The sequence below is a fragment of the Myotis nattereri genome (assembly GCF_964212035.1).
Source record: "Myotis nattereri genome assembly, chromosome: 13".
Lineage (NCBI taxonomy): Eukaryota > Metazoa > Chordata > Mammalia > Chiroptera > Vespertilionidae > Myotis > Myotis nattereri.
The window spans coordinates 49,895,829-50,184,186 of NC_138088.1; the positions used below are offsets into that span (position 1 = coordinate 49,895,829).

The 288,358-nt window shown below is 42.5% G+C and overlaps 4 protein-coding genes across 8 annotated transcripts; 3 read left to right on the forward strand and 1 right to left on the reverse strand.

The window, feature by feature from the left end:
* Window positions 1–801: 801 nt before the first annotated feature.
* PDCD4 (programmed cell death 4) lies at window positions 802–28,744 on the forward strand. Its single transcript, XM_081104643.1, has 12 exons — window positions 802–948; window positions 4,864–4,970; window positions 10,859–11,161; window positions 13,084–13,178; window positions 16,412–16,525; window positions 17,503–17,724; window positions 19,648–19,745; window positions 20,828–20,942; window positions 24,181–24,288; window positions 24,773–24,883; window positions 25,654–25,793; window positions 28,015–28,744. The coding sequence occupies exons 2-12, from the start codon at window positions 4,928–4,930 to the stop codon at window positions 28,073–28,075; spliced, it is 1,410 nt and encodes a 469-aa protein (XP_080960769.1). The 5' UTR covers window positions 802–948; window positions 4,864–4,927; the 3' UTR covers window positions 28,076–28,744.
* Window positions 28,736–44,262, reverse strand: BBIP1 (BBSome interacting protein 1). 4 transcript variants are annotated; one of them, XM_081104645.1, is made up of 5 exons: window positions 44,154–44,213; window positions 43,112–43,205; window positions 33,562–33,614; window positions 31,675–31,746; window positions 28,736–30,281 (listed from the first exon to the last, which is right to left on the reverse strand). In XM_081104645.1, exons 4-5 carry the CDS (start codon window positions 31,718–31,720, stop codon window positions 30,115–30,117), a joined length of 213 nt encoding a protein of 70 aa, XP_080960771.1. In that variant the 5' UTR covers window positions 31,721–31,746; window positions 33,562–33,614; window positions 43,112–43,205; window positions 44,154–44,213; the 3' UTR covers window positions 28,736–30,114. The 4 variants fall into 4 exon arrangements, with proteins under 4 accessions (XP_080960771.1, XP_080960772.1, XP_080960773.1 ...); XM_081104646.1 differs by lacking the exon at window positions 43,112–43,205 and having other exon boundaries at window positions 44,154–44,262; XM_081104647.1 differs by lacking the exon at window positions 33,562–33,614.
* Window positions 44,263–44,624: 362 nt separating this feature from the next.
* On the forward strand, window positions 44,625–103,908 carry SHOC2 (SHOC2 leucine rich repeat scaffold protein). 2 transcript variants are annotated; one of them, XM_081104649.1, is made up of 10 exons: window positions 44,625–44,745; window positions 68,774–68,820; window positions 72,666–73,605; window positions 79,561–79,698; window positions 88,423–88,553; window positions 93,309–93,497; window positions 97,685–97,807; window positions 99,256–99,393; window positions 99,728–99,845; window positions 101,819–103,908. In XM_081104649.1, exons 3-10 carry the CDS (start codon window positions 72,903–72,905, stop codon window positions 102,025–102,027), a joined length of 1,749 nt encoding a protein of 582 aa, XP_080960775.1. In that variant the 5' UTR covers window positions 44,625–44,745; window positions 68,774–68,820; window positions 72,666–72,902; the 3' UTR covers window positions 102,028–103,908. The 2 variants fall into 2 exon arrangements, with proteins under 2 accessions (XP_080960775.1, XP_080960774.1); XM_081104648.1 differs by lacking the exon at window positions 68,774–68,820.
* Window positions 103,909–118,341: 14,433 nt separating this feature from the next.
* ADRA2A (adrenoceptor alpha 2A) lies at window positions 118,342–119,796 on the forward strand (the record flags this gene model as incomplete). The annotated part of the gene is made up of 1 exon (XM_081105091.1): window positions 118,342–119,796. The coding sequence occupies exon 1, from the start codon at window positions 118,411–118,413 to the stop codon at window positions 119,794–119,796; it is 1,386 nt and encodes a 461-aa protein (XP_080961217.1). The 5' UTR covers window positions 118,342–118,410.
* Window positions 119,797–288,358: the final 168,562 nt, after the last annotated feature.

The window sequence follows — 288,358 nt, forward strand, 5'->3', positions numbered from 1 at the left end:
TGACAGTGGCCTGACTACTCATGAATAGCAAAGGGACTTCAAGGAGTTTCAATTTATTTTTATTCATTCTAGCCTAAGGGTATGTTTTACTGATTTTAGAGAGAGGGGAAGGGAGGGAGGGAGAGAGAGACAGAGAAACATAGATGTAGGAGAGACACCTAATTGGTGGCCTCCCATAGGTGCTCCCACCAGGGATGGAACCCGAAACCCGGGTATGTGACCAGGAATCCCATGGGCAACCTCCCGAGCCTGGGACAGTGCTCCCCATGGGCCACACTGGCAGGGCTCAAAGAGTGTTTGAGTCTGTTTCCTCATTAATGGGAGTGATTTACATCTCAAAGGTTGAGAGCATTCACTGAGAAAACTCCTTAGCAAAGGGGTTTGCACACCTAGGAGTCCAGGGGGCAGCTGGAGAAGGACCTGGAAAGATTAAGCGTATCCCCTGAGGCATGTCGGGAAATGAGGCCAGGGACCCTCAGGAAGCCCAAAGCCTTTGCTTTAGCCGAATTTGCTGTGAGGGGAATGGTGAGCGGGTCAAGGCAGCCTTAGCCTAGTCCCCACTCCAAGGCACTGCTCTGTCACCCCAGCTGCCACCTAGCTGCACCCCCCCTCTCCCTTCCCCGCAACCCCTCCTCCAGCAAGTTCTGGAAGGCAGACGCGCATGCGCCCTGCTGCGCCCCTGCCCAGCTTTCCACGTTTCACTTCCCTCCCTTTTCCTCTGCAGCTCCTGCTCCACCGCTACGATTGGCCAGACGACCTCCTCGCCTCGTCCAATGAACGCCGGCCTCTCGCCCCCGTGTTACTGGGTAGAACAAAACAAAAACAGAGCAAGAGCGGCCAGAGACGCTCCGAGGCAGCGGCAGAGGTTGAGGAGCGGGGAGCGGGTCAGCGGAGCGGGGACAGGTCAGCGGACCAGGAACTGGGCGAGCAGCGCCAGCGGCCCGACGGGTCAGTACCGGCGCGGCTCGCACGCTCGGGGGGACTGCGCCCTCTCCACAGCCCCGTCTCCCCTCGGCTGCAGCCGCACGTTGGGAGGGGGAGGGGGCGTGGAGGCGGCCGGGTCAGGTCTGGTCTGGTCCGGGTCGGCGGGGCTGGGGTGTCCGGCCGCCTCCTCCGAGCCCCGCCGGCCCCGCGGCGCCCGCCCCAACGCCCCGGGTAGCGGAGAGCCCACCCGGCCCCCTCCTCTGGGCTCGGGCCGGAGCGCGGCGGCGCGGGCCCGCCCCTCCCGGACCCCGGCTCCGCTGGGCCAGGCGCGCGGGGCGCTCGCCGCGGAGGGGCTCCTTCCCGCCCCCGCGAAGGCCGAGGTTTTATTTCCATGTGGGGGGTGGGCGTTGGGGGGCGCGTTTCTGGCCTGACGAGTCCTGAGGGAGGCTTGCGTCCTCCTCGCCCCCTGGCCGCCATGGGAGCCCTCGGAGGAGGCACCCCTCCTCGGCCCGGCCTCTCCAGGCCCGGCCCTGCGCCCCTTGCCCCGGTTCGGGTCGGGACTGGCGGCCGCGGGGGTCCGGGCCTGCGCCGCGGCGGGGTAGCGGGCCCGACGGCTGCCGTGGGGGCCGCGCTCTCGCCGGGGCGCGGGGAGGCGGACACGTGCCCGCCGCCGGCCCCGCGCGGACCGGGCTGCGCCTCTCCTGAGGCAAAGGGTTGTTTTGTTTTCTTTTTGGGGTGTGGGTTGTGTTTTTAGTTTAAATGAAATCTGCCGGAGAAGACAAAGACGGGAAGGGAGCCCCCTTTCTGTGACAAGCGCGCTGCGCTCGTTGCCTGGGCCCGCTTGGCGCTCCGCGGCCCCGCGAGCGGGTGGCTTTTGCGGGAGCTTCGGAACCGTTTGCTGCGGTCCATGTCGCCCGTCCCCAGCGTCCCGGTGAGACCGGGCCGCGTAGCCAGCAACCGAACGGCATCTCCGGAGAAAACCATTAAAAATGCAGCTTCCCGTGGAGAAGACAGTCACGCCCGTGTCTACTTATGTTTTACTGTTGAGTTTTAGAATGGTGGCATTCTTGCTATTGTAAGGCTTTTTTAAAAAAGGGGGGTGGGGACCGCTGCCCGAGGTGTTGTAAATGTCATGATTGGTATTTATGCCCTGACCTTTCCTTCACTATAGGTTTGTTCAATTCCCCAGCATCTCAGCAGGCGTCTTCGTATGGTACTTCCATTGGACTTTCTGTTGTAATAATAAGAGAAGTAGTTGCCAGGAGTGCAAAAAAAGAAGTGACAGCTTGGATAGTTCCTGTGTGCCCACTTTTGCATCATTGTGGCTAAATACGTTTAGCTGATTCTTTTAAGCTGCTAATGAGCTGTAATTGTAGCCCTGGAATGAATACAAATACGTACATTTCTAGCTAACATATGGACTGAACTTCAAAAATGGTCAGAGTGGATTATCAGGTATATAGAGGATCAGGAAGTAGGTATTTTTGTGGGTGGGTGGAGTCAGAAACGGAGGCTCTGTTTTTTAAGGAATGTTTGGCAGTTGAAGACTTCTGAGTGTGTATTTCTGTGAAACATTGTAGAAGTGAAAACGACGTTTAATTTCAGCCTTAATTTTGTCTAACATGTATAGTTTTGTTGTTGAAGCTTAAATTTGTAGTTTAGTATGAGGGCTGCGGGTTTAAATTTATTGATTTACATTTTCTTAATTTGGGGGCAAAAATGTTAAGTAAAGTGTGTGTGTGTGTGGGGGGGGGAACCCCACTGCTTTGAAGAAAGTAAAAACAGGGAACATATCTTTACCCTCCAAATGTCTGTGTTGCTATCAAGTATGACAGAGTTCTTGATTGCATTATCATTGCCTGAAGAAATAGGGCTATGTTTTTATGATTACTTACTAAAAACAAACTTGGTACCATATAGATGATATTCATTACCTGATAATATTCTTTGCCCAACTGAATGTGTTCTGTATAATAGTTTAAAATAAATATTTTTTAATGTTTGGAGAGCAGTATTTAAAAATTTGACATAACAGTAGGAGTCTATGTTTTAATAACTTTTCTCCTTTAACCCTAAAAAATAATCTTCCTGTAGTATAACTAAGATTTGGTATTGAATGTGTGCAAACAGTGCTGGATTCAGAAGATGGAGGTTCTAACCCTGGTTCTTTCACTGTGCAGCCTTCTCTTTCTGTGGACAGATCACCTGCCTTCTTAGAATCTGTTTAATTGTGTGTAAAGTGGAGTACCTATCTCAAGATTTCTGAGAGGTACATGAAATAATGCATGTAAAATATTTTTGAATTATAAAGGGCTTTGTAAACACCAGTTATAATGGTTTCATTTCCTTTGTTGGCTATGTTCTGTAGCAAGTACTTTCTTAGATTATACTTGCATCAAATATGAAAAAGACTTTAATGTAACTCGTGTAAAAATCTCATATACACATCATATGACATTTTCACTTGACTGTGACATAATTTATACACAGAAATGAAACAGATATGCCTTTTCAGCCATGAAGGATACTAAATGTTGAAATTTGCAAACTGTTTTGTTCTCATATCTTTATGTATCTCTTGTATATATTTTTAAGGTTATTTTTTTCTCCTAAATCCAGACTTTGTGGGAATTATGATATTAAAAGGTATTTATATAAAAACATGTTTTTTCAAAATATAACTGGAATGATGTCATCATTTTGTTAATTTCTGAAGCAACATGATAGCATCTTAGTAGACCAAGGATTATGTCATATTAAGAATTTATGATTGTAAGAAAAGACATTTAATTTTATTTTATAAAATAATACCCTTTTCTGGAGAAAAGGGTTACAAAATTGGAAGATGTTAAAATAGCATATATTGAAAAATTTAAAAATCAGTTTCACCTTTAAGTTCTAGGAGGCATCCATATATAATTATTCTAAAATGACATCTATTATTGGTTAAGTTATATGAGAAAAATACGCTTTTCTGTAGTTCATTAGTCATTTTCATTAATTTGTGCATTTTATGGCTTAAAGGAAGAGCACACTGCTGGTGAAATTATTGTAAATGATGGAAGGACTTATATGTAAACTATAAATACTTAAGTACTGTAAACCACTATTTGAATGATATTTACAGAGAGATAGATTCTGAAATCATATTTGGTTACACCTGGCAATAGTTTTCATGACAGTGTATCTTGATAGTCTTTCATATAACATTGAATTTATATCACTAAGTTAAATTGCCTAAATAAAAGATAACTGATTTCATTAAAACCTTCCAGCACTAGTAATTTTTAAGCCATTTTGAAATTAAGGTCTAATATAATGAGATGCTAATGTCATTGTACTCATTCCTTTTTAAAATAGGTAAGATTCTTTTTTCTAAAGTGTGTTTTACAGATTATAAAAATAATATCATTCTCCCAATCTCAAAGTTGTATAACAGTAATTATAGATACCTAGATGATGAAATGGCAGATATATCTGCCTTTAGATATGTTGTAGACTGAGAAATTACACAGACATGTGATATTATTGATTGACCAAAATGCTGTTGTTTGCATTTTGTAGTAGTGCTCATAATTCATTGGTAGCATACTACCCAGTATTCATTTATTTCAGATTAACTATGAGATCTGTTCCTAAAATATTAGAAGTGTGTGTGTGTGTGTACTCCTTTAACTTGAAGTAAACATGGATAGCAATATCTTTTAATGCCAAGTAATTTGGCACACCCAGAAATATGGAATTTTTTTTTTTGGACACAGATATAATGTGTCAAGAAGATCGAAACCAATTATTATTTAGGGTAAACTATATTTAAAAGTAAACAAATCACATGGAATATGTGGTTATTGTTATTTTTTTACAGTGTTAATTAAATTGAATTTACCTTGATTATATCAGTTTGGAAGATATTGAAACATTTTTTTTTTCTTTTTAAAGAAATAGATCCCAAAGGAAGACTTCCATTTGGTAATTTAATCAGTGCAAGTGAAATTAAGGAATAATGGATGTAGAAAATGAGCAGATACTGAATGTAAATTCTACAGGTAAGTATTCATATTTTGAACCTTGATTGTATTATGAGCAAGTTTCAGACCATACCAAATTTTATGAATACATAATATTAAAACCGTCTTTACTTTAAAAACCATCTTATTCATGCTATAAGAAAATTGGTCATGTTATTTTTTAAATCGAGTTTGTGATTCTTATTTTCATAGAAATTCATCACGTCCTTATTTTTCTGCCTATCTTTCCCATTCCATACTCTTATTCTATGCTATCCTCCTATATAATAAAACCCTAATATGCAAATCGATTGAACCGTGGAATGACCAGTCCCTATGACATGCACTGACCACCAAGGGGCAGATGCTCAACGCAGGAACTGCTTCCTGGTGGTCAGTTGTGCTCCCACAGGGGGAGCAACGCTCAGCCAGAAGCCGGGCTTACAGTTGGTGAGCACAGCAGTGGTGGCGGGAGCCTCAAGAGGGTGCAGGTTGGGCACCGGACCTCTAGTTTATACTAATAAAAGGGTAATATGCTAATTAGACTGGGAGACCTTCCAGGAGACCTGGACAAAGCCATGGTGGCAGGGCTGAGGTAGAGGCGGTAGAGGCCAAGAGGGGAGGGCATTTGTGGGTGATCAGGCTCGTGGGGGGAGGGGCCATTGGGGGTAAGCAGACCAGCTGGGGGACCAGTTGGGGGCAAGCAGGCCATCAGTGGGGGTCAGTTGGAGGTGATCAAGACAGCGGGGCTGGGGGGCAGTTTGGAGTGAGCAGGCCAGCCAGCAGAGGGGCAGTTAGGGGCGAGCAGGCCAGTGGGCAGGGAAGGTGGAAGGCAAGTAGGCTAGCAAAGGGGGTAGTTGAAGGTGAGCAGGCTGGCAGGGGAGGCAGTTGGGGGTGAGCACACTGGCATGGGGGGCAGTTGGGGGTGATCAGGCTGGTGGGGCATTTGGAGGCAAGCAGTCCGGCGATGGGGGTCAGTTGGGGGCGAGCAGGCCAGCAGGTAGAGTGGTTAGGGGCAATCAGGCAGGCAGGTAGGCAGGTGAGTGGTTACGAGCCAGCAGTCCCGGATTGCGAGAGGCATGTCCGACTGTCGGTTTAGGCCCGATCCCTGTAAACTGGCAGTAGGACATCCTTCGAGGGGTCCCAGATTGGAGAGGGTGCAGGCCGGGCTGAGGAATACCCCCTCCCCCGTGCATGAATTTCATGCACCAGGCCACTAGTTTATAATAAACCTTATTATCCAGAATGGAGAATAGTGCTCATTAATATTTTGCTCATTAATATTTTTCACATGAGCTAGTGATTTCTATAACATAAACTATTATTGGTATCTTGGATATCTTTCCTAACTAATAATTTATATTTTATAAATTACCTAAGGGTATTCTCTTTATTTTCCATCATACTTCAATAGCACATTATTATAAAGATGGGCTTTTTTTGAAATTGATGTCCAAATTACTTCAGACAACTTCAAATGTATTTCTAGCTTTCATTTTTAAATTTTTTTGGTGAGCCTATATTTTTTATTATTTTTTAAATTTACCTTTATTGTTGGAAGTATTACAGTTGTCCCCTTTGTTTGTTTGTGTTTTTTCCCATCGATCTCTGCCCCTCCTAGGCCTTCACCACTCTATAGTCTATGCCAGGGGTGGGCAAACTTTTTGACTCGAGGGCCACAATGGGTTCTTAAACTGGACTGGAGGGCCGGAACAAAAGCATGGATGGAGTGTTTGTGTGAACTAATATAAATTCAAAGTAAACATCATTACATAAAAGGGTACAGTCTTTTTTGTTTTTAGTTTTATTCATTTCAAACGGGCCGTAGTTTGCCCACAGCTGGTCTATGCTATGGGCTATGCATATATGCATATAATTTCCTCAGTTAATCACTCCCACCCCCACTCCTGCCTTTCCTCTGAAATTACTTAGTCTGTTCCATTGTATTTCTAGCCTTTAGAATAATCTTTGTAGAAAGTTGAGATTTTGAAATATTCCATATAGTGAGAGCTTTTTGTTAATATATTTTAGATAATTGTTTGCTTTATAACTTTAATAATTAAAATGATCATTTTTTGTAATTTAAATATATTTCACTTTTTAATGATACAGCTTCATTTTTTAATGACTTTAATTCACTGTTGTGTACAGGTATATAATTTTCTTTGATCTGACCACTTTGAAGTTGAAACTTCTTTGACATTTTGTACTTATTAATCTGATTTTAAGTGTGTTTGAAAATTATAATTGAAAAAAATTATTACAGTAATTAATAATTATTTTGGTGCTGCTATACACAATAGTTATATGGGTACTGTACTGTTTTTTTATGGTTATAAATGGGTATCATGTACTTCATTGAGGTGGGGATGGTAATAATACAGTATAAGAATATATTTCACATGTAGGTAATTGTTTTAAAATAATTTTACACATATTTAAAATGTATTGGTAACATTGGTTAATAACATAATTTTCAGGTATGTAAGATTACATAGTTCTATATCTGTGTACTTTATTGTGTGCTCTCCACCCAAAGTCTAGTCTTCTTCTGTTTATTTATTTGACCTCCTTTACCTTCTGGTAGCTACCATTCTGTTGTCTGTATCTGACTTTTATTTGCTACTTTTTGTTTTATATTCCACATATGAGCAAATTCATACTTTTTTGTCCTTTTCAGTTTGACTTATTTTACTTAGCATAATACTTTCAAGATCCATTTGTGTTATCATAAATGGCAATATTTCATTTTTTATGGCTGAGTAGTATTCCACTGTGTGTGTGGAATTACATCTGGTAATTATTTTTTTTCAGAACTGCCCAGTGTGATAACCACTCACAGTTATGAATAGACAAAGCACAGTTTATTCTTGTATTATTATTTATTAATTATTGCATTATTTATTTTTATTACAAATATAAACCTACTTTTGCCCACCCTTGTATATGAAAATATATTAAAATAGGTGAAAAGAAAAACTCAAGTGTGGGGAAGTATGTACTCCAACGGACAGTTTAAAGCATTTAATTATACTTCTAAGTCCTTTATTTTCTGAGCGAGTTTGGTGGTTCACCTTAATTCTATATAATAAAAGCCTAACATGCAAATCGACCAAACGGCAGAACTACCGGTCCCTATGATGCACACTGACCACCAGGGGGCAGATGCTCAACGCAGGAGCTGCCCCCAGCCTGCAAGCCCCAGGCCAGCCAAGACGGGTGCCAGCGGGGCCCCCCTAGCCCGAGCACCCTGCCGGTTCCCCCACAGATCGGCCCTGATTGCCGACCAGGCCTAGGCACCTTACCCATGCATGAATTTTGTGCATCGGGCCTCTAGTTGTAGAATAAAATCAGTATGTTACAGGTAGATGTTTAATGTTTTCTTCAACCACCAACTCCTACTTGAAACTCCATCTAATTTGAGTTCTGGTCCTTCTCTTTCTTCTTAATCTTTTTTTTTCTTTATTTACATTCCTTCTATGTTCATCCTGTCTCTTTGTTTGTCACTACTCTGCTGTACTCTAGCTTTGTATTTCCTATAATTACAATCATCTGAGATTCACATGTGGGTTTTATTCTGACCACAATCTGTTTTAGATATGTAACTTTTCTATGAAACATTTTCCATCTGTAAAATGAAGACAAACATCTTGATTATAGTTTTGTGAAGATTATAAACCATGTATGTGAAGTGCGTAGGGTAGAATCTGGTATTTAATAGGTAACAATAGTGATGGTAACGACAGAAGTTATAGTATTACTATTATGACTATTAGTTTATCTATAATGATGGTTATAGCCAACCTGGCTTCCTTTCCTAAAAATCTTTGCAAGGTATCATTTTACTTTTCTTGAATCTATTTTGTTTAAAAGCACGTTATTTTTTGGTTAAAGGTACTACTTTCTTATTTACCCCAAAGTTACTAACCTTTCCCTTTCCAGTTAGTTTGTGACTAAATTACCGCAACATTTTCTTAGCTGGTCTCCCACTTTATACTTTCTCTTTTTTCTAATACATTCTGTATTATTCTGCTAAATGAATCCTCCATTAGTAGGTCAGTAATGGTCACATATAGGTATATCATAATCCCCTCTATGGTACCAAATCTGAGCTCTAACTATATGAATGTGGAGAGGTCAGCAATTATTCTGGTGATGTAAGCAGGGACAAGATCAGAAATTACAAATTAATGAATTTACATTTTGACCCCATGAGAATACCTTCAAATGGTTTTCAGCAGGGGCATGTTTTAGAAAATGGTCTCCATGCAGTTTGGAGAATGGTTTGAGGACTGAAGGCATGGAGAATGTTTATGAGACTGATGAAGTAATTTGACATGATATTTGTTTCTAAATTTTTTGTTTTGTCAAGAATTATAAAGATTTTAACACATCTATGCTTTTTAAAGGTTGATTTAAAAAAATTCAGTTTCAACATATTAAAACATGTCAAAGCCCAGGCACACAGACTTGACACATCCTAATTACATTTGGAAATATTTAAAACCATCTGAGGACTTATACTCTGACTTGAGTTAGCCTAAGTGACAAAAACAACAACAACAAACCTTTGGCCTATGGGTAACTAATTTAGTAGTTTTCGGACTTACAAAGTTTTCAGAGCAAAGCTGACTGTGTCATTTGATCTGCACAGACATTTGGGTTGATAGTATGAAGGATACTCTACTAGGTGCTGAGGATACCAAGAAGTACAATTCCTCTTTTGAAGCTTATGACTTATTTGGAAAAGCAGGACTGCTATGTAAAAAAAGTGATTTTGGTGATGTGGTTAATGAATGATAAGAGTATTAGTATTATTGTTGGTAGAAGTGTGAGGAAAGTTTTTACAAAGGAAGTAATACTTGACCTATATCCTCAAGGATCTTGGTAACTAAAAGTGCAGTGAGGATGACATTCTAAACAGAAGACCACTGGGAACTCCAGATATGTTGCTATCTTTCAGGGGGTAATGTACAAATCTTATTAGTATATAGGCTGGAAGATTTTCAGAGGATGGCTAAGTAATATGGGTCAAGTTTGGAGAGATGAATTAGGACTTTATTTTTTTTTTAAAAAAATATATTTTATTGATTTTTTACAGAGAGGAAGGGAAAGGGATAGAGAGTTAGAAACATCGATGAGAGAGAACCATCGACCAGCTGCCTCCTGCACATCCCCCACTGGGGATATGCCCGCAACCCAGGTACATGCCCTTGACCGGAATCGAACCCGGGACCCCTCAGTCCGCAGGCCGACGCTCTATCCACTGAGCCAAACCGGTCTCGGCGAGATGAATTAGGACTTTAAATGATGGCTTTGAAAGCAAGCTTTATCTTTGAAAGCAATGAACAGTTCAACTCAATAATCATATGTGATCACATATTTGCCAGATTAGTAATATTTTCTAAGTATCTAATAAATCAAGAGATGTTTGGCAAGTTATTTAAATAATTTTAGCCTTAGTTTCCTTAACTGTATAAATGATGTAGTAAATAGATCTCACACTGTGGGTAAATGACAGTGTCAACACAGTGCCTGATAAATAATATTAGGCATTCTGTACATATTAGTTTATCTTTCTTCCAAGATCCTTAGTGTTATATCTTCAACTGCTTAGCTCTCTTATCTCACCAAAGTCTTAAGGTTTTATATTTGGTGTTTATATTAAGATAGATGGTATAACATGAGATAGCATGCTTTTAGTAAACTTTGTTCATTTTATATTCAATGCCTTAGTTTACTTTTGATAATGTGAAAAGTAATCCTAGTTAGTTGTCATTTAGATTGAACCATAAGAAATTGCCGATATGTGACCATGAGTGACCTACAAAGGTGGTAATTTCATGTGATTCAACCTAAGTTATTACTATAATTAGTATAACAGTAGATGGTTAAAATACTTACCTTTCTTCATTTTCCTCTTTAAGATCCTGATAACTTAAGTGACTCTCTGTTTTCTGGCGATGAAGAAAATGCTGGGACTGAGGACATAAAGAATGAGATAAATGGAAATTGGATTTCAGCATCCTCCATTAATGAAGCTAAAATTAATGCCAAGGCAAAAAGGCGCCTACGGAAAAACTCATCCCGGGACTCTGGCAGAGGCGATTCAGTTAGTGATAATGGAAGCGAAGCCATTAGAAGTGGAGTAACTGTACCAACCAGTCCAAAGGGAAGATTGCTAGATAGGCGATCCAGATCTGGGAAAGGACGGGGACTACCAAAGAAAGGTTGGTATATACCACATCCAAAGACATAAGTGGAAAAAAATATTGCCCGGTTTTTATACTACAATTTTCTTGTTTTATGAAATGAGAGATATTTAAACAATGATAACATAAGATTTGGGATTGTATATATATTTTTACATAGTACTAAACTGAGGGTCATACCACTTTTTAAGTTGAGGCATTTCAATTTTTCATGTTTGAGTAGATTTAGTTTTTTTGAGCAGAACTTTTATTATTTCCAGGAAGTTACACACTGACGTTTTTCACAGTTACAAATTATGCATGTTCTCTCTAACTTTGCTTGAAAGAAACAAGGTCAGGAATTCATCATACCTATTGTCTAAGGCAGGGGTGGGAAACCCTTTTTCTGCCAAGGGCCATTTGGATATTTACAAAATTATCAACTTAAAAATTAGCCTGCTATATTTGGTCAAACATTTAATTAGCTTACCCCTAATGCCTTGGCAGGGCCAGACCAAATTATACAGCATGAGGGCCGGACATTCCCCACCCCTGGTCTAATGAATCAAATTGTGGTCATTGTGAAGAATACATGATACATGTAAATTTGATTGGTAATATTATTCTCAGAATTTTAATTAGATTGCATAGATCTAGTTCCACGTTCTCTTTAGCTCTATCTTGGATAGTGGAGTAGAATTATCTGTTTCTCTGCTGTGTCTCTAGTGCTTGGAGTAGTGACTAGCTACATAGATACTGTACTTAAATATTTGTTGATGGGGGGGGGTCTGTCATCTTTTGTCTGTGGTAGGATTTTGATACAGTTTGGTGAGTTTACTAACTTCTGAATGGTGGCAACTTCAACTTATAGCCTATGGTTCTTGCAAAATGTTTTTGTCATATGTCCAAAATAGTTATTTTGTTGAATGGCTCTATAGCCATTGGTTGGATCAAAAATAGAAACTAATTCTCAGATTCTGTTTTGCTCTGGTGACAAGGATTATACTCTGGATATAAAATAAAAACCTCTAAAATATTGGTGATACTGTAAACTTCTTTAAAATTATTCAATATATTGAGCCTTATAAAAACATTCAGTTAATGTAGAAAAGCGACTTTGAAAGTTTCATTTGTTAAATTTCTACTGATCTGCTTGTGTATAGAAGTAGAGAGAAATAATGATCAGTGCTCTTAATGCTTAAAAAGCAATTATTTGTAACATTGCTAGTTGCAAAGTATAGTTTAATATGTACTTTTATATCTAAAGAGTATTTGACTTTAAAACATGATAGTGGTCATGGTGTTTCTTTGGTAATTAATTTCTTCCTTATTGAGTTTTCTATGCCACATTGTACTGGCTCAACTTATTTTCTTTTTGTGTTGATCTCAAGAAATGCCAAATAAAATTTAGAGCTAAATTGAAATATCACTTTCTTTGAGGTCCCCAATATAGTTTTTTTTTGTGTGTGTGTGTGTGATCTTTTTGTTTGGCTTTTATTTTAAAGCAGCTGCCTTTTTAGTTTTAACTTTATAAACTATTTCAACTTGATGTTCCTAAGTAGATTATAAAGTATCTAATCTTTACTGAAAAAGCAGTGATCAGAATAAAAAGAGGTTTAAAGTATAAGTCTCAACTGGAAAAAATAAAGTAAAATACAATTTTTTCAGCTGTTACTTTAAAATATGTTTTATTGATTTTTTTTTTTTAAGATAGAGGAAGGGAGTAGGGAGAGAGAGAGATAGAAACATCAATCAGTTGCCTCCTGCATTCCCCATACTGAGGATTGATTCCCAACCCCTGTATATGCCTTGACTGGGAATTGAACTAGCGACCTCTTGGTGCATGGGTCACTGCTCAGCCACTGAGCACACTGGCCGGGCAGCTGTTATTTTTAATTAACTTCTGAACATGAAGAGTTTTTTCAAATTTCTCTTTGCTTTTTCAATTCAAAACTTTCCAGGTGGTGCAGGAGGCAAAGGTGTTTGGGGTACACCTGGGCAGGTATATGATGTGGAGGAAGTGGATGTGAAAGATCCTAACTATGATGATGACCAGGTATCTGTGTTTTTGCTTTTTTAACATATGTTTTAATACTTACACACTTTTTTGATCTCATGTTCGTTGTGTACTCATATGTTTGTCAAGTCATGTTCTATGTCTGTGTTTATCATCTACTAGAGGCCCAGTGCACAAAAACTTGTGCACTCGGGGAGGGCGGGTCCCTCAGCCCAGCCTGTGCCCTCTCGCAGTCTGGGACCCCTCAGGGGATGACCACCTGCTGGCTTAGGCCCGCTCCCCAGGAGATTGGGCCTAAGATGGCAATCAGACATCCCTCTGGCAGCCCGGCAGCCATCGGGGGATGTCCACTTGCCAGCGGGGAGCAGGCCTAAACTGCAGTTGGACATTCTTAGCGCTGCTGAGGAGGCGGGAGAGGCTCCCACCACCACCGCTGTACTGGCAGCCATCAGCCTGGCTTGTGGCTGAGCAGAGCGCCTCCCATGTGAGAGCGCCCTGACCACCAGAGGGCAGCTCCTGCATTGAGTGTCTGCCCCCTGGTGGTCATGTGTGCCATAGTGACCAGTCATTCCCAGTCCTTCTGCTGTTAGGGTCAGTTTGCATATTACCCTTTTACTATATAGGATAGAGGCCTGGTGCATGGGTGGGGGCCTGCTGGTTTGCCCTGAAGGGTGTCCCGGATCAGGGTGGGGGTCCCACTTGGGTGCCTGGCCAGCCTGAATGAGTTGATGATGGCTGTTTGCAGCTGGTCACACCCCCTTCAGGGTGGGGGTCCCCACTGGGGTGCCTGGCCAGTCTGGGTGAGGGGCTGAGGGCCGTTTTCAGGCTGGTGGGTGACTGAAGCTTCTAGCCTCTCCTTTTTTTCTTTTCTTTTTTTATTCTGGGATTTATTTACCTTCTATGGCTGTCACTGGAACTGAGAGCTGGCTTTAGCTCTGAGACCTCAGCTGCTGAAAGCAGGTATCTGGGGTGTTTGGCTTCTATAATTAAAACACTGTTTCAGCTCCAGCTCTGAGGGCTGAAAGCAGGTTTCTGGGGATTGTTTAGCTTCTATAATTGCAACATAGTTGCTTAGAGTGCAAGCTCAGAGGCCGGCAGCAGCAGGCGAGGAACCTTGGCTTCCTTCTTCACTGGAGCAAGCAAGCCTCCTGTTTGCTTCAGCTGTCTGGCTGCCGGCCGCCATCTTGGTTGGCAGTTAATTTGCATATCTCGCTGATTAGCCAATGGGAAGGGTAGCGAAGTTATGGTTAATTACCATGTTTGTCTATTAGATAGGATAACTGTCAAGTCATATGTATATGATTATATATACTAATGTGTGTATGTAATTTATGACTGACTATATATGTATATAGGCACACACATTAATATATGCATGTAAGTCATTTATTTACTCAGTACCTTCAGATTGTTAGGTTAATTTTAGATTAGAAAAAAACAAGATAACGGATAGTAATCTATATATATCAAAGCCTAAGGGACCGGTACAACCAGTTGACCGAACGACTGGTCAACTGATCGCTATGGTACACTGACCACGAGGGGGCAGACGCTCAATGCAGGAGCTGCCCCCTGGTGGTCAGTGCTCTCCCATAGCCAACCTCCCACAGCCGGCCAACCTCCTGCAGTCCCTCCCCCTGCTGGCCAGCCCTGATAGGCCCCAGTCGCTGGCTAGGCCGAGGGACCCCACTCTTGCCTGAATTCGTGCACCGGGCTTCTAGTGTATACATAATTTTTTTTCTTTTTTTTTTTTTAAAAAAAATATATTTTATTGATTTTTTACAGAGAGGAAGGGAGAGAGATAGAGAGTTAGAAACATCGATGAGAGAGAAACATCGATCAGCTGCCTCCTGCACATCTCCTACTGGGGATGTGCCCGCAACCCAGGTACATGCCCTTGACCGGAATCGAACCTGGGACCTTTCAGTCCACAAGCCGACGCTCTATCCACTGAGCCAAACCGGTTCCGGCCTTAATTTTCTTTTGGTTACTGAAGTGAATCAAAAATAGATCTTCACAAATTTACTTAAGATTATCGAATTGTTTTTCAGTAAGTTCTTTTGAGTTAATTTAGTTTCTATAGTAATGAGAATTGAGAAGAATATATAATTTTTAAATATTAGTAAAGACATAAATATTAAACGGCTTTTATATATTGCTGTTTAAGTTGTTGAGTTTGGTAACTTTGAAACATGGATCTTTTTTCTAGAGGTAGTGCTGAGAATATAAAATTTTCATAGATTTTCTAATGAGTTTACATATATTATCCTTTTACTGGAAAATTTCTAACTTATCCCATAGTAGAATAGTATAATGAACCTACTTGTACTCATCTCCTAGCTTTACCAACTTTAATAATTAATAACTCATGGCCAATCTTTTTTCATCATGTACCTCCATTTACTCTTCCTGTTGTGTCTGTTCCTCTTCCCCACCCCCCTACAGCTCTGGATGAAGATAAGTTGTATAAGATAAAATGTGATAAAAATTTTAGACAGGAATTTATCAGGGTATATGGTAGTTTGTTTTTGTTGTGTATTGTTTACTAGTATATGTATGTACTTAACTATTTTAACTAACAGTTGGATGCAGAAATATTTCTAAGAGAACATGAAAAAATATATTTTAAAACCAGTAGGACTCAAATACTATAGAAACTTTGCTAAATATTCTAGGTTTGATATATAATCTTTCAAATTTATGTTGTTAGGTGGAAGCCAGTCACAAGTTACATATAAACATTTCAGGGATTTTTGCATAGCAGAAGGGGGTTACTTCTTTGTGAAATTTCAGTTTAATAGTGCTTTTCCCTTAGAAAATTTTTTGTCACTACAACATAGATTTTTGTTATTAGGAGCATTATTGTGATATACTAATCATGAAGGCTTTGGTTCCTGCTTCGTTTTTTTAAAAAGTGAAGTTATAATGAAAATGCTAGATAAGATAGGAAGTCATCTTAAAAATTTTTGGTCACCAAAGGATTGGTTTTGTGAGATATAAAGAATTAACAGAAGATAATGGTGGGGGGAGAGGTTGGAAGCACGTCATATTTGCTGTGGTTAGTGGTTCTAATCTGTGTCTTGGTTATTATATTTAGATTTTTGTAAAAGAACAGATTAAATTCTTATATAAGTGATCAAAGCATATAGCATGTCTTCTTTCCCAGAATTGGGATTACTAACCAGTTGAAATATAAAATTATCAAACAATTTCAATTTATCTGAATATTTTGTTCTTTAATTTATAACTCTTTCTCCCCTTTCCCTTCCCAGGAGAACTGTGTTTATGAAACTGTAGTTTTGCCTTTGGATGAAACAGCATTTGAGAAGACTTTAACACCAATCATACAGGAATATTTTGAGCATGGAGATACTAATGAAGTTGCGGTAGGCTTAAAGTTGCAATTGCAATTTATTTCATTTAGGAGAGAAAACACTATTAAAAGCAAAACATAACTAGAATGATCTTGGATCACTGAATAAGTGTAAGAATATTCTTTTGTATAAATGAATTTTTAACTAAGAAATGGAGTAAAATTTCATGAATTTAGATTAATTCTTACCTATTTTGGATCTGATGAGGGCTATGTGCCATTTCCTTCCCTGAAAAATGACACAACACGATATTTTTATAATTTTTATAATTACAAAGTATTTTTTAAATAGATAGTTTATAAAGTATAATTTTAACTTTATTCCAACATTTAAAACAATAATCCCACTTAAAAACAATCTTTTAAGATCTCATTTTAAACTTTATATGAAAGTATAAAGTAAATTTTTGTGCACAGAGAAAGCTTTGAAGAAGATCAGAGTGTAAACAGTTTATTATGATAATGTGAAATGAATTTCTCCATAAATGCTTATAAAGCAATATTCTTACAAGTAATGTTAATGTATTATAAGGGAGAGGATTAGTTAACTCCTAACGCCAACTTTTGTAATATTATGTGGATTAATAAACTATTTTAGATTTAATTCACATTTTTTAATTGATTTTTAGAGAGAGAGAGAAAGGGAGAGAGAGAAAACAGCAATTTGTTGTTCCACTTATGCACTCATTTGTTGGTCCTGGTATGTGCCCTGACCCAGAATAGAACCTGAAGCCCTGGTGTTATCAGAATGAAGCTCTAACCTACTGAACTACCTGGCCTGGCCTGTAATTCACATTCTTGAGTTCATTGATGTTCAACAGTTAAAGCTTGACAAAGTGGGTCAATATGTAATTTATATGCAGAGTAAGATATATTTATTCTATCCCTCAAAATTTGACTGCCTCTCTGATTATTTCCACATGGGAAGAGGTAAGGATATATAAAATCTTGTTGTTTTTTTTTCAAAATTAAAATACTTTTTTTAAATAGGAAATGCTAAGAGATTTAAATCTTGGTGAAATGAAAAGTGGAGTACCAGTGTTGGCAGTATCCTTGGCATTGGAGGGAAAGGCTAGTCATAGAGAAATGACATCTAAGCTTCTTTCTGACCTTTGTGGAACAGTAATGAGCACAAATGATGTAGAAAAATCATTTGATAAATTGTTGAAAGATCTACCTGAATTAGCATTGGATACTCCTAGAGCACCACAGGTTTGTATTATTTTTCTTGCTTATTCTCTTCCTCCACTACCCTTCCAGGTATAGAAATAATGCACATTGCTAGGAAATTGTATTAGACGAAAAAGGAAAATATTGCCCATATTTCCTATCACACAAAAATAGCCCTTTAACATTTTAGTGTATTTTCTCTGAGCTATTCCCCTGCTCCCATTTTCATCATACTATAATTTTATATCTTACTTTCCACGTAGTGCTCTGTATAGTTTTTAGGTCATACTTTTTTTTTCTTATCTGTAAATTTTTTATTATACGTAGTTAAGATGTTTTATGAGCTGAGATTTTTAAAAGATGTAGATTATTATTGAGTATCGAATTTGCTTAACTGATGCTTCTTATAAAATAATCATAAGGAAGACTGTTCCCTTTTGTAGCATTGTGGGTAATAGTTAGAAAATTCATGGTTTATGCTTCTGTTTAGGTTTCTTTTCTCAAAGCCTTATACTTTTTAAAATATATTTTTATTGATTTCAGAGAAGAAGGGAGAGGGGAGATAGAAAAATCAATAGTGAGAGAGAATCATTGATTGGTTGCCTCCTGCACGCCCCCTACTGGGGATCAAGCCTGCAACCCATGCATGTGCCCTTGACTGGAATCGAACCCGGGACTCTTCAGTCTGCAGGCCGACGCTCTATCCAGCTAGGGCTCAAAGTCTTATACTTACATTAGACTTAATACATGCTGACATTATAACATGACTTTCTGGTTTGAAATAAAAAGTGTGTGAAATTTTTTTCTGGTTCCTTGACCAAAGTCTTAAATCAAGGTAGGAGCACTTAAACATTAATTTGGGAATAGAGTATAGGTAGGTTAATTCCTAAATGCTGTGATTCAAACATGAACATTTTAAAATATCAGTACTCAGCCCTGGCTGGTTTGGCTCAATGGATAGAGCATAGGCTTGTGGACTGAAGGGTCCCGGGTTCAATTCCAGTCAAGGGCACATGCCTGGGTTGTGGGCTCAGTCCCCGTTAGGGGGCGTACAGGAGGCAGCCGGTCAATGATTCTCTCTCATCATTGATGTTTCTCTATCTCTCCCGTTCTCTTCCTCGGAAATCAATAAAAATATATTTAAAAAAATAAATAAAATATCGGTACTCATAAAGTTCATATTCATTATAAAATTAAAGAAAAAAGCCAAAATGAAGAAAAATAGTCACTGTTTACATTTTCATGCTAAATGTTCCATTTTACTTTCTGTGGGTATAAGTGTATGTATTTTGTATATTCTTATATTTTTTGTTTTAATAAAAAATGGAATCATAATGAATATGCTATTTGTAAACTTGATTGCCTTTACAGCATAAAATGTAAATATATTTCCCTGTGGCCACATAGTGTACCATCTTATATATGTACTATGTAAACATACCTTAATTTTTTGGACACTAAAGTTTCCAATTTTTATAAGAAATAATGCTGTAAACATACTTTCAGACAAATATTTTTACACAACTTTTCACCATAAAACAAATTCCTTTCTGAGACAGGTTTTTGAGAAAACCTAGTCCCATTTATTTTTCCCACAAGAAAGGTTTCTGTTGATTTTAAGTCATTGACTTAACAAGTATTTTTAATCACATACTCTGTTTCAGGCATTGTGCAAGGTAAGGTGTTGGGGAGTTAGGAGTGAGCAAAACAGATGTGCTCTTCCCTCCCCCCGCCCCCCATGTCATTTAACTTGAAGGTTAAGTTGTGGGAGTGGTTGCCAAGCATAACTAGTTAGGTGCTGAATGAAAGTGGTGTTTTGTTTTTTTTTTGAACATTCTAAAAAATACCTACAATTTAGGATTGTTGGTATTGACTGTGTAGTTCAACCAGTCTTCATTTATGTATTTAGAAATTGTAAAGGTTTATTTTAGATTTTTTAATATAGCTTTTTCCCCCTTATTATAGTTGGTGGGCCAATTTATTGCAAGAGCTGTTGGAGATGGAATTTTATGTAATACCTATATTGATAGTTACAGAGGAACTGTAGATTGTGTACAGGCTAGGTAAGTAAATTAATTTTCCTACTTAGAATTTCAAATGAGTTTAAAATTCCACAGGGTTCTATTGAAATGACAGATGAATTAATCAGACATTGTAGACATCTATTTGTCATTTGTTTATATTCTCTACTGTTAAAACAAAATTGAGAGATGGTTGGTCTAATATAGTAGGAAGAGAACATTACTCTAATGCAGAAGTTCTGGGTTTTATTTATTAAAAAATATTATTTCAGAGAGGGAGGAAGAGGGAGAGAGGGATAGAAACATCTATGATAAGAGAGAATCATTGATCAGCTGCCTCATGCATGCCCCCTTTTGGGAATTGAGTCTGAAACCTGGGCATGTGCCCTGACCAGGAATCAAACCATGACCTCCTGGTTCAATGCTCAACCACTGAACCACACAAGCTAGGCAGAAGTTCTGGGTTTTAAACCATTAGCTATCTTCATGTCAAGCTACTCTTCTCTAGACCTCAGTTTCCTTATTTATAAAATGTAAGGATTGAACTTAGAGTTTTCTTTAAGGTCCCTTTAGGTTTAAACATTCTGTAATTATTTAATACTAGAGGCCCGATGCACGAAATTTATGCGAGGGGCTTGGCCCTAGCAGCAGCCCCAGCTGCCTTGTGGCCCTGCCCCCCACCTACTGGTCCTTCTGGAAGGTCATTCTGTCCAGACTAATTAGCATATTAGCTCTTTATTATATAGAATTCTAATATGATGGACAATATTAACAAGGGAGGCCTATTTCAATTTTTTTTTATATTTTTATCTGTCATAGAAATCGTAAGAAATAATGTTTTCCACTCTCGTTCTTTGGTATAATTAATTATAAGCTAAATGTGATATTTGGGAGGTAGGCTATATGACTTTTAAAAACTATGTGGAAACTTAGATTTGGATTTAGCCATCCATGTCTTAGGTTTTCTTAGGTGTAGATGTTAATTTTTGAGGACTATTTCAGGTCATAGTGGAATGGTCGCTCTGGTGGGAAGGAAGGCTTGAATTCTATTTTTCCCCCCAATGTTATCCATGATTTGGTCCAGCTGAAGCATGTCCAAATGTCAAAATTAATTTTTTTTGTAGAGCTGCTCTGGACAAGGCTACTGTGCTCCTGAGTATGTCTAAAGGTGGAAAGCGCAAAGATAGTGTGTGGGGCTCTGGCGGTGGACAGAAGCCTGTTAATCACCTTGTAAAAGAGGTAACTATATTGGTTTATTATCTTTAACTTAATTTATATGTATTCTTCTAGGAAAATAAACTATGTCCTCTAGCTGATACTTTTGTGGACAAAAATTAACTTCAGTCTTATAGCTGCAAATGGAAAATTGAATAATCTTTGTATATCTGGTTTCATATGATTTTGCTATAAGTTGTCCAATAATTACATAATTGTTACTAAATTTGTATGGTTTCCTTGACTTAAAAATTAGACTGTGTTAAGTTAAAAGGGCTTTTATGATTAAGAAAGCTGTGTATGAACCTTAAAAGAATGGATGAAATCTTTTTCTTATGTCAGTATTTAAATTTCTTCAAATACTATTGCAATTTTGTAGTTATCCAAAAAATATCTTTTTTTATGTGAGCATTTTTAAACTGGATAGTCTCAGATTATAAATTATGAATTATGAACACTAGATTAGATTAGAGTGGTAAATTTTTGTAAGGAGATTCACTACCTTTGTTCATGCTTTAAAATATGTAATTAATTTCACTACATTAAAATGCCAGATTTGGTCTCTGGATAATCTTTCCTTGGCTGTATGTTTCTATGTCAAGAAACTAACAAACAAAAAATTAATCTTATTTGCAGATTTTTAAGAAAATTAGAAGATTGGAAGTTTCATGTGCTTCTAAATTTAGATTATAATCTTTATATGTGACTATAGTTTTGAAAATAAATTTCTTAGAGACATGTTTACTTATTTGAGTGTTAAGGACCTTAACCCTTTGCGATCCAATTTTATTTTTGGAATTCAAACAGTCTGGTCCAAATTAATTGATAGGATTGAATGTTGAACCGGTTTGCGGTGTCGACCTCAGCCTCGACGTTGGACCTGCTCCTAGCACCTGGTCTGTCGAGTTAGCCTCCACGTTGGACCGAAAAGGGTTAAAATGTAATTAGAGCTTTGACCAGTTTGCTTTTATGTGTGTTAAGATAGATGGGTTGGTGTTTGTAATCTTGTAATATCATAATTGCAATATCTTTTTTAAAATTAAAAAGTTACTAGAGCAATTGAGGTATAAAAAGTCAAGATACTAAGGCAGTTTGGCAAGAAAATGAAATAAAAGGCACCTAGATTGTAAAGGAAGTAAATTCTCTAGTCCCAGCTGACATGAATCTGTATAAGGAAAACCAAATGAATCGACAAAAATACAAAAGCAAAGAGCCAAACTATTAATAAATGAATTCAGCAAGGTTGCAGTATGTAAGATAAATATAAAAAGTTCAGTTTTCTGCACACTGTGATCTAAAATGAAATTAAGAAAACAACAATTATATTTTCAATAGCATAAAAAAGATGAAAATAGGAATAAACATCAAAAGAAGTGTCTTATACAGTGAAAACTGGATAACATTGTTGAAATGAAAGAAGACCAAAGTAAATAGAAAGCCATCCCATGTTTATGTATTAGAAGACTTAATATTGATAAGATGGTAATACAGATGGTCCCCAATTTGGGATGGTTTGATTTGATGATTTTTTGACTTTGTGATGATGGGAAAGCTATATGCATTCAGTAGAAACTATACTTTGAATTTTGATCTTTTCCTGGGCTAGCAATATGCAGTATGATTCTTTCTTGTGATGCTGGGTAGTGGAAGCGACATGATTTTGCCTAATTTAGGCTAATGTGAGTTGTTCTGAGCATGTTTAAGATAGGCTAGGCTAAACTATGATGTTTGGTAGGTTATGTGTATTAAATGCATTTTCGACATGGTATTTTCAACTTATGTCTTTACTGGAACATAATCCCATCATAAGTTGAGAACTATCTGTACTCCCCCACAAATTAATATTTTGAGAAACTCCCAAACTATTTCATGTTATGTAAATTATCTCAACAAAAAATGGTGAAAATAAAAATTAAAATAAAACTACGCAGTATTTCAGTTTGACATTATTTGGATGTTCACTTACTTTTACATGGAAAGATGAGTTGGACAAAGAGGACTTTTTGAAATGTATACATGTATTCATAATTGATAATTCTCAAAAATTTATGGAACCTGATGGAAAAGATCTAAACCTTCAGTTACATAACAGTTTAAAAACTAAGTAATATTTAAATAATAAATTTATTAATTATAGAGTGAAAATGTTATTCAAATGACATATATAAATATTTATTTTCTAAAGCATAATAGGGATTATCAGGATGTATTCTGTTAATCAAATTGTATTTTACCTTTTATGAAATATGTTGTGAAATATGAAGTAGAGACACTGAAATTACTTTATTCAGTTCACCAGCATCAAGCATCTTCTAGGTGCATAGGTGACTTTAGCATGTATTGTATAGGAGAAAACATTCTTAATTGACATTCTCTTGTTCAAAAACTTTTCCCCATTTTCTCTAGGGCCATAGATGTTACTGTATAAATTTGAATAAGACAAGACTTGCCTCTTTCGCTATATATTATTGGAAGCTGAATTACTGATGAACGTTTTATTTTTTTTTTAAAGATATATTTTATTGATTTTTTTACAGAGAGGAAGGGAAAGGGATAGAGAGTTAGAAACATCGATTAGAGAGAAACATTGACCAGCTGCCTCCTGCACACCCCCTACTGGGGATGTGACCGCAACCAAGGTACATGCCCTTGACCAGAATCGAACCTGGGACCTTTCAGTCCGCAGGCTGACACTCTGTTCACTGAGCCAAACCGGTTAGGGCATGATGAACGTTTTAGATAATGGTTTTCAAATCCTCAGTTGTAGAGAAAAGTATATGGAAATCTTTACCCTGTCTAATAAAGCCTTGATATTTCATTTTTTGGCTCCCAGTACAATATTAAGGTCATCTTGATGAAAGGGAGAATTTGTACCACTTCAAAAGTTCATTTTGAGACTTTCAGTTAGTGCCCTCTAGTGGTATTTAAGATCCCTTGTTTTACAGGGAGTATTAAAGAATTATGGTCACAACTCAGGCCATGTACATCTTAAGTCTATTCATAACTCTCAGTGATTATTAAGACACACGGAATCACTTCATTTTCTTCATAATTATGAACCATTTAAAATTGGAGATTTACTTTTTAAGCATGAAAAAAATTTAATGATTGTGACATGTCAAGTCTATATGTTCTTAGCTATTTGTAACCTGCTATTTCATCATGTAATATATTGAGATGAGGGTAAGTAAATCCTTTAGACAAAGCACAATTATTTAAAAAATCAGAAATTCTAACACATCTCAATTTTTGAATTTAATAGATTGATATGCTGCTGAAAGAGTACTTACTCTCTGGAGACATATCTGAAGCTGAACATTGCCTTAAGGAACTGGAAGTACCTCATTTTCACCATGAGCTTGTATATGAAGTAAGATTATTTTGATATCCCAAAGAGAATTATTGTGTTCCTTTTTAAAAAATTGATTGTAGAGAAGGAAGGGAAAGAGAAACATCAGTGTGAGAGAGATACACCGATCGGTTGCTTCCTGTACATGCCCTGACCGAGGATCAAATCCGCAACCTCGGTATGTGCCCTGACCAATAATTGAACCTAAGACCTTCTGGTGCACATGGGACAACGCTCCAACCAACTGAAACACACCAACTAGGGCTTTTGTGTTCCCTTTTTTGTACTACAGTGACATAATACTTCTTTAATAATATACATCTTGTTTTTTTGAAAATCAATGAAAAACATCCTCAGGTGAGGATTAAAAAACAAGTTACTATTAATGGAGAAAATTGTTTTTAAACTTTTATAAGAATTATAGTTACAGATTAAAGGAATCTGATACAGTTTCTTACGTGAATTAATGACCAAAAATACATTCATGCATTCATTCAATTTTAAGGCCATTGTAATGGTTTTGGAGTCAACTGGAGAAAGTACATTTAAGATGATTTTGGATTTGTTAAAATCCCTTTGGAAATCTTCTACGATTACTCTAGACCAAATGAAAAGAGTAAGTATAACATTATTTTGAACAATTTTTAAGCTTACACCTTAAATACATGATTGAATAAAGATAATGAATTGTTAATGAAATTTTCCTTTAGATATGTTTAGCAGTAGTATGTCTATAGCTTTTCGTTTGTTTGTTTTTAAATAGCAGTGCTTATGTTTGAATCTCTTGCAGCCATTTTTTGGAAAGTAACACTTCAATAGATTTTTTTAACCTGCATTTTAAAAGATGATTGTGTGTTCTTCCTTAAGAGTTCTATTTCTAAGATATAATTTCTATTTTATATTTAAGGAGAAACAAACATTTAGCAATACTTTAAAGTAATTTATTCCTATTTAAAATTGTATGCATTTGCTGTTAAAGTGTTGGTGAGGTTCTTACTTGCCTTTTATTTTTTTAAAAATGTAAATGTACAGGGGTGGGCAAAAGTAGGTTTACAGTTATGTGGGAACAGTTTATTGTTGTACTATTTATTAATTATTGTATTATTTGTACTACAACTGGAAACCTACTTTTGCCCATGCCTGTATATAGAGAAGTATATGGGAAAGAAATGTGTCCTATATCTGAGTCTGCCTCAAGATCATTTGAGAGAACAGATTTAAATAAAACATCCTATAACAAATGTACCTGTTTCAAGGTTCAGACCTGACTTTAGTCTTATTATATAAACATTTGACCTTAAATATAGCTTGATGACAGTGAAGAATTGTATGGCATTATGTATTTTATATGGGTTAACAATTCTGTATACAATTTCATTGTTTTAGGGTTATGAGAGAATTTATAATGAAATTCCAGACATTAATCTGGATGTCCCATATTCATACTCCGTGCTTGAGAGATTTGTAGAAGAATGTTTTCAGGCTGGAATAATTTCCAAACAACTCAGAGATCTTTGTCCTTCAAGGTATTTTTACTACTTTTTTCAACTTAAAATACTGAGGTACTTAGAAGGCTAAGCTAATTTTCTATCATTCCAGTTCTGTCAGAAAAATAATACTAATACTTCCCTGGAGTCACTCAAGAGTGAAAGTCATCTATTTTGTGTTTGTGGAGAAACAAGGGTGAAGCTTATTTTGCCCCCTTTTGAGTTTAATCTCATAAAACCACTGGAAGTCAAAATTTGTGGAGTTCTTTTCTAAGAAGTTTAAATACTATTTCAGTATCGACGTTATCATCAATGAGAAAATTGAATCTTAGGGTGGTGTAATATGCCTTTTCTAAGGTCACAAATGGTAGAGGCCAAGGATCAATCCAGACTTTTTCTGGCTTCAAAGATGTTAGGATCATTCCTGTACTCTTAAGTTGCTTTCTTTTGCTCCTTCATAGAATGGAGAATAGGGGCTAAATGGATCTTACTTTATATTTGTGCTACGAGGATCTAACTCTTTAGTAATAGCTAATCTTTGTGAGTCTATTTTACATACATTTTAAGTTTTTATAATTTTCATCAAAAATTTTCAAAGTTTGTGTATTTTTTAAAAAATATACTTTATTGATTTTTTACAGAGAGGAAGGGAGAGAGGTAGAGGGTTAAAAACATCAATGAGAGAGAAACATCGATCAGCTGCCTCCTGCACATCTCCTATTGGGGATGTGCCTGCAACCAAAGTACATGCCCAGGAATCGAACCTGGGACCCTTCAGTCCGCAGGCAGACGCTCTTATCCACTGAGCCAAACCAGTTAGGGCTTTTTTTTAAAAAAAAATATTTAAAAGTTTGTGTATTTTTATTTAAGTATGTGAGTGTTAAATCTCAGAGAAATACTTCTTGGCAGTGTCCCTTGTAGAAAATGGAAGCCATTAAGAGAGAAGGAAAAGATAACAGTGGAAGATATAATTTAATGGCTTTGATAAAAATATTTGAAAATGTAGATCTCTACTTGGTGATGGCATTCTTTATGTATTGATGTGCCAAGTGGTATACATCTGTTAAACTGTCAACTTTGGCAAGACTTCTCGCAACTTACTGTTTTGTTCCCCACCTTGGTCTCCTAATATTACAGTGTATGTCTTTATGTTCACAAAAATATAGCTTGTTTACAGTTAGACTTAGTGTGAAAAAGGGTCAACACCCTGGCACTGGCTTTTTAAAAGTTTCAGCCTCTGTTCAAAGGTCTAACCGGTTAACTTCTGTTATGGCCTTACTATCAAGTGTCATTTGAAGAGATACCTAAACTTTTGACTATTTATCCTCTGTCCTTTTGCTTAGTTTGTGAACTGCACATTTGTGTGTGGTCTCAAGTGCCTGTGCATGTTGGTCTAGGGCAGCCGTGGGCAAACTACGGCCCGCGGGCCGGATCCGGCCTGTTTGAAATGAATAAAACTATTGAAAAAAAAGACCGTACCCTTTTATGTAATGATGTTTACTTTGAATTTATATTAGTTCACACAAACACTCCATCCATGCTTTTGTTCCGGCCCTCCGGTCCAGTTTAAGAACCCATTGTGGCCCTCGAGTCAAAAAGTTTGCCCACCCCTGGTCTAGGGTCAGAGAATAAGGGCTAATTCTGCCCAAGCTCTGTTTTCCGGTTACTGCTTTAGGCTGGTGGTCAACTATTTCTCCTGGGCTGTTGCTACTACATGTAGCTAGAATGTGGTTACAGTACAGAGCAAGGTCACTTGAAATAACATGAATCCCCAAAAGGGGTATGGACTGGAATTAATTTGATTCTGATTTATTTTTCCATATTCAGGTTATGGCTTTTCTACATCTGAAAAAATTTTTTTAAAAGATATTTTAAACATGGATATCTTGATAGGTTGTATAGCTCTAGTTTGCGTAATTCCAGATTATATTGTTGTTTCCTATTTGGCTGTTTAGCTTTCAAATAATATTAATAACAGAAATAAATATTAAATTTCTAACAAACGTTTGTCCTATATTTTAACATTTTTTAACGTGACACCCTTTGAACGATGAACTTATTTTAATAATTAAGCTTTTATTCAATAGGATATTGAATTCTAGGAAAAATAGAGCAGGAAAAGCGTTTTATAAAAGCTTTAGAGCCATACTGACTTTTTAAAAAAATAAAACCTTTCAAAACTTAATGAATAACCTAAGTTGTTTAAATTGACTGTAGTCAGAATTTGTATGTTTTCATGTTTATGTTCTTTGCATTACAGGGGCAGAAAACGTTTTGTAAGTGAAGGAGATGGAGGTCGTCTTAAACCAGAGAGCTACTGAATATAAGGACTCTTGCAGTCTTAGATGTTATAAAAATATATATGTCTCTGAATTGTAAGAGTTGTTAGCACAGTTTTTTTGTTTGTTTTTAAACACTTGTTTTGGGTACAAGGCATTTCTGAAATTTTATAGACTTAAATTTAAGGGGAATTTTTAAAGGAAGTGTTTCCTTTTTTTTTTTTTTTTTTTTTTTTTGATGGTGTAAAGGAGGGACAGAAAAGTAACCACTTCTTAAGTGGAGTGTTCTCATAAGCTACCTTTTGTAAGTGCCATGTTTATGACCTAATCATTCCAAGTTTTGCATTGATGTCAGATTGCTATTCCTTTCTTTCAAGGACAGTGTTTTTGTAGTAAAATCACTGGTTTATACAAAGCTTTATTTAGGGGGTAAAGTTAAGCTGCTAAAACCCCATTTTGGCTGCTGCTGTTGAAATACTGTGCTTTGGGAGTAAAAAAAAAGTTATTTCTTTGTCTTAAAGAATTTTAAGAAAATGAGTTAGTCAGGAGACTTATTCATCTTTCCAGGGAACATATTGATTGGTCTTAAAGACTAGACAGTTAAGTAAATGGTGGCTGGAACATTTATTTTTCTACAAAACTGGAAAAATGAACCCGGTTCTAGAAGAATGTATGACAAAATAAAACATGTGAAACAGTGTTGATTCTTTATTGGGAGTACATTTATTTTAGGTTTTTAAAAATACTTTTATTCATATAGCAAATAAAATCATATAAGAGAGTACATTTGAACCTAGTGAATCTAAACTTTCTTACAAACTTTTATATCAAACATACACTAGTAATAATTTCTTTTACTATTATACTTGGGAAATGCATGCACACTTTAAAAAAGTTTTTTTCTATAGCCTAATGAAATTTCTAAAATATGTTACCTTTCATCATTCTCTTTTTTTGTTGTTGTTAACCCTCACCCAAGGATATTCTTTCCATTTATTTTTTTTTATTTTTTTTTGAGAGAGTGGAAGGGATGAAGGGAAGGGAAAAGGAAGGGATTAGCAAAAGAGAAGAGAAGAGAAACATCAATTGGTTGCCTCCTGAACACATCCCGACCTAGTAGGGTCCGGGGATTGAATTTGCAACCCAGGTACATGCCCTTGACTGGGAATTGAACCTGAGACCCTTCGGAGCCAAACCAGCGAGGGCCTTTTTTCATCATTAGTAAGTTCTATTACCAAATAATGTCTGAAAATACTATTCTTCAAGAGACATTTCTAACTTCTGTTGCAGAGCCTTAATTATGCAGGAAGGCCTTAAGGTCTGCTAATTTAAATTGTCTATTATTGATTGCAGCCAACCAACCAAGGATTATATTCAGAATTTACAAAGGTATTTTTGGGAATATATTTATTATAGGTTTCAGTACTCTCTTTTAGGACTAACACTACAGATTGAATTTCATGTTTATCTCATGGGCTCTTTTAAATCCATGTTGTTTTCCATTTCTAGGGTTTTGATACCTGGATGATAAAGGTAGCCAGTAATTCATCAAGTCCTTGAAATCAGTATAATTAAAAGCTCATGTGAGGGTTTCTTAAGTTTATTTTAAGAAATAGAGTTTTGTCATGACTAGTAGGATCTAAGGCAAAATAGCCTTAAACATGATATGTCACACCAAGTTCATAAAAAGTTTTAAAAATTAGGTAATGTAAAAGTCCATCATGAACACTTAATGCAAGATTCGAATGTATCTCTAAATTCAGTTTTTAATAAACATTAAAAATTCTCTGAATATAAAAGTTGTATTTAGTCTCTTATGCCTAAGAATGTTATCAGCTGTGCAATAGTAATGGTGAATACTAACTTAATTGGTAGTTCTAAAAACTTGGGTTAAAAAAACACAAGATTTGGGTTAGTTTGGTTAATGGCTTATATTCATTACAAACCATGCAAGTTTCATTAGTCTTGGGTATTTTATATTACGTATATGAATATCAGTTTTATTAACACATACTACTTTCAGCACACAGGTGGATTATTTTCTAGCTACTGTTAATAGTAAGGTAGAAGTGCTAAGTTATTCAGCGAGTCATTTGCTGTTGGTCCTTTTTTGCCATTTCTTGTTGGCGAATTGTTTCTTGTGCTGCTTGCTGCATTTTCTCCAGTTTTTCCATAGTTAGAGATTTTAAGGGTAAAAGTTTGGGTTTACACAGCACCATTGTGGTTATATCTTCCACAGACAACTGCCCTAAGTTTAAAAAGAAATAAGAATTTGATTGAGATAATCCAGTAGTTTGGCAGTTTAGATTTGCAGTTAGAATGAAGGTCTAAAAACTTAAGCCATTATTAATGAAAATCTCTTGTTCTCATAGTCTACCCCTGTAACATTTCTAAATTTTATAAACATAAAAGCATTTAATGCTAGGGAGTTCATGAGGAAGACAAGTTTAAAACTTTATAGCTAAGATTCTAAGTCATATAAAGACACAAAAGATTTGGAAGAAATGCATAGTACCTAAAAATACTTACATAGTGAAGTATGGCATTAACACAAATATTTCAGATTCCTGAGTGTTTCACTGAAAACTTCAGCATTTCTTACTATTGTTTGATTTAGGTTTTTTTTGTTTGTTTGGGTTTTTTTTTTTTTACCCAGATTCAGACCTTATTTAATACTAGAGGCCCGGTACACAAATTCATGCACGAAGGTGGGGGGAGGGACCACAGGAGGTTGGCCGCTGGCCCTGAGGAGGGAGCCGGCCCTTGGCCCCCCTGGAAAAGGGGCCATATCTGCCACCACCCACCCCTGGTTCCCTGTCCCAGCCGGGGCCTGGAGAGATGACAGTCGCCGGGCCAGGTGCGGAAGGAATGGACACTGGCCGCCGCCGCCACTGTCGGTGCCCCGCCTCCCCCCTTCCTCCTCCCCTCGCCTCCACACCGCCACCACGGCAGGCGGCAGGCGGGCAGCCCCTGGGGAAGGGAGAGGACAGGAGCAAGACAAACCCTTGTGTCAAGGGCTGACTTTCAATAGCTCACAGCAAGGGAGCTGCTCTGCTACCTATGAAACCCCGACCCAGAGCAGGTCTCTATGAATGGTTTAGCACCAGGGGCCGATGGGGGCCGGCCAGACGGGGAGGGGCCGCAGGAAGGTGGCTGTGGGAGTGCACTGACCACTAGGGGCCAGCTCCTGCATTGAGCGTCTGCCCCCTGGTGTTCAGTGTGTGTCATAGCAACTGGTTGACCAGGTGTTCCGGTCATTTGGTAGTAATGGTCGCTTAGGCTTTTTATATATATATATATATATATATATATATATATATATATATAGAGAGAGAGAGAGAGAGAGAGAGAGAGAGAGAGAGAGAGAGAGAGAGATTATGGTGTATTACAGTGTGCTTTTTCATTAAGAATTTTGGTTGTAACCTGCAATCTTGAATATAACAGGCTTTCTAGGTTTAAGAAACAGTGCTTCATTTGTCATCCTTTTACTGGGAAAAATAAAGCGGTTGATGGATAGTAAATGTGGGACACAGAACACAGTAGTTTCAGATTCTTAGCTATTGAGCCCACTATGAGACACTGCCTATTACTTTTTATGTTCCTAGTATATCCTATCACTTAAGTAATTGTGATTTAAATACCTTGTTTTGGAAGAACTTCCCGGAACATGGGCTTCACCTCTGCCATATCTGAATTGCTGGATATAGTTTTTCCTTCAAGAAGAAATCAATTATTAGTATTATTCAAGAATGAATTCCCAATGTATCGCATGAGACATTTCCATTGTAATTTAAGAAGGAAAATCAAATCCTTATAATAAACTACCTATCCTCATATAATTTCCCCCTTAATTTCTTGGGGATTTTGTAAATGAAACAAGGTTGAGCTAGTTCATATAAGCATCTAGATCTTGTCAACTTTCACTGGTTAATAGTGTTAATTGGAAGACTGTGTATTCTAAATTTACCCCCCCCCCCCAAGTGAAAAATTGGCAGAAAAACTGGCACTTGTTTAGACAAAGATAATTATCTAGTAGATGTCAGCTGAGGAAAAGGGCATTTGTGTGCGGCCACCTTGGTTTACTGATAATATCTTCCCTGAATGATGGGTGACGTAAATAACATGACCATTTGGAAGGAGGTAAGAGGTAATTAAGGGAAAGGATGAGGTAGGAGGTAAACATTTCCTAACATTCTCACTTCTCTCAATAGCTGGTTTCTACTTTAATCCTTTTACTATAATGGCAAAAGACATCCTAAGGATCAGTTACTGGCTGCACACTTTCAAGTTGTAAGAAAGTAGCAAACAGGTGAAATTGGCTCTTGAAGAACAAAAATGAGGTATGCTTTCAGTTTGCTATTTTCCTCAATATAGAAATGCTAAATGCTAAATACCAATGAATACCCTTATATGAGTATTTTGTGAATATCCTAGCATATACGCCATCTCTGGCTGATGACTTTTGTTCCCACTGTTACATCCCAGATTATAGCTTCGCTATACATTCAAGGTATTCTGGACGTAATTTGTAGCCTGATCCCTTTCCAAACAGGTGATTCTCCAGATAGTCTCACCCTTTTTGTAATATTTCATCATACCGATGCTGATGCAACCTTACCATGTGTCTTTCACAACATCACCACCACAGATTTATTATTTATAAAGTGGTGATGCTGGCTTGGTGCCTGCCTTAACCGCCCACTGCAAATGAGTTGTAATCAAATGAAGCTGCTTAGTTATTCCCACTCCACATTCCTGATAAAAGCTTCCTACTCTTCATTCACCAAGCCTCTTCCCCTCATTCACATTCCTATTCCAGAACATCTAAGCAGCAATCTTAGCACTATGCTGCTCTTTCTGGGAGTGAAGATGAAATGGGGGATGGACTAGAGAATAAAGCAAGCAACTCATCACTAACTGGAATCTGCGATAACTGCCTATGCAATTTCCTTAGAATGCATAGTTTTTCCTGCCACATTCTTTCCTTCTTGCACTTTGGCCTGCCAGTGGTAGGTACCTAGTAATCATCCCTACCCCCTCCTCCCCGCCCCCGCGGGTTATGTTGAAGGCTAGTAACACTACAGATACTTGATTACCCTGAATATAACTGAAACAACATAGCATCTCCATTACAGATATCAATGAAAATATTCACTACGCCCTTATTTGGGCCTAATCTGACATTGCTACTGAAAAGGAGATTATACCCTATAGATGTTGATAAATGTGAAGGAAATATGTAACAGCTAAACATTTTTGTCACCAACTTTTTATCAAAATGCTAAACTGGTGGGTGAACAATACTAAACTCTTAGCTGTTTTATAGATTAGCAATGCCAGCCACCCGAAATTCAGTCATTCCTTTGCTTTCTTCGGTATATACCTCTTTCACATCCACATTCTGTCCGGAGGAAAACAGTGACACTTGCTCTACCAAACCTTAGTTCTCAGTTTGACTAAGCTGCCATTGCTACGGAAAGGGTGTGGGCCAAAGGCCAGGTGTGGGGAAGATCAGTGCCATCACTTGCCTGGGTGGAATGCTCTACTAGGGTTGGTTCTTGTTCCTCGGTCCCCTTAGGCACTGGCAGGAGAGAAACAGGAAGGGAAGGGCTAAAATAAGCATGGTGGTGGCTGGATGGCCACATCGGCAAAGCTACACTGTCTTCATAATCAACTGCCCAGGGAGTCAGAGTAGGAAGGAGCATTAATTTCCTCCAGATGGCCTGCTACTAGCCAAACCTGGGTGTTCTGTTAGGTGTAATATGGCCTAAGAAGCTGTGACTGCTCTAAGGGTACTTTCTCATTGGGAAAATGTGTGTAACAGATAGATGGGCCAAAGAAGAAACATGCTAGCTATGGCTGAAATTCATGTTTATCATAAAACTGCCACGTCATTCAATTCAATAATTACCTGTCTACCATGTGCCAGGCACTAGTAATTAGTGCACAAAAGAGACAAAAAACAAAAACTTTGCCCTTTTGAAGTTTGCAGACTAGAATAAGAGGAGAGAAATAATACAATGCTAGGAGATAGTACATGATATAGAAAAAATAAAGGGATTTAGGAATGCTGGGGGTCATGCATTGCAGTTTAAACAGGAAAATCACTACAGCCTCATTAAGGTAAAAATCATTCTCATTTTGGTGTGTATGTTATGTCTTTTAAAATTACAAAAAAAGTCAAAAGCCTGATAGTATCTGCAGTTAGAGAAGAGAAATGGGCCCGCTCTGTTGTTCGGTGGGTTTGTTGGTAGATTTCTTTTAGGATATTTTATAATAGCTATCAATATTTTGTAGATTTACAAAAACTAAATATGTACATTTTCTTTTACCCAAACATTCTACTAAAAGTAATGAGCCCTAAAGAAACATAGCAGGGGTGGGTGAAGATGTAAGAATAACAATGTTCATTAAAGCACTGCATTGATAAGATAAAATGTTCAGCAATGGATAAATGGGTAAATGTTCACCAATATGTCAAAGGTTACATTATGGAATAGCCATACAATGGAATCATATGGAACACCATGCCAGACTAGAGCACTAAAGCATGCTTTTGAAGCTCGAGACTATTTATCAGTGGCCTTCAAGTTTTATGCTTCCATAACCCCCACAGATTTTGAAAAACTAGGTAGATAAACTCTTTTACATATTTCTAAATTGACATAAATTTGTTATGTTTACTTCTAAAGGATATAATTTCCAGCATACTTAAAAATAACTTTTATATCAGTCTTTGAAAAATATACCCAGTATAATCTAAATATTATAGTAGTTTGATAGCTACCATTATCCATTAACTAAAAAAGAATTTATTTTTTAGTTATTTTACATTGTTTTCTCCCTAGACCTCTTATTTCCATTCCACTTAATTTTATTTTAATATATTTTCATCCTTGAACACATTTTAATTATCATCCTATCATACTTCTACCAAAAATATTTATAAATGTAAATGAAAAACTTAAAAAATATTCTGGATTGAATTGTTAAAATTAGTGAAAAATTGATCAAAACAAATTGCACATTAACAAAATGATTACTGAACATAAAAAATAAAGTTAATGGCTATATATCTGGTATTAAGCTTTGGATGTAAACACTGGAATTGAAAAGGATGCTGTTTTCTATGATGATGATTATTCTTTCAGAGTAGAAAATAAATGTAATATAAGAAGGAGAATTTGGGATCATGTGTGCCTATGCAAACAGATTTTTCTTTCAACAAAGGTACTAAATGTAATGTGCCAGCCACAATTAAATGAGGGAGATACAGTGGATAAGAACCAATTCCTCTCCTTGAGGAATTTGGGGGAGGTGAGATGGAGGAGAAACCCAAGTAAATAAATAGGTACAATTGAACATAGTTTAAATTTAATAAAAGCATATCTGCTGTGCCTTAAGAAACCAAAACCATGAGTGACTTGGCTCAGGATGCGTGACAGTGGCTGGTCTCTTAAGAATCACTACACGACATTGGGACTAGTCCCAGAAGGATGAATGGGGGTTCACTATGAAGAGAGCTGGTTATGAGGCAAGGGGAAGGTGTTCTAGACAAAGTGAAAAATATGTTCAAAGAAAGAAGCATTAAAAAAAAAAAAAAAAAGCCCAGTTCTGGTTGGGTGGCTCAATTTGTTGGAGCATCGTCTCACATACCAAAAGGTTTAAGTCCCAGCTAGGGCACATACCTAAGTTGCAGGTTTGATCCCCAGTCGAAGTGTATGCAGGAGGCAACCGATCAATGTTTTTCTCTGTCTCCCTCTCCTCCTTCCCTTCTCTCTGAAAAATCAATGAAAACATTCTAGGGTGAGGATTAAAAAGCCCCCCACAAAACTCAAGTGTATGTACTGTGGTGGGACTGGCAAAGTGGAGGCCAGTTCATGCTCAGCCTTGACCGAGCCAAGAGCTTGAAGTTCAGATTTAAATGTCCATCACCAATCCCCATGTCCCCCTACACCTTTTGGGTGATAAGGAAATGATCAAGGATGACTGAGATTTCAAGCTAACATGTTTGAGTGGATGGTTGCAGGTATTAATGTAAGTTGGGAACACAGGAGAAAAAGGTCAGGAGGGAAAGGTAAAGACCATGAATGAGGTTCAGCCCCACTGAGTGTGGAAGTCCAATAGGAAAGTAAAAAGAACTGGAGGCCCAGAGAGTCAGTGCTACAGGAGTTTAAGCTACACACATGGATATACACCGAGTGGCCAGATTATTGTGACCACCCCATCAGTACTTCGTTGGGCCACCTTTTGCCTTCAATACTGCGGCTATTCTTCTTGGCACTGACTCCACAAGATGTTGAAAGGTTATGCGAGGAATCTGACACCGTGCCTGATGAATAGCACTGTCCAGTTCTGTGAGATTTGATGGTTGTGGAACCAGCTGCCTGATGGCTCTTTTAACTTCATCCCACAAATGCTCAATTGGATTGCGATCTGGTGATTGTGGGGGCCACATAAGCAAGGTAAAGTCTCCCTCATGTTCTTGAAACCACGCCTGCACAATATGAGCACCATGGCATGGCGCATTGTCTTGTCGGAAGAAGCCATCTCCACTGGGATACGCCATCAACATGATAGAATGAACTTAATCAGCAATGATACTTAGGTATGTTGTGCTATTCAGATGTTTATAATGATCTGGCCCTCTAGCAACTTCAGCGCAAAATTATAGCTAATTTGCCTACAAAAGTCAGGTTGTTATAATAATTTGGCCACTCAGTGTAATCTCACCTAAGAAGGATGTGGAAAGATGGCAGATGGTGGTAGGATTGGTGGTATAGAGTATATAGAGATCAGAGTATAGTGTAGTGTCTAAGAGAAGGACCTGGAGACAGATGAGTCATTTAAACTAATTTTCTAGGCCTTAGTTTCATTGGTAAAATAAAGCTTATAATAGCGTTGACTTAGTTTATTAAATAAGAGAATTAATGGTAAAGCCATTAGACCAGTCCTTAGCACATGTAAAAGCTCAATAAATTTCAGTGACTCTTACTGTTATACCATTACAGTATTGTCCTTAAATTAGATACTTAGGAATAATAGCCTATAGACATGTATTAGCGTTATAGAGGCTTATTAATAAAACAGAATGAACCTGGCTAATGTGGCTCAATAGTTGAGCATCGACCTATAAACCAGGAGGTCACAGTTCCATTCCAGATCAGGGCACATGCCCGGGTTGCAGGCTTGATTCCTGGTGGGGGGTGTGCAGGAGGCAGCTGATCAACGATTCTCTCATTGATGTTTCTATCCTTCCCTCTCCCTTCCTTTCTGAAATCAATTAAAAATATATATATTTATTTAAAAAACAAAAACAATGAAGAAAAACCTACAGGCAAGCAGGAACACTTTATAATTGTCCACTCATTCCTTCACACACTTTTTATCTTAAAAGTTATCTTAAAGGAAGAATACTTTCAATGCCTACAAATCTACTTTAGCTTCTTTCCTACAGTTTATCATAGTGGCTCTTAATTTTTAGTTTGCTTAAGAATAACAGAAGTGTTTTAGTACAAAATCATGTATTTTAACTACATAGATATTCAAAGGGATTTCTATAGTAATTTTGAAAAAATCTTTTACCCTAAGAGATAACTTTTGAATTGAATTACTCATTTACTCACCCTCCATTGCATCCCCTCATACCTAATTAAATTTAACAGACTCAAACCAGGTCTGTCTTGTCCAACATCAATAGCTGGTGAGTAGAGAAATAGAATTTGAACTCAAGCCTGACTCCAAAGCCTGGTCTCTTCAGTTTCCTCTCGGAATGGCCTGAAGATCCCCACATGGATTTAATGTGGTGCCCCATTGCAAGAACACCAACATTTAAGATAATAAGAGGAGAGTAGACTATAGAGTGTAGAAGCCAATGAAGGTTAAAGTAATATGATCTTCAATTTCTGCTGAAATGGGCAGTTTTGAAGCTACTAATTATCTTTGCAAAGGAGGATGAAAATAAAATGAATAGAACAAAACTCTCAAGATACAAATGTAAGTGCAGCATACTGACTAAAGCACTGCATTTTTTTCTCTTTAGTTTGAGAATTGTGTCAAAATCAGATTACTGTATGGCTCTAAAGGAGGATTCAGCATTCCAGTTGTTCTGTTTGATACTACCCTGAAAGAAATTTAGCAGGAAAAAATACTGCTTTTTATTTGTGGTCTTTGTTTATAGCATTAGCATTATTTTTAAAAGATGCCACTGGAACTTTAAAATCGCAACCTTAATTAGAAATATGCAACGCTTTAAAAGTTACAAGTTTTGTATTTTTTCTCACAGATACATGAACATATGATAAGCCCAAGATCATGGGTTAAAGAGCTAGACAAGACTATTAGCTTTAAATTGTAATCTAGTTTCATCTAGGCATCTGGAAAATGTAGGCTATAGTCATATGGGGGCAGACAAAGAGAATAGATTACTAAAATCCAAAGTCAATTCCTGGTAACGCAAAGCATCATATACTATGGATCAGAAATATAAAAATTAAAACATACTGTGGGTGCCAAAGCCAAGTCTTGGTTTCTAAAAATGCTCAGTACAGTATTTAGATATTTTTAAAACTGTCCTCCTAAGTCACACTAGTCTCCTCAATCCATTTTTAACCTTTGCGAGGTGCCCCAAGGAGCCATTCTGTAGGTCAATGTAGTTATCTTCCATATGTGCCTACCACTCCAACCAGCCATTAGCTCTTCATCATAATTCTTCTTATCCATCCATTAATTTATCTAAAACTTACCAGCTTATCCTAATTGTACAGGACCCAATTTTAAATGTTTGAATTTAAATGCTTCAGAGTATCTAGGATTCCAAGTATTTTAAATAAGCTTCGACAGTAAAATCCAATTTATCATTTAAAACAAGTTTGTACTGGAGTTTGTCTTCTTTGTTTCCTTTGTTTTCTAAGTATCATGTTTATACCTTAAATAGTGTACAGGACTGTATTCTGGATGCTCTAGTGCTGTGTGACCTTGAATACATTGTGTAACCAATTGGAGGTCTGATTTTCTCATAAAAAACATGTTTAGTATATGTCCTGGGTTTCAAAGTTTAAGTGGAAAGTGGATATAAAAGTGCTTAGAAATATTGTTTGACCCTTATTATCCCAGGTCTGATTTTCATATTGCTATAATAAAGGATTTGCTCGATTTTCAGTTAAGTACCTTTCTACACTAAACATTCTTTGAGTCCTCATTAGCACCATGGTAACTATAAGACAATCTGAAGGTGTTTTCCATTTAAAATCAGTTTTACTTATTTATTTTTCAAGAGCATGTGCTGGCAAATGTGTTCTTAAATATATATATTAATATAGTTTATATTTTATTACTTTGGACTAATACATTCTCACATTACAAAGGCAATTTAGTACAAGAATCTTTTTTTGATATTTGAATATTAAATATATTTTTAAAAATATAATAAAGCAAACCTATTTCATAATATAGTGCAAGGAAGAAAAAATATGGACAAGTTTTTAAGTTGGCGGCACAAGTGAAAACCTTCAAAACTATCATTAAGGGAATAGAAGCTTGGTGTACATAAGTACCTATCTTGAATTTCTGATGAAGGTGACAAGTCACCTGTTGCCTAACTAGATAAGTAAATGCACCTGAAATATGGCAAAAAGAAAACATTGCTTAAGCATTCTGAGACTCTCAACCAAAGTACCAATCATGTTTTCATGTAAGAGACACAGAAGTAATAAACTTGGTTCTATCTAGTTAAATGTTTTGCTGGCTTGCTAAATGCTTAAAAATTATTTGAACCAATGTTTAAAAAGCAGGATATGTTACCTAAAGAGGTGGGGAACCTTTTTTCTGCCAAGGGCCATTTGTATATTCATAACATCATTCACTTAACATATATTTATGTTGCTATGAAAAAAGCTCCTAGATTTAATGAATTTGGAGTCCTGCCTGTGTGCCTTCACAGGGCCAGACCAAATGATTTCACAGGCCTTATTTGGCCACACTCCTGCTTTAAGTAAATTCAGTCTGGCTAGTTCAGGTTGTGGATGGGGGTAGCAGGACTGGTAGGAAAAACAGCAAAAATGTTTATCTTTTGTCTTATTCAAGACTTGTGGTTGACTTAATAGATGGATTTTCAAAAGCAGATTTATGAATGTGAGCTAACATGAGAAAAAGGTACAAGAGGGAGCCCCAAAAGAAAGTGTTTTTCAGCAGACACAATGTAGTAATGCTCACAGAATGGCTGCCCACATGCTAGCTGGGTGCCTAATTTGGTTTGATAATGCTCATCTGGAGATGCCAAATAACTTCATATGTCATGTAGTTGGAAGCCATATTCTGTTCTGTTCTGCTATCTGGCATCTGCTGGTAGAAAAATGTTGCAACATGTTTCAATTTAGCTAATGACTCCAGACTCATGGGAATGAAATGTGTGGTGTCTAGCTTCTGGAATGTGCCTAGGCCTAAGAACAGGAACTGTTCTTCTTGGGTGAACCTGGATGATGGCATTGGTTCTGGTATACTCCAGTAGCAGACATTATTAAGTTATGACACAACACCCTACTTATGCAAAATGTCTTTTTCTAATAATTTTTGCCATTTTAAAATTCAGGACTAGAAAGTGGTCCTAAAAATGTTATTAACCTTTTAAAAAGGTATTTGAAGAATTTCTTACATTCTCAGCATCTGAGATATACAGCTATTTCAACAGTATACAAGGAAGGAGAAAAATTTGATAATTTCTTCAGTATTTGATCCTCACCTGCATCAAAATCCCCTGGACCATTATTAAAAGTAGATTTTTCTGGAGGCTTCCCCAGACTCTCTGAATCAGAATCTCTGCTTATTTTATTAAGAGCCCCATATTAAACTTGGAGAACCACTGTCTTAGATTCATTATTACTCAATAAATTCATGCCCATGTGCCCAAATTGGACTGCTTTAGAAGTTATTAATAACTACCACACACTGACTACATACCATGTGCTATACACTAAGTAAAACACTTTATATATAGTTGAGTCATTCTGTTCAACAATCCTAAGGGGTATTATAGCTCTATTTAATAGGTGATAAACTGTCCAAAGTCACCAGCTAGTGAATGGCCCTGTTCCGGAAACCCAGATCTGATTCTAAAATCTGTGGTCTTAATTGGTATATTCTTTTGCCTTACTTGAATATGAAGTCAACTTAAAATTATTTCAGTCCCACATGAGCAAAATTCCTTCTCCACAAAAGAAGTGACTGATGGAGTACATTACTAAACTTTCAATTTCTGCTCTCCCAGAGCATTTCCTTCTGCTCCCTTAAGTGCATTTTCTTCCTTTCACTTATCTTTAATGATCAAAAAATAAGTCTAGGATATGAGAACTACTGAGCTTGGCAGTTTTGGGAGTTTTTCTCATGATCATCAAGCAAATTCTGGAAGTACGTCTCTATCCATTGGGCAGAAAATTTTCCTAATGTACCATTAAGTATAATCTTGATTTTGCAAATTTTCATAGGCTTCGATGAATGTTACCAAAAAGCTATCACAGAACACCAAGACCAATTAGGACTTGCAAGAGAATTTCAGGGGGAAAAATAACATTGCCTAAATTGAAATGTGGTCAGATGGCCAGCAGTTGCCTCAATATCTGCTTTGGTAACATCAAGATTCATTTGTATATGAACTGCAGGGCCCACACATCTTTCATCAACAGTCCTTGGAGAGCCATGAGTTGAAACTCAAAAACTATGCTGACATCAGTACACTTTGCTGCGGATTACATTGCGTCAGCTCCAAGTGTAGGAAAAATAGCAACATTTAATAAAGGCAGGCAGTCAATCTTGCCAGCCCAGGGCACTAATGCATACTCCACACATACAGGAGCATTAAATACTAAACTGTAAGACACCACAGAAAGATGCATGTGCTGAGAAGTGGAATGAATTCAACTCATGGCAGGGGTAGATGTAGCTGCATTTGGGAAGGCGTAATCATGATTGGAAAAGTATGAATACTGTAAAGTATGCTCGAAAAAAAATGTTTAGTAGAATCTAATCAAGTCTGTAGACCAACTTCTGATTTACAAGAGACAAAGACCCTGGCCTGAACTCTTCAAAATGCCAGTGTAACAAGGAAAAAAAAAAAAGGAACTATTCTACATTAAGGCTAAAGAGTTACAATATCCCAGTACAACATAGGAACCTTGACTGAATCCTGATTCTTTCTTTGCCAGGGGAGTGAAGGAAAAGACATTCTTAGGTCAAATGAGAAAATTTACATGATGGATTTTAAATAGTACAGAATTATTAATTTCCTTCGTTGTGATAATGATATGTTTTGCAGAACTTTATAAATCTTGGGAAATACATGCTGGAAATTTTAGGGCATCTACTTAATATTAGGTGTCTGCAACCTATTCCCAAATGGTTCAATGACAATGAAAATGTGTGTGAGAAGGGATGAAATAAATATGGAAAAATGTTAACAACGTTGGACCTAAGTGAAGGGTATATGACTGTTTATTGTATTTTTTCAACGTTTTAAATTTTTGAATATTTTAATAAAAAACTTGGGGAGTAGCTCATGTTGGCAAGTCTTCAGAGGGCAAACCTAAGGAAGGTTGACTAGTAGGGACTATGCTGAACTTCTGATAAACTGAAGTTCTAAAAAACTTTGCTGGCAATATCTTGGGCATCCAGGAGACATCTCAAAATTCAACCTTTCAGTAAATACTTACCAAAATACCATGTGCAGGATAAAATGACAGGAAGATGAACCTGATACAAACCATTCTATTTAGGCATGAACATAGTAGTGAAACTAAGAACATAAGCAGCTCTTATATATAAAATAGAGGTTGTCATATAAGAGGTACTAAGAGTGCTAAGTAAGCTCAGAGAAAATTACTTCCTGCTGGGGAGAATCTGGAAACACAGCTCCAAGGATAACCAGGACATGAACACAGAATCACAAAATGTAGGCGCTTCAGTGATTAACCTAGGAAGAATTGAGTAGTTCATTTTGGCTGGGATATGAGTACTAAGGAAGTAGAAATTAAGAAGGTAGGTTTGCACCCTTGTTGACTGGCTGGGTAAAGCCGATTTTCAATTTACCTGAAAGTTCTCCTGGTCTTTTTCCTTTGCAGCTTTAGGCAAACCGGTATCACCAAAATGACTGACAATTTTTTATTCGAGCCTAGTGAAGGAACTACATGAGATAGTGAGTGACAACTCTTGTAAAGCGTCACATATACTAATACTGTGTGTGTATATATATATATATTTTTCACAAGCATTAAATTCTTTAATAAACCGCAGACATGCAGAATTCGGACGTAAAACCTTCATCCAGAACTGCAATCAGTGCTTACAGATCCTCAAGAGAGGAGAAAAAAAGAAAAGGGAGAAAATTCAAAATATGAAGGAGGCGGGGAAATAAGACTTAGAAGTGTTGCTGCCATGGTGGGGGGACCGTCCTTTTCCTTTTTAGCTAGGAATGGAAAATGATTTCGTCAAGCTCCCTAATTCTCCGTCCTCCAAAGGTCAGGGGGTGAAAGTACTTAACAGGAACTTGCGGAGGCGTGGCCGGGAGCTGGGAGCGGGAGTGAAGGGCTCCGCCTGAGGCCCGCGCCCTGGCCCCTCGGGAGAGGGCTGGCTGCAGCAGGGCGAGGGGGCCGGTGGAGCGGCCTCGCCCCACAGAGAGGCGGAGGGAGGGCGGGCCGCCGCCTGGCCAGCCCGGAAAGAAAAGCTGCTTCCAGCGGAAGCAACTCAAGGCCCGGCTCGCCTCCGCGGCGCTCCGTCTCCCAGGGACCGTCGGGCCCAGGCCTGCATCACAGGGGGAGGCCCAGGAACACCCACATCACTTCACGACTCCAGTCGGAATGGGCACTCTCGGGGCCCCGGGGGCGCACGCGGTTCCCACTCCTCCGCCTTGACCCCATTCAGAAGTGCCAAACGCAACTTCCGGGCAGGACAGGGATTTTCGGAGCCCTGAACTCTTGTCCACATAGGTAAGTGACCAGACGTCCCAGCAAACTAAGGGCCAGGACACCTGCTCCCGCCTCGCCCCCATCCCAGGCAGCTAGTGCGGAATGTTAATGAACTTGCCTAACATGGGATGTCTGGTCACCTTTGGTCCCATTATGGGTCTACTTACAGATGCTTCTCTTCCCAGACCGCTTAGCTGTTGCCAGGGCAACGGAGGGATAGGACGAAGGGAAAACTACGTCACACAGGAGACGGGAGGCCCGTAAACTCCCGTTGCCATGATCAGTTATGGCTGCCTGGGCTTCAACGGTACCTTCCTATTGGGTGTTGTCTCTACCCCGCTGGAGGCTTACTTTGTGACCCGGCGAGCTCGCGGCGCCCAGCGGGCGGGAGAGGGCGTGGAGGAGCAGAGGAGAGGGAAAGGGCGGGGCGAGGAAAGCTGAAGCCGAAGGCTGCTTCTGATTGGGTAGCGTCGCTGGCGCTAGCGCCTCGTTCTGATTGGGCAGCGTCGGTTTCCCTTGCCCCGCCTGACTTTCTTCCCCAGCCCGTGAGCGGCCGGCGCCGGAGGGGTGGGGCGGGGTGGTAGGAGCGAAAGTGTGGCGGGGCGGGCGGGGCGGGGCGAGTGGGGGAGGGGCGGGGCGGGGCGAGTGGGGGAGGGGCGGGCGGGGGGCGGCGGTTGGGCAGCGTCTCTTCTAAGGAGGAGGAGGAGGAGGAAGGAGGGCGAGCGAGCGAGGAGGATGGCGGAGTCGGGGCTCCTGACGGTAACCTGGGGCCGCTGAGGCGGGAGGGTGTCTGTAGGTCGGGTTTTCCTGCCTCCCTTCCTTCCCGTCGGGCGGTCGGGCTGTTGGTAGGGGGAGGCCCCGCGCGTCCTGACTGGCGCGAGCCGGCGGGGCCGGGGCGAGGCCCCAGGGGCCGGGGCCCTGGGAGGCGCCGCCGCCGCCGCGGCTTTCCTGGGTGCTGTCGCCGGGAGGGCTGGGCCCTTGGACCGGGCTCTCCGTGCAGGGACTGCGGCCGGGCGCCTAGAGCGAGCCGGCCGGCTCTGACAGCGACCGGGGCCAGGCCTGCGGTGGTGGCGGGCGGCCGGAACAGCGCCCGGCGAGGGCGAGGGCGAGCCGGCGCGAGGGCGCGGGCCGGGGGCGCCGGGAGAGCGGTCCTGCTCCCCTCGGCTCCCGGAGCCGCCGGGTCGGGCTGTAGGGAGACCGTGGGCGTCCGGGAGGGCGTGTAACGCTCGGCGGGGTCCCTGGCGCGGCGGTAGAGACTCGGGGCGGGGGGTCTTTCCTTGCCGCCTCCCCAGAGCCCACCGCGCGCTCCTCGCCCCCTCCCTCCCCTCGTGGGGGAGCGGTGAGGAGGTTTGGGTGTGTTGCCAGGTGAAGCGAGTTGTAGGCATTCAAGGCTGCTCCGTCGGACATGCCTGATGGAAGCCACCTCTTTCGCGGTAGCTTTTAGAGACAGAGGAAAAGTACTCCCCCCCAACTCAGCACTAGAGGTTTCGGGACAGAACGAACCCCCCAGCCCCTCAGCATCCATTGTTTTGTATCATCCTCCTCCCCCGCCCCACGTTTAGGTAAGAAGAAGAATGACTCCAAACCATTAATTGCCCCCCCCCCCCCCCCCCCGCCGTCAGCAGCGAGTTTGTGTTATTGTGTTCGTGTGGATTTACAAACAGGTGGAATTGAATACGGATTCGGGGGCTGGAAAGATTTTTAAGCTTTCAGCCCCTTACAGTTGCCGATTTGATTTTGTTGTCTGTTGCTTTGTATCGTAATGGGGGTGATGAGAATAAAAGAGGAAGCAATGTTTTGCAACCTACCCAAAGCAATGTTTTCTAAGCCTCTGGGGATGCTGAAGCAAAAGTGGGTTGCAGATGTGGACTGTATAGTATTTGCCTTCACCCTAACTAGCAGCAGTCTATAAGCTTATTTATATTTGTGCAATTTTGTACATTTCTTAAATGTCAGCAGTTTCTAGTATCTACCCAGAGGGATTGTTGTATCTAAAACTTATTTTTGTTATGTTTTTCAGAGTCCCAGGGTACACTTGTGTAACCAAGTATTTTTGTATCTAAATGAAGCATCAATACTGAAACATTATCTTTATTTTAAAGACTAAAGATTAGTTTATTAATGTACTAATCTCTAGACTTCCACGCCATAATCCTTCTGTTACGTTGTATTTGAAGAAATTTAGCTATTGGGTACAATTTGTAACATTCACAAAGCTTACATTTATAGTTTGAATTTATCTTGTTAAGGTTTTTCTATGTGACAGGTGACAAGAATTTTGAGGAATGAAGTATGTAAATGACCATTCCTACTAATGGAACTTAGATTGAATATAAGCCTTTTAAATACTTGTTTGGACATAAGGTACACCATACTGTACTTTTAATTCATTATGATTATACATTTGAAAAATAGACCACAGACAAATAAAGGCTTTGTCTAAGGTTTGTAACTTTAAAATGGCTTAAAAGTAATATAAAGCTCTAACGTAAAACTATAATAATCATTTTTTCAAATTTTATTGAGAAATAATTGATGTACATCACTGTATAGGTTTAAAGCATATAGCATGGTTTGGTTTATATATATATTGTGAGATGATTACCATAACAGGTTTGGGTAACATCCATCTTCTCATATAGATATAACAAAAAGAAAAGAAAAAAAAAAGAAAACAAGGAAATATTTCTCCTTGTGATGAGAACTCTTAGGGTTTGCTCTCAGCTTTCCTGTGTATCATACAGCGAGCGGTGTTAGCTATCGTCATCATGTTGTACATTACATCCCTAGTACTTACTTATTGTGTAACTGGAGGTTTGTACCTTTTAACTACCTTCCTCCTGTTCCCCTCCCCCATCCTCCTCCTCTGGTAACCACAAGTCTGATCTCTTTTTTTATGTTTTTGTTGTTGTTAGTATGTTTTGTGTGTTTTTTTAGATACCATATCTAAGTGAGATCATCCAGTATTTGTCTTTCTCTGACTTGTTTGCCTTCAAGGTCAATTTATGTCCCAAATGGTAGGAATTCCTCGTAAACTATATTCTTGAAATGCCAGTTTTGAGATATGGACCTTGCCTGTATCTAAGGTTCCTGCTTTCCCCCCCAAGATATTTGTTCAGTGTTTGAAGAAACAACTACATTTATGTCAGGTTGGCATTTGTTTTCTGATCTCATTGTTAATATAGTTTTCAAGTGTTTATAATTTTCTCTTATTTTTTTTATAAATTGTTTTCATTAAAGAGTGCTATTAAGAGCTACATTAATAGCTTGTAGCTGGATAATTTTTTAGTTTTTAAACTACCATATTCAGAAATTTTATCAAAGCTGTGTTTTGATAATTGTAGCAAGAGTTATATTAATATTTTGTGAACTACAACCCAGTCAGAAATTTGAAACATTTCACTTTTCAAAAGAAACAGCAAAATTATAAACTCTTTTGACTTGCTGGAATTAATGCTTTTTAAACACTACTATTTCTTCAGTGTCTTGGAACAGGGCTTGTTCCACGTTCAGAGAGCCATAAACTGGAATTCTCTGTAAAGTATTCCCAAAGATGGTTTCTGAATAGCTGCTAGTATATTATTTTGCCTTGGCTTACCTGTGTGGATTATGGGGGAAGGGTGGATAAAATTGGAATTCTTTGTTATTTGGGCAGTTAATTATGGTCATATTGGTTTTGAAGATATGCTAAATTATCAATATCTGTAATGTAATTTAATATTTCTGTAAGACTTGTTCTTTAAACAATTTAAATTTTTAGATTTTTTTTCTAGTAAGAAGATATTTAAAATATATAAAAATAATCTGTTGTGTTTTTGACTAGGAAATATACTCTAACCTGTATTTGCAGATATGAGCATTGATATATTTTGGAAGTTGAAGATTAAATAAAAGAATATATCTTTATAATTCAATTTACTATATCATTCGTGTCTGAAAAAGCATAAAATCAATACTTATAACAACAAAACAAAGCCAAGTCCAACACATACGCCCCTCCAAAACAATAAAAACCAAACAAGTTGACCCACAAGTCCTTTAGTGAGTCTGAGGTGTTTATAGCTTGGTTTTGATGAAAGTATTCTTGAAGTAGTTTATATTATAAAATATCAATTAGGAGAGGAAATTTAGATATAAAATAAGCACTTGGACATTTCCTAGTAAGACTAGTAGGAAATTGGTAAATATTTTGTGAGTAGATGAATTAGATAGAAATTGGCTATAATACTTAAAATACATTAGGTATTTTTATGTGGTACTTGAGAAGTGAGTATTACAGGCATGAAATTGATATTTTTTGTTTATTGTTAGGCTTACGTTTTATGCATTATTTTATGCATGGGCATTTTATAATTTAAGGCTAAATCTTTCATATATATGTATATGTATATTCTGTTATCCCTGTCTCTGAATTTTACTTGTTACACTGCATCAAATTTATGCCCTATAGATCTTTCTGGAAATATTTTCTCTCTGAATATAGTGGTCAAAATTTTGTATTTTTCTACCTCTCTGTCTACACTTTTAAAATCTGAAAAAATGTGTAAGTTACAATCTTTGGTGTGCTTGAACTTAATATGTTATAGAGTGTTCTGCAATATAATTGTCATTAGTGTAGGTTGGGAAGAAGATGCATAAGTCTGAGAAACTGATTTATGTTCTAAAATATGTAGTTGAATTATTTTAGGGTAAACTAATGTTTACTATATCTTTGTTGGGTATTTTCCCCTGGTTTGCAACTTTTTACCAAATCAAAATTTCTTCCATGTGAAAAGCATATTCTAATGACAAAGGGCTCCTCAACTTTTCAGATGTTGGCAACATATATGCTTTTTGAGAAAATAAGTTCCCATTATCAAGATTTAAAAGAACTAATTAGATTTCACACTATATATCTCATTGCAGTTTCTCTATAAAGATCAGCACTGGTTGCAAAAAGTAGAGAATGCTGTTAAGAGGCAAAGGTTCTTTTGTCAGAAAGAATGAACATATTGCTTGAAGCTAAAACATTATAAGAGACCTTTAAAAGGTATAATTGGTCCCTACATGAAATGAACCTGAAAATGTTTTATGAAGTATTTGGCATGTCTGTCTTCTATTATTTATAGCACTGTGAATACTCACAATTTAAGCACTTTATTTGTCCTCAAATACTATTTATAAATTCTACAGTTTTAATTTAGTAATTTTACAGTTGAAGAAGATAGTTCTTTTTTCTTTTAGTTTTTCTACTGTCTTGGAGGTAAAGTGGAAATGGGTTGTTCTGACCCTGATAATGTCTTAGAATTTAGAGTGAATTTCATCAAATTTGAGCTTTCTCAGTTTTGTGTAATACAGTACTCCTTCCTGCTTTTAAGACTTTCACAGTTTTGCAAATAGTCTTTATGTTAACTTTCAAATTTTGTTCTATAAATATTTCTTACTAACTACAGTTTCATATTCACTAATGTCATAGAGCGTCTACTGAGTGCCATGTATGGTTCACATTTTGAGGATGCAGAAATAAATATACTATGTTTTCTATGCTCAGCAAGTTCAGTTTGTTGCATAAGTTGGACAAATCAGTAGTAATTGGTTGTTTTAGAGTGACAGGTGCTTTGATAGCAGTATACACTGAAGATTTTAGATGAATTAAGGCTCACACTACATGCATAACCAGCATTGCTTACTGGAGGATTGGGCCTGAGCTAAGTCTTGAGGAATAAGTAGGATAAATAGAGGTTAAAAAAAAGCATAGAAGTTAGAGACATTAATGTCCATTTGGAGAATTGCAGGTGAATAGCAATTTGGATTTCATGTGTGACTTAATATTTTAGGTGATACAGTAGGCTTTCATGAAAGCTCACATTTTTAGAGACTGTTATTTCTTGTGTGCCTAATTTAATTTGGGCCTTGAACTGTAAATCTGCATTAATGTGGGGGAACTGCTCAAAATTATTACTTAAAACTTAATAAAGTGTATATTTTATTAATATTTTAATTAAGTACAAAAGAGAAGATATTAGCCTGATATGAAATAATTCCCAGGCTTAGAACTCCAGTTAGGTTTCAAAATCGAAATTAAGTATCTTTTTCTCAGTATTTATGCATCATGTTAAGAGTAACAATTATGAATTTTTTTAAAGCTCATAGTAGGTTTTTACTATACATTTAAAATTTGCTATTCTGAGAATTAAAAACAACTTCTTTGCAAACTGATTTAAAAACTAGTGGCCTGGTGCACGGATTTGTGCACATTGAAAGGAAATTAATTAGAAGAAAGCTTCGTTTACATTGCTGCAAAAAAAATAGTATATATAACAGTATTATAAAATTAAGATACAAAACATTTTAATATCGCTATTCGCCCTTTCTCTATAATAGAAGTAAGAGATGAAAGAAAACTAGTAAAATGTATATGAAAATAATATATAAATTGATTAATAAATAAACAATAACAACATGATATAAAAACAAAGACATGATATAAAAATAACAAAAACATAAAAACATTGATAAAAACAATGATAAATTGATTAATAAATAAACAACAGCAACATGATATAACAACAAAGTGCCAATAGTTGGTCTTCAGATACATTCTGGCATCGCATGTGATTGGCGCCAGTGAGAGCTTTATATGTATCATGCATGTGTGAGTCAATGTTTATTTTGAAATTGCCAGCGTGTGTCATATGTACTGGCTGGTCAGTCGATTGGACAGTTGGATGGACATTCGGTCGGTCACTTAGCCTTTTATATATATACTAGAGGCCCGGTGCACAAAAATTTGTGCACTCGGTGGGGAGGAGGGTCCCTCAGCCCGGCCTATGCCCTCTCACAGTCTGGGACCCCTCAGGGGATGACCACCTGCTGTCTTAGGCCTGCTCCTCGGGGAATTGGGCCTAAGCTGGCAATCAGACATCCCTCTGGCAGCCCGGCAGCCATCGGGGGATGTTCACTTGCCAGCGGGAGCAGACCTAAGCTGCAGTCGGACATTCTTAGCGCTGCTGAGGAGGCAGGAGAGGCTCCCACCACCACCGCTGTACTGGCAGCCATCAGCCTGGCTTGTGGCTGAGCAGAGCGCCTCCCATGTGAGAGCGCCCTGACCACCAGAGGGCAGCTCCTGCATTGAGCGTCTGCCCATTGGTGGTCAGTGTGTGTCATAGTGACCAGTCATTCCCAGTCCTTCTGCTGTTAGGGTCAGTTTGCATATTACCCTTTTACTATATAGGATAGAGGCCTGGTGCATGGGTGGGGGCCGGCTGGTTTGCCCTGAAGGGTGTCCTGGATCAGGGTGGGGGTCCTGCTTGGGTGCCTGGCCAGCCTGGATGAGGGGATGATGGCTGTTTGCAGCTGGTCACACTCCCTTCAGGGTGGGGGTCCCCACTGGGGTGCCTGGCCAGTCTGGGTGAGGGCCTGAGGGCCGTTTTCAGGCTGGCGGGTGACTGAAGCTCCCAACTTCTCCTTTTTTTTCTTATTTTTTATTCTGGGATTTATTTACCTTCTATGGCTGTCATTGGAACTGAGAGCCAGCTTTAGCTTTGAGGCTCAGCTCCATCTCTGAGACCTCAGCTGCTGAAAGCAGGTATCTGGGTTTGTTTGGCTTCTATAATTGAAACACTGTTGCAGCTCCAGCTCTGAGGCCGGCTGGCTGAAAGCAGGTTTCTGGGGTTTGTTTAGCTTCTATAATTGCAACATTGTTTCTTAGAGTGCAGCTCAGAGGCCGGCAGCCGCAGGCAGGGAACCTTGGCTTCCTCCATCACTGGAGCAAGCAAGCCTCCTGTTCACTTCAGCTGCCTGGCTGCCGGCTGCCATCTTGGTTGGCAATTAATTTGCATATTGCCCTGATTAGCCAATGGGAAGTGTGTCAGAGGTACGGTTAATTACCATGTTTGTCTATTATTAGATAGGATAGATGCCACTTTTTCAGCTAAGTAGATCAGACCGTATGATTAGTACTTATATCTTGGTAGGAGTCTTTTCATGGTCTTACATGATTTAGAAGTTTTCTGAATTTGAATATTAAGTAACATTTCATATAGTATGATTTAATACTTTTTCAAGGGCACAGTGAGGCCTTCTTTGCCATCCCAAACTCCATTTCCCACAAAGTGCAATAGTGCCATAGTTCCCATTTTAAAACATTCTCATATTGCTTTTCTTTTGGTTTTGATACTTCCATTTTCATTACAGAAATTTGAGAAATTACTTTTTAAAATTCTCACATTTTACAGTTACATGTTATAACATCTCATTTATCTCAAGGTTATGTAATAGGAAACTAAAACTTTCTGATATCTCCTTGAATAAAACCAAATGTAATGTTCACCTGGTGAACCTAATCACCCTTCAGCTTTCAGTTTTTCATCCTTGGGGAGGCCTTCTTTGATTCCCTAGTTAGATTTTTCTGTTAAAGGTCCCTTAGCATCTGCACTGTTTTTATTCCACTCATCATTTTTGTATGATGTGTTTAATGTCTGTCTTTTTGCTATTCTGTGAGCTTCGTAATGAGCAGAGCCCCCCAAACAAACAGGCCACTAAAAAGGATAAAGAAGTGTCATTGCTCTTAAACACATTTCCTGCTTTTACAATCCCTCAGTACTCAATTCAGGGCTTTTTTGCTTTCTCATAATATGCAATTTTTAAAAGTTTGGTAACCAAATGTAAAAAGACCTGGGGTACTCCTAGAAACCATAAGAGAGTTGAAAATAAGAACAGAGGGAAAACAGTTAAAAGCAAATACAAAACTTTAAAAATAATTATCAGTTAAAGGCACCTTCGTGTTGTGATAAACACACTTAGAATCTTTCAAGACACCATTTGTTTTATATGTAGCTATGTTTTGTATTTCAGAAAGGTTTCTATCTAAAATGATACAATTAAAAAAAATTTAATCCTCACAGGAGGAGGTGGTTTTTTAAAAATTGATTTGAGAGAGAGAGAAAACAACAACATTGATGTGAAAGAGAAACATCTGCCTCCCCAGGGATTGAACCTACAACTCGGGCATGTTCTGGGAGCAAAACCCAAGGTGCTCCAACCAACTGAGCCTTACTGGCTAGGGGCCAGGGGCCAGGGCTACAACTAAAATTTTTTAATGTGTTACACTTTTGTTATTGGGAAGATATGTTTAATGAGGTGAAATACAGTAGGCCCCATAAGTATTTGAGTAAAATTAAGTAGAAGCAAATAATTATCTGATGATACAGAATCAATACAGTATCATATTATGACCTTAAATTTGCAGAAGTAGCTTTTATACCAAACATGTGCTCTTTATTTATTTAGCTGTGATATGTGTAAAATTGAGTAACAACATGTGTGTTTTTTTCCCATCAGTTTTGAATGAAAACATACCTGTTGCAATGATATGACAAAATGATATATTTCTGCAACCTCTATTCTGTTAAAGAAAGTAAGCTTAATCTCTTGGCATTTCCTAGTAACCTAGACTGGAAAAATTAGATTGGGGGTCATAATTACTTTTTTGCTAGAAGTATATGCAGTGTAACAGATTGGGTGACCTGAAATAGATTATATTTAGTTTTGCTTCATGTATCTTCTAGGATAAAATTTCACTTTAGTTCTGGTTCAGATAAATTGCATTTTATCTTAATATTGTAATCTATTGAGTTCTATAAGGGTAAGTACGTAGAAGAGCTAATTTCTTATTTTGTTGCTAAAATAAATATTGGTTTACCATGTGTTAATTACAGTTTAAACATAGAAATAGAACACTTATATACTAGGTAGCTTAAAATAGTAAGGTTTTATTATTTAATCTTAAAGACATTTATTTCCGTACTTTGGAAGTAGTGATTTGGAATTCTTAATACTAGAAATATGTCCTAGTTTTAGAACACCCACTAAGCAACTGTGGGAACTCAGCATGCTAAATGGCTTGTAGTGCTGCAGTATTTTTTAATTTTCCCCACCTCCGTTTATATAATAGCTTCTTGTAGTACACACTGAAGATGAATGTTTGGGCCAAGAACAAAGTTTATTGAAGCCCCCAAATATGTGAGACTGTGTCAGGCTTTGTGTTGGGCTCTGAGGACCTAAAGATGATCTTATGTAATAAAAGGCTAATATGCAAATCGAACAGCAGAACTACCGGTCGCTATGACGTGCACTGACCACCAGGGGGCAGACACTCAACACAGGAGCTGCCCCCTGGTGGTCAGTGCACTCCCACAGGAGGAGCGCCACTCAGCCAGAAGCCCTGAGCCTGGCTCATGGCTGGCAAGCCCAGTGGCAGTGATGGGAGCCTCTCCCGCCTCCACCGCAGCGCTAAGGATGTCCGACTGCCGGCTTAAGAGCGAGACATCCCCCAAGGGCTTCCAGACTGCGAGAGGGCGCAGACCAGGCTGAGGACCCCCCCCACCCCCCCCACGAATTTTGTGCGCCGGGCCTCTAATCAAATATAATGATGGCCAGTGAGTGAATGGTGTATATTAGGTGATAATATCTTAGGCTACAAATAAGGCATAAGAAGCATTGTTTTGGGGCTTGAGAGAAATGACTTTAAAAATGGAATCACTATTTTTGAAACAAATTTTTAAATGCTATTAAAATTTAAAAAATAACTGATATCAACATTTCCATGATGATTGTGTACATGACTTAAAATTTTCAATGGAAATTATTTTAAACTTCTCTTCCAGAATGTTGAGCAACATTATGCCAGTCTATGAGAACCAGCTACTGAAACTGTTTGAAAACTAAATATAAAGTGTGAACTCTACTGCCCGGTTGGAGTGGCTTAGTTGGTTGAGCATCATCCCCTGCACCAAAAGGTTGCATGTTCAATTCCTGGTCAGGGCACATGTCTGGGTTGTGGGTTTGTTTCCTGGACAGGGGCAACCAATCCATGTTTCTCTTTCTCTCCCTCCTCCTACCCTTCCTCTCTTTCTAAGTTTGTCCTCAGGTGAGGATTAAAATAAAATAATGAAGTCTGTTAATTTATATACATTGTTCAGGAAACTATGTTTAAAGGCATTTGATAAAATAAACTTCTGTTAGGTTATTTTGTTAATGAAAAAAAGGGACTGAGTTGATCCACACTAATTGTAATACCTACAAATGAATATTACAGTTAAATGTTTCAGTTTAAGGATTTTCATGATATGAAAAAGGAAGGACTTAAGCTTTAAAAGTCAGCTATGTAATTCTTGTAAAGTTAGCTCTGAGAGCAATGCCTTAATTCAAGACTAATTATTCACATACAAAAACATAAAAAATCTTATGGCCTTTTCTCAACTGGAACTCAATTATACCTGATAGTTTCATATATATGGGTGTACTAGTATATATGTAATAATCGATATAATAACAAGGGTCCTGTGGTAAGATCTTGGAAGATCTTTTGTTTCATCGAAGAAAGTTGAAATTAAATATACTTGAAGTTTTGCTATATTACTCAAATTCTTTGAAAATTGATAATCCACAATAGTAGGTTCATGTCCTAAAAATAAAAACAACTTGTTAATTAGCCCATCTCTTTCCTGACTATACTATCCAGTTTTTATAAACTAACAATTTGATAATATTTGAATTGCTTCTGAGAGGAATTAAAATTAAGTATTGACAAGTAATGTTTTTTCTTTCTGGCATGTTTTAAGTATTTAATATATTACTTGCTACCTACAAATTAGGATCTATATTTTTGTGATGTAAGAATTTTTTTTTTTACATCAAAGCTTCTATGAACTGTGAAAATCATATTTTGAGATATAGTAATAAGATAGTAATAAGTTGGGAACTGATTGGATTTAATGTGTTAAATTACAAAATAATAAAATGTCCTTTTATGGATATTCAAAAATATAAGCAAGGCCTGCCTTTCTTTATTTTGAGTAGTTTTTGAAGGGAGAAATTCTTTATTGATCTTAGTTAAATTGGGCCTGGCTATTCAATGTATTTCTTTTGATCTTATATGAGAAAGATTTTTTGCTATGGGATATTTAAAAAACTAATACAGAGATAAATGAGAGATATTTTTAAAGCCCCAAATGTATTCTGTAAATCCTGTTTAACAACTGTCAAGGATAAGTAGATAAATAAAATAATTACTTGAGCATATGGTCTTCATCTAAATAGTTTCAAGACGTGAAAAAGGCTATTTGTTTTACAGTAATGGGAACTTATTAAATACTGATTCTTAAATGTAAAATACCTACCTTGAGACCACACACTCTTCTAATCTTGTTACATACAGTACATTTATTTTTGTTTATGTTTTTCTGACAGTTTCTGATAAATAGTTTATAGAGTAAGTAATGGAAAGGATTTATAATCAGATAAGACCTAGTAAAGGAATGTGAGGTTTATACTAACAAAAATGAAACAGTTAAATGTAATCAACTTAATTTTTAGCATAAAATCATTTTTTTAATTGAAAATACTTTATTGAGTATTACAGTCATCTTAGTGTTAATAACCTAAGATAGCAATTACATTTTATCTCTTTTGCTTTACACTGATAATTAAGTAACCAACTTATTGGTTTATTGCTAGTTTTCCCCTGATAAATGAAGAGTAAAGTATATTTTGGGAATACTTAGGGTCGTGTTTGACATGTTTTGAATTCCTTGGCAAGAAAAGCAATTTAAGCAATATTCAGAGGTAAATCTTTTGGGGGAGTGTTTGTGTGGCTTAAGTTTTTCAGACAATGTTTGGTCAAGGATATTTGATGTTTACTGTTATATCTTAAGTTATATTGAGACATTTAAATCCCCCCTACAAAACCTCTGCCTTTTATTTTGATAACTTTGTTGGAGAATCTTGCAATTTATATACAGGTGAGTTGAAGTGTTGTACAAGAGAGCTGTAATCCCATTATGGCTTATGTTGTGGGTTGGGTAAACAAGAATTTTCCTTTCTTTCCTCAAAACTTGTTTGCCCAGAATCAAAATTATGTAAGTTTTATTTTTTTCTCATAAGAAGGAACACAGATTTCCTGAAAAGCTCTCATGTATTTGCTCTTGTATAAAATAAGTTAACCATGTCTTCTCCATGTCCATCCAAACTATTTCATCTTGCCTCCTCAGCAAAGGGAAAAATAAGGTGAATGAATTTGAAGGTGCTGTGAGTTGTTCACAGACAGCTAGTTCTTTAGCCTTCATGAAAACCACTCTTACCTCAGGTTCACTCATGCTGCCTAAGAATGTGGTTTTTATTTTTTTAATTTTTCTATGATCAATAGTGTTCCCTTAAGCACGTTAATTTGGGGTGCTTTCTTAATCTTAGGTCTTCCAGTTTTGAGGATTCCTTTTTTAACTCCTGATCAACAAAAATATATAGCTTGATGTGATTTGGAGGGTAGACAGTTTATTTTGATCCTTTAAGCTACTTAATAGAAAAAGGAGTGTTTCAGATCTTATAAAAAAGGAAAGTACAAGTGAAATCTTGCCATTTTTAGGTATTCATATCAAAATCAGAGTGATTTCTAGTTAATTTTAAGTGGATTATAGGGAAACTATGCATGGGGCAACTTTGTGTGTGTGGTGTGTGTGTGTCTTTTTTTTTTTTCTTGGTTAATCCTCAAGGATGGGTTTCCATTGATTTTTTTAGAGGGAGTGGAAGGGAGGGGAAGAGATAGAGAAACAACCAATTGATTGCCTCCTGCACGTGTGTCCTGACCAGGCCCGGGGGTTGAACCCTTGACCTGAATTAAACCTGGGACCCTTCAGTCTGAGGCCAATGCTCTATCCACTGAGCCAAACCAGCTAGGATGAGAAAACATTTTTATCTGTTTATTGTTAAGTTATCTTCATTCAGCAAGTGTTTATTGAGTACTTACTGTATGTTTAATAAAAAGTTCATGATATCTTTTAATTTGTAGAGCACTTTATAGAGTATAAATTGTTTCTTTATGTAAGGAGGGCAGATTGTAGGGCAGATAAAGCCAAGTTAACATATATTTATAATTCTTTTAATAAATACAACTGCTATTATGTGTTAGGCATTATTTCTAAGTACTAGGATACAACTGAGAAAAAGAAGGTTCCCTATTTTCCATTACTTTAAATGAAGGAGTCAGACAACTAACCCAGTAAGTATAATCCACTGTGATGCACGTTCTGATAAGGGGTAGTTTTAAGTGGAGGATGGGATATTCAGAAATGTTTCTGAGTAATCAAGAAAGGCTTTCCAGACTTCTGAGCTGAGTTCTGAAGAACACAAGAATTCGATCAGTGAAGAATTGTAAACCAATGTTTCTGGCAGAAGAGAATAGCTTGTGTAAAGTCCGGGGGGCAGAGATAGCAGGACCTGCTGTGACTAGAGTGCAAAGTGGGAAATATCAGAGTTGTGGCAGGAGAAGCAAGCAGGGGCCAGATCTTGAAAGACTCGGTAATTACTGCTAAGAAATTTGGATTTTATCCTGAGGGCTGTGTTTATGGAGGCCACCCACTCTTCTCTCAAGTGTTTTAAATTGTATAGTAACCCGATTAGATGTGAGTATTTGAATGATCACTCTAATTACAGTGTAGTGATTAGGTTAGGAACAGGATGGGGGAGTGGTTGTGGTAAGACCAGTTACAAAGCTATTGGAAGAAATTTGGTATTGCCTAGAGCAGGGTAGTGGCAGTGAGAATGAAGAGAAGTTGAAGTCAGGAGAAATTCTGGGAAAAGAATGGATAGGATTTGGTGATGATTAGGATGTCAGAACTGAAGGAGAGAGGTAGGAGTCAGGATGACTCCAGGAATCTTGACCTCCCCTCCAAACCTTTTTAGTTGCTTTCTCCTTAGCTATTGTCTTTTTTAATTAATTGATTGACCGATTTAAAACAATTTAGAGGAAGGTGGGTAGAGAAAGAAAGAAAAACATTGACTTCTTGTTCACTTTTTATGCATTCATTTGTTGATTCTTGTATGTGCCCTGACGGGGGATCTGGACAGTGCTTTAACCAACTGAGCTATCTGAACAGGGCCTACCTGTTATTTTTTTAAGAAGCCTTTACTGTTTCCCCCAATGTCCAAGACTGTTTTAGGGACTTCTCTTTGTGCTGCAGCAATCCTTACCACACTGTTCTTTGCCTTATCCACTTGTTTGTAAGCTTACAGACAAGAACTGTGACTTATTATTGCATACTTAGCATCTTGAACAGTGCATGACACTTACTAGTATGTATGAAATAAATTGTTGACTGAATGAAAATACAGTTTTTATACTTATATAAATTTAAATATTTATAATTGGAGAAAAACTGTTTTTCTGAACTGCCAGTATCCAAAAATTGGTTTATAACTTCAGTGGATCAGATCCCTCCATGAACTTTTAAATAATATCTCTTGTACTATAATTCAAATCTGAAGTGCTGGATATTATTTAGTTCTTCGTGGGCTATCATGGACTAATTTAAATGGGCTTTGATACTATGTTGACCTCTTGTATTATACATTCAGATTTTCTTTATAAATGAAATTTAATTACCTTTATCCTTTCTCAGTTTAAAAGTCAGTATAACCAAACTAGCACTTTTAGGATTTTTTCTGTTTCAAAATGAAAATAGCTTTTTTAATCCTTGACTATGAAAAGAGTGAATGCTTATTATATACATTTAAAAAGTTGATACAGAGCCCTAACCGGTTTGGCTCAGTGGATAGAGCGTCGGCCTTCGGACTGAAAGGTCCCAGGTTCGATTCCGGTCAAGGGCATGTACCTTGGTTGTGGGCACATCCCCAGTAGGAGGTATGCAGGAGGCAGCTGATCGATGTTTCTTTCTCATCGATGTTTCTAACTCTCTATCCCTCTCCCTTCCTCTCTGTAAAAAATCAATAAAATATATTTTAAAAAAAAGTGATACAGAGATAAAGGAAAGCAAAAACCATCCTAATACATAACCATCATTTGATGGAAATTTTTCTACACTTTTAAGATTTTTTATGTCCATATTAATAGTTTCATTAATAGGAAAAGGTATTACTATCCTTCATACGAAGAATACTGATAACTAGTATATAGCATATAGATTGGGAAGTCATATATATTCTTCACAAAGTACACTATTATATTAAAAGCACTGGTAATTTCTGCTGTAAAAACACAGTTTAATTATGTTTGAAATACATCTTATCCTAAACCTATTTGACCATGGGACTAAATGTTGTAGAAATAGATTTTGGGAAATTTGGAGAATGTATTACTGAACATTTTCAGGTTAGCATGTTGTTAGGTATTCTAAAACATGTGTTTGCATGACAGGATTATCTGTAGCCATGGGAACCTAATAAGGTTTTTAATATGGGTAAATTAGAGGCCCGATGCATGAAATTAGTGAATGGGGAGGGTCCCTAGGCCTGGCCAGCGATCAGGGACAATCTGTGGGGCAACCAGCAGGGCAATCAGGGCCCGCCCCCCTCACCCCCCCCCCCGCCCCCTCCCCAGGCATCTGCCTTGGCTGGCCTGGGGCCTGCAGGCTGGGGGCAGCACCTGCGTTGAGCACCTGCCCCCTGGTGGTCAGTGTGCGTCATAGCGACTGGTTGTTTTGCTGTTAGGTCGATTTGCATATTAGGCTTTTATTAGATAGGCTAGGATTGCCAGTGCCCATCATATGTACTGGCTGGTTGGGCGCGTGCAATTGTTACCAGTGAGAGCTTTATATGTATTGTGCATGCACGAGTCATACCGTGCGCATCATACATACTGGACGGTTAGATAGTTAGTCGGCCACTTAGCCTTTTATATACATAGAGAGAGGCCCAGTGCACAGATGAATGCATCGGTGGGGTCCCTCGGCATGGCCTGCGGGGATCAGGCTGAAACTGGCTCCCCGACATCCCACGAGGGGGTCCCAGATTGCGAGAGGGCGGTTCTTGGCTGACACAGCTTGGAATCGGGCTCCCTCCTCTCTGGTTCTGGGTGCATCACCCAAGAACAGCAGCTTCAAAGTCACTGCAGTTCGGCAGCTCCTACATTGAGCGTCTGCCCCCTGGTGGTCAGTGAGTGTCATAGCTACCAGAAGGTTGGCCAGTTGCTTAGGCTTTTTAGCCTTTTATATATATACTTGAGGCCTGGTGCACAAAAATTTGTGCACTCGGGTGGGAGGAGAGGTCCCTCAGCCCGGCCTGTGCCCTCTCGCAGTCTGGGACCCCTCGGGAGATAACGACCTGCTGGCTTAGGCCTGCTCCCGGGTGGCAGAGGGCAGGCCCAATCCCTAGGTTCAGCCCCTGGTCAGGCTCAGAGCAGGGCCGATTGGGGAGTTGGGGTGCCAGCCCCTGTCATGCACAGAGCAGGGCTGATCAGGAGGTTGCGATGCCACTCTCAGTCACACTCAGGGTAGGGCCAATTGGGGGGTTGGGGCACCGCCCCCTGTCACACTCAAGGCAGGGTCGATGGGGAGGTTGCAGCACCACCCCCTGTCATGCACAGAGCAGGGCAAATCAGGGGGTTGAGGAGCTCCCCCCTGTAACTCACAGAGTAGGGCCGATAGGGGAGTTGGGGCACCGCCCCCTGTCACACACACAGCAGGGCGGATCAGGGGGTTGGGGCGCCGCCCTCTATCACCCACAGAGCAGGGCCAATCAGGGGGTTGGGGTGCCGCCACTGTCACACTCAGGGCAGGGCCGATGGGGAGGTTATGGCTCTATGCCATCACACACAGAGCAGGGCCCGTGGGGGGCGGGGGGCTGGGGCGCCGCACCCTGTCACACACAGAGCAGGGCCGATCAGGGGGTGGGGCACCGCACCCTGTCACACACAGAGCCGCAGGGCGATCAGGGGGTTGGGGAGCTCCCCCCTTTCAGGCACAGAGCAGGGGTGATCAGGGGGTTTGGGCGCTGCCCACTGTCACGCTGATCCCGGTGCCGGGAGGCCTCTCGGCTCCGCTGACGTCGGTGCTGGGAGGCATATTACCCTTTTACTATATAGCATAGAGGTCTGGTGCATGGGTTGGGGCTGGCTGGTTTGCCCTGAAGTGTGTCCTGGATCAGGGTGGGGGTCCCCACTGGGGTGCCTGGCCAGTCTGGGTGAGGGGCTGAGGGCTGTTTTCAGGCTGGCGGGTGACTGAAGATCCCAACTGCTCCTTGTTTGTTTGTTTTTTTTTATTCTGGGCCAGCTTTCGCTCTGAGGCTTGGTTCCAGCTCTTAGGCCTCGGCTGCTGAAAGCAGGTATCTGGTTTGTTTAGGTTCTGTAATCAAAATACTGTATCAACTCCAGCTCTGAGATCCTGGCGGGCTGAAAGCAGGTTTCTGGGGTTTTGTTTAGCTTCTATATTTGTAATAGTGTTTCTAAAACTGCAAGCTCAGAGGCCGACAAGGCAGGTGAGGAATGTTGGAGTCTTCCGTCACTGAAGCAAGCAAGTCTCATGTTAGCTTCAAGCTGCCTGGCTGCCGGTCGCCATCTTGGCTGGCAGTTAATTTGCATATCTCCCTGATTAGCCAATGGGAAGGGTAGCAGACGTACGCTAATTACCATGTTTCTCTTTTATTAGATAGGATAGATAGGTGGTATGTAGGTTACTCAGAAAGTAATTTTTGAACACCCCAAATTGGTCTTTGAAACTGCTTTAAGACTCAGCAATTGGAGTCTTAGAGCTTTAGGTACCTATGAGATCATGTAGGCCCAAACATGTTCTTTTTTTTTTTTTTTTTTCGAATGAAAAAACTGAAGCTTAGAAAGATAGCATTTGTCTAAGGTCACATTGTAATTTCTCAAAGGATTTGGAACCCAGATCTACAGCTCCAGAGCTTTTCGTCTATTTTTTTTTTAATGCACCCTACCGCTCTCAACTCCCCTAATATATTACTTTTAATCACATTCCTTTTGAGAAAGAAATAGCTAGAAGATACCTTCATTTAATATGAGAATTGAAAATAGAGTTTGATATAAATTAAGGTGGGTCAAATTTAATGTAGATAGAACATCTCAGGTAAGTCTCTGGACATACAGTCCCCTCTTACTTGTCTGAATTATTCTCTTTCTCCTAGGCAAGAGAAAAAGTTTTGAAATATGAATGTACTCTTTTTAAAAAAATATATTTATTGATATTTTACAGAGAGGAAGGGAGAGGGATAGAGAGTTAGAAACATTGATGAGAGAGGAACATTGATCAGCTGCCTCCTGCACACTCCCTACTGGGGTTGTGCCCGCAACCAAGGTACATGCCCTTGACCGGAATCGAACCCGGGACCCTTGAGTCTGCAGGCTGATGCTCTATCCACTGAGCCAAACCGGCTAGGTCATGAATGTACACTTAACAATGCTACTACTAAGGAATAATCAGTGCTAGTTTTTAATAATCAGTACATGGACCCAGGAAGCATGAGTCTGAATTGAGCTGCATCATCACTTCCATTGTGATCAGTTATGGAAACATTTATGAATATACTAGAGGCCCAGTGCATGGATTCGTGCGTGGGGTGTGGGGGATGGGAGGTGGTCCCTCTCAGCATGGCCTGCGCCCTCTCACAATCCATGATCCCTCAGGGGAGATGTAGCAGTGCGCCAAGTAGCAGGTGGCCAGGGAGGTGCCCAAGCCAGGGCTGGACCATGCCACTCACGCTCATCTTGCTCCTCTGTGCCTACTGCCTCTGCTCGGTAGCTCTGCCGCGGAGTCAGGAGAGGCTCCCTCCGCTGCAGCTGAGCTTGCCAGCCTTGAGCCCGGCTTCTGGCTGGACACACTGACCACCAGGGGGCAACTCCTGCATTGAGTCTGCCCCCTGGTAGTCAGTGCACATCATAGCAACCGGTCGACCGGTTGTTCAGTCGTTCGGTCATAAAGGTCACTTAGGCTTTTATATATATAGAATAGATTTTACTGTTAGTGGCAAAGTGGACCTAAATGCTACAGAATCAGATCTTGTTCTGTGAACAATTTTCCTTGGTTCATGTATTTAATCCTGATTATTTACATGATTATGTATATCTACTGAATATATTCTGAATTAGTATAGTGGTTAAGACATGGTTTTGGAGTCAGAACTCTAGCAGGCTTGTGACTGCCAGTTATGCTCTGTGTAATCTTTGACAAGTCATTTGATTGTTTTTGAGCCTCAGTTTCATCATTTATAAATGAGGATTAATCTTCCTCAGTATTATTGCAAGGACTTAATGGGATAACAGCTGAAAGCACTTAGCACAGTGCCTGGCATGTAGTAAGTACTCAATAAGTACTATCTGCTATTACTAGTGGTGTTACTGTCAGATTCACACCATCCTATTGGTCAAATAATTTAACTTCCATACATCTTGGTTAACTCATTTGTTAATGGGAGTAACACTACTTGGGGTGCCTACTTCACAGGGTTAATTGGAAGTCAAATGTAATCATGTGATAGTAATTTATAAACTCTCAACCTGAACTGAAGTGACAAGTCTTACACCATTAGGACCAGGCAGGTGAAAGAGAGAGTGGAGATTTCTTTTTGAGAAAGAGTTTAGCTAGAGGTTGACGATGCATCTGCCTTCCTTTAGTACTGACATACTGAGGCACATGCAAACATATAACTTCCTTTCTGAGTCATTCAGGCCCAGAATGCATATCTATTTCATGTACTGCTCATAACATTCCAGATGAGGAATCTGTGGCAGATTCCAAACTCTTCTAGTGTTTCCTCTCAACCTCCATTTCTTTACCTTATTCCCTGCCATTTCCTCTGCCAGTCTCTCATCACTGATAGCTCCCCTGTCTTTTTAGAGAGAGAGGTAAGCACTTCAATAAAGTTTAGGACACGTTCTTTTATTTCTTCTGTGTTCTTACACAAATGTGTAACTCTCACATACATTTATGTTTTTCTTCAAACAAATAAAAATACCCTAATTAATCATATTGTGAAGAAGCCACATCTTTCAAAAAGGATTTTCTGGATTGTATGCCCATCAGCAGACTGTGATTGTCCATTTCTCTGTATGCTCATCAGCCCTGTTCTTTTTTTATGTTTTCATTGGTAGATATAACATTATTTCTTGTATTTTTAAATCAATATTATTGTAATGAGTAGTGAAGATACCTTTATAGGTCTTTCAAAACTCTGGGGTGTGTGTGGGGGGAGGGAGGGGATGGAGGGACCCAGAGTTCATTTGATCATTTATTTCAGAATGGAAACATAACTTTGGACTCTGTGATTCAATTCACCAAACATCGGTTTAGCATACTACCATACCTTGGTTTTTACCCTTAACTATAACTTAGAAATCACTATACTAAATTTGATGTTTCTCAATCCTTTATTTGTGTCTAATCTTTATAAGTACCCACAAACAATATATATCTTATATGTTTTAAAACTTTATACAAATAAATTATTCTTTTTTAAAAAAACTTCTATGGAATTTATTGGAGTGGCATTGGTGAATAAAACTATATTAGTTTCAGGTATGCAGTTCTGTAATACATTATCTGTATATTGTGTGTTCACCATCCCAAGTCAAGCCTCCTTCCCTTATCATTTATCCCTCCTTTACTTTCTTCTACTTTCCCCTACCCACCTTTCTCTCTAGTAATCACCATAGTGTTATCTGTGTTTATGAGGTTTTTTTTGTTTTTGCTTAATCCCTTCACTTTTTTCACCCAACCCCCCAAACCCCTTCTCTTTTGACAGCTGTCAGTCTCTTTTCTGTGTCTATGAGTCTGTTTCTGGTTTGTAAGTTTATTTTGTTCATTAGATTCCACATATAAGTGAAATAATATGGTACTTAACTTTCTCTGACTGGCTTATTTCACTTAGCATAATACTCCCAAGGTCCATTCATGTTGTTGCAAAAGATAAGATTTCCTTCTTTTTTATGGCCCAGTAATATTCCAATGCATAAATGTACCATGGCTTTTTTATCCACTCATCTACTGATGGGCACCTTGGCTATTGTAAATAATGCTGCAATGAGTATAGGGGTGCATACATTCTTTCTAATCAGTGTTTTGGGTTTCTTCTGATATATTCCCAGAAGTGGAATTTTTGGGTCATTTTTTGAGTAAACTCCATACTGCTTTCAATAGTGGCTGTACCAGTCTGCATTCCCATCAACTGCATGAGGGTTCCCTTTTCTCCACATCCTCACCCACACTTATTTGTTGATTTATTATTGACTAGAGGCCCGGTGCACAAAAATTTGTGCACTCGGGGGGGAAGGGGGGCTCTCTCAGCCTGGCCTGTGCCCTCTTGCAGTCTGGGACCCCTCGGGAGATAATGCCCTGCTGGCTTAGGCCTGCTACCGGGTGGCAGAGGGCAGGCCCAATCCCTAGGTTCAGCCCCTGGTCGGGCTCACAGCAGGGCCGATTGGGGAGTTGGGGAGCTCCCCCCTGTCACACACAGAGCAGGGCCCATCGGGGTTGAGGAGCTCCCCCCTGTCACTCACAGAGTAGGGCCGATAGGGGAGTTGGGGCACTACCCCCTGTCACACACAGAGCAGGGGGTTGGGGCGCCGCCCTCTATCACCCACAGAGCAAGGCCAATCGGGGGTTGGGGCGCCGCCACTGTCACACTCAGGGCAGGGCCGATGGGGAGGTTATGGCTCTATGCCATCACACACACAGCAGGGCCCGTGGGGGGGGGGGGGCGGTTAGGGCGCCGCCTTCTATCACCCACAAGGCAGGGCCGATCAGGGGGTTGGGGCACCGCCACTGTCACACTCAGGGCAGGGCCGATGGGGAGGTTATGGATCTACCCCGTCACACACAGAGCAGGGCCCGTGGGGGGTTTGGGCGCTGCCCCCTGTCACGCTGATCCCAGTGCTGGGAGACCTCGCGGCTCCGCTGATCCTGGTGCTGGGAGGCATATAACCCTTTTACTACATAGCATAGAAGCCTGGTGCATGGGTGGGGGCCGGCTGGTTTGCCCTGAAGGGTGTCCTGGATCAGGGTGGGGGTCCCCACTGGGGGGCCTGGCCAGCCTGGGTGAGGGGATGATGGCTGTTTGCAGCTCGTCACACACTCTTCGGGGTGGGGGTCCCCACTGGGGTGCCTGGCCAGTCTGGGTGAGGGGCTGAGGGCTGTTTTCAGGATGTCGGGTGACTGAAGCTCCCAACCGCTCCTTTTTTTCTTTTTCTTTTTCTTATTCTGGGCAAGCTTTAGCTCTGAGGCTCCAGCTCTGAGGCCTCTGCTGCTGAAAGCAGGTATCTGGTTTGTTTGTGTTCTATAATCGAAACTCTGTATCAACTCCAGCTCTGAGATCCTGGCTCGCTGAAAGCATGTTTCTGGGGGTTTGTTTAGCTTCTGTTATTGTTACAATGTTTCAAACTGCCAGCTCAGAGGCCGGCAAGGCAGGGTGGGGAACGTTGGAGTCCGCCGTCACTGAAGCAAGCAAGCAAGCCTCATTCATGTTCGCTTCAAGCTGCCTGGCTGCCGGCCGCCATCTTGGCTGGCAGTTAATTTGCATATCTCGCTGATTAGCCAATGGTAAGGGTAGCGGTCATACGCCAGTTACCATGTTTTTCTTTTATTAGATAGGACTAGAGGCCCGATGCACAAAAGTTTGTGCACTCGGGGGGAAGGGGGGCGTCCCTCAGCCCGGCCTGTGCCCTCTCGCAGTCTGGGACCCCTCGGGAGATAACGACCTGCTGGCTTAGGCCTGCTCCCGGGTGGCAGAGGGCAGGCCCAATCCCTAGGTTCAGCCCCTGGTCAGGCTCAGAGCCGGGCCGATTGGGGAGTTGGGGCGCCGCCCCGTCACGCACTGAGCAGAGCGGATCGGGAGGTTGCGATGCCACCCTCAGTCACGCTCAGGGTAGGGCTGATTGGGGGGTTGGGGCACCGCCCCCTGTCACACTCAAGGCAGGGTCGATGGGGAGGTTGTGGCGCCACCCCCTGTCACGCACAGAGCAGGGCCGATCAGGGGGTTGGGGAGCTCCTCCCTGTCACCCACAGAGTAGGGCCGATAGGGGAGTTGGGGCACCGCCCCCTCTCACACACAGAGCAGGGCGGATCAGGGGGTTGGGGGGTTGCACCATGTCATACTCAGGGCAGGGCCGATGGGGAGGTTATGGCTCTACCCTGTCACACACAGAGCAGGGCCCGTGGGTGGCGGTTGGGGCATCACCCTCTATCACCCACAGAGCAGGGCCGATCATGGGGTTGGGGTGCCGCCACTGTCACACTCAGGGCAGGGCCGATGGGGAGGTTATGGCTCTACCCCATCACACACAGAGCAGGGCCCGTGGCGGGCGGGGGGGTTGGGGCGCCGCACCCTGTCACACAGCAGGGCGATCAGGGGGTTGGGGAGCTCCCCCCTATCAGGCACAGAGCAGGGCTGATCAAGGGGTTGGGGTGCCTTCCCCTGTCACGAACAGAGCAGGGCTAATAGGGAGGTTGTGGCCCCACCCCCTGTCACACACAGAGCCGCAGGGCGATCAGGGGGTTTGGGCACTGCCCCCTGTCACGCTGATCCTGGTGCCGGGAGGCCTCGCGGGTCCGCTGTTCCCAGTCTTGGGAGGCCTCTCGGCTCCGCTGATCCTGGTGCTGGGAGGCCTCGCGGCTCCACTGATCCCGGTGCTGGGAGGCATATTACCCTTTTACTATATAGGCTAAAGGCCTGGTGCATGTGTGGGGGCTGGCTGGTTTGCCCTGAAGGGTGTCCTGGATCAGAGTGGGGGTCTCCACTGGGTGCCAGGCCAGCCTGGGTGAGGGGATGATGGCTGTTTTCAGCTGGTCACACACCCTTCAGGAGGGTGGGGTCCCCACTAGGGTGCCTGGTCAGTCTGGGTGAGGGGCTGAGGGCTGTTTGTAGCTGGTCACACACCGTTCAGGGTGGGGGTCCCCACTGGGGTGCCTGGCCAGTCTGGGTGAGGGGCTGAGGGCTGTTTTCAGGCTGGCAGGTGACGGATGCTACCAACCGCTCCTTTTTTTCTTTTTTTCTTTTTTTTCTGGGCCAGCTTTAGCTCTGAGGCTCCAGCTCTTAGGCCATGGCTCCTGAAAGCAGGTATCTGGTTTGTTTGTGTTCTATAATCGAAACAATGTATAACTCCAGCTCTGAGATCCCGGCCAGCTGAAAGCAGGTTTCTGGGGTTTTGTTTAGCTTCTATATTTGTAACTATGTTTCAAACTGCAGGCTCAGAGGCCAGCAAGGCAGGCGGGGAACGTTGGTTTCCTCCATCACTGAAGCAAGCAAGCCTCATGTTAGTTTCAAGCTGCCTGGCTGCTGGTCCGCCATCTTGGCTGGCAGTTAATTTGCATATCTCACTGATTAGCAAATGGGAAGGCTAGCGGTTGTAAGCCAATTACCGTGTTTCTCTTTTATTAGATAGGATAGCCATCCTGATAGGTGTGAGGTGATATCTCATTATGTTTTTTATTTTATTTTAAATTATATTGCAGTGACATTAGTCTACATGAACATATAGGTTGCATGTATGGATTACTAATTTACATAATCTGTATATAGGACCATGTGCCCACCATCCAAAGTCAAATCTTTTCCTGTCACCTCATATTAGGACCCCTTTCTTTCCCCACTCCCTCCCTCTGGCAACCACCACACTGCTGTTTGTGTACATAAGTTTCAGTTTTATATTCCACATATGAGCTAAATCATATAGTTGTTAGCTTTCTCTGTTTGACTTATTTCACTTCACATAATGTTCTCAAGGTACATCCATGTTGTTGTAAATGACGCTATTTCTTCCTTCCTTATGGCTGTGTAGTACTCCATTGTGTATATATATACCACATCTTCTTTATCCAGTCCTCTGTCGTAGGGCACTTTGGCTGTTTCCAACTCTTGGCCACCGTGAATAATGCTGCAGTGAACATAGGGGTGCATATGTCTTTGCATATAAATGATTCTAGTTTTTCGGGTATAACCGAGGAGTGGAATTGTTGGGTCGTATGGTAGCTCTATTTTTAATTTTTTGAGGAATCGCCAGACTGCTTTACATAGTGGTTGTACCAGTCTCCATTCCCACCAGCAGTCACTGAGGGTTCCCTTTTTTCCACAACCACTCCGACACTTGTTGCTTGTCTTGTTGATAAAGACTACTCTAACTGGTGTAAGGTGGTATCTCATTGTAGTTTTAATTTGCATTTCCCTGATTGCCAGTGAGGTTGAACATCTTTTCATATATCTATTGGCTATTTGTCTTCTTGGGAGAGGTGTATTTTCTGGTCCTCTGCCCACTTTTTGATTGGATAGTTTGTTTGGTGTTGAGTTTTATGAGTTCTTTTTATATTTTGGAAATTAAACCTTTGTCAGAGTTACTGTTTGCAAATATCTCCCATCTGGTTGGCTGCCTGTTTGTTTTGTTGTCCGTTTCTTTTGCTGTGCAGAAGCTCTTCAGTTTGATATAGTCCCATTCATTTATTTTTGCCTTTACCTCCCTTGTCTTTGGGGTCAAGTCCATAAAATGTTCTCCACATAGGTCCGTAAGTTTGGTACCTATATTTTTTTCTATGTGACTTATAGTCTAGGGTCTTATGTCTAATCTTTGATCCATTTTGAATTAATTTTTGTACATGGGGATAAAATGCAATCCAGTTTCATTCATTTGCATTTCTGTGATGATTAGTGATGTTGAGCATCTTTTCATGTCTATTGGCCATCTGTATGTTCTCTTTTGGAAAAGTGTCTATTCAGCTCCTTTGCCCATTTTTTTTTTATTGGGATTGTTTGTTTTTTTGGTGTTGAGTTCTTTATAAATTTTGGATATTAAATCCTGTATCAGATGTGTCATTGATGAATATGTTCACTCACAGAACCATTCTTTATATATTATTCTGCAATTTAATATGTTTCTGTTTTTGGAGGTGTTGTTTACTGTTGTTTCTGAGATTTATCTGAGTTTCTGGAGTGTAGTGATTTTTAACGTGGTGAAGAAGGACTTTGCCATAGAGGCTCCTTGTGCAAGCGTGTAGAAGTTTTCATACTGTAAATACCTAGGAGTAGAATTGATGGATCTAATGCGTAGATGTGGCATTTTCAAATTCATCAGGTTTTTACCAAATTGTTCGCCGTAATAGTTTTAACAATGATACTTTTAACAGCAGAGTGTGAGTTTTTTCAGCTCCATATTCTCTAACACTTGGTTTTATCAGACATTTTACTTGCTAACCTGATGGCAGTAATGTCTCTTAATTGTTCTCAAATTACTATTTGAAATATTGAGCAGTTTTGAAACAGTATTTATTGGTCATTTAAGTATTATTCTATGAATTGCCTGCCCATTTTTTAGTGCTGTATTTATATCGTGGAGGCCCTCTTCACCTTGCTTGTATTCTTAACTCCCCATGCATGCACCTATTCCTTAACCACCCAGCTCTTCATGTAGACATCTTCCTTCCTTACCCCTTTACATTCCAGTGTCACACACTGGTCCATCACCACCTGTGCACGTTCTTTTCACTCCATTCAGTCTCTGATTCTTCATGCTGAGCCATCCCCCTCTGAGGACACACATGCCCACCCCCTTGGCCCCTTGACACCTCATTGCCAACTTATGTTGATGTTCACTTTGTCCTGTTTGGGTTCTGATACCCCCCAAACTGAACTGCCCCCTTGTGGGATTGTCTTTCTCCTCTTACCTGGGCTCTGAAATCCAAGATGGGGGTAGGCTTTCAGTACTCTACCCTCCTTAGTCTCCTGCTGACATTCTGCTATGGGACTTTTTGATTTTTGACTTTCAATCATCACTGAGGTGGATGCCCACCTGCTCTGCAAAACTCATTTGCTTTAGTTCTGACTTGACCAGGATGGTCAAGTGTTTGACACTCAAAAATGTTATTACAGTCTTATTAAATAAGAAAAATACAGATACAACAGAAACAAATGAGTATATATGAAGGACAAATATTATATTACTGTTGTGAAAGTTAACAAGAATTTGAGGTGTGAAAAGATTTACCTAGGAACTAGAAATAAAACCAAGAATTAAAAAAAACTTATGTTATATAGTAACTAGAGGCCTGATGCACGAAATTCGTGCATGGGTAGGGTCCCTAGGCCTGGCGATCAGGGCCCCCCCAAGCACCCTACTGGCACCAGCCTTGACTGGCCCCACCCCCCACCACCACTGCTGGTCGCCTCCCTTTGGAAGGTAGTCCCCAGATCTACCTGCATCAGAGTCATCTAGAGTGCTTGTTTAAGTGCAGATTCTTAATGCCCTTTTTTCCTGAACCTATTTGCTGTTTTCTATACATATTTCACTTTGCTTATTTTGTTCTTTTACCAGACTGCTCTCTATTCTATCATCATCACTTTTGAAATCATTGCTGTTAATTAGAGCTATCTGATAATTAGGTGCAGATAGAGCAGTTTTAGTGTAGTGGTTAGGAACATAGGCTGTAGATACATACTATCTATGTTGGAATCTCATCTTTACCATTTTTCCAAGATTAAAAGCGAGTTAAAAATATTTCTGTGCCTCAGTGTCTCAGAGAATGAAATAGGGATAACAATTTATCTCATAGGGCTGTTATGTGTATTAAATGTATTAATATTTGTTAATTCCTTACAATAGTGCTTATACATGGAAAGCACTCAGACATTAGCTGCTGTTGTGACTTTTCCTCTTTTTCATCTCTTAACAAAATTTTGTTCTATAGTAACTGGTATACTCATCTTCTTTTTGTACAGACTATAAATTATTTGAGGATAAGGTCTACCTTATTAATTTTTATAGATTTTCAAAGGATTTTGCATAAGTGCTTGATAAATATTTACTGTATAAAATCATAAGAAAATGCCAAAATTGTCAGTATAATTGTTTTTCAGAGCCCATTTGCTTAGAATAAATTATAATCTAAAATATTAATATTATCTGTATTCTATTTCAGGAATTCTAATGAATCATTGCTTGACCAGCACCATTTTACCAGTTGAAATGAGCTATCAGAAATGGGAATAGATCCAACATGTAATAGATGGCTGTTATTCCATGGTGATCGCTTCTTCAAGCCAGTACCTTTTTGATTCCATAGGATCTTTGTCTCTTCATCTTTGAATTCTAATTACTATTGTTGGCAAATAAAATAAAAAGAGTTCATGTAGTTTTTGCCAAAGCTTGAGTCACCATGAGTAGTAGTTTAGGAAAAGAAAAGGACTCTAAAGAGAAAGATCCCAAAGTACCATCAGCCAAGGAAAGAGAAAAAGAGGCAAAAGCCTCTGGAGGTTTTGGGAAAGAGAGCAAAGAAAAAGAACCTAAGACCAAAGGGAAAGATGCCAAAGATGGAAAGAAGGACTCCAGTGCTGCCCAACCAGGGGTGGCTTTTTCAGTTGACAATACGATCAAACGGCCAAATCCAGCACCTGGGACTAGAAAAAAATCTAGCAATGCAGAGGTAATTAAAGAGCTCAACAAATGTCGGGAAGAGAACTCAATGCGTTTGGACTTATCCAAGAGATCTATACATATATTGCCATCATCAATCAAAGAGTTGACTCAATTAACAGAACTTTATTTATATAGCAACAAATTGCAGTCCCTCCCAGCAGAAGTGGGCTGTCTAGTAAATCTCATGACACTGGCTCTAAGTGAAAACTCACTTACCAGTTTGCCTGACTCTCTTGATAACTTGAAGAAGCTGCGGATGCTTGATTTACGGCATAATAAACTGCGAGAAATTCCTTCTGTGGTGTATAGGCTAGATTCTCTCACCACTCTTTACCTTCGCTTTAATCGTATAACTACTGTGGAAAAGGACATCAAAAACCTGTCAAAACTCAGCATGCTTAGCATTCGAGAGAACAAAATCAAACAACTACCTGCTGAAATTGGTAAGAGCTTTGGTTTACTATTATTGTTTGTAGCATTTATTATGCTAAATAATTTGAGTACTTTTCCATACCAGTAAATATTTGATACTTGCCTAAAAGCATCTGGTTTCTAAATTCTATCTTATTTATGGTTTACTTTAATTATTTAAGTTTAGCAATATTAATAGTACATGGTTTGAGATATTGTATAGACTCAAGAAAATGAATTTGAATATAGATGCAATTAGGCCTTTTCCCCACAAACCTAATCTGCTTTCATTTTCATTGAAGAAAAAGTGAATTCTAAGCAGAAAAAAAATGTTTGCCTGATTTTTAAGTTGTTGCCCCCTGTTTTTAAAGTATTTATATATGTAATTTTATTAGATCCATTAAGGCTACATATTCCCATTTCCTGACTTTCCCTTCTTTACCTGAAAAATGTTTGTTTAAATTCACATCCCTTTTCTACCTAAGTTACTACAAAAAATTGGCATATCAGGACAGTGTCAGATGAATATTGAAGAATTTTAAAAGTACTCACATGTTCATTAAAAACAATCCAAGATACAGAAAAGTAGCAGAAAAGTCACATACTAAATGAAACACTGTTAGCAACTTGGTAGATTTCATTTCAGTTTTTGTATATAAAGCTAAATTTTACTGAAACAAATGTTATTAAAGGAATGGTAGTAGAATAAAAATAGGAAATATACATGTGTAAAAAAGTCATTAAAAAGAAATTTATTGCTTTGATATTCTTAATTATGGGAAAAAATTTAGAAACATTTGGAATATAGTAAACCTTTGACTTATCAATTTTGGGAAATTGATAAAGGTATTATCTTTGTGGGCCCTTTTTATAAATTTTAAAAAATTGACATAATTGATTAAGCAACTTTTAAAGGAAAGTTTTCTTTTGTATGAAAGTCCAATTCTTAATAAAAAGGTTGGATTAAGTATTTTCTTGCATTGATGTTATAGTGGGTGATAAAGGAAATTTCCTCTTCTTAGGCTCTGCAGCTTTGTAGAAATGTAATATTCTATATTTTAAAAATTTTATCTAGTTTTGAAGAAGATGCAGTGTAAATTTTAGTTATGGTTTCACTACATTTGACTCTAACCAGATACTTAAAATCGTAACTTAATTTTGGTTTAATTAAATGTACTTAGAAAAATCCATGATAGAGTTTTCTGAAGCAGTAGTTACAAAATGTGGCTCACTTATGAGATATTAAAGTATTCCCAGGAATTTGAATGGAAACATTCCTTTCCATGTGTTCAGATGAGGATGTAGCTGCTGAACGACTTCTGATTTTATACCAGATTCAGTCAAAATTTTACTTGGATATATGGCTCATGGTGGAATAGAAATTATAGGCTTTTGGAGAAAGAAATGCTTACTTTTTATATGGGAAAAAATGTTATTTCCTACCTTTGCTCTTGTTGTTTTGCATATGTTTCATTCTCCATTCTAAAACTTTGGCTTTAATTCCTATGAAGTCTCTCTTTAAGGATTTTTTTTTCCCAATAGAGAACTTATCGTATTACCTGGGAATTAAGAACACATTTTAAAAAACAATTGTTTTGATTTATTTTAGAGTGAGAGAAGGGGAGAGAGAGAGATAGAAACATCAATGTGTGAGAGGAATCAGTGGGCTGCCTCCTGCACACCTCCTACAAGGGATTAAGCCTGAAATTGGAGCATGTGCCCTGATCAGGAATCAAACCAGTGATCTCTTGGTGCATGGGTTGATGCTCAATCTACTGAGCCACACCAGCCGATCAAGAACACATTTCTTAAGCAAGGGATTATTTCATGGGATTTTAAATTTACTTCAGTTGTTCTTGAACATATAAGTATTTAAACATTTTTACTAAAAAGTGAATGTAGTTTTTTAAATTGGAAATTTTTCTTTAATTAAATGGTTGATATTTGTGCCTGTCTAATTTTTTACTTTCATTTCTAAATCTGTAATTTAAAGAATAAGCACAGAATTTATTTTTTAATGAGCATCCTCCCACCATTAGTGACATTATTAAAGTTGATGCTGTAATTTCTGTAAAACTAACTTCATAAATGTTATTTTATTTCAAGAAGGGCATCAGGTAGAAAGTAAACTGCTTTTAAATACAAAACTTAATATTTATTATGAGAAATTAAGACATATAAGATTTAACTTAGATGCATGAATTTGGGGCTGTATACTGTTCTGTACATGAGTACTTTACATACATTATCTCATTAAATTGTATAACCCAAGGAAATAGGTATCTCTCCTCCTATTGTACTGAAGAAGGAACTGAAAATGTAGAGAGATTTAGATAATTTACTCGATATCATGCAGCTAGGAAGTTTAGAATATGAACCTAGATCTTACACTACTGCCCCCTCTGGTCTAGAAAAGTGGGTCCCACTCCCATAGATTATGATTTAGTGGTCTGGCAGGTCCAGGGCATCTGTACTTTTAAAGAATAAGCTGGGTTATTCTATGTGTAGCTGCAATTGAAAGCCATTGCATTAGATTTTTTATTTTTTTGAAGTGGGGAGGATAGCAGCTTAAGATGTAATTCATATACCATACAATTCACAAATTTAAAGTATATAATTCATTGTTTTTTAGCATGTTCACAGAACTGTGCAACCATCACAAACAATTTTTAGAACATTTTCATCACACCAAAAAGAAATTGTATCCCTTAGCAGTCACCACTTCTATTTTCTCCCAACCCCTTAGCCCTAAGGCAAACACTGATCTACTTTCTGTTTCTATAGATTTTCCTATTCTGTACATTTCATATAAATGGAATCATACAAAATATGGTCTTGATGATTGGCTTCTTTCACTTAACATCATGTTTTCTGCATTCATCCATGTTATAGCGTATATTAGTTCTTCATTTCTTTTTATTGCTGAATATATTCCATAGCATGAATATACCACATTTTATTTACCCATTCAGTTATGTTGAACATTTGGGTTTCTACTTTCTAGATATTATGAATACAATTACTATGAACATTTTTGTATAAGTTTGTGTTTGGACATTTGTTTTCATTTTTCTTACATATGTACTTAGAAGTGGAATTACCGAGTCATATGGTAATTTTATGTTTAATATTTTGAGGAACTACTAGACTGTTTTCCTAAGTGAATGCACCATTTTACATTACCAAGAGCAATGTCTGAGGGTTCCAATTTCTCTACATTTTCAATATTCTTGTTATTTTCTTTTTTATTATGGCCATTCCATTTATTATAAAGGAAAGAAGTAGTTATTTTCTGTGATGCCGACCATCCTTTACTATATGCTAAATAAAATCAGCTCTTTTAAGAGTGTTTGCGAAATAAGGCTCAGGCACAAAGATGAAGTAAAATGAAAACTTTACATTTTTAAAAGTGTTACACTCCTTTCATATAATTTGCTAAAACCCATTAGAGAATTTAGAATCCAGAATTTATGCAAATTATCATTTTGTTAAACTCCCATTTATAAGTACTAAATTAACATTGATACATATTAGATTTATAGTATGCATATTAATGACTTTTTATTCTCTTGTTTTATAAGTATACCATTTTCAGTTATGCCATCCAGTTTGTGTTCGGCAGTATATTTGAGGAATGTGAGGAATTAGAAGTTTTAGAAATAGAGCGACTATTTAGTCTAAATCATATATTTGAAACTTAACCATTATTCAAGGTTGTTCTTATAGGGAAATTATATTAAAACTAGAGGCCCGGTGCACGAATTTGTGTACTGGTGAGGTCTCTCGGCCTGGCCTGTGGAGATCAGGCCAAAATCAGCTCTCCAACATCCCGAGGGGATCCAGATTGCGAGAGGGCACAGGCCAGGCCGAGGGACCCCACCGGCGCATGATCGGGGCTGGGGAGGGACTGTGGGAGGGCTCCAGGGCGTGTCCAGCCCATCTCGCCCAGTCCTGATCAGCTGGACCCCAGCAGCAAGCTAACCTACTGGTCGGAGCGTCCACCCCCTGGTGGTCAGTGCGCTTCATAGTGACTGGTCGAACAGTCGAATGGATGGTTGGACACTTAGCTTATTAGGCTTTTATTATATAGGATCAGAATATTTATCTATTTAAGTATTAATGACATCTTTATTAATGACCCGTGATTTGATACCAGGGATTAATATTTACATGGGTGAACATTGGCAGAAAACAGTAAAAGGATACTGAACAGAGAGTACATGTAAGCATATGAAGAGCAGAGGTAAATATATCAGAGAGTAGCCAAGAAAACTCATTTGGTAATGTTCATTTACTTTTCTTCTTTTGTATAAGGTATGTCTTTTTGTGTTAAATAGATAGATGGAAACCTTCATTATTGCTTTTTTTTGTAGATGAGTATTCCATTCTTCCTGTTCAATACCTCCTTTTACCATTTGCTACTTTGAAAGAGGCTTCATGTACACCAAGAGAGTCAAGAAATCCTGTTTTCACAGGGAAAACAGTATATCACCATTCCCTGCTGCCTGCCCCCGCCTCGAGTGGTTCCTTTGAGTTTCATGGTAGATGATTTTGTAAAAAAAAAAAAAAAAAAAAGAAAAGAAAAAAATTTTTTTGGCCTGGATGGACTAGAATGAGGGCCATCAGGTAGTCAGTTTGAATAATTCATTGATTTAATTCAAGAAATTCTGGACAAGGAAGTTTTATAGAATTTTATTCTTCTAGGAAGGAAATGGTTACTTTTTGAAACCAGAAATAAACCCCATCTTTGTCTCTTACTAATATTACTACAATTTATTTCCTTCATTGAATTATGGCCTAGTTTAAGATTTCTCCTCTTATTAAAGTTTCCGCCTAATATATTATTCTTTATAAGATAGGAGAATGATCTGATATGTTAAAGCATATGCTTTTTGAGAACCCAGATATTGTCATTCATTTAAAAAACAATTCACAGCATTCAGATATATGAGAAAGTAGAATAAGCAATTTTTTGTACACATTTGACTCAGTAACATTTATTGAAATAAAAATCAATTTTCTATTGTACTGCAGTGTTACATTTTATAAGTCAAGTTAGATATACAATTAATATATAATAAATGCATATATAATCTATCTATACAAAAATGCAAAAACAGAATGAGCAATTTTTTTAAAAGTTGAAGGATCACAGATTTTAATTCCCAATTATGTAATTTTCTATGAACTATTGTAGACAATAAATGTTAAATTTTTAATAAATGTGGCTTGAAGTGAATATAATGAAACCTAGTATTATTAGTTATTCTTCAATATTAACTCAAATTGTAACCCTTAGTCCCTAAAATTTTTAAAATTTTCCCAGGACTGCCAGGGGTTATACAGTTGCTTTCACGGTCCAGGTAACATTATTTAATTATTTCATTTGAGTATTTTGTACAAGTGTTAATGACTAACTTAGTTTGGCAAGAAAAATAAAACAGGAAAGGGAATTCAGAGTTGTTAATAAATAACTCCTTTTGACCAGGATTCAGTATGAAACCTTAAAGACTTAGAAATGAACTGTTGACTTAGTTTATTGTTATCAAATTGTCAGGTATTTCACTGAACAACAACAAACCTGGAGAAGTTATTGGTAATGGAGGGAGGAAAAGAACAGGGAAAATAGCACTTGTGCTGAGGAAGGATTTGATAGGATATCATTGACTTTTGGTACTGCTGATGTGACAGCACACTACACATTGAAAGCAGTGTGTAGACACTGTTACCCATGTTGCTAAGTTGTAGAAGAAGTTAACTGAAAGAATAAGTCATTTTCTTCTTTTTTAGGTATATTTGAGATACAGCACATTAGTTTCGGGTCAACAATATAATGATTCAGTGTTTGTAAGATGCCATTTTCAAATAACAGTTTAGATTTTGTGTTTGACATTTTAATTATGATAATAGAAAATGAAATTTTCCTTTCAGTATTATTTAATATATTTAATAATTCTTATTAAATTTTTATGTTGGTCAATTTACAGGTGAATTATGTAACCTCATTACGCTGGATGTAGCTCACAATCAACTTGAACATCTTCCAAAGGAGATTGGAAACTGCACACAGATAACCAACCTTGACTTGCAGCACAATGAACTGCTAGACCTCCCAGATACTATAGGTATGGTATGAGAGGTGAAAGAAGATATTGATAATTATTTATAGCTACTTGGACATTAAAATACTATTTTTTAAAGATATATTTTATTGATTTTTTACAGAGAGGAAGGGAGAGGTATAGAGAGTTAGAAACATCGATGAGACAGAAACATCGATCAGCTGCCTCCTGCACACCTCCTACTGGGGATGTGCCCGCAACCAAGGTTCATGCCCTTGACTGGAATCGAACCTGGGAACCTTCAGTCCACAGGCCGATGCTATATCCACTGAGCCAAACCAGTCAGGGCTAAAATACTATTTTTGTTAACAAATATTAAAAGATTAGAATGTAACATTGTCAAAGTAGTAAAAGCTTCTAAAAGATAGTATTTTAAAATCACTATTTCCATTTCCTGGCAGAAAATAATTATATTTTTGAGCTCAACTGGACTATAAAGACTATTAAAGCATATGTATATATTCTATAGCTCTGTGCTTAAATTGCAGAATGGGTGCATTTTCTGTTTTTGCTGATTTCAGAATGTTGCAATGTATTGTATAGAGTATGGTCCTTTTTTTTTTTTTTTTTTTTTTTTACTAAAGTAGACTGTATTGAAAAAAAAAACCATTGCTATGTAGTTTTTAAAACATGGGCAGTATAGTTTAAACCAGTGGTTTTCAACCTGGGGGTCGCAACCCCTTTGGGGGTTGAACGACCCTTTCACAGGGGTTGCCTAAGACCATCGGAAAACACATATATAGTTACATATTGTTTTTGTGATTAATCACTATGCTTTAATTATGTTCAATTTGTAACAATGAAATTGGGGGTCACCACAACATGAGGAACTGTCTTAAAGGGTCACGGCATTAGGAAGGTTGAGAACCACTGGTTTAAAGTGTATTCATCTGTAATATTGAGGGACATAAGGAAAAGTTTAATACTTTATTTTTTTTATATTCTTTGATAGTTGTCAGCAAATAGAGTATACGAGTAGCTCTTATTCCAAAAAAAATGGCAAAATGAATAAGTAATCCTATCTAATAAAAGAGAAACATGGTAATTGGTGTACGACCGCTACCCTTCCCATTGGCTAATCAGGGCAATATGCAAATTAACTGCCAGCCAAGATGGCGGCCGGCAGCCAGGCAGCTTGAAACTTACATGAGGCTTGCTTGCTTCAGTGACGGAGGACTCCAATGTTCCCCGCCTGCCGCTGCAGGCCTCTGAGCTGCAATTCTAAGCAACTATGTAACAAATATAGAAGCTAAACAAAACCCCAGAAACCTGCTTTAGTCCGCCGGGCTTCAGCCAGCAGGATCGCAACATTGTAAGCAAAGGCCAGAAATCTACTTTCAGCAGCGGAAGCCTAAGAGCTGGAGCCAAGCCTCAAAGCTAAAGCTGGCCCAGAATAAAAACGCAGAAAAGAAAAAAAGGAGCGGTTGGGAGCTTCAGTCACCCCCAGCCTGAAAACAGCCCTCAGCCCCTCACCCGGACTGGCCAGGCACCCCATTGGGGATCCCCACCCTGAAGGGTATGTGACCAGCTGCAAACAGCCATCATCCCCTCACCCAGGCTGGCCAGGCACCCCAGTGGGGACCCCCACCCTGAAGGATGTGTGACCAGCTGCAAACAGCCATCATCCCTTCACCCAGGCTGGCCAGGCACCCCAGTGGGGACCCCCACCCTGATCCAGGACACCCTTCAGGGCAAACCAGCCGGCACCCACCCGTGCACCAGGCCTCTACCCTATATAGTAAAAGGGTTATATGCCTCCCAGCACCGGGATCAGCAGAGCCGTGAGGCCTCCCGGCACCGGGATCAGCGTGACAGGGCAGCACCCAAACGCCCTGATCGCCCTGCGACTCTGTGTGTGACAGGGGGCGGGGCCACAACCTCCCTATCGGCCCTGCTCTGTTCGTGACAGGGGAACGCGCCCCAACCCCCTGAACAGCCCTGCTCTGTGCCTGATAGGGGGGAGCTCCCCAACCCCCTGATCACCCTGCGGCTCTGTGTGTGACAGGGTGCGGCGCCCCAACCCCCACCTCTCCACAGGCCCTGCTCTGTGTGTGATAGGGTAGAGCCATAACCTCCCCATCAGCCCTGCCCTGAGTGTGATAGGGTAGAGCCATAACCTCCCCATCGGCCCTGCCCTGAGTGTGAGAGTGGCGGCTCCCCAACCCCATGATCGGCCCTGCTCTGTGGGTGATAGAGGGCGGTGCCCCAACCCCTTGATGGGCCCTGCTCTGTGCGTGACGGGGGGCAGTGCCCCACCCCCCTGATCGGCCCTGCTCTGTGAGTGACAGGGGGCAGTGCCCCAACCCCCTGATTGGCCCTGCTCTGTGCGTGACAGGGAGTGGTTCCGCAACCTCCCCATCGACTCTGCCTTGAGTGTGACAGGGGGCGGTGCCCCAATCCCCCAATCGGCCCTGAGCGTGACTGAGGGGGGCATCACAACCTCCCGATCGCCCTGCTCTGTGCATGACGGGGCGGCGCCCCAACTCCCCAATCGGCCCTGCTCTGAGCCCGACCAGGGGCTGCACCTAGGGATTGGGCCTGCCCTCTGCCACCCGGGAGCAGGCCTAAGCCAGCAGGTCGCTATCTCCTGAGGGGTCCCAGACTGCGAGAGGGCACAGGCCGGCTGAGGGACCCCCCTCCCCCCAGAGTGCACAAATTTTTGTGCACCGGGCCTCTAGTGTTTATTATAATTTTTCATATTGCCATTTATCATATACCATGCTTACTAAAGTAATTCTTTTGCCTTCCTCCATCCCTCTCATCCACACTACTTTGATTGTATAGCAGAAGGTTGAGATTTGGTGAGAAATTAGAACATTTGAGTTTTGATCTGTTAAAAACTCAGCAGTCCTAATTGACCTTTGAGATTCTTCCTCAAATTTATTGGAGAAGCCTGATTCACCTAAAACAGATAGTGGCAAACTAATTAGAATATAGTTTTCCTGATACTTTTCGTCTTTTTTCTAGTCTGCTTTTTTTTTTTTTTTTTTGGAACACACTTTTTCACTGTTAATTTTATTTATTTTTTTAGATACAAAATAATTTGCCATTTACATGCAATAAGCATTAATATTTCAAGAAAAATGATTTTAAATATAATATTACATGCAATAAACATTACAATTTCAAGAAAAAAAGATTTTAAAAGGTTTTAAATATAATAATATTACCAAAACTGTATTAACATAGTATAATGTCACAAAAGTTGTAGGAAATATTAAAAATCTGCAGCCCTAGCCACTTTGGCTCAGTGGATAGAGCATCGGCTTGTGAACTGAAAGGTCCCCAGGTTCGATTCCAGTCAAGGGCACATACCCAAGTTGTGGGTTCAATCCCCAGTGGGGGACTTGCAGGAGGCAGCCGACCCATGATTCTCTCTCATCATGGATGTTTCTATCTCTCCCTTTTCCTTCCTCTCTGAAATCAATAAAAATATATTAAAATAAAATAAAAATCTGCAAATAACAGGATTCTATTATATTCTAAAATATTTTTTTTCCTCTGGCTCTATTTTTGTTCATCAGTTTACATTGTTTATTCCACAAATGAGTGAGACCATGTGATATTTATCTTTCTCCGACCTGCTTATTTCCTCTAGTCTGCTTGAAAAGTATAACTTAAAATGAAAAACAAACAAAAAAACCAACACCTATTCTGGAGGGTCAATGCTGGTCCGGTAGCAGCTGCCCTACTGTCCTTTCCCTGGACTAAAGAAATTAGCCCTAAACTCACAGTTGGAAATCAAGTCTTCTAACTACCACCTTAAAATTACTTTTCCAAAATTCACTTTATGTCCTCACCTTTTCTTTTTTAAAAAACATAAGATGTTTTGACTCTTTAACATGAACATTTGTTTTTTTATCCTCACTTGAGGATATTTTTCCATTGATTTGTAGAAAGAGTGGAAGGGAGGGGAAGAGACAGAAACATCTATGTGAGAGAGACACATTGATTGACTGCCTCCCACATGAGTCCCGGCCAAGGCCAGGGATCAAGCCTACAACCAAGGTATTTGCCCTTGACCAGAATCCAAGGGACCCCTCAATCTGCAGGCCAATGCTCTATCCACTGAGCAAAACTGCTGGCTAGGGCTAGCATGAATACTCTTAAGAGTAGTCATCACTCCTTGATAGTAATCACTGCCATTTATTCCAGGCTGAGCAGTGCCAGGACCACTGACAGCTCATAGTGTGTGAAGAAGAGCAGAGGAAATGAGGGGGCAATTCATTGCTATTAAGTTAGAGAGTACTTAAAAACAGATTATAGTTTCTCTGATTTAATCATTAGTTTACCCTATTGAATAAAAAGTATATTCTCTTTTATGTAAATACTAGAGGCCCGGTGCACGTATTCATGCACCAGTGGGATCCCTCGGCCTGGCCTGCAAGTTAAGCACCTAAAAGCTAAATGCCAGTGATTGGCAAGATCTGACCAAAACTGGCTCTCTGACATCCCCCATGGGGTCCTACATTGCGATAGGGCACAGGCCAGGCCATGGGACCCCACCAGTGCACGATCAGGGCTGGGGAGGGACCGTGAGAGGGCTCCAGGGCATGTCCGGCCTGTCTCACTCAGTCCGGATCAGCCGAACCCCAGCAGCAAGCTAACCTACCAGTCTGAGCATCTGCCCCCTGGTGGTCGGTGCACGTCATAGCGAGCAGTTGAGCAGCCTTAGCATATCATTAGCATATTACACTTTGATTGGTTGAATGGACGACCAGACACTTAGCATATTAGGCTTTTTTTATATAAGATTTTCTTATTCAAGAATCAGTTATGAACTAAAGAAAATATTAAACTTCATTATAATAGTCATTTGGTTTCAAACTATGAACCTGATCATCTTAAAGCCTTCTGAGATCTCTGGTGGTTTTATGAAATTGGGGTTGGGAAAGGGTTGTATCTGAAGTAGGAAAATATATTTTACTTTCTATTTCTTCTCAAAATGAGATAGAAATATGCAACAAGACCTTGCCTTCAAGGCCGGAGCACAGAACAATTCACAGAGGTCTTTTTGTTGCACCGGGCTCTGAAGAAATATTACAGTAATTATGGTTTTATCAACAAGTAGAGTTTTAGTAGTTAGGTTTTAGATAATTACAGTGCAGTTTGCATATAACAACTTTATTAGTTTTCTTTTTAAAAATGGCATTCTTTTGGGTTTTTGGCATTTAAGAAATTTTGTATTGCTTGCTTTTCAGTATGCTTTCAGATTAATGTTGAAAAAAAATTGTATCTTTGATATTATTTTGTTGTTAGAGTTGTGTCTTTTCCACTGATATTTTGCTACTTTGTTAAAATAAGATTAAGGCTATTTAAGTTAGAGTCTTACTCAAAGATTATACTGATTTAGCCTAAAGATGCTGATTATATTTGCTGGAATTGAAAGCATTTAATTTGAATTCATAGCCATTTGATGTTGCCATATTTTAAAATCTGACAGCATAAGAAAGCCAGCTGTCAAAGTAGAGCACAAGAACAACTTACTGTCAGATGTCAGAGTTAAGCACCTAAAAGCTAAATGCCAGTGATTGGCAGAGATCAGCCTACATTTATACACAGAATCTCAGCAACATTGACTTAGTCGCAATGGCTCAGCACTAAAGCAAGCTATGGCTTGGTTTCTAGGTTGCAGTTTAGTTTGTGGTTTACCGCTCATTGAAAGAGGTTAGAGGTTGAAACCACTGTAGGGGGTGAATCACACAGTAAGTGCCAGACTTTTGATGTCAGTTTTTTTCTGGTATAAGAGAGTTTTGATATTTCATCCTTAATTTTTTTTCACCTCTTTTGTTTTTCTGAGAGTAGTAGATTTTGGCAAAATGTTGATGACTCTTTGAACATGCCATGTTCTTAAGAAAGTGGTAACACCTTTGCAAATGTGAATTTCTTCATCAGAATAGCATATTCTCATACATCACATTTTTTAAAGTTCAGGTTCTTCTACCATACACACACAGTGAAAAAGAAAATGTTTAGGAATATTGAAGGTACTATTTTTGTTTAACCATGATTTTTGGTATTATGTAATGTTATATGGCAATTTCACCATCATTTTCATTTTGTAATTTTTAAATTCTAGAAACCTATTCTGATTTTAAAAGTGAGAAACTTAAGTTATTTTGCCTTTGGAAGAGAAGTTTTAGGAATCTGGTTCTGTTTACTGGGCTTTTGAGTTGATAAGCAATTTACTTTTAGGTTTTATTGAAAAATTTAAAAAAATGGTTAAAATGTTGTATTTGTCTACTATTTTACTATAAACAGTGATTGAATGATACATATCAGTTCATGGAAGAAAACTGGGGGGGCTTTTTACTATCAGTAAGCCTTTCCTTATCTGACAGATTTCAAAGACCCCTTAATGAATGCTCCAGCCATCTTTAATAATAAAAGCATAATATGGTAATTAGACTGGATAGCCAAACGACCTTCTGGACAAAGCCAGGGCTGTGAGGTGCCAGAGGGAAACTGGTGCTGGCAGCTGGGGGAAGGAAGGCCTACTCTTGCAAGAATTTCATGCATGGAGCCTCTAGTTATAGTGGAACAGCTTTCTTTCATAGGGAAAGCAGTGGTATAAGGGGGAGAAGGGATTGGCCTTATTTATTCCAGTTTTTTTTTTTTTTTTTTTTTAAGGTTTACTGCCTCTTTAATCTTCAACTTCATACAGCAAATTAAAATTTGAAATTTTGAAGTTATTCATAGTCAGGCATTATCACTGCTACCAGGAAATTTCCTACCTTTACCAGGCTTGCTATAGCTATAGTGGCCATGGGCATTACATAGGCTTGTTTTTATTTCTCCCTCCAGACACATCTCAGCAATGTCATCAGAAAGGCACTAGTGAAGCATCCGTAGTTAATTTAGAAAGCATTTTAAAGACAAATTAAGTTGTCTTTGCTAAGTGGTAGTTTTTACTATTGCTTTTGTATTCAGTTTTCTGCTTATTGGAATCTTAATTAAACAGAACCAATGAACTCTTTTTTAAAAAATATGTTTTTATTGATTTTGGAGAGAGAGAAAGGGAGAGGGAAAGATAGAAATATTGATGTGTGAGAGGAACATCGATTGGCTGCCTCCTGCACACATCCCACTGGGGATGGAGCCTACAGCCCTGTCATGTGCCCTGACCGGGAATCAAACCGGTGACCTCTTGGTGCTTGGGTCAATGCTCATTCTAATGAGCCACACCGGCTGGGCAGAACTAGTGAACTCTTGACCCAGTTTCTAAACACCATAGTAAGAAAGTAATATAAATGAGCATAGCATATTTCTGGAATAGTTCAAATTGCGGGAACTGAAGTGGTTGCTATTAAAAAAAACTTAGCAAATTTTGCATTATATATGTCTAAACTTGTGGCATAGAATTATCAGAGTATTTTCATTGTAAATGACTTTGACAATAAAATGAGCTATTTTGTCATTTCTTATAACTTCAGTCACATTTCTTCAGCAAGAGGGGAAGATGCAAATGAGTGATAACTAGGTGAGGGTTATAAGGCTCCCTCCTAGGGTTTCAAGGCTAAACATATGCTACAGACTAATAAATCTTCTGTAGGTATTGCAGTAAAGTTGCATCTAAAAGAGAACGTTATTCATGCAACTTTTTCAAAAAAAGATGAAAAAGAGATAGACAAACATCAGAAGATTGCTGAAAGTTGGAAGGCATCCAAACATTTGTCTCCCAAAAAGTTGTGTCACACAAGACAACTACTTCTGTTATTCTGTTATTGCTAATGATGGTAATACTGTTTAATTTAAAATCAGAACCTCTATTTGATGTTCAAACCCTGGCAGTTTAAAAATGTTATAGCAACCGTTAATAATTTGAAGTTAGGAAAGAAATTAACCAGTCATGTTAAAGAAACACTAAATTCTCATCACTGTTTTTTGTTTGTTTTATAAAAATGTACATATTTTCTAGTGTATATTGTTTGGGAAATTAAATTTGATTTAAACCTTTTATGATAGCAGATGTCATATTCATTCATGTAGCTTACCTGTAGCTTGCCATATACTAGTATGTAGTCTTGGCAATAGAACTAGAAAATGCCTGTTTTCTGCTCTGCTTTTTTAAATGTATTCAATAGTGGCTGATTTGTGCTCAATCCTAGTGTATACTTATATAATAGAGACTATAACTTTCACTTTGATTTGTAGTTTTTAAAAATAATATTTTTGAGGAATTTTTTACTATCAGGTCAACTTTTCAGAGAATTTTTAGAATGTTTATATTAAAACTCATGGAAAATATTGAACCTTTCTTATCTCAGAATAATTGTGCATTGTATATTTTAAATAATACCATTAGAAATTTGAAAGTTTTTTTCTTCAAAATTAAATGTTCATTTTTATATATAATCACTTGTTCCATGTTGGATCATCATCACATAGATACAAATGGGGTAACTATTATAAATTTCAAATGTACACTGCTTGATGTTATTCGACTAGGCCTTATCTAAAGGTTAATTTATTATTAAAGTATGCCAATACTTTCTAATAATTTATTTTTATTATTGACTTGTAGTGTATTTCATTATTTCTTTAAGACAAGTGGCTTCAACATCATCCTAATTGGTGAAGTGTAGTGTGTTGTTCCTTGGTACTTAAAGTTAAGGATCTTGCTGAAATAGTGCTTTACAGTAATTCATAAATATCTGGTTGATAGCCTAGGACAGTGAGAGGCTCATCGTATATTTTTTTAAGTTCTCTTTTTGTGTGTATTCATAGGAAACCTGTCCAGTTTAAGTCGTCTTGGTCTGAGATATAACAGACTGTCAGCAATACCCAGATCACTGGCAAAATGCAGTGCACTTGAAGAATTAAATTTAGAGAACAATAACATTTCTACTTTACCAGAGGTAAGTAGAAATAAGCCTGCAAGATAATAAAGGAGAAACTAGTAAGTCTTTATAGCTGTTTAAATAATTTGATGATTGAGATTGCCTAAAAAGGAGTATGCTGTGGATATATAGCCACCACTAAGATAATTCCAAAGAAGAAAGAATAGGTATGATTAAAGGAACATATTAAAAAAATTTTTTGATGTGCAGAAAGGAAAAACCAAAGTGGTAAGTTGGTGTGCTACATTCCCCTTTAGCACCTAATTCTTTTTCATGTCAATTGAAACTAGCAATAAAAGCTATAATAAAGGAAAAGTTGTATGGCTGGTTTTAAAACTCACTACCGCACCCAATTCAGTTATAAAAAAAAAAAGGTACTGAAGAAAGATGATAAATGAAAAGAATGAACTATATAGTATATACTATTTATTATCAAGATAATATTGGCAGCAACACACCTGTGACTCAAGTTATTACCCTGCTTATGCAATAATATTAAAGCCTATTTTGCATCTATCAGTCACCAAAATGTGTTTTTTTTTTAACATACTAGTTTTAATTTGGGTTTGGTTGGTTGTATTAGAGCAGATTAATTGGGGAAGATAATTTAAAAATATTCTTTTCAACTTTATTATTTTTTTTACTCTTGCATTTCTTTCTTTTGCTACATACTATTTTAGCATACCCAAGAACTGGTGTGTTTGCTTATGGTTATTCAGCATAAATTGTAGTATTCTAACATAAAAGAATGGCATTGTGGACTAACGGATTGAGTGAGCTTTTGCAAAGTCTTTTTTTCTTAACAATTAAAAATAATATAAGTGGCCCTATTATGTTTTGACTATTGCTAGTTTTTCTGTGGTGTTTGTGTATGTATATTTGAATTAAGAATAAAGATGCTTTGGATGAATGTTTTTCAGATTTATGCTTTGATTTTGAAAGAAGAGTTTGAGTAAATGAAGCTATAAGTTTGTAGCAATTAGTTTACGTGATATATTCAATTTATTTGTTTCTTAAGGATACAGAAATAAAATAGCGCCTATTAATTTAGCTCCTATTAATCTGGGTATTTGGGATTTCAGAAAGTGTCTTGATCAGAGTACTGAAATGAGTTTCCCAAGATTGTAGTTTCTAGGCTGGACTGGTTCCTCACCTGTGGCAAATTATCATTGTTAGCAGCAGTTTAAGTGGGATAAGGAATAGACTACACAGATTGTAGATAGAGCGCTGACAACTAGACTGTCTGGATTTTTGTGTTTCTGTGATAGTGGTAATTTAAAATGATCATAATGGGTGAGGTTCTCCAATGTCATCATCCCCTTTTCTAAAAGTGATTCATATCCATAATAAGACAAATCATTGGCACATTAATTAGACCTTGTTGGGATGCTTTTAGGGTGTTATTTGTGAGTTTAAGTAAGATAGACTGCTTTTACCACTTCACTGTGCCTAAATATAAAGACTGGGTATATATCAAATTACACAGTGAGAAATTTAAAAATTTATATATTTAGTCTTACTGTCAGTGAAGGGAAACTAATAATTATTGGGTTCTTCTTAGGATACAGAGATTGTGAAAAGTACTTTCATAAATAATATTTTGTGAATGAAAAAAGCAATGATTTATTTTTGATAGAATTATAAAGAGGACAGCTCTCTTCTGTCTGGCTGTGGAAGAAGGGCTGGCTGGTTGTGTGTGTGTGTGTGTTTAAACTTGCCTATTTTCAGATGGAGAACTATGAGAGTTTTGATTGTCATTGTCCAAATATGGGAAAGCATTAAATCTTATTTAAATATAGTATATGTGCTTTGTAAGAGCATATTTCTAATGCAAATATCTAATTACTTGTGTGTATTATAAATACAACGAGGAAGACAAAATCTAGACATTCAAGCTGGGGTAGGCAAGAAAATCAGGAAAGTGGTTTCTCGTTGGGGCTTTCATATTGCTGAAATCAGAACTGACAAAATGATTATATACTTTGCCATTTGAAGACTGAAAATGGACTAGTTTTAATGTAGACATAGGAAAAGGAACTTAATCATGCTTAAGGAATAATGCTAGGAGCTCTATATATATTAACCCATTCAAATCTCCATTATAATCCTAATTATTGGGATATTCTTATAAAATAGGTGGGGAAATAAGACTTAAGAGAAGTTATGTGTCTGGACAAATTTGTTACATATTTTTCTGGGAATACGGTGAGATATATATTTATTATTAATTCACCTAAGGTCACAAAACTGGTAAGTGATTATCTAAGATGGGAACTTCGATGTGTCAGACTCTAAAGCAATGATAACCCAAAAACTTCACCATGTGATCTAAGAATGAAAGGTTTGAGAGCTGCCTTCTTGCTTCCCCTTTTCAAATATCCTCAGGTATGAACATTTTAAAATAGAAGAATGTCAATTCAGTAAAGTAATTAGCTTAACAAAAATAACATTTTTGCCATGAGACTCAATAAAACTTTATTTTCAATAAAGTATAATATAGACATTTTTCCTGAATTGACTGCTATACAAAACTCTCTCACCACTCTTATCTGTACTCTTCCTTTTATCTGTGTACACCAGTAGACAAATGTTGTAGCTTCTTAACATTCAGTATAAAGAACAAGTTTCAGTTCACCATATAATTATACCCTTAATTATATAGTTATTTCATTCCTTCAGCTGGCCATGCAAATAAACTCCCACCTCAAGTGCTGAGTCTTCAGTTTCCTCATGGTAGACAGCTAACATTTGAACATTATTTAAAGCACACATACACATGCACATTTCACACTGCCTGTTTTATCCCTGCTTGGGCTTTTATTTCAATGTTTTCTTTTACTTCTCTAAATATTTAAATTATGTTTTCTTCCTTTAAAATTTATGTCACTCTCAGTCTCCTTACTGCTTTTCCAGTTTTTCCAGTATTTCTCATCTTTCAGTTTAGGTAGAGAAGGGACTTAAAATTTAAGTACTTACTACATGCTAGATATTGTAAAATTATATATGTATTTTATTTCTTTAAAAAGTCTTTACTACAGCCTATAAAATAAGGCATCATCATTTGCAAATGATTAAAACTAAGGTTCAGAGAAATAACTTGCCCAAATCACAAGCTCCTAAAGCAGTGATGGCGAACCTTTTGAGCTTGGCATGTCAGCATTTTGAAAAACCCTAACTTCACTCTGGTGCCATGTCACATATAGAAATTTTTTGATATTTGCAACCATAGTAAAACAAAGACATATTTGTGATATTTATTTTATATATTTAAATGCCATTTAACAAAAAAATCAACCAAAAAAATGAGTTCGCGTGTCACCTCTGACACACGTGTCATAGGTTCGCCATCACTATCCTAAAGGATAGAGTCAGGATTCAAAAGTGTTTTTTAGCCTATACTAGTGTTTCTCAGCATTAATGAGCATACAGATCACCTGAGAATCTTAGGATTCATATGATTCTGCAGGAGCAAACTATAGGACTCTGCATTTCTAACAAGCTCCCAGGGGATGCTGATTTGCTTTTCCTTGAACCAGACTTTGAATAGCAAGAGCCTATATATCTATCTACACTAATAAAAGAGAAACATGCAAATTGGTGTCACTCTGCTATGCCCACCAACCAATCAGAGCGACTCTGCAAATTAACCCAACAAAGATGGCGGTTAATTTACATACACAGGCTCGAAGCGAAGACTGAAGACTGAAGAGGCTTGGCTTCTCTGCTGCAGCCTCACTGGGGCTGGACCAAAGGCCTGGGTCCCGGGTGCCAGAGGAAAACCGGTGCCAGCAGCCAGGGGAAGGAAGGTCTATTGCACGAATCTTCATGCAACAGGCTTCTAGTGTATATATATATAAAAGCCTAATGCTAATTGTCCCTCCAACCATTCGACTGGTTGCTATGATGTGCACTGACCATCAGGGGGCAGACCCTCTGATCGGTAGGTTAGCTTGCTCCTTGGGTCTGGCCAGGGACTGGGGGCTGGACACACCCTGGAGCCCTCCTGCGGTCCCTCCCTGGCCCCGATTGTGCACTGGTGGGGTCCCCCGGCCTGGCCTGCACCCTCTCGCAATCCAGGACCCCTTGGGGGATGTCAGTGAGCCAGTTTTGGCCCAGTCCTAGCAGGCCTGGCCGAGGGATCCCACCAATGCACGAATCCATGCACTAGGCCTCTAGTTCTATATGTGTTATTGATTATATATAGTTATGTATTATTTTCTTTTAGCTGTGTGATTTATTTCTTTAAATAGGTTTTAGTTTTCTTAATAGCAGAAATTCTTTTGTAATACTTAAACATCTAGCACTGTGGTTACCTGGTAGAAGGCTGAAGGGGATAATGGGATTATGTGCTTAATAAATACTTACTTGATAGGTGCAAATTCCTTCAGAAATTTTACCATATGGAGAAGCAGTGTATTATATAATATTAGAAAGTATAACCATCTTCTGAATTTAATATTCCTAAAAGGAACCATTAAATTACAAAATAACTGCTCAGTTTGTGCCAGGCATTATGTTAATCTTAATAATATAGAGATGGGTACTTCAGATTTCCTATAAGTAAATAAATTTGCTGTTTCTTGTAAAATCTGAAAACCTGACTATATTCGTTCCATATTTCTGCAAGGAACAATTAGCTAAAACTGAGTAGTGACTGTCACTCCCCACGAGGCATCACAAAACACACCAACTAGTCTCTGTCATTTCTTTCCTGTAAGACCTTTAAGTCTTTTTACAGTTCTAATTCTTATGTTTTATTTCATTTTTTTACAGAGCCTTTTGTCAAGTCTTGTGAAACTGAATAGTTTGACCTTAGCTAGAAATTGCTTCCAGTTATATCCAGTTGGTGGTCCATCTCAGTTTTCCACCATTTATTCCCTCAACATGGAACACAATCGGATCAATAAAATTCCATTCGGAATTTTCTCCAGAGCAAAAGTATTAAGTAAGCTGAATATGAAGGTAAGCTTCTGTTTGTAATAGGGAAAAAAGCTACATGACTAGCACGTCTACTAATACTTGTTTACTCTGTCAGTGTAGGGAGTGGGTATTTGCTTCTTGTTGATGGGGTCTAAACTGATAAGGATATTTCAGAGCAATTTGTATGAGATAACAAATATCTTAGGTCCATGCATACCCTTAGCAGTATGTCCTAAAGAAGTACCTATCAAGTGTTCATAAAAGTATAATTGTAGGCATATTTATTGCAGAGCTTTCTACTTAATTGGTACCAACTTATTTTAATATTAATATTTGATTTCATTTTTTAAAAGTATTATAGGCATACTTTATTTTATTGCACTTTGCTTCATTACACTTTTCAGATACTGTGTTTTTTGACAAATTGAAAGTTTGTGGCAACCCTGCATTAAGTAAGTCTGTCCATGCCATTTTTCCAACAGCATTTGCTTACTTCATGTCTTTGTGTCCCATTTTGGTAACTCTCGCAATATTTTAAATTATATTTGTTATGGTAATCTGTGATGAGTAATCTTTGTTGTTACTGTTGTCATTGTTTTGGGGTGCCACAAATCGCACTCATAAGATGGCAAACTTAATTGATAAATGTTGTGTGTGTGTTCTGACTGCTCCACTGACCTGTCATTCCCTCATCTCTTTCCCACTCCCTATTTCCTAAGACACAACAATATTGAAATTAGGCCATTTAATAACCCTACAGTGGCCTCTAAGTGTTCAGGTGAAATGAAGAGTTACATGTCTCTCACTTTAAAATGAAAAGCTAGAAATGAATAAACCTAGTGAGGAAGGCATGTTGAAAGCTGAGATAAGCTGAAAGTTAGGCTTCTTGTGCCAGTTGAGTTGTGACTACAAAGGAAAAGTTCTTGAAGGAAATTAAAGGTGCTACTCCAGTGAAAACACGAATGTTAAGAAAACAAAACAGCCTTATTGCTGAAATGGAGAAAGTTTCAGTGGCCTGGATAGAAAATCAAACCACCCACAACATTCCCTTAAGCTAAAGCCAAATTCAGAGCAAGACCCTAACTCTTCAATTCTTTTTTTTTTTATTTAATATATTTTATTGATTTTTTACAGAGAGGAAGGGAGAGGTATAGAGAGTTAGAAACATTGATGAGAGAGGAACATTGATCAGCTGCCTCCTTCACACTCTCTACTGGGGATGTGCCCACAACCAAGGTACATGCCCTTGGCCGGAATCGAACCCGGGACCTTTCAGTCTGCAGGCTGATGCTCTATCCACTGAGCCAAAGTGGTTAGGGCAACTCTTCAATTCTTTGAAGGCTGAGAGAGGTAGTAGGGAGGCTGGCAGAAATCTATCTATATAATAAAGGCCTAAGCAACCATTACGGCTGAATGACCAGAACGACCTGTCACTGTGATGCGCACTGACCACCAGGGGGCAGACGATCAACGCAGGAGCTGCCTCCTGGTGGTCAGTGTGGGAGCGCCGCTCAGCCAGAAGCCGGGCTCACAGCTGGGGAGTGCAGCGGTGGTGATGGGAGCCTCTCCTGCCTCCTTGGCAGTGCTAGGAGCAGTGAGCTGATGGGTAACGAGCAGCGAGCAGGCAGGCGGTAAGGAGTAAGGGCTCCTAGACTGCGAGAGGGCACAGGCTGAGCTGAGGCACCCCCCCCCACCCCCCACTACCTGCTTCAGTGCATGAATTCTGTGCACTAGACCTCTAGTCCTTTATGAAAGGAAGAGTTCATTGATGTGCAAACTTCATTGCTCTTATTTAAAGATACTGCCACAGCCACACCAAGCTTCAGCAGCCATCACCTTTACCATCAGCATTTAGCTAAGACCCTCTATCAGCAAAAAGACTCTATCACTTGCTGAAGACCCAAATTTTGCTTAGCATTTTTTAGTAGTATTTTTAAATTAAGGTATGTACATTGTTTTATAGACATAGTGCTATTGCACACTTAGTAGACTACAGTATAGTGTAAACATAATTTTGTTGTACACTAGAAAACAAAAAAGATACATGTGACTCACTAAAGCGTTACTTAACTTTATTGTGGTGGTCTGGACCCAAACCCTCAATATCTCTCAGGTATGTCTCTGTATCTTTACTAGAATACTATGAAGCCATTAAAAATAATACTCTAGTTTAATAGTAAATACCAGTTGAAGCATTCTCAATTTATTAAGTACAAAAAGTTAAAGCATGCAGGACTTTCCACACATATTTTTAAAAGCTTTTTTTAATGTGCTTAATTATATATGAAATAGTTATAGATTTATATACATGTATATATTAGCCAGTGTAGATAACAAATACAATGTTTATCTTTGAATATCAGAATTATTTATGGGCATCTTTAGTTTCTTTTTGCTTATCTATATTCTCTACAGTGAATGAGTTTTACATTTGTAATAAGGAAAAAAGTTTATTGCAAAAGGAGGAAAGAAATGAAAAACGATTTGTTCAGTGATTTAATTTGTAGTGAACAAACTTTAGGGCCAGAGGAGATAAATAAATTGGCCACATAACTAATTCATGGCTGAGTAGGAATTCAGGGAACCTATATTTCAGGCTTCAGTTACAGTGTTCTTTCTGTTGTGTCATAATACATCCTTTTGTCTTTGATGAACCATTTCAACATAAATGTGGTTCTTTCAACTACAGTCTCAATTCTGTCTATACTTGTTCATAAATATATGTATTTTTTATGATAATTCTTTGGAAGTATATAATAAATGAACTAGTGGAAATTCAAAATAATCTTACAGTCTTAAGCAGGTGTAAGTTATTGTTATCCAGTCTGGTTATATGAGAGTTAGCAGTGGTAATGGCTTTAATCTGATGTTCAGTTTGTTCAGTTTGTAATAAGAGGTTTAGAACACAACAGTCCAGGTAGGTGTTCATTAGTTTCTGCATTTGATTATACATTTTTATGTATATGACATTAATATAATATGTTAGCTTGGGAAAGCCTGTTTTCTGTGAAATAATAAAACTTTGCATAGAGCTTTGTCCTAATTTTCCTTCAAAATTATAACATGTTTAGCAAAAGTTTCTCTTGAAAGAAGTCAAATAAAACCTGACATTTTCTTGCTTATATTAGCACAGTAGTAAGTTTTTTAAATGAAAATGTTTTATCATTCTATTAACTATCAGTAGTTTGGGCATCAATAGCTCGTAAGTTTAAATGTTATAATTAATAGGTAATAAGTTAAAATATTATAATAAAAGAAAAACTTGGTTTTCAAATGAATGTTTACTACTTGGGATTTCTTTTATGGATAGCTTTGTGTAAAATAATCGTATATTGCAAAAAATATTTTTTAAAATACAGATAAACAAAAAGGACATAAAATGATCCACCAATGAGAGGTAGGATCTCTGGTAACATATTGGCATATATCATTGATACCCAATTGGGACAGGGTAGAGAGAGCGGACTGATGGTCTGCTCTCAATACCAATACCCCCAACACACGACAGTGTGGTAAGAGTTGTTATTGATAAAAATGTGTTTCATAAATGAATATGAGGAAGCAGAAAAAAATAGTGAATCATTGACATATATTTCACTTATTTTCTGTGTATAGCTACATCTAATTTTTAAAATTAGCATCATACTATTTCACCACTTGTTTTTAATTCAGTGATAAGTATTTTTTGTCATCTTTTCTTTTGGACTTTTAAAGTAAAATTGTGGATACTTAATTAATATTTAATGATTTAATTTGCTGTCTTATTAAGACTTTTTCCCTCTCGTACTTTATTGCTCAGCATTTCTAGAATTGCTGAGGTTATCTGGTTTCCTTGTAGGCTCTAATTAGATGTTTATTCTTTCGTTGTGTTTATGAGCATCCACATTTTATTCAGTGATTTCTCTACATTATTGTAAAATGGGGAAAACGTCATATTTATCACTGGGACCGTTGAAATCTTGTATTGGTTTATATTGCATATTTTTTTTCTATATCCAATACAGATAATCACATAGGGAACAAACTTCCAATTTTACCTAAAAACAAAAACCTAACTACTGTATGAAAAAGTTTGAAGGCTTAGAGTTTTTGTTGCTTTTTATTCTTTCTTTATTTGTTATCAAGAAAAGGGAATAAGTTTTCTGCTTAAGAATTCTCTTTCCATCAGGTAGTATATGGAACTTTGTTTTTATGGTTATACTTTAGATGCTTCTTTTTGTTTTTGTTAGGACAATCAGTTGACATCACTTCCCTTGGATTTTGGAACTTGGACCAGTATGGTAGAATTGAATTTAGCCACTAATCAGCTCACAAAGATCCCTGAGGATGTGTCTGGTCTTGTTTCTCTTGAGGTGTGTATAAAAGAGCATTTAGAACTCCTTAGATCCTTCTACAGTTATCTCACTTATAAAGTTTCCAATTAAAATAAGCAATTTCTATTTGAGTGAAGATCATAATTAGAAATATTAGACTCTCTTACACATACAACCCCATTAGGATGATGAAGTGTTGACTTAATCTGGGTCAATGCTTCTGAATGACTCTTGCCCACTGAAGTTGGTAGGTTTGAGTGCTATAAAAGTATCTTTGAAATAAAAGTTTTCTAAGAATTAGCATTTAAAAAGCATTTTTTACAACATTTCCCCCCTTAATTGTTTAAGAACTCTGCACCATTGTCTATCAAAATAATTATGGATTCCTCAGACTGGCATTTAGAACCCTTTATGCAATTCTGGCCTACTTTTCCATTCTAATTACCCACCTACTCTTTTATTTACTATTTAAATAGATTATTTTCTTTGTTGGAAATATCTGATATGCTATATGTGTTTTCCTGTGGTCGCGACCCACAGGTTGAGAACTGCTGAAGTATGGTATAATGGTTAAAAGCATGAGCTTTGAAGCCAAACAGATCTGAGTACAATTTCACTTTTATCTCTCTCTATTTATGGATTTAAATTTCCCAAGCGTCGGTTTCCTCTCCTATGAAATGGGGATAATATGTAGTATTTTTCTTGTAAGGTTGTAGTTGATACATTCAGTATAGTGCCCTGCAAATAGTAAACTCAGTAAATGATAATTGCTATTATGATTATTTTCTTGGTTTAATTGTATATGTTTATTTTATTGTTGATAGTATAACTTTGAAAAAAATATGTTTGCATAGAAAATTAACCAGAACCTTATGTAGATTTTTCCTTTTAGTTTCCTTTTCACTATCCCCATACCCAGTATTGTTTCCCTACATCCCTATTGTAACTTCTCTGAGAACAAGGACTACCGTCTTCAACCTTTTCCCCCCTCTTCAGTATATTGCTGGATATCTTGCAATGTAAATAAATATACCACAAATAACTGTGGTGGATAGATATAGGCAGTTTAGAAGTCAGTTGTTATCTTCCTTAAATGATGGGTTGTAAGAGGTTTGAATTAATAACTGGTTTCCTATTAAACATTTGTAACTTATTTAGTAGCAAAGTACCATTAACTATATGAATCTTGCTATAAGTAATTGTATATATTTTTAAGTTAATAATTATATACATTTTCAATTTAAAGTTAAATTCTTTTGCTTACATTAGTTTAGACTTAATCAAATAAAATCTATTTTTCAAATAACTACGGTGATTTTTTTTTTTTTAGAATAGTAAGTTAAGTATTTTCTGTGATTTACTTGAACATTGTTCTTAATACTCAGTGTTTAGAAAATTAGCATTGCTTAATAAATTTTAAGCCACACAGTGGTAATGTATAATTCCATTTTATGAGTTGCCAAATACTATCAATAATTTCTCCCTAGGTTCTGATATTATCAAACAATCTTCTAAAGAAGCTTCCCCATGGTCTTGGAAACCTTAGGAAGTTAAGAGAGCTGGATCTAGAGGAGAACAAATTGGAATCCTTGCCAAATGAAATTGCTTATCTTAAGGATTTACAGGTAAAACATTACTTTAATGATTTTATAGTTATATGATTAAAGCTTTTGGATGTATTCCAAATTGCTCATTTTTCTTAAGAATTTGATCTACTTCTTGGACCAGATAGATTTTCCTATTATAGCTTTAGAGCTGAGTTTTATGTTCATTTAACGTGTTTGCTTTTGTCTTCCTAACAAATGATATTTTTTGAAAGAAAAACTTATTAATCCTTGTCCTGTCTGATCTAATTTCTCTATTTGTTTATGCTATTGGTTTAGTAGATGCATAGTTCTAAATTTACATCAGTTGTTGGAAATATACATGTAACCATCTTTTCTTACATTGATCTTTCAGAAATTAGTCTTGACAAACAACCAGTTGACCACTCTTCCCAGGGGCATTGGTCACCTTACCAATCTCACACATCTAGGCCTTGGAGAGAACCTACTTACTCATCTTCCTGAGGAAATTGGTATGAAACCTTTGGATGCTTGACTCTGTACTAATAATTTGCTCTTTTAAGTAGTATCTCAGATAATTATGACAAATCTATTTTTGTCAACTGAGGTTCCAGCAGGCTTAAGGTATTTTTGTTTTTAGTTTTTGTTTTTTAATAAAGCACCAGTAGCTGGTTGGTTGGTTGGTTGGTTTTGGTTAGTTTTCCTCATAGGAGTAATATTGTGTTTGAGAAAGTTTTAGCATACTTATGTTCTAATAGATATAACCTTAATTTCAAAATTACACAGGCTTGCTTTAAACTAGTAATGTCTTATGCCAAAAGAACATTTCCTTATGAGGCTTTAGAATTAATAATAATATTTGATATTAATATTTGAGAATACTTTAGAATTTTCTAAGTTTTTTTAATATTTATTAACATAACCATCTTGAATTTGAGGCAGTGCAAGTTGTAATCCCATTTTATGAAGAGAGTTGATTGAGGTCACAAAGTAGTTTTTAAATTAGTAATTTCATATAGTATCTCTCCCGTCTATATCATGCTGTTCCATAGGCACTATAGATTAGTGGTGAAGAATGGTTTTGAAGTAAAATAGACAACTCAAAATTTGGCTTTATGGCTTTGGATAAGGTAGGGGAACCCTAAGTTTCAAGTTTTCTGCCTGTAAAATAAGGATAATAATAGTAACTTCTCATAGCATTCTCTGAATATTAAATAAACTATTAAGTGTAAACAAATCTATTACTCGGTAGCCATTATTTTTATTTTTCTACATACCACTATCAAATATCACAAATTTTGAAGTTGAAAAATTGGCAACACATGAGGCAACTTTACACCTTTATTTCTAGTGTATTTATGCAGCTGGCCCAGCCATGGGCAAAATACGGCCCGCAGGCCGGATCCGGCTCGTTTGAAATGAATAAAAAAAAAAAAAAAAAAAAGACTGTACCCTTTTATGTAATGATGTTTACTTTGAATTTATATTAGTTCACACAAGCACTCCATCCATGCTTTTGTTCTGGCCCTCCGGTCCAGTTTAAGAACCCACTGTGGCCCTCGAATCAAAAAGTTTGCCCACCCCTGAGCTGGCCTCATGCAGTTGCTTAAAACATTTGCCTAGAAAGTATGAGTATCCTAAGTCTAAGAAAAAAATTAAAAATATTATGTAAATTGATTTTTGGCTTACTTTTAAATATGTGATGCCTGACTGGTGTGGTTCAGGGGTGGAGCATCAGCCTATGAACCAGGAGATCACAGTTTCATTCCCCTTCCGGGCACATGCCTAGGTTGCTGGCTCAGTCCCCAGTAAGGGGGCATGTAGGAGGCAGCCGATCAGTGATTCTCTCTAATCGTTGGTCTGTCTCTCTCTCTCTCTCTCTCTCTCTCTCTCTCTCTCTCTCTCTCTCTCTCTCTCTCTTTCTCTCTCCCTCCCTCCCTTCCTCCCTTCCTCCCTCCCTCTCCCTCTCTCCCCACCCTCCCTCTTTTCCTCTCCCTTCCTCTCTGAAATTAATAAAAATATTAAAAAAAATATGTGATGCCTTAGTGAAAGATTTATACAAACTAACAAAAACTTTTCCATATGAGAAATTAATACGAGAGATTGTCACATTGTCTACAACAGAAAATGATTACAGGCACTGACTATACAATAAACTTATCTCTGGAGTTAAAAACAAAACAAAACACAAAAACCTCTCCAACCTTGAAAACCAGCCAAAAAGAAAGGTTCTAATTTAACTGATATGGACAGTGTGACCTGGATATTGGCGTTTTCCACATTTCCCCAGTTGATTTGAACATGCAGTAAAGCTTGAGACTCGCAGTTGTAGAGAGTTTTAAAATGAGGAGAAGAAAGTAAGAGGAAATAGGTATTTCAGTACATGTAATGCTCAGGACAGCACCATGCCATTGAATTTATTTTAGTAGTAACTAATTTTTAAAAAAATAGTAATTGATTTGATTTTTTTTTTTTTTTTAAACAGGTACACTGGAGAACCTAGAAGAACTGTATTTGAATGACAACCCCAACCTGCATAGCCTTCCCTTTGAGCTGGCTCTTTGCAGCAAGCTTTCAATCATGAGTATTGAGAACTGTCCACTCAGTCACCTTCCACCTCAGATTGTTGCTGGGGGTCCTTCTTTCATCATTCAGTTCTTAAAGATGCAGGGTCCATATCGTGCCATGGTCTGATACAAATCTGCTGTCCCACACACTGTTCACAAATAGACTGCCATTAACGTTTCATATCTATATCTGTGTCTATTTATGTAGATATTGATACATTTGGCAGATTTATAAAGTCTGCATTATGTGTTTCTGCTAATAGAGGAATCATAGCCATTTAGATTTTTTTAAAAATTCTGTACAAAAGGCTTATATAAGTTTTCTTTGCTGAACTTGATGGATGTTTTCCTATTGTGTAATATGCCAGTTTGCTCAAGACATTTGTAAACAAATTATGAACTTATTAAATTTAAGGGGCAGAGGTAGTACAGTTAGATATACTTTCTCTTAGCAAAAATAATGGGCAAATAATTTTGTTGCAACTTTTCATACATATTTTCCCCTTACCAGTTGTCAGATCTTTATAATATTATAGGCCCTGATGGTAGAATTTTTTCTTTAACTTATTTTGAAATTTGAGATTTAAATTTTATATATTGTTTACAGTCAGAGTAAATCACTGGATTTTTTGTTGTTATTGTTTTGATTTGCTCTGTTTTAATCAGTCAAATCTAGAGTTTATATCCTCTGCAAAGAATTTGCATCAGCTGGTTTAAATATAAAAGATATTTGCTTTTTTGAAACAACTGGCAAAGTGAAAAGATACAGTCAAAATTCTATAATTCCTGTAATTGTGATTCTCAGATCAGTTGTGAAGCAAAATATTTGAATTGAGTCTTTCGGTTGTGGGGGAGGAGGGTATTGAGACTTTTTCTAGTATAAATATCTTTTCTTAAGTTTGGGGGAACAGAAACTTGTAGCGCAAAGGAGTTTTCATTCCTGAAACTTGCAGGTCCACAAAAAATAACAAAAATTTGGCAAAAAAATATACATACACACACATACTATATATGTATATACAATGCTATATAGATATGTATTTATTATATCATAAACTACAGTAGGTAACTTTTAAGGATTTCTCCCTAGCCTTGTACAATGAAAATGAATGTTTTTCTTTGAACACTGCAATATATGTATGTTTCAAGGTTATTTAACAGTGTACTATGGTTTTATATCTTGACTTGCCTTGTACATCTTTCAGTTCTGGAATATCTGCGTCTAAGCACAATATCTTCACACTGTGCTCTATTGCTGCTGAACTAAATGCACTTTTCCCCACATGTGGGGCACTGGCTTCACACAATTCAGTTCAGTACCATTGATTTTAATATTATCTTTCCTTTCCTGGTAGTTGTTAATATAGTTACGGAAAAGAGGCATATTGCATAGAAGCCATTGGTAGTTCAGTGGGAGTTCTGTAAGATGTGCCTGTGCTCTTTGATGTATTTTCTTTGCTTTACCGCTTTTAGTCTGGCAGTGTTGTAAATGCGTGCCCCTTATACAGTACTTTTACTTTTGATAGTGTCGGTCTAAGTCAGTTTAATTTTTGAAGAGACAGAGTAAGTGCATTCTAGGTATCATTCTAAAAAACACATCCCATATAAAGAATAACTATTATGTGTAATTACATATTGCTGCTTGGATTTCTTTTTTTATTTCCATTTAGATGGGCATTGTGTTTTAAAGAAAACCATTTTTGAATTAAGGCCATGATATTATGATAGAAATTTGGAGTGTTGTTTTGCTTTTCCTGGTGCTCAAAATCAGGACTAAGTTTGAGGTGGAACCTATATTCGTAATTGGCAAATTTTTAAGGAGCAACTAAGAAATGGAAGGCAGGTGAAGATATAAAACCCTAGAATGCTTCAATGTGCTGTAAAACTATTGTAGATGTCACTGGATTTTACCAAGTAATATCCTTTCTTCTTTTCCCCCCATCTACTGTGGCTTTTCAATTAAAATTTTGTTTATAAAAGGAATTTGTTTATTACAGCTCTACCTAGAGCTTGTGTGTATGTGTGGTTTTTAAAAATATTATATCTGGGGTGCTTATGTATTATGATGGTGGAACTTGAACTTTAAAGGGAGTAGCATCCTAATGTCTTTTTTTGGGGGTGGGGGGTGGGGGAAGGGGGAGGTATTATTTCTTTACAACAAAAATACTGTTTTTTAAGCATTTTGGTTACCCTACCTTCATTTACTAGTATATTGGTTTATACAAATACAGAATGATCAAAATCTTACATGTACTAGTAGAAGTGATGTTATAGACAAATCATATATAGCTGAGGAGTTATAAAATTTTTTAAGAAGCATAAAACATATGTTTTGGGTATGGCTTCCACATTGTAAGAGCCCATGAATTTCATTACTTCTAACAAAAAACTAAAGTGGACTCTAATTGGGATATCCTTGTGAAATCAAAATATTTAATATTTAAATAGAATGTAAGGGATATTGTTGACTATGTGTGAGCTAATACTTTTCGTGTATATCCAAAATTTTTCTTTTAAAGAAAGGATTTAGTCTTTTCATGAGGCTCAGTAAATTAAAAAAAAAAAAGTCGTAGAATGTTACATTGCTCTAAACTTTGCTTTTTGTTGATATACAGGGTGGGGCAAAAGTAGGTTTACAGTTTGTATGGAAGATAATACAATAATTAATAAATAATAATACAAGAATAAAGTGTTTCATGTACTCACAGCTGTAAACCTACTTTTGCCCCATCCTGTATAGTAGCAAAACAGTAACTGTCAAACAGTCCTTTTGTGGTAGTTTAATACTTTTAAAATTCCAAATGATTATTTCATACAGAAAGAAGCGGGGAGATGCTAACTAATTTAGAAACTTGATAGATACAAATGAAAGCAGTAGAATATAAAAACTGTTGAAGGAGAAAAAAACACAAAAATTTATTTGTACTTATATTAAAAGGTGGGTGATGCCATTGGAATGAGTTCTAAAAATGTGATTACGTATTTCTAATTTATCAAGTCTGAATCATTAAAAATGGACAAGCTGTTATACATCACAATTTAGTCTTTCTGTGATAACATTTTTTATAACTTTTACTTTTCATCTCAGTTATTGCTAAGCCATGTGTATTGAATCCAGATTTCAGCTTGCAGCATTTGTAATTGTTCATCAATAAGAATGGGTAGTGGTTTAAGTATATTAAATGGGACACTTTGAAATGGAAAGGGGGTGCTACCAATCATTATATTGGGCCAACAGCTATACATCAGAACTGTCTCTGGAAAATCAGGATATGTGGTTACTCTTGCATGATTAAGATTAGATGAAAGCAAATGTCACAATCCAAAAATAAGCAGAAGAGTAAATTCATGAAATTTTCAAATTTAAAATGAATAACTTGTAAGGAAAGGTTTCCTTCTGCCTATACTAGAGGATAGGTAGTATACCAAATATCTAAAACTTTTTTCTTGCTTTATTCTGGTTATTTTAGCCATTGAGAGCCAGTTGGGGCAATTGGAAATGTTACAATATTTTAAGAATTTGAATCTGCAGAGTTGTGACATTGATTTGGAATATTCTTAGATTAATAAAGTATTATGAGAATGTTTAATAAAATAGATATCAATATTTTGTTATTGAATAGAATGTCTTCTAAACCTGTTAACACTAAGGAAACATTTGGTTTATTTTACACTTTGAAATATAAATACTTTTGGGATGGGGAATTTTTAACTTTTAAACTGAAGTTGTTATTAACCTTAAAGAACTTTATATATACTTAATTATCCTGCTAACATTATACATTCTAAACATAAACTTTTTAATGTAAATGCTTGTTAGTGTTAGGACTTTACCTTATCCAGATAGTAGTTTGTCATGTTTCACATAGGGACTTTTCAAAGTTTGGTAGCAGAAAGAGTGTCCAGTACTAAAAGTAGTACAGACAAGGCTGTCAGGTGCAGGTATTGCAGGTTGTGCAGAGTACATCACTACCATGTATGGGGGAATTTATTCAGAGATTTGCATTTTATTATGGAAGTTTTTTAGCAAAATGGCAATAAAGTGCCTTATTCTAACAAAATCAGTATATTATGTCAAATTTCTGAGAGATGGAAGTAAAGAGTCTTCAGAAAAGATCATTTCACTCCCCCTTCTAAATTGCACAGTGGTACTAGTGGGGGCTAATGGGAAATTCTGTCTTCATGCAGATTATTAGGGCTCTAGCCTAACAATTCTATTAATAATTGAGTAATATTTCAGTGACATTATAAGCATTTAATTTGTTACAGGTACTAGTAAAAATTATCTTACTTGGGAAACCTAATTAGAGTCTAAAGGTGCTTTATCTGTGACCATTATTATTTATATTTCATAAGTCATCTAATTTATTGTTTATCATTACTGGTATTATTTATGTAGAGAATTTAACCTTCTACTGGTCTGATCAGGCTTAATCTACAAATAACATTCACATTTGTTGTCAATACCTTTTACTTTTTATGATTTTGTGGACATTACTCTTCAGTAAGTCTAGCTATCTAGCTATCACTTAAAACCTGGTGTCTACCACTAAAGAAAATGTATATGACTCAATTTATTTTAATATGTGTTTTTAATAGAACAGTATACTAATGTATAATTTTTCCTCATTTAGTGATTTTCTTACCTCAAAACTCATTTTATCATAGTTCAGTCTTATAATTGCTAGATAAGAATGTAACAGAGTATTTTGTATAATGAATAGTGTCCTTTGATTATATTTTAATTTGCATGTTATAACTTGTTTTTAATTAGCTACATGATAATTTGCAAAGCACACAGTTTATAAAGTGCAGAGAGAAAAACTCTACAAAAAAACTCTACAAAAGTGGTATCTAAAAACATTTAACAATTTTGACCTTTCTCCTATTAAAGAGGAAACTTCCACTGATGTTTAACAGATTTTGTGCTGTGGTACATACTTAGCTATTTTGAATTACAAAGCTAAAAGGCGTAAATAGCCTTGAAAAAAATACATTTCTAACCTGAATTGAATTAATGATTATTTTGACTAGAAATTCTTTTACCTCTTTAGTCATTCTGTAGTAAGGTACTCAGTATAAATAATGTATTTGTAAATGTTTTGCCATTGAGACTTCTAAAAGTTTTTCCAATTTTGCATGTAACTTAAGTTGCCCATGAAATCTGTGCAATGTCATTGAACCACAAAAATGTGGAACTAAGCAATGCAATATAATTATATTGTTTATATTTATTATTTACAGCATTCAAAACTATGGTTTGTGTTTGTGTGTTTGTTTTTTAATCTTAGAGGAAGAGATGGGGGGAGAGAAACATCGATTGGTTGCCTCCCGTACATGCCCTGACCAGGAATCGAACCTGCCACCTTTTGGTGTACAGGGATGATGTTCCAACCATCTGAGCCACACTGGCCAGGGCTCTTTTTTTTTTTTTTTTTTAAGGGACTACATAAAGAATCCTGTATAATAAAAGGCTAGTATGCAAATCAACCAAACAGCATAATGACCAGTCCCTATGATGTGCACTGACCACCAGGGGGCCGACACTCAAGCAGGAGTTGCCCCCCGGTGGTCAGTGCACTCCCACAGGGGGAGTGCTGCTCGGCCAGAAGCCCCCAAGGGCTTCTGAAGTGCAAGAGGGAGCAGCCGGGCTGAGGGAACCCCCCTACTTCTCTGCCACCACCCCCCCCCCCCCCGCCCCGTCAGTGTATGAATGTTGTGCACCAGGCCTCTAGTATATAATGAAGACTGTCCTATTATGGAAACACTGATTTAGTAGAGGTGATTTCCCCATTCTCAGCCTTCATGAAGAAAATGCTTTTTGTGGTGGTTTGTAACTGTTCATAAGGTCCTTTCTGCTGTTTATTATGTCTTGGTAACTAAAAGTGGAAGTTTAATGACTAAACATTATTTGTATTTTTAAGTGTTCATAAGAACAAAAGCTATAAGGGTAAGGGGACCTTCCAAGTTGGAACTATTTAATTGGCTGAAGAAAACTTATCAGGGAAGGTAACATAATTAGTCCTTTGCACAACGTGATTAATTTTCATCTTTACTCTTAAGATTCTTTGATATGTCTTTTTTTTTTTTTTTTTTTTTTTTTAAGTTTGAGAAGAATGAGTTGAAGGGAATCAAAACTAGAGATCAAGCAGTCAGGTGGAGAGCCTGATGGAGTAATCTAGGCAAGAGGTAACCATGGCTTTGATTGGGATTGTAGCACTGGGGATGAAAAGAAAGACATTGAAGGGAGCCTTAGGAAGAGGTATTAGTGAGACTTCATGACTGATTGGAAAAGCTGAGTTAGAGAATCAAGGTTACTCCCAAAATTACAGCATAAACATCTGATGTATGGAAGTTGGCAGCAGGACCAGGTTCTTTTAGTTTGTGTGTAAGGAGAGGATGTGTTCTGGTACCTGCAGGACATTAATTGGTGACTCCAAGTAAGCATTTGGATAGTTAAATCCAATGCTTAGAAGGTTAGGTTGGAAAACATGATCTAGCATATAAATTAAAATTGAAGCAAGAATTTTCTAGGGAGAGCAGGTAGAATGGGAAAAGGATAGAATCCCCTAGGATGGAATCCTGATCAACACCAACATTTAACTTTTGGGTACTTAGAGAGGAGTCTGCAGAAATTGAGAAGTTGCTGTAAAAGAAGTGGGAAGGAAATAAATATTTAGTAAATAGAATAGCCAATTTTATTGAGTTCAATTCTTCTAACTTCTCAGTATATTCTTCAGTATTTTACTTCCCACACTATTTTTTCTAGGATCTGCACTATACAAAATAGTTGCCACTAACTAGCCACATGTGGCTTTTAAAATTTGGTTACACTAATCACATCAAGTTCTCGGTAACCGTGGTTGGTGACTATTACATTAGTGTAGATACAGAATGTGTCATCACAGAAAAGCATGTTGAACAGTGATCCTAGTTTATGGCCACTCTTCTCCACAATTGGTTTTCAGCCCTGAAACAGAGATGACACGTAAGTGTTTGTTCAGGTTGGGCTGGTGTGCTATCTTATTTCCCTAAAGAATTGGGTGGAGGATGCCAGATAAAGATAGTTATGGGCAGGTCTTCATGGTCTTTCCAATAGACTTATATGTTGATTATATTCTTATTTGAGTCCCTTAAATCTTATCTCTAGAAATGTCACCTGTTTTTCTTTATGAAAAAAAGTTATTGTTTGTTCCTTTCCATATTCTAATAATTTAATCAACTGATTTATGGTGGTCTTTCTCCCTTTTTATTATTTAGCTTTATTTATAAATCTTTTGGAGTAGATTAGATTTGAGATAACTGGTCAAGCCTATACACTTATTTTTAACTCATCTTTGAACAGGACTAGCTTGACTGGTCTAACTGAAGAACTAGATTTCCATGGTTTTGCCCTGCTAGCAAAAATCAGGCCTAGGAAGAAAATGTCTATATTTGGGAGGGTCATAATTCAAAAATATGCACAAGAAAATTCTGACTCAAAAAGAATATCATAAAATATTAAATTTAAGTGACTAGATTATTGGCTCTTTAAAGATCTGTTAAGTGATCAGACTATCAGCTCATACTATTGTTTTTTTTACTGAGATTTAAAAAACTGATTTTTTTCTCTAAATTACAAATACTATAATATTGAATGAGTTAGCATATCTTATAAATATTACCTTCAGATTGAGCAATATGTATGTCCAAATCTTTTTAAAGATATCACCTGATTGAATATATGGTTACTTTAAATTTCCCTCTTGAGATTAGAGATAAGAATCTGAATGCCTGAATTTTTTTTAGTTTTTATCAATGACTTTGAAAAACAATTAGAAAACCTAATTTTATTTATTTTTTTAATTAAATCTTTATTCAGATTATTACATTTGTTCCTCTTTTTTTCCCCCATAACTCCCCTCCTCCCAGTTCCCGCCCCACCCTCCGCCCTCACTCCCCACCCACTGTCCTCATCCATAGGTGCACGATTTTTGTCCAGTCTCTTCCCGCATCTCCCACACCCCTTTCCCCCCCAAGAATAGTCAGTCCATTCCCTTTCTATGTCCCTGATTCTATAATAATCACCAGTTCATTCTGTTCATCAGATTATTTATTCACTTGATTCTTAGATTCACTTGTTGATAGATGCATATTTGTTGTTCATAATTTGTATCTTTACCTTTTTCTTCCTCTTCCTCTTCTTAAAGGATACCTTTCAGCATTTCATATAATCCTGGTTTGGTGGTGATGAACTCCTTTAGCTTTTCCTTATCTGTGAAGCTCTCTATCTGACCTTCAATTCTGAATGATAGCTTAGAAAACCTAATTTTAATATTACTTATATCTTAGGGAGTTCTGTGTGGTTTTTTTTAATCATTACCCAAGGATATTTTGTACATTGATTTTTAGAGCAGAAAAGTGGAAGGGAGGGGTAAAGAGAGAGAAACATCGATGTGAGAGAGACACATTGATTGCCTCCCGCATGAGCCCGACCAGAGCCAGGGATTGAACCTATAACTCAAGTACATGCCCTTGAACAGGAATCAAACGCATGCCCTTCAGTGTGCAGGCCGATGCTCTAACCATTTAGCACACTGACCAGGGCTATATCTTAGGGAATTTTAATGCATAGTGTTTAAGCTTCTAAATGTCCAAATTTGCTGTGGCAGAAGTATTCAGAATGCTTGGAATTAGCCTTTTAGTTTCTGAAGTGTAGGCATACCATGTATGTGAGTACATATTTATGAATATGGGAGATAGTCAAAACATAATGGAGAAAACATACATGAAGTGAACTTGTGTTTTAAGTCAGGCAGGTGATTGATTTGTAAAGAAGTTCCTGGTGTTGATTTTGGAGGATCATTGTTTTGCTGAATTTTATTTATTATATGCCTTGTAAGTAGCACTACTTAGTATAAAACGTTTATCATATAGCTTGTCAAACACTTGCTATTGAGGTCACAGTCTAATGGATTTCACACATATTTGAGTAATCTTCTAAAAAGTTAAGAATAGCTGATTTCATTCAGAGCTCAATTTTCCTAACCTCCAAACAAAGCACCTCCTGTTATTGCTTATTAAGGGCTATCCTGAGGCAATTGAGAATATGGTTGCCTTTAAAAAAAATAATCATAGACTGGTTTATAGAAAATAAAATATTAACATGGAGAGTTAGGGATGAACCTGGGTTTAGAATGATTACAATTTTCCATTAAAATGTTTTAAGACTTCTTTTTTTACTTTTGTGAACATTAGCTTAGTTGCAAATAAGAAATCTACACGTTTTGGCCTTTGATGTCAACTTCAAAAGAATATTGTATAGTCAAGAATTCTAAGTAACCCCTACCTTATTTAGATTGAAGATGAAAACTAAAAGCAAAATTGTTCTAGTTTTCTGTTTTTGTACAGTAATAACTATCCTGTTACTTCCCCAGGGCATAAGCAGTCTTACTACATCATAGGTGAGATACCCGAGTGATAAGGTTTACTTTTTTCATTTTACATATATACACATACATATGTACTTATACACACTTCATGGAGATTGCATTTCTCCAGCTTTTCTAATACATTTGAATACCATGTAGTAAATGCCAGTTTTTTCAAATATACAATTCTAAAATATACAAACAAATCTAAGTTGAAGAGTTTGCTTATATCTAAGAAACTTGGCAGTTATTTAATAACTTTTATATACTACTAGAGGCCTGGTGCACGAAATTCATGCACTGGGTGGGTGTCCCTCAGCCCAGCCTGCCCAATTTGAACTTCAGTGATGGTTGTGCCTCTTCTTTGGTAGCTAATAATGTAAGTAACGGTGTGTATCCTTACATATTATGAACTGTTCCAAAACCTTTGATCTCCACTCCCTCCTTTGCTTTTCACACACAGAGATACCTATTAAAACCCATTAAAGCCATATTTTCCCACGTTCATGTTGTTTTTAATTATTATTTCTCATGCTAATTATTAATTAGCTGTCAAACTTTAGGTTGGGCAATCTCGGGATCTATTTGCATGTCTGAGGAAAATTCAAATTAATAAAGGAGAAAGTGTTGCCAACTAAAATGCTCTCAATGCATAATGGTCACCTATTAAATATCAAACACTATGTTATGTATTTGCTCATTTAATCTTCATTTAAGAATGTGCATGAGATGTGTACAAGTATTTCCCCCATTTTTATCTGAGGAAATGGGCCCAGAAAGTTAGTTAATACAATGCTTACGTGACAGAAACAGGACCAGAACCCTGGTTTGTTTTGCTCCAAAGCTCAGACTCATGACTTGAATGCCTCCCCAGGCAGGGTTCCCTTTAGGATGGAGGACCTTGAGCTTTGTCATTAACTAAGGAGGATAGAAAAGAAATCATTTCTAGGGAGCCGTGATAGACCACCGTGTGTGTGTGTGTGTGTGTGTGTGTGTGTGTGTGTGTGTGTGTGTTGGGAACCCTGTCTCCTTGGATTCTTTGAGTAAATGTGAAGGTGATTCACCTTACCTAATCAGATTAATGGGATGTTAGTTCAGGAGTTACTAATGTTGGCGACAATTAATAGGGCCAGTGGATCTGGCTCACCTGTTATGCCTAAGAATATCACTCGCCATGACTGTTTCAAGCTTTGCTTTTCCTTATGCTTCTGAACACAGCAGGCAAGATAACTCACCTGGATTTGGGGGGGAAGGGACGCCTATTTGTGAGGGCCCGCCTGAAGGCCTGCAGGAGGGGATGGTAGGTTCATATGTGTGCACAGCCCTCACATCTCAGTGGAAACACAAACATGTCCTGCGGGGTTGGGCAGCAGCAAAGAGTCAGATGGGAGCCCAAACTTTGTTGGCATCCTGAAGGTAGAGATGATCCTGGCAGACTGCTGACTTCCTGGTCTTTCCCAGAAGCCCTTGCAGAGACAGAAAGCACCTGGCTTAATCTTCCAGGCTGGGCAGGATGGGCTAGCACTTCAGAATCTCATCGATGAAGGTGGTGGCAGGACTTCACTTGTGAGTATAGTATAGTGGGATTGGCCTGGCAGTGATGAGAAATGGATGGTGGTACTTAAGGCAGCTCCCACGACAACACTCTTGCAGTCCATGCTTTGCTTTTAGCTTACATTTGCCTTCAGTGACAGTGTGATTCCAAAAGGGCTCCAGCACAGATACAAGAAAGTGAAGGAATTGAATAATAGCTAAAAGGAAGCAATAGATTATTTTCCTAGTGACTGCCCGCCCCCCCCCCCCCATCCCCGTCCTCTGTGTCAGCAATACAGCCACTTGACAGATGTTTAGTTCCAGCTGTGCACACGGCATGGACGGCAGTGGGAACATTGTGTTCCCCACCTGCTCATTGTGTTCAGATGGCTGAGGGTGTGTTTAAGGTCTCTCTGTGTGGGTGTGTAGCCTAATTGTGGGTGTACTAGTATGTGTCCAAACTACCATTTGTGAGGGTTATATCAGCCTAGGAGTCCAAGCTAATAAGGCACGTAGCTTTTTCTTAGTCAAATCTTAAAACACACACACACAAAACAGAAAGTAAGCTATTAATACCACCTCTCTCCAGTTCCTCACTCCCTTTAGATGAAGTCAGGTTGTATTTTGGTGTCGTTTTGCCTGACACTTTAATTGCAGATGTAATAGGAGTAGATTCCAGAAATTTATTGTCATCTTTTTAATAAAAAAAAAACTTATTTGACCATACTGTTAACTTTCTTTTCATATATTTTTATTGATTTTAGAGAGAGAGAGGAAGGGAGAGGGATAGAAAGCTAGAAACATTGATCATGTGCTTCCTGCACACCTCCTACTGGTGATCAACCCACAACCTGGGCATGTGTCCTGACCGGGAATTGATCCAGTGACCTCCTGGTTCATGGGTCAATGCTCAACCACTGAGCCACACGAACCAGGAGGAAATTTGATTTTTAAGAAACCTGTTTTGGGTATGCTCTGGGAATACAAAGGTGGTCAGGATAGTCCCTTTCCCTCACTAGATTATCATACAAATGAACAGATAAGCTAGTGCAAAAAGGGTTCACCCAAGCTATGGAAGAAACATTTACAGGCACCAGGAGAGGGAGTGGCTGCTCCCACCAAGGGGAGGCTAGCAATCCTGGGGTTGCACAACCAGTTAGTGTAGTGCTTGCTGTCCAGCAGGTTGGCTGTTGGGAAGTGTTGTGTCTGATGCTTCCTCCAATGCAGCAGGATCATATGTGGAATGAAAGAACACATCGTCCTAGACTCTGCTGCCCTAGGAGCCAAGCATGGACGAGGAGCTCAGGGATGCAGGGAGGATTGGCCGGCTGGTCACTGCTCTCATTCCTGATGGACCTCTTGCAGGTCCCTCTGTCGTGTGGCAGAGGGAGTTAGAGATCTTGTTGGCTTATAATCAGGAAACATGGGGTCCAGGTTTTACCCTGCTGCTGATTACTTGGGCAGGCTAAGCTAGTCTCTCAGGTCCTTGTTTCCCCATCTGCAAAGGCAGGTAATAATAGCTACATATTAGGGTTGTTTGGGGAATAACATTAAATATCTGGTACATAAACTGCTCAGCATTGTGCCTGACGGGGGTCAGTGCTAACACATAGTATTCATTTTTATTAATGGACCTCTATTTGTGTGCCCAGAGCTGACTCATCCTCAGGCCATCAAAGTCAACCTCCATATTTACAACAGCTCTTACCTGTTCTGCCCAGATCCCTGGAGGGCTATGACACCCTCCTAGCTGACCCACCAGGGCACTGATTCTCAATCTGGGGCCCATTCTTCCTAGCTCAGGTTGGCTTGAGAAAAGTCCTCAGGTCATCTGAACCCCCTTCCTGCCCCCACTGAGACTTGTTGCTTGGGGCAGTGAGTCTTAAGCAGGGTGCATGTTCGCATTCCCTCCCCACCCCCCAGCTTTGCTAAAATACACAAACTGCATCCCACTTTGACGCATCAGACTTGCATAATGGTGGAGCACTGGTAAGTGTATGTTACCTTTCCAGGCAATGCTGATAAACAGGCCTGGTTAAGAAGTGCTATCTTTGTGGATGTCTCTCTGCTCAACGCTGTCTCACCAAGCTAGCATAGCACTGAAACGTCTAGCAAAAAGTAATGGTGGCCAGTAGCTTTTCAAAGCTCAGAGATACTGATCCTAGTGTCAAACCAAGGAGGCAGGGTCTTTGGAGATGAGGTAAACGTGTCAAGAGGAGGAACTCGGGGGTATAAAGGGACTTTGCATATAGCCCTGGACATGCTGTATACTGGGTGCTTAACAAACGGCAGTGATGATTATCATTAATAGTTGTGTATTGGACTAGCTCCTTGAAGGCCTGTATCCATTTTAGGATAAAAGACTCCAAACCAGGAAATTAAGAAACCAATTGGCTGTTTGGGAAGCATTTAGAAAATGTGATGAGAGGTGCCATGCACAGGCCAGTAGCAGAGATTTCAAAATAGCACTGTGGTCTCTGTTCCCCTTTCCCCTTTTGCTTCTGAAATGAGAAAGGAAGGAGAGTGTGTTAGCAGCTGGTGCAGAGACAGGCAGTGAAGGCCTCTCAATACTCAGCCCTATGTTCTGGGAACGACATGGTGAACCCCAGACTGCCACGGGCTTTGAGTTTTGTCTCCGCATTCATTCTTGACGTTTGGGGCTCCTGGTTGCTGTGCTACGGTGAGTGTAAACACGTTTCCAACGGAGCCTCTTGCAAAATTTCTGCTCCTGCCAAGAGACTCAGAGCTGAGTTCTGAGTAAAAGATGGGAAGCGATGGGCTCAATGGAAGGAGGAAATTCTGCCTTTTCAGCCCTGAGGTGATCCAGAAAAGGGGATGAGAGAGACTCCTCAGAATTAAGATAGGAAGGAGAGTGCCCCTCCCCCCAACCCCCCAAGCAAAGACTGGGAGGGAGATAAAGGCACTGCAGTCAAATGAGATATCTGTGAAGTACTTTAGCTAGACTCTGTGACTCTTTACATCAAGAGCAGCAGCATCAATAGCTTTATCAGCAACTTGGGTTCAAGGTGATGCTCAAGGTCCTGAATTAGTCCCCCCCCCCCCGCCCCCCGCCCCCCCAACCTCCACCTGAGCCTGCATCCTGCTGGGGAGAGGTGATCTGTTCAATCCTTGGGACTTCCAGCTAAGGCGACTGCATAAGCTTTTGCTGTAAGAACTTTCCTTGAGGTCTAATCTCTCTTTTGCTGACAGTTCCTATCCTCTTGAGCCTTACTCTTAAACTGCCTACTGCTCATTGGAAAAGTGCAGATAGCCCAACACAGGCTGGTGCTCTAGAAACTGTTACAATTTATTGAAGGACATCAAGCATGCGGAGAAAAACAAGGCATTCGCCCCAACTCTATGCTATTCCTATCGCAGAGAACATGGGAAAGTCTCTCTTCTCTTGGCCAGCACCCACCCCTTACTAAAAGATGGGGTGTGTGCATTTGTAAACTGGGGGTAGGGTGAGAGGGGGGTGGAGTCTAGCTTTCCTGCCGCAACAAAGACACGATGGTTCACAGCTGTCCAGAGCTGGGTATCCAGAGAGGCAGGGTCCAGGCCTGTTGGATCGCGGGAAGGGTGGGCTATGCCAGGCCAGGGTGGGTGTCAGTCCTGGGCTCTGTGGCAGGACGAGCCTTTCCTTTGTCTGACCTTAGCAGACAAATCCCCGCTCCCGCTGGGCGTAGACACACAGTGTGTGCTTTAGAAAGATGTCTGCAACATGACGGTGCAATTTAAAATCTGGGTCCTACTTTCCTGAGCTTGGACTCAAACATGTCCTGAGATAGGAGAAGGCGCTTTAGGCAAAGGACTGCAGGGGCGGGAGAAGGCGCCTGGTGCTGGCGGGTAGCTTCCCGGCGGTGACCATAAGTGGCCAGCAGGTGTCAGTGCGCCCTCGCTCAGTCGCGGCGTGGGCCTCCGCCTCCAGGACCCCTCCCCACCGCGGTCTTAGGGGGCGCGGTCCGGACCCGGAGTCGCTCGGGTCTGGCCGACAGCTCTGCTGCGGGGACGACACGTGGTCACCCTCCCCAACCGCAGCGCTGAACTCTGCCTGGGGCTGCTCCCCCGGAGGCGCTCCCCATTCCGCCCCAGGGGGGGCGATCCGCACCTGTGCCTTCCTTTCTCACCGGGACTCTACTCGCCACGGCCGCCCCGCCGGTAGCACTTACGGTTGAGGGCAGCCCGGCCCAGGGCGGGACTGCTCCGGATGCAACCCGTACCGGTGGCCGCTTGTCCAGATTCGGGTCACGGGTCTCCAACCCCCTTCCTCCCAGGACGCAGCTCGATGGGGACACTCCCGGGTGCCCGCTGCTTTCTGCTGGGCTGGCCGTAGCTGCTCTGCCAATTCCCAGCAGGGGCCGCTCCCCGCTCCCGGGGCACGCTCTTAACCCCCTGGCTCAGGGCACCCGCCTCTCCAAAGGGCAGGTCCCGCTGCGGAGGCAGGGCTCCCCTGGGTCAGGCGCGGGGCACCGGCTCTGGACCCGCGGAGGGGAGGCGCAAGGGGCGGGGGAGGGTCGGCTTCCCACGTGGGGGCTGACGACGGCTGCTCGGCAACGCCGGCCTGATCCCGGGGCTATAAAACCAGTCCACCGCCAGCGCCGCGAGCAGCAGCAGCTCGGCTTCCGTGCAGACGCCCTGCAGCCGGCGCGCCGCTGCCCGGCCACCCCAGCGCTTTCTCCCCCGGCCCCGCGCTCCCGCCTCGACCCACGCTGCCTCCGGACCGGCGAGTCCGGCCGCGCTCCGCGCTCGCAGCGCGCCAGGCCGACGCCCCAAAGACCCTCTGCCTAGACCGCGGCTCCTGGAGGGTCCATTGCCCTCCCGCCCGGGACCGCCTGAGCACGGGGGCGCCTTCATGCGGCCCCCACACCTCTCGCCCGCCGCCGCCGCCCCCGAGCTCCGCGCGCTGCGCCCCGGGCCCAGCAGGGCACGCAACTTTGGAAGTCGCGCGGCGCTCCGAGAGACGGCAGAGTCCGCGCCCGGGCCCCAGCCCTGGCCCCGCCGGCCCCGCCGCGTCTGGGGGAAGCAGGAGAGCCGGTGATCGCTTCGGGGATGTAAGGAGACGGACGGAGGACCCAAAGCCCGCATCAGCACCCCTCGGCTGCCTCCCGGGGTGGGGGCGGGCCCCGCTCACGGTAAGACCTCTCGCTTTTGCTCGGGCTCAAGGGTCAAGCTATAGATATATACATGTATTTTAAATTTCCTGTTATCTCTCCAAGTTACCAGGCCAGCGGTGATTTTTGTTCTCTCTCCGCGAAGAATAAATCTCTTCCCCCATCGGCTCGACCTACTGTCTCCCGCCGCCTAGAAATAAAAGTTGGCTGCTTGTAGGAGCTGGTAGCCAGCAGGCGCCCACCCCGGGCGCCCGAAGCACGGACAGGGGCGCCGTTCGCTGGAGCAGGGCCCAATGGGCCGCTAGCGGCTCCCCAGCTCCAGCTGGACGTCCCTGCGGTCCCCACCCCATGTGAGGCGCCGCGGGGCGAGCGGGCCGCGGGAGGAAGAGGAGGACCCACGGGCTCCGAGCCGGAAGGCTGCTGGCACCAGGCCCAGGCGAGCGGGCACCCGCGTTCATGTTCCGCCAGGAGCAGCCGCTGGCCGAGGGCAGCTTCGGGCCCATGGGCTCCCTGCAGCCGGACGCCGGCAATGCGAGCTGGAACGGGACCGAGGCGCCGGGGGGCGGCGCCTGGGCCGTCCCCTACTCTTTGCAGGTGACGTTGACGCTCGTGTGCCTGGCCGGGCTGCTCATGCTGCTCACCGTGTTCGGCAACGTGCTGGTCATCATCGCCGTGTTCACCAGCCGCGCGCTCAAGGCGCCCCAGAACCTCTTCCTGGTGTCGCTGGCCTCGGCCGACATCCTGGTGGCCACGCTCGTCATCCCTTTCTCGCTGGCCAACGAGGTCATGGGCTACTGGTACTTCGGCAAGGTGTGGTGCGAGATCTACCTGGCGCTCGACGTGCTCTTCTGCACCTCGTCCATCGTGCACCTGTGCGCCATCAGCCTGGACCGCTACTGGTCCATCACGCAGGCCATCGAGTACAACCTGAAGCGCACGCCGCGCCGCATCAAGGCCATCATCGTCACCGTGTGGGTCATCTCGGCCGTCATCTCCTTCCCGCCGCTCATCTCCATCGAGAAGAAGGGCGGCGGCGGCCAGCAGCAGGACGAGCCGCGCTGCGAGATCAACGACCAGAAGTGGTACGTCATCGCGTCGTGCATCGGCTCCTTCTTCGCGCCCTGCCTCATCATGATCCTGGTCTACGTGCGCATCTACCAGATCGCCAAGCGCCGCACCCGCGTGCCGCCCAGCCGCCGGGGCCCGGACCACGCGCCGCCGGGGGGCGCCGAGCGCCGGCCCAACGGCCTGGGCCCCGAGCGCGGCCTGGGCCCCGGGGGCGCCGAGGCCGAGCCGCTGCCCGCCCAGCTCAACGGGGCCCCCGGGGAGCCCGCGCCGGCCGGGCCGCGCGACACCGACGTGCTGGACCTGGAGGAGAGCTCGTCGTCCGAGCACGGGGAGAGGGCCCCGGGGTCCCGCCGGTCCGAGCGCGGCAGCCGCTCCAAGGGCCAGACCCGGGAGAACCCGGCCAAGCCCGGGGACAGCCTGCCGCGGCGCGGGCAGGGCGCGGGGCCCGGGGCGCTGGGGACCGGCCCCGAGGAGGAGCGCGGCGGGGGCGCCAAGGCGTCGCGCTGGCGCGGGCGGCAGAACCGCGAGAAGCGCTTCACCTTCGTGCTGGCCGTGGTCATCGGCGTGTTTGTGGTGTGCTGGTTCCCCTTCTTCTTCACCTACACGCTCACGGCCGTCGGCTGCGACGTGCCGCGCACGCTCTTCAAGTTCTTCTTCTGGTTCGGCTACTGCAACAGCTCGCTGAACCCGGTCATCTACACCATCTTCAACCACGACTTCCGCCGCGCCTTCAAGAAGATCCTCTGCCGCGGGGACAGAAAGCGCATCGTGTGAGCGCGGAGCCCGCCCGGGCCCCCGGCCCCCGCGGAGGACTCGCGCGGACCGCAGGCGGCGGATCCGAGGGCGCGTCTGCCGGTCCCGGCGCGCTGACCACCCGGCCTGCCGGCCCCGCGCGCCCCAGCCTGGGGGCTGCTCTGCGGCCTCGGTTGAACATCTGCTCTCCCTCCCGGGGAAGAATACTGGCCGCGAGGGCCACACGCCTCCCCCCGCCCCACCTTCCCCCATCATTGTTAGGGCCGCTCCGCGCTCGGAGCCATCTTCCAGGGTCCGTGGGCCGCCCCTGATCAGTATTGTTTCCTGAAGGTATTGTCCCCTCCCCTGAGTCCAGACAGAGCAGTCCAGAGCCATCGCTGAAGCCCAGAGGATATGGCTCTCCAAGCGGTTACCTGGCCTTGGCACATGGCTCCCCCCTCCCCCAATCTCTGTTTTTACACACAGCTCAGGGCAGCCCGGCCCGCCCTCCCACCCTCCCCTGTAAATAGACACTATTTTTTGAAAGAATCTGCGGGGCGGTGGCGGGGGTCCCTAATGTCGCTTGGCGTTTGTTGCCGGAATCCTGGCTGTGGGAGATGCCCTAGAGGCAGACACGTGGTGTCTGGGGCAGGGCAGGCCCCTCCGCAATGCAAGCCCTTTTCTAGTGCCGTCATGACGTCCCTCCGTGTCCTTTTCCACCAGCAACTGGTGACTGTCCCTCGGGGCCTGGCCCTGCTTTGAGATGTCCTGAGGGGGAAAAGATTTGTCCATTTTGCTCCTGTGCCTCACAGCGTAATTGCCTTTTCCTATGTAAATATTGCCATGGTGGACCAAGACAGAAGCAATGAACCTTTCCGCCTTGCATCAGCCCCGTGTATAAAGCCATTACCCCCCAGGCACCCTTTAACTCACTTTAAAACCTCTTTCTGAAGTCCCCTCCCTCCTTTTCTCCGGGGCCACTGCTTGAAGAATATGTATGTTTCTATTTTGTGTTGGATGTGCGCCTCTCTGTCTCCCAGAGTGCTGACTGTGGGGAAATCGTCGAGCTGCTGTTTTTAGACACAGAGAAGTGTAAATTATGTGGAAGAGGCAAACCTGATACAATTTGCCCAAGGTAAACAGTTTGAAAAGACAAATGGGCCTGCCAAACTGTACAGTTCCTGCCCCAAGAGCTCTTAGGTATCAAAGTGTTGTCCTTTCCCCACCTCTGTTTTTCTGGTTGAGATCGCATCACTGATGAATTCCCAAAGTCAACGGAGGAGGGCGGAGACCTCGTGTTTACATGAGTTTCTACACGTTTCAGACAGAGACTCTTTAAGGCCTGCACTCTCATTTTACTAAAGAAAACTTAATGTCAGCACATGTTGCTAATGACAGTGGATTTTTTTAAATAAAAAAGTTTACAGATCAAATGTGAAATAAACCTGAATTAAATGCTCCTGCCTGTTAATCTGAGTTTCCAAAAGCTTTAAGACTCCGAGAACATCTTTAAATTGAAAAATACATGCACTTTATAAAACACCTTTACAAGTGCAAGCAACAACAAAGCTACCATTTACTAAGTGTTTGGTTTTTTTTAATGTGCTGGACACAACGAGGAGCCCACGATAGGTTTTGCTTCATTTAATCTTCCCACAAACCCTATGAATTAAGGACTATTATTATATCCATTTTACAGGTGAAGAAACTGAGTCTCAGAGGGCAAGATGTTTGCCCAAGGTTAACAAGAGGTGGAAATGCTTCGTAGCAGCTTTGTCTGGTTCCGGGGTCTGTATTCTTAACCCCAGCCTTGCCAGAGGCGCATGGTTACCCCTTTGCAGAATGCTGCCAGCAGTGAGGTCTCTACACAAAGCGTGCCATGTACACAAAGTATGGGCTGTGTTCCAAGTGTGCAGATATCCACAGAGTGTGCAGATACCGCAGGGTGTCTCTATGCCCTGAAGTGTGTACATAGTCCAAAAGGTATGTATATCCCCTGAAGTATGGCATATGCACCAAGTGTGGAATATACTCCAAAATGTGTATCGCACCTTACAGCACGATAATGTACAACATGCGTGTAGCCCATGGTGTGGGATAAATACCTAAATAGAAGCATGTCTTGGTTGGTGGCTTGAAATCTCTCTGGCCAAAAGCTGTGAGACTGTGTCACCTCCTGTCCTCCCTGTTGCATTTCTGTAACATCAAGTTCTGCCCTGCTGTCCCGGGGAGCTGAAGATCCTCAGTGTACGGTGGTGGCTATAGCACTCAGAAGTGGGAAGGGCCCTTAGAAATCCAAGAACCCGACGCCTCATTTTCCAAGAGGAGTGGCTTGCGCAGGGTCCCACAGCTCTGGGTGACAGGGCTCTGGACCCACGCTGCCTCGTGCAGCTGGAGGCAGCTGGAGCCGCTCTGTGTCTGATCACACACACAGCTGATGGAGCGCTATTCATCCGGGAGCTGGGTTTGAGGGGCCATCACAAGCCACAGGTCATGGTTTGGGGAAGGATGGACTCTGTAAGGCAGGCACTTCGTAAGGACGGACTTTGTAAGGTCCTGGAGCACTCTCTGGGCCACACTTGTCTTCTTTAACTTTTTTAGTGGGGGCCAAGAGGTGTGTCAGGGTGGAAGCCCTGAGAAGTCATCTGGGTCCTGAGGGGCCCTGCGGGGAGGGAAGGCATCGGTTCCCAGAGGTTTATGGAGAGGTGGGAACATCTGACCCTGCAGACCGGGGTGGGCAGGCTGCTGGTTCCAGTGACCCTTGCCTAGGGGCTCCACACCATGGCCTTTGCTGCCAAGTCTGGCTGCCTGGTCTGGTGCTGAGCCTGGCTCCCTGCCCCCACTCCAGCCTCTTTCTCCCTCCCACTCCAGGCACCCATCGCCCCAAAGGCAAACAGTGCCAGACAATAAGCCAGCCTGGCAGGCCCCCAGGAACTGGGCTGTGTGTCTCAGACGCAGGGGCAGATACAAACAGTGCTTGCTGTTGACTCTTTTCTGCTCTGTCTGCGGGTCTGTGTTTGTCTTCCCTTCACCCCCAGAGGCCCCGCTCCCTGGGAAAGCGGGAAGTGTGGGCAGCCCCTCCCCCCCTTTTCCAGCTGCAGAGAAGCCTCAGAGATGGAGGAGTCCTGGGCAACATGGGGAGAGAGGGCCGGAGTCGGCAGGGGCATCTGCCATCACTGTTCATTGCCGAGGGCTTAAGCAAGTCTGCAAAGGGGTGGGGTGTGGTGGGGAGGGGACTGGAGGAGGAGAAATGGCCCTCACGGGGTTCTTAGCTAAAGATCAGGAGGTGAGACTGTCACCTCACAGCTTCCTGTCCACATCTGGTCTGGATTACCAGCCCAAGGGGACCTGTCTTCATGATGGAATCTCCTATTTTATGTGACTTTGGTTAGCATATCAAAAGCCACTGGCTTTTGGGTCTAAAGCATGTTTTGCTAGATTTATTCTTGCAAGGTGTCTTGAGTTGGAGGAGTGCCCTTGCTTGAGCCTGGGTGCAAGACTTTATTCAGTATCTTCTGTGCTATGGGGCTGGAGGGGAGAATGGCGAAAAAGTGCCTTCGGTTTCCCCCCTTTATGACTCTATAATCAAATCAGAGTTTTAGAGCCAGAAGTTCCCACACACATCCTCCACTCTGACTTTGTGCTGTTGAGGGACCGGAGACCTAAAAGGGTGACTGGTGATGGGACCTTGTGGGCAACCTCGAGCCCACTGCTCCCTGACTCTCCGTCTGATGCCGTCGATATTCATCAGGAATCCTGTTTTGCTGTTGGATTTGGTGAGTTGCTGATCAACCCCAGAGGAGCCCTCTTTGCTTGCTCTGTGCCAAGCACCATGCCAGGCACTGTGAGGAGGCCCTCTCCCGTGTCCTGCAGAGCCCAGCACTGGTCCCTAAGTGGTTATTAGGGCTGCCCTGTGCTCTGGAAGCATTAAGGCTGCCGGGGATGGGGGTGCAGGATGTGCGGTGTGAAGCATTAAGTAGCCATACAACAGTGACAGCGTGGCGGGGGTCAGTGGATGCTGAGTGCCCTGAAGGTCATGGCATCTCTCTGTACTGTTGTGTGTGCAGTAGGGGAGAGGTCGCTGCGGCTGGGAGGTCAGGGAGTAGAATGTGGGAGATGGGGTGCCAGGACTGTAGCTGAGGAAGGGGGGCAGGGAAGGCAGCTCGGGTTCCAGCAGCTGAGCCCCGTGGAAGCACTGCACGGCCTAAGGCAAGCCTCAGCTTTCATTTCTCCCACCTGATCCCCCTTGAGGACACCCATCCTACCAGGAAACCTACCTCCCTGACTCAGATAGCAGGATCCAAGCACCCAGGCTCCTGCCCTTGGCAGAGCCAGGGCTCACCACCAGGCCAGGAGTGCAGGCGTCTGCCCTGGGCCCGTATCGCCCACAGTGGGCCTGAGGGTCTGGGACGCTCAGTAGAGGGCGTGCCTGCGAGGGAAGCCATGTGGAGTCACGCGGCACCATCACCAACACCAGGATTTGTTTTGAAAATAGCCTCAATCTCTTCGATTACCAGAAACCCTGGGGTTTAGAGTTAAACACAAAAAAGGGAACAAGGCCTGTTGGAAAGAGCCTGGACCTGGGAATTAGGAAGCCTGCGTGCTAGTCCCAGCTGTGCCTTCTACCAGGGTCGTGACCTCACCCAAAGCCCTTTCTGAGCCCCAATTACTCCACTTATGAAATGAAAATGGCTAGACTAGACCAGTGCGATTTATAAGTGTGTTCTGTAGAGTTTAATGAACTACAAAAATCAACCTCAATCTCTCTCTCACACACAAGTATTTATCATCTATCATCTGTCTATTTACATCATCTAGCTGATGAATTGCTGGGCTAAGCGACTGTAACAGGTGCTTTTCTTCAGGGCGTCTCAGAGCCTCAGATATGCCCTCGTGGTTGTGATTCTGAGAGAGGTGGATAGGGAGAGCTGTTTCTCAAACTGCCCAGAGTGCGGACTGTCATTCTTTACAGAGCACCTCAGTGAGTCATGTTGCAGGAACCCATGTCATACTGGGCTAAGGCATCTCCCGGAGCCTTCCTCTTGATCAGTTTCGAGATTCTGTGACATATCAGGTCTGCTCTCTCCTCTGCTGCTCCCTCCCCTAGGCAGGGGCCAAGCTGTATGTTCTTCTTGGGCACAGCTGACTCTAAGAGTCATTGCCCTCATTGCGATGAGGGGCTGTGTTGGGTTTGTTACGAGTATGGCCAGACGGCCTCCCACACACGGACAAATGGGCACACACAGACATGTAGACACAGACAGACAGGTGCACACCATCCTCCCGGCCAGCTGGTGAGTCAGGTGAGAGATGGCCCCAGGGAACCATGTGACTGGCTCTTGGCCAAAGTTGTCTGGGCTGTCCTCAGGTCTGTGGCTCAGGTCCAGCCTGGGAGGCTAAGAAGCAGACCCTGAGCTGCCCAGCAGTGATGACCAATGAAGCTGAGGTCTGGGTGCAAAGTGGCGGGGGTGGGGGAGGAAATGGTGCAGGTCAATGACCCTACTGTGCCCTGGGTACACCGAGTTCTGCTGCTCCTTCCTCAGCACCTATGGGCGCCCCTTAGCCTTCCTTATTAGCAGGTACACACGTTAAGGATTATTTTTTATGCCCTTGTCCCAGAGGAGGCACTGAGAGTCTTAACAAATTATACATTCTTTTATGCATTCATTCATTCAACAGTGATTTTTTTTGAGCTGTTCCCCAAACTAGTATCACTCACTGATCCTGCACTCTTTGTGCTGGGGGTGGAAGTGGTGAAGAAGATAATTAGGATATTCACCCCACAGAACTTCTTCTTTTGTAGGGAAGACGGATATTAAGTGGGCACCAGGGAGTGGTAAGCAGGCTGATGAGGGTGGTACAGTGGGAAAACTATTACAGCAAAGTGAAAGGTCTAGAACTATACCTCACAATATGGACACTCCTCACATGACTGCTGAGCAAAGAAAGCAGACATAGGAGCACATACTATACGAATCTCTCTACCTAATGTACAAAAGTAAGGCAGTCTGTGATGTTTGACAGGGACTCCCTATTGGGGAGCCTGCCCTGGGCTAAGGCATCAGAGGAGATCCCTAGAGAAGTGACAGCTAGAGGGGAGCTGAGGGATGGGCAGGGAGGGGTCTGGAAAAGGGACTGGGGTGAAACAGAAGCATCATATGTCCAAGCAACTAAATGAAGTCCGCTTTAGTTGGACGATGAGAGGCAGAAAGGAGATGGGACAGGCTGAGAGGGGATGGGGTCAGATCCTGCAGCCACCTGGAAGGATTTTTCACAGGGACAATGGGAGGCATGGGGTGTTCGTGTGGGGGTCCTGGGACAGTTTAGGCAGATGATGAACATGGTTAGATTTTTTGCCGTGGGTGGAGACTGATGGGGTGGGGTATGCTGGGAACAGATGATAGTGGCCTGATTAGCAGCGTGCTGAGATCCTACTCAGGGAAGTTCAGAGCCCCTACCTCCCCCAAAGTCACCTAAAAGCAGTGCCAGTCAATGTGCAGACCCAGATACTGGGATTTCAGTGATGCCCTTGCTTGCAAAATACTGCATACCCACCACCCCCCACCCCCCGCCACACACACACACACACACACACACACACACACACACACCCTCCGTGAATGCCCATCTTCAGAGAGGGGTTCCTGGGCTCAGAGCACAGGGTTACATGCAGACACCTCCCCCTTGGTGGTGGGAAACTGACAGGCCGTGGGAACTGGTCTGACCTGTTGCCTGTTTCTGAACCTCTGCTGCCTTATCTGCACAGCAGGTCAGGGAGGATGAAAGGAGACCACAGAGAACAAGCCATGTGTGGCTGTGTGCGCCCCTGAGCTGCCCAAAGACTCACTGACCATGGAGGGCAACGGAGAGCTTGAAGGCGCTCAACACCCCGGGAATTCCGCTTGGGATCAGAAGATCTGATAAGCCCCCAATCTGGGACTCATCTTGCTTAATCCTATACCAGGCCCGGTGAAGAGAAAACACCTTCTGTTTACAAGTTGTTCAGGAAACCTGTGATTGGATACAGCTGTTTGCTCTCAGCAGCAATCCACTGCTCGGGGCAGGGCCTTTTCCTCCTGCACGTGCTTGGCTGCTTGAAACCCAATCCCTGAACTTTCAACACTTGCTGGTTTGCAAGGGAGCCCTCCCTCCCGGGATCTCCCAGGGACAGTGCCCCGGTCTCGGAGGGAATGGCTGGTGGTCCTGAGAGGGCTCTTTAAAGCAGAGACTTGGGCGTCTGAAGACCGATTATCACCCTGGACCCATCACAGAGCTTTGATTGTAACCCTGCACAGCTGGCCCGCCTCCGCCCTCCCCCTGCAATGCGGACAGGATGGCACCAGCGTTCCTGTGAGTTGCCCAGGTCACTGCAGACTGCAGAGCTTTTCTCCTCTGGTTTGGGAGCAGGAGGCTTGGCTTTGCACAGGAAGCTGCTGTGGGCTGCGCCGGGCTGGGCCGGCCACTTTGGACAGGGCCAGCCCCACACCCTTCAAACGGTGTTTTAGGGTGATTTGTAATAGGGATTTGACCTCTTTGGCTCTTAGCTGTCTCTCTTCCCGCCCGAGGAAAGAAAGGCCTGTGTTTTCCAGTAGAGCAAGAGGGTGGGATTGGACATGCTCCAAGTCCCATACAGGACCCACGATGACCGCGATGGTTTCCAGGGGAGCAGCCCAAAGCCAAGGCCGCCCGAAGCCCAGGTTAGGGCTCCTTGCACCCCAGGCTGGTTTTCATCTCCTGGTGATAACGCTCTTGTTTCTGCTCCACAACTCCGCTCAAGCTGTTCTGTCCTCTGTGTGGAATGCCACGTGACTCTTCCCGGCTGCCTCGCAACATCACACCCAAACTTCGCAGCCAAACTACAGCACAACATGTTTTTTTTAAATCCTCACTCGAGGATATTTTCATTGATTTAAGACGAGAGAGAGAGAGAGAGAGAGAGAGAGAGAGAGAGAGAGAGAAATGCCAATGTGAGAGAGAAACATCGAGCGGTTGCCTCCCATAGGCACCCCAAACAGGGATTGAACCCGACTGGGAATTGAACCCACAACGTTTTGGTGTGCAGGATGACACTCCAACCAACTGAGCCACCCGGCCAGGCGCAACCCTTTTTAATTTTAATAGTGGGAAGAACCTGAGGTTTGGCATCAGTTATTCCAGGGCTTGAACCTTGGGTCTGACTCCCTGTCAACTTCCTTCCCTGTCCCTGAATGTGGCAAATGCCCGGTGAGTGCTGCTGTGAGGGGCTGCTGGTGGGCTGGTCCCCCGATGAGCCCGTCTTCTCGGCTCCCAGGCAGGGTCTTTTCACCACACTTTCTTCTTGCTCAGTGGCTCAGCGCCAGGGATTGGTTGGTTCTTACCGATCGGCTGTGCCTGCTCTGTGGGGGGACTTTTGGTCAGAAGAGTTTCAGACACAGGCCAAGAGGAAAGCGTGAGCAAGGCAGATGTTTTGCTTTGGACAGATTCTCCCCTTTCAGCCACCCCTAGCCCGCACGTTCTCCCAAGCTCGTCAGCACCTGGGTCAGACGAGCTTCGATTTTGGTGTCCGACCGCTGTGCACTGGCGGTGTGGCTCCCTCTCTGACCTTGGACAAAGCTGTGTCATTTTCAGAGCCTCAGTGTCCTTATCTGATAAATGGGTAAACTGTTAACCTCTTCCACGGAGTCATGGCCGAATGGTTAACTTGTCATAGGCACATGTTTATCATGGCTCATTCCTGAGAGTGTTAGTTCCACAAGGTGGGGGGTGGGGCTTGGTTTCCTGCTGATTCTCAGGCCACGCACAGTAGGTACCCAGTAGACTTTTATCTGATGAATGTGAGAACCATGCTTAATGTGAAGGCATACACCCAAGTCAGTAGACAGGCCCACTGAGAACCATGTTAGAACCGGGTGGTGAGTGCAAAGGTGACTGTATAGTGTCAAGTGGGAAAAGGAAAGCTAAAACAGGCACATACACTTTGTGATGCTCCCCACAGCGTACCTTGGAGAGAGGAGATTACGTTCCTTTTTAAATTTTTTTTTAAAATCCTCACCAGAGGATATATTTCCTTTGATTTTTAGGGAGAGTGGAGGAGAGAAGGAAAGACAGAAAGAAACATCGGTGTGAGAGAAACACATCGATTGGCTGCCTCCTGCACGAGCCCCAACCAGGGCCTGGGCCAGGGAGGAGCCTGCAACCAAGGTACGTGCCCTTGACCAGAATCGAACCCGGGGACCCTTTAGTCTGCAGGTCAATGCTCTATCAGCTGAGCCAAACCGGTAGGGTGGGATTACATTCCTAAAGAGCAGGGGCGTGCTGTCTGTCAGGGGAGAGCTGTGCCCAGGCGGGTGAAGTCCCCTCTCCTGAAGGTGTTTAAGCGGAGGGAGGATGATTTGGTGAAATGGTCTCTCTCTGGGCTAAGATAGAAACCATAGAAACCTGCAAGAGCTGCTGCGCTCCTGGGCTTTGGTGCCCGGATGCACTGATAGGCGTTCAGCCTTCCAAATGGTGCAGCCGTGATTGGGCACGAATCCTGTAAGTGTCAACAATGCCTGTAAACCGACTGCGTGTGAGGTGGGTCCTGTGAAAAAGGAAGGAGAACTGGGGTCAAGCGTATGTGCCCGGGTCGCATACCTCTGCTCCATGTAAGCTGTGCGATTCCAGGAAGAGGGGAATGTCTGGGACCACATTTCTCTTGTCTTTCCAAGACCAGCTGGGGTGTTACCAACTTCCCACTTCCTCATGTTCGTTCCCCCTTAAGATCTTTCTAGGCTGGGTAATTCCATTATGTAGGTGGATTTTTGACTTCCCATATTATTTGATTTGGGGAGGGAGAGGGGAGGAGGAGGAAGGAAGTCTATGTAAGTCTTTCCTCTCTAACTAGTCGGAAACTGCTGGGGCGGGGGGGGGGGGGGGGGGCTGGGAAGACTGTGCTTTATCTCTCCACAGACCAAGCTCCCCACTGCCCACCATGCATCTAGTATGGGGGCTGCATCTAGGGGGTGTTTGGTGTGGCCTTGTTGACCCTGAGGCTTTTGTTGTCATAGGGGTGCGGTAGCCAGTGGGTGTGGGGAAAGTCTGAAGGCAGAAGTTAGGTTTGGGAAGGAAGGTGTGGGTAGGGTGGCCAGAAGAGCAAGGAAGTGGCGAGTGAAAGAAGGAGGCCAAACCCACAATCTATTGTCCATGCAGTGTCCATGTGTCCCATTGGCTGTATTGAACCCTCAATAGAGCGAGCCTGGATTCATGGCTTGGATGGAGACATGCAAGAAAGAGTGACCATAGCCACTTCAACACGGTGAATTGACCTGCTGGTCAGGTGCCCTTCTCCTGGGCCAGCCCTGTTAGGTGCTCTATGTTCTGAACCATGAGTCGTGGATAATATGGAAGGGACAATGGCCAAAGAGCTATGGGAAAAGGGCTTGCCCTTGCCCTTGCCCTTCTTGGGCAAAGAGCATGGAGGGATCTGGAGGTGGTCCCCGATCCTCCACTGTTGGCAGCCTTATCCCAAGGGTCTCATGGACACAGGGATTTAGAAGACCCCAGGCCTGCAGTTGTGTTGAAATGAGCCTTGATCCCTAACTACTACCTCCACTCCAGGCTGACCACTGCCTCTCCCTGGGAGACACCCTCACCCATAGGCCCTGCACACTGGCACTGTGCTCCATGGTGAGCAGGAAGGAATTGACAGCTTTCCAGAAGAATAGCCCTGCCCTTACCCCCTCCCACCTGAGGTGGCCTGGATGCTGGATCCCAGACTTAGCCAAGGGCGTGGGAGAAGAAGAAGGGGAGGGGGAGGGAGAGAGGGAAGAGGAGGAAGAGGGAGAGGGAGAGAGAGACTGATTTAAGACTGATCAGGGCTCTAGCCAGTTTAGCTCAGTGGATAGAGGACTGAAGGGTCCCAGGTTCGATTCTGGTCAAGGGCACAAGGGGATCAAGCCTGGGTTGTGGGCTTGATCCCTAGTGGGGGGCGTGCAGGAGGCAGCTGATCAATGATTCTCTCTCATCATTGATGTTTCTCTCTCTCTCTCCCTCTTCCTTCCTCTCTGGAATTATATATATATATATATATATTAGAGGCCTGATGCATGAAATTCATGCAAGAGTAGGCCTTCCTTCCTCCGGCTGCCGGCACCGGCTTCCCTCCAGCACCCAGGACCTGGGCTTCCCTCACAGCCCCAGCTTCATCTGGCAGGTCATCTGGAAGGATGTCCGGAAGGACATCCAGTCTAATTAGCATATTACACTTTTATTATTATAGATATATATTAAAAGACTGAACAGGAACAGGAGGCAGAGTTCAGAGACAAGTGCAAAGTCTCTTCCTTTTTCTCTTCCTTCCCGCCCCATCCCTAGCCCTGTGGATGGTGACTGTGTCCTGGGCACTGGCGGCTGCGGTGGGAGGGAAGCACAGAGGCACAGAGGGCCGAGGCACTTGCAGGGACTTCCAGCAGTGAGCGGTGTGCTTGGGGGAGAGGAAGCCATGAGCAACGGCCCCTCCTTGGTGACCATGTGTGTGGCCGTAAATAGGCCGCAGCTCAGTCTGGCTTCTGAGCAGAGGCCCTGATCCTCTCCCTTACTGTCTCTATGACTTAGACACCTCATCTTCCCTTTCACTGCCTCAACTTCCTCATCTGTAAAATGGGTATCCTACCACCACTCCTATAGGCAAGTCAAATGACAGACACTACCACGAGGCAGCACTTTGCAAACTGTTCTTTGATGCTGGACTTGGCAGAGACAGAGCACAGGAACCCCCACAGCCGTGCTGGGGGTCTCCCAGGGACAAGGGGGACTAGAGTCGTGGATCTTTTGTACTGGCCATGAGAAACCGGGAGCTGAGGGGGTTTGGGGAGATGAGTGTAGGAGGAGTGGGGGAGGTCGTACAGGAGGAGCGGATGGAAAATCAGGCAGAGGAACCACGCCCCTCGCTGCCTCTGGTTTATCTGGTCACTTACCCCTGGTTGGGAGCTGCTTTCCTTCCAGAGGCGGCCGGGAGCACAGGGCCCTTGGAGCCTCAGGCGTGATATTTTTATGGAGATGGTGTTTGGGGACTCGGGAGGAAAACGGCCCTCTGGCACCGTCTCAGTCTTGGCCATCCCTAAAAATACGATGTGATGCGGCTAATGAGAGAGCACAACAGGCCTGGCTTGGCATGACCTAATATAGCCTGGCATTCAAACCGAGCCAGGACGTGAATGGGGACTTGTAATTGAAAACACAAGATGTCTCCGATGGGATGGCAGGCAGCCTGCTGCGCTCCCTACGGGGGTGCTGTGGGGATCTGAGCGGAGGGCCTGGGGTTGCTCTTGGATGTACCCCTGCGGGTGGGGTTGGGGCCTGGCTGAGAGCCCCGCTTGCCCGCCCTCTGGCTAGAGGGTTGGCATCAAGCTGACCAGCCCCATTCACTCTTGTGGGGAAGGGCAGTGGGCTCAGTGTCATCAGGGTCATAGTTCCATCGCCCCAGCTTCATGGCGAGAAGCACAGACCATCCTGCCCTGTGGACACCCCGACTAGCCTGGGTTTGGTCCTGTACGGAATCCCTGAGAGAGTGGCCAGCCCTCCCACCTCTAACAGTGGATTGTTGCCAACCTCCCTGTGGAAACGTCATGGCAACACCAGTGGGTTGTTCTTCCTCTTCCTCCCCCTTCTCCATACATGTGGTCCCAGGTGTCAGCCACGAAGCTGAAGGACTCAGAAGCTGCTCTGTGCTGACTTGGGACTCAGGTCTGGGCAGGAGGAGGGGGCAGAACATGGAGGGGAGAAGCAGGTCGGCCAGTGCCCGCTCACTCCTATTTGCCTGACACTTTCTTGGTTTGGGCACCGAAAGTCCTAAATCCGAGGGAACCTCTCACTCCTGCAACAATCGTGATGGTTGGTCACCCTGCTGTGTCAATACCCCCTGTCCATCCTGGGGGCCAGTGTGCTAGGGACGTGTCCTGGGCGACTCAGTCAAGTCACAGGACTGCCAGCCGGCAGAGCGAGGACCCATGACCTGGTCACAAGCTTAGGGTTCTTTGCCCTTCACCTGCATTTCTCAGGTTGCTCCATGAGGCAGAACACCGGGCTCTCTCCGGTGATCTTGGCCAAGGCCTTTCCTTGGGTGAAATAGCAGAAAGAGGGAGCAGTGGGGGACTTGGTCACCCTTGGGGGAGTAACGGCTCAGGGCGATGGGACCCCAAGAGAGGACTCAATCTCTGCCTTAAGAAGTTGACACTCTAGTTCAGCCGTGGGCAAACTACGGCCCGCGGGTCGGATCCGGCCAGTTTGAAATGAATAAAACTAAAAAAAAAAAGACCGTACCCTTTTATGTAATGATGTTTACTTTGAATTTATATTAGTTCACACAAACACTCCATCCATGCTTTTGTTCCGGCCCTCCGGTCCAGTTTAAGAACCCATTGTGGCTCTTGAGTCAAAAAGTTTGCCCACCCCTGCTCTAGTTGGACATATGCTGCAGGCTTGCCTGTGGGTGCCTGGCTCAGATGCCACCTAAGCAGGTACCAGGGAAAAGAAGGAAAGGGCGTGGCCTGTAGAGATTGCTTTACTCTCTCTTCCCTTAAAGAATTTATTCAACAAGTAGTTATTGCATATTGGTTCCTAAACGTGTTGTTCCATCTGTCTGGGACACACCCGTCTCCTCTTCCCTCCTCCCCTCCTTCATCTCTGCCTCCCCTCTGCATCCCATCCATTCCCCAGGTCTTAGCTCAATATATAATATTTATTAAACACTTAGCACTCTGGAACTCATTTAATCCCCTGAAAACCGTATGAAGCTATTAGACCCATTTCGCAGATGAGGAAACTGAGTGGTTAATTGGCTTGTCTAAGGACACATGAACTTAACTGTTAGGCTGGAGTGCAGCCTGGCCTATGCCTACCCTGGAAGGAAGGCTTTTCTGAGCCCACGCCCCTGTTCCCAAAGCCTCTGGGGTTATTCCAAGTGGGAACAATTGTCACAGAAACATGTAACACTGTCCTTTTTTATTTATTTATTATTGATTGATTTTAGAGAGAGAAAGAGAGAAACATTGGTTTGTTGTTCCACTTATTTATGCATTCATTTGTTGATTCTTATATGTGCCCTGACCCAGGATTGAACCTGCAACCTTGGCATATTGGGACGGTGCTCTGACCAACTGAGCTACCCTGCCAGGGTGTTAACCATCCTTGTTTTTCCTCCATCCAGTACCTGGAGGCCGGGATGCACCGTGTGCATGGGTGACTTGACTCAGTGTGGGGACAAGGGGCATGGCTCCAGTGAATGCATGGAGTTGGGAACCGTCACAGCTCTCTGCTGGCTCTGGGCAGCTGGGTGAGCAGTCGGTCACCATGAATGGCTTTAGCTTTGAGTGCACCAATCGCTGTTGAAATAAAAGCTTTATAGCCACATCCCGAAGTACCACGATAGCCTCTTGGAAAACCTCATGCTATTTTTAGTCCCTGGAGCTCAAGAAAATGTCATCTCCTTTCCTTCCCCACAAGCCAATTCATTGTTGATCTTGCTAGGGTCTTAAAACCCTGTTCTCCTTTTTAGCTCAGCGAGACCAATCAGCAGTGGGGTGGAGTTCCTCGTCCATTTCTATTTTCATATCTTGTGTCACTTGTTCACATGGGAAAAATCCAGCTTTTTCCCCATGTTGGGCCCTTGCATAACCTGGCTTTGAGTTGTAGCTTCGCTTTGCTCTAAATCGAGGGGTGCTTGTGTGTGGAGGGGAGACTGGAATAAAGGAACAGCAGGACTTAAGGTTCGAGATGCCTGAAGTTGGCATGCCTGGCGCTAGACACTGACCTTGTTTATTTCAGAAGTGTTTCCAAGGAGAAGAGGAGAAACAGTGCCTCCAGGCGCGAGAAGCCAAGAGGGTGGCTTTCTCCATTGGAGCCATTCACGCTAATTCAATAAGGGACACCGGGAGACGCTCGGCGGGCACAGTCCTGTGCAGTTTACACAACGCTTTTCCTGAGCGGTCTGTTCTGTGTCCGCCAGCACAACAGGATGGAGGGGCCAATTCTGTCTGGGAGGATCAGGGAAGACTTCCCAGAGGAAGTGACGTGTTAGCTGGGACTTAAAGGCAAAGGGAACAGCGTGTGCAAATACAAAGAGGCATAAAAGGGCGTGGTGAGCCCTAGCTGGTTTGGCTCAGTGGATAGAGCATCGGTCTGTGACTGAAGGGTCCCAGGTTTGATTCCGGTCAAGGGCAGGTATCCCGGTTGCAGGCTCCTTTCCGGCCTGGGCCCTGGTTGGGGCTTGTGCAGGAGGCAACCAATTGATGTGCTTCTCTCACATCGATATTTCTCTCTGTCTTTCCCTCTCTCTTCCACTCTCTCTAAAAATCAATGGAAAAATATACTCGGGTGAGGATTAAGAAAAAAAAGGGGGGCACTGTGAATTCAGGACACAGGAGGAGAAAGCTTGACATACCTACACGGGAAGGTGCATGTGTAGGAGTATCATTGATGAGGGAGGGAAGTTGGGCGCAGACTTTGAAGGGCCATGCGTGCTGTTATAGGGAGCAGGGAGCTGTGGGTGTCTATTCTGTAGGAAGTTCGCTCTGAACGTTGATGGAAGCTGGACCATTCTGGTGTGTTCTGGGTGCTTTGCTGGGCACAGCATGTTGGACCCCTCATATAAGAGGACTGACCTTTTATTTTAAAGGTGCGGTGAGTACAGACTGGGCAGGCAGGGGTGGGAACATTTAATGTAATATCGTCCATAGGGAACCACACACGTAATGTAACCCCCTAACGAGGTGCCACCACTCCTCCCTCGCATGTCCATTGCAGACATTACTAATCACCGACCGAATGATTTCCTGCTGCCTCTGGTCGTGGCCACAGATGTCTCCCCAAGGCAGAGCTCCAGGTAGCCACGGTCCTTCAGCTGAGCTGGCGCCTAGAATGAGACGTATTTGCCATTCCCGTCTCGGGAAAATAAAACCTAACATTGACATCAGCGCAAACCAAGCAGCACCGGCGAGGGGAGCTTCGTAAAGGTCCCCGAGAAGTAGCATGCACAATCAATACAGGGCGTCTGTGGGGAGGAATCGAGTTCACAACCTGGAGAAAGGACCATTTAAAAAAAGAAAGTACCTTGGGATTAATTTTCCTTCAAAGTGGCAGAATCACACAGTCATCATCATAAACCTGTCACTCTCTCTACCACACACTTGGAAATTGTAGGCAATTTTCAAGGCCTTGCTGCCACAGGTTTTGCCTTCCAATTTCCGCTTTCACTGGCAGAATGAGAAGGGAGTTGCAAAGTCGGATGTAAACAAGGAATCGGCTAGTTGGGGTCCCCAAGGGGAGAGGGGGCAGGGGGCAGGGCAGACACATTCCTTATCTGGCCCAAGAAGGCCAGCTACGCTCCTGGTCAGGAAAGAGGTGAGACTTCCTCCAACCACTCCACTGTCCCCGCTGAGAATTCCAGGATGACAGCGGGCTCAGGTTCATTGGAAGATCTGGGCTTTGTGCTCTGGCTGCCAGTCAACTTCCCTCTGGCCTTTGGCAAGCAAGTGGGACAAGCAAATACCATGCTGGACTTTTGATCCTCCCTTCTCTGTACTTGACCCTTGCCCAGGACCTGCCTTTTCTTCTCATGCTTCTCAAGCCCCACCCCAAGAAGCAGAAGGAAAGTGATACAGGCCCCTGGTGTCCACCCCCCTCCCAAGTCCCCAGGATTAGCACAGCCTGCAAGGTGCTGTGAAGGGTCCCACCCCATCCCTCTGAGCATGCCCCTCCCCTTCCCAAGTCCCCTGAACCATGGAGGAATGAACCACTGCATACCATACCAGGACCCCACAGCAGGGCCTCGCACAGAGTCGAAACCTCATTCATTATTGCCTTCAGAGCTGCAGGAACACCCGTGAGGGGCTCCTTCCAGTCCAGGGCAGGGTCCCTGGCCAGCTCTGGGCTGAATCCTTAACTGGGGCCTCAGTTTCCTCCTCTGTAAAATGGGGACTCTAACCCTGACTTTGCAGGCTTGTCGGGACAACTAAAGGCCGTGTGCATCAGGAGCCAGCTGAAATGGTACTTGGCACAGAGCAGGGAATTAGCACGGACGGCTGACCCCGGGGCCTCAGCTCCCGTCTCCAGGGCCTGTCCCTCTGGAAGGAGCTGACATCCAGCTGGACAGCCCCCTGGCCTGTGGGGAAGGCAAGAGGCCTGGAGCCATCACTCACTCTTACCGGCTGGCAGGGAGGTTGCTGCTGTCACTGAGGAGTAGAATGTGGAGTTTTTGCACATGAAGAGTGGTGCTGTGTCAACCCTTTAGCCCACGGTCACCCTGAAGGCCCGAGAAGTCACAGCAGATCCCACCGGATGGCGATGGGAGGAACTTGGCCTTCCTCCGGCCTTTGCCTCTGGGTCCTGTCAGTGGCTTTCATGATGCACACACACTGTCCCCCTCCAACCCCAGGCCACCTGAATTCCTGACGGGTCTGTTTTCCTGTCAGTGTGACCGATGTCCCAGCAGCAGGCACCCACTCGGAGTTCCTGTAACATCTGTCCATCCACACTCCTATTGGAACCCACATCTTCCCAAGGGCTCTCCCTGGTGCCCACAGCAGCAGCCCTTACAACCCAGGGCCTGTGCTGCCCTGGCAGGTGTGAGTGAGCAGGGCTGGCCCAAGAGGTGGTTGCCCAGCCTTGCAAACAATTGGATACGCTTCAAAACGAACCCCTCTTCAGTGGAGAGGGTGTCAGGGAGGACCCAGCAAACCGAAAGCTCTGTGAGTTGTTGCCACACCTTGTTTAGGGCCATCTTACGTTCTCAGCACACACATGTCCATGACCATTTGCTGGCCCCCAAGTCTTCCAACATCCTAGGATGTTCCCTGAAAGCCACTCTGGTAAGTATTTCTCCCTCATTTGCCCCCCAGCATTCTGCTCATTTCCCGATTATGGGAGTGGACATGTAAACAGACCACTCGACACCCAGCAAGCGGTTTCCCCACTGGCTCGTCAGCCTCCACAGGGTGGGGACACTGAGATTCTGCCGGGTGCGCTGTCCCTGGGTCACAGACGCAGGGGCCGGGGAAGGCTCAGGGACCGAACCTACGTGAGGATGAAGGAACCCCAGGGTGTGTTGTCAGTGACTTGAATTTCTATTTCCATTCGTTCCAGCCTGCCAAGGACGTGGCTTCAATCACCCTCATTGTATGAGAGACGAGGAGGAAGAGCAGTGATTACATGTGCCCGATAAGACTTCTGTTTCGTGTTTGGAATAGAAAAGGGGAGGCGGAGACAAAACGCTGCTTATTTGATGTAGTTGCTATCCCGGCTGAGCTGGCTTCTCCAGGCAGGGCTGTGTGTCTAATCCCTGGGCAGGGAAGGTGGCACGGGGCGGGCTGTGATGGGGGCAGTAGCAGGTGTGGCAGTGCGACAGAGGGTGGGACCCTGTCACTGGGGGGGTGGGGCGGGAAGTGTCACAGGGGAGAGGCCCCAGCTGTGGCTTGAGGGAAGCAGGTGGGGCACCTGGTCCAGGTGAGGAACAGCAAGTGCAGGGGCTGGGGACGTGGGCACACAGGGCCCCCAGACCCGGAGATCCATGCTGACAGGGGAGCAGTCTGCTGCGTTCCTCCTCGGCCAGCTCCCAGCTCCCAGAGGCTGAGCCCTATCCTGTGCTCAGCACAGGGCCGGCCACTGTGGGGGACAATGTGGGGTGCTCAGGGACCCAATGATTCTTCCCCTGTCTGGCCCGTTGACATAATTTATGCATCTTATGTTCTATGTGGCATGTGACATCTTTGGGAGGAGACAGACGCTGTAAGGTTCCCTGAGAGTGGGCTGTGGCCCTATGGCGTACTCACAGTGGGCTTCTCTGATTAACTGGAGGGGCAGGGCGACCCTCCCAGAGCCGCCACCCTAGCCTGTCGCCCGTCCCATTGAAGGACCAGGCAGGCTGCCTTGGAGGGGTGTAGGCAGGGGGAGCAGAGGTTCCACGGAGCCTTGGAGCTGAGCCTGAGTGACAGGAGCAGGAGCTCAGGCACTAATGAGTGGCCCGGACCTTCATCTGCCCCATAGGATTGAGCTGGCTGAGGCCTCCGACAGCTTCACAGGACTCAGGGCAGCCCTCAGGCTTCTCCCCCAGGATTTCACTTGGGTCATTGACATCCTCCTCCTGGACTGACCCTGACGGAGGCTGGGCTGGGCTCCTCATTTGCTCCGAGGGCCTCCCCTCTGAGGGCTCAGGGCTCAGGAGAGAAATAGACCAACAGTGAGAGCCAGCTACGCACAGTGTGGAGATGGCCCCATGGGGTCCTGGAAGCAGAGACTCCTCAGAAAGTTGTGTGTCGCCAAGTAGTGGCCTATTCACCACCCCGATGGGCTTCTGGTAGGGCATGGATGCTCCTTCTATAGCCAGGAGGTGTTCACAGAGCCCCGGACCACCTCGCCCTCTCTGTGCGGTGGGGTCAGGCTGGAGGGGGACAAATAAATGGCCCCTCTTCCCTGCCAGGTCCTGACCAGTGGTGGCGAGGGAGTGAGGAGGAGGGGAGACCAAATATCATTTTGATGGCGGAGTAAGCCGATTTGGGGGAATGTGCTGAGAGCTGCAAACACTGGGTCTTCTAATACTGGACCCCCAGATTACACAAATCCCCCACCCAGTCCCAGGCAGCCCTGGACCCTCCCAATCTTATCCACCTTAACTCACCCCCTGATCAAGAACAATGGGGACTCAGGCAAGAAGAAACAATGAATATATATATATATATATATATATATATATATATATATGTATATATATATATATATACACACACATGTATATATTTTAGTATAACTATGTCCCAAATATAATACAGGACATATTAATGCTAGAAAAGAAGCTTACTTGATGTTTAAATTTAAGTGGATATCCTGTATTTTTATTTTCTAACCTTAGTTTTATTGGGAAATTCTAGATGTTACTCAAGCATGATGTGGGGAGGGGAGAAGAGATGGGGTCGCTAAATCTCGTAGAAGGCTCACAGCCACATAACCAAACCCTGAGTGGGTAAGCCGGGCAGTAAGGAAATCTGTTGTTGCTCATGATGAGTTCAGAGGCAGGGAGGTCCCCTGAGCTCCTGCTCCACCTGCTCCAAGGTCCTTGTAACTCTGCCTCCAGGATGGCAGCCCTCAGTCACTAAATGGATGCAGTGTCTCCAGGTGCCACGTGCATGTCATTGCCTTCTGCTGGCCATCTGGCTTGTATCGCATTGTCCTGGCAACATGGCAGCCCTAGTCTGGGAGGCACGGGAGCCCAAGCCAGTGTTTTCATGAGGGGCAGGCTGCTTAGCCACGGCTGCTTCTCTGGCCGGCGACATGCACTGATTTTCTTTCCCAATTTGGCTCCCAAAGGGCCTGGTAATGGAATTGAAGAAATCTGAATAAATTGTCTGATGCGTCATGACTAAGTTTGCAATGTGCCAAGTGTCCCCCAGGAGGCCCGGGACAGCAGGGCTGCAGTGCCAGGCTGCACGTTGGAGACCATTCCCAGGGACGGGCACCCATGTAAGCTGCTCCAAGTCCTAGAAGTACTTGGAGGGTCTGGGGAATGGTGACATACATTAGTGGCACCAGCCTCTTGGCCCGTGACTAAGGGGTGGTGGCGCAACTTGTTGGCTTGGCCTGGTGGCGGATGGATAACTCAGCCGCACAGCCTGCGGCCCCGGCAGCTTCGATCACCCCCAAGTTCTGTCAGTGGTCCCACTTGGACTGCCTGGAAACTGCGTTTGTCAGTCTTTGCTAATTTATGGAGCCGTGCAGAATAGTTCTCATTTCATTTCCAGAAACACTCTGTTTCAAGTACATCCAGAGAGCCCTTCGTCTTTTCTTTTCCTGCCTCCACACTCCATCTACCTCCTTCCTACATCTATTCTCCAGGGAAAATGTCCTCAATTTTATTAACTCTTCTTCCTGTGGTTTTTATGTCTTGGCCCATTCACCATGCTGACCGGTGGATATAAGATTTATTGATCTTGTACTTGACACGGACTCTTTTAAAAATCTGGTGCACATATTAATGGTGGTAGCCAAGAGCTTTTATTGCGCTTGAACCCTATGCCACCATACTTCATGTCCATCTTCTCTTTAACTTCTCAGTGACCTTTTGAAGTTGATGCCATTATTACCCACCCTTTTTATAGATGGGACACTGAGATTCCCTTCCTCAATGTTCTATAGCAAGTGACAGGGGTGGGGCTGGGCCTGAGCCTGGGAATCTAACCCCAGGGCCTGGGCTCCTAACCCCTCCACCTGCTACTGAAAGCGTGGCCTGTGGACCAGCACAGGCAGCTGCTGGAGCCTTATGGGGAATGCCAAGCCTCAGGCCGCCACCAGGACCCTGGGGATTCACAAGCACATGGACATCAGCGAAGCTCTGGTCTATCCTCCGGAAAGGAAATGTGTCCCTGGACTCTCCTGATGCTGCCTAGGGTCACATTCAAGGCCGGTAGCCACAGTCCCGCTCTGCCCTCGTTCACACTGTCCTCAGGCTCGTCTTCGTCCTGCACAGGCCCTTCCCTCAGCAGGCACAGTTTGTCAGAATGGCAGTGTGATGGTTAAGGGTAGGCCTTGGGACCCAGCTATTTGGTTCAACATTAGATGTTTCTATGAAGTTTTTTTTTTTTTTTTTTTTTTTTTTTTTTTTTTTTTAGATGAGATTAGCACTTAAATCAATAAACTTTGAGTAAAGCAGATTACCCTTCACAATGTGGTGGGCCTCCTCTTATTAGTTGAAGGCCTTAATAAAATGACCGACCTCCTTCATAGGAAACGATGGGTTTCTGCCTTCAGATCCAATCTGCAACATCAACTCTTCGCTGCGTCTCCAGCCTGCCTGCCTACCCTGCAGATTTTGGACTTTCCAGACTTGACAATTGCATGAGCCAATTCAATAAAATCTCTAGATGTCAACCACTCTGATTCTCTCTCTCTCTCTCCCCTCCCTCTCTCGCTCCCTCTTTCACTCTCTCTAAAAATCAATGGAAAAAAAATGTCCTCAGGTGAGGATTAACAAAAAAGAAAAAAAAAAGATCTGGTTATCCATTCAGCTACACAAGAAATTTCCTGCTACAAGGCAATGTATTAATTCCTATTGGGTACCTGAGTGCCAAGCACTGGGGGTACAAAGAGCAACATGGCACATTTGCAACCGGCTAGGCTCTGGGCTGGTTCAGATAGAAAGAAAAAGGTAACTGTCTTGCCTTCCTTTGCTCTTCATCAGGGGGCAGGATTTACTGTGATGTGGGCAATTGAGGGACAGGCGGAGTGTTCCCCAGGCCCGCACGGAAGGAGGTGAGAGCACAGGTCATTGGCTTAGAGTCCTGGCTGAGCACTCAGACCTGGGTCCCTGTCCCGGCCCCACCACTGGCTGGTGCAGAGCCACATCTGTTAGACACAGACAGATAGCAGCAGCGGCTGGTGGTGAGGATGAGGGAGGGCATTGCCATAGATTGAGCTCTACTCTGAGCCAGATGTGGTGCGAAGGCACCATGATTATTATGGGAAGCTTGCATCAGTGGGTGCTTAGAGGGTGTTAGGGGGAAGCGGCGTTACCTTTTGAGAATCTGATTTATGTGCTGGGGAGTGAGTTCCCAGGGCCCCCGAGCCAGCTGGTGGCAGAGCTGGCTCCAGCTCCCAGACCTCTGGTCTCTTTCTGCCTCGACTGGGCACTTGCCCCATTTTCCCAGCTGGGCTGTTTCTTGTTGTTGTTCTGACATGGAAATGTGGCCGCAGAGGAGCTGGATGTAGCACAGAGGCTCATGCAGGACCTTCACCAACCCCTTCCCACAGGTACATGGTGCCTGGACCTCCATTGGGCAGACAAACAGCTTAAAACAGAGACGCTCCCACCCCCTTTTACCTCTCACCCCCTCTGACAGAGTCATTTTGGAAAGTGACAGGAGGCTAATGCAATCACCTGATTTCCCCAGTAATAGATCACCTCCAAGTGCAATAATTAAATGTTTTACAACCAACACTTTCCTTCTGAGTGACCTTCCTCCTCCCTTCCCCTGTCCCGGCTCCTGCTCTGCCCTGAGCTGGCCTGGCCTCTTTGGTGAGTCACTTTTCATTTCCGGGCTTTGGGATTCTAACCAGGTAATGGTAAAACTGCAGGAGGACTCTATAGGATTGTGGGAAAGAAAAGAAAGTGTAACGAGAGAAGCAACCAGGTCAGGGTTTGAATCCTGGCTCTGCCACTTCTCTGCCATGTGACTTAGAAAAGTCACTTAATTTCCACTTGCTTTGGTGTCTTCAGCTGCAGATGGGATAATGCCGCCACCCAGCTTGCACGGTGCTTATGCGGCTTAGAGCGGTGCCTGCCAAGTCCCTGGCACGTTAGGCCTTGAGCAAAGGGGAAATGCTGCAATTAAAAAAATGAATATTGTGAGGCTAATTCTTTATAACATCCTCTTCCCTGAACCCTTGGAAGGGGAGAGAGCGAGAGAGCGAGAGGGAGAGAGAGAGAGAGAGAGAGAGAGAGAGAGAGAGAGAGAGAGAGAGAGAAGGAGAAGGAGGAGGAGGAGGAGGGACAGAGATTGAAAGGAAATAGATGGAGGAGGAAAAGGGTGAGACTATGGCAGGGTTGGAGGGAGTGAACACTTGTCAATGGTGCTCAAACCCTTATATAATCACACACTCCACAGCCAAGGGACGCACAGTTGCCAGTCTTTCTGGCCAGATGTCTGAGGTTTTAGAGAAGGGCCAGCTGGAGTTTGGAGGCTGTTTCGGTGCCACAGCAGCTCAGGAGCTGGGTGCCGTCTGTGTGCTGGCAGAAGATTTGGAAGCAACGGTGGCACTTCCCCTATGATGCATGATTAAAGTACAGCCGACTGTGGCATGCACAGCTGTTGGATATTTTCAAGGCCAATGTCTCCCTAAGACCAAGAAAATACATGGGGCTAATCCACTGCCAGGTCTGGCCTTGGGGTTAGTTAGAGGCAGTAGGTAAGAGTCAGCCCTGCTGTCCTTTGGTCCTGAAGCATGGGGACAGGTGTCTGGTGGTCTTTTCAATGTCAGCATCGCTGGGAAGGAACGCCCTGCAAACATCCCATGGTCTTATGGTTTCCTTCTGTGTCATCCCGCATGGCATCATGGGTGTCCAGCTCCAGCACTGGGCTCAGCTCAGTTGGGATCCAAAATGAACAAGGCAATTGCCTGACACCTCACGTGCTTGCAAGTCCAGAGGGGCAGCAAGAGCGTTTGCATAGGTTCAAAGCAGGGCAGAGGCTCCGGAAAGTGCTGTCCTAGGTTAGGGGACCATAAAGAGGCGTCTACCCTAATTGGGAAATGAGGGATGCTTCCGGAACAGGGGCCAAAAGGCATTCCTTGAATCAAAGCTTTTAAAAATGTTAGTTTTGTCCGGCCAGTGTATCAGGATGTCACACTTCAATTCCTGGTCAGGGCACATGCCTGGGTTGTGGACTCAGTTCCCACTAGGGGGCGTGCAGGAGGCAGCTGGTTAATGATTCTCATCATTGATATTTCTCTCTCTCTTCCTCTCTAAAATCAATAAAAATATATTTAAAATTTTTTTTAATGTTAATTTCGAGGGGAACCAAGAGGAGCTGCAAATTGGCTGTTGTGCGCGGCTAAGAGATACTAGTTTCTCTGTCATTGGAAAATTAAATGAGAGAATGCCCGGGCAGCAGCTAGTGCATGCCTCACCCATTGTAAGTGCTTCGGGGTGGGCAGCTGCTCTTCTGCTCTCGGTGGTTATTCAGTCAGTGGACGTGGCAGTGGGAGTCCTGCCCTGAGCCCAAGGCTCCCCTTCCGTCCTTTCTCCCACGCGACTTCTAGAGAACCTTACCCCTTCCTGCAAGAATTTTGTGCAAGAATTGCCGAGCCACTCGAAGAGCTGGGGGGAAGGGTGGGTTGCTATGGCTCCTCCTTCTCATGGAAACCCTGTTTTTTCCTGCCACCTTCAGGGGTGCTAAACCATGAACCCTTGAGCCCCTGGGGTCAAGAGCCATTTTGGGGTGCTCGTGCTGCCTGCTTTCGGCCAGAAAAAATAAGGCGTCTTGCGGGCACTGTCCCAGTTCATTTGGGAATGAGTTTCAATCTGTTTCAAAAGTCCAGCTTCCCGTGAAGGAATGCAGCTGGCGACGTGGGGGGTAATCTAATAACCGCAAGCCCTGAGGGTGAGCGCTGCATTGGCGTGGGCCTTGCTCGCCCAGGTGACCTGTGGGATTAACTGGGTGGGAAGGCGGTGTTACTTCCTTACCAAGCCCTCTGTTTGCAACGTGGCTCAAGTGTGTAACCTGAGAGGCTCCTGTGGCTGGCGCTGAGCTGGCAAATATAATTTAGCCTGATCATTACGATTAGAACTGAAAAGACCTCCAGAGAGAATGCAGCCCCGTCTCCTTTATAAGCCAGGGGACCGCCACTTAGAGAGCCCTGCCTGTGAGTTTTTCTCTTTATCATGTAAGTGCCTAATTTAAGCTTTGAATGCCTGGGGAATCCAATTCAAAAATGGCCATCTCCAATAAACACATTGCCCACCCACCTAGGTAAAAACCAACCCCCAATAAATACATTGCCCTGAGCATAAAAGCCAGGCCGACCTCACCCCTCTTCCCATCCTCAGCTCCTTTGTTTTGGAGATCTTTGGTTGATTAATTTTTTTAAAATATTTTTTATTTATTATTATTATTTTATGGAGAGAGATAGAAACATTGATGAGAGAGAAACTGATCTGTCAGTCGCTTTCCCTCCTTTTGCTTCCTAGGCTTTAAAAGCCAGCTCTTAAATTTGAAATTCATCAATTAGGAGTGAACTTGTGTAACCCTAGACTCCCACCGTTAATCCCAATAACAGCAGAACCCATCCCCCTGCCCAGCCCCCATCCTAATTGTGACCTCACTGTATTTGCTCTGTACCTTTTAGGACTTGTGAGTAATAACCCTTGTCTTTCAAAGTTTCCTAATGGTTGTTGCTGAGGGTGTCCTGCAGTCATAAGCTGGTCCTACCACAACTTTGGTTCTGAAAGGGAGACCCAGGCCCGGGTGGAGTGGCCCCAGACATTTCTATCCCATAGCATCACTATCTATGGGCCGAGACGGGCACAAAACAGAGAGGTGCCTTTGGCTGTCTGCAGCTGACCAGCATCTGTTCTTTCCACTGGGACACGTTAAACCAAGCCTAAGTGCAGTCGCCTGCAACATGTGACCTGCGCCCCTTGGAAGGAAAGAATTCTGCAGTTCTGTGTCCCATAAGAAACAAATATTTGTTGAGAAAGTGGATTTCCCTTTGCTCCTTCGGTGTAAACTCTCGTCTTCAGAAAGCCCAGTGGAAATGCAAATACGTTTTCTGGGAGAGGCAGCCTGTTAAGCCATTAAATCCACAACACGGTGTATTGAATCAGTCCTGGTTACCTGACTGGGTCCTGAGGGGCCCTGCAGGTCATTTTTGGGGACGGGACACAGAGCTCAGGACAGGACTACAGGGTGGGGTTGTTTCCAGTGCAGGGCCTGCCGGGGAGTCCCAGACGCTGGAGGGAGAGTGGCCTAGTTCCACAGTTTGCCAACCCTGTTGGCAGGGTTTTGGACACTGAAGAGGAGGAATTAAAAATTGTGTCCCTTTAAGATCTTTCCAAATGCAAGTCCCCAGAGAGGAACTGAAGTTGGCCAGCTTGGGACGGTTCCCCCATTGTCAGGTTGCCAGCTATTATACTGAAACAATTAAGGAGAAATTGAGAACCCTAGCAATCACCACATCACACAAATGTATTCCATATACATAGTATAAAGTTTCTGAAAACTGTGACAAAGTTTACACAGTTTAAAATTCACAGTTCTAACCACCTTTAAGTGTGGAATTCAGTGGTATTACGTACGTTCTCATTGTTCTCATCACCACTATCAGCTCCAGCATTTTTCATCATCCCCAAAATAAATTCTGTATCCATTCGACAATCACTCCCCCTTCTCCCTCCCCTTAGCCCCTGGTAACCAGCATTCTAATCTCTGTCTGTATGAATTTGCCTGTTCTAGTTAACTCATGTAAGTAGAATCATACTACATTTGTCCTTTAATGCCTGGCTTATTTCACTTAGTGTAATCTATTCAAGGTTCATCCACGTTGTAGCGTTATAACAGAATTTCCTTCCTTTTTTAAAAAGATTGAGTAATATTCTATGGTATGCATATACCACATATTATTTATCCATTCATCTTTTGATAGACATTTGGGTTGTTTTCACCTTTTGGCTATGGTGTGTAATGCTGCTATGAACATTGGTGTACAAATATCTGTTTCTGCTTATTTTTTTGTTAACCTTCACCCAAGGATATTTTTTCCATTGATTTTTTTTTTAGAGAGAGAGTAGAAGGGAGGAAGGGAGGAGGGAAGAGAGAGAGAAAGAGAGAGAAACATCCATGTGAGAGAGACATGTTGCAAATATTTACCAGGGTGCCTGCAGTGTGCCTTCTCCATGAACATAGGCTTCCATATTCCTGCAAGAGCAGTAAATCAACCATTGAATTGTCCTATGCTTTTGCCATTTCATAGTTAGCAGACTGACTCTATGAAACCCTTAAGAAAGCCTTTTGACTAACATTGATGACTTAGGGGAATAATGCAAGAAAAATCCTTCACAGAAGGTCTTAACCTTTCTCAGTTATACAGGCTGTATTGCTGGGATCGTAAGGATCTTGATGATGACAATGATGAAGGAGCTGCTATTTATTAAGCTCAAACACAGTTCTCATTTAGCTGGAGTGATTGTTTTTCACTAACATTGAAAGTTATTTATTAATTTATGCATGCACTCAAAAGTATTTACTTGGTACTTGATATGTGCCAGGTACAAAGATGAAAAATGACCAGGACATGTGACCCAACCTTTGACCAGCTCACTATCCGTGACTAACAGTGGAGGCAGACACATAAACCTTTAACTAGAACACAATGTAAGAAGTGCTGCAGTAGAGAGAGTGGCAACAGGATGAGGTAACACTGACCTCTCCCTGCAGAGATCAATGAAGGATGTACTGAGCATGGGACCTTAGAGTTGGGTATTGAAAGATGAGTAGAAGCTTGCAATTTGCAGAAATCAAAGGTTAGTTGGTGGGGTGACAAGACTGGCAACTTGACCTGAAACTAGCTTGGTAAGTTTCATGTAGGGCAGACTCAGGCATTTGAACTTTTACATTAGGATCTGTTGAAGGAAGGATTTCAAATGAGCTATCAAAAGTACAGGGCACATTTCTGATCCTCATACCCTAATAAACTTTTCCCAGGTTCATCATAAGCATTTTGTAAACCATAAAATGACTTCCAAATTACCTACAATAAACTTTTGGATTTTTTTTTTTTTAAATTTCTGAGGGATCTTCTAAGTTGTGATGTTTCAAAACTCTTCCCTTCACCTCATAAGCTTCCCTGCCAAGTCGATTATACTTTTCTCGTCAGGCTGTTCTGAGGGATTAATGTGCTCATTGCCATGATGAACTTGGCACATGAAACTGCAATCGCTGGGATTCCATCGAGCCAGCCTGCCATTTCACAGATGAGGAACCTCAGCCATGAAGAAGATGAGTGCCTTGAACAAGGTCTCAGCTGGTAAACAGTGGAGCCAAAGCTTAACCCAGCGTGCCTGGCTGCAGAATCCTATTCTTAACCACACTATTCTCCCGGCCACAAACCACCCAAGTACAGCTCAGTAATTCACAGTCTGCAGGAAGAGTCTTAAAGTTTACCAGCAAACACTGACTAGTGGGGAGAACAGGAATATGGGGTTAGATCTTGGCTTTAAGTCTGGACTGACTTTACACATTTTGAGTAATTAGACCTTTTTGGCAAGTCACAGTACCACTCTGGCTTAATTTTCCCATTTCTAACGTGGCTTAGGACCTACTTGTGACATCGTTGTGGTCATTAGGAACAGAATACCCAGAACATGGAACAGAAACTGGTTCATAGCAGCTGCATAGTACATGAAGGAGATCATTAATAATCATAACAGTTGTAATGACAGTGAGTTATGATGAGTTTCTTTTGTAAAGTAGAGATCTTTCCCTAACCTCAGACTTTAGAATGTTCGGTAAGTGTTTCTGTAATAATGGTTGTTGGGAAAGGTGATTAACCCTTTTGTTCCCCCACAGGAAATTGAGGCAGAGGGAACTTCAGCCCATGCACACCAAGCCCCTGCACGTGGTTCAATGCTGTGTACAAAGCCTAAAGGAGCAGGAGGAGGTGGCCGTCCTCCCGGTGGGAACCGACATCTCCCTGACAACCCACCCACCCCTCCACCACTCTGACCCTTGTGGACAGCGCCAGGAAGGAAGAAAAGAAACTGCTCTGTGAGCATCCGAGCGTGGTCCTAATTCCGGCTAATGACAGTGGAGAAGACTTCAGGAGAAGGTGGCCTTAGCCAGGCCCCAGTGGACAGGAAGGACAGTAGAGAGGCCGGGGAGCAGGGAACATTTGGAGAGGGGTAGGCACGAGGCATCGGAGGATGAGGGCAGAGACAGCAAATGGGAGTCCTCTGCATCATGCCAGGGTTGAGGCTCCTAGGGATGCGAGAGGCAGGTGGCCCAGAAGAGTCCTGGAAGAGAAGGGAACGAAGAGAGACAGGGGCTGCGAGGAGGCCACACGATGGTGAGTCATGGAGACCGGCTGTGGTTCTGGGGATGAGTAACGAGGGCATCAGTGCGGAGCCAGCTCAGGGGTTTTCAGGACAAACACACGGAGGTGCATCGTGGAGGCCACCAGAACCTGCCCCTAATGCATCCATCCAGGGGACGCTAAGCGCTTTAGAATATCCTCTGATGAATAATTTCTCCAACTCTAATCGCATTAGGGACACACGGGGCCATAGCTGGTGCTCTGTCTGTCAGATGTCGTTGCCACTTAAGTGAGTGATGCAGAGTGGGCCGGCCACAGGGCTGGGTCTGCGGGCGAGGCAGGCAGCCAGGAGAGCTGGCCCCAGAGGTTTTATTTCTTTGGCTCTGTAATCAGATTGGAGGCAGAATGTTTTTCTGCGGCTCCTCCTTGTACTCTCTCTGGGTTGATCCCATTTCCTCTCTCTGTCGGTCCTGAGGGCTGAAGTGGTAACTGCTCTACCTCTCACCCCTCCAGGTCCACCACCCACCCACGCAGGACTAGACAGGGGAAATGACCCCACAGCAGCCCCGCCCCAATTCTGTACCCACGGGGAGAGAAAATGTGCTTATTACATTTCCTGAAGGTCCAGGGCCAGGAAGCTAAGGTGTCCTTGATGGAAACAGGCGTCAAAAGGACCCCAGCGACCTGGAAGTCAGTGTCAAAGCCAGAATGATGACATTCTATAGGGATCAGTCCATGACTTGGCATTTATGTTCAAAGACAATTATATAAGACCAGGAAGAAGTCCCTGGGCTTTATTTTTTATGAAAGACTTAACCTGGAATAATTGCGTGGTAGAGCTTCTTAAAATGCTGAATGCAATCTGAGTTTGCAATATAAAATTGTACTATTTTGAATTAAATTCATATTCACTGTAAAAAATCAAAATTATAAAAGAGAGAGAGAGATAGTTGGCTTGGTGGGGGGGTTACATAATCCCATCTCCCATGATTGTCTGTTAACCCATTTGGTTACAACCTATTTTTTCCCCTAGGCAAATTTATATAGTGTATATAATGTGATCCAATTTTTGAAAGAACATATTTTGAAAACTGGCTTTTAAAAATAAATATTATAAACAACTTTCAGTCATTGAATATTTTTCTGCAACACAAATATTTTCAAAAGGAAACTATTTTAGGGATTTACCATAATTTTTGTACAAAGTGCTATTTTGCACATAAATTAATTTTTCTCTACTTAAGTCAGTGCTGGGTGAACCACCGGCGTTATTGTGCACATTCTTGAGTATTTCCTTAATATAAAAAGCCCTGAAAATAAAAGTGCTAGGATCGAAAGGGTTTGATTTTGTTTGCTTTTGATGTGTGTGGCTGTACCACCAATGTGGGCTCTCGTGTCCTCACATGTCTCCTCACATTCTCCCTCGTGCTGGATATTAAGATTTTAAAATGTCTTGTCAGATTGATAAGTGAAATGTGGTATCTCATTTTCATTTTTATGTTTTAGGTTATTAGTAAGGTTAAATATTTTTTCTCTCATATTTGGCTTTTTAATCTCTTCTGAATTGCCTATTTGTGTCTTTTGCTTATTTTTTTCCTGATAGTATTATCCTTTCCTTATTGACTATACAATATTTTAAGTTAAGACTGTTAGCCTTTTTCCTTCTAGCCTGCAAATATTTTTTTTCAGTTTTGCTCCTTGCCTTAGTGTATGCATATTTCAGATTTTTATATTGCCAAATCCATCAAAATTTTATTTAACTTTTAATCTATCAAAATTATATTTAATGTTTCCTTTGGTGTCCACATCTAGGAAAAATTTCTCTTCACTTAAGATTATATGTTCACCTACATTTTCCCCCAATACGTTTTCGGTTTTATTTTTACATTTAAATCCCCACAGTTTCATTGCAATGCAGTTTAAACTAATACCCAAGTCAAAGGAGATAAGTTATGGGAAGGGAGATTTTGATTCAATATGTGCATAAAATTTCTAATGATTTAGAGACAAGATTGACAACTGAGGAAATAAGCTAATCTCATTGCTTGACCTTCTATCAGGGTTTAAGAATTGCTTGGCATTCCATAAGTGCTCAATTAACATTTGCTCAAAGAATGATGGAGTAAGAGACCTCCATGCTTCTTTTCAATACTGCTTTCCTGACTTGGCTCGGGTTTTAGGTGCATTTCATCTCCAGAGATCATTCTAGAGATGGAGATTGTGGCTCTCAGGGGTGAAGCAGGCAAGAGGGCAGGACGGCAGGGAGAGAACTGATGCCAGGGGAGCTACTTCTGAAATCTCACCTTCCACATGGTCAGTGAAGGTTTGCAAGGCTCCTTGCTGTTTGCTGGGCTCTGGGCTGGGAGGGAAATAAGTAGGTGAGCCAGGTGTTAGCCAAAGGGACTTACAGCAGGTTGGGAGGTTAGGTGCCTCTGGAGAGGGAAGCTCAGCATGTGTGGCGTTGAGGGAGCGGCTGCAGGCATGCAGGGCCGGTGGTGGTCGTGGTGCCGTTGTAGAACCTTAATCAGGCACGATGCATTTTGTGAGCTGAGTCTCAGCGGTTTGCTCCAAGTGGTTCTCTCCTAAAAGGCTCTTCCATGAGGTTCTCCAATCAGGTCATCTAAAGAAATGACCACAACAGTTAAGAGTTTCTTCTGTACTTTTTCAAATAACTCAGTGACTCAGGGAAGAAGAAAATGTCCACATGCATTAAACTTATAAATGAAGAGACAAAACTCAGGTGTGTATGTGTGTACATGTGCATGCATAGCTGTCTGACGTTTGATTTTTATTTTTGTTTTCTTTTTTATGGATAAATATCACCCTACTTCCTAGATTACACCAGCTGAGAGTAAAAGTAGGGTCTTCATGATAGGGACAAATAAGAATTTCTCCTTCCCTACCTCATGCATTCTGTGGGAACACCAGCCCTCCCCAAAGGACTCATGCACTTGTCTGCTCTCCTCTTGGTATCCCCAAGCACCTGTCACCTCTGCCACTCCGCTTCTCCTGTCTCAGGGATGCCACCAGCCATAGTTCTGCCTCCAGTTCTGTGGTGGCTCCTGTTGCCATCTGTGCCTGGCTGACCAGCATGCAGGAGGCAGAGGACGATGTCTGCATTAGAGTGCTGACTCTGGTAGCAATTACGTCTGCCCAGGGTTCCAGCACTTTTAGTGTTAATGACTCTGTTACTTTACCTTGCATTGCCAAGGTTCTCATGAGTCTCTGGGGACTGGGCTGGGAGATGGTTTGATGGTGGCTGTAGGCAAAGCTCCTTCCCCATCCTGGCGTACTGTGTCATCAGGCAAAACTCTCTGGTCTAGATGTGCCTGAAGTCTAGGATGAACATAGCTTATGGGACATGCTTACCCATCAGGGACTAATGTGGTGGATCCCCTCATGGGCTCCGGAGCCACCTACTTTGGTTTGTACCGTTTACCAGGTGGGTGATCCTGGCTATAGGGCTTCACCTCTCTGGGCCTTAGTACTCAATCTGTAAAGCGGAAATGATAACGGTACCTACCTCATAGCACTGGTATAGAGAGTCTATGAGTTAATGTAAACAAAATGATTAAGAGAGTGCCAGGCAGATAGTAAGTACATAGGTAAAAAAATGTTAGCAGTTATTATTGTAACTTCAAGTTCATTCTCCTGCTTCTTCAATCTTGCTTGATTGGAAAGTTCTCATTAGCATGGACCCCTCACAGACTCCAAGCCTTTGAAAGAAGAAAAGAGAGGAAAACCATGGAAATAGTGGTTAGCATAATATCTACCCAGGTTTTCAGCTCCTTTTGAGGACCGGTGGCCTGGCTAGACCAACTTTCCTTCTTTCTTTCCTGTGTCCTCCCCTCAGACAGTTTTTGAAAAGGACACAATCTGTTTTTATAGATAGAGAATAAAAGGAGAGAGAAAGAATTGGAAGAGGAGGAGATAAAAGAAAGAGTTGTAGGGTGGTAGTAGTGTTTGGCATACAAGTTTTGGAGTCTGTCAGATGGCCCTTGTCATTTCTATTTGTGACCTTACGTACATTGCTTAACCATTTTGCATTCAGTATCTGTACAGTGGGTTCACTAATTACCTATCTCATGGGATGGGCATGAAGATTAAAGGAGAGACTTATACGGTATCTACTCAGTAAGTGTTAATTTTTTACCTTCCTCTTGCCCTTACCCCAACAAGATGGAACCCATGTCACAAGTTGCCTGCCCATGCATAGGCCTTGGGAGAATTCAGAAGCCGTCAAAAGATCATTTTTAAAGAGTTTCCCCAGCAACAATCATTCTGTAATGTTTTCTCTCATCAGGTTTTATTCTTTTGTCTTAGAGGATGGAGCTTTCTGCAGCAGGTACAAGTGAAATCTGCCAGTGGTGGCTGGATCCAAAGATGGCAGCTCGATTACTTGCTGGCTGACTTCTCCTGGCTGCTGATGCTGTGAAATCACGTGGGCAGTTGACGCACTGTGTCAATTTCCATCTGCTCCCACTCTCCCCCTTCGCGGGTATTTTTGGAAGAGTGGTTTAGTACATCAACCTTTAAAGAAAAGTAATTATTAAATCTTTCTGTCATCAAGATGTCATGGGGTTGTGTGTCACGCATAACTCTTGGCAGCATCTAAATTGGGATTTTCAAAACAAGATGAAGTTTCTCCTTGGCCCTTTTGTTTTCCTTTTGAAAAAGTTCAGCTTCTGCAGCAGCCGATTGGTTACCCTTTAGAGTTTTCTCTGACTTAACCAATAACAAAATGATCTTCCCATTTATAATGTTTCACCTCTGGAGCCCGAAATGTGGGGCTTTGGCCATATGAGCCTGCTGGCTGGTTGGGCGTCCGGCTGGATGAGTTGGAGCTCAAGGTGGCTCCTGTGGAGAAGCAACAACTATGATGAGTTGAATAAGCGCCCACCCTGTGCGAGCAGCTGGAGAAGCACTTCAGGTGCATTATTTCAGCCGAGCCCCCCAAAAATGACAGCGAGTATTTATTGAGCACTTACTATGCACCACATTGGGCTCTGTGATTTTACAGCAGCCGTGGGCAAACTACGGCCCTCGGGCCAGATCCGGCCCGTTTGAAATGAATAAAACTAAAAAAAAAAAAAAAAAAAAAAAAGACCGTACCCTTTTATGTAATGATGTTTCATTTGAATTTGTATTAGTTCACACAAACACTCCATCCATGCTTTTGTTCCGGCCCTCCGGTCCAGTTTAAGAACTCATTGTGGCCCTCGAGTCAAAAAGTTTGCCCACCCCTGTTTTACAGCATTCTCATTGGATCCTCATATCACCTGCTTAGGTAGAGTTACCTAGTGAGGGTGCAGGTGACAGTAACCTGACTCAGCTCTCCTTGATGTCCAAGCCAGTTTTATTGGATAAGGATATTAAAAAAAGTCCTTGGGATAAACCTTGATAGCTTTAGGCCTGGCTAGATCCAGGTGCCCAGATGATGTGCTTGAACTCTCTCTCATTCTCTTCATTGCTTTGCCTTCCTTTGTATTGACTTTGTTCTCAGCAGAAACACTCTATGAAGTGGCCATGATGCCCACTAGTAGCTCTGGCTTATATCCTACCAGCCTAGAAAGCAAAGCCCAAAGAAAGTGCCCTTGCCCAACGGGTCCAGCATTCACTCTCAGTGGACTAGCTTTGCCCACATGGTCATCTGAACCAGGGAGGTAGACTAGATTGATTGGCCTGAGCTGGGTCATGTGTATACCCCAGGTGCTTGGGGGTAGGAGTAAGGTCTACCCCATTCATAGCACATGGACTGGGAGTCAGAGGGGATGGTACTCCCAAAAGAAACCAGGGCCCTTTAATTTGAAGAGGATAAAACACCAGGCATCTTCCACAGTTCTATTATTGGGTTCATTTCATAGATAAAGAGAAAGAGGGTCAGAAAATGTATGCAATTTGCTCCAAGATCTCCCCACTGGGAAGTGCCAGAACCCTCACCCCACCTTCTTTCCATTATTTGGCCAATTTTAGGACCGTCCTAATATATTACAGTCCCTGTCTCAGGTGCATCTACTGTGCCTTTCCACTGGCTTGGTTTCCTACAGGTTACTTGTAAACAACTGAAGCCAGTTACCAAACAAGAGGAACCCCCGTGACACAGGCGGGAATTAGAAAAGAGCCCAGCTGTGTGCTGTGGGTCTGATGACTGCACGTAATGAGTGGGACGAAGAGCTATGCACAGTGGCACGGCCTGAAGAGCGAGTTCTTAGGAAGCAGGGAGTTAGCCAGGGCCTCTCCTACTGAACACTGCTTCCTGGGGTACAGGGAGCCCAGCAGTCACACCTGAGAATTTGGGGGTGATGCCTCCTCCTGCTGCTGTGGAATGGATGGCGTTACTGTGGCTTTTGTTGCTTCCCTTACCAAGGGAGGTACCCTAATGTGTCACTGGGGAGCCTTCTGCTGGGCCCTGTCCTGCGGGTTCATAGGAAAGATGAAGTTAGCGGGTTGATTGCACTGTTCTTGTGGCTGGGGTTGGCAACTCTCTGCAGATAAACAGTTGTTGCAGACATTGACTAATCACCACATTAGTCATCACCGCATAGAAGGGTTAACGCATCTAGGCCATTCCTCCACCACCTTGCAGCGTCGCCTCTGCAAGTTCTGGGCCAAAACCTCAGGTTGTGCAGGAGAGGGTTTCGGATGGGACATGCATGGACATCGCATCAAATAGCATGGAGCACATGGTGAGAAATGTGTTCTCTTCTCAGTTGTGTATCATTCCTCTGATCGGCATCTCCCTGAGACTTGGGCCATGATTCAGACTCATCCCAGCACCAGGTCAGCTCTCTCTCAGGTTCTTTCTACAGGAGTCAGCATGGGCCTCGTGCTCAGAGCCTTTGCCAGGCAATAGCATCCAGCTGGAATGTCATGGCATTGCTTCTGTTTTTATTGTATTTATCTTTATGGTTTCCTTCCATCATGGCAAGTGGTGCCCTACTTGTGGCAGGGATATAAACTTGGTGAACAAAGAAAATGTATTTTAGTAAAAAAAGGTGAGTGGATTGAAATAAAACACTCTAAATTCTATGTATCTTATATGTATCAGTCAGGGTTCAACCAAGTAAACAGAGGCAGTTTACATCTTTGGATGTATGTATTAAGAAGTTTATTGGAAGGAACTGGCTCACATGGTTGTATGGTCTGACTAGGAGAGCGAAATCTACGGGGTAGGTGGACAGGGTGCTCAGGCTGGAACTCTGGAGCATGGGCTAAGGTAGCAATTTCTTCTGCTTCTGGGAAGGCTCACTTCTGCTCTTAAGGTCTTTCATCTGCTTGCACCAGGCCCACCCAGATCATCTACATTCTAGTACAGTGATGGAGAACTTATGACACGCGTGCCAGAGGTGACATGCAAACTCATTTTTTTGGTTGATTATTCTTTGTTAAATGGCATTTAAATATATAAAATAAATATCAAAAATATAAATCTTTGTTTTACTATGGTTGCAAATATCAAAAAATTTCTATATGTGACACGGCACCAGAGTTGAGTTAGGGTTTTTCAAAATGCTGATACGCCGAGCTCAAAAGGTTCGCCATCACTGTTCTAGAATAATACCCCTTTTGTAAAGCCAATTCATTATGGACTATAATCACATCTACAGAATACCTTCACAGCAGCGCCTAGGTTCGTGTTTGAATAATTGGGGACTGTGAATGAGGTTGTGAAGGAGATAAGCAAATGATGGGCATTTGGCAAACCCGAGCCAAGCAGGTGGGGCAAATAGCTAGCATATCAATCAGGCCCTGAGCACAGCAGCTGGGAATGGGAGGTTAGGGGATGATGGGTATTTTAGCAATCAGCGCCGCCTTTTCTGCTGTCTCCTCTTAGGCCCCTTTTCTAAGGGGCCAGCTTCTGTTTACCTTTGTCTCCCTAATTTCATCCGTTCGACTTAATAGAGGTAAGTTTGTCCTTAGAAAAGGTCTGAAAATGATTTGGACTCCAATAATTTCACACCAGGGTGATTGCAATACTCACAATGACACCCCTTTTACCAACGCCGCCGCTTGTCCGAGTTAGCAACGTACTTCAATCTTAGAAGCTCCTAGGTCGCCCCACCCCCTGATCGTGGTCATTGAATTGGAAATGTAATTACATGATTATTAATCAAATGTATTTTCTCAAGACTGAAGAGAGAGGCCTGGAAGGGTCCACGGGGCGCTTTCCCCCATTAAGGCAATTAGAAAAGGATGTGGAACTTGTGCTTAGATGAGAAGATTGACTTTATGAGAGTCTCCTGGGGACACGAGGGGAGGGAGTCGGTTTTACTCTTTAAAGACCAGAGTTTTCTGTTTCCTTTGGAGGCATTGGTTTTCTGGGTGGTGAGCTGTGCCTTCACAGAACAGGGAGGGCTGATCACATTTCCGGAGCTTGACCCTCGGAGCAGCAGTGGTAAGTGAGCGGCTCCTGGCTGACATTCGGAGATGGACATGCTGACAGGCGCGGTGTGGCCAGGAAGTCTCGCTTCCATCGCTGCACATGCACAGCGCTTGTCAGGGCGGTGGCTCTGGGCCAGCCCTCCACCAGAAGCAGGACTGCCTGCCGGTCGGCCAGTTGAAGGGCTGGATCACACTCGGATGTTGGCAGAGTGAGCTGGGTGGGTGGGTGCCTGTTTCACCGTCAGTGGTCCCTGGGAGGCAAATCACAGGGAAAAGTTGGCTTATGTCTGTGGAGATGAGAGAATAGGTATATTTCAACTGTGTGTGTGTGGGCGGGGAAGAGGGGGGAAGGTGGTCTAAATTCTTCAGGTTTGCAGATGACATCAAGTCGGGGAAATAGGTCTCATTTCAAACCTCACCTGAATGGTAGGGGCTGCCTTACCTGGGCCCAAAGGAGAAAGAGTGACAAGACTGTTACTGACCTGTGTTGTGGGTGTTGGGTGTGGGAGCAAGCGTGGCCTGGGGATGAAATACCAGCTCTGGTGGTTAAGGCGTAGACTCTGAAGGTTAATATTTAGATTAAGGTAGAGTTTCCCTGCTTGGTTTCCTCATTTGGATGGCAAACTACGTGAGGGCAGGGCCCAGGATGCGCTCATGTGTAATACAGGGGCCTGGGACCTTTCCGACTCTCTTTTCTGGCCCTGCGCACGCATTGCCCCGGGGTAACTGCCATGCCCATTCTCTCCAGGAGCCCTCCCTCCCTTGGCGAGTTGATTTTCCTGAGTGTCTTGCAGGAAGACAGGGGACCCAGCCCCATTGCTCACCTCAGAGTAGCCCTGCCTCTGAATCTCCTTCGGATTATGTAGGGGTTGGTGTTGGCATTTGAGGTGCCAGCTAGACGTTTGTGGCTTAACCCTGAGGTGCCAGGGGAGGCGGAGATGTGTCGGACTGGGGCCTGCCCTGCTGGAGTGCGCAGGCTAGTGGGTTTAGGAAAGAGCCTGAGTTTTCCAGGTGGCTGGAGTGCTCCTCCCACCGCAGTCTTTCTAAGCTTGGGGGTCTTGTGTAGCATTTCTACCTTTAGGACCTCTCTGCCACTTTCCTGGCAAATTACAGAAGCAGCAAAGCGGCTGTGGCCCCTGTGTCCAGCAAGCAAAACTCCAGGTAAATAAAAGCCACAAACAGACAAGTAAAAAATGTTTTAAAAGAAAAACAAACAAACAAAATAAGAAACCCACTTCTCCCCAAACAAACAATAGCATAAAAATAAAAAAAAAGTCCAGGTAACCCAGGCCTGGCGTAACCATAGCAACCCTAATGGGGCGCAGTGACCCAGCATAAATCCAGGCTCCCGGAGCAATGTGCGGGAATGTGTCTGCTCTCCGTGATGGGAGGGAAAGGTGCCTTGCTCCCCATGGGTCTCCCTAATAACGCGGAGGGGGAGCCGGTGATGCTTCACTCCGAGTGAAGGACAGAAAGCCCTGATGTCGGCGCAGAATGGTTTCCCATGGCCTGTGAACTGGGTGGACATGTTAACCCGGTCATGTATTTCCACGCTCTGGGTCTGCTTTGGGTTTGCTAAGTAAAGCCAGACGGGCAGCTCCAGCGTGGAAGGAACGGGGGGCATCTTACACATAAACACACAGGCACATGTGTGCACATTGTCCGGCAAGTGGGGGAGGCAGAGCTAGCTGCCTGGTCCACAATGCCTTACGTCTGTCTGTTTTCTCTTTGCACCCGGCATGGCTGGGGCTGGCGTCATCGTAAGGCATGCTGGGGCCGATGCTGCATTTTCTGCTCCCTGTGCCGAAAGCTGCCTTCTTCATAGCCTCCAGGTTATGACCCAAGTGTCACATGTCATGTCAGAGAGGCCCTCCCTGACTATTGTGGCAAGTGCCCCCTCACAGTGACCCTACCTTACATCATCCTGCTTGTCTTTTCCGCAGCCCTTAACCTTTTCTCCATTTCCCTTGCTCATTCGTGTGCTTGCTTGTTCTAGTTCTCCTCTCTGACTTGCATGTAACTTGTGTCTGTCATGTTTTATCTCTTTATCATTTAGCCAAGGGCTTGGCGCAAAGCAGGTGCTCACTAAACACCCATTGACTGACCGACTGAATGCTTCTTCCAGGTCTTTTGTGTCCAAAAGTGGCAGCAGCATTGAGAATCCGTAACCAGGGCAGTACGGGGGAGACCCCAATCTTGAGGACTTTTTCTTCTTTCTAGAAGCTGTCCCCCCACCCCCCTCCCGCTGCCGTGACAGTTAGATGAAGTCTGGCTGCAAGCAGGCCCTTAGGGGAAACAAGGCCTCTAGTCTGGGTGCCGGGGAGTCAGGGACGGAGGGGAGGTGCAGCAGAGCCCTGCGCTGGCCCCACTTTCCTTTCTGGGTGTGCATGTTTGTGTATCTCTCCTCTTGCTTTATTACAAAGCACTCTGCTGGGCAGAGCAAGCTGGGAGGTCTCAGGTAGAAGCAGACGGATGACTCTATTGAACTCCTAAGCTGATTACATCCTGCTGTGTCTCAAAAATAAAATGAAACATAAATTAAAAACTCCTCAACCCTTGCTTCTTTCAAATTTCATTTTAGAAGGCACAAACGAGTCCTGCTCCTTCGGTACAGGCTGTGCGACGGAAAGGCTTGCTCCCCCGTCCCTCCGAGGGCTGGCCTCCTCCCTCAGCGGTGCTCCCGACAGGATCATCCAAGTCCTTGAATGTTTGATTGGCTTATGCGGGAGATAACTTATAGATGGATCGACACCCTTCTGTCTAGCATGGTGCCGGTGACACAGCACTGTGGACCGAGGGCTGCATTCAGTGCCCTTTGGAGGAAGTTTTGAGGAGAGGATGATGGGATTGCCTCCCCTTTCTTTGACCTGTGACTGCAGCTGCAGACTGACATTTGCACCAGTTCTAGTAACACTGAATGTTTCTGAGCCTGATGATCACCTTCTTTCTCCCTGATCGGAGAGGCCGGCGAGCAGCTAGCCTTCCTGGTGAGCTGGGGAGTCTGGCTCCATCAGAATAGACACTGCCTGGCTCAGCCTGCTCTCTGCCCTTCGCCCCTCCCCTGCTGCACCCAGTGTTCCGGCTGGACGGTGATGACTGGCTCCTGGTTAGGAATGCTGCCCCCTGCAGGCTGAGCTCCCCACCTCCTGAGAGTCCCACAGGCTGAGTTCACTCTGGCCCTCACCCCCTCTGCTTGTGGTCCTGAAACAAACAGTCTGGCTTGTTCCTTGCTGAGGCTGCTGTGATAAACTCCCGTCTTTGTTTCCTAGGTGCTTTGGAGCTACTGAATGGCTTTCTTTTCCCGGATTTCCTTGTCCCTCAGCCACAGTCATTACTCCCCTGCTTGCCTGGCAGTAATACTTCTGAGGTCAAGGTCCCCCTGCCCCCAGCCCACAGTGAATGGTGCCAGAGGCTGAGCTGTCTGGAGGTCAGGGAATAGTTTACTCAAAGGGATGTTTTGCTTGCTCCCCAATGACTTCAGATTCTCCCAGCAAACATTCTTGGAATCACTTAATTCCTCGGAGCTCATCAGAATTCTCCTGGTGCAAACTGGGTGGTGTTCTTGATCATATTAAGTCATTTAAAATGCACGTCAGCGATTGGATTTCCCCGGCCATCACCCCCTTCCTCTCACCAGCAGGGGGTCTCCTTTGACTCACTGATTTTTAAGGCTGAGATGCATTTTCTTTGTGACACGTGCTTGACTCTCAGGGGTGGCGAAATTGTGGGGGTTGGATCTGTACTGGGAAATGGTGAGGAGACTCCTGGGCTGGAGAAATGCAGAGGTGAGACCAAGAGGGGAAAACGCACTGGCTACAAGGTTGGAATTTACTAATCTCATTCACACACAGTGCTGGGGACACAATTCTCGTGTTCCGGGTGTTTCCTGTCGTTAAAGCAGAGCAGCGTGGATCAAGTGTGCAGTGTCAGGCATTCGGCATCAGAGTTAGGCACAGAGAAAATCCCGGTGTAAGATCTTTGAGGTTGGGCTCTTGTGATGGGCATCATCCAGTCCAGCATCAAGAAATGCTGTTTTTAGGAGGAAAAAAAGAAGAAATACTCGCTTAAACATGTTCAGTGTACCAACAAATATTCTGATGTTTGATAAATGTATAACAATAAAAGCATAATATGCTAATTAGACTGGACAGCCAAACAACCTTCCAGACGTCTTTTCAGACAACCTTTCGGACGAAGCCCTGGTGGCAGGGGCCGAGGCAGAGGCGGCTGTCATGGTGGGCAGGGGCAGAGGCAGAGGCGGTTAGGGGCAATCAGGCAGGCTGGCAGGCAGGCGAGTGGTTAGGAGCCAGCAGTGCCGGATTGTGATAGGAATGTCTGACTGCCAGTTTAGGCCCGATCCCACAGAAATTCTTGTGAGATCGGTTCTAAACCGGCAGTCAGACATCCCTTGAGGGGTCCTGGATTGTGAAGGGTGCAGGCCAGGCTGAGGGCCACCCCCCCCCCACCCCCATCATGCACGAGTTTTGTGCACCGGGCCTCTAGTAATAATAATATTATTATTGAGCTCCTACTATATTTCTTGAAGTACTTTGCATATTTATTTCCACTCATCACAAAACATTCAGGCTGGTGGAATTATCTTTATTTTACAGGTAAGACACTCCCCACTGAACATGTCCAAGGGTGATCTCCTGAGTCCCCGGTTATTCCCCAGCCTTGCCCATCTGAGCAGGTGGCACTGCCCTCCACCCTGCAGATGCTGCAAGCTGGCTTTTATCCCAGATCCCTCTCCCCTGGCTGACTCTGGCCTTCAGCCATGAGCTTGTATTTTTTCTACCTTTTACTTCGAAGTTGCACATCTCTCTGTTTCCACTTTTACCAAGCTAGTCCAAATGCAAATGTCTTCTGATTACCTCTCTTGCCCCTCTCAATGTCTTCTCGCAGCATCAGAGCAGTCTCTACAAACCACAAATCACCAGGGCATGCACCCATGTCAGAGTCTGCAGCAGCTCCCCATTCCCAGGCTCCCTCCCCCATCTGGTCTGGGCCCCTGCATAGGCCTCCTGTCTAGTCCTGTAGGCTGTCCCCATGTCTGTCTCCTGCGTTCTAGCCCTGCTCCAGCATGCTGCCTCCTGCTCCTCCTGCACCGGCTCCTCCTCTCCTTTAGTTCTTGTCAGAGGCTTTGTCAGGCTCCCTCTTTATTCTCCTCCAGTGGATTCAGTTGAACATCCTTCTAGATTCAGAACGGGGCTCGGAAATCCGCATTCAGCAAGCTCCCAGCCCTGTCATTCCAGTACAAGGATCTGCAGCCCACACTGGGGTGGAAAACGTGGTTTTTGGAAAGTGCCTGTGGACAGGGTCCTCTTAGGGAGGGGCCTGTAGAAATGCCACATGAGATATGAGACTTGCTACGCCCTTGATAATATGCAGCAGATTTTTTTTTTTTAAATATATTTTTATTGATTTTTTACAGAGAGGAAGGGAGAGAGATAGAGAGTTAGAAACATCGATGAGAGAGAAACATCGATCAGCTGCCTCCTGAACACCCCCCACTGGGGATGTGCCCGCAACCCAGGTACATGCCCTTGACCGGAATCGAACCCGGGACCCCTCAGTCCGCAGGCCGACGCTCTATCCACTGAGCCAAACCGGTGCTGGCAGCAGATTTTTTACAAACCAAAAAATGGGGCTGCTCAGCTCGGTCTTCCAGTTATACATCAGCTATCTTTTAGATGATTCCAAAAACCCTCATTCTTTGATCCTCAGCAGGTAAAAGAAGCCACCACTGTGGATACGTACAGGTGGTTGAAAAACTAGTTTGAGTAGCAGCTTTGTAGTAGGGATAAGTGTTTGGTCTGCCAGGTGTTGGCTGTGGTGGGGGTGCTGTTTGTGAAATGATGTGTTTGTCATGTGGTCTCATTACCCTGAACCCTGGAGACAGTGGACTCCTGTGGGGGTGCCTGTGCTGAACCCCGCTGCGCAGACTTTCCAGTTTGGTAGCTGCATTTGGGCATTTCTCATTTCCAGCGGACAGATTGGATGTTGCACCAGAAATATGGAGTTGAGAACTACCCTGGTTCTGCCAGAGATTTTGAAAATCTTTAATATCCCCGAGGGACCTGTGCAGTTTTTGGAAAGAGGAAAAAAAATATTAAAAAGATTGTCACACAAAAAGTGAAATAAACGCTAGGGATGACTTGTTCTTTGCTCATTCCAGTTATTGGACATCCCGGATAAAGGGAGTTTGCCACAGTGAGTAGAGTTTTCTGTACATAGTTCTTATTTATAAATGATGCCTTTTCTTCAGATGGTTTCATTTGAACAAGTTTTATGTGTATCCAGGCAGGCATCAACAAGCAGCATGTGCAAAAGCTGTGGGCAGGGAAGGTCACGGTGCATTTAGGCATATTGTCCTTTTGGACAATATGTAGAATGGTGAGAGAGGAGATGGGAAAGATTTGAAGGGGTCAGACCTATGCAGGCCTCTCTAGGCCAAAGCCAAATCTGTGTGTGTGTGATTCTAAGAGCATAAGAAAGCCATTGGATTGCTTTTGCAACGGGTTGTGTTCTTAAAAGCTCACGCTGATGTTGAAACTCATTGAAGGGTGAAGAGCAGCAAGACCAGCCAAGAGGCTGCAGGAATAGCCTTGTCAAGAGATCATGGTGGTTTGAAAGGGGTTATGGGAGTGAAGTTGGGACATAATAAATATATTGGAGAAATATCCAGGAGGTAAAATTGTTGGTGCAGAGGAAGGAGGTGCCAGGATGACACTAGCAGTTCCTCTCTGACCACAGAGAAGCGCTGTGTTCTGAGCTGGGGAACCTGGAGAGGGTTGGGGATGGAGAAGGTGGCTGGTTCGGTTTTGCACGTGTGAAGTTGAAGCTGCCGATGCCTCATCCAACTGGAATTGCCAAGAGGGCAGGGAACATGCAGGACTGGCATTCAGAACACAGATCTGCCCTGGAGAGAGACACTCTTGGAATTTCACCATTTGCTAGCACAGGTTTTTCTCGATTCTGAGTATCCCTTGCTTAAAGAACATGACCACTCCAACTGCTATGCAGGATTCTCAAAGTGCCAAGCGCTTGTTGCACCAGCTCAGACTTTGAATAATGGGCGTCTGGAACCCTTCGAAGTGGAGGCCCTTTAGCATTGTTCTTTACCCACTCCTCCTCTGGTCAGTCAGTATGCTAGTCAGGGTCCTACAAGGAGACAGAACCAATAGGACATAGATCCAGATAGAGACACAATAGTCCCCCCTTATCTAAGGGGGACATGTTCCAAGACCCCCAGTGGATGCCTGAAACTACAGAAAGCAAACTGCAGATAAGGGGGGGTCTAGATGTAGACACACCTGCGGATATTTATTTTAGGAATTGGCTCAGGTGGTTATGAAGGCCAAGAAGTCCCACCACCTGCCCTCTGCAATGTGGAGGTGCAGGAAAGGTGGTATAATTCAATCCAATTCTGAAGGCCTGAGAATCGGGGGCCCAGGTGCAAGTCTGGTTTCAGTCTGGAGAGAGAGAGAGAGAGAGAGAGAGAGAGAGAGAGAGAGAGAGAGACTTTGCCCTTTCCCTGACTTTTCTGGTGCCTAACCGCACTGGGGAGGGCAAACTTCTTTATCAGTCCACTGATTCAAATGCTAATCTCTTCCGGACACACCCTCAGAGACATACCCAGAAATAAAGTTTTACTGGCATCTGGGCATCCCTTGGCGCAGTCAAGCTAACACATACAATTAACCATCACCCTCAGATACTGGTGTCATAGAGCTGGGCAGCAGGCAATGGTCAGCAGGACGTGGTACCAGGGCTTGTCATTGGCTAGGGAATGGATGGGGAGACACACCTGAAGGTCTCGGCTAAAGCATGATCCATGGCTTCCAAAAACCACTGGAGAGCAGGTGAGCAAGCTGCAGGGAAAGAGATGAACAACGCCAGGATGAGCAGGGAAAGGCCCTGGGTCAGGTACTCAGAGGTTGTGGGGAAATCAATAGAAACTAGTCCGTGAAACTCTGGCCAGGCAGCTCAGTTGGCTAGAGCACTGTCCCAATACACCAAGGATGTGGGTTTAATCCCAGGTCAAGAATCAACCAATGGATGCATAAATATGTGAAACAACAAATCTCTTTCTCTTTTTCTCTCTCATACTCTCTCTCGAAACATTAATCAATAACAAATTCAAGAGTAATAAAAAAAGAAACCAAAGAAACCAGCCTGTGCAATGGCCAGGAGGCAGCTCATAAGTAGGTGTTGCTGGCAAGGGTGGCAGGTCCATGCCTCCCAAGCTCTCCCAAGAGGAAAATGCTATAACTGCGGGAACTCTAATAGAACTTCAAAATGACCTGAAATTGCTACAGAAATTGTGAAATGGACCTCATAGTTCTACTCGTTTTGCAACAGCGTAAAAAGCACAGTCCTCCACTCTCTTTCAAAATAGAAAAGAAAGGGGCCTCTCTTCTGCCAACCTCCATTATTCCCCATTCCTCCTGTCTTCAGATTTAACATTTCTGGAAGAATTAGGCAGGAATCATAAGAGGTAATAGAGAAATAGCAGCATTGTGGAGCAAATAAGAAGTCAAGGTTGAAGTCAGTGACATATATGGAGGTGGTGGGCTGGTGTCAATGCTAATCTTATTACATGCCTGATAGAGAAGCAAGATTCTGCTTCCACTATCCCCTGCCTACTCCCCCCTAAAGAAATTCTTATTTGTTTACCTCGAGAATGTGGGTGCCCTGGTGAGAGAAGATGAGTGTACTTACCTGTAAAGGGGAAGAGAGGAGACAGGTATTCATATGACTCAGTGCATAGTTCATTTTCTTTTCTTTCTTTTTTTTCAGTTATAAAATCCTGAGTCCCATTTAGAGTCTCAAATTGTTGTTTCCCTGGCTGTGTAGTCTTACATGAGTCACCCAGTCTTCCTGACCCTCAGTTTACTGAAAATAATCCCTGTTGTACTTTCATGATAGCTTCGAAAAAAATCCAATAAAATAACACGTGTAAATCCTTTATAAATTAGTTAGTTATTGCTATGACACTCAACATGAATTTGAGGTAGTTTGCAATAAGAGAATTGCATATATAATAGGACTGTGGACATATGAGTAAACAAAAATGTAACAAAGCCATTCAGTGGAAGACAAAGAAGGACAACTGCATAGGGTGGGAATCTGAGGCCAAAGAGAATTCTCATCAGCATGGAGCGCTGAACTTCTTGGCAGACGAGACATAAAGGGAAAATAGCTCAGGAAGAATGCTTAGAATTTCATCAGGAGTCACCAGTGTTTTACCAGAAGTTACTGCTGGTAATTCTATTCCCTGCTGCTAGCCTCGGGAAACTCGAAAACCATTTGGTGACTTGAACAAACACAACTAAGACGTGATCCTTGCCTTCAGCCCAGTGGCAAGGAGTTCATTGTACTTGGCCTGAAGTGAGGGGCCAAGGACAATACAGGTGGCCAGTTTCCAAAAGCTACTTGCTTAAGAACCCCAGAAATTGGATTGATCTCCATTGGGTGGTCCTTCCAAGACTATTTCCGGGGCACCGATGGTTACAGGCACTGCACCAGTTCTCTGCAGAGGGAAAGGAAGTCTATAAGGACCCAGCATTTCAACTTCTAGAATTTATCCCAGAAACACACTCCTTCGTGGACACAGAGATACACACACAAAAATTTTATGTTGGTGGTGTTTGCATAGAGGAGGGCCAGGCAGCTGTTAACATGAGTAAGGCAGAGCCGTGCGCTGCACCAAGGAAGCGCGCTTCTGTCTTATGTGGCTTAGCAGTAAGCAAGCTCTCAAAGCATGTAGGCAACTATTCTATCTTTCTGGAAAATGATAAAATTTGACATTATAACATTAATAATTTACAGATGTACTTATATACAAATTGTTGATGGAATATGCACCAATGGCTGTGGTTATCTGTGACAGACTCTGGGGAAGTTTCACTGCCTTTGTCTTTCCATAAGGTTTGAATTTCCTTTTGCCTTGTATTACATGTGTTATCAGAAAGAGCAATAAAGATACTGAGCACTGCGTGGGAACTATGGATAACATGCGGCATAAATTATTGTCCCCACCTTTGTAAAGGTCAAAGTCCAGTAGGGGAGAAAGCCACTGAAGGAATTAAATGGCCATGTGAGCCGTACAGTGATAGTATTGTGTGCGTGGGCGTGAGTGCCTGGTAGGTGTCAGCGCTGGGGGTGGGGTGGTCAGAAGGGTGTTGTAGAAAAAGTGACCTCAACGTGGTCTGGAAGGACACCGAGTGCCCGCGACCAGGAGCTATGACAAGGGCCACCAGCCTGTTGGTCACTGAGGAAGTAGCTCAGTCCCTGGGACAGTCTGAGTCATGAAATGCCACTGGAGGCCAGACGGTCCAGGGAATTGTTTGAAGACAGATGGTCTCGGAGAAGCACAGAGGGTCAACTCAAGTGTTCACAGGCCAGTCACATGGTTCTGCCTGGTCCCCTACTTGAAGGAATTTGGCATTAAGCCAGAATTTAGTTGGTGAACGAAGGACAAATTCCAGACGATCCTAATTAAATCCAAGCTTCCTGCACCACATCGTTCTTAAATCCTGACTTTATGGTCCAGAGGCAAGACACAAGTGTCATCAGGGTAAATTTATCTAGGGATGACATCACCAAGATACTTGGATTGATAGCAGGGTTAAGGGCAGAGCCTCAAGGTTCTTGCTGACAGAAGGAACTTGATGTTTTCTCAAGGTCCTCACGTGCATTTATCCGTGAAGGGCTCCAGGGAACACATCAGTGACCTCAGTCCTTAGAGTTGGTCTCCTTGGTGACGCTGTCCCCGAAGGCTTCTCCTTAGGCTTGGTGATGTGGTCAGGAAGCACCGGTCAGGGTGGAACGAGTCCAGTGTGAGCAGTCTCTCTCCAACTCTGCTCTTGTGTCAGGGAGCCAGAGAGGGCAAGGAACAGAGGAATGGGCAAATGATGGGCACGATGGCATGACTGTGGATTTCTTCGTGAATCAGGTATAAAACTGTGGGCTGGAGGTGTCCAGGCCCCGAGCTAAGCCGCAGGGGACCTGGGAGACCAATGACTCTGTATCAGATCCTTGGCCCTCTCTGCTCACAGACCAGAACATTAAGCCAGGCAGATGATCTCTACAAAGGTTATCCTCAGATTCATGGTTGTGAGAGTCCCTTGCGCCTGCCAGGTAAGGCTTATCTTTAGCTGACAGTGTTCAGGTCTGGCTGCATAGGCAGCATCCTATCCCTTACACACAGCCTGGGGGCAGGGGGCAGCTGTCCAGCCTTCCCACAGGGCTGTCAGCAGCAACTGCCAGGATGGACTGTGGTGGCCACTATATGCACTATATCAGCAGGGATGATCACAGAATAGTTTGTGGTTGGCCTACAAGCAATCAGGGCCTAGACCTTTGCCAAAACTTCTCTTTCACCCTGTACAAGAAACTCAAATGCCATTTTATTGTTCTTGCCCTTAGAGAAGAAAGGAGAGGGAGACAGATAGAAGCATCAATGATAAGAGAGAATCATTAATTGGCTGTTTCCTGCATGGCCCTACTGGGAATTGAGCTTGTAAGCAGGGCATGTGCCCTGACTGGGAATCAAACCATGACCTCCTGCTTCATAGGTCAACACTCAACCACTGAGCCACATGAGCTGGGCTGTTCTTGCCCTTCTTGATCTTTTAGCCAGTTTCTTCCCGTTCATCATTTCTGCTGTTCTGACACCTCTGTGTCTTTTGTTCCCTCTCCCTCAAATGCCAGTGCCTCCATCCTGGCCTGGTTCACCCGATTCGTCTTGACTATGTGGCCCCTAGTTGGCTCCCATTTTCCTCTTGCCACTCACTCTCATCCTAGTTCTGATTCTAAAGCCCTTATTGGATCATATGCATTGCCTGGCACATAGCAGGGTTTTAATATTTATTTATTTATTTATTTATTTATTTATTTATTTAGAGGAAATAGGGGAGGTGGTGAATCATTTATTGTGATAAATAAAGTAATAGGGGCCAGAGGGACTGCACAGCCTGTTCAGTGCCCACTGCATCTAGCACACACCGATCAAAGGAGAGAGCTCTTCACGTGGCAAAAGCATCACACGCGAGACCATCACAGACGTGTGGCCGCAGGAGATTCTGAACGTTCTCCAGCATTTACCCGAGGCCCGGCCCAGTGCTCCTTTGCTTGCCCGTTCCTTCATTCCCTTGTTCATTCAATATTGACCTAGATGTGCCGGGCGCTGCTCTAGATGCGAGGAATATTGCTAGTGAGCAAAACTAGAAACCATCCGTCTTCATGGACTTGCTCTGTAGTGGGGGCAGCTGATAACGAATGAAGAAATCTGCTGGGATGGGGTGGGTGGGACCTGCTTTCCCTGGAATGATCAGGGCAACGTTCTCTGAGAACATTTGCATAGAGACCTGGGTGAAGGGAGGTCAGCCACTGGACACCTGGGGAAGAAGGTGCTGCAGGGAGAAGGAAGAGCAATGAGAAAGCCCGGGGTCGGGGCAGCCTTGGTCGCAACAACCATTATAGGTTCCTTAGTGACTCGATGACCACAGTATTTTCATTTTGTTTGCTATCCCTTTGCATTATAGCTCTCACAAGATAAACCAAGTAATGTTGTAGGTCTGCCTCATTATATACGGTGGGCATATTCCTGGAAACGTGAGTGTATCTATGTGAATTTAATTTTCGTAATTGAATTCCATTCTAAAGGCACACGATGAGCTTGTCTAAGGGACTGCATGGCTAATCCTTTTTAATAGAGCCTCAGAGGACCCCTCAGGTTCTTCTCATTTTAAAATACCAAGATTTTATGTCCCCACAGAGGCTGAACTCGCACCTATTATCATGAAGGTGGAGGGAACACAACACTAAGTCCTTATAAATGGCAGCCAGCAGTTAGGCAGGCAGATGAAATTTCACTGGAAGAGATTAAAATTTCCCCCCTCAAATACTTGCTCTGTTATGTAAAGATGACAGTTTTTTGGCATGAAGAAAATAGAAACTAGACGCCAGAAGACTAGGAAAAAACAAGAGTATAAAGTAGCTGTTTCTGAAATCTCTAGTTAAAAAAACAAGCCATTCTAGCTGGGTGGCTTGGTTGGTTGAAGCGTTTTCTTGTGCAGCAAAAGGTTGTGGGTTCGATTCCTGGTCAGGGTACATACATAGGTTGTGGGTTTGATCCCCAGTCTGGGTGCATACACGAAGCAACTAATCTCTCTCTCTCTCTCTCTCTCTCTCTCTCTCTCTCTCTCTCTCTCTCTCTTCTCTCTCCAATAACATCCTGAGTAAGGAAATAAATAAATAAGCCAACGCTTTTTTCTCATAAGGGAAGTAACTTTTCGCCTTTTGAATGTGAGTTTGTGTGGGCTGTATTGTGACAGGAGCAGGTAAGGATGGGCCAGTTCCAAATCTTCTTTCCACTATCATCTTGGTTATTGTAAACAAATGAACAAACTAAATGAGGTATAAAATGAGTCGTGTGCGTGTGTGTGTGTGTGCGCGTGTGTGTTTGTTTAACATGAATATTTTACATGTCTCCATGCTGAGGTCTGGCTTTGGCATGATGAATACACTTAAGAGTGCAGGGATACCCGGCAGGCACGGCTCAGTGGTTGAGTGTCAACCTATGAACCAGGAGGTCACAGTTCACATGTCTGGGTTGTGGGCTTGATCCCCAGTGTGGGGCGTGCAGGAGGCAGCTGATCAACGATTCTCTCTCATCATTGATGTTTCTCTCTCTCTCTCTCCCTTTCCCTTCCTCTCTGAAATCAATAAAAATATATTTAAGAAAAGAGTGCAGGGATGATGTTGGGCAATATAGCTCATACTTGAGATAATTTTGATGATAGATTGCTTGCTTGGGTGCCAACTAGTATGTAGCATGACAACCTCATATACCTTTTATTTATTTATTTTTTCATTGAATTTATTGGGGTGACATTGGTCCATAAAACCACACAGGTTCAAGTGTACAACTCAACATAACATCTGCACACTGCATTGTGTGCCACTGCCCAAAGCAAAGTCCACTTCTGTCCCCATCCAGCCCCTCCCCACCCACCTCCACCTGCTCCCACTGCCTTTTCCTCCGGCCATCACCACACTGTTGTCTGTGTCATATATATCTCTATATATCTATATCTATAAATATATATATATATATGTATATCTATATATATGTGTATATATATATTTTATATATACTTATATATTTACATATCTATTTATATCTATTTATATATATTATATATCTATTTATATATCTATGTGTACATATGTATATTTTTTTCTTAATCCCTTCACCTCTGTCTTTCAGCCCCCTAACCCATCTCCCCTTTGACAACTATCAGTCTGTTCCATGTATCCATGCTTCTGTTTTTATTTTGCGGGTCAATTTTTTTGTTTTGTTCATTAGATTCCACATATAAGTGAGATCATATGGTGTTTGTCTTTCTCTGACTGGTTTATTTCACTTAGCATAATACTCTCAATAATCTCCAGGTCCACCCATGCTGTTGCAAAAGGTAAGATTTCCTTCTTCTTTTCTTACAGCCCAGTAGTATTCCATTGTGTAAGTGTACCACAGCTTTTTTATCCACTCATCTGCTGATGAACACATTGGTTATTTCCAGATCTTGTTTATTATAAATAACACTGCAATGAACATAGGGGTGCATATTCTTTCACATTAGTGTTTTGGGTTTCTTCAGATAAATGCCCAGAAGTAGACTTGCAGGGTCACAAGGCAGTTCCATTTTCAATTATTGAGGGAACTCCATACTGTTCTCCACTATGGGTGTACCAGTCTGCATTCCCATCATGTACCTTTTAAATGATTCAAAATGACTTATTAGATACTAAAGCAAAAGAGGGGAAATAAAGAAAAGCAGGAGCAACTATGTATTATTATTTAAGAACAGAGTCACTCTGTGGTGTGAACAGGGAGCCAATCCTCAAAAAAAGCCTGTTCAGAAGGTTCATCCTCCAGCCATTCCTGGATCTTTGCAGGCCATGGTCACCAGCCTGGCTCACTGGTGCAGCCTGGCTCCGTTTGCAGCCCACTTTGCTCAGTTGTGGATGCGAGGCAAGGCTCCTTTCTGTTGGCCTCCTCTCTTTACCATGGGTGAGTCTGCAGGAATGCTACTTCTGAAGCCGGTTTCCTATGCTGTGTAGTTTCCCAGCTCTTTACAAAGGGAGCAGCTTCATATGATTTTGCTGAGGCTTCTAGACCTGGGGATGTTTAGTCAGTTCCACACTTGGACACTGAAAGTGAATCGGGGATCACAATGCTGAGGGTAACTCCCACCAGCAGAGCCATTCGTTTGGCATCTATGAAGTACAGTCACTCATGTCATTACTCTCACTGCGGTCCTGTAGGGACCATCTTCACCTCCACTCAGTCTGATAAGGAAACAAATGAAGGTCTGCTGTCTGGAATTGCCTATGTGTGAAGTTCTTAGCCTCACCCTCCTTCTAAAACACCTTCTGAGATCCTCCTTCCTTTGAGGTGACCTAGCTCTTATCTGACCCACTCATCTGTTGCTCTTCGAATCCACATTCCAGGTGGGATTTGTCCATGTTTGTGAGACCTGCAACTAGATGGTGCATTCTGTAGAAAGGCCATTCACTCATTCACCCAATGAATAGATACTCTATTGCTGCTCCGGGGCCAAGGACTGTCCCCGGCTTGGCTGTGAGGAGCTCACATGGTCATAGAAGTGCCTGCTACCAATCCAGTGTCCATTTCCCTCTGGCAGTCCCATAGATGGACATTGTACCTCCAACAGTACCCGAGTCATTGCTAATGTGTTAGTGCTGGCAGGAACAGAGAGGCTTTTTGGTCCAGTGAGCTTGCAATGAATGTTGATGATGGAGGTGAAATAAATGTCAAGGATCATAACTTACTTTTATCGATTTCCTCTCATATCCTCCAGGTCTCTCTCTCTCTCTCTCTCTCTCTCTCTCTCTCTCTCTCTCTCTCTTTTTCCTTCTCCTCTTTCTTTTCGCCCCTCCCCCCAGTTTGGTAAAAGAGAGCGTCCTCATACTTTCAACTCTGACATAGAGCTTTTATGTCAAGGTTGTTTTAAAAACAAATTAAACAGAACACAACCAATGCTTTAAAAATACTTTCTTCTCAATAGTTTATTGTTGAAGTAAATATTTTGTGAGAGATTAAAAGCAAAATCATCGAGTGGACCTCATTGCATGTTCTTGACCTAGTCTTGGAAGAGTGCATGTAAACCAAAATTTTGTAGCTCAAATTCTATTTTAAGCTCACCCTGAAGAGTTGTTATTTAAAGAAACCTTGTAAAAAGAATAATCAGAACCCCCCCGAATTTAGAGTTGGCGAGGGTAGCAGATTTTTTGTTTTTAAGGAGGGTGGGAACATGACTCTTACTATAAGCCGTCCGGGTTTTGTCCCCAGACTGGTGGGGCCTGGGAAACATGATTTTATGCTTAGGGAACTTTGGGATTAATGAGAGAAGAGAAAGTGGATTAAAAATTCTGTAGAGAATGGACAATGGCTTCATTTTTCTCCATGGTGGGTGGGGGAAGATTGATCCCTCTCCCCGACTCCGAGAAGGCATTTGGGGAAATGACCTTAGTTCCTTCTGAAAGGAGAGTGGAGGCACGTCCTGCCATAACTTTGCCCAATCACTGGACATCATTTCTCAGGAGCCCAAGGATGCAACATTACAGGGGAAGGGGGAATTTCCACTCCTGCATGGAAAAGTTTCTAAGGAAGTGTTTGTGATATTTCGTTTGGATGAGTGGCAAGACCATGTGTTTGAACATCTGCATTGGCCACAGGAATCTCATACTTTGCATGTATTCGGCCATTTCGTGGGTTGTTATCTTGAGAAGAAACACAGGAAAGTTTGGTTCCAACCCAAAATTCTACAAGGAAATGGAAATTTCACAGCTCCTTTTTGACATAAAAGGTCATCATGTTGTTTATCTGCAAAGCCAAGGGAAATTGGCTGTTGAGTATATTGCATTTGGAAACACTGGCCTGAATTCAAAGGAGCTTGATGCTCTCTGCCCTCTCTGCTCTGTTTTTATTGAAAGATGTTACACTCATGATTCAGGGGGTGAAGGCTTGAAATATAGCTCCTTCTGTTTCAGAAGATGCAGGCCTCGGTCCACAGGAGAAACCCAAAGTCAAGGATGCCCTAGAACTAAGACTGTGGACACTGAGAACAGAGCTGCTATAAAGCTCCTGTTTTCTGGGTTACAGGATATACTGGGCTCTCTTGTACTTGAGGAAATCACTCAAAACCTTTGGCAAGATGGGGATCTCAGACCCATCCTGAAGATTCCAGCAAGGCCTCAGAACAGTTACCCTTTAAGCACGGTATAAATGTACCACAGCTTTTTCATCCACTCATTTGCTGATGGGCACTTGGGCTGTTTCCAGATCTTAGCTATTGTAAATTGTGTTGCTATGAACATAGGGTGCATACATTCTTTCTGATTGGTGCTTTGGGTTTCATAGGATATATTCCTAGAAGTGGGATCACTGGGTCAAATGGCAGATCTATATTTAATTTTTTGAGGAAACTCCATATTGTTTTCCATAATGGTTGCACCAACAGCAGTGTACTAGGGTTCCCTTTTCTCCACATCCTCACCAGTCATTTGTTGATTTGTTGATGGTAGCCATTCTGACAGGTGTGAGATGGTACCTCATTGTCATTTTGATTTGCAACTCTCGGATGATTAGTGACTTTGAGCATTTTTTCATTTTCTCTTGGCCATCTGAATGTCCTTTTTGGAGAAGTGTCTATTTAGGTCCTTTGCCTATTTTTTAATTGGATTGTTTGTCTTCCTTTTGTTAAGTTGTATGAGTTCCTTATTTATTTTGGATATTAACCCTTTATCAGATGTATCCTTGCCAAATATGTTCTTCCATACAGTGGGCTCTCTTTTCGTTTTGTTGATGGTTTCTTTTGCTGTACAGCAGCTTTTTATTTTGATGGAGTTCCAGTTGTTTATTTTCTCCTTAGCTTCCTTTGTTTTAGGAGATGAATCTGTAAACATATTGCTATAAGAGATGTTTGAGATTTTGCTGCCTATGGTTTCTTCTAGGATTTTTATGTTTTCCTGACTAGTACATTTAAGTCTTTTATCCATTTTGAGTTTATTATTGTGTGGTGTAAGTTGGTGGTCTAATTTCAGCAATTTCATTTTCAGTCGCTATAACTAAAAGTGGCATCAGTTGCTCTCTGCAAGTAAGAGTGCAAATAATTTTTGACAGTATTTAATTTTGAGAAGGGTCTTTCTGCTAATGCAACTATTACTGGAGTTGTTAAGTGTACTAGTATCTTATTGGCTATAATAGCATTAGAGTAAATTTCTAAAAAAATATTTCAAAATATAGACTTCAATATGTCTAAAGCTGATGATTCTCACCTAATGATTTTTCTAAAATGATTTAAGCCTCTGTACAAATCAGTTTTGTGTAGGTTTGAATTTAATTTTAAATGTAAATTTGTATAATGGCATTTTAATGTTTTCCCTGACATTTCCTGTAACTTGTAGATAGCCTGCAAGCAGCTAAAATGTCTCTATGATTTGCATATAAGTTAAAATGCTTCTCTATGTAGTCTATTGTGTTTCTTCATACAAGGAAAAACTAATTTAACAAATGTCTTTTCTGCTAATAATTAGTTCACTTAAAATTTCTTACCAAAATGGTGTTCTTTTCTGTTGAAAGTCACAGGTTTGAAATTCAAGTTCTATTTAATCCTGTGGATATTTGCTTTCCAAGGTTTTAAAGCTGGGGATTCTACAGTGAGGAATCCTAGTAATTCCTGGATATGCTCGATTGCAGTGTTCATGTATACGTTTTTATTTTGTAGTAATTTCTTGACAAAGTGGATTGCCTGATGATGCGTCGGTAGTTCTTGTCCTGGCACCAAGGACAGAAATTACATGTTTATGCATATGTAACAGGGATGGGCTTGGGCAAGCTGACCTCCCACTGCTGTGGCCATTGCTGCTGCCCATCTGCCGGAAGATCACCGGCTCAGGTCCCTGCCCTAGATGCCCCTTAGGGCCCTGTGACATCTTGGACTGCTCCTGGCTTGCCATCCCTGAAGGCCTGAGCCTGCATGTGTTATTGGTGCCTGGTACATCCTCTTTGCTCACATGCATGCTCAATGTCTCATCAGATGTCACTTGCAAAACTCACAAAGATAAAATTATTAAGAACTTCATGATAGTAACCACAGAACATGAAACCAAGTATGGGCTCCTCTGGGAGAGAGTCCCTCTGTGACCACATACACATGAAACTGGCCCTGGCTTGACATACAGAATATGGCTAATAGAAGGAATGCAGGCTCCTTAACACCTGCAGACTGGCTTCATTTTTGTTTGCCAGACATCATTGCCTGGAAGTTCACCCTCATGTCTAACCCTGGCCACAAGGAGCCATTTTTCTTATTCTTTATTTAAAAATCATACCATTCACTTTTATCAAAGCCTCACATTAGTCTGCCTAGAGAGCACAGGCTCTCCTGAGCATGGGCCCCCTCCTGTCCTGACATCTGGAGACACTGATTCCTTATATTCCTGTCTTGTAGACCATGAGATTTCAAAATTAGAAAGTGCTCTGTAGATCACCTAATCCGGAAGATCACCGATCTGGCTCATTATCAGAATTCCTGCGGGCTTATGAACATGTTACATTCCCTGTTCCTGTCTCTAGAGACTCGGATTCTGGACATCGGGGGTGGGGCCCAGGCATCTGCATGTTAGCAAGCCTTAGCTGGGGTTCTGATGAACAGCCTAATTTGGGAATGTCCCATGATTTTCCTGATTAGGAATTTGTTCAGAGCTCCACTGTTTTATTTCCTTCTCTGACTCTGGAGCTCATCTCCAGATTTGTTCTGTAATTTGTCTTGCTTTACCTGATTCAGCAGTCCAAGCCCCATCTGTTGTATTCTCCCCTCTTCGGCCACATAGTTATAAATGGAAGAGGCCGCACTCTCTCTGGACACTGCTGTTATGTTCAATCCCTTCTGTAGCTCTGTGAAGTGACTTTTCAACCAATGCAGCAAGGAGAGACTGGGTTGCTAGGTCCTTGTTGAGCTGACACCATCAGATGGAGCCAGTTGTGTGTGTGTGTGTGTCTGATATTGTGTGTGCTTGTTTGTACATGTGTGAGTGTATTTATGAGTGGCCAGCAGTGATAATGGTGGAGGAGGTGTATCAGGGTGAACTCTAAATACGAGGGCACTAACTGGAAATACCAAACCCAACAGGGATTTGATCAAGGCCTGCAACTCATGAATGGTTCAGAAAGGTCAATATGCATTAGTTCATCTAATTCATGAATATACCTTTGAAGCATAAAAGGGGTAATTTTAACTACTTATACCATTTAAGATAGACTCTGTTTTGTTGCAATAGTAAACAACTCCCTGAATCTTAGTGCCTGTAGCAACTAACATCTCATGTCCATTGCATATCTTCTGGGAACCTGGCCCCATGTCTCCTCTTTCTGAGACTTGGACTCTGTGGGGGAAGCAGAGGGAAAGATAACTTTGGAACACCGTGCATAGCCATACAGTGTTCTGGCCTGGAAATGACACATCCTTATACTTATAACTCATCGGCTAGAACTTGTCACGTGGGTCATAGAAAAGAGACAATGAGATCAAACATGAGCACTGTGAAGCACTCTGCAGAGTCAGTTGCTTTTTGAGGTATTTTAAAGAAGGTACAGCATTATCCAATTGCTAGTAAGCACACAACCTAAGGAGTGGAGAATCCAGAAATAGGTTCTCTTAGAAGGACCAGATATATTCATGACTCATCGATTCCCACCACTGAGGGCTGAAAGGTGCTCTTCAGCTGGAGGAACCTCTTTGGGAGGATCTGGCTGAGATGAAAGTTTTTTCATATTGTTCTCTCTCATTGTACCAGAGACCCAGGCGATAAGCTGGGCTTTCTTTCTGATTTATTTCCTGAGTGTTTTCTAATCCCTATATTTCTCCCTCTGCCTCCATGTAGATCTTGGTATTGAGGAGGGAGATTGGTGGGTCTGATTATAAGCCTTTGAGCCTAGAGGTGGCTGAATGGGCATTGTTTTTCTTTTTCTTCCATAATTTTATGTTGTTTGAGATCTTTAATCACTTACCCCATAGCCAACTTGCATCCTCATCTCAGTATTCTGTTTCCCATTATGTACATTCTTTTTTTTAATGATTACTCCAATGTTATCAACTATGCTTTTCTTTTTTGTTGTTGTTAAAGTTTTAAATTAAATTTATTGGGGGGACATTGATTAATAAGATATAGATTTCAAGTGTACATTTCTATGATATGTGATCTATATATTGCATTGTGTACCCATCACCCAAAATCAAATCATCTTCTGCTACCACATATTTGACCCCCTTTACCCTTTACTCCCTCCTCCCTGCTCTTCTTGGGCAATGAGTTTTTTGTTTGTTTTTCTTGTTTGTTCATTTGTTCCTTTCAGTTTTATACCCACATATGAGTGAAAACATATGGCTCTTAACTTTTTCTGTCTGATTTATTTCCCTTAGCACAAGGTTCTCAAGGTCCATCCATATTGTTGCAAAGGGCAGTATTTCATCTTTTCTCCCACCATTATGTGCTTCCTTTGGACAAAAAGTTCAAATTAAACGGGAGGCCCTCATTTTATCAGGAACTTGGGACTCACGGAGAACTTTGAAGTTATTACCAATGGATGAGAAACTGTGAGTCCTAACATAGGCTTAGGACAGCCAAGTATGATCAAAATGTTTTATGCCCGAGTTTTGGAAGCTGTGAAAAGTAAAGGACATAGAACAATGACAAAACTGTGGGCATCTTAGAACTTGAAGATATTTAACTTTTAGGAAAAAAAAGTTGATCTTTCACTGACATATGTCTTAAGGACAGGTAGCATTGTTATGAGTTCTTGCATTGGAGTCAGAGAGATACATGGATTCAAAGTCCAGTTGTATTAGTCAGGGTTCTCCAGAGAAACAGAACCCATAGGCTCTCTCTCTCTCTCTCTCTCTCTCTCTCTCTCTCTCTCTCTCTCTCTCTCTCTCTCTCTCTCTCTATCTATCTATCATCTATCCATCCATCCATCTATCATCTTCTATCAATCTTGAGACATCTTGGCCTTCATATTAGAAGGAGTTGACTCACAATATTATGGGGGCTGAAAAGTCTCAGGGTCTGCAGTTGGCAACCTGGAGACCCAGAAAAGTTGATGGTATAAATTCTAGTCCAAGAGCCAACAGGCTCAAGACCCAAGAAGAACCAATGTTTTATTCTGAGTCCAAAGGCTGGAAAAGACCAAATGTTCCAGCTCAAGCAACAATGGAGATGAATCTACAAATTCTCTCTTACTCAGCCTTGTTGTACTATTCAGCTCTTTAATTGATAGGATGAGGCTCATGCATGTTAGGGGAGGGCTATCTGCTTCACTCTATTTATATGTTAATCTCATCCAGAAACACCCAGAATAATGTCTCACCAATTATCAGGGCACCTTGTGTGGTTCAGTTAAATTCATACATGAAACTTATGATCACACCAGCTCTGCTACTTAGGAACTGTGTGAACTTGAGCAAGTTACCTGACATCTGTAAAGTGGAATCATTAACATGCTTACTCATAGGGTTGTCTTGTGTTTTGAATGAGACTATATATCAAACTCCTAGTGAAAGCTTACTGAATGCTTAGGGTATACTTCTCACTGTGCTATTGCTGCTGATACCATCATCACCCCCAAAAGGAAACTATTGCTGAAGGGTCTTCTTAACCAGGGCGAGTTGAGAGAGGCAGGAATTCTGTGGAACAGTCTAGTTCTTCGCAGGTATCATTATTTCATGGTTCAGTTTCTCCCATTTAAATGTTAGTCTCTGTTTCAAGGAGCATTTCAGTCTACATGCCTGTGATTTATTTACAGTTAGCACATTGCTCAGTACATTAGCAGGTGCCATTTAAAGAAATATGGATCTTCTGAGCCTCTTTAAGTAAGGCAGAGCAGAGAGGTTTCTGTAGGCAGCAAACTGCTTTGCCCAAAGGTGAGTATTAACCCAGAGGCTCATTAATCACCAGATTCAAGAGAGTTCCAAGTGAGGAGGGAGAAGCACTTCCCATCTTTAGTTTATTTGCTGTTAAATAAAGTGGTATTTATATTTAATACGCCTGGCAAACTCCATCACTTTTTTAAAATGTCAGGTTTATTGAGGCATAATTTACATAAGACAAAATGTACTCTTAATTTACAATGTGACAAGGTTTGATAAATGTATACAGTCAGGTAGCCATCACAACAATAAAAATATAGGACATTTTTATTGCCCCCAAAGTTCCCTGCAGTTAGTCCCTTCTCCACATTCTGAACCCCAGGAACCACAGGTATGTTTTCTGTCCCTACAGTTTTACATTTTGTTGAATTATAATATACATGAAGTCATACAGTTCGGAGGCTTTGTGTCTAGCTTCTGTTATTGAACATAATGCTTTTGAGATTCATCTACATTGATGCCTGTATCAGTAGTTCTTTTTTTTTTAAATTGGTGAGGAATATTCCACTATAGTGATGTAATAAAATTTACTTACGCACTTACTAGATGAAGGAGATTTGTTTTCAGTGTTCAGTAAATAAACTGCTACCAGCATTGACATATAGGTTTTTGTGAAGACATAGATCTTCAATTCTAGCAAGATTTCTGGGTTGTATGATAAGTATATGTTGAACTTTATAAGAAATTGCCAAATTGTTTTCTAAAGTGGCTGCAGCATCGTGTATTCCCACCAGCAGTGAATGCATTCCAGTTGCTCCACACCCTCATCGACAACACTTGGTGTTGTCAGTCTTTCCCCCTTAGCTATGAGTGAATGATGTGAGCATCTTTTCATGTGCTGATTGACTATATGTATACATTTTTTTTTGAGAACTGCTGTTCAAATCATTTTCCCATTTTTATTGCTTTTTTTTTTTTTTTAAATTGAGTCATAAGAGTTCTTTATATACTCTTTTTAGGGTAAGTTAAATAACTCAAGGTAATAAAATTTTATTTCCTTTCTTCAAGACATGTTATGTTTTAGCTCTTATGTTGTCTAAGTATATGGTGTGAGATAAGGGTTAGGAATCTTTCTGCCTGCCTGTCTATTGATATCCAACTGTTCTAGTACTATTTGTTGAAAAGACTCTACCTGATTGAATTAGCATGGACTCTGCTGAAAATCAATTGGAATTTCTTTGTTTTATTTATATGTTAATTTTTATGCCACTAAGACACTTTTTATTTTTGTGGCTCTTCAGTAAGTGTTGAAATCTGTTAATGTGCATCCTTCAACTTTGTTATTCTTTTAAAAATTGTTTTGGCTACTCTAACTCTTTTGCATTTCCATATAAATTTTGGAATTAGCTTGCAAATTTCTACACAAAATCCTCCTGAGATTTTGATTACTATAACATTTAATCTACAAGTTAATTTTTTGAGAACTGACATCTAAATAATATTGATCTTCTAATCCATGTATATAGGTCTTCTTTAATTCATCTCAGTAAAGTTTGTAGTTTTCTGTGATAAGATATTACAAATATTTTGTTAGATTTATTCCTAAATATTTTTTATCTTATTGTTATGGGTTTTAAAAATTTCAATTTCCAATTATTTGTTAATATATAGAAATAAACTGGACTTTTTTTTTGGTCATCCTTCTTCTTTTAACTTATGTATTTCTTTGCTTTTAAAATGAATTTCTCAGTGTATAGTTAGATCTTACTTATTTTATCCAATTTGATCATCTTTGACTTATAATTGGACTATTTATACTGTTTATATTTAATGTTTTTATCAATATGATTAGGTTTAAATCTACCATCTTGCCATTTGTTTTCTTTGTCTCATCTGTTGTGTTTCCTATTTTTATATATATGTTAACCTTTTCTTCTTATCCTCTGGGGTCTAGGGCTTCTATGGCATGTTAGATTAGGAGAGATGGCTTCAATATCAGTTAATTTTTGTTTGAATCCTGGCTCTACAATACTGTAAACTTGGGGAAATTTCCAAGCAATTTTGTCTCAAATTTTCCATTTGTATACTGAGGATATTAATAGCACCCTCCCCACCCTTAGGGTTTCATGAGGACCAAAAGAGGTAATTCATGTAAATCACATGACATAGAGCTGAGCTCATAGTAAGTGTTCAATACAGAGAAACCAGTTTTCAACCTTTAATTACATCATAAACATGATTTCATATTTCTCTGCAATCTTTATAACCATCATTTTTTGGGGGGAGGCATAATAGTCTATAATGCATAGATAAACCACTACGACTAAACTCACTCCCACTTGGTTTGACAGGTTATTTCCAGTTTTAGGCCATTCCAGGTAATAATTTAATTAATGTCTTTTTTCATATAATATGCATCTTGTTTCAGTTTACTGATTCCCTTAGAAAAGTCCTTGGAATGATTTTTCTGGGGGAAGGCTATGATCCTTGACGTGGTTCTTATTACTTAGCCAAGCATATCTTTGGAGTCACAGTGGAGACCAGAGAAAGATGCTGCCCTCCACCTCTGACTTTCATGGAGATAGGAGGTGTTCCTTGCACAGGTCTATTCCCTTGAAAGAGGCACCTTGATTTTGTTTGTTCCTCTGTTGAGGGGAGTGTCCTGGCCTTTCCTGCTCACCCTAATAGCTCATTCCTCATACCTGTCATCTATTTTAGTGGTCCTGGAAAATCACAAGGCTGGTCTTCACAACAGCTGCCTCTGCTTGGAGCTCCTCGGGAAGTAAAGGGGCTCGCACTTGAGGGGCGACTGTGCTGAGGACTTGGCTCAGCTGGAAGTACACACTCCCTGGGAGGGGTCACTCCTGAGCTGCTTAGAACGTTTCAGGCTGGAGGGAGGAGCAGGCTCTGGTGTCCCTGCCTACGAGAGCTCGTTTTTCATATGGACATTATTGCTTGAGGGTAAAAAGTAGGGAGCATGGTCTCCCTTTCCCCACAGGGCCAGCTCCCCAGGGCTGCACCCATCACAGACCTGTCCGTTCCTTCTTCCTCTCAGGAACTTGGTCTCTTATCAGTCTCCCTCTGTCCCACCAGAGCCTGGAGTAGAGAACACACACATACACACACCAACATGGTTTCACATTAGGCCAAGGAGTCCAGGGAGGACAGGGAAGTGGTCAAGTCTAAGGAAGTCAGATATTTGGCAGGAGGTCACGGTGACCACAGGGCCTTGCCTTATGCTGCCTTAGAGGGTGTCTTGGGCCCATCGGCATTGGTATCACTGAGACAATTCATTGATGTACCTCTCAACTTGGTTCTAAGTTGAGAATGTTAAGGGCAGGCGAAGCTTACATTTGGAGATACTGTGAGTCAGTCCTACATTATTTGTTGACAGCCATCAGTTCGGGTCCTGGATCTGCTCTCAGCTGCCCTGCTGCCCCACCTGAAGAGCCACAGGAGCTTAGGGCAAACTTTCCATCTGCATCCTCTTAAATCTAGGGGCCTCAGGTCACCCAATGCTTCCTCAGGTTTCTTTACATTCCAACTCCTATTGATTTTTTGTCTTTTGTCCCCACCCATCACCAGCCTGGTTTGGGAGTCAGCTTCCCTCTTCTGTCACTTCTATTTTTTTTTAAATATATTTTTTTATTGATTTTTTTTTTTTTTTTTTTTTTTTTTTTTTTACAGAGAGGAAGCAAGAGAGATTGAGAGTTAGAAATATTGATGAGAGAGAAACATCAGCTGCCTCCTGTACACTGGGGATGTGCCCGCAACCAAGGTACATGCCCTTGACTGGAATCGAACCCGGGACCCTTCAGTCCGCAGGCTGATGCTCTATCCACTGAGCCAAACCAGTTAGGGCTTCTGTCACTTCTTAGATTCCACTTTGTACAGATAATTGAAGTGTTCCCTCCCTTTTATATTAGGAACACCTGTCACATATCTGCATTTTCATATTGGTCCCTTCCAAGGCCAATTCTACGTATTTTCTAAAGGTACCTGGTGGTGTGGGTGTGGAAGGTGAAAGGAGGGGAGCCTCAAAGAAGGTGAATTTATTGGCTTTGAATCCAACCGAGAAAAGTGAGTGATGTTGAGGGAGGTCCTTATTACAGAGACAGGGATATGCTCAAGTAATTCACTCAGAATTAAAGATGAACATCCTATGAAGAGAAATCCCAAGCTCATTAGTAGTCTGTAAAGTCACCTTGCTCTACCTGCCTTAACGATTTCTCTTCCGTTCATGCCAAATTCATGACGTAGGAGTCTGATTGGAGGGAAGCCGCATCTGCATGTGTCTGCCTCTAAGGGGCCCAGAACATCACCAGTGAAATTCTTTTCAATTATAAAAACAAGTTGGAGTCACAAGTCAGAGCAGCTATATATGAACTCCCAGGCAATTTACTAATTTTTATCAATTCCAGAAATGAATTCATTTTGGGCCCTCTAAGAAAGTGTACAGATTGTGAATTTCAGAGCCAGGGAATCATGGTTAAACTCTTGCACTGACCAGCTATGTGATCTTAAAAGTTAGTTAATCTCTCTGGGCTTTAGGTCCTTATCTGTAAATGAGTCATAAAATGGACCACTCCACGGAGCAGTTAGAAGGATGCTCATAAAATGTTCCTCCCTCCCTCTCTTCTTTCCTTCCTTCCTTCCTTTTTTTCTTCCTTCCTTCCTTCTTTCCTTCCTTCCTTCCTTCCTTCCTTCCTTCCTTCCTTCCTTCCTTCCTTCCATCTTTCATTTCTTCCTTAATCTCTGAATTCCTTCTTTTTTCCCCCCTCTATCTTTCCCTCAGGCTCTCTGCTTTCCCACATCAAGTCTTGGTGTATTTTGGGGGAAGGATTTGAAAGCTGGGTTGGAGTTGAAGTAGACAGAGCACATGGCTGGGGCTGGCTGGGAGGGTGCTCTGTGCAGAGCCGATCTGGGTTGGAAGAATTAGAGCAGGATTTGGCGTTTGCTGCCTTTTAAGGGCAGCAGGCCTGGCTGTGTACCCCACTTAACAGACAAACAGGAGCCTTTCGGAAGATGTTGCATGTGGGACATGGTCACAATCAGATGTTCCAGACGATTTTTGCTGTTGGTGGTTGCTGTGAGTGCTGAGTGGGGGGCCTCCAGGGGTGGGCTGGGGAGATGTGGAGCCCATGGTGAGACCCAGCAGGCTCACTTTTAAGGAAATCCCTCCAAGGATGCTTGGGAGAGTTCACATGGGGACAAGGCTCATTCCGATGGGGTGGGACTCTTCCTGCTCCTTCTCTAAGCCTTCGGTTCTGATGTACTTTTCACCTTTGCTCAGCCTTCCTTCAAATCCGGAAATTGCACCCGAAACGTGGATGGCATTGGAATCACTTTAGCATTATCTGGATCATTCTTTGCCAGGGCTAATAAGGATATCTTTCTAGAGTCAGCTTAAAGGGGAATGAATGTGTGTGATGCCTAAATTAATGTGTTATGAAAATAAAGTCCCTTCATTTTCCAGATTCCTTCAAATACTTGATCTTTCCTCTAGTTTTCTGGCCATGGTCCTTCATGACCCATGTCTTTCCTGGGAACTTTTCCCTGGCTTAGACTCTGCCCTGCTCTGAATGAGGAGAAGGGAGGCTGTGCCCATATCTCAGTGGTGGAGCCAATGGGAAGCCCCACCCAGGCCACGGAGCTTCAGGGGCGCACGCCAACGTCCTCCGCAGAGACTGGGTTTCTTAACATGTCTGTCTGAAAATAGCTTTCTTGTCCATAAAGCGGGCCCCGAGGGCGTTGTCAAACTGTCTAAGGAAACTAAGTAGATGTACTATAAACTAAGTAGTGTGCCCATTAAAGTTTTATATTGTCCATGTGACCCATTCTACGGTTTGAATTTAGCTCGATGGCTTTTAAAAACGAGTCGTTTAATGTCAGCCGTGTTCCTAAATCCTTCTCAAGCCTTCTCCCACCACCTCTCTGGCCTTGCTGGAGCCTGAGTCACGCCTGACACAGAAAGGATCTGTCTTGGAAGCAACTGGGGCCCTGGGGTTAGGGTTTGCAGTAGCTTCTTGTTGGCTTCTTGGCTGATTGGCCATGGCTTGGGGCAGGGTCTGGTGGGTTTCCTGGATCACTCTTTCTTCTCCCCTTCTCATTCACCTTGACATTATTTTACTTGTTCTGCCATCATTTATCAATTGCTTGCAATGCCCCAAACATGGTACTGAGTGGCAGAGGCAGGAGGAAACTGGAATTGGGTCTGGATCTTGGCCTTATGCAGGGCCTGGCAGCTGTGTCAGAGGGTTGAGCCCTGTCCCCAAATATGGGTACTAATATAAGGTAGATAATAACAGGTGGCATTTATTGAGAGCTCACCATTGACTAGATCAGGGGTGGGCAAACTTTTTGACTGGAGGGCCACAATGGGTTCTTAAACTGGACCGGAGGGCTGGAACAAAAGCATGGATGGAGTGTTTGTGTGAACTAATATAAATTCAAATGAAACATCATTACATAAAAGGGTACGGTCTTTTTTTTTTTTTTTTTTTTTAGTTTTATTCATTTCAAACGGGCCGGATCCGGCCCGCGGGCCGTAGTTTGCCCACGGCTGGGCTAGATGCTGTGTTATTACCTTTCATATATTATTGCCTTCGATTTTTATAATACTGAAAGTATGTACTTCCCCATCTCACAGATGAGGAAGCTGGGTGCAGGGACATGAATAGCCTGCTCTAGGTCTTAGAGCTGGCCTTTCCTGTCTGCAGACCTGGTGCCTTGCTCCCCTTGTAGTCAGCAGCCAGCTTGCTCAGCAGCGAGGGGGCTCCTGCCTCCTGCAGGATGCAGAGAAACAGGGAGAAGCTCTCTGCTCAGTTCACCATGTTTCCTGATCCCAGGGCTGGGTTATGGTGGAGAGGAGGACCCTGACCTCACTCGGCCCTCCCAGGGGCACTGAGGCAGGGTCTCTGCCAGGCCCCGCCCACCCTAGAGCTCACCTGCTTTCCACCCACACCCGCTTCTTCTGCAGTGGCCTTTGAGAAAAGGCTCAGCGTCTCTGGATTGCCAGGCCCAGCAAACGCTGTGTTGTTGTGACAGATGCTGTATGACTGTATGCTCACTAGCACAGATCAGATCCAGACCTGCCCTGCCCTGGTTAAATGACTGGGGCCCAGCAAATTGACCTTGTTCAGCCTCAGACACCTCATCTGTCAATAGGGATAGCAGCACCTGCTCTTGCAAGGATTGCAGTGAAAACAGACCTTGATGCTCCCCATCTGGCATGGGATAGGGGCGTAGTCAAGGCGATTTGAACATCTCTCCCTTCCTTTGATCTTTCCACTCACCTGGTGTCTCACCTTACTCATAGGCCACTCCTGGGTCCCACTTTTTCAGGTCTAAATTAATTTATTTCTGAGCTCTTGGCTACTACGAGTGTATAAATTAATGACCCCTTCTTTCGCTATTGACAGACGAGAGGGGGCTCTTAGATATGAAAAAACATGAGCATCTGTGAGTCTATTTTCCTGACACGGAATTCTGGGCTAGGTCAAGGGCAAGGGAGAAAGTCACGGCATTTTATCAAATGAGAGCGCACATTGCGACCCCTCCCTGGGCCCGCTTTTGTGACCCTGTGAGAATACCCATCATTCGACACCTGTGCCTGCATTCTTGGGTCTCTACTGTAGCTTAGCCTCTCATCTCTCTGGTCTCCCTTCCCTAGAAATGTGGAGGGAGAAAGAAAAAAGGCATCTCCCTTCAGATGGGCTGTGCTCACAGTTTCCACGAACAGAACCCGCCTTTGGAAGGCTGCAGAGGAGGTGTTAGAGTCTGACAAATGTCAGGAGAAATTGATCACGGAGACGTTAAGATGCCAGGGAATCAATTGCTCTTCCTCCTGGGGAGATGCACAGACAGACAAGCTGTCAGGAAGGGCATGCACACCTTGTACCATGTGGCTGTGTTCAGAGGAGGAGGGAGCTGCCTCCATAAATCTTTGTTTACTCAACATTCTCAGTGTGTGCAGTGTGGCTCTAGGTGTTGTGAAGGGTGCCAGTGTGGTCTCTGGCCCCAGAAGGCCTGGACTCACCAAGGAGCTCAGGCACAGGACTCAGGAAGCCCTCAGCCACTCCGTTTGGGTGGGGGTGGATACCCTTCCAGGGTGCAGGAGACCCAGAGGGCTGAGTTCACCCTGCTAGTCTCAGAGTGGCTTCCTTCAGGAACTGGACCCAACTGCCCCTGAGGACAGTGGTGGTTCTATTTCTTGAAGCACATTCACCTCTTCATCTCACAGAGTGGAGTAAGTCAACCAGATGTTGCAGTGAAACTCTCTTAACACGGGGGAGGGCTCCTTCCGGCTCCTGGCATGCTTGGCAGCTGCTATAGTGATTTGTTACTATTGTTGTTTTTCCTTCCTTTTTGGTGAGAGCCTCTTGAAAATAATCAGATACCATGCTTCCAGGTGAGGTAGCCATGCATGGCACAGGTGTTGCCAAGAATACGCTGCTGTGGCTCACGTGGGAGTCCTTTGATGACTTCCAAACGTCATTGTGGTCCCCTCCCCGGAAGTCTCTGCTCTGCACTTGGACTTGGAGAGAGCCACTGTCCCTGGGCCCCGCTGACCTGCCCCAAGTTCATCATGGGTGTGCTCTGCACACTGGATGCTTCTGCTACACACATCTGCCCAAGCATGCCTTGCTCGCTCATGCCTTTGCCCATGTGGCTCCTTCCAGCCCCTAGAATTCTGCTTCAGCCCGCAGTGCTCCAGCCTGGTGAAGTTGGACAGGCCCTTCTAGTCTCAGCTCTCACCTTGCTCCTCTGCCCAGTCTCCCCAAGGAAGATTGATGTGCTCTTCTTCCTATAATGTTCCAAGCACACCTGGGTGCACGCCTTCCTCATGGCAGTCCCCTTGGGGCTCCACGGCGCTTAGGGCAGCAATTTCCCCACCAGATTCTAAACTCCTCCTAGGGTAGGGGCTGAGGGTTGGTCACCACTGTCCCTTCACTGCTCCTAGGACTGGCCTGGCACATGCTGGGGCTCAACACATGTTGTTGAATGACTGAAGGACTGTGAGGGACAAAGATAGCACCGGACTGAGAATCCAGGGACATGAGCTCTAGAGCAGACTTGAGGGGGACAAATAGCTGAGTGACCTTGGCCCAAACACCCCACCTGTGTGAGATAATGTTCACAAAAGCCTGTGGGAAAGTACAGATAAGAGGCCACGGTCCCCAGAGCCTTCATTTCCCGGTAACCCTGTGACATCATGGAGAACAGACAGGGGACATGCTTTCCATCAAGCATGCAAGAGTTGGCCTCATTCCGACTGGGAAGTCCTTAACGCCAGCAATGTAGTTCAATCATTGATGTAAATCGAATAGATGGTTCTGAAAAAGACACTTAAGGCCTGGATGTTGGTGGTGGGTTCCTCCTCGCTAGCTGTGTGACTTTGGGAAGCATCTCTCTGACTTAATTTCCTGGAGCACACTTGTCTACTGCTTGTTAAATGTGGTTGTCAACGTTCTTGCCCTGCTGGCTGCACAGGGAGGCTGTGGTGGAGTGAGACGATGACTTATGGGAAAGCACAGGAAGCTGTAGAAAGAGGTGGCTCGTGCAGTGGACGCTGCCCGTGTCCTGACAGGTCCTGTGGCTATTAAGTGTTGGCCGTGTGGGTATGCAATTGAGACTTGCTGTTGGAGGAATGGGCAGCTCCTCACAGAGAGCTGACCACTTTCCTGGCCTCCTGCAGCCCACAGGTGTGGATGCCAACACGAGGGCACAAGAGAAAGGCCGGCCTCCTCGCTTCAGGAGGGGCCCGTCTTTGGTGCTATTGGTGTCCGACATCCCCTGCAGAGTACCTTGTGTACCCCAAACAGCCCCTTTAGAGTGAGCTGCCCTGCTAATCATTTTGTTAATTCTCCAGAGAAGGTCACCTACTCTCCATATATCAAATACCAAAGTCACTAAAAGAACTAGAATGGCTTGTAGTGTGCTTGGCAGTGCTAGGAGTTCTCTCAGCCTCAGAGCCATCTGCTGTTCTTAGAGAGGCTTGTCTTTCTGAGGAATCAGGGAAGCAAAGGTTCCTCCAGTGGAGGGTGAGAAGATGAGAGACAGGACAGAGAATCCCCTGGACAACTCCCTGGGAAATTCAGTAGGTCCCACAGCAGATAGTGTCTGTGGAGTGGGCGTGAGTGACTCATGGGTGTGCATCTGGTGGTTTGGACAAACCTTGAAACTGGGTTTTGCTGACAAAGCCCGACTCCACCATGACAGGCAGGGTGCCCTGAATCTTAACCTGCAGATTCTGGGGACCAGTGTTTGCAGGGTGTCTCTTTGAAGAACTTTATTCAAAGCTGGGCTACTTATTGTTGTTTTGCGTGTCCTAAAGAGAAACACCAGCTTCTGCAGAAATAGTTTTGTGATGTATGAAACTCAGGCTTGTCTTATAAATCTTGCCCCCGAGGAGCAGAGCCTTTCCTTGGCAGGAGTTCTTCAGGGAAACCCCGGGGGACAAGCAACACTCCAGTTATTTTTAAGTCAAGCATTTCACACTGATTTCAAGTTCAGTGTGATGCTCTTATTGAGTCAGTAAGCACAGTCCTGCCTAAGCAAAGCAACCATCGAGTAGAAGGCTGTGTTGCAAGGTGGAATAGGGAGGATGTGTCCTGCTCGCCTTCCCAGAACCTCACATGACACAAAGGAAGTGAAGCACATTAAAAGAAAGATTTCCTGTTTCATATGGTCATGCCCAGAACATCTGCCACCACAGACTGTTGGCTGCTTGCCTTTCCACACTCATCTAGGCAACTTCCTCTGGGGAGGGTCTCCCTGGATGTTGCCAGCAGTGCTTTATTTTCTGATTGAGTAAGGAGTACCATGCCTTTGAACATCATCACCTTCAGATTCTTGAGGATGCAGTGAAGAAAGTTGATGGCATCCACGCAGATATTCTCAGGGGCCCTTGGGAAGTCCTGTCCCCTCTGCTCTGTGCTCTTCTACTAGGGCAGCGGTTCTCAACCTGTGGGTCGCGACCCCTTTGGCGGTTGAACGACCCTTTCACAGGGGTCGCCTAAGACCATCCTGCATATCAGATATTTACATTACGATTCATAACAGTAGCAACATTACAATTATGAAGTAGCAACGAAAATAATTTTATGGTTGGGTCACAACATGAAGAACTGTATTTAAAGGGCCAGAATGTTGAGAACCACTGTACTAGGGCATTAGAAAGCCTGTTTAACTTCTAGGTATTCCCAACTTCTGTGGGCTCTGTGTACAAACACCAGCTCATAAGGGATTAACTGGTCTTCTAATAGTCCTCATTAGCATTAGTAAAACCTTAGAGAAGCTGGGACAGAGGAGTCAAACATATGAATATATGGACAAGCTAAGAACATCTCTGCCTTTTAGCATTTGGCGCAGAAAGACCGCTGATCTGCTACTTCCTTTTCATCCCTCTTTTGTTCAACCAGTATTTCTTGAGAAACTATTACATGTAAAGCAATGTGTTAGGCACTAGGCTATAGGTATAAAGGAGGACAAGAAATCTTGTCCTTAAGGAGTATATAGTATAGCTTTTGACTTAAATTTAGAGGAGTCTTTTGTTCTGTTCATCTGCTTGTCCATCCATCCATCCATTCATCATCCATCCATGTGTTTGCGTCACATTGCCTTACATTGCCCTCTAGTTCCATGTGCTACAAGGGCTATGGAGAAACACTAAGTCCCATGTCATTATCCGTAATTTAGCTAACAGGTCAGGCATGTTTATGGTCTCTGCTGCACTGTGGGTGTGGGGACCATGATGCCTGAGACCCTGTTAGTAAACAGGGAGGACTGTATAAGGCTTCTCAGATGATGGGAAGGATGCAGAATGTCAGTTGTAAGAGGGAGGATGTCCTGTGGCTCATGGCTCTTCTCTGGTACCTCTTGATATGTAAATTTATACTCTTTCTCATTGATGAATGCATTCATCCAATAAATGTTGATTAAATGCCCACCATGTGCTAAGTACTAGGGATATAGAGATGACAAAGATGTGATCTGTACCTTCAATCTTGAGCTAGAGGTTAAGATTTGTCCCCTTATTGTTCTCCCAATCCTAACCTATTTGATGGGTTGAAGAGGGGTGCTGTTTTTGTTCTTATGACTCTTTCCAGAAAGTTGGGCCAGGCTTTCCACGTTCCCCTAGAGCAGCGGTTCTCAACCTGTGGGTCTCGACCCCTTTGGGGGTCGAACGACCCTTTCACAGGGGTCGCCTAAGACCATCGGAAAACACATATATAGTTACATACTGTTTTTGTGATTAATCACTATGCTTTAATTATGTTCAATTTGTAACAATGAAATTGGGGGCCACCACAACATGAGGAACTGTATTAAAGGGTCGCGGCATTAGGAAGGTTGAGAACCACTGCCCTAGAGGTTTCAGTGACTGACTATTGGAGCAAATACCCATTTGGGATCTCTTTATGATAGAGTTTCTGACAAGCAAATGTCCATGTGGATTTGGGCTGGGTGTGGAAATCCAAGACAGTGTGGCATAGGGTTTTTAGCAGGTATTCTGGGGCCAAGACCACCCAAGGAAAAACCCAGCTTTTTGCTAATGAGTTGGATGACCTCAGGCAAAGTTACCCCTTTGTGTCTGCATTTTCTCATGTGTAAATGGAGACCAACACTGTAGTCTCTTAATTATCGGTAGACATGCTTATCAAAACATATAGAACTACAAAGAATATATTTTATTGTATGTACATTTTTTTAAAAAACCAACCAGGGTGTGTACATGTGTGTGTGTTGGGGGGGGGGGCAGTTGGAATGCAGACTAGAACAAATCAATCTCACTGTATTCAGAATGAATCACAGAAGCACCCTGAGGGGTATGGAGAAGAAAAGAAAGGAGCTGGCAGAAGTAACCTTGGAAAAACAGTGTGTACCTACAGCATCAGTAAAAAGGCAAAAAGAATTGCGTGTAAACATAGTATTCTGACTGGTAAATTTGTTTCTCACAGGGTATGGGTTAGCAATTCTGAAACGACTTAAATTTATCTTGCTCATGACTTATGCCTTTTCAAGCTGAGGAATTTCTCTTTAATCCTAGAAAATTCCCAACCATCAGTCTTTCCTCTGCTATTTATTTTCCTTATTTTTTGCTCTTTTTTAAAAAAAATATATGCCCTAACTTCTCTTTCAGATTCCCTGTTGAGTATCTCTCTATGTGGTAGTCGGAGCAAGTTTCATAGGAGAAATGTCCGTTCACTAAGACCCTCTTAGGTTGCATCTATCCACAGTTTGAGCCGTCATTGATGGTCAAACCTCTTGCCTCCCCAGCACTCTTTGCAACCACCCTCTTGTGTGCGTTCTCTCCTCAGCTTCTTCAAAGGAGTCCTGCTTTCTGCCCTTGAGACCTTTGCACATGCTGTTTCCTTCGCCTGGAAAATTCCTCTCTCCAGCCCTCTTTTCCTGGCTGACTTCTGCTCATTCTTTATTTTCATAGACCTCATCTTAGTCCCTGGGGAACTTGCCTCATAGCGAGATACTCCCTGCTGTATTTGCTCAATGGCCCTATGATTTCACTTAGGTAACTCTCCTTTGGCACTTGACATTCTTTTTCTTTTTTTCCAAATTCTTCTTTTCTACTTGATGGGAAACTCTTGAGGGGGTATACCACATCTATGTCATATTCCCAGGACCCAGTTTAGTGACTGGCCCACAGTAGGTCTTCAGTGAAGGGGATAGTGTTGGCAGTTCTAATTAGCATCTGCTCAAAATGGCTTTAGTGCTACTGTCTCCTCAGCTGTCTTTTTCTCCCTCCCTCTCCACCCCCCATTTCCCCTCTCTCAATGTCCTCTTCCAGCATGGCAGAGATGGAGAGCCCTGCGTGTCCCTATTTCCTACCTCAAGCCCCTTCCTAGTTTCAACCTTGTTCTGCACGTGCTTGGAAGCAGCAGAAGGAAACAGATCCAGTCTCATGGTCTGAGTCTTGGGTCACCAGGGAGCACTGTGCCCCCAGATCGATTTTGTTCTTCTTTTCCCCTGTCCTGGGAGCCAGAACACTTCTAGTAAATGATCCTGCCACTGAGCACTGCTGACTGAGCAAGCCCCAGGTATGTCCAGGAAGCCTGGCTTATTGTTGATTTCCACTGAGCTCCTTCTGAGTCAATTTCATTCTAGTCTTTAAAGGAGGATGGCATTGGCTGAAATGGGGCTGAAATCAATCAGCAGAGAGTCCTCTCCCGGGAGTCCTGTGCATCCTGTGCTGCTCTCACTCGCTTCACCACCCTTGACCTAATATCCTAACCTTTCCTGCCCTGGTAGTCTGGGCTGTGGGGGTGGCCCCCCATTAAGGAGTTGGGTTGTTGCAGCAGCCAGGTTAATGCCTTCCTCCTGCTCACCAACACCCGGCTCCCATGGCAGGCCAGGAAGTTGGCTGGTTTATTTATCTGTAAGGAGATTCAATCCACATAAATGTCTAACTTGTGCTCTGCTTTCACCCAATCGATGACCGAGTGGAACTGGCAAGGCCTGTGCAGGGAATCGGCTGACTTCCCTTCTCTCCGTCTAACAGCTCATTTGGTTCAAGTGTAGCTGCTGAGCACCATAAAACCCCCATAAAAATGCTTATTAGAAAAACATCCAGGAAATATTGCTAATTCCCTTGCAGGAGCAGAGACCTATCGAGCAGCACCAAATGGTGATGATTAGCAGAAAACAGGCACAAACATGACTAAAAACTACCCAGGAGAGAGGCAGGAACAACGGTCCGAACTGTACCAGGCCCCAGGGTAGCTGAGGATGATTTTTTCAGAGTGACCCACTCCCCAGCTCCCTTCTTGCCTTGATTTGGGTTCCTTTTAAATAGACCCTGAGATGAGAATTTGGTGCAGATAGGTCATCTGGGAGCTGCTCTCAGGAACCACTATGAGGGAATTAGGCAGGTGGGCCAGGGAAGAGAGGAAACCCACTAAAGGGTGGGCTAGTGAGTGGGAGCCTCTGTGGGCTTCTGGGGCTCAGTCCTGCTGGAGAAACGGGGTGGAACACACCTCAGAATTGGTCTTGCCCCTCACCCCAGGGGAGAAATAATGGCGAGTTTGTGGGCTGGAGCAGTTTTGCATTGAGCCAGCCCTGTCCAGAGAACCTGTGCTAAGGGTGAGCATCTTTGTGTCTTTCACCAGAAGATGTAGGTCCCTGAAAAAGTCAACTTGAAGGCATAGCTCTTTCCTCTAATTAATAACATGCATCTCTGCCCTCCAGGGAGCTGTGGGTGCCTCCTTGGCATTCTGCCTGGGAAATGGGGGAAGAATGACACATGGGGAGGCCACCAGGAGGGTGATTCCTCATTGTTGGATGGCAGTAGTGGGCATTGTCACATGGTGGTCAGCGTTCAGGAGGGACCTTAGAAAAGCTGACTCAGGCTGCAGGTGAGGGTCAGTCAGAAGGCAATCAGGCTCAGGGTGGGGTGCACAGAGGCTGGGTTGAATGAGGACGGTGCTGCCAGCCATCGTGAAGTTTAGATCAGGTTGGATTTTAGGGGCAACCGAGCTCATTCCCTTCTCAGATTCTTCTCTGAGCCTTATGCTATGGTTTATTTTGTTGGTTTAAGTTCACTGTGGTAGGTGGCTGAAAGTCCTGCTGAATTGCAGCTTCAATCTAATTTGGGGGTGATACTATTCATAGATCTCTCTGATGCTTGGTATCATTTCTCCAACGAGTATCGGCTCCCCATTTCAGTGACTGTATTAGTTGGGTCTCTGTTCACAACAAAAAACCAAACCCCCAAACCCTTATCTTATTGGTTTGAGGGGAAGAAGAGATTTTTGCTTTTTAAAAATACTGTCCACAGGCTTCAAGCATGGCTAGATCTAGGACTCAAATGAAGCATCAAACCTCCACTTCCTTTTCATTTCTTGGCTCTTCTTCCCTTAGCACATTGCCTCTATTCTCAGGAAAACTTTCTCCATTTAGAAGGAGAGATAGCTACTAGCAGTCCCCAGCCAGCATGTTGCAAGTTCATAATCCAAAAGAAGGAAGGACTGACTTCTTCCCGTAACTATACTTTCATCTCAGGCATGATTCTAACCAGCTCTCTTAGGGCGCTATGCCCATCCTGGAATTAAGCACTGAGGCCAGGGGGAGGCACACCTAGCTAATTTTGGTGCAATGCCTACCTCACCTCCACATGATTTCTACCCCAGGCACATGGAAGTCTCCTGAGAGGAGGAGGAGTTCTAGTACCAGAGAAAAAGGGGGAAAGGAATGCTGGTGAGATAAAAGCAATGCTCTTCCACCATAGTAGCCAAGCTGGCTTTTCTGTTGGACTGCAGGGTAGTGTTGTGGGCTCTGTTTACACTTCTTCCTACCATTGTGAGGTTATTTAATTGCTTCAGCTGCATAATTGGTCAAATTGGTTAATGTGCCTCATTCGGTGGCTCCATAACCAGCCTGTATGCTGCTCTCTCTTTGCTGTCTTCCATTCCTCTCCTGCCCCCCACCCCCATCCTGCATGAGTCATCACCAGCCTCTTTCCAGGACTATACTTCTTTGGCAGCAATAATTCCTTACTTGTATCGGAAGAGGATGAGAGCAATTAGCTGAAGAGCTGGGGTCAGCATCCATCTAGGCCTCCTTGGAGGATTCTGTGTTCTGTGGGAGAAGGATAATCAGGTTAGAGGTAATTTAGGAAAGCCAATGGGATGAGGGCAGCTCTTGGGTTTGATGGAAAGGGCACTTCCCATGCCTGCCAGGGTGGAGCATTCTGAGTGGCTCAGCCTGAGAAGCTTGGTTTGGGGATATCCTTTGTCTTTAGGCTCACTGAGCAATGACCCAGGCACTGGTGTGTGTTCATGTGTGTGTGTTTTGGGGAGTGGGGTGGGGGATAGAAAATATCATTCTTACTTGCAAAAGATGCTCAGTATACTTGCAGAGACTTGGAATACAGGCACAATGCATCAGTGACCAATGAGAGGCTACACATAGTTATATCTAAGCTATGCTTTGAGTTAGAAGTGAAGAGATAGACGAATCAGGGAAGATTTCCTGGAGGTGGCCTTGGAAGTATGAATAGGAATTGACAAAGTAGTGGAAAGAGGCATGTTGCATGAAGGAAGTGCTATAAATCACATCACAGAGGAGGAAATGGATGTGTGCAGGGGCCAGGTTGGAAAGTATCTTCATGGGAGGTGAACAGGTATGGAAAAGGGAAGACTTGGTGATAAAGAGCCTAGGATGTGCTGGCCTCAGTGAGGGATTACTTTCCTGACTCATCCAGGCTAGAGGCTTTGTTCTACGTCCCTCCAATCTTGACTTTCCTTGATTCCACTTATACCAAATATTAGGTACATTTCCAGTGCTGGTTACTACAGACTATGGGAGGCATAGAATCTCCATGAAGTTAAAGACCAGGCAGTAAAAGGACATCCTAGGGTCTCTGGGATGTCCAGGGTTTATTTCTCAGAGATGGAGGTGTAGAGCCTTTGGGACTCAAGTTTATTAGTGGACCCTTGTTAGTTGGCAGTTAGATGAGGCACAGGCCACAGCACCAGTGGCTAACCATCTGGAAAGTACCAGGCTCCTACTGTGGGCATGGAGTTGAATTTAAAAACCATTTACTAAGCCATTGCCCTGACAGCAGGAAGCTGACCATCTAGCAGAGTCTTCAGTGAAGAAGAAATGGGGCACAGTAGCAAACGTCGGCATGGTGGTAGGGCAGGCCTGACTTTGAATCCTGACCCTGCTAATTACTAGCTGTGTCATATCTTGGACAAGCTGCTGAAATTTCCCTAAACCAATTTTCCTTCTCTGTAAAATGGGATTAACGCCTGCCCCGCAGGGGGTTTGTAAAGAATACAGATAACATTTGCAATTTAGCTACCTGGGTCACAGTAAGTACGGAATAAGTGTCAGTGACCAGTATGATTTGGGTGGGAATGAGGACAGTATCCTTAGCTGAGCTGAGATGGTCCCCCTAGACCTAGAGCATAATGCAGAGGAGCCTGAACCTACTTTCTCAGTCAATCTTTACAGGTCAGAGCATTATTTTTCATTGGAAATACAAATACACTTGTGTTTCCTGGTCAGCTAATAATTACAACATTAAAAGTAAATCATCTGAAACGCCGGCATTTGGGTAAATCTCAAATTATAAATTTTGATGGAGGACAATTAAGTAAATGCCATTTCTTTAGCATGCTCTCACCAACCATGGCTGTACTCTGTCCCAGGTCCCCAGCATTGTTGGTCCATTTGGCATTTAATGGATATTTATGGAGTGTTTATTATGTGCCCAGAACTTACTTTTTTAAGTAATGGATTTTTGATCCTCCATCATAGGCATAGAAAGGTTGACACTGATGGAGCTGATGCAAACCGCAGCAGTATGGTGCTAGAATCCAGCCCTCAGCCATGGCATGGCTGCCCATTTTCCTGGAGGCCTGCTTCCAGATGTTGGCTGATGCTAGTGTAAAATGGAAACCTTTTGAGCATGTTCATGTTTTCTCAGGGGACGCTAGTTTTATTATTATTATTACAGTGTCAACATAAGAATGTCCAAACCTATAGACATATTTATTATTTTATTAGTTTATTTGAGCCAAACAGCATACACCTGGAAGCAAAATCTCAACAGACTGAAAAAAAAAATGCTTCTCCCAGGGAATCTTGAGAGTAAGCAAGGCCCCACAGAATAAAGTTCCAACAGTGAAATGGCAGGCTTTGGGGCTGTTTATTAGCAGCCAAGGTTTCCTCCTGAACACCTCCCTCAGGGCAACTTTGCAAGTGGCTGCTCTAGCACTGGTGGTCCAAGAACCCCCAGGGTCCCTCATGGGTAAAACAGTAGCCAATTCCAGGATTTCTGGGAAAGAGTCAGGGGCTGCGTTGAAAGCAGAAGTTGTTTACCATGAAAGGGTCTTTGGACACTATATATCCCAAGCTTCTTTGCAGTATGGGAGTCACTAAGATTGGCCAGGAAGGCTCCAGCTTCTGTTCTCGACTTGAACACTGCCTCTGACAGGCAGCTCACCTTTGCTGCCATTCTGTCTCCAGACAGCTCCAGTTATTAGAAAATTTTCCTCTCTCTTCGGTCAAAATCTGCCTCCTCCCAACACCCACTAATATCTTTCAGTTTTCCTGATAGAACAAATTTTATTTCTTCTTTTGGACGATAAAGTGGTGGAGCTAGAGTGTTACTGTTGGCGTCTGATGCAGGTTTGGCAGGAACTCCCTAACTTCAACCACTCATTCAACTTGCTTATACATTGTGGGTTCTGACTTTTGTACCTCTCTCTCCAGGGAAGAGGTGTTCACGCCTTGGACCCCCAACCCCCTGTCATCCTTCCTCAGGATTCTCTATCCCTCAGTTATCTCCTTTCTCGTCTGTAACCTCTTCTTCTCCATGGGCTCAGTGCGATCAGTATTTAAATATACTGAAGTTTTTACATCTTTACAACAAAAATAAAACTCTCCACGGTGTCTTCAGCCCACTCCTCTGGTGTTTTCTCCCCCTTCACAGCCAAACTTCTCCAAGAGTTCTATCTGTACCCTCTTCCAATTCCTCACCTTCCAGTCTCTCCTCAACCCACTCCACTGGCTTCTCTTCTGCCCACTCTCTGCAGTGAAAGGCTTACCAGATGAAAGTCCCCTAAGATCTCTTTGTCCTTAAATCCTGTAGATACTTTTCAAGTTTAACCTTATGTGATCCCTGTGTTATGTGACACCATGGACCACTCTTTAAGGCAACATTTGACTTTCCTGACACACATTCCACTGTGTGCACCTCCTATCTGTCTTGACACTACTATTAATCACTTTGCAATACCATATTCTGAAGTATCAAGCATTGGGCTCACTGGGCCCTGCCCTTGGATCTCCTCTGACTTGGAGCATGCATACTCAGCCATGTGCCTTTGGTCACCACCTGTGTCTGACAGCACGGACATCTCTCTATTGAGGTCAGACATGTCTCTTGAGTTCCAGATCTATATTCAACTGTCCACTTAGCATTTCCAGATGAATATTCCCCAAACCCCTCAACTCTAAACATGAAAAATTGAATTTGATATTTTTTCCCTTCAACTTTGCTGCTTCTCTGGTGTTCCCAACTCAATATTTGGCAGTACCACTCTACCTATGTTCAGCCAGAAACTTTGGGGCTATTTTTTGATGTTCCTTTTTCTCCATATAAGCTACATCTTGCTTATTCTAGGGCCTAAATATTTCTTAAAATCGCCATCTTCTCTCTAGTTTCTTATGTTGCCTATTATATTTTGTTTGCCTCGGTGAATGCATCAGCCTCTAACCAGTTACCTGTTTCCTCCGCTATTCCTGTGCTAATCTCTATGAGACCTTCCTAAAGGTCCAATGTGTGGTCCTTACTCCTCTACTTAAAGCCCTTCATTGGCCCCCACATCTCTCTCAGGTTGAAGCCCAAATGTGTTTGTGTTCAGTGACCTGAGGTAGTGGTGTGCTGGGTTGTGGTCAGAGAATCTCAATTAATACATGAAGGTCAGCCCACTGAGGTTGGAGGTGTTGCAGAAAATTGAGAGATTAAGAATGGGTGTAGTTGTAAAGGCATATATTGGGACTATATAACCAGAAGATCAATGATAAGAAGTTGTACCAGCGCAGGAGCCAGGGGCAGCTCTATAGGCAAGACTCTGAGTGGCCAGGCTGCTGTAGCCAGTGAGGCAGCACCAGGGACAGCTCCAATGCCTTGCTCCAGTTGTAGCAACCGCTGCCCTTTGCGATCTAGTGGTTTCATACTTTATTAACCTGTTTGGGCCCTTTGATGCTAGGACAGACTGAAGGATGGGACTGACTTGTAAAAGGAATGCTGATCCTCCAACAGGCCACCTCCTTGTCCTTTCAGAGCTCTCCCAAGTTGGAGAGAAGGCAACCCCATAGTTCTGAGTGGGTGGTTTGGGGCTCAGGTAAGGGAGTGTGGGAAATGATTCCCCCCTGTCTTCAGGGCTCAGCTCATGTGGATCTTTTTACTTCAGGACTTTAATACATTCATAATTTTGACTAGTGTCTTAGTATGGCTCCGCTTTTGTCTCCCCCAACAGAAGATTCCCCTGCTCTTGACTTCAGAAAGTGTGTTGGCTCCAACTTGCACCACGGTGGGTCTCTTCCTCATGCAGTTGAGATATAGTGTGATGAAGCGTTACAAGCAGGTGCTCGGGGCTCTCTCCCCACAGCCCTCTCAGGACTTGCTCTATCTGGGGAACGTCAGGGAAGGAAATAGGAAAGAACCACCGAGATGCTTTCCAATGTCGCCTTCCTCAGGAAATCACTGTGGGTTCGGTTCAATGGCCAGTCCTTCCATACTTCTCTTCCTCACCGATCTTCTTATAGGTGTCAGGACCCTTCATCTGTAATTTCCAGGGGGGATAGAAATGGAACTGGGGAAAATGAAAATCTAGTTCTAGTCACTGTGAAAAATAAATGAGCTTATTGGGGAAACTGCTGACTGCACAGGACTCAGGGGCAGATCCCAGGTATTTTTCAGATACATTCTAAGAAAAGTGAATTCAGATTTTAGCATTTTGTCTCCTAGGCTCAGTCAGAAAATGTGTTTCTGCCTCCTGGGGGAAAGAAACAGTTTCCTTTCTGGCAAAGTAATGGTGCAGATATTATTAGCCTTTTAGGTGGGCACAAGAAATAAAGAACTGTTTTTTTTGTGGGGGGAGTTAGGAATGGCAAATGCATTTTCTCAAAGATAAGACTAATTTCCTTAAGGAGGCAGGCTCTTGTGGTTCAATTTCTTCAAGAACCTTTATGTTCAAGAGAAGTAAAAGGCATGTATTAGTTCCACTCAAATATTTGATAATGGCAAATTCACACGAGTGGGCTGGATCTACCGAATCACAAAGCTGTCCTCTGAGATGAAAGCCCAGTGCTGTGGTGAGAGTTGCTGATACTTCTCCAGCAGGCAGATGAAGCCAGGCTGGGAGAGAAGAAAAAATCTTGGAAAACTAGCCAAAGTCTTTGCAAGGCATCCACTTGGGACCCATGCTCAGATGCTGAGCTACCATGTGGTACTAAGAGGGGGAACTAGAGGGAAGGGTTTTAAACCCATTGTGCATTAGGTGGAGGGGAGAGTCCACATCTGTTAGTTGCTAAGACAACTGACACCTGCTATCACAGCTCTCTGCAGGGCTCCCCTAACCCTGCTCTAAAAACTGACGATTTATAAGTGAAGGAATCCAAGCAGGAACTCTAGGAAGAGCTGGAGGGAGGCCCAGATTTCCATAGAAACCTGCACCTTCCATGACATGACTGTTGGGAATTTTATAACTGGAGGGACATTTGTGCCCTCCCCCCACCATGTTCTCTTGAAACATTACAGCACAATGAACTGCATTTTGAATCAATGCTTTGGGCCAGTTACTTGTTTTTCAAAATTTGGGAAGACCAAGTGATAACTGGAAATTTGCAGAAGGAAGTATACTCAGTATATACTCTGCTAGTTTCATGCATCTCAGGTTTCCCTCAGTTTGTAAATGAACTCCCTATAAGGAGGTAGGGAGCCTGGAGGTGAAAGGAGTGAGACAGGGCTTGGGGTGGAGTAAGGGCTGTGCTGTTTCATAGCAGGGTGACATGGAACACAAGCTCTCTGTGCCCCAGTCATCTGTATAGTAAGTAGAGGTGTGGCCCATATCAAAGTGCCACTGGAAGGACTCAGTGATGATGAACGCAGGGCACCCAAGGTAGTGCTGAGGGCATGGCAGGCATATAGTAATCCCTAGCTGTGTGAGAAGGAGACTGCAGTTTTGGGTGGAGTCCCTCCTAAATATCACAGCTTCCGGGGGGGGGGGGGCGGGCGGAGTTATAGCAGGTTTTATTGAATATACTCTTTGGGAGCTTTTACTCTGGATTCAAACAAGTTTGGGTTCAAATCCCAGCTTTACTCCTTAGAAACTAGATGATCTTAGGTGGGTGTCTTACCTCCCCAGCCCCCCGCAGTCAAGAAAATTCACACATAGCTTTTGATTCCCCAGAACTTAGTTGTCCCTTGGTACTTGCAGGGATCTGTTCCAAGACCTCCCATGGATACCAAAATCCACAGAAACTCAAGTCTCCCATGAAAAAATGGCATGCAGTTGGCCCTCCCCATCTGTGACCTCCCAGCAATTGATAAAAAACACTACAGGATTTTTTTTTTAATGCAGTTCAAACTCCCATTGTTCAGGGGTCAATTGTATTTTCTAGAGAATATGAATTCCCTATGAGAGCTTGAGTAAGCCCTTTAAAATCTCTGGTCCTTTGTCCTTAGTGAAAACCAGGATCCAATCAAGATTGCTAAATGATGAGAGAGAAGAGTAGATTGGAATGGCCTCTCTTTCTCTTCTAAGTTATGCTCTTGGCCATGGCATCCTTGGCGAAGCAATGATTCCCAACTGATTCACAAAATATTAATACTATGAGATGACTCATCCGAAGAGAACTTGGGATGAGCATATTCGAGAAACACTGATGTGTGCTATCCTCCCTAGCGGAAGCTAGTTGTAGAACTTCGGTGGGAGTCCTGGGGGCAGAACTGTGTGGCCGTTGTTATTTTGTTGTGTCTTCTCTGGGCTTGAGAAGGTTAGACGTATAGGGTGGTAGGAGAAGTATTTATGAAATAAGTACCATGTTCCCTGGGAGCCATTACCTGGTGGTTTAACTTGTTCCCAAGCAGAGAAAAGTAGAAATTTAAAATGGAACAGTGTGGGCAGCACATGCACATATAGAGCAACTTGTGCACAGATGTACTAGTATATGCATCTTGTCTTTGGGATGCAAGACACTGAAATAGTCTAGGAGCTTCTTACTATGGGGGTGGGGAGGAGGTTGAATAAATGGTATCTGTTGTTTAAAAACCTAAGCAAGTTTGAGCTGTTCTTCCATTGCAATTGCATGTATATTTCATCAGATGTGTACTTTTCCACAAGACGGGAGTGTATTTAGCTGCTTCCTCTGGAAGCATTCATTACCACACCTTTATAATAGGCTCTCTCCAACAGCCCCTTTTGTCACATTAATTCAGCCTACAGCCACAATCAAGCAAAAGGAAAGTTCTAGCTACAAAACAGAGTTATAATTTTTCAAAGTAATGTACAGCATACATACTAATGACAGGTTTGCAGATGGAGGTAACGCCGATCAATTCTTGGGCCTGGAAAATGTACCTTCTCACGTAGTTGGAGACAATTCAAACCAAACCTCCACAGAGGCTCCGAGTCATATATAGACCCACTCACTTCTCCTAATAGACGAGGTACATGTTGTTGCCAGACATTTGGGCTTCTATGAAATAAACATCTTGAATTCTAAATTTTAGTCTGAGACAGTTGCAGCTGGCAGGATATATACTTTTGTATGAATCCTGAGCTCCACGGGACTCCAAAAAAACAAGGTGAAAGTGACAACAGCCACCCTGGTTTCGTTCCCCCTCCAAGAGAGAGGATGTTTCTGATTGACAGTTGCAAAGAAAGGTAGAATACTGGAATCAAGACCACCTAGCACATAATGGCTAGAAGGCACATAATGGGCAGTAGTGATGAGACACATGTTGCAATGGCGTGGGAGGGAAAATGACCAGTTTGGGCTAGAGAGGAAGGGAGCAAAATGTTTACTGAGTCTTTTCTAAGGGCCTGGCAGGAATTCAGGCACTTTGCATATATTAACCCCTTTAGTCCTCATGATGGTCCTGTGGAACTGGTATGATTACCATAGCACAGTGATGGCGAACCTTTTGAGCTCGGCGTGTCAGCATTTTGAAAAACCCTAACTTAACTCTGGTGCCGTGTCACAGATAGAAATTTTTTGACATTTGCAACCATAGTAAAACAAAGACTTATGTTTTTGATATTTATTTTATATATTTAAATGCCATTTAACCAAGAAAAATCAACCAAAAAAATGAGTTCACGTGTCACCTCTGACATGTGTGTCATAGGTTCGCCATCACTGTCACAGCAGGATGTCCATTAAGTATAGAAGTCCAGGTGAATACACAAAATGTCATTCAGGACATCTTCAGCTGGCGATGGGGTTGCTGGGCTTGGCGCCCAGGCGGGCCTCAATGCAACGGCCAGGCTCTCCCAGGTATATCCCACAGGCCTGGCCAGGAATGTGACCTACCCAGCAGGCAGCACAGTGTTCTACAAGTAGGAGCGGAAGCAGTCAAGTCCAAGACAGTCGGCTAGGGCAGGGGAAGCAGCAAGTGTCATTTCTAGAGTTCAGGGCTCAGGAGAGTCAACAGTGGCAGCCCTAGGAGGCAGGTGATGCGGAAGCTGCGTGCCTTCGGGCCCTGTGCTTCCCGGGGTTGGAAGGGCTGCGGAGAGCTCCGAGGCCTGACCCCAGCGCCAACCACTCAGGCAGACAGGCGGTGTGGGAAACGAGCCCTTCCCAGCATCAGCGGGACCAGCCTTTTAGAGGCGGGTGGCTGTGGCCTCCGTACACACAGTAATTACCGTCTTGAGAAAAGCAACCAGAATGAATAAGTGGACCGCAAGTTAGACTTAAGAAGAAAGGTGAGAGAATGTGGGCTGCCTTCTATGCTAAGAAAGAAAGAAAGAAAGAAAGAAAGAAAGAGAGAGAGAGAGAGAGAGAGAGAGAGAGAGAGAGAGAAAGAAAGAAAGAAAGAAAGAAAGAAAGAAAGAAAGAAAGAAAGAAAGAAAGAAAGAAAGAAAGAAAGAAAAAGAAAAGAAAAGAAAATTGCCAGGCTTTTCTAAAAATCCCTCTCTAGAGAGTCATTAAGGACATCTTCCGATTGGAATAGAAAGCAAATCCCACAATCCCCTGCGAGCACCTGGAAAACTCCCTTCAGATTTAGAACGAACAATTCACTGGGTTTTGCACAGGTCAGACCTCAGGCAGGATCATAGCTGTTATACTCTGCAATGTAACATCTTACTTTTCACCTGTCTCTTGAGTTTGGTGTTTTTATTTTTTTTTAAATCCAACCACAGTTTTTGTTTGGCAAAAAATTAGCTGAAGAGAATCTGAATGCCTCTCTCTCCTGGAGGCCTCACTGAAATCCCATTAAGCTGCTCCCTCCCCTCCCGGAGGCTCAGTGGCAAAGCAGGGGCCAGTGCCAACCCCACAGCACCAGGGAGCCTGAACCCAGGGAGTTCTGCACCGAGGAGCAAGCCAGCCCTTGGCCAAGGCAAAGTCAAAAAAGGCAGGCCCATTCGGCCTTCTCCTACTAGAGGATTTGAGGATTTGGGGCTTAGACACGGTAGCTTATGATGTGCCAAGTAAAATGATCCTTAGAAAGAGGGCGAAGTTGTGCAAAGTTCTCAGTTTTAAATCAATATCAAGGGGAGGCTAGGCATCAATCCCCAGATAGTTCGTTCACTCTTGGTTGTTGCTTCCTTGTCTTTAGCACAATTCAGAATTCTGCACTATTTCTGTAAGCACCGGCTTATTGTCATCTCCCACCAGAGCAGGTTCTGCATCCACTTGGCTCATTGCCCGACACCCAGGTTCTAGCAAAAAGCACCCAATAGATAGTTCTGGGGGGTATGAATGAGTGAGCCTGGGGGCAGGGTAGGACTGAGCTGGGCACTGAGCACAGGCTGTGGAAGGCCCTCAGTCTGTTTCCATTCACAAAAGGAGGGCAAGGCGGGGTGGGGTGTGTGTGTGTGTGTGGATGTGTCACATGAATGGGTCTTCTAGACTTAATGGACATCCTGCGGTGATAATCATAGCAGTCCCATGGGACTATCTTGAGAATTAAAGGGGTTGATACATGCAAAGTGCCTGAATTCCTGCCAGGCCCTTAGAAAAGACTCTAAACATTTTGTTCCCTTCCTAGCTTGTGACCTCAGGGAGAATCACCTCATCCTTACTGGGTTGTGGGGTGAGTGTTCTCACCTCCCTTCCAGAGCACAGGAGACTGCAGCTCAGAGAGAGAGGCAATGGACATGGGGCACCCAGCCTGGGGCTTGGATTATGACTAGAGATGCGGAGGCAGTTCTGTTCACAGCACTGGGCTTCCTTGTACACACGTCCAAACTTCAGGCGAACCATGAAAAGGAAAACCAACAGCAGGAAAAGCTACTGTGCGGCTCTTTTAGCAGCAGAGAGCTGAATGGGGGGTGTGAATAGCCACACAAGCTCCCCGGCTCCATCAAAGGCAGGGATGCGGGTGCGGTGTTTGTGGTGGGAGCGAAGGACCTGTAGTCAAGGAAAAAAGGTTGCTGTGGTTACAGCCTAGAAAAAAAACCCTCTGCATGCCAAACAGAAGCCTCTCACCATTTAGTTGAAACATATAAGCTGAAGAAACAGGTGTTCTTGGAATTTAATTAAACACTGAAACCTTGTTCAGATCTGGTGAGGAGTTGCCAACTAATACATCTGTATTGCTCAGGGATGTCAGAGCTGGAATGTTCTGGGCATGAACTCTACTTGTGAGCTAAGAGCAGGCTGCTTGTAAGCTTGCTGCGTCCCCAGTGTGACTTTTGCTTCAAGTGTGAAAACAGTGTGGTGCTGGGACTAAGATGAGGAGAGTGAGGGACTTGCCTCAGGAGTGAAACATAGGTGGCGCCAAAAGACACAAACGGCAAGATGAATAATATTTTAATGCATATTTTTTTTAAAATAAAAATTAATGGCCCTGGCCGGTGTGGTTAGAGCATTGGCATGTGCACTGAAGGGTTTCGGGTTTGATTCCTGGTCAAGGGCACGTACCTGAGTTTCAGGTTCGATCCCTGGCCTTGGTCAGGGTGTGTGTGGGAGGCAACCAAATGATATGTGTCTCTCTCACATCGATGTTCCTCTCTCCCTCCATCCCTCTCTCTCCTTTCCACTCTCTCTAAAATCAATGGAGAAAATATCCTCAGGCAGGGCTAACAAAAATAAAAAATGAATGAAAAAATTCTCAATAAACAAAACATAGAATCCTATATAATAAAAGCCTAATATGCTAAGTGTCCATTCAACCAATCAAAGTGTAATATGCTAATGATATGCTAAGGATGCTCAACTCCTCGCTATGACATGCACTGACCACCAGGGGGCAGAAGCTCTGACGGGTAGGTTAGCTTGCTGCTGTGTTCCCCCCCCGCCCCCCGTCACCCCCCCTTGCTGGCCAACCTCCCGTGTCCCTCCCCGCCCCAATCATGCACCAGTGGGGTCCTTTGGCCTGGCCTGCACCCTCTTCCAATCTGGGACCCCTCAGGGGGTGCCAGAGAGCCAGTTTCAGCCCGATCCTGCAGGCCAGGCTGAGGGACCCCACTGGTGCATGAATTTGTGCACCAGGCCTCTAGTTTTAAATAAAGACAAGAGAACGCCAACCCACCCCCTAAACTCGGCCTTCCAATTCCTATTATTTAGGTGGGAAGTGAACTCTCCATCCCGGTGGACTTCAGAGAGTAGTGGTAGCTTCTAGACTGTTCCATGGTCTCTTGTCAAAGGAATGGTTCCTCCCTCCTTCCCTCCCACTTAGAAAGCACCTACTCTGTGATGCTTACTCTGTGCCTGGAGCCTCTGTACCAAGGACTCAGATAAATGGGACATAGTCCCTGCTCAGTGAGTAAGACAGCAGGTGAACCATGGTTACTGAGCCGTGTGGTAGCAGGATTTGTGGGTGTTGAGGGCACTCGGGATCTTCCTTTTGTCTTTTTAGGTTTCATTTCCTCAGTGAGGCCCCAAGTTATTTGTGGCAGGGCTTAATTATGATACTCATGGGGTATTGCTTGGGAGGCAGGTGGTGGAGACTGAAAGCCTTATTTTGAATTCCAATTCGCCACTTCCTGGTTATACTTGGACAAGATGCTTGCAAGTTTGTTTGTTTTTTTTAAGATTTTTTTTTTTTAGAATAATTTTAGGTTTAGACCAAAATTAAGAGAAAGGTAGAGGTTCCCCATAAACACCCACATATGCATATACTTGTGTCAGCCTCGGTCTTCTCTTTGAGTGAAGGTAGTACAGTCCCTATTGAACTCCGTCCAGCACAGCCAGTGGTGAAACTGAGGAGGGGTGGTGAAGGATTTAAGAAAACAGACAAGAGAATATAGTTGGGGCCAGGTGGATCACTGCACCTGGATGAGGACACAGTGACACAGCCTTGTAAGCCTAGTCTTTATTTTATATTCAGATCACACAAAGCAAAACAAGGGAGTGGTCAAGATGTTTACAATGTTCTTGCGAGTTTCAAATCTACTTCTTTCTTGTTGTTGCAATTCTCTGAACTCTATCAGCTTTGTTTTGGCAGCACTTGCTGCACCTCCCACAGCCCACATCCCTCAGCTACCTAGGACTACAGGGTCGGACTATAAGGTCAAGCTTACAAGCATAGCCTTTGGCTATAATTGTGCTGGGAGGTTTTTGCCCTCCAAGCTGGGACTTGTTTGTGGCTTTGCCACAAGAGAACCGTGCCCTCTCATCAGTCCAAGGCTTGAACCTGTCTGAACGCTGGAACCGCTCTCCACACTCTACCTCCAGGGTCAGGGTGCAGATGTGAGATGATACAGAGGAGTTCAGCCCAGTGTTTGGCAGTGAGTGCTCATAAGTGTTGGGCAGAACCATTTGAAAGGTGTGAGGGGGACAAAGGAGAGACAGCCTTGCATGAAGCAGTGCAAAGGGGCAAAACCAGTTGAAAGGCATCTTTCCTGGGGCTCCTGCAGCCAGAGGTGCTTTGGAGTGACTCACAGGCTCCTGGTGACAGTCATAGATGAGGCACATTTCATTCTTCCAGAGTCTCCCAGGATTAACTTATTGCATATCCTGATTTAATTGTCTGCCCTTGTCATACTGTCTCCCAGTCGTAGACATATTAGCAACAGGTATAATCTTATTGTTTTATTATTAGACACTCATCATGGACAATGCACTTTGTTTATATCAGCTTTATGAACTTGGAACATGAGCTGGAATAGATGCTGCTGGGAACTTTATAAGCTGTTTTCAGCTGACCACCACTCCATGTAGGTGATTGGGGACAGTCGAGGCATTGCTGAGTTCTGATTGGCTGAGCTTTCTGAAAGGTCAGCTGATAGTGACAGACCTGCAGGCTGTGATAATGGTTCTTACCTGTCAACAGCACCATTTTTAATAGCACTAAAGTAGAAATTGCCCAAACATCCATCAATAGCAGAAATAATGTTTCCTAGGCTTTGTATTTATAGAATACTGTTTAAAAAACATTTTTATTGTGGCATAATATACCATTTTAAGAAATGCACAAATTATATAGTTTGATAACTTTTACTTATTCAACATGCTCAGGAAACTAGTACTCCGATCAAGAAATGTAATATCACTAGCATCTTAGAAGCCCTTCTGTCCCTGCCATGCCCCCTTCCTTTCATTACTACTTCCTTCCTCTAAGAGTGAGGACTATCCTGACTTGCAGAAGCATGATTTAAACTTGCCTGGTTTAGTATTTTATGTAAATGAAATCATAAACTAAATATTCTTTTGTGTCTGGTTCTTTTTTGATCAACATATGGTTGTGAGAATCAGCCATGTTGTTATTAGTTGTAAATCTTTTACTTCCATTCCTGTATTTTATTACGTGGTACAACTATCTTATGATTTATGTGTTTATTCTGCTATTGATGGATGTTTGGATAATTTATACTTCTGAGCTATTAAAAATGGTGCTGTTGACAGACACATAGAAAAAGTGGAATAAAGCAAAAAGCCCGAAATAAACTCTTTCATATATGGTCAAATGATTTTTGACAAGGGTGCCAAGACCATTCAATGGAGAAAGGATAGTCTTTTCAGTGATTGGTGTTGAGAAAACTGGATAGCCACATAGAAAAGAATGAAGTTGGACCCTTACATTGCACCATTTAAAAAATTAATTCAAAGTGGATTAAAGACCTAAATGGTCTTTATTATTTTTTATTATTATAGCCATCCTAATGGGTGTGAAGTGGAATCTCATTGCAGTTTTGATTTGCATTTCCTTAACTATTAGTGATTTTGAGCTTCTTTCATGGGCTTACTGGCCATTGGCCATATTTTACTGGCCATATCTTCTATGAAGAAATGTCTTTTTAAGTCCTTTGCCCATTAAAAAATGTTTTATAATTGATTTTTAGAGAGAGAAAAAAGGGAGAGAGAGAGAGAGAGAAACATCTATGTGAGAGAGAAACATCAATTGGCTGCCTCCTGCACACCCACGACTGGGGATTAAGCCTCCAACCTAGGCATGTACCCTTATTAGGATTCAAACCCTTGACCTCTTGGTACATGGGATAATGCTCAATCAACTGAGCCATACTGGCCAAGGGCCCTTTGCCCATTTTAAAAACTGAGTTCTTTGTTTTTTTTGTGGTGTTGTTGTTGAGTTGTAGGAGTTCTTTATATATTCTGGTTATTTAGATATTAGCCCTTTATCAAATATACTAGAGGCCTGGTGCACGAAATTCATGCACAGGTAGGGTTCCTAGGCCTGGCTGGTGATCAGGGCCGATCAGGACCTTCCTTCCCCTGGCTGCTGGCTGTTGGCTGCCAGCTGGGGCCTTCCTTCATTCCACACCGCCCCCTGGTGGTCAGTGCCTGTCATAGCGAGCGGTCAAACTCCTAGCCTGTCGAACTCCCAAGGGGACAATTTGCATATTAGCCTTTTATTATATAGGATAATTTGCAAACATTTTCTTCTATTCCATGTGTTGCGTTTTCATTCTGTTTATAGTGTCCTTTGATCCACAAAAGTTTTTCATTTTAATTTAATGCAATTTATCTATTTTGTCTTTTTTTACTTTGACCATTTGGGTGGTGAGTGGTGTTATTTCATGAATTTAATTTGCCTTTCCATGATGACTAATGAATGAGATTGAGCTCTATTTATTCTCTTTTTTTGTACAATCTGTTCAAGTTTCTTTTTTTCCCTATTGGGTTGTTTGTGTTTTTCTTATAGTGTACATAATTGTTTTTGTTTATCCTAGGTAAGTGTCTGATTTTATTTATTATACTCATGGATAGCAGTCTAAAAAGTAGGTAGTGACAGGATACACAGCAGCAAGACATCTAGTCAGGCAAGTGACTAATTCTCCACGGAAGTCTTCCAAGGCCTCTCTCTCACCTGCCAGAGACCTTGGGGTCACACTTTGCCTCCCAACTGTGCATGTCCAGAGCTGCCCCGAGAATGGCCCATTCGGGCACACAAAGGGATGGTGGTCCCCAGAGTGACCTGCCCCTGGTCCCAGCACCAGTTGAAAGGCCTCTCCTGCAAGCCCAGCTCTGTTTCCGGAGCTGGTGCTCACGGAGCCTCACCTTAATTGGGCATCTCATGATCCCATTCCAGGGAATGAAGGGTTCGACCCACCAGGAAAGGAGTTGTTCATGTGCAGCCATGGCAGAGCAAGCCAATCAGCCCTGGAGCGGGGTGAGCAGAGAGAGGGAGAGGGCCGGGCTCCGAGGTCCCCAGCCTTGCAAATGACGATCAGGAAACTCATTATTTCATTTTGAAATTAATTTCTTCCAGAGAGAGATAAATCACTCTTGATATATTTATTTCCTCCTTAATGAAGGCGGCTTAGCGCAGCTTCCCCTCCTGCTCCCCACCCCCACCTTTGGTATTTGGAAAAACAAAAGATGTGAATGTGGGATGCAGTGCCCTAGCCTGTAGCCTAGCCAGCCAGCAGGGCCCACCTGGATGGACAGAACCCAGCTGGCCTGGCCTGGAGGGGGCAGCCAGGCGCCTGGGTGCTCAGTGGATGGGAGCACAGTCCCCTCACACGTGGCTCCTTCCTGGGAGGATGCAGATCATTCTCTGCACCTCAGCAGAGCCCTGGCGGTGAGGCAGAGGCAGCAGCATTAGCCTCACTTGGCAGATGACCAGGCAGAGATGACCAGGTGGACTGGCCTTGCTCAGGCTCTGCTGAGGCCACCACAGAGTGGGAACAGAGACCCACATGATCAGGTCCCTTCTCCATTACTTGGAGAATTCTCTCCTTACACCTGGCAACACTTTTTAAATGGAAATTTTCAGGTATTTGCAACGAGAGACTAGTATATTGAAATCCCTCATGCTCATCACCCAGATTCATCAGTTATCAGCATTCAGCCATTCGTTTACCTATCCCCCCATCTTTTATTTTTATTGGAATATTTTAAAGCAAATTCCAGACATCGTGTCATATCACCCATAAACAATTCAGTATGTATTTCTGGCTAGAAAAGATTGAAACAAACACCATGCCATCATTACACTACTCATAATTATCAGAAATTGCTTGATATCACCTAACGCTGTTCTTAATTAATTCCCTGATTTATCAAATAATTATATTTTGGTTTGTTACTTTAAAGGATATTATTTAAGCCCTGGCCTGTGTGGCTCAGTTGGTTGAGCGTTGCCCTGTGCACTGAAAGATGGTCAGTTTGATTCCCGGTCAGGGCACATACCCAGGTTGCTGGTTCAATGCACAGTCAGAAGAACCAACTTCACAGTGAGAAGCAACCAATCAATGTTTCTCTCTCACTGATGTTTCTCTCTTCTTTCTCTCCCTCTCTCTTCCTCTCTCTCTAAAATCAGTAAAAAAATTAAAACTGACAAAGAAATTATAAGAATAGTGCAAGGAACTCTAATATACTCTGCTTAAACTCACCATATGCTTACAGTTTTCTCTATTTGGTTTTCTATGAATACATTTTTGTGAATTATGTGAGAGTATATTAGCAGTCATATCCCTTTACTTGTAAACTCGTCAGTGTATATTTCCTGAAGGCAAAGGCATTTCCTTATATAACCACAGTATAATTATCAAGAGCCAGAAATTTACCACTGCAGTTCGCATTCAAAATTTGGCACTTTCCCCAATAATTCTTTTATAGTGACGTCTTTTCACCCAGTGCAGATCCGACCCACAATCACCCATGTAGTTGTTATGTGTCTACAGTCTTTTTCATCTGGGAAAAATTCATCATTCTTTGTCTTTCCTGACCTTGTCATTTTTTAAAAAGGGTACAGGCCAGTTATTTTGTAGAATGTCTCAATTGGAGTTGTCAAAATTTCCCCCATGAATAGATTTAAATTATATCTTTTTGACAGCAATACCAAATCTGTGACACATTGTGTTGGTCTCTGGGCATCATATCAGGAGGACGTTGGTGGTGTGGACCTTGATCATTTGGTTAAAATAGTGTCTCCAGGTTTCTCCATTGTGCAATTAATTAATAGGTTATTAGTGGGGAATAATTTGTTCTTTGAACACAACACTTCCTTGATTTCTGGTGTAGCATGGTGTTCCCAATCTTATGTGCTCTTCCTGTTCCAGCTCTGGAACCAGCTCTTTCAAAGGAGTTCTTACTCTTTTTTAATGGAGGGTAAATAGTATTTAGGAACCAAGCTCTGGGTGCTAGGTGTGCTCACTACTTCTGTTATATCATTGCCTTTAGGCTGTTTCAGTGGCTAGAGAGAGGGAATACATGTAGACACATATTTAATTTTATTTGTAAAAGGACAAATTATGTAGAACTATATTAAAAATGATAAATTACTACTAGATGCCTCTATTCCCAATCAATTCAGTCCAGCTGTTCCCCTTCCCACCTCTATATCTTCAACCTCCAAGGCCCTGTTGTCCTCAGTGTATTTACTTATTTGTTCAAGTTTAGAATACGCCGAGTAGTTTCAGGATTGTTAACACTTACCCTGTGAAAAGAAAACCTATTGACTAGAGCTCAGTATTTGCTTACACATAGTTTTTCTCTTTAAGGCTAAATTGACTTAGGGTGACATTTTCAAATCTTAAGTGCATAATTCTGTAACTTTGACAAATGCATACTCTCTTATAATTCACATCGCTATCCAGAAATAGAACATCTCCACAATCTTAGAAAGTCCTCTGATATCCTTTCCCAATCAACCTCCCTTCTAGAGGCAATCACTTCGTTTGCCTGTTGTAGAAATTCATACAAGGGAAATCATGCAATATTCTTTTGCGTTTGAATTCTTTCATTTAGCGTAGTGGATCTCTGAGATCCATCCATGTCGTGTATATAGCAGTTCATTCCTTTTTGTTAAGAGCTAGTATGCCACTGGATGAATATATCACATTTGTTTTTCCATTCTCCTGTTGATGGACATTTTCTCCCTACTTTTTGACTAATATGAATAAAATGTCCATGAACTTTCTTGTACTCATCTTCTTGTGGGTATATGCATTCATTTCTCTTGGGTAAATAATTAGGGGTGGAATTTCTGGGCCATAAGGTAAGTAAATGTTTAACTTTTATCTTATTAAGATACTGATACACTCAAAAGGATTTTTGTGCTTTTTTCCCCCATATGGTTTTGCAGTTAGTTGTATAGGATCTATAAAAGATCCACATAATTGCATGTGGTTTTTATGTCTTTATCAAATTCTCTTTTCCTTTTCTTATGGCATTTTATTTGTTAGGGGTACCAGAATATTCCACATTCAGGATTTGCTTGATTATTTTCTCATTAGTGACCAGGTGCATGGATTTGTGCACATTGAAAGGGAATTAATTAGAAGGTGGCTGGCCGGGCAGGACTGGGCAAGATGGTTCAGACATGCTGAGTGAGCGGGGTCCCTCTGGCAGGTGGGGTCCCTTGGCCTGGCCTGCGGGGATCACGCTGAAACCGGCTCTCTGACATCCCCCTGAGGGGTCCTGGAGTGCGAGAGGGCACTCTGCAAAGTTGCTGTCATACAGGGTGTGGAACACAAACACAAGTGTGCAGTAAACCAGATTCGGGCTGACAGTGCCCAGCAGCAACATAACCCACGGCCAAAGGTGGAATCGATGGCCCCTCCAGGAATCAGGCTCCCTCCTCTCTGGTTTTGGGTTGCACCACTGGAGAATTGCTGCTGCCAAGTCACTGAGGCTCGGTAGCTCCTGCATTGAGCATCTGCCCCCTGTGGTCAGTGCGTGTGATAGCAACTGGTCAGATGGTTGGACACTTAGCATATTAGCCTGTTATATATATATTATGTCATTTAGCTTGTTACTCTATTCCTGGTATTTCCTGTTATCTTGTAACTATATCTAGAAACTGAACAGATTTGGGTACATTTAAAAAAAATCTTCACCCAAGGATATGTGGTTTATCAATTTTTTAAAATGGATTTTTAGAAAAAAAGGATGAGAGAGAGAGAGAGAGAGAGAGAGAGAGAGAGAGAGAGAGAGAAACATCAATGTGAAGGAGAAACATTGATCGGTTGCCTCCTGTATGCGCCCTGACAGGGTATCAAACCTACAACCTACGTTTTGTCTTCTGACTGGGAATCCAACTCACAACCTTTTGGTATATGGGATGATAGTCCAACCAACGGAGTCATCCGGCCATGGATCAGGTTCATTTTTTAAAGACAGGAACCTATGATATGTTCATAGGTGGAGCTATGTGTTTGTACTGTAATACATCACGAAGCATATATTTTCAGTCCTGCAAAGATAGATTTATGTGTTTCAGTGGTGTCAGCCTGATCTCTGCATTATAATGTTCTCCATCAACCTTTCAGCTAATGAAGTTTAGCATCCATTCTTAGTTATTGCCGAAATCTTCTATTTCAAAAAGGTTTCTAAGTGGTGAGAGTCTAACTCTGCCACTCCTTCTGCCTTTGTTACCTTTCTGAAGAAATGTCCCCCAACAATCTTTTCATTACTCTGAAATAAAATTTACACAGGAAAGGCAGGGTCAATATTTGATCTTTTCACTTTATCAAATTTTGGAGTAATAAGTTGGTGCCTTAGCAACCTCCAGTGGTAATGAATGAGATTATTTTTATCATGATGAATTCATGAATTTTTATATACTTGGTATGTTTCAATCCATTGCAGTCATTATTTTATTTCCCCACATAATATTATCTTAGGTCTGTATACACCTTTGATTTGGCTCATTGTGACCTTTTGGCATGACTCTGTCTATCTTCAGTAGATTTCTTTCCTGGGGCAACAAGATATCATCTTGCGTGTTTCCAACCCCAGACTTGGACTGAGACTTGTCTAGGCAGAGTCCTAGTGACTTTTTGTGGGTAGTGATACTTAGCACAATCGGGCCATAGGGTTGCTCATTGCTACTGGGTTGTCATTGCTTCTAGGTCTTGTCAGTGGTTGGAACTAGGTTATACATATTTTTAGAAATAGAAAAAATATGAGCATATACTAATATTTTCCATTCAAATTTAACTTTGCAGGGTCTTTCTTTAACTTCTTTGATTTATACTCTTTTATATTCAACATTTCGATTCCTAATGATATCATATTCATTATTTGCTACAAAATACATGTAACAATTAAAAAGGAACAATATGCATGTTGCTACTGTATGCAGTTCTGCTCCTTATGGTGTTGATGACATTCCCATGGTGCCTGGGCTTGGCTGGGCTGGCCAGGAGGATCTAAGACAGCTTACTTTCATGCCTGGTGCCTTGGCAAAGATGGCTGGGTATCTGCACCCAGCTGGGCTCTCCTCCTCCAAGCAGTTTCATAGCCTTTCTGTGGGGTGGTCTCACTAGTAGACATCTTACTTGGTGGCTTTGGGATTTAAGAGAGTAAAGTGGAAGCTGCCAGTTCTCTCAAAGGCTAGACTTAGACCGATCTAGTTTTATTTGAACCCTTGCAGCCACCCCTCCTTGATGGTTTCCATGCATCCTCCATGAGTAAAATCACTATGGAGCACCCAAAGGTGAATAAGACATGGCTTCTGCCTTTAAGGGGAAACGCACAGGAGGCAAGGGTTAAACTGAGGTATAAACATTGAGCTGTGGGGGCACAGAAGGTGCATGTCTGTGTGTGTCTATAATTCAGGGTGGGCCTATGAGAAAGGCTTCATGGAATAAATGACTGTTTGAGCTGAGACTTTAGGGATGAGTAATAGATTAACCATAGGTGATCAATTCAGTTTGGTTCAGTCATTCAGTTAGCAAATATGACCAGCATTATTTCAAATCCCATCCCAATAAGAGGTACAAGAAACCTCTTGGAAGACCAAGAAGGGCATCATTATTTCACTGGTCAGTGCAACTGGTCCTAATTCAGTGTCATCGGATAGGGCAGGCAACCAGAGGTCAGGCCCGAATCTTTGCAGGCAAGGAAGCAGAGCTGTCTTCAGGCTCTTGGATGGCTTGTTCAAGGTCATGCAGTGGAGTTAGGGAAGAGTTTTGAATAGAACATCAGGACCGCAGTGCTTTACTCCTGGTACCTTGCATCCCTGAGGAGTTCACCTTGCAGATAAAAAGGGCAGGATGCTGAAGCGCAGGGCAGATGTGCCTACAGGTGAAGCTTTTTTCCAGTAACTTCAGAAAGGTGGGAAGAAGCTGGTGAATAAAGCTGTGGAACATTGATTGAAACTTTCTCACCTTGCATGATTATTATTACCATTAATCAAGATAAAATTTCATTGTGTACCAACAGTGTGGCTACTACAGTACCCCCCATAGTCTTCATGAAAAAGAAAATACAGTAATCCATAAAGCAGCAGGAGAAGACAGATCACCTAAGTGAGGAAGGGCATGCTGCCCCCTGGCTTTACTTTGTTTAAGACCTTTTGATAATTGAGAGGCTTGTGCCCTAATTGCAAAGAACCCCAACCTCTATAATTTGTATGATGCTCACCTGTTAAGGACACAATATTTTTGCTCAGACATCATTCCAGCTGCACGCATATTCTATTTTGTACCATCTCCCTGTTAGATCAGGAATAAAAAACAGGAGTCATGCTTTGCAAAACTTTCATTATAAGAACTGAGGAGAAAAGTAATAAAAGAGGGATGTTCTCAAGAGGAAAACTTGGAACAGAGCATAATATATCAACCAAATAGAAGGAAGAATTGCACGAAACTGCCTTCTAGCTTACGACTCTATCAGACATGGGGAGAAAAGGATAAGCCAGGTTGATTAAAACAACTTATCACCTTTAAACAAAACTCAAGATGATGATGTTTGGGCATATAAATTACACTTTCGTTCATCCAGCTAGGAGAACACAGCATCAAGGTTGCTTGGATAGAGTTCTCCAGGATATCACTAAAATCTTTATATTCATTTCTTATCTCTTGCCTTCTTTTTGTAGTTGGTGTTTGTTTACTTTGATAAGTAAGAGCTTTTCTTTCTTCTTTTTGTTATTCCTCCCATGAAAGCTGACCTTAAAAGTGGGCCTCCTGGGCTCAGTCTTATGACAAAGATATAAAAACCTCTGTGCTACTGGTCTTATTAATGAAGCCTTACCCATGTGGGCACTTTGACAGTAGTCATTGGTCATCCAGTTGTCAAGTATGTGTGAGTTGAATTTGAATTTATAAACATCCTTGGGCACCTACAACTGCCAGTCACCAGGGACGCTGCGATGAAATAGAGGTGATTTCTACCTTCAATTTTCTTATAATTGAATGGGGAAAGCATTATGCAAACAACAAGAGCAAGTTTACACAAAACGCTCATTGCTGTGTTAGGTACATGGTAGGCATCCCATATATTTGGGGGTACCCTCTGCCTTTCCTCCAGAAATGTCCTGCAGGAGCCATCCCAGAGGGATAGGAGAAGGATTGTGTGGGATCAAGGAGGGGAGTGGTCAGTTCTCCCTGGGTACATGTGGGAGGGTTTCACTTACCAGGTTAGCTTGAACTGAGGGAGAACCTACCAGGTAGGCCAAGTGAAGAATGACAGAGGGAGAAAAATGACAGAGACACATGGAGGGAGAAGCAGCTCAGTGTTTTGGGAAGGTGGCGAGAGGTTTGACTGAAGGTACGTTTGAGTGCAGAGTGTGAGGGCATGGGAGCTAGCAAGAAACAAGCCTGGAAAGGAGGATAGGGGCCAGAGGAGGAAAGGCAGGGCCTGCATGCCAAGGAACTGGGACCTTTTCCTCCTGATAGTCGGAGCCTTCAAGCAAGTGAGGGACTGGATCAAATCAGCATCCACGTTTAATTTTCTTCATTATGACTTTGCAAAATATGTGTTACCACCAGCAGAGCATGTTGGCTGATGGTAGGAATGAGTCTGAAATGAATCCCTATCCTGCCTTCCCATTTCCTTAGGGACCGGTCCCATGTGCTGTGAGATGACTGTTCTTGGAGTGGGCCTGGGCATCTTCAGTTCCCGAGGGGAGCAGTGTTAACCTGGAGACTCAGCCAGGGACCTGGACAGCTGTGCCTTTACTTATGAGCTGCAAAGAACTGCTGTATCATGGAAGGGAGACTGTAAGGGGACCGGGGGTTTATGGGTGAGTGAGATGATGATTGTTTGAGGCTTAGATTGATTCCTGATACAAGGACATTTACAGCCTTACTGGGGAAATAAGACTGAAGCTAAGAAAACTTAATAAGTTATAATGGTACTTACCATAATAGCCACCCCATTTGTTGCACTTACTATGTGCCAGGCCCTCTGTACATAATAAGTGTGCATAATAGCCATAAAGTATAAACGTATCCTATTATGAGCTGAGCACACCAGATTGGTAATGTTATTCCCATTCTACAGATGAGGACACTGAAGCTCAGGGAGGTGAGGTCACTTGCCCAAGATCCATGTACCTTCTAGGGCAGTGATGGCGAACCTATGACACGCGTGTCAGAGGTGACACGCGAACTCATTTTTTTGTTGATTTTTCTTTGTTAAATGGCATTTAAATATATAAAATAAATATCAAAAATATAAGTCTTTGTTTTACAATGGTTGCAAAGATAAAAAAATTTCTATATGTGACACGGCACCAGAGTTAAGTTAGAGTTTTTCAAAATGCTGACACGCCGAGCTCAAAAGGTTCACCATCACTGTTCTAGGGGGATAAGGGGGTTGTCTGTGATGTGTTCATTATTGGGACTCCAGAGCCTATCATGTGAGATGTTTAATAAATAGTTGATGAATAAGTGAATGGGTAGTCACACAGCTAGAAAGTGTCTAAGGTGGGTTTGGAATCCAAATCTGTGTGATTCAGGATCCATTCTTTCAACTTTACTCCACTGTCATCAAACAGAAGGGAGCAGGTATCATTGCCAGAATCCGTGGGATGGCAGCAGATGGCTGAGAAGATCCAATGAGAGAGAGTTCACTGTGGCCTTAGAGTGGGCAGAGAAGGTATCATGAAACAGCGGAGTGTGAGCAGAGCTTTGAAGTTTAATCAAAATTTGGGTGCCTAGAGGGGAAAGGTTGGCCTATCCTGGGCAGCTTCAGAGGCAGAGTGATGTCAAAGTAAAGAGCTCCGCCTCCAGGGTCAGACTTTCCCAGGTTTAAAACCGGACTCTCCCAAGAGGAGGCTGTGTGTCTTAGTTTTCTTATCTGCCACTGGGAGTAGTTCAGGATGATCCATGTAAGGACTTTTCACACCGTGCCTGGCACACAGTCATGGTCCAATAAAGAGCTGGTTGTTATTAGATCAGGGCAAAGCACTTCTTTCATCTGGAATGGGAGAGGAGGTGGGAAGACAGGACGGGGTCAGAATGCCCTGTGCCTGGGAAGCAGAGAAAGGCATCTGAATTTTACTTTGTGTTTAAAAACATTTAATGACTCTCATGAGGACTAAGTCATTGCTGATTTGATGTTATCTCTTGCTTATTGCGAATTGGCCCCTTGTAGAAAGAATTCGAATGCCCCGAGGCACCAGATGATTTCCACGTTCCTGATTTTGTGTGCACTAGTGTGTTGTCTCTCTGGGGGGGGGGGGGGGGTGCTTAGACCCAGTAATGAAGGCCAAGCTTTGAGCAAAAGTAAAACCCAAAAAGCCCAATAAAAGGAGGATGGGCCAATAAATAACCCCACAGCCTAGAGAAAGGTAAACTCTGTAAAAGCATTTAAAAAGTGAGAAAACCCTGAAACCAGCTCTAGCCCTGTCACTATAACCACTGCCCTGAGAGATGGCTGCAATATCCTCAGCCTTTTTGCCACGTTAATGCCTGAAAAATGCAATAATCGAGTTTCCAGATGTGAAATTTACTTAGGAGGCAGCCTATTTGGCTTGGGATGCTGGCACTTGGGATAATTTTGCAAGTGGATAAAGATGTCAGCCTTCATCCCACATGATAGATGACCCCTGAATCATGACATTCAGTGAGCAGTCTTCATCCATTGCTGTAGAGCAGTGGTTCTCAACCTTCCTAATGCCACGACCCTTTAATACAGTTCCTCATGTTGTGGTGACCCCCAACCATAAAATCATTTTCGTTGCTACTTCATAACTGTAATTTTGCTACTGTTATGAATCATAATGTAAATATCTGATATGCAGGATGTATTTTCATTGTTCATGACCCACAGGTTGAGAACCGCTGCTTTAGAGTATTTTATAAGATGGAATCCTATTTCCACTACATGTTGATATAGAAGATTGTTTAATTATTTTAGACAAATTATCTCTGTTCTTTTGCCCATCTTTCTTCAGTCCCACCCCCACGGCACAACTGCTTCCTACAGAAAATTGAAACCCAGAAGATAATTGTCAGAATAAATATAACCCACAGAACTTTGCATGAATCATCCCAAAGGCCATGATCTTAGCATGATGTAGCATTGAAAAGTACCAATTTGAAAACTGCTGTTAGTCTTATTAAGGTAATTCCCCCCCCCCCCGGCCCCGCCCCATTTAGGACTCTACTGAGAAAGGTGAAAAAGTTCAGATGTTATAGGAGAGAAGGAATGAAAACAGAATCCAATAGAAATGTTTAAAGGAGATATGATAGTTGAAAGCCCAGAGGAACTTAGAAACAACATATGACCTTTGAATGTTAGTAAGTCATTTAAGAAGAAAGATAAAGGTAGCCTGTTGGCCAAGGTAGGCAGCCGTGAAGGAAAGATTGAATGGGTTTGGTGAAATCAGCAAGAGCTGGGTTCCCATCCTGGACTGACCATAGAACTGTGGAACATCAGTCATGGTCCTTGGCTTTTTTGGCCCTCAGTTTCATCATCTATGAAATGGGGATTATAACACTGATTTCATGGGACTGTTTTTGAAGAATAAATTGTGTGTTAGTATGTTGAGTGCCTAGGACAGTGCTTGGCATATCAGAGGCACTAACTAAAGGCCAGTTAATAATAGAAACAGGTGTCAATAACCTTCCATTGCAAGGACGCCATGAGTTACATAAAGCATGCTGTCTTTACGACCGGCTACACTGGGATATAGTTTTGTTTAGAGGCAGAAAAACAGCTAACAGAAGCTGGCATTTGTGGGAGGTATTTGAGGCGCAGAAGCATGAGTGTTACATTGATTTTTCCAGTGATTATCAGAAGCCAGGTCGAGGAAGAGGAAGCATTGTTTGGGGAAGGCAGCAGACAGGGAGTTGTCTTTGGTCTCTGTAGGGACTCACTAAGTCTGATAACCTTGGCCCACGCCTTGATGACCGTTGCCATAGAAACCAGCAGGTGTGCACAGCTGAAGTTCATGTCTCAAAGCTTCCAGCCATGCCAACAGAGCATGGCTCTAGAGGTGAGAGAACTGCTCTTTATCCCCGAGGGGAGGTCCTGGCACCTGGCAAAGAGTTGAGTCAGCTCAATTTGTGGCTCCCTAGGAGTCCTGTTCCAGAGGAGAAATGGGGCCAAAAAAAGATTAACACAAAACTGAAAAAAACAAAACCCAAACAGCACCACCCCAGATCAATTAACAACCTACAAGACATGATTTTCCAGAGAAAGCAAAGGGACTGCATGTGTGTACACCATGCAGTGGTCCATCCCAAATGTTTCCCAGCCTCCTTTTTCTAGGAAGTGTAAGCACAACTCTGGGAATGCCCAGCTCTGTTCTTGGCTCTTCAGATTCTGCCTTCTCCCAGGGAATCCAGAAGCCCCACAGAATTCCACTTATACATGAAGGTGGCTTTTCACTTTACAACACGATAAAAATTATATGAAATTCAATATATACATATCGCTCTTCCCACTAATTGGGAATGGTCAAATCTACACGCAGGCAAGTTTTATTTCCCTGGGTACTTGTATATCACACTTTCAACTCGGGGAACATTTTAAAAGCTGAGCCTTTGCATCCCTCCGACAAAGGAAGAAGAAAGAAAAATGCTTTTGGCCAGAGTGCTTTGTGCCCAGGTTTGACATCAGGTGGGCTGGCGGCTGGCTGGCTTGGCAGGAGTGGGGGAGTTTAACCAGGGAGATGCTTGGAGGATAAGTACAGAACTGAACATTTGAGTTAAAAATGACTTCTTAGGCGATTACTCCATGGTTTGCAAGAGTTTCGGTTGTGCACCTGCTAGTGCAAGTTCGCACTCTGTGCTGCTCTGTGCTAGTCCACAGAGATTTGCCAACTTCTTTGGCAGAGGGTACAAGACTGTAGGCACCCAAAACTTAAGTAATAGTTCATGCATCTACATGTTTCCTCATCCCAATTAGCACCACCACCCCCCCCCCCCCCCGCATAAAATGGGTTGAGAAGTGTTAGCCCTAATTCTGTGTATAAATCCTTGTAATTGAAAACAATGTGAGTTAATTTTCTAGAGACTTTGACCTTCACCCTTATGTCTCTGAAGCTGACAGGTGCGTGTGCCCCTTTAATGGTTCTGGCATTGAGAAAAGGTCAGTTCAGTATTTCCCTGGGGAGAGAGGCCAGGTTTGGTTTGGAGAAAGGTTCTCTGGGCCAGTGTCTCAAGGACTTCCTGCAGCACTGGGAGAACATCTGTGGGGCCAGGTGTGTGGAGGTCCTTTTCCTCCCCTCCCCCAAGGGCTATTGTCTTTCCAGAACAGTGGACCTCATTCTTTGCCTCTAGGACAGAGGTTCTCAAACGTGAGAGGACATCAGACTATCTGGGGGTAGGAAAGGCTTTTGACAATGCAGACTTCCAGGCACCAGAGGTTTTGATTCAGTCTATCTGAGGTGGGACACAGGCATCTGCATTTTATCCGGGTACCTGGGTGAAGGTGGTCCACTGGTCATACTCTGAGCATTCCTGAAAGATTTCTCACGTTGGAAAAATTCCATCTTTCCCCATAGGGACTAGTATGGCAGAAATAAAATCAACTTCTTAGGGTGTCTAACTGGTTTGTATTCCTCACTGCCGTGGCCTTGTCTTGTCTACGCCTACATACTGAGAAATGATCTTTTTGTCACCTCACACACTCCAAGGTGAGGAGGAAAGAGGCGGGATGTGAGCCAGTTTATTAGAGTTTAAAGGCGAGCTTCTTAGCATTTGTGAGGTCCCAGCCTCAGCTGTCACACCTGTACACAAAGAGTTAATAATACCCTGACCTGTTGTGAGCTTAAATGAAGTAGTGTGTGTGAAAGTTTCCAACACACAACCTGGCACATTGAGGGGCTCACCTGATATGTTCTAGGTGTTAAAGAACCATCTACACCAGCTCCTGTGGGATCCACCCACGGCTGTGCCCATCCTGGGTGGCTGAAGTCCATTGAGGAAAAGGCACCTGGGTTATATCTGGGGGTTTCTCCCAGTGTTTAGGTTATGCATGTGAACAGGTAGCAAATTAAGGAAAAAGGAGAGGAATGAGGTATTTGATATTTGTGTACTATAAACAAGAGGCGGGAGGGAGAGAGAGAGAGAAAGAGAAAGAGAGAGAAGGAGGAGAGAGGGAAGAGAGAGGGAGAAAGGGAGAGAGAAGGAGAAGGAGGAGAAGAAGAAGGAAGGAAGAAAAAAAAACTGTAAAAGAAATGAAGGCAACTTTGAGAAATCTAATCTGTCTTTTTGCATCTCAGCCCAACTCAATTTAATGCCTGTGATCACCATGAATGATGAGTTGAATATCTCCTAGAGCCAAAAGATAATTATGTCCCCGGGTCAGGTTTTAGAATGTCTTTTGCACCAGAGAAATGAGATCTGACAGATGGCTGGGAGGTTTTCTCAAATGGTTAATGCCATCGAGTGAGTGGCCCCATGTGTCAGGTCACAGAACCCTCATTCATCCAATTAGCATCTACCACTGGACACCTCTGTGCCAGACCTCGTGCTGAGCACCGAGGCCTCGGAGATGAGGAGGAAGCAGCACCAGCCCTCACGGAGCTCCTGACGTGCAGGAGGAGACAAATAGATGAGAACAGTGTGGTCGTGGCTCTGAAGTGACAAAGCAACCTGAGGTCAGGCTGCTTGGGCTACAGATTTCTGCTTGGCCACTTAGACACTGTGGACTTGAGCAAGTCACCTAACCTCTCGGAACTTCAGGACTTCATCTATGAGTTTGGGATTACAATGACGCCTATTTTGTGGAGTTATTGAGAGGATTAAGAGAGTAATGTGTTTAAATTTTTCAACACTTTGCAATACTACTACTAATAATAGGCATGTGTCACTTAATGACCGGGATACATTTTGAGAAATCCATTGTTAGGCAACTTCATTGTTGTACATCACAGAGTGCACTTACACTAAACCTAGAGCAGTGATGGTGAACCTATGACACGCTTGTCAGAGGTGACACGCAAACTCATTTTTTTGGTTGAGTTTTCTTTGTTAAATGGCATTTAAATATATAAAATAAATATCAAAAATATAAGTCTTTGTTTTACTATGGTTGCAAATATCAAAAAATTTCTATATGTGACATGGCACCAGAGTTAAGTTAGGGTTTTTCAAAATGCTGACACGCCGAGCTCAAAAGGTTCGCCATCACTGGCCTAGATGGGATAGCCCAACACATACACACTTAGGCTATGTGACAGCATCAGCAGCCGAATTCAGATGGGGTCATAATAAAAAAAAACAACACAACATTAAATAAAGCACAAAAGAAAATGATGCAATCAAGAGACATGGTGAACACAACACACTGTCTTAAGCAAAAGTTTTCTTTTATAAGTACAAAGAATACACTGTAAAATCATAAAAAGTATAGAATAGTAAATATATAAACCAGTAACATACTCATTTATTATCAAGTATTATGTACTGTACCTGATTGTATGTAATATACTTTTACATGACAAACAGCAGTAGGTTTGTTTACACCAGCATCACCATGTGAGTAACGAGTTGTACTATGATGTTCAGGAAGGGCAGAGGAGGAACAGGTCTGAGTAAGGGCCTAATGCAAACAACCCACCACTGGACAGACCTTCAGAAACAGCACCTGGCTGTGGATGGCCTAGTTACACCTGGAGGGCTGTGTGCTCCTCAAGGGGAGGGGGCCCCTGTGCTGTGGGCTGGAAGACCCCTTTCCAGGTCTGAGGGAAGCCATGTCTCATCTACACACCTGGAGACCCCACCTGGGCCTGCAGGGAAAATGCAGGGTACCTGGCATCGCTTCTAATGTATTTGAATGTCAGGAGCTTAGAGCCCAAAGTGGCTGTAGCCTGGCATGGGCCACGAGGCCCTGTCCTACACCCTCCTACTCCTGCAAGCTGAGGTAGGGATCAGCATCCTCTGGTGCCCCACTGCTCCCCAAGAGAAGCCCCATGAAAGTCACCATCTGATGGGGTTGTCAGCAAAATGCTGTGGACATCCTCCAGGGTTCTCAGTGTGTTTGTTCATTAATTCAGTCCTTCACCCAAATGTTGAGTGCTCATCTGTGCCAGGGGGACACATTGGTGAATGAGAAAGACAAACCAGGATTCTCTTCCTGAGAAGCCCACATCGTAGTGGAGAACTTTCTCAAATGAAGAGGTGGTAGAAAGACACCCCCTCACTGTTTACTGTGAACCTCAAAACAGGCAAGACATCAGATCCCAGATGTTGTAGGAATACCTTACTTACCTCTAATGAGTTGTTTATTCACTAGTTTGTAAATGATCATCCATGCCTTCACTTTGCAGGAACACACATAAATACATGTTCTGGGCTGGTACAAATCTCCTTCCTGTCCCAGGTCTAGGACAAACAGGCTCAGTGAAAAAGCAACAAAGTTTTTCTCCAGCAGATGGAGTTCTGGAAAGTTCTAAGTTGAGGGGAGCCCGTGGATCTGAGCTGAACAATCTGAACATTTATTCATCTAATGTTTATTTGGTGTTCAGTGCTGTACAAAAGTTGATGATACCAGGATAGGAGTAATAATAAAATTAAATTGTTTTAGCCTTTGGAAGGTGTAGGATCCAGATGAGCAGGGGGGCAAGGCCAAGTGGAAGGGTTGAGAGATGAGGCAAAGTTCTCAGAAAGGCATGATGCCTGGGCGCTATGGCATTTGGGGATTTTTGAGTTGGTGGGAACCTGCTGGGACTCAAAGTATGGGTCCTTCTCAAAGAGCGGGAGGACAAGCAGGGAAAGGTCATTTGAGTGGACAGTAGTGGAATTTAGTATAAGGAAAAGAACAGGAGAGGCTGGGGGAGCAGAAGGTCCCTGAGTCACATACCCTCTGGAGTGTGGGGAAGAAAGGGTCATCTGACATAACCATCTCTCACTTGATATTGGAGCAGAGTGAGATACCCGGAGGTTGCCAAAGGTCAAAGGAATCTGGAGGCCCCGTACCCTGATCTACCAGCTTGCAGTGTCTCATCAATGGGTATTGGCTCAGCAGCTGGGGTACAGTTGAAGCCAGCCTGGATGGGGGAGGCATTGGAGAGCAGGCTGAGACTTTAGAATCGTATCCTGGAAGCTACAGGTTTCTGAGCAGGGAGCCGTGTTATAATACTGGTATTTTATTAAGAACTGGAGGCCCAGTGCACGAAATTTGTGCAAGGGTAGGCTCCCTAGGCCTGACCGGCGATCAGGGTCAACTGGGGCCTTCCGGCTACCAGCTGGGGCCTTCCTTCATCCTGTGCCGCCCCCTGGTGGTCAGTGCACATCTTAGTGAGTGATCAGAGGGGATACTTTGCATATTAGCCTTTTTTATATATAGACTAGTGGCCTGGTGCACAAAAATTTGTGCACTCGGGTGGGGGGGTCCCTCAGCCTGGCCTGCGCCCATTTGCAGTCCAGAACCCCTTGGGGGATGTCCACCTGTCGACTTAGGCCCACTCCCTGGGGGATCAGGCCTAAGCTTGCAGTCAGACATCCTTCTGGCAGCCAGGGAGCCCTCGGGGGATGTCCGACTAAAGGCTTAGGCCCCCAAGGGAGCTGTGATGAGGAAGCTGGGGTGACAGAGGAGCCATGCTGTCCCGCCCGGCCTCCCTGGGTCGGGTTGCACACTGGACGCCCGCCACCCCAGGCCGCAGATAGCAGGCCCAGATGGCAGGGCAGGCGGGATGGTGCTGACCCACCCTGCCTGCAGTATGCAAATTAGCCACCATCTTTGTTGGTGGTTAATTTGTATATCGCGCTGATTAGCCAATGGGAGGCGTAGCGAAGGTACAGTCAATTACCAAGTTTGTCTATTATTAGATAGGATAACTGGCAGGTGAGTGTTGAACATTCCCTATTAGATATATATTTTTTTTGCCTCAAACCCACTCTATGGTCACCTTATCACCTGGGGCATTTCCTTTTTCTCTCCTTCCTTTTTGCCAAGTAGCATCAGCTTCTCTCCTACTCTCTCCCTCTCCAGGATTTCTGCCAGGAGATTCAAATTTCTCACATTTTTATTATGCAGAGTAATTTTTGACCACTTTTGTGTCTTGAGCTTTCTCTGGGAGGCTTACCCTTGACCCTGAGCAGGTCACAGACTAAATGCAGTGTTTGCTCCAAAAAATACTTTGGTGAATGGAATATTCTCCATCTTTCTCTCTGCATAGTATTATATGTAGTACCAAAGGTTATGCCTGAATTGTCATATTATTTGTAAAATCTCTAATTGTTAAAAGGCCCCTTCCTCAGGACTGGTTTTCCTTCACCATTCACCTATGGGAAGACTCCAGCCTGGAATTTTGCCTATAGTTTTTATATTTAAAAATCCGTGGCCCCAGAAATTAGAAATGAGTGCATGAGGTACAGAGTGAGAAATACCTTGGGCATAAGTGCAGGTTCTCATTGTGAGACTTCATGATACCTTCTACACAGTGGGTTTAATGTTGGCTTGCTTGGGCTATGAATTGGCTGATAATTATAAAAATATGGAAGAGCAGGTGGAGAAGAGGGCTGAGCTTGGCAGTTGTGTCTGTGTGTGTGTGTGTGTGTGTGTGTGCGTGCGCCCACAATCTTTTGGGTGTGTGGTGCTCAGAGTACAGGTCTGCCAGCATTTCCAGCTGGCAAGTGCCTACAAGAGCAAAGAGGAGCTTGGATTTTGCTTGGCAAACTTCTCATAGAAAGCTGTAGCCTCGGTGCTTCTGTCTATATTGGAAGGAGCATTGATTCTGGCAACATTTCGCTCAGTCTGATGAACTGTTAGTTCAATAACCAACCTCCAAGATTCCTCTGCCAAAACCAAGAAGTTGAAGTTCACTATTATTGAATAGAGTTTCAAGATAGGACTTTAAAAAAGAAAAAGATTTGCTTGTGTGGGTGGATGAGGAAGGCTTGCTTATTTCTCCATCTGTATTTATTTATTTTATTATTTGCATATGGACACTGATTATAAAAAATAGCTCTGAGGTTGATAAAAACCAGCCTTCCTCGGCCTTTCTCAGTCCGCTCAGAGAGTTGTCCTTATTTTCAATTATTCAACTCACTGGCTGCTAAAGTATTGCTCCTTCAGCTCCAGACAAGAGGAATTAGTTACAGAGGCAAATTGCTCTGTTGTGTTTCTCGCCTGAGCTATCATTTATGTGTAGGGGTGTCCGGCATTGCGCGCAGATCCTTATTCAAAGTGCAAGTGTGCATGAAAGCTCTCGCCCATGCGCGTCCCACGGGGTGAGTCACCCGTCCGTCACCCAAGCCAGAGCCAGCACAACACTGTCTCCATCATTTCCCTTTGGGCCAGGACACTGTCTCCATCACTTCCTGTTGGGCCAGGAGCCCTCACATTTTGATGAACCACCACAGCTTCTTGTGATTTAATGTCCCACATTATGTAGAGCCCCAAATGCTTTGGGAACTAGGAGCACCATGTAGGGTGCAATGTTCCATGAATGAATATTTGGAAGAATTGTTTTGCCATCATTCAGACCTGGGTTTGAGTCCAGCCTCTGCCACTTGTCAATTCTGTTGAATCTCTATTTTGTCATCGGCAAAAGGCGGATGATGTTTGTCCTAGAGGTGAGAAAAAGACTGGGTGAAATAACATATGAATCACGTCTCTTGATACCTGCTACCGAGCAGGCCCTTGACTAGTTTCCTTCCTTGATATTGGTGGATTCTGCTCAGTGCACCTTATTTATTGAGTGTCTACTGGACGCCAGACACTGAACGGGGCCTTGGGGACATAGCAGCAAATGAGATGTGACCCTGCTCTCGGGAGTCTTGCGGTGCAGTAGTAAACTGTTTAAAGTAAAAGTGTAATGGCACTGTTCTCTCCTAACCATTTTGGCTCTGCGGGGAGCTTGCCTGCTGGCGAAGCAAGGTGCCGTTTAAAAGCCACAGGATGTAAAGTGCAGCACAGGGAGCATAGTTGATGCCAGGTGGGTACCAGAATTATTGGGGGGAACACATCATAAATCATATAAACGTCTAAGCACAATGCTGCACACCTAAAACTAGCATAATATTGAATGTCAACTGTCATAAAAAATAAAAAGAATTTAAGCCAATTTAGCTTTCTTCTGAACCAGTGCCTTTTGGTGTTGATTTTGTCATTGTCTTGTCATGGGAACTGGAACAAGGCCCTCCTACCTCTAGAGTCTTGGGGCAGAAGTCTCAGAACTTTGATAGTATAAGCATCCAGGCATTTAAAGTATTTGATCTTTAGTCTAAACTGGTGTATTTGAGAAAAGAGTTTCAGTTCTAGAATTTTATCTAAAAGCTGAGCCTCTGGGAATCTGTGCCTTCCCACAGGCGGCTTCCTCTCTGGGCGTCTTACCTCACCTTGCCTCCCACTGCGCAGTGGGCTCTGGCTTGTGTCTGTGCCAGTCTGGTTAGCTCCTGAGTGTGCACCGTTTGACCTGTAAGATGGAGAGAGCACACGCAGGCCCAGGAGGGAACTTCTCACAATGGGAAACACAGTCCATATGTTTCAGAAACCTTCATGTGTGCATCCTGGGCGCCCAGCTGGAGGGTGGAGGGTGTCACTGGAGGCAGGCACGTGTCTGGGGTAGGTGTGGGTGTGCGTGTGATTCAGTAGGAGGCGGTGCTCTGATTGGAAGTGAGAAGTGTTGGGTGTCAGGGGTCATGTTCCCAATGTGTTTCCAGAGCAAGCTTACTCTTCTCTACTTGGACTTCAAGTTTATTTCAGGGCAAGTCATGCTGCTGATGGAAGTAAGTCATCCAACAAATACTGAGTGGAGGTCTGCTATGTGCCCGGCACTAGGACATAGTGGTGAATGAAGCAAGGCCCCAGTCCTCAGGGAGGTATCTTATGGGAGTGCTAAAGGCCCCCCACCATCCCCTACCCGCTAGCTACTTTTTACTCTCTAGTATTATTCCTGCCCATGACACCTTAACCATAGTGCCTGGGATGCCCCAGAAGGTGGACCAAAGTAACCAAGCAGGTACAGGGAGTTCCCATTTTCACATATGAACTGAGATTATAAAGTAAGAAAGGGAATAGCCAATCTGTAAAGAGTTCTGTTTAGCCACATTGGAGAGAAGAGAAAATGCAGGTGACAGATGAGCAATGACTCTCATGCTGCATTGTTACGGACATTCTGTAAACATAAACAAGCACAGACACAATGGAGGCCGAGTTCTCTCCAGCATGACACTGGCTGGATGTGGTTGCTTCTTCTTTTGCACACTCAGCAGAGGCAGGGAGTGTATTAGTGTCTAAGCTGCTTGGATGGAGTTTAGCTCCTGTCAGTGGTGCTGGTTTCTCGTGCCCCTTGACCTTGATTTTGGCACCCACTTGCTGTGGGAACTTGAACCCTTCCCCATGGGCGGCCACTGGCGTCTCAGGGCCAGAAACCTCAGAGCTGCTGCTGATGGAAGATTGTGCAGCTACTCACGCAAGGTACTAAAAATAGACACTGAGCTTCCCTTAAATGAGATATACACCCTTTGTGCGGCTGTGGGGGCTTCTCTTCCAGAAGCCAGTGTTGCCTCAGGCAGCTTGAGTCATGGGTTCCCTAAAATTAATGTTTGGTTTGGAATGGTTCCTAGCGTGCACCCTCCCCCCACCTCCTCTTCTCTCCATCCCCTCCCCTTCCCGCTTTTCCTCCTTCTTGCCCCTCTCTCTTCTTCTCTGAAAAGAAGCTCAACGCTTTTTCCTGGCCTCTGACATGTGTTCACAAAGTCTCCCTTGAATCCTCAGAGGGACCTGACTCAGGTGTCCCGAGTGGACACATGCTCAGAACAGAGCCTTCATCAGCTTTATTCCCTTCTCCGGCTCACTTTCCCCTCCCCTTACTGGGATTCCTGGAATTTCCTTCTGGATAAACTATTTGCTCCCAAACCCTTGTCCTAGGGTTTGCCTTTGGGGGAATTGAAGCTTCATCCTACAGACCCTTACACAGAAGCCTGTGACTGCGTCCACTCTTCCGGACCTCCTGTTTCCTTATTAACAAAATGTCATGGTTGTTTGTTTCATGTCAGTATGTTTGTTTGTTTATCTTGAGTTCCATCCCAGGGTGCCTTCAACCTTGGCAGAACTTTATATTTTACTTTCTAAACAAGTCTTACAGAATAGAACTTTTTAGCGCTGTTTCTTGAATTCCAAATATGTATGGCATTGGGCTGGGCCCTGGGGTGTGGAAAACACAGGCCCTGGGTGAACCAGACCTGGATTCAAGTTCCACTGTATGACCTTGGACAGATTACTTCAGCTCCCTGAGCCTCACTTTGTTCTCTGTAAAATGCCTCCTACCTCAGCACACATGAGAAAAAAGTAAGACAATGGCTATCATAATGTGTTATTACAGGACCACAGTCATTGCTTAGCAACGGTGATTTCCATGCTGACCTCTAACCTGCCCTCATGAGGTTCCCAGGATGTGGTAGCATCTGCCACCTTACTCTCTAGTTGGTGGATTTATCTGGACTATTGTGGGACATGAAGGAGGGAAGTTGGGGTATTAGATTCAATGGAAAGCATTGAATCCCAGAGGAGGTGACATTTGAGCTGGGTCTTAAAGAGAGATTAGGATTCCACTAAGACCAGGAAGAAGGAGCACAGACACTTTGAGCATTGTTCTGGGTAATTACAGCTCACTGGCTGGAGGGGAAAGGGGCCCAGGAAGTCCCACTTCCGGGCTCTGCAGGAGGCTGGGCATTTTGCTCGACCACTAATCCCTGTGTCATCAGATGGTTCAAACGCCATACCGGCCTTTGTACCTCAGACAGGACAGGGTGCATCTTGAGGGAGCTGGAGAGAGACATCCCCTTTGTTCCTTCAGCCTCTGAGGTCTACAGAGAACATGGGGGTCTCCTATTCCAGCCCCTAGTCTTTAGGGCAGGGGTTGCAGCCAATACACTTAATTTTATTTACAGTGTTTAAAAAGTAAAATAAAGCCAATTATTGTCTTGGGAGCAGTCACTTGAAAGTCTGGATATTTAGCATCTTTTGCAAATTGGGAAGATGCAGCAAAGCCCAGGCCATGTTCCTGTATGTCACTGGCTACCTGGAGCCTGGGGGAGCCACCTCCCTTATCAGGCAGGATCTTGCCCCAGGGACCCCACCACTCCTCGGCTCTGAGCCAGAGGCCACGTGCTCCTTACCACCATGCTTGTGCTATTTTAAAAAAATAATAGAGAAATATTTCTCTGCATTCCTGTCTCCATCAAAAGACAGGTCACTTGCAGCTTTCCTGGCTGCGGAGTGGAGTGGTCAGTTTTCTGTTGTGAATGGCCTTGTGGAGAAGTGGCTCCATTTCAAAGAGCTCTTTGACTTCCTTCCTCTTTAGGAGGAGCTTTTGGAAAGAAATGCATCATCTCTCTTTGAATCAGGATTCAGCCCCAGCCAATGGCTCAGGGTGACGGAGACTTCTTTCTTGTTGCTAATGATGCAATGTGTCAGGCTGGCTCGTCTATTTCCTCTCTCTACATCTTCCCCACCTCCACCTACATTCCTGGGCCAAAAGATGTGACCCTTAAGAGTACAGGTGATGCAAAATGGCCCAAGGAATGTCTTCTAGAATGTGTGGTGAAACCCTCTTTCTGCAAAAACCAATTGCTTTTTGCTCCCATGGTGCCCAACCTGTAAGCTTGGCAACTGCTTTGTTGAAATAAACCACTTCTCTGGGTCCATTAAGCTTCCTCTTGGGAGGACACAAGTCCTCGAGGTGGTTTTGTGCCCGGTCACACTTCTGGAGTCACTTACCTGACTGAGGAGGTGAAAATTGCTTCACTTTGTTGGGAGGTGACCCAGACAAATGAGGTGAAATTGACACAATCGGGCCCCAAATCTCTGCTAAGACAAAGAAATGGGTCTGAAATGAGAGTGCTTTCCCTCCCCCACTCAGGGCCTCCCCACCTTCCGGGCAGGATCTGAACACACCAGACAGTCCATGAGGCTGTGCTGTCTTGGAAAAGACCTGGAAAATGGCTCCTAGGAACAGAGATGGATCTCCAGAGGGTACTTGGGCATTTTTTTTGTCTGTTTGTTTCTGGGGGAATAGTTGGCAGTTTTCATATCTTTAGAGTTTTCTGGGAAAGAGAGAAGTTGCCACCCCAGGAATAGGTTTGACCTCTTGTTGGAAGTCACTGCTCTACCCAGAAGACAGAGCTAACTCAGGGTGGGGACCAGCCCCAGACACAGCTCCAATCTGGGACCTGAAGGTCGAGCTGCCAGTCAATATAGAAGCAGAAAAGTTACCTGGGGTCCTTATTAAAAATGCAGTTGTCTGGCTCCACCTGCTAACAACTGGGTGTGAAAGATTGGAGGCGGGGCCCAGGAGTCTGTATTTTAACAAGTCCTGGCCCTTTCCCTGGCAAGCGCGCTCCGGATGGCAGTTTTGCAGAACTCCAGTTCAATGTTTTTCATGTTGTTGTTTTTTTCAAAGCCACTTCATAAATTTTTTTCAACTAGTTAGAAAAGTGCTTAAGGATTTATGAGTATGTCCTCAAACTGTGGACTCGGCACTGCTTCAACAGACAGGCTTATTATTTTGGGTTTAGCACAATGGGATATAAATTATTCATTCCCAGTTGGAAAAGGGAGCTTGACTCAACATCTGGGGGCTGGATGCAGCATACAGATCGCTTATGCCATTTCTTTAAAAATGGAATTCAGCTTCCAGCGAGGAGCGCGGCTGCTGCCTGTTTTCCCTGAACTTGCAGGTTGCTCTGTCCTGCTGGGTGCCTGCAGAGGGCTTGTTAAGTGGGGCGAGGTTGGCAACCAAGCTTCCCATCTGCTTCTTCCAGCCATTCTTACCTTCCTGTGCCTGGGCCAGGATCACTGGTACTAAATGTTGGGATGAAAATGCCCTGGAGAACTTACTAAAAATGTGGATTCCAGAAATTCCAATTCCCTCAAGTAGAATGAGGCCTGAGGCCCTGCATTTTACTCAGCATTCCTGGTGGACCACAGCTCTGGGGACACTCTTGGGGCACCTAGTTATTTATCTCTTGGGTATTCCAGGCACAGTGTCTGGGGCCTTAAAGCTTTTCTGAGGCTGACAGAGATGTTTGAGATTGGAAAAACTTGTGCTGGCTCCCAAATAGAAAGAGACAACTACAAAATCAAAATTGTCTAGCAAATGTAACATGCCAACTGTATTCATTATTAAATTTAGGAGTCATAAAAAATTCATTAGAGAACAATTTGTAGGCTATATTTTTTTCTTTGCTTCACAAGAATTCCTAAATATGCATGAGAATCATTAAGTAGTCATTGTCCATGGTAAATGACTTGTAACCAGATTTCTAAGGCAATACTATAAAAACTTTTTATAATTTTTTAAACATATTTTTTATGGCGAATACTTAGCTATGTTCACATAACATGTTTATGTTTGTTATAGGATGTAGCCATGATTTAGTCGTTCGATGCCATGTTGAGTTGAGTTTTTCAGAAGTGAAGGTTCTTAGGTCTTACGAAGGATTTGAAATGTCCCTGGGGTACTTTTAGGGTTTTCTTGTTCTCTGAGCCACTGAGTTCATAGCACCCCATTTACTTATGAAGTAGACAGTGTTGCAGTCCCCATTTGCAGAGGAGAAAGTCAGGTAGTTTCCTGATTTACCCCAAGACCAAGAACCAGGAAATGACAGAGTCAGAATTTAAACCCAAATGTCAGGACTCAAAATTCAGTATATCTTGTACTTTCAGTGTGAGGAACCATGCAGCCAGAGACCCCACATCCTGCTATCTCGGGAGGGACAGATCTTTGTATCAGCTGAGAACCGACCATATCAGAGGGGCGACCTGGAGACTTTAGACTAAAGTAGAACTGAATTTCATATGTTGGGTTAGAAAACAACATACCAACAATAACCTTTATGTGTAGGAGAAGCCAGCTAGCAGAGGGCTGGCTTTGGAGTCATGATAGTGCAGCATTTTTGCTGAAGATTAGGGGAGTGGGCCTATTGCGTGACATATCTGTAGATCTGCTTCTCTTTTAAAAAAATACTTTATTGATTTTTTATAGAGAAGAAGGGAGAAGGATAGAGAGTTAGAAACATCAATGAGAGAGATCTATCAGCTGCCTCCTGCACGCCCCCTACTGGGGATGTGCCCACAACCAAGGTACATGCCCTTGACTGGAATCGAACCTGGGACCCTTCAGTCCACAGGCTGACGCTCTATCCACTGAGCCAAACCGGTTCGGCTAGATCTGCTTCGTGAGCACATGGCAGCCTAGGCAATCTTGAAGGGTTATCCCAGCAAAGCCATAGCAAGGTAGCATGTGGATCGCAGAAGCAGCCTGGCTGCTTAGAGGACAAGCAGTCAAAAATCAGAGAAGACCCAGCAGACTGAGTCTGGAGAGCTTTGTGCTTCTGACCAGATGGCAGACCCCCCATTCTAGAGTCTGGGCTCCCACTGTTCACCCAGGGTGGTCTCCCTACTCCTACTGCCCATACTTTTCCTCCTTTTACTCTTTCTAGGGATTAAAACACTTTTTGACAAGAGGTGAGGGAAGAGAACTATTAATCAAGTTATTTTTCTCCATCTGTGAACAATAAGAAATCCATGTTCATGGCAGAATCATGAGAAAATATGGGTAAACCAGAGGGAGAAAAAGCCCTCGGCTTTCATGCAAAACTGCCAACTACCCTGAGATGTCTGGCCATGTTGGCGACAGTCCCAGCTGGTCTGGCCTTCCATCATTCCAGCCCAGGCTCCAGACATCTGATTGAAAAAGTCACCAGGGCGGATACTCCTGGTTCTACTGTTCTCGCCCCAGCTATTTCAGACTCCTCTGGCCATGAGAGCCATCCAAACTAAAGGCCCGGCCATTACTGAGCTGAGGAGAACTTTACCCTCATACAATCTGTGAGCATCATACAATTATTGTATGCCACTAGATTTTGATGTGATTGATTATGTAGCAACACGTAATTGGAACAAATTTTTCACTCCTCATTCCCAAAACATGTCACATAGTAAATAAGCCCAAGGGTTTTACTTAGGGATAAGAAGTCTGGGCCAAAGGGATTCCTTGGAGGAATTTTAGAATACAGCCCTTTGCTTGGCTCACAGATCGATAAAGAGACTTGGCCATTAGAGTCATATGCCGATTACCAAAAGAGAGTAGAGTCTTCCTATTATGGGCAAAGACCAGGAAAGGCCCAATGCTGCCTTCACTTCAGATTTAGTGAGATGTATGGGTCTTGAGTGAATGGTGGCCCTAGTTAAAAATCCTTTGCTGTCTGGGTGAGAGGGGCGGTTTATGGTAGGAAAACATGACATTAAGATTTTGTTAGGGTTTTAAGTGGTGTGGAAAAAGCTTTGATCTAGAGCAGAAAGAAGTTCATGGGGACAATAAGCCAAGACCTTTCCTATCAGGAATCTGGAACATTTGTATGACCCTTCACATCGTATATCTTAAAAATTATTTTTTAAACTGTGACTTCAATATTCTTCTAAAGTGTAATGACTTTTAGCCCAACTGTTGAAAGTCTAAAGTTCCCAGGTATGAAACTGTCCTCTTTTTGAATTCCTTAATCCATGAAATAAGGACATAATAGTCGCAGACCCAGAGATCCCCTCCCAGACGAGGTTGAACACATCTCCATATGGGGGCCAGGAGGGCCTCACATTTATCAAGGGCCTCAAGTTTAGACTCTGAGGTCATTGCCACATGTTTCTATGTGCCATCCTTGAGCTACTCTGATAAGACTGAAAGGAGACATGCATCATATATAAAAACCGTGTCCCTTTATCTGATGACAATTTTTAAAATGTAAGTATTTAAAATATGTTATTTTTAACTATGGTACAGCATTTTTTCATTTTCAACATTCTGGCAGCTGCAAAAAAACCAGAAAATCAAATAGACATGGCTTAGGCCTCTCCTGTGTCTGTAAGTCCCTGATGGGGGACAATCTCTCCATGTTCAGAAACTTAAGAGGAATCTGAGAGGTCCTTGGGACCAGAATTTGTTTTAAGTGATGCTCAGTGTCTGTGTCTATGTTAGGAGCAAAGGCAAACCCAGGATCTCTGAAACGAGGTTTGTAAGGACCACAGAAAGCCGGACTGGCAGACAATGGGCACTGCCGCAGTATTTTTGGCTACCACGTCGGCTGTTCTGGTAGCAACAGCTGAGAATCATGCTGAGCTGGGGGAATGTGGGGAGCAAGGAGCAGCTCGTGCTGCCTGGATCTGGCTCGAGAACTGAGAAACGATTACCCATTAATGGCCAGGCCACCAGGGCTGCTGTGTACTTGCTGTCTTGGCCAATGGTCCCCTGTTGCTGTAATTTCTGCTTTAAATGGCCTCTCTGCAACCTGTTTCTTTGTTCCCTCTCCAAGTTTTGCAAGCTGCCCGAACCCACCGTTATATAACCGTTTACACACTTGCCTTGTGTATCTGCACATAAAAAATGCTAATGGAAGAAGCAGGGTAGTAAGTGATCTGGTCCTCTCAGTGTGACTATAAGAAGAATAAATAAAGCCCTATAAATTTGCACATGGACAAAATCCCAGCTGTAATGAGAACTGTTGGACAGAAGCAGCCTTGTGCTACCCCATTATTAATGCTCCTCCAGGAGAGAAGGCTTCCTATCAGTAGCGTATCACTTCCTGTGACTCCTAGAAGAAAAACTGGCACAGGAAATTATGTCCATCTTTCCTTATATGAAAGAATATAGAAGTTTCTACTGAAATTGTCCTTTGCTTCCAGGCATGTGTCTGGCAGGGCACCTGAGCCCTCCCATGGGAGTTGACACTGACAATGTCTCTTTTTTTGGGCAGAGCTTGTGTCTAATTCTTTATGCCCTCTGTGCCTAGCACAGTGCCTGGAGCTTGGTAAGCACTCACTCCATGCTTGTGGATTGGGTGACTGACTGAATGGAAGGAAGAAATGAATGCATGTTGTTCAGGGCTGAAGAAAGAAAGAATGGCCACTAAGAACTATCAGCTCTCTCCCCCTTCCTCCAAAGGGGTCATTTAAGTTGACCATTCACCAGATTCCCCTTGATCACATGTTTGTGCTTGTTGAACAGATAGAGAGCTGTGACCAATGGTGTCAGTCTTCCTAGGAGACGATGGCAAACAACGGGCATCTGTGGTTCTTTGGAAGTATATGTATAATCAATGGTTTCCTTAGTCATGGGCATTTGAAGTTCTCCAAAAACAGTCTCAGAAGTTCATTTGTGTCTGTAGACCATTTGAGAGTTAACTATGTGCCAAACACACACTTTAAAACATTTTAGTCACAATTGCTTATTTATTTATTTATTTATTTATTTATTTATTTATTTATTGGTTATTTATTTATTTATTTATTTATTTTTTTACAATTGCTTATTTAATCCTTCTCCTGTTCTTATGAAGTAGGGTCTAATGTTACTATCAGTTCTACAGTTGAGGCTGAGACATTTGTCCCAGATGACAGGTTTTCTAAATGGCTTTGTTGAGACCTAGGGATCTCAAAACTTCAGGCTGAGCTGGAAAGAGCTATGAAGTTGTGAAGACTATTAGGACATTCCCATGTGAGTGGAACAGAGAGGCTTGACACACCGTCTGTGGTCCTGGCTTCTGAGGTCTGAAGGGGCTTTGTTGAATCATTGTACTTAATAAGTAAAGTATCAATCATGGTGAACCTTCTGGGATTAATCACCTTTGGTGAAGAATGGTAAATGTTTTAGTGAAGCAGCAGAGTTGGAATGAAAGTTTGGGAAGGTTTACCAAGTAAGTCATCTCATCACAGAAAGAACCTAACATAACATTAGATCTGAAAGGAAAAAGATCATCCAGGTAAGTGGTTCTCATATGTTTCAGTTTCATAGTCCAGTTAAAATAAATGTTGGGGCTGGTTGAGTTGACAACTTTTAATTTTGTTAGTAAGAATTTTTTTTTTCAACAAAGGAACCGTATACTGCCACCAACATTTTTTTTTTAAATGAAAGGGCAATTTGACATTAAAAAGGTTTAAAAAGGTAGAGATTCAGAAAAAGGATAGTTTCTCTTAAGAGTTGGCAACTTTATGTTGGCATTTAAAGAGAAATGATGTTCAGTATGTCCTCAGTTCTAAGGAGCTGAAGGTCCATGATGACCTCACTCTGTATTTAAGGGCTTGGTGTTGGCCATTGCCTGGGCCTCTCTCTCCACATAAGTCCACCCCGAGTGTCTTCTTTTCATGGCAGTGGAAGCAGTCTCTGAGGGCAAAAACGGAAGCTCTTGATGCCAAGGGTTTGACATCAAACAACATTCCTTCTACTATATTTTGGTCAAGGTAAATCACAGGGCTAGTCCAGATTTAAGACAAAGGGAAATATATTCCACCTCTTAATGAAAGAAGCAGCAAACTATATTGCAAAGGGTCTTGTATATAGCGATGGAAGGGATCATTGCAGCAAGAGTTACAAATACTCTACCATGTTACTGAAGCTGGAAAAATTGGTGCCAAGATCCATTATCAGCCGTTATTCCAGGCTTGTGGAAGGAATTGGTGTGCAGTAGACAAGAATGAAACTGACTTCTGGAGAGAAGCAGATATGAGAGCTGGAGGGCCACTCTGTGTCTTGGATTACCTGAGCAAGTTAGCCCTCTTCCCCTCTCTCCTCATCTAGTTCAAGTTGGGTTTCTGTCATGTGTTCTCCAGCAGACCAGCTGAGTGCATTCTTATTACTCTTCCCTTTGTTTGCCTCCCCCATAGAATGGATGAAAGGACTGGGAGTAGAGATCTATGAGTTTAAAATAATTATGTACATGGGCATTGCACCTCTCTTTCTACATCCTGTCTTCTGCCAGACCAAAAGTAGACTGGCAGCATCCTTGCCGCTGATACTCACTCTTATTCTGAGGATAAAGATGACTGTGAGTTCCCAGCAAGCAGCATCTTGGTGAATGGCAGCATCAGAAGGACGTGAGAACATGCACATGCAGGTTCCTTTGTCTTCTCAACAGCAGTGATAAAGCCTGGACCTGGAGAAGCTGTGGTAGCATCTGTGTCAACAGCATCACAGAACCTACAGCCTTGAAATCACTTTGGATTAACTTATGACAATGAATAAACCAGACTTGATCTCAAAAGGTTCTTAACAAATCCACTCCAGCCCCTCCTTCCTCTGGGGTATTTTTGGGATGCGTGAGATCAGGAGAGGTTGGTGGCCCTTTGAGACAATAGACTTTAAAACCTTGAAATCATGTGATCAGAAATGAAAAGGAAATGGCACTCTTTAGCAACCACCAGAGGAGATGATGATTATTTTCTGCAGCTAGCCTTTCAATCTATCACATACACCTTTTCATCTTCAGGCTTCCTTTGTTTTACATAAAATGTCATTATCCAATTATCTTAGCAAACCTCTCCCCAAGAATTTGACCTTTACAGTATTCTGTAATTGAATCCTCTAATCACATTATGTTCCCAAAGCATTTCTTTGGTCCAACTCATAAACAATAAATATTTCTAAGCATCAGGTCTAGACCCTGTTACTTGGAATAGGGTCTCCAGAGCACCTGTGGGGTGGGGGTGATATTGGGGTAATCCTCTTGGGCTGGACTTTGGAAAGCATTTCTCTCAGTAAGGCACAGGAAATAGCCAAGTAGGATGTTTCATTTCATCCTTTATGAGCTTTTCCCCTTGAACACTTTCCCTAAACCATTTCCCACTGGATCAAAAAAGATGAAAGATGATTGGGGAACTAATGCAGTGGTTAAAGATTTAAGCTCTGGAATCAGACAGACTTGAGTTTGAGCCCTAGCCTTGCCATTTTGCATCAACACAATAGACAAGCCACTTAGCTTCTCTAATGTCCAGTGTCCTTATTTGTAAAACAGAAATAACAATACCCCCTAGGATTGTAGTGAAATTAAATGAGAATATATAAGTAAAATATTTGGCACTGTGCCTGGGACATATTTAAGTGCTCAATTAATGTTACCCATTATTATTGAAGTATCTAATTTATATAATTTAATTAGATGCAATTTCATTTGTCTAAGAAGGTTTGCAGGTTGTCACAGGACAGAAGAATCAGCTTGGATTTTTAATGTAAGTCATAAATCTTAAGGCAGTCTCTACTTTCCCTGAGTTAGTTGCAATGTGACTTCCACAAACGCTTTTAGTGGCAGGCCATTTATACTGACAAAACTAAGACAACTCTCCTAATGTTTAACTTTAAACATGGAGAAAAGTTTGGTGACATTTTGTCCTGAGAAAATGGCAATTGAGAAAGGCCCAGTTATTTTCTATTTTAATTCAAAATACGGAAGGATAGTTACAGGTGTTTCGGTAAATATCAGAGTCATCTGAATTGGTCATGATGCTGAATAAATCCATATTCGTAAGATGACTATTTAAGAACAAATAAAATTTTCCTATCTTCTGAAGTAAGCACCGAATAGGAATAGAAGCTAGCAATTGCTTTGGGGGTTCACACTTAATTTTTGAGAATTTCTTTTGAAAAATATAGCATATTGTGCTGACTCCAATTGGGTTAACCCAAAGTCAACGCAATAACACATGTCCTAGAGCTAGGAAGAACATAAACACCACTTTGCATAGAATAGTCCTCATTAACATAATTGTCCCAACATCATTGTTAATAGCACCCATTTCAATCTCAGAAATGTGCTGGTTTAGATGACAAATTATATGATCACCATGTCTAAAACCTCATGGGGTCTATCTTCCTTTAAAATATTTTAAATGTTTATTTTGATGGATTAAATGATCATGACCATGCACTTTGCAGTGCCCCGCCCCCCCGCAATGGGTGCAGGGCAATTATCTCACTTCTGACTCCACCTTCACTGGTTGATTCTCTGTGCACTTATTGACAGAATTGACAGAGCTGCGACTTTGGAGTCCCAGCATGGGGATCTTGGTCAGGTTTAGCAGAGTAGGAGGGATTTCTCCTCCCTCAAAGAACCATGGCAGCCTCTATGGAAATGCCTGCCACAGCAAGGAATCTTAGCTGCCAGTGGGCAAGCACAGGACTGCATGGGCCGGGTTTCCAACAGGAAGCCATAATAGTGATGGCTCACATGGATTTGAGCTCCATGGAGACACATCATCTTTGGACAGAGTAAACCCCAAGTGGGTACATATTAAAAGAGGAAAGCATACATACCAAATTTCCTGCTAATAATATAGGGGAGGAATCAAATTATTATTGTAAAAGTGAGAGATGTGTGTGTGTGTGTGTGTGTGTGTGGAACAGTTCGCCCCAGCTTCACTGTCTCCCTCAGTGTGTATGGGATGGAGGGATGAGGAAGAATGTATGCCTCTCAGGGTATGATATGGACTGGGGATGAGATGGGGTTAATAAGGAAGTATTTCTGGGAAGAGGTGACCCCTGAATTCCAAGTTCAGTCCTGCTAAGTTCATAAGGAGCGTAACCAGACCCAGGTGGCATTAGGCACGGGGTACAGCCCTGCTGCGCTGATTTGCACTCCACGTTGCAGTGTTGGGAGCTGCCCAATGTAGACAGGAGGCGAGTGTAACACAGAGGGGAGACTATGACAAGTGAGTCCTGCGGAAGGCTTTGAAAGGTGAACTGAAGCCACGCAAACTTGCAACCCAAACTTCAGGCCAGAAGTGTTCTGTTACAGAGCAACTTTAAGCAGATGTCTTCTTGAGGTGGGGGGGGGGGGGGGGACAAGGAAGGAAGGAAGGAAGGAAGGAAGGAAGAAAGAAATTCCCTAGAGGGCATTTCAGATTCTTGTTTCACTTGCCAGGAATTAGAGCTACCAGGGAAAAATTCCTTGGGAGGAAAATATAATTGGGGGGAAGAGGGGAGCGATTGTTGTTTATTTGCTTCATTTAAGATTCTGCAAAATCAGGATTGACCCAGCTCTTCCCTGTCTCCAGCAAAGTTGCTTCAATTTCCCTTTAATTTCCTTCGGAGCCGGAGGAAGCAGTAGCCTTGCTCTTTGTTTTGCCGTCTTATACTTTGTGCTGACATCAATCATTTCCCTGACAGAAGGTTTGTTTTACCTCAGTTTTTCTCTGGGTTGAGCATCTTTCCCCCCCACCCCTCATTTTCCTTTTAATGGCACCTCAAAGCCCATCTGGATTGATCCACTCAGACATAAAGCGAACATTGGAAAATCTGCTTTTTAGTCATTGGTTAAGAATAGCATATAGCTGTGCCCAATATCTAGTTTCTTAAAGAAACAGTTCTCCACAGTTTGAACTTCAACATCAATTCCAGGCTACTTAGAAGATATCATTAGCCATGGTAATCATTAATGAAGAATTACAAAACACACCGACTGGCATGTAAATATAGTGTTGCAGCACCTAGGAAACCAAATGCGTTTCTGACTTTGCACTTAGATATCAAACAACAAGAGTAACAACAATGTAGCTTTTATGCCTTATCAGTTTTTGATAACTTGGCAAGAGACTGTGTAGTGTGGGTTAATCTGAATCCTCTGTCTGCTGTTTACTGGCTGAGTGATCTTGGGCAAATTCCTTAGCCTCTCTCCTGCCTGATATATAACATGGAGCCACTAACAATGGCTCTATTGATGGGATACTTACCTGAGTGTCAGGCTGTGCTTCAAGCTCTATTGACTTAATCATTCTCCCCACAACACTTGAGGTAGGTGTTGGTCTGTCCATCCCTGTTTTATCAATGAGATAACCAAGGCATAAAGAAGCTCACTCATTGCCTCATGTCACAGAGCTGGGAAGTGGTGGAGCCAGGATCTGAACCCAGGAGGTCTGACTCCAGGGGCCTGTAGTGCGTTGATGATAATTGCAATGGTAACAGTCCTTGGGCTGTTGTTATGGGATTGTTGAGAGGAGTAAAGACGAGCTGGGTCCGTAAAGCACATACCACTGTGTCTGGTTCAGGATATGAGCTCAGTGAATGTTCACTGGTGGTGTTATCTAGACCCATGGTCCCTTGAGTGTGGCTCTTCCTAAGCCTTAGGAGTACCCTAATTAAGTTAATAACAATGTACCTACCTATATGGTTTAAGTTTAAATAATTTGGCTCTCCAAAGAAATTTCAGTCGTTGTACTGTTGATATTTGGCTCTGTTGACTAATGAGTTTGCCGACCACTGGGACCATTCAAACCCCTTGAGGATCACCAATTGACTGAGTTGGAACTTGAGATATAGTTCAAATGGCTCTGGTTATTTTAGTGATTTCTATCATTTTGGAAACGAATTCAAGAATAAAACCAGAGTTACCTTCTGTAATCCTCACATCAAGGCAATTGGTATGAACAAGAAAGAATTATTAACAAGAAATTAGCTAGTGAGTGATGGTAACATTCTGGTCCACTTTGTGACTTTGAGAAAGTGGCTTGAATGTCCTATCCCTGACCTTTGAACTTCTGCCAAACCCCCTTTGTCTACTTGGTCTTGGTAGCTCTCCCTCCTCTGTTCTTGGAGTTGACTTCACCTTAGCAGAGCGCTGGGAATCACTTTTCATTTCGTTTTGCTCTCCTCTGGTGCTCTGACTGCAGTGAAGATGGAAGCCCCCAAAGAGAGAGAACTTAATCCATTTTTATTAATGATGTCAAATCATGTGTAAATGAATTTGCTAAAGAACCATTCAATTAGAAGAGGTTTGTTTCCCCCGATTAGGTGATTCATGGATGGAGGAAGACCTCGGAAATTTGCCACACTCTATTAAAGGCCCCAAATGTCAGATTTAGGAAGGTGTCCATTTTGGAATGAAAATTGTAACCTGGATCTTGCCTAATTCCCCACAGGTGTGACATTCTGAGATAGAAGACTAGAGCTGAAGGGACCCTGGGGTCAGCCATTCCAACATTTATCACATTACAGAAATGGAAACTGAGGCTCAAGTCTTCTGAGCAGGGTCCTGTATAATGTTTCATGGTTCTATTTATAGGAATGTGTATGAAAGGCAAAACGATTGCCATCAAAAGCAGATTACTGGTTACCTGGGGCCTGGATTGTGCAGAATTGACTATAAATAGTTATGAGGAAGCTTCTTATAGTGATGGTTTATGCTTTATCTTGATTGTGATGGTGGTTTCACAACTCTGGACAATTGTCAAAATGCATCAAGCAATACATTGAAAATTGTGAATTTTATTGTAAGTGAAGTACTTTGGTAAACCTGATTAAAAGTAATCTCTAAAGCTGCCTTCATACTATCTGGCTTGAGGTCCTCCCTTGGCAGTATTACCTCTTGAACCTTCTTTTTCTCAGTTCCTTGGGAAAAGTGCTGTAGTTTTATTCTAACACTTAGGTTGAAGTTCATGGAGACCTCCTTGTTTTGTAGAACAAAATACTTGAGAACATAAAATCCTGGAGGTGGGGAGTGGGAGTTGAGAATTGTAAGAACAAAGACATAATATTTAAGAATATTCTCATACTTAAAAAATTTATTAAAATCTAATAATAACAACTGTATGCCAAAGGGTATATCAATGATATTTTACATATCCTGAATGAATAAGTAATTTTCATTCATTATCACTTGCTCATTAGGAACATTTCACAATCTTTCATAGTTTTGACAAGGTATTTGTAAATTTATTTTGCTTTGTTGCAGAAAAAATCCATGTACTATGATTTTTAAAAGTCTAGTTCTCTAATTGGATGCTCAATGCTTTTGGATTTTATGATTTGGACTTGTTAATTCCTACCTTTTAGAAGCTTCCTTTTAGAGTTCAATAAGGTCCTATGATGTCAGAGTGACATGGATTCTAGACACAAAATCTTTGGTTATTTTTCTTAGCTATGTTTTTCTAGCTGCTTCCTAAAATTCAAGGTTATTTTGCCTTAATTTTCCCCATTCACTTATTCATCCATGTAGTCATTCTTCCCCCAAATAGCAAATGCCTACTACTATGAATATATATATTCATTATATCATTATGGGTTCACTTTTGCTTTTTAGAAATAGAACTCTGTTTGCTATGTCGGGGGGAACAGAGAGAAGCAATATTGGGGAACCAGTCTGTAGGCAGTCAACTTTGTAACCAAACCTCAGAATTTTCTTTTGTTTTCAGAGAGAAAATGATCTGAGATGCTATATATCTGTTCAGACTCCCTTGTAGATAAGGATGGCCATTTGACACAGATCTGACCAATGAGACATATGCTGAAATCTGCTACAAATTTCTGGTCAAGTTTTGGCAATCCTGAGGTAGATGTCACCTGTCCCTGCTTTCTGCCCCTCACCTTTCTGCATAAAACATGAATCGAAGACTTAGAGGATGCCTGGGGCATTGACAACTCTGTAGATACGGTCCCACCTTACCCAGCCTACCTCTGTTTATTGAAAATCATAGACTTTATTTGGTTAAGCCACTCAGTTGGATCCCTGTGTCAAGCAGCCAAACATAGGTTGAAGTAAATGAAATGTAAGATAAAGTGGTTTAGGTGAGAGACAATGATAGCTTAGAATATAGTGGCAGCAGTGGAGATGGGGAAAAGCAAAGAAATTCAAGAGCTTTTAGGAGACAAAATTCACAACTTCATGAGAATATTTCGTAGTGCTCCTTTGCTCACAGGGGCTCCTGGGAGGCTGATTTAGGGCCTGGCTTCACTCTCCCCACCCTAAGGCTTTACGCCCAAACCTCTACACCGTCTGTACTTCATTGGCTCTTCCGAAACTCAAAGTCCCTCTTTTTCTAAATATCCCCATAGTGTATCATTATCTAAATATCTCCATCATGGATAAACATTCAGGAGGTCTGACCAACATAGGTTTGAGTCATTTTATGTTATCTGATAACATAAAAAAATCTCTGAACCACTAAGATGTTAATTTCTCTTCTGTAAAATGGAATTTAGGATATTTAACTTGCAGGGTTATATGAACTGAATTCAAGAATGACATTTTTTTGGTGATGCCCAGCTACACCCAGGATGATTAAATTACATTCTCTGGAGGTGAGATCCAGTGTTTTTGAAGCTCCCAGGTAATTCCCATGCGCAGTCAAGGCTGACAGCCTCTGATTCATGGGGGTTACTTCATGAGACACCGTGTTAAGCACTTTATACATGTGATTATTACTCGTTTTTGACTGGCCAGTCACATAGCTTGAAAACAAGATGGCATACAAATATTCCTTTGCTCATTTCCTTTGCTTGGAAAGAAACTTCCAGATTACTTTTTGTGTTTTGGTTTCCATGATCACAGGGATGGTTTCTCCTTTCTTCTTTCTCCCCTTTGTGTGGAGATCTGTTAGGGCAACTTTCACAGAGAAACCCTTTTCCTGCCAGTCCTCATGGGTCAGTTGCCAGGGAAACCTTAACAAGAGAGGAGAGAGGAGAGAAGAATGAGGAGAGAGGAGAGAGAGACACCTGCAATATTCACTGAGTTGATCAGACTTAGAAGATGGCTGCTGATGTCCTTTGGAGCATTTCCGAATCCCTCTAACCTTCTTTGCCTCTCCCAGAGCCTGTGGAGAACTTCCACAGCAGTTCCCACAATTACATGGGCCTCCTGGGGACTTCCCTTGTTCAAAGCCAAAACCCAAGAAGTGCTCCACCCAGCAGCAAACCAACAGTGGCATCTGCTAACCGCGGACCTGCCCTTTGGGGCTCCTTCTTGGCCTCTCTCTTGGCCATCGTGCTCCTAGTGCAAATATTTTCTTAGCTGCAAATCCAGAGACTGACCTTTCCCATATCACAGGACATCTTCATCAGAAAGATGAGATCAGACATTCGAAATGTTTGAAATTGGTGGAAATGAGAAAGAAGGGGGTGTTTGCGTGTTCCTTTTTGTCAGGTCCTCCATTTTGTTTTATTTGAGTTCCTATGAGAAACACTTCTAACTTACCCCAGTGATACTTGGCTTCTTTGCATGAACTTTCCTGACCATTCTTGGCAGTGGTCCTCTTGTTTGCAGAAACACTAGTTAGTCGAAGGCCACGATTGTGGTCTGGGACCATTAGGCTCAGAATTACTGGCACTCTGAGAGGTTTGTTAAAAATGGATATATATATATATATATATATATATATATATATATATATATATTTATTTATTTATTTGAGGTCTACTCCAGATTTATAGATACAGAACTTCTATGAGTGGGGCTCAAGAATCTGAAGTTTTCACCAGCACCCTGAGTGAAGCTCAAGTACAGTAAAGCTTGAGAACCATTGTTCCTACACTCAATATTCTTACCTTGGTGTGAAATTTTAGCACTTGAGGTTGGATTGTCTTTTATCATTTTCTCTTTGGAGAAAGTTGTTCCATGCACCAGGCAATGCATCTCTAAAGTTCTCAAGAGCTTGCATCCTCTCTTGCATCCAGCCCAGCATCAAGCCATCAAAACTACTTGGTGTACACTGTCCTGGATTGACTAGAGTGGCAGCTCAGAAAAAAACACAGTTTGTGCCAGTTCACATTTCATGGCTAGTGCTTGGAAAATTCTGGGCAGAGTCCAGGTCAAGGGACTGGCACACTCTAATGATGCCAAGAACAAAGATTCTTTTGAAAGGAGATTTGAAAAAGCAGATTAAGGACAGCAGGTATATTGGACCTGAGGCTGCTGCCAAGGTCTAGCTTAGCTTTACTTGAGCTGAAATGGTTGAATTACTTCTGATAACGTTTGATACATTTAAAAAAATGAATTGTAATAAGGGTCTCTTCTCCTTTCTGTTTTTTATGGCTACATTTGAATTCAAATTATCCCAAATAAAAATAGCTTTAGTCTCCCTGAGATGGAAAATGAAATCCATTTGCTTGGCAGATTTTCTTGGTATTAGTTACTGACCAGGATATGTTAAAGTATATAGTCAAGGCAAAGTTCTAGTTCTGGGCTCATCTGCTGGACCAACATGAGTTGAGTTGACAGTAGCAGAGAACTGTCATGTGCAGCTGTTGGGAACTGCTGCCTGATTGGGTCACTGGATTCTGCGGTAGGATTGCTCAGTGTGGAAGGGGCAGATAATGGTCTTGTTTGACCTGAATTTTCTGCTGATTTTGCATATTGATTTCTCTTACCGGCTAAGTTCTGCAGCTGGGACCCCTTTAAGGTTGAGCCATGAGGTCTCCAAAGAGTGTTTAACGCCCCCCTCCCCGAGCCTCTGTTTTTCCAGATGGAGCCCATCTCAGATTTCCATAGAGTTTTGTTTTGTTTTGTATGGCTTCTTTCACTTGGTATAATACATCTGAGATTCCTGTGTTGTTTGTATCAGGAGTTCATTCTTTTGCACTGCTGAATACTATTTCACCATAAGGATGTAACATAGGTTATTTTTCCACTTAGCAGTTGAGGATATTTGGATTGTATCCTCTTTTTTGTTGTTAAATATTTGTGTATTGATTTTTTGTGTGAAGTTTGTTTTTATTTGTGAGGAGGATTTCTTTGGAGAGTTCTGTGTTGAGTACGTCTTCCATTATCCAAGGTCAAAAGAGTGGGCCTTCAGCCTGGTCACTGAGAAAGCTTGATGTGTGCTCTGCAGTTAGGGGATCACAATGGACTGGTGTCTAGCATGAGTGGTTGGCTATTACACAAGTGAGAAAGGCTATGATAGGGTTCCTTGGTGCTTATTGTTCCTTAGGCAAGCACTACCCTCTTTCCGTGCTCAAAGTAAGTCCTGGTTCAAATGGAAAGTGTGGCCCCTCATGGCTGTCAGTGTTCCCTGCTTACAGCTTACTGGCTGTCAGTGTTCTCTGCTTAGGTACAATGTCCTTACCTTGAACTCTCTTTGAGTCTTGCCAAACTCCCAAGCATCTTGGGTTCACCAAAATCTGTGCTCATGGGGCATTGAGATGCTATATGCAAATAGCAAGGAAGGGTACACATGCACAGTGTGCTTATCTCCTCTGCTCATTCACATGCTCCATGGTCCCAGTGGATGGAAGAAACTGAGTATTTACAACTACAGGGATTGTGACTGCATGGATGTGACCAAGTGACTTCTGTGGCGGTTGTGTCTTTGAAGAGATGAATCAGGGGTGGGTCCATGTTCAACCTATGCTTACAATCATTTTTTCTTTCATGTTTCTTTTATAATTTTTATAATAAACTTGACTTGTGCCTAGAAGGTATGGAATAGAATGTCCTCTTGGTTTACTGGGCAAAAATGAGATTTCTAGCTAAGACCCAAGGCTTGCGTGCAAATACTGTCACTTTTCTCTGAATCTTAGTTTCCCCCTTTTAATATGGGAATTAAATTATGTTTACTCTCAGGATAATGGTAACACCACATGAGGAAAATGAACCTGGCACAGAGTAAACACGATGACTGTTCAGACCCTGGGGAAGTCTACGTGGTGCATGCCTTGCATCTGCTCCTTCTTCTTTCCTGGCTGGGCTCACTGCCCCTCCCCCTGCCCGTCTTCCCCAGTGGGCCCTGCAGACATGGTACTTAGTGATCCCCCCATGCCCTGGGCTCTACAGAGAACAAGCTTTGCATATATAATCTGCTTGGAAGGGCTGGAAGTGAGTGTGTCGAGGGAGGAGTCTTGATGTGGCAGCATGCAACCCACTTCATTCATCTACAATTAAGAAAACTTTCCTGTAGATCAAAGACATGTTGGTGAACATTATTTGGTGATTCCCCAGCCCACACCCCATTTGGTTCTGCCATTGATGCCACCTCGGCAGAGCAGTGTGCTCTGAGTCAGGAGACCTGCTCCTGCTCTATCTCTGCTCTTCTACTTTCTTGTCTTTGAGCAAGTCTTAGTGCCTCTTTGAACTTCAATATCTTTATCTGTAAAATGTGGATAAAGAGTGCTATTCTACCCACTTTCCAGGGAATTTAGAAGCTATGCCATGCTGTGCCAACATAAAATATTATTATAATGCTTCATATGAGTTTAGCTCACTGTTTAATATTGCTCAGGAATGACAACTCCCTCATCCCATCTTTTAAAATTAGGCTAGAGAAAATAAATACAAAGGAGTGAATTTATAGTTGTGAAATTTCTAGTACTTTAGCCCAAGGATGGTCTTGGTATCCCTAAAATAGTGTAATTTGGGCAGTTGAGTATTTTTGCTTACATCTCAGGCTGTCTTTGCTGAATCACACTCCTGGAGGCTCACTTCAGGCTTGTGGGTGGCTTAGAAATTTGTTTTAGAAACAAGGTTAATGTGTCGATTTCACTTCCTCTATGGTTCTCTCATTGTCTATTTCTGACAATATTTGCATGCAACCAGATATTTGATTTCAAGAACATCTGTTCTCATGATTCATTTCCCACCTGAATCACAGCTCTTCCGCCTGGCCTAAAAGAGCTGCTCTGCTCAGCAATATTCAGGGTGCAGGCAGCAGGGAATGGAGAGAGGCATGGAGGGACTCCTAGGAATACAAACCAGTTTGCTGGGGCATCGGGCCTCAGAGGGAGATGTGATGAGGGTGGAAACCTTGGGAGGTTAGTGTTGCGTAGCCCAATATTTCAAATGGGCACTGATTCTTTTCATTACCATGACTTAAAATGGTTTCGTCTTTTTGGTGAATTCTTTTACAAATTTGCCTCCCAAATTTGTGTGGGATTTTTTGAGCACCTGTTGTATGCCAGGCTTTGTTTTCTGATTCTCCAAATGGAAAGCATGGAGGCTGCTACCTAAGCATAGCACTTGCACTGTATCATACTCTTTGGGATGCTTTCTGGGTTTCTTAGGGGCACAGAACTTTATTCTGGTGCTAAGTGGCCCCAAGGCCCAGAGCTAGAGAGAATGGATTGTGGAGGAGTGGCTGAAATAGAGCACTGTGGCTGGGCTAGCGAGCCAGGGGATGGCTGACGTGGGTTGTCACAGACAGACAGAGGCCGCTCCTCCTCCCCCGGCTCCTTGGCCTGGTGTGAAATCCTGATGGGTTGTAGCAGGGGCCTGAGGGTGATCAGATTTATATGTTGAAAGGTCACTCAGGTTATAGGTGAGGAACAGCATGGAGGGGTGCAGAGGAGGTTCCTGTGGTTGGTGGTCCAGGCTCGGGCGATGTGTGAGTGCCCTTGTGGTCTTGCATTTGTCTTTCTGCTTTTCTGATCACTCTCTGTGTCCTTCCTTGCTGGGTTCTGCTCTGATCTTTAAGTCACACTTGGTTTCTCTTCTGCTTTCCCACAGAAACTCGCTTCTACCTTTATTAAGCACTTTCCCTCATCTTGTCTTGAGCCAAGGTCAGTAGTTGACAATTCGCACTCTGAGTGAATTACTATTTCCTTGAAGGGGGGGCATGGCCTCACTCATCTTTGTGTTTTCCATAGAAACCACTCAAATACATAGAAGCCACAGATTATATATTGTTCTGGAAGAGTTAAATGGCATCTGAAAACATAGATGGTAATAGGTAAATTTGTTGTTAAATGAAGGAACGAATGAATAGAGGATAATTTAATGGATGGAGTTAATGAGGGAATTTTTTTGTAAGTCGGTTCTAATAAGATTTTATGAGATCCCTAGGTTAATAATTGTGTGTAAACTTAGAATAAATTGCTTGGATAAATATTCTTGTACTCTAGTATATTGGATTCATAATTTCCATTACTTGGCTGCCCTGAAGGCTTGTTGGTTTACTTAGCTATGCTCTTGGTGGATCAAACTGTTGTAGGCCTGCATGCATCTATTTTGGAGGTAGACAGGTGAGATTCTGAAAGATACCTGTTATTAGGTTACTCCCAGGACTGCTCTTTCATGCAGCATTAAGGAAAGCAATCACCTGCATGATGTAACTTCAGGGAACTCTGGAGGGAGCCCACCTTCTCCCTAAAATGATCCAGCCACTTGCTCACTAATGCCTTCTTTAGTGGCATCTAAATGCTCTTCCCAAAAGAGGTCACACGGTGCCTTAAATGTGTTTCCACCAAAGTACAAATGGCTGATGGCAAATCCTTTCCTGAGAGAATTGAAGGTCCACTCAAGGGGAGGTGATCATGAAGGGAAGGAAGAAGAGGTGGGGGAATGTGGACCACAAGATCCGCAGATGGATCATCTTGCCCAGCTTCCCCATTTGAAAGGGCTAGGGCAGGGATCCCTGAAAGTTTTCTGTAAAGGGCAAAACAGTGAATACTCTAGGCTGTGTGAACCCTATGGTATTATCTGTGGTTTCAGCACTAACTGGGGGTCTTGGAACATGTCCCCCATGAATAAGGGGAGATTACTCTACTATGTTTGTTTATTTCTTCATTAGCTAAAGGACATTTGAGTTATTTGGGGCTATTCTGAATAATATGCTATAAACATTTGCCTGCAAGTCTGTGTGGACAGATGATTTTATTTCTTTTGGGTAGATCCCTCTGAGATTTCTTAAATTTCCTCTTAGTAGTTTTTTCCCATTTAGAAAATATATAGGTTCAGTTCCAATTCGAGCTGGTTCACTGGTTTTAAAAAAACTTTCAATTCAATTAGAAAGTTAATATTTGGATTCTCTGTGGGATTTAGCAAATGAGTATATTCATTCTAGTTTCTGCTTCATGTTCCACTTTAGTTCCTCTCCCTGATGGCAACTTAAAAGTCTATGGCAGTTTCTCTGCTAGAAATGAAGACAGATTAGTGTACATGGAGTGATAGGCTTATGGAGGGAGAAAACTCATCTCTATATTAAACTCAAGTATTGCATTTTACTTACTATCTCTCTTAATCCTCCAATCAACATCCCCCCCACACATCCTTGGGTATAGGATTTTACTCATTTCATAAAGCCTCCCACAGCCATCTCTGTTAGAAGGCCATGGATTATTGCTCAGGAGGCCACCAGGGTCAGGCTCTCAGTGCATGTGAGACAGTAAACCAAGCTTCCAGAGCGTAATTCTGTCTGGCAGCAGGGGCGGGGGCATCGCCTCAGGAGTGTAGTCCTACCACGGGGAAACGGTAGCTGACAAGATCAGGACCGGCCCTGCTTTCTCTTTGACCTGCTGCTCTTCAATCATTGATCTTGTTTTAATGAAAGCTCCAGCATTTAAGGGTAATTTCCTGACTAGTAAAATATGTATTTATAAGTAAAGGCAGCGTGATTGTAAAAATCTCACCTGTACCTGGTACCTTTTGGCTTTTCATTTCAGAGGTATCTGCTCTGTATGACTTATATTCCAAGCATTTGCACCCCTTTTTGGGTTTTGGAATAAGATAGAGTTGGAAAATGATAGAGTAGGTTCAAGCTTGGCATACAAAGCACTGAAAGGCACTCTTTCAGATGAACGTGTATGACCATATGACCCCCTTTGGACCAATGAGAATCAGTGCAGATCTTTTGCTTTCATGATGAAAGAAGAGAAGATTTATATTTTCTGTTGACGTGCCTGCTAGGATTTCCAAGATTTGTACTCTCACAATTCCTTCCTGCCACCATGACGGGAGAGTCTGTCTGAAAATGGAGTAGAGAAAAACACAGTTGAGAGACGGTAAGAAATTGGATCCTGGTTTCTTTTTGTCCTTACCATTATTATTTCACTTCTTTGTTGTTGAAGTATAACATAAATACAATAGAGTACCAATCTTAAGAGGCCAACTCAATATGTATGCACTATTTGCAAATATGGATACATTTGTGTTACTACCACCCAGATCAAAACAGAATATTGCAAGCACCCCAGACGGTTCTCTATGCCCATTCCCAGATAATACGTTCCCAGAGAGGACCGCTAACCTATGCATTCTCGATGCGGTGATACCAACCAAAGGAAGGAGAATTGGTTCTTGGGGAGAGAGAGGCAAAAAAACCTTAGTCATTACAATGGTTTGGTCCTGGCAAAGCACCATATACCATATGACATACCATATATCTGTGATAATGACATTTAATGGGGTGGTGGTGTAGAGAAAAAGTGTCTAAAAAGGTTTCTTGTTGGAGGGGGAGGCAACGGGGAATAAAAGACCAAGTAATACTGCACTAATCTGATTCTATAACTGTGGCTGCAGTGTGGACCCATTTATGTCTGGCTTCTTTTGTTCAACATAGTATTGTGAGCCTCACCGTGTATCAGTTTGTTCCTCTTTTACTGCTGTATGATTCCACTGCATAGAAACACTAAGATTTGTTTATGTGTTTATCTCTTGGTAGCTATTTTGGGATGCTCCCAGTTTTGGGCCATTGTGGATGTAGCTGCTCTAAACGTTTTTGTACATGTATTTTGGTGAACATATGTTTTCATTTGTCTTGGGCAAATGCCTGGAAGTGAAGGTGCTGGATCATAGAGGAAGCATATGTTAATCTTTATTGGATATTGACAGTTTCCCAGCATGGTCGTACCGATTTACAATTCCAACAGCAATATATGGGAGACTTCTAATTGTTCCACATCCTCCCAACATGTAGTGTTTCCAGTTTTTAAAATGTGATTCATTCTGGAGGGTGTGTACTGGCAAGCGTGGTTAAGTTAGCTTTTTATTGATGTTGAGCACCATTCCACAGGTGTATTGGCATTTGAATTCCTTCTTTTGTGAAAAAAATTCTTTTTGAATACCCATTTTAGCCCTGGACAGTGTGGCTCAGTTGGGTGGAGCATCATCCTGAACACCAGAAGGTGATGGGTTTGATTCCTGGTCAGGGCACATGCCTAGGTTGTAGGTTCAATCCCCGGTTGGGGCACCAATAGGAGGCAACCTCTTGATGTTTCTTTCTCACATAGATGTTTCTCTCTCTCTCTCTCTCTCTCTCTCTCTCTCTCTCTCTCTCTCTCTTCCTCTTTCTCCCTCTCTCCCTCTTTCTCTCTCTCCCTCTCTCCCTTCCTGTCTTTATAAATCAATTTTAAAAAATACCTGTATTATATGGGTTGATTGTCTCTTTATTATTGGATTTTTCAGACATATATATCAAGAGTATTTTCTTAAGTCTATATTTTGCTTTTAATTCTCTTGATGGTTACTTTTGATGTATAAAAGTTCTTAATTTATTGTCCAATTTTGTTTTCTTGTTTAATAAATCTTTGTCTATTCCAAGGTAATAAGAATTATCTCCCATGTTTTTTTTCTATAAGTTCTATTTAGGCCTATACTTGAATTAATATTTATGTATGGCATGAACAGGGTTTAAGATTAAAATTTTTCCCATATGGATATCTAATTGTCCAAGCACTATTCATAATAAAAGACCAACTATTCTTCTGTTAAACTGTAGTTATAGCTTTACTATAAATCAAGTGACTATATATGTTTGGTCTATTTCTGAACTCTATTTTATTTCATTGGTTCATTTGTCTATTCTTGAAATAACAGCACATTTAAGAAGTCTTGCAATTGGGTAGTTAAATCCTCCAAATATATTCTTCAGAATTATTTAGATTATTTTAAATTTGATGCACTTTTCACATAAATTTTGTAATAAGCTTGTCAATTTCAACAAAAAAATTGAGGTTTTGGTTGGGATTCAAGTTAGAGAAATATTTGGGAAGAATTGACTTCTCAACAATATTGACTCTTACAATTTATGGGAAAGGTATATTTTAAGGATCATAATAGAGAAAGCCCGGAATACCTTGAAAAGCCTTTAAGTACAAATATTATGTAGCAATAGACATCAAGAACACTAACGGCTCAGAACAAAGTGAGAAACATGTTACTGAAAACTGGTATCTAAGTGGTTGAAAGCACCCCAGCATTGTCTCTCCCAGTTAGGCGGAAAGCGAAGCTTAGCAATGATAAACTTGGACTTTTAACTGAGAAGGTTTTCCAGCAAAGCATTGAAGGTGCAGCCACATTTCTCTTTGCTGCTTCTAGTGAAACATGAGAGGAGAGAGAGAGACATTGAGTGGAGAACTGCTCAACACAAAAGAACAAGGACTTGATAATTGGGAAACTGTCAGCATATCCAGGTGGCAAAACAGGCCACAATTTAGAAGTGACTGTCGAAAATGTGGCATAGAGAAAAGGCTGAACCTTTGGAAAGATCAAAAGGTCAGCGTAGTCAGCGTCACAAAAGGCCCTTTCAAGAGATGTGCGTATCTCTTAAATCAAACCTGAAGACATCTAGGACAATTAGGAGGATGCTTTCTCAGTGATGTCAGGAGAGCCAGCGGTAGAGGAAATCCTACCTGTATGACAGCTTCAGCTGTGCCTGTGGAGTTTCATCCTGCTCGTGAACCTGTGACCGAGGAGACAGAGCTCCTGGGATGGCGGCTGACCTTAAAATTCGAGATGAGTCCTGGCCAGTGTGGCTCAGTTGTCCCATGCACGACATGGTCAAATGCCTGGGTTGGGGACTCAATCCCCCGTTTCTCTCAATTAATGTTTTTCTCTCCCTTTCCCTTCCTCTCTTTCTCAAATCAATAAAAACATTTTTTTAAAAAAAATAGGGAGATGATCCAAGTGAGTCTAATAAAAATTTCTAATAAAAAAGCAACCAAGCAAAAATTAATAAAATATTTTTATGAGCGTATACAGAAATATGAATAAGCAATCATTTGCATGTGCTATCCAAGAGAGTTTTTTTTTTTTTTTTTAAAGGAGGCGTTGGTAACTCTAAAAGGACATTTTGTGGCTCTTTGTCATCTATTATCTGTGTGAATCTAGGCTTCAATCCTTGGGAGGGTTTGTGGTGTGCATGTACTTTAGCTCTAGGCACTGGCACCTGAGTTGGAAAAAGAACTGCAAGTTCTCATGAAATAAGCTGTGCCTACAGGACTCTTCCTGCCTTGTTCTAATACCTTCAGCTTCCTCAATCAACTGAAGCTTCCTTCTGGGTTGCAGAGGAGTAGCTAACCTGATGAAGTGCCAATCAGATGAAGGGTTTCAATATCATTGGTGTCTGATTCTTGTGAACACTGGCAAATAATCATCCTTTGAGTTGGGCCCAGAAAGGTAGGTGAACATTGTCTTGAAGGGCAGACATGCAGGGTTGTCATAAGGGATATTTACCTTGCTAGCATGTGTGATGCTCCAGACAGCATCACAGGCTATGTGGCTCCATTGGCACTGCATCGGAACAGTCTTCTTCAGTGATATCAATGGGACACAAGTCCTACCTGCCTTTTTTCAGCTAAAATGGGGATCAGAGTCTGAAAGTAGGTAAACCCTTGGGTGAATGCCCTCCTTACTGTGTTGTGTATAACATTTTAATTCCAGAATTTAGCACAATGCTTGGTGAGTGTAGCAGCTCAATGCACCAGACCAGTGATTCTCAGCGAGGGGTGATCTTGCTTCCTAGGGAACGTTGGGCAATGTCTGGAGACATTTCTGTTTGTCAAAACTGGGGAGTGGAGGAGGGGGAGTGTGCTACTGGCATCTAACGGGGAGAGGCAGGGAGGCTGATGAACATCTTTGCAAACCTGGCTGTGCTGCATGTACCTGTCAGGGTGGCATATTTCCCTCAAATGCCTTTGGTGGATGCTGGTTTTCATGGTGCAGTCAGATATATCAGGGAGTCAGACCTGCCCCAACACATTGCTGGCCTCCTGGAAAAGGCCTCATGGGAATAAGTGCAGCAGGGACCCAGAGGCAGGGGTCTGGACTTTAGGCATGTCCCAGGGCTGGGGCTCCCTGTGAAAAGACCCCAAGATGCCAGTCATCCCTGCATGCAGGGCAGCCTTTCAGAAACTTTGCTCCTTGACCTCTGCTCATCTTCTAATTTCTTCTTTGGTAAAGTTCACCGGCCTCTGCCAATACCTTAGCTTTCTCTCTACTCCAGTTCGTTGAAGATCAAAGATATAAAAAAATTAGGAGCCAAAGAGGCACTTGACAAATTTGGACAAATGTCAGATCTGACTCACACATGCATTATTGATTTATAAAACTGGCAGATGTCCATTATAAAGGATCCAAGCTATGCAGACAAATGAGAAAAGGCTACAAACCTCAAATTCTACCTAACCACTGAGCAGCATTACAGATATAGTCTTCCGATTCTGTGTGGTCAGAGTGATATGAGCAAGAGACAGAATGTAAGAGAAAGAAGGGGAAGGAGATGGATGGATGGCCCTGGTCACCATAGGATTCAATCCCATGTTAAGGGCTAATTAAAGTAAAAAGTATAATTAGGATGATTGTCATTCAGATATAAAATAAAATTTATTTAGCTCATCACTAATAAGGGAACTGGTAGGATGTTATAACGAGTTCAAAGAAAAACCCAAATAATAGATAGATTGATAGGAAAGTGAAGGGGGAAGGGAGAGAGAAGTGGGACTTGTTCCTCTACTGGACAAAATCCAATTTCATGTCTATAGAAACATTATTTGAATTGCAATTAGTTATCTACAGCTTACAAACCTATAAAACTTCCCCAAGGCAGTAAAGACTAGAATCATATCATCCTGAGGGGGATGAACAAAGCATTGTATAATTTTCCTTTGGAGACACCCAATAATCTATTTTGCTTATTCCAAGTTTCCTTACTTCAAACCTCTTCTGAGGTTTCTCCCTCCTATTCTTGCCAGAAGGAGTTTTTAAGCACTGCAGGTATAACTTCAAGAATGAGGAAGGACTAAAAGGCATCTCTTTGCTTTTACATTTTCTTCATTCTTTATTTTTAAAAAATCATATGCTTTAGTCTAAGAAGTAAAAAAAAGCATAAAAATATATAAAGAAAAATACAGTAATTTTCGCCCTATGTCTCCCGGTCCTCCCATATCCTCTGCCCCTGGGGTAACATACAGTTAATTATCTATCCAGCTATACTTTTCTCCTGTTTCAATAATCACACATAAATCTTTAGATACATATTTGGGGATTTTGATGGTGAGAATTTACATAAACGGGAACATAATATATACAGAACTGCATCTTGCTTTGCTCATTTGAAATAGTGCACTGATATTGATTTTAATACATTCATGTAAGGAGCCACAGGGCATGCCATGACAGGGTTGCCACCCTCCCAGCCTCTGATTCCAGGAACTGAGTGATTAAAAAACGCACTGCTCTGGCTGGGTGGTTCAGTTGATTAGAGCCTGACCTGATATATCAAGGTTTCGAGTTTGATCCCCGGTCAGGGCACATAGAAGAATCAATCAATAAATGTATGCATAAGTGGAACAACAAATGGATGTCTCTCTCTGTCTCTGTCTCTCTCTGTTTCTCTCTCTCAAATCAATAATTTAAGAAATGAAAACAGTTGTGGAATAGGAGAGGGGTTGTCCTTCTTGCTGTCCCTTTGGCACAGCTGGGAGTGCGAAGGACGACAAGCTCTGTCATTTGACTTGAGCAATGATGGTGGCTCAGTGCTACCTCTTTGTCCGGCTAGAATGCATACCAGCACCATCCAATCACAGCGGTGCTTCACAGTCAGTCAGGGTATGAATAGGGAATATGCTCATTAGTTTTAAAGAAAATAATTATTTCCAAGCAATTTTCAAAGAAAATGATATATTTACTACTGGGAAAAGGAGTTACCCTGACCCACCTTCTGAGAAGTACCGAAAATCTAACATGGCAGACTTAGGACATCAAAGGAGTGCTTGCTACAATACAGTAAATTAAATATTCATATACTGAAAGCCTCCCTCACCCCCCAAAGTAAATAAAACAAAGATGAAAGTTGTTATTGTGTTAAAAATGAGTGATTAGAAAGAAACGCCCTCATTGCTCATAGAAATGTATGTTATCTGGAGATGAGAAAAAAAATATCTACTGGTGAAATAGGAAAGAAAAGGAGTATAAAAATCATTTCTGAAAGGGAATGCTATGAAATTTACTTTTCTTATAAGAAAGGATGCAATTTTTTTAAATCTTATTTTTGAAAGTATTACAGATGTTTCCTTTTTCTCCTCATTGACCTCTTCTGGCCCACCCCGCCCCCCGCCCCAGGCCCTCACCACACCATTGTTTGTGTCCATGGGTTGTGCATATATGCCTACACATTCTCTGGTTGACACTGTGGTCTTGATATTGGAGGCTACAGAAACCAGGACCCCTGAGAGCAGGGAAACAGTCAGTAAGAAGGGGCCTGAAACCAGTTACATGCCCGAAGTGCATATACCTACCAGTCCCCAGGCCTCCAGCCTGCAGTTTTTAAAAGCCAGCTGCTTTACACTCTTCAGTGCTACATTTCTGTCCATACTAGCTTTTTGCTTCGATCAATCAACACATGTTTTATTGATCATGCCAAGAGCGATGGCGGTTATGACTTGTAGAGATGGTAAGCTCCTTAAAAGCAGAAATTGTCTTGTTGGAGACAAAGAGCATAAAAATGGAAATAATATACAAGGCAGCATGTAAATAATTTTTTAAATTAAATCTTTATTGTTCAGATTATTATAGTTGTCCCTCTTTTTTTCCCCCATAGCTCCCCTCCACTCAGTTCCAACCCCACCTTCTGCCCTTACCCCTGCCCCCCCACTGTCCTCATCCATAGGTGTACGATTTTTGTAAATAATTTTTAATAGCGAGCAAAGGCTTTGCAATTCTTGAAAACTTTGGAAGTTTTCAGCTGAAAGGAATGCTGAGAGAAAGAAAGTGTTTTATGTGCGGCAGGGGCTTAGCACATGTGTGAGGCTTAGAAAGAGAGACTATGAAACTGGGGTCACAGAAAAGGTCTCAGTAATACAAATAATAGTAATTATGATCAGGAGGGGAATGATAAGAGCAGCTTTCATTTATTAAGCATATCATTTCATATAATCCTCCCTACCACCCTGGGAATTAGGTATTTTGTTTATTCCCATTTCAGAAATGAGAAAAATGAGTCAGAGTACAAGTGAGAAGGTGGTAGAGTGACTAGAAGCCACAGGATTTAGACAACAGAAACACACCTGTAGCTGAGAACGTAGACTCTTATTTGTTGCAATAGTGGGAGAACACACCCTGGGAACCCTGGGGCATCTCAGCAAAAGGGCATTAGAAAGAACTATTGCAGGATTTGAGGTTTATATGTGTACAGATGGGGAGTGTCAAAGAATGTGGAGGTTCTCCTGTGATTGAGCAATTCTATGATGGATCAGTAAATCTTATCTAGAAGCAGGTGGGCTAGAGAGGATGACATTGGAATTGGTAAAGAAGTAGCAGTTACCTGGCTAGCCAAGTGTTTGCCATTTTGTGTGTGTTTGCTGTTCTGTGTGTCTGTGAGATTGTGACCAAGAGGGGACAACATGTTTTTTCTGTAAGCACCAGATCCACTTCTAATATTGTTAAGGCTGATCTATGAGTTCCCGGATGTTGGGGCTGCCTTTTTTTCTTCCTAACCTTTGAGTGGTTCGGGCAAGGGAATCAATGTCACACAGACCTGAACCCAGCTCTCCATCATTGAGTTATTCCTGGGGGAGGATGGGCAGTGATGGCAACTGGATGGACAGATTCCTCATCACTCAGAAGATGGGGTTGGGTGTCTGGTGTGGAATGTCAGGCAGGGGCAGAGGCAGGAATATGGGGAAAATACTGTTTCTGCTGAAATTCCCACTAAATGGCTCAACTCACATTTTGACTTTGTTTGGAGCTTAGGAGCTGTGTTCAGTCATTTTTCCTCCCCTAGAAAAAGGCAAAGATATCCTCATGATAAGACAGTGTTAGTCCCTGGAGACAGACTGCTTTTTCAAGAAAAGGTGTTTTTTATTGTTTGTTTTTTTTCTATTCCCGTGGCAGATACTGGTGAAGTAGAGCTGAGCTCATCCCCTAATCTTTTTCTTTTAGATAGTAACAGACAACATTTATTCCTAAGGCTGTGGAAAGCCCTGATGCAGCACAACTCTAGGCTGCATAATTAATTTCCAGCACATCAGGTGATAAGTGAAGCTCAGCTCTAGTTACAAGGAAATAATTTTTTTTTCAAGCCTGAAGACAGGAAGAAGTAGAAAAAGCTGTTCAGTTTTAAAGCAGAGCTTATTTGTTTTTAATGAGTAAATCCAATAAACAGCACTGTTAGATGATTCGTTTGGACATTTCTAGTTAAGGGTGAGTCCATGGTATTTTTGTTGTTGTTCTTAATCTTCACTCGAAGATTTTGTTGTTGTTGATTTTTACAGAGAGTGTGAGGGAAGGAGAGAAAGATAGAGAGGGAGGGAAAAAGAGAGAGGGGAGGGGAGAGAGGGAGAGGGGGGGGGGAGAGAGAGAGAGAGAGAGAGAGAGAGAGAGAGAGAGAGAGAGAGAGAGAAGTGAGATAGACACATTAATTGGTTGCCTCCCGCACATCCTAGGGCATTGAACCTGCAACTCAGGTGGGTGTCCTTGACTGGGAATCCAACCCTGGACCCTTCGGTGCATGGGCCATCACTCTAACCACTGAGAAACACTGGCCAGGGCAAGTCCATGGTATTAAATACCCCTAAGTGATTCTTCAGAATATGTTGAGGAAGGGTTTACTTCCACGACTCAAAGGTGGACACACTCCATTAGAGCTGCTGTTACTGTGCTAGGGAAAAGAGGGAAGCTTGCCATTTCAGAGGCAATTGCTGTTCTCACGAATAATATTAAAGGAAATGACAGTGTTTAGCAACATCAGCAAAATGAGAACTGCAAAAAAAAAAAAAAAATTGCACTATGCCTCCTGATGACAAATTTTCCCTTTCTAAAGAGAGAAGGTGAACTCTAAACATAAAAATACTTTCACAGCAGAAAGGGACACCGTAGATAAATGTCCATGTTTCCTGAGCACTGATTTTTCACACTCTAAGATGCTATCTAGACCAGCTAGGGAAACAGAGGAGAGAAGGAGGGCTTGCTGGAGGTTTTAGGTTCCCTTACACCATGGAACTCAGGGCCTGTTAAGAATGATTCGTGTCCTTCAAATAGTCCAACTTGGCAAAGAAACTTGCTCAAGGTCAGATTTCTCATCCAAGAAATGGTGATAATAGTTTTCCTGTCATGTTCTTGCTGTCATCAAGGGAATTTGAGATTTGGGATCTGTTTGTCTTTAGAAAAGTTTCCTTTTGTTTATTTTTAGTTGCGTCCAGCACTTTTTAATCTTCAAAAATTCACATACGTTTCATACCATATCAGCTCAGTGATTTATATTATGGGTGTGAAAATTAAAATTCAAAGAGATAACCAAATTAGCCAGGATGGACCACAAAGGATCTGTGTAGGATGCCAAGATTCAGTGCCTCTGGCTTGCTATTTTTCACTCCATTTACATGTCATATTTATTAATGTTTAATTCTGTTGTACATTTTAAATTCGTTTAACTATGATTTATAGTTAGAATCCAGAATCAATCTCATGACTATGGACTTGCTTGAAACTTGATTTTCTTGGTTACATTTTTAAAAATAGGAGTTCCTGTGCTAGACAGGCTCTAAGCTGGGAGCACAATGTACCATTAAGTGGATTTGCAATCAGGTAAGGCTGGATGAATACACCTTAGCAGCTTTACTGGTTGCAGGTGACAGAAACTTAGCTCTGCCATTATTGCCCTATGTCCCCACCTCTGTAGGAGATACCGAATGCAATTGGGCTTCAAGTATCTCTGGAGTTCGTCCCTAGATGTGCTGGTGAGAGCAATGGAAGGGCCATGGGCTTCAGAGTCAGACAGCCTTGGGTTCAGATCCTGTATCTGCACTACTAACTACCTGTGTGAGCTCAGTGTGGTTGAGAAACCTTCCTGATTCATTTTCCTCTGCAGAATGGAGGTCACAGTTATGTAGCCATAAGGTGGGAATTTGATGAGATAAAATAGCACTCTGGGATTAAAGAACAGAAGCCTGGGGAGGTCAGGGAAACGAGCTATCACCAATCTTCTTTCCAAACCATGAAAACAGCAGTATTGGGTATGGAGGACACGACTCAAGCTCACACCTCACTTACACTTTTTGTTTTCATTTTTGTTACAGCTTCTCAACAGCCACATGGTTTTACTCAGATGTTGTAGGGGGAATGATTTTTTAATCTGGAGCAAACAGTAGGAGGGGTAGAAAAAGCCATTTTCGCAGAAAATGAGAAACACGACTAGATAAAGGTGGCCAGTAGAGGAAAATACCCTGACTCCACCAAATAGCAGGGGAGCTTTGTAGCTTTGTGACTACTTCACTTTTCCAAGTAGGAAAAGATATAAATGATGACGAAGTACCCTAGGAGAGGTATAAAACTGAAATATAGTAGAATCAAGAGTTGAAAATTAAGAATCATCTCCTTGTAACTATGGGGACATGTCTACCCATCCTTTTAAGCATAAAGATAGAACATAATATTTACAAACATTTTTATTTAAAAAAGCACTAACTCTGTCTAATACAAGTGCAAAGAGCACTCAAAAAGATTATATATAAATATGTCATTTAGTTGGGATTTGGGCACCTGTAGTCATCATAGCAAATAGAATCCAGCAGTGTATGTTCAGAGAGAAATCACCACGACAAGGTAAGGTTCATTTTAGGAATTTATTAATTATTTGATACTGAGAAATCACTATGTTTAATTTATTAACAGCAAAGGAGGAAAGCCAGTACAACTGATCATCCTGACAGACGCTGAAAAAGCATTTGCTAAAAATTAACACCTATTCCCAATACCAACACTCTTAACAAAATATCAATAAATAGATAAGCTTGTAGCATTAAATATGTATTTATAAGCCATAGCTGGCCTTAATGCTCAGTGGTAAAGTTCCCATTAAAGTCAGAATCATAAAAAGGATGTTCGTTGTTATAGCTATTTTCTGGTAGTGTTTTCTTCCAGATGTGCCAAAGGTACTAGAAAAAGAAATAGAGTAAAGGACACAATATGATTTGCAGACTGGGAAATACTAGGAAGCCATGAAAAGACAGCAGGTTCTTCAAATACTGGCTCATAAAGATGTCTATTCCATATTGTGGGAAAGTAGGAGATGAGCAATAATTAGAACATGAGGTGATTTTTATAAAAGTAGAGTACATGAGTGTGAGTAGGGGTGAAATGCATAGAAAAACTCATGAATTTTATTTAGCAAAATAGTAACTCTTTTGCTTCTGGATGATGATGGGCTTCCAAGACAATCTCATTTTCTTCTTTGTGCCTTTTAGGAATTGCTTGACTTTTAAAAAAATAACTTGACAAAGGTTAAAGGCAGTTTCACTGTAAATGCTCTGTTCTTAAGCACTCCTATATTACTCTTATTATTAGAAAAGAAATGCCATTGTCATTTCCAAAACACAAACATACATTTTATATACATACATACATCTGTTATATATAAGATATATGGGTATAAAATATACTTATATAGAGAAGTGATATTTACATTTATATAGGCAAAAAGAAATTTGTACAAATATATATGTAAGTATATATTTAAAATTATAACATAAGATTAAAAATTATAACATAATAGGATGCCCTGTACATGGTCAATAAACTACATTTTTAAAAAAATATATTTTATTGATTTTTTACAGAGAGGAAGGGAGAGAGATAGAGAGTTAGAAACATCGATGAGCGAGAAACATTGATCAGCTGCCTCCTGCACATCTCCCACTGGGGATGTGCCTGCAACCCAGGTACATGCCCCTGACCGGAATCGAACCTGGGACCCTTCAGTCCACAGGCCGACGCTCTATCCACTGAGCCAAACTGGTTTCGGCAAATAAACTACATTTTTAAACCGTTTTAAACTCTCCATACCTGGAATATGTGTAGGGACTATACTTATTTAGCTTTGTATGCCCTAGAAGCAAGCAGGTGCCCTTCACAGAGTATTAATATTAAACAGAAGTATTTTATACATGCTAATACAATAAACAATAGAAAATTGAATTACAGTGCATGACCAGCAGTGAACTCTCGTGTGTTACCCCTGCAGCCCTCCTCTCTGAAGAGCACTGGCCTTGGTTTCCATGTAGATGAAGTTACAGTCACTGCAGCAGTGGAAAGGGCCATGGGTTTAGGGTCTGGCCTGGAGTAGGAGAAGCCTCTAGAGAGGTTAATATTCAGATGTAGAGGATGTGCATTTCCTCTTCACAGAACTCGGGCCTCTGCAACGCCTGAGCAAAGACCTCATCCTTCTGCTCAGTGCTGTGTGGAGGAGGGTGAGCATATGGTGCGGCTGTGGGGGGTGGGTGAATGTCACTCATGTGACCCAGCTGGTACCCACAGGCTGGAAGGGCCTTGTCGTATTGTATGGAAAATACCATGATTCACTTTTCTTCAGCTAGAATACAGCCTCTGCGTTTTTCCATGTACTGCTTTCTGAGCTCAGAGGACATGAAGAAAGGCTCATGCTGATGTGAGCACTGACCACAGAAGGAACTAGATACTCCCATAAATGGCGCCTCTCGTGTGGTGCTAGGAAGGATGTAGCCAAGCCTCCATGCAGATGCCCTCTCCTGCCTTGGGTGGGAGGAGGCACCATGAGCATGCCCACTGCAGCCACGAGGGTGTCCACATGGAGCTGCTACTCAGAAGCCTGTGAGGAGCTGGTACCACATGAGTGGCTGTCGGGGGGGGGGGCCTGGGACGGGGGGGGGGGATGGACAGTTGGATGGGTCTCTTTGTAGTCTGGTGGGATTCCTAGAGCTTCTCCTTCCCCTTCCTACAACACCCACCATCCACCTATACCCTCCATTTCTTCTTAGACTCTATGTTGTCCTGGGCTGAATATAGGGACCAGATGAATCTACTCTCTTGTTAGCTCTTAAATGCCCAGCTCTTTTTTTAAAAAAATATTTTTTTTATTGATTTCAGAAAGGAAGGGAGAGATAGATAGAAGCATCAATGATGAGAGAGGATCATTGATTTGCTACCTCCTGCACGTCCCCTTATTGGGGATCGAGCCCGTCACCCCAGTATGTGCCCTTGACCAGAATCAAACACAGGACACTTCAGTCTGCAGACTGACACTCTATCCACTGAGCCAAACCAGCTAGGTCACTTCAACTCGTCCTTTAAGGCTTAACCTTCCCTTCCATTGGATCTAGGCATTGGCTCCTTCCCCTCTGCTGGGGTCCAACCCCAGCAGGTCCAGGGGTCCCCAAAGGTGTGGACGGAGTCGGCAAAGAAGGAATGACACGGAGACAGCGTTCAGTTGATCAGCAGCCTAGCCAGGATCTCCAGCCAAGTTCTGGTCTCAATCTCCAGAGAGGTTCTGCTTAGGATCTCCAGCCAGGTTCTGTGTCCATGTTCTCTTGCTAGGTTCTCCAGGTTCTCCAGCCAGGCTCTGTAGCCATGTTCCCTCGCTAGGTTCTCCAGCCAGGTTCTGTCCAGGTTCTCCAGCCAGGTTCAGTCACCAGGTTCTAGTCAGGTTCTCTTGCCAATTTCTGTAGTCAGGTTCAGTCCAGGATCTTTCGCCATGTTCTCTCGCTAGGTTCTGAGGCCAGTTTCTGTCCAGGATCTTTTGCCATGTTCTCTCCAGCGAAGTTCTTCTGTCTCTAGAGAACGTTCTGTGTAGGTTCTGTGCCTAGGTTCTGTCTCTCTCTGTCTTGCTACATCTGTATTTATACCAGTTGATTCAATCCTATCAATCTCTATTCCAAAGGTTAGGGCGTTTCTTATCTCCATTCCAGGGAGTAAAGATTATGTAGCTTAAGCATGATTGTTCATAGTTAAAGTGATTAATTACCCGCCTGGCACTTAGTTAAGAGGTTTTATTCCCTCCCTAACTTCAGGGGAAAATTCCTACCTGGGGAAACAACCTTTCTCAGAGACCTTGGTTAAAACACATAGTGCCAAGAAGGTGAGCAAACATATTAAGAACAGTATGCCATATATGCCAGGTCCCTTGAAACAGCAAGGATGGACTGGCTCCCAGCACCCCTCCTTAAATCTATTCACCTCATCTCTTCCTCTCATCTCCTTGAGGTTTCCCTGATCCAGGTCTCTGGCTTTGTGAGGCAGCATCCAGTGAGTGAGGACCAAGTCTTCTTCATTAGCTACAGCACACACAGGATAACATGGTGTGTTCCCTTTCCTCCTGACTTGTGGATATTTTCACATTTGCACTGAGCTCTGGCTTATCTTGAGGAATTAATGGACGGTGGAGGAATTTCAGGCAGGCTACTGGAGCAGATGGATGGATGGGCAGTTTATATTAGTATTTTTCTAATTAATGAGATAAGTGACCCAATGTGTATTCTACCATATGGAGGACATATGCAAATCATATTTGTGCCTTCATGGAGATAACTCAGGGGCATAGATCATAAACATATGGATTAAGAATATAGTCACACAGGATTATAAAAATGATATAAGCATAAGGTATGGCATAAGGCATGCTTAGCCAATCAGGGCAGAAGGATGAACTGGAAATGGTACTCTTGGAGCATCTGTTGTGTGCCAGATGCTATTCCAAGCACTTTTATATATTCTGTTTTCTCTACTCCTTTCCAAACTCTTTAAGTTATGTTTTATTTTTATTATGAAGAAGTGAAGAGTGAGGTTCAGAGATAGGAAGTAAATTCTGTTAAAAAGATGCCCAAACTGGAAGCTCCTGAATTTCTCATCAGGGGTGGGGATGAGCGTGGCTTGTCCATCTTTGATAAACAAGACCAGGGACAGAAGGTATGTTCTGAGGCCCACATGTGTCAGAACTACCTGAAGATTTTGCTGTTTAAGAAGTATGGCTATTATAATACTCAAACACCTGGAAGCTGAATAGCATGCTATTAAATATTGATTGGGTTACCAATGAGATCAAAGAAGAAATTCAAAACATCCTGGAAACTAATGACAATGAAAACACAACAATCCAAAACCTATGGGACACAATGAAAGCAGTCCTGAGAGGGAAGTTTATAGCTCTACAGGCCTATCTCAAAAAACAAGAAAAAATGGTAGTAAATCAGCTAACTCTACAACTCGAAGAATTAGAAAGAGAGCAACAAGAAAACCCCAGAGTGAGCAGAAGGAAGGAGATAATAAAGATTAGAGCAGAAATAAATGACATAGAGACCAAAAAAACAATACAGAAAATCAATGAAACCAAGAGCTGGTTCTTTGAAAGGATAAACAAGATTGACAAACCTCTAGCCAGACTCACCAAGAAGCAAAGAGAGAGGACCCAAATAAACAAAATCAGAAACGATAGAGGCGAAATAACAACAGACCCCACAGAAATACAAATGATTGTTAAAAAATACTATGGACAGCTCTACTCCAACAAACTAGACAACCTGGAGGAAATGGACAAATTCCTAGAAAAATACAACATTCCAAAACTCAATCAGGAAGAATCTAAAAATCTCAACAGGCCAATAACTATGGAAGAAATTGAAGCAGTCATCAAAAAGCTTCCATCAAACAAAAGCCCAGGACCAGACGGCTTCACAGGGGAGTTTTACCAAACATTCAAGGAAGAACTAAAACCTATCCTCCTCAGACTATTACAAAAAATTCAAGAGGAAGGAACACTTCCAAGCTCATTCTATGAAGCCAGCATCACCCTAATACCAAAACCAGGTAAAGACAACACAATGAAAGAGAATTACAGGCCAATATCCCTCATGAACATAGATGCCAAAATCCTCAACAAAATCTTAGCAAATCGGATCCAGCAGTACATCAGAAAGATCATACACCATGACCAAGTAGGATTTATCCCAGGGATGCAAGGATGGTACAATATCCGCAAATCAATAAACGTGATACATCACATAAACAAATTGAAAGAAAAAACCCACATGGTCATATCAATTGATGCAGAAAAAGCATTTGACAAAATTCAACACCCATTTTTGATAAAAAAAAAAACTCTCAGTAAGGCGGGAGTAGAAGGATCATACCTCAACATAATAAAAGCCATATATGACAGGCCCACAGCCAACATCACACCCAATGGACAAAAACTAACACCATTTCCCCTAAGAACAGGAACAAGACAGGGATGCCCCCTCTCACCACTCCTGTTCAACATAGTACTGGAAGTGTTAGCCATTGCAATTAGGCAAGAAGAAGAAATAAAAGGCATCCAAATTGGAAAAGAGGAAGTAAAACTGTCCTTTTTTGCAGACGACATGATATTATACATACAAAACCCTAGAGACTCCATCAAAAAGCTACTAGACTTAATACATGAATTTGGCAATGTAGCAGGATACAAAATTAACCCCAAGAAATCTGAGGCATTTCTATACACCAATAGTGAACTTTCAGAAAGAGAGATTATAAAAACAATCCCGTTTACCATCGCACCAAAAAAATTAAGCTACCTAGGAATAAACTTAACTAAAGAGGTAAAAGACCTCTACTCAGAAAACTACAGGACGTTGAAAAAAGATATAGAGGAAGACATAAACAGATGGAAGAACATACCGTGTTCATGGATTGGTAGAATCAACATCATTAAAATGGCCATACTACCCAAAGCAATCTATAAATTCAAAGCACTTCCCATTAAAATACCAATGGCATACTTCAGAGATCTAGAACGAACTCTCCAAAAATTCATCTGGAATAAAAAAAGACCCCGAATAGCTGCAGCAATCCTGAAGAAGAACAAAGTAGGTGGGATCTCAATACCAGATATCAAGTTGTATTACAAAGCCACTGTTCTCAAAACTGCCTGGGACTGGCACAAGAATAGGCATATAGATCAATGGAATAGAATAGAGAGCCCAGAAATTGGCCCGAACCAATATGCTCAATTAATATTTGACAAAGGAGGCAAGAACATACAATGGAGCCAAGATAGTCTCTTCAATAAATGGTGTTGGGAAAATTGGACAGATATATGCAAGAAAATGAAACTAGACCACCAACTTACACCATACACAAAAATAAACTCAAAATGGATAAAGGACTTAAATGTACGACAGGAAACCATAAAAATTCTAGAAGAATCCAAAGGCAACAAAATCTCAGACATATGCCGAAGCAATTTCTTCACTGATACAGCTTCTAGGGCACTTGAAACTAAAGAAAAAATGAACAAATGGGACTACATCAAAATAAAAATCTTCTGCACAGCAAAAGAAACCATCAACAAAACAACGAGAAAACCCACTGTGTGGGAAAACATATTTGCCAATGTCATATCTGATAAGGGCCTAATCTCCAAAATTTATAGGGAACTCATACAACTTAACAAACGGAAGATCAACAATCCAATCAAAAAATGGGCAAAGGACCTAAATAGACACCTTTCAAAAGAGGACATTCAGAAAGCCAAGAGACATATGAAAACATGCTCAAAGTCACTAATCATCCGAGAGATGCAAATCAAAACAACAATGAGGCACCATCTCACACCTGTCAGACTGGCTATCATCAACAAATCAACAAACGACAAGTGCTGGAGAGGATGTGGAGAAAAAGGAACACTTGTGCACTGATGGTGGGAATGCAGACTGGTGCAGCCACTATGGAAGACAGTATGGAGTTTCCTTAAAAAACTGAAAATGGAATTCCCATTTGACCCTGTGATCCCACTTCTAGGAATATATCCCAAGAAACCAGAAACACCAATCAGAAAGGATATATGCACCCCTATGTTCATAGCAGCACAATTCACCATAGCTAAGATCTGGAAACAGCCTAAGTGCCCATCAGTAGATGAATGGATTAGAAAACTGTGGTACATCTACACGATGGAATACTATGCTGCTGTAAAAAAGGAAGGAACTCTTACCATTTGCAACCGCATGGATGGAACTGGAGAGCATTATGTTAAGTGAAATAAGCCAGTCAATGAAGGAAAAATACCACATGATCTCACTCATTCATGGATAATAGAGACCATTATAAACTTTTGAACAATAATAGATACAGAGGCAGAGCTGCCTCAAACAGATTGTCAAACTGCAGCGGGAAGGCCGGGGAGGGTTGGGGGGCAGGAGGTAGGGGGGTAAGAGATCAACTAAAGGACTTGTATGCATGCATATAAGCATAACCAATGGACATAAGACACTGGGGGATAGGGGAGGCTAGGGGACTGTCTAGGGCGGGGGGATAAAATGGACACATATGTAATACCCTTTGTAATACTTTAAGCAATAAATAAATAAAAAAAAGAAGTATGGCTATTCTATTCTTTCATGAACTTAGATTGGCATATAATAACAAAAACTGATGGCAGCCTTGTTTTTCTTTAAAAAAAAAAATCTTCTATATTGCTTTCCTTTCCCTTATTTTCTCTTGTATTTCCACATAAATAATTTAAACTTTTCAGGCCACTAAAATAAATGTTTTAATTACTCATATGTATGTATGTGTGTAGTAAGATCCCTGCTATCCCAGAATAAAGCGCTCAACTTTGGTTTTCTAGAAAATTCATTCAGCATACACTTAACTTGTTTCAAATGAGTTGAGTTCTCAGTAATGACATTCTTCTTGATTTTGAGAATAACTTCCTTAGCGTTTTAAAAATGAGGCTGACTATAGGCAAACTTTTGATTTAATTAGAAAGAGCTCATAAATATTTGTTCAGATGATGATGTGCAGGGTACTTCACTCAAATCAGGATGCTAATGAGGATCTGTTATAGTACTGTCTGATAGTGAAGTTGTGTGCGTGTGTGTGTGTATTCCTGGCTGTGTGTTCAGAGCTTTCTCTTCTCTTACTCTTATTTGTTTTCTCTTATTCCTAATCCTAATTTCCTGCTGCATCTTTTTCTTTCAAATTTGTACCTTTTAGTCTTCTGTGGTTGGGCAACTTGTGAACAATTAAGTTACCATGCTGTGCTACACAAGAGTCAACAGGCTTTGGAGACAGAAAGTATTTGAGACCAAATGATCTATCTTTGAATTGGGTGCTTTTCGAGTTTTAATGTGCATCAGGATGCCCTGAGGATCATGTAAAATGCAGATTCTGATTTAGTTGGCTTCTGGTAGACCTGAGAGTCTGCACTTCTAACAAGTACTTGGTGATACTAATGTTGCTAATTTAAGGATCACACGTTAAGTGCAAAGTTAGACTGTTGGAGATTAGCACAGATTTGATCATTAATTATAGTGGGCATATTGTTAATATTTACTATGTATTTTTTTTCAAATGCTATTGGCGTATGGTCTCCTCTGAAAAGTGCTGGGTTTCTAACAGTTGAATCTATTAGGAGGACCTAAGCAAAATGTGACTCCGTTGCAATTTAAAAACCAGAACTCTGTGAATGAGATAAATGTGTAAGAGAAAAGTATTGGGGCAAGGGGGACTCCTATGAACAAAAAAAGACTAAGTTTACCAACAGTCTACCTCAGGTGGGTTAGAAACCACTTTAGGAGAATATAAATATTGTGGTAATTCCTTCTGGTTTCTCTTCAAACCTTCAAGTGCTATAGGATATACTCCTTGTGTCATTTATCTAAATTTATACAATCAGGGAAGAAATGTTTGTGACTATTTGAGAATTTTGCTTAGAGGCTTGAAATTATGGGAATTTCCCAGCATGCTTTGCAACCATTGACCAATCTACAGGAGGGTAGCTGTTCCATTCACTTAAACTTCCTCAGGCTCCTCAGTGCCTAGGGATTGTCCTGGTTCCCCTTCATGAAACATACTTTACAGAAAGTTGATTTTGACAAGGGGTGACATTAGGTATCTGCCAATTCAGGTTGATTGTTAGTGACTGAGGAATTATTTTGCTGAAAAGGATTCTAAATTTTGTTAAGATTCATAAATTATGTCTGCTAAGAGGATAGGAGTGAAGCATGTGTGTCAGATATTTGCCATTTACGATCCAGCTTTAGAAGACAGAAGGCTCCTTGAGAGACCAGTGGGACATTGGTTCATTGGCCCTGAGGCCTATAAACATTAGAATCAACCTACTTGTGGTTTTCCTCGGTGTCCGTGTTTTCAGCACCCCTGCACCTGCACTTGATAATGTGAAGTTTTGGCATCAGGAGTTATTTCTGGTTACCCAATCAGATAGAATTTTGTTCGATGTCTTCTCAGTCTTATAATCTATTCTACATCATGGTCATTTCTTAAAAGGCAATGGTTTCCTGGCTAAGCAAGAGAGAAATAACATTTGTCAATTGGTCTTGGCTGGCTTTCTTTTTAAATACTAGTAAGTAGACTATCTGCTTCCTGAAGGGTGTCTCCCAGGCAGGAAGCTGTCACTCAATCACTAAAGAACACCTTGTCTTGCCCTGGCTGGTATGGCTCAGTTAGTTGAGCATCAACCCCTGTGCCCACAGATCACTGGTTCAATTCCTGATGAGGGTATATGCCTGGGTTATGGGCTCGATCCCCAGTAGGGGGCATGTAGGAGGCAGCCAATCTCTCACATTGCTGTTTCTCTCTCTTTTTCCCTTTCCCTTCTTCTCTCTCTAAAAAAAAAAAAAAGAAAAAAGGTATTAAAAGAAAAAGAATATGTTGTCTTGCTTCTGCTCTGGATGATGATGTGATCCCAAAGTCACCTGGTCTGGAGGCTCTGCTGATCAAAAGGAAGGTTTATGTGGTATTTCCATCCTTTCAATAAAGTGCCCTTTGCAAGACTAAGCTAATGTCTCTTATTACACTTAGCTTAGGTCATTTTTGCAGGGGCATTTTTTCCCTTTAGCCTTAAGAAAAAGTGACAAGCTGTTATGCCGTTCAACTCAGAAATTAGTTCTGAATTTGCTGGTCTTCAGTGAGTGGTTTTGTTTCGTGGGAATTAAACTGGTTCATTTGGATAATTCTGGGTCTAATTCTGCCTTGTCTTTTACCAATTGGTGACCTTCAGAAAGTCATTAGCCTTTCTGAGCCTTTATTTTCTTATCTGAAAATTTGGAAACAGTAATAACTACCTCCTTGAGGGTGATGTGAATATTCTGGGTACTGAGGATCTATCTCTTGATTTTTTTTTTTGACATTTTTAATGCAATAGGAACCCAGTAAATGTCCTTTCCCCTTTTCATTCTCTTGTGTTTCACAGAAGGTCTTATTGTGTTTTTTTATTTATTTATTTGATTTTCTTTTGATTGTGATAGTTGAAGTGTTCCTGGAATTTATGTTACTGTGGAATTTTCTAGGTAAGCATCAAGTGCCAATAGGACGAAGAAAGCAGTGAGCTCTTAGTGACATTAGGACGCAGTGACAAGTCAACTAGAGAGGAAAATAAAGTCTGGAAGCTTCCAGACTGAGTGAATCTTTAAAGGATTGCCAGATTATTAGATACAGGACCTAATTTATTCAGAGGCATCTGAAGCATGAGAGGGGAAAATGTTCAATTTAAATGTTTAGAAATATGTCCTCCAAATAAGGCTGGACTCAAGCCAAATTGGGATCCAGGTGATATTTCTTTCATTCATTCATTCATTCATTCATTCATTCATTCATTTTCAAATCATTCATGTCCCAAACATTTACTTAGCCCTTTGTATGTGCTAAGCTCTATATCAATCTTTGCCTCAAAGAGCTCATGGTAAAATGGTAGAATGGTAATTGTGTACCATGTTGTGTGTGTTTATTTTTAACTAAAATGATGGCGATGAAGCTACTTTTATTAAATATCTGAAAACTAGATCTCTCTTCAGTGTTTGTCCCCCCTTCCCTTCTTCCCTTCTTCCCTTCTTCCCGGACATAAGAACTGTGCTTGGAGAGAGATGGCATGTCTCAGTCTTGTTTGCAGCTTGGTGTCACTGAATTTTCCAGTTGGAATTTGAGCAAAAAATGATGGGGGCAACTTCTGTGTCCCTTACTTAAAAGGAAATACTTTGTTATGAAGTTCCATTCTTTCTTTCCCTCTGTCTGGGAAATCAATGCCACATAACCTCAGAAGGCATTATTGAAGATAACAGAAACTCCCTGCATGCCTGCTTCCCAAGATGACTTAATGGAGCAGAGCTGGCCACCTGTCTTGGACTAGCACATAAGAAAGCAATAAACTTCCAGGTGCTTTATTCACTGACATTGGGGATCTCCTCATAATAGCTTCTATTGTAACAAATTATGTAGTCATGACTTTTTTTGAGTTTTGTTGTTGTTGGCTACCTGAGATTTCTGAAGTCAGAGAAACAGACAAACTCTGGGTCTAAGCTCAACTCTGGAATGCTTCTGTATCTAAGATGTATACATTCCAAAACTAAAATAACTTCTCATCTCTTCAGGTACTAAAGAGTCAAGATCCAATCTTTTTTCCAGGGCCTTACATCCTGCAAAATCAATGAAGAAGCAAGTGAGTGAATATCTATATTTTGCGTATGAGTGGATCACATTTCTCTTGGTGATGGTAGAGAATGTTGGAGATACAATTTGAAAGCAGCAATGGTAGCAAGAGGAAAGCCAGTGTCTGACTATTCAAAGTCATGCTTGAGAAGACAGTGCCAGCAAAAGAGGGAGGGGACTCTCTTCAAGGTCATCTTATTTACTTAACTCAGGCACCCCAGGAGCTACCATCTTTTGACAAGCAGCCTCATCCTAGTCCCATTCAACTGAAATATCCTCATTTGCATCTTGAATCCCGAGTTAGCCTTTTTATGGCTCTAAGAGGGTCAATGGCCATTGCAGTCTTCGTAAATGAGAGAAGACCCTTCTCACTTACTCACCATTCATTTACTCATTCATTAATCAGTAGTTACTGAGCCTCTCCTTTATGCCAGGAAGATGATAGATGTGTATTTTAGTGGTGATACAGTTAAGAAACTCTGCCCCAGAAATATAATATTAGAATGTGCAAGAGGCACAAAACAGGTGCAAGGAAGGTATGAAATACAGTAGGAATTGAAACAGGAGTACAGCACAAGGCAGAGGTCTCCTGTCACTCAGCAGCCTGTGTCTACTGTGATAAAGACATGTGATTAATTACACATGGAGGCCGTATGTATGTTTCCTCACTTTCTAATTGCAATTAGTTTCGGGAGCACTAACATATTGCTCTTGGTGAATGTCAAGACATTTCAATGGATTCCCTTTGGTTCTCTGAGAAACTACAATTAACTTCACTAATTATTCCCTTCACCACATGTGCTTCATTTAATGTAGAACCAAACTAATGAATATTGATCTTTTAAAAACTTTCATTTTTTTCTAAAAGCCATCTTGGCTGCCATCCAATTAACACCAACAATGGCTCCTTAGAGAAAATCACGAATATCACCAAGTCCATTCAACGTTGGTGGGAAAGAAAAGCAAGCTTCAGTTTCAAGAATTCTCTCATTTCTTTTCTAGGGAGGGAGAGGCTCTCTGTAAGGGCAAAAGGCCTTATGGCACTTTTGGTTGGATATGTTTTGTAAGATTTTGTCACTGACCAAGCACACATCTCTGCAGCTATTCATCCATAGCACCTGGTAGTGGGGAGTTGGCAAACCAGAAATGTATGCCAAGGACTAGGCTGGGAATACAGGACAACTTAAAAATGCACAAATATCCCATTCTAATTCCAGCAGTACACCTAGAGTTGAGCAGGGTGTCTTCCTGTTCCATAATCTAGGTAGTATTAATTCAAACTTCTGCCTCCTTAAACTTCTATGACTTTTCTTAAGATTCCTATGAGTACGTGTGTGTGTTAGGGATGGCTTACATGCTCATGGCTTTTCCTATGTCCATGTATCTGCACCACATTGTGTTGGCTCAGGTGTGAAATACTATGTCCTTTGATTCATTCTCTCTCTCTCTCTCTCTCTCTCTCTCTCTCTCTCTCTCTCTCTCTCTCTCTCTCTTTCACACACACACACACACACACACACACACACAATTTTCTCAAAGCATTCATGAGAATTTGAGAATAAGATGGTAGGTGGATTCATATTATGCCATCCCAAATAAACACGAATGGAAAAGTTGGCATCTTGCTTTAAGGTGTCCTTTAGGTAATTACTTTATGGAGTTATTCACCCCATATAGTTCTAGCTAAGCCTGCCAGATGAGAAAGAACACAATTTGCTCCTGGTCTTCTACAGAGAAATTTCATAGTTCTATGAGTCTTTGATTCTTCTGCCTCAAGTGTACTCATCAAAAGGCCAACAGAAAAAGGGGATTCTGTCTTCAGCAATAACTTTCTCTTGGACAACATTCTATTTTCAACAGATTTCTCTCTTTAACAAGAATTCCTGTGTCAGCTGCTATGACAATACTTCTTTTCACTTCATTATTACCACAATGCATTTTCCTAACTACCACTTAACATACTTGGTCCTCCAGTGAGTTTTTTAATACAGTACCTCTGTTGAGGACAGCTATGTCTCATGGCCACATTTTGCAGATAAGGAAGCAGTCTTCAGATGATGAATGACCAAGTGTGCATTGTTTTTGGTAAAATGTTCTTTTTGCCTCATCTTGCTTAAGATAGATGTTTTAGGGAGATAAAGGACAGATCAGGAAGTGGTGAATTATCCAACTCAGGCTCTTCTCTCTCATTTTGCTCCAAATTCCATCTTGCTTTAAGGCAATGCTCTGAGCTACATAGAGCAGAATGTGAGAGAAGCCAGCCTACCCTGGGTTATTTGCAATATTCTTTAACCTGAACACTATGACACTATGGAGAGTTTGTGCAAGCTACTTCTTGTTGTAGGTGGAAGGAGATGTCCTGTGCATTCTAGGATGTTTAGCAGCATCTCTGACCTCTGCTCACTAGATGCCAATAGAACACTCCCTCTCAACCTTGTAGTTGTGATAACCAGAGATTTCTTCAGACATTGCCAAATGTCCTCCAGGGAGACAAAATCACCCCTGGTTGGGAACCAGTTATTTTTACACACCCATTGTCATGATTGTTTCTTATGAGCAGCTCAGAGTGGCGATGCAAACCTGCAAAGCATATGGTACAAAAGAAAGGTTCTGAAATGTGTGTTTTCTTTCCACTGGAGAGAGGACACATGCCTTCACTTTGATGAGACAGAGGATGGTAAATAAGCCAACTGTCTCCATGGCACGAGCTCTCTGCTAGGGTATTGCTGCTGATAGCTCTGGTTTTTACAACAAATGGTTCAAGCAGTGCCAAGAACCACAAGTCAGTCCATTTAGGGAAAAGATGGGATATTTGAACAGCTTGACACTGCAAAAGCATAAATTGTCGGGAGAGATAGATGTGAGCTGGAGAGATTTGTAAATGTGGCAGACGGTAATCCTGGTATTTTATGTTAATTGTTTTTCTCAGGCAGGAGACTCCTGCGATTTATATTTTGGAGCACAGGATGACTGACTGAGCCAGATAGCTCATCACCTCAGAGGAGACAAGTGGGGATGTGACAGCTGCCTTGGAGGCTCTCATTTGTTCCAGAGCATCAGGGGTGCTGTCATGTGCCCTTGAGGAGGCCATGCAAGATGAAAGAAACCCATGGCCAGTAGCTGAAGGGGAGAACTGAAGAGTAGATGCCAAAGTCCAAGGGCTTGGAGTGATGTGCAAATAAACAGGTGGAGGTCACCAGACAGGTGTTGAGGTTGGCTTATGTGGACCTTCCTGCAAGTGGGAACCTGCCAAACCTTGTGTGGGTGGGTTTTGGAGGGGAACTTAGAGACTTTAGAAGGAATGGGGGTTTTCATATAAACCAGGAAAACCTTTGATCAAGTGTGGATTTACTCCTTGCTTACCTGGTACATCTAAGGGGCTGTTCTGATGAGGGGACAGGATAAGATCATGTTGTCTCCCTGAGTCAGTGTTCCTTTACTTCAGTCTTTCAGGAGGCACTTTGCCAGGAAGCTGTCCCTCCTTTCTCCAAACCACAGTGATGAGCTAAGCCCCTCTTGCACTTAGTGGGTCTCAGTTGGACTGGATTACCTGTAGACAAACAATTGTGGTGAGTTAGGGTCATGGAGGCTCTGTCATAAGAGAAAGGAAAATATGTTTATTGGCCAGTGTGTGGTGAGAATTGGGCCAAGGAGACATCAGGTTCAGCAGGCCCCTTAGAGAGAGATGTGGTAGGAGAAGCAATTGTATTGATAGGACAAGGTGAGTTTGTTGGGCAGTACCTGGAGCCACATTTCTGGAAACCCCTTCACTGTGGGGTTCTGTGTCAGAGTGGCCCAAGGTCCTTTGTGTACATTTGGAAGGTGGCAGTGAAGCAGCAGCCATTTCTCTCGGAAGGTGATCATGGTCATCCATGGTGACAGATGGACATCCAAGTGCCAGTGAGTGCTGGGTTGGCCATGTTCTCCACTATATCCAGCTTGTACTACTGACTGGGCTCTCTGACCAAGAGTGACCCCAGGACCTTGACACTGACCCACAAAAGCAGCAGCACTATAGACTATCTCCATGGTTCTCCCTTCCAGGTCCTCTTCAGTGGCTGGCTGAGCTCTGCCTCCTGAACTTCCCTATCAGTTGCAGCTTGCCCACCTGCACCTGGTGGACTGGTTAGTTCCAATTTCTTTGATTTTCTGACTCCTCTTTCCAGACCTTCCCTCTCCCAGCTCCTCCCACATTTGCATATGCCTCTAATTCCTTTAATACACTCTTATCTCCATACTATCTAGAGTGCCTAACACAAACATTGGTGCTCCATCTATGTTAGGAGAAAGGCAGGTGGGTGGGGAACTAATTGAAATCGACACTATACTTACATACAAACCAAAACAAAACAAACAGTCAAAACCAAGCTCTATCAAGCCAAACAAAAATCAAACCAAACCCAGACAACAACAAAAACCCTTGCAGCTGAGTAACTTTGCAGCCATCTATTATCCACAGAGACTGAAGGGGACCTTTCTGGCCATTATCCTCCTCTGCCCTCTGCCACTCCTCAGAAGACCTTCTGTTCTCTGTAGCTAATCATTAATCATCATGCGCCTTCAAGTTTCTCCTCTCCAGTTCTCTGTTTCCCAATTATCCAAAGAAATAATTCGGCCAAGTGGTGAAGGCGGGCATGTTTGCTAACAATGGGCTATGTCTACCCCTGTGGAATAGAAATGAATATGCTATAAAATATCATGTAAACAATCACTGAGGCAATTTGTGATTCTCAGTGAATGTTTGGTGTTAATTATGCCCAGGGTTTCCAGAATCAGCCTCTGGCAATTTCCTCTGGAAACACCTTTAACCACTGCATGGTGTCTAAGTAGAGGAATCGGTAATAACTGTTCTGGGAGCTGATTGGAGCCTGGGATAATGAGCCAACACTGGACCCCGGACTCTGGGATCAGTTGAAGTACTAAGGACTACACAGATTAAATTTCCTTTAGCACCCCTGGAGTGTTTGTGGTATGAGAGAGAGCAGCCACCTCAACCCCAGAAAATGTGCCCAGAGCAGTGTCTACAGAGGCCTGAGCTCCTCACAGATCATTCCCTGAAAGGAGAAAGCATGCCATGCATCCTAACTGGCCTAGAGTTGGCTGGGCGAGTGGGTACCTGAGTTACCTCTCAATAGTCTATTTGTCACTCTTCCTTTTGTGCTTCTGAGAAATAGCTTCTGGCTCATTAATAACATTAATGATAAAGTTAATGATTATAGCTAACCATTATTGAACGTGTTTCAGAGTGCATAGTATGTGGCAAGAACTTTATAAGAATTACTAGAGGCCCGGTGCACAAAATTTGTGCATGGGGGTGGGGAGGATCCCTCAGCCCAGCCTGCACCCTCTCGCAATCTGGGACCCCTAGCTCCTAACTGCTCACCTACCTGCCTACCTCATTGCCCTTAACCAGTCACCTGCATGCCTGATCACCCCTAACCGATTCTGCCTCAGCCCTGGCCACCGTGACTTTGTCCAGAAGGACGTCTGGAATGACATCCAGAAGGTCCTTTGGCTGTCTGGTCTAATTAGCATATTACACTTTTATTATTATAGATTACCTTGGATCTTTAAAAATACTCATAAGGAGGTACAATTCTTATTTCTATGTTACAGGAATTTGAGACTTGGACCTACCTGAGCCTGGATGGTGGGAGGATAACTTGCCCAAGGCCTTACTGTTAGGAAGGTGGAGAGAGAGGGATCTCACCTACCTAAGTCCATGCTTTTAATGGCTAAATCACTCTCTTTCCTTTTAGAGCAGTGGTTCTCAACCTGTGGGTCACGACCCCTTTGGGGGTCAAACGGCCTTTTCATAGGGGTCACCTAAGACCATCGGAAAACACATATATAATTACATATTGTTTTTGTGATTAATCACTATGCTTTAATTATGTCCAATTTGTAACAATGAAATTGGGGGTCACCACAACATGAGGAACTGCATTAAAGGGTTGTGGCATTAGGAAGGTTGAGAATCACTGTTTTAGATAAAAGGGGATTAGTCACTCACTAATTTCTTTTTCTCACACAGCCAGGAGGAGCAGTAATTGGCTCACATGTGGCTAAGAACTTCTCCTTTTGTATTAATGATGATAGAAAACATTCTGATTTGTCACATGGACCTGATAGGGAAGGTTCTGGAGCTTTGGAATATGTTTTGTGTCTCACTAGTGATTCCATGGCATGCTATAGTGTCATTCAGATCTAGGGAAATTATGATCTCTTTCGATGCCCGAGGTGGCTCTCTGTTTTATAAACACAATAGTGAGAAGTGGCAAAGCTCTGAGAAATTGCTTGCTCAAGTTCTCATTTTTCCATAGTTGAGGAGAAAGTAGCTCATGACTTGTCTGGGGTCATGCAGGTCAACGCAGGTGGAGCTAGAATCTGACCCAGCCTCGTCTGTTCACATCATTCCAATACTCTGTTTATGATGTCAGACACACTGCTCCTGTGAATGGGAAGGAAACTCACACTATTGGTGCTTTACTGTGGCAGCCCTGGAAAGGTAATTTAGAATTTTGGAGAACCTGAGATGTATAGGGAAGGCAATGTTGCTAGTGGAAGGAAACTTGGAATGAGGTGCTTGCTCATTTTTTCATTAATTCTTTCACCTATTTATTCAACTAACAAATACTAAGTGGAAAATTCTGATTCTAAAACCAGTTCTACAACTGTATCATTTATGTTGAGCCTCAGTTCACTCACAAGATAAGGGAGAGTATTGAAATGCATCTAATAATTTAAATATGGAAACATTTCTGATCTCATTAGCGACTATAGAAATGTAATTTTACACACTTCTGATTCACCAATTTTGGTTTTACCTGTTAAAACAACAAAAACCACATTAAAAGACAATACCTACTGCTAATGAGGATGTGATAAAGAAAGCAGTCTCAAATAGATATTGGTATAAATTTTGGGGAAGAAATGTAATAGGTTAGTAAATAGCTATTAAAAGATCCATGCTCCTTGACCACCCAGTAATTCCATTTCTTGGAATCAATTCTAAGTATATTCTAAAAAAGAATCTATGTACACAAGATGTTCAATGATATTTTTAATATTAGATGAAACATAGAAACAACCTAACTGCCAGTTCCAGTGAATAATAGTTAAATAAATTACAGTCTGTCCACAGAGTGAAATGTTTATGCAGCCAATGAAAAAAATGACTATCATGAGGTTTCTATAATAACATGGAAAATATTTGATGTAATGCTAATTGAAAAACAAAATATTTGTTATTATACAGATGAAAGAATTTCATAGAAGAAAATAATCATTCTCAAAAGTAGTGTGTTTGCCTGAGTTTCCTTCTCAATAGAATGAGAGTGACAACTGAATATATTTCATAAGGTAGATTTGAAGATTAGATAAGATAATGGATGGTAAAGGCTCACACAGGGCTTGCTTGTTTGAAACCTGTTAATAAATGTTATTATTTTTATGGAAAATTTTAATGTGTTGCTGGACACCAATGACTAAAAAAAAAAGACAAATTCAATGATCTCTCAAGGTCTTTCTTGTTCTAAGTTTTAATACTTATTTGAAATGTGTTGTTTAAATAGGGTTTTCATAACAGAGATATATTTGTAGGTTAATATGGGGCCTAAATGTCGTGCCAAAATTATAGAGTTTTGAAAATATAGCTTCCTTGGGGAATGAAATGAGATTACTTCTGTCTATTTATAATCTGAACTGGCCCTTTCCTGCAAATGTGAGGGAACACATAGAGTTTATATTAAGGGATTTGGGAAGCTGGTTGGGTAAGAAATGGTCAGTTCCCTCCCTTTCTTCTTCTAATTGCTGCTGTTGGTTCCCTGTACATATAAAATGATGGAGTCATTATTTATGCACTTAGGAGCAACTGGAGAATCTGTATGATGTTATATGCTTAGAGCAGCCCTATTTCTCGTGATTCCTGAAGCTTTTGATGTGTGGGGGATTTGAATGGTCATTCTCTTGGAACAAGAAGATTTACAATATCTCTTAAATATTTCTAGAAACAGATGTATAAACGTTTCCTGAGAGTGAAATGGTTCTTTCAAAATGACTTTTGGATGATACATGTGTAAGCCAATCAGGCAGATATTGACTAACTGTCCTTCCAACACAAAACAAATTGACCAGACATGCAAAGGGTTTTACCAACCCCCAGTATTTGATATGCCCCAATGATATTAGGTGGCTGATTTCCAGCTAAGGCTTGAAAGGTGAAAATTTTGCTCTGAAATGTTTTAGTGGAGCAAGGAGAAAGCCAAAAGGCAATGAGTCAGCTCTGAGGCAAGGAGAAGCTTCTGGCCTTTTTCTTTGTAGCCATATAGATATTAAGCAAAAACAAAATGCAAAACACCGAACTTGGGGAAAATTCTGAGTCCTATGTGCTGATTTCCCTCCATTCTGGGGAGATAGCATGAAAGAGAGCCGGCTGCTTTACGACCAAAGGCACAGACCAAGTTAGATTCTGTTCAGAGAAACTTGAGAGGGAATCTTAACCCTCTAATGATGGAGTAAATCCAACAGTGAATCTCATAGTGTGTTACAGAATGGGAATCCCTCTCTGTCTGAACCATCACATTATTTTTGTCTGGTTGTACTTAGGCCAGTGATGGCGAACCTTTTGAGCTCGGCGTGTCAGCATTTTGAAAAATCCTAACTTAACTCTGGTGCCATGTCACATTTAGAAATTTTTTGATATTTGCACCATAGTAAAACAAAGATTTATATTTCTGATATTTATTTTATATATTTAAATGCCATTTAACAAAGAAAAATCAACCAAAAGAATGAGTTCGCATGTCA

Coding starts and splice junctions, on each gene's coding strand:
- PDCD4 (XM_081104643.1), top strand. CDS start 4,928: ATGGATGTAGAAAATGAGCAGATACTGAATGTAAATTCTACAG. Junction 11,162..13,083: donor ACGGGGACTACCAAAGAAAG/GTTGGTATATAC, acceptor AAAACTTTCCAG/GTGGTGCAGGAGGCAAAGGT. Junction 24,289..24,772: donor ACCATGAGCTTGTATATGAA/GTAAGATTATTT, acceptor TTCAATTTTAAG/GCCATTGTAATGGTTTTGGA.
- BBIP1 (XM_081104646.1), bottom strand. CDS start 31,720: ATGGCAGAGGTGAAGCCCATGTTCCGGGAAGTTCTTCCAAAACAAG. Junction 30,282..31,674: donor GGAAGTTCTTCCAAAACAAG/GTATTTAAATCA, acceptor TTTTAAACTTAG/GGCAGTTGTCTGTGGAAGAT.
- SHOC2 (XM_081104649.1), top strand. CDS start 72,903: ATGAGTAGTAGTTTAGGAAAAGAAAAGGACTCTAAAGAGAAAGATCCC. Junction 79,699..88,422: donor AGACCTCCCAGATACTATAG/GTATGGTATGAG, acceptor GTGTATTCATAG/GAAACCTGTCCAGTTTAAGT. Junction 88,554..93,308: donor ACATTTCTACTTTACCAGAG/GTAAGTAGAAAT, acceptor ATTTTTTTACAG/AGCCTTTTGTCAAGTCTTGT.